At 36.4% G+C, this 288358-nt stretch overlaps 5 protein-coding genes and 1 non-coding gene across 21 annotated transcripts in view; 4 read left to right on the top strand and 2 right to left on the bottom strand.

Moving 5' to 3' along the window:
• Positions 1 to 79949, top strand: part of PIK3CA (phosphatidylinositol-4,5-bisphosphate 3-kinase catalytic subunit alpha) — an 80604-nt gene extending 655 nt beyond the window's left edge. Inside the window, exons 1-21 of one of the 2 annotated variants that reach the window (XM_073232048.1) lie at positions 33185 to 33674; positions 49697 to 50124; positions 50704 to 50913; positions 52293 to 52543; positions 53974 to 54219; positions 54922 to 55007; positions 58550 to 58655; positions 59108 to 59260; positions 59367 to 59501; positions 64011 to 64135; positions 65021 to 65102; positions 65421 to 65585; positions 65772 to 65875; positions 66831 to 67002; positions 69036 to 69142; positions 69661 to 69782; positions 70585 to 70663; positions 74563 to 74733; positions 75311 to 75428; positions 75533 to 75684; positions 76469 to 79949. In XM_073232048.1, the coding sequence (XP_073088149.1) occupies positions 49773 to 50124; positions 50704 to 50913; positions 52293 to 52543; positions 53974 to 54219; positions 54922 to 55007; positions 58550 to 58655; positions 59108 to 59260; positions 59367 to 59501; positions 64011 to 64135; positions 65021 to 65102; positions 65421 to 65585; positions 65772 to 65875; positions 66831 to 67002; positions 69036 to 69142; positions 69661 to 69782; positions 70585 to 70663; positions 74563 to 74733; positions 75311 to 75428; positions 75533 to 75684; positions 76469 to 76739 (3207 nt within the window). In that variant the 5' untranslated portion in view covers positions 33185 to 33674; positions 49697 to 49772 and the 3' untranslated portion in view covers positions 76740 to 79949. Of the gene's footprint in view, positions 1 to 33184; positions 33675 to 49696; positions 50125 to 50703; positions 50914 to 52292; positions 52544 to 53973; positions 54220 to 54921; positions 55008 to 58549; positions 58656 to 59107; positions 59261 to 59366; positions 59502 to 64010; positions 64136 to 65020; positions 65103 to 65420; positions 65586 to 65771; positions 65876 to 66830; positions 67003 to 69035; positions 69143 to 69660; positions 69783 to 70584; positions 70664 to 74562; positions 74734 to 75310; positions 75429 to 75532; positions 75685 to 76468 lie in introns of those variants that run through there. The other variant, XM_073232047.1, reaches the window with a different exon arrangement.
• On the top strand, positions 38111 to 38212 carry LOC118969469 (U6 spliceosomal RNA). Its single transcript, XR_005057396.1, has one exon. It is a non-coding gene; the product is annotated as a U6 spliceosomal RNA (small nuclear RNA).
• KCNMB3 (potassium calcium-activated channel subfamily M regulatory beta subunit 3) lies at positions 70573 to 105603 on the bottom strand. 4 transcript variants are annotated; one of them, XR_012129365.1, is made up of 6 exons: positions 104256 to 105603; positions 96273 to 96464; positions 86810 to 87008; positions 85169 to 85651; positions 85016 to 85076; positions 70573 to 70703 (listed from the first exon to the last, which is right to left on the bottom strand). XR_012129365.1 is itself a non-coding variant. In XM_017675297.3 (4 exons), exons 1-4 carry the CDS (start codon positions 104396 to 104398, stop codon positions 85253 to 85255), a joined length of 933 nt encoding a protein of 310 aa, XP_017530786.3. In that variant the 5' UTR covers positions 104399 to 105602; the 3' UTR covers positions 84065 to 85252. The 4 variants fall into 4 exon arrangements, 1 of the variants encoding a protein (XP_017530786.3); XR_012129363.1 differs by having other exon boundaries at positions 85016 to 85651; positions 104256 to 105602; XR_012129364.1 differs by lacking the exon at positions 70573 to 70703 and having other exon boundaries at positions 84065 to 85076.
• A 48585-nt stretch (positions 105604 to 154188) lies between these two features.
• Positions 154189 to 168498, top strand: ZNF639 (zinc finger protein 639). 8 transcript variants are annotated; one of them, XM_073232040.1, is made up of 7 exons: positions 154189 to 154863; positions 155607 to 155708; positions 158098 to 158172; positions 158803 to 158871; positions 159800 to 159910; positions 161802 to 161936; positions 162073 to 168498. In XM_073232040.1, the coding sequence occupies exons 4-7, from the start codon at positions 158814 to 158816 to the stop codon at positions 163224 to 163226; spliced, it is 1458 nt and encodes a 485-aa protein (XP_073088141.1). In that variant the 5' UTR covers positions 154189 to 154863; positions 155607 to 155708; positions 158098 to 158172; positions 158803 to 158813; the 3' UTR covers positions 163227 to 168498. The 8 variants fall into 8 exon arrangements, with proteins under 8 accessions (XP_073088141.1, XP_073088140.1, XP_073088144.1 ...); XM_073232036.1 differs by lacking the exon at positions 154189 to 154863 and adding an exon at positions 154945 to 155083; XM_073232037.1 differs by lacking the exon at positions 154189 to 154863 and adding an exon at positions 155004 to 155142.
• A 1102-nt stretch (positions 168499 to 169600) lies between these two features.
• Positions 169601 to 227117, top strand: MFN1 (mitofusin 1). 2 transcript variants are annotated; one of them, XM_073232035.1, is made up of 18 exons: positions 169601 to 169758; positions 170755 to 170873; positions 172800 to 172935; positions 174320 to 174482; positions 179701 to 179825; positions 181201 to 181309; positions 182788 to 182895; positions 185100 to 185253; positions 185368 to 185435; positions 190499 to 190620; positions 192228 to 192354; positions 192525 to 192629; positions 192941 to 193043; positions 193191 to 193420; positions 195273 to 195425; positions 202556 to 202752; positions 204676 to 204810; positions 226974 to 227117. In XM_073232035.1, exons 2-18 carry the CDS (start codon positions 170762 to 170764, stop codon positions 227074 to 227076), a joined length of 2250 nt encoding a protein of 749 aa, XP_073088136.1. In that variant the 5' UTR covers positions 169601 to 169758; positions 170755 to 170761; the 3' UTR covers positions 227077 to 227117. The 2 variants fall into 2 exon arrangements, with proteins under 2 accessions (XP_073088136.1, XP_017532175.1); XM_017676686.3 differs by lacking the exon at positions 226974 to 227117 and adding an exon at positions 206561 to 208739.
• Positions 209127 to 284257, bottom strand: GNB4 (G protein subunit beta 4). 4 transcript variants are annotated; one of them, XM_037003390.2, is made up of 10 exons: positions 283948 to 284257; positions 257889 to 257987; positions 241103 to 241141; positions 240313 to 240419; positions 237998 to 238061; positions 236443 to 236605; positions 235360 to 235426; positions 235048 to 235249; positions 216644 to 216860; positions 209127 to 213406 (listed from the first exon to the last, which is right to left on the bottom strand). In XM_037003390.2, exons 2-10 carry the CDS (start codon positions 257943 to 257945, stop codon positions 213300 to 213302), a joined length of 1023 nt encoding a protein of 340 aa, XP_036859285.1. In that variant the 5' UTR covers positions 257946 to 257987; positions 283948 to 284257; the 3' UTR covers positions 209127 to 213299. The 4 variants fall into 4 exon arrangements, with proteins under 4 accessions (XP_036859285.1, XP_073088145.1, XP_073088146.1 ...); XM_073232044.1 differs by lacking the exon at positions 283948 to 284257 and adding an exon at positions 269399 to 269420; XM_073232045.1 differs by lacking the exon at positions 283948 to 284257 and adding an exon at positions 267112 to 267129.
• Positions 284258 to 288358: the final 4101 nt, after the last annotated feature.

Genomic DNA, 288358 nt, shown 5'->3' with positions numbered 1-288358 from the left:
AGGCGGTGCCCCGCGCCTTTGCCGCCCACCCGGCCCGCGGGGACCCGGCTGCAGTGCGCGCCGGGGCGTGAGGGGCCCGACGCGGAGCCGCGGGCTGTTCTTGAGGGGCTGTCACGCCTGAGGACTCCGGCCCCGGCAGCCCGGCGACCCTCGGTTTGCCTCACACTGGGTTTAAATCGCCCGGCTGGGGCTTGAAAGGAAAGCTGCTCCCCCCACCCAGCAGTTCTCTCCCACCCTTCCTCTAGAGGTTGTTTTCCTTTTAACCGAGACAGTCAAACGTATTGGATCGTCATTCCTAGACCTGAGACAGTCGCTTGTGATTTGTGTTCCATTATGTGGTGCTTGTTTCATAGGTCCTAAGTGATTCGGAAAGGTAGGGCAGTGCCCAGGATTGGGATGTGTAAACAGCCGACGTTCAGCCAGTGTGTTTTGACCGCAGCTCGAGGGGTTTATTTTAAGGATGCTAAAGAAATGGTGGTGATGGTGGCTAGTCACCAGACTTGAGTATCGAAGACAGTTTTCTTAGATGTCAATAATCAGGGAGCTGTTTGCATAGTTTTATGGAGGGTAAAGAGAGCGCAACAAGAGGGGCCTTTGTAGAAAACAGCCTGCATATTCTTTAATGAATTAGAGTTGTGATCTCGTTTTGGTGAAGCTTCCTCATTCCAGCGCCTTTGAGCTCATGCAGGACAGGGGTTTGCGAGATGATGTTTTGAAGAGGCCTGGAGGACCTCTAGAAAACTTGCTTAGTTAAACTCTTATCTCTAGTCAGGTTATTTCCACGGCCGCATTTGAACCACTGCTTGCAATATTGGTCGCATGTTTTCGTGCTTAAAAACTGGCATTTGCTTGCATTGCACCAGACAAAATTTGTTTTTGTGCTGCATTGCCTGTTGTTAAGAAAAGGCCCGGAAAATACTTAAGATAACACGTTGCTAAATTAATTTGTATAAATCAGAACACTTCGTCTTTATTAACGGGCTCTCGAAGTAGCTAGTGTTAAGAATTTGTTAGTATGTCTGTGTATTCAAGTTTTAAGAATTTTTAACTGAAGCATTGAATTCCGGTTGGCAGCATAGCTGTCTAAACACAACATGTTCTGGAAAAATTTTAATTATGAAATTAACTGTTCTGCAATGTCATCAGCCAAAACTATCAGAAGAGGGCCTAGTGGTGTGTGTGTGTGTTTGTGTGTGTGTGTGTGTGTGTTTGCATGCGTGTTGATGTTTCAAGTTTTCTTGTTTCGTGTTTTTGGATAAAATTAAGTGAAATTTCATCCATAACTTTTTCCCAAAGTTACGCGTTTCTTGTGTGCTTTCATCATCGTAAAATAGTGCTTTCCGATTAAAATCACAAATAAGGTGATTGAAAGAAATGATGGCACATCATAATAGTAATAGCATCAGGGGAAGTAGCAAGAAAGCAAATGATTATTAACAATATTTTATCACAACTTTACAAAGTCTGAAAGGCATTCCTATGAGTTTTAGTTGGAGAGTTAAGAATGAACCACATATAAATGCAGAACAGTGCTTTTTATATATCTCGTTTGGAAAAAAAATTAGACATAGCATTAAAATATGTCACTAAATACTGTACTTAAACTGAAAAACACTGCAATCAAGTATATATTTTCATGAGACTGGATACATGTAAAAGGGACACTGTAAAAGAGCAGTCAGTGGCTTTGCCTGGGTCCCTGAATGGAACAGTCCGCAGGCAGAGCTTCCTTCCTGTCAGGGTAAGATCCTCCCCATCCTAAGTAAGTATTCTCTTTTCAAAGACTAAATTTATAAATAAAATACTTTCAGTAAGGTAGATCATAGTAACCTTTTTCCAAAAACAGTTTACTTTGAGTGTAGATTTCCTTATTAGAGTCCTTAACTGAATAGTTTTAAACATTTGCTATCACTACTCAAAGAGCATTTGCTCTGTTGATCTGTTTATTTGAAAAGAGCTAACTTAATCCCATTTGATCTCTAGAGTAGCGTTAAACGGATCAGTTCTCTCTTTTATTATTTCATTATCTTGAATTTCAAGGTAGGGTGGTTCTTTAAATGAAATGTGTTTCTAACGCATCATAAAAAATCTCATCTCTGGTAAAAATATTTCTGATTTTTTAAATTGTTCAACTTTAGCTGGTTTGTATTTTATTAGTACAGTTGTCAAGCCATTTTCTTAAGTATTATTTGTCTTGAGTTACACAGCAATCCTGTAGACAAAGCAGTATTACTATCTCTGAGAAATGACATTTTAATCTAAGGTTAGATGGCTGTCAGGTGACAGACTCATTGATAAACCAATGTTTTCCAGGTGACAAACTCATTGGTAAAAACCAACGTTTTCCACCTCCTTTCACTATATTATGCTACCTCTAACCTGCTCCAGCCTGCTTGTAATGAAGAAACTAGGGCCCAGAGAAGTTTAGTTGCTTGAGATCACTTTTTGCCTTATTAATATATATTTTTTAAATTATAGTAATAATTTCACTATAGTATCAATACTAATTTTACTGTAATAATAATAGTAGTAATAAATATATATTTTAAACTCCCTAATACCTTAAACAGTGGTTTTCAATCCTGGCTGTACATCAGAATCATCGAGTTAGCTTTTTAAAAATACCAGTGGCCATGATCTCATTCCCAGAGATTCTGATTTAATTGGTCTGAGATGGAGCCCAGACATCTGTGTTTTGTTTGTTTTAAAGTTCCCTAGGTAATAATTAGATTGTAAAGCCCTTGCTTTCAAGGACCTGTATAGTTTGGTCCTTGCTTTTCTTTCTGTCGCGCGCCCCGTCCTCGCCGGCAAGAACAGCACGCAACAACAGCAGGATTCTTCTGCAGAAAGCTTTATTCTTCAGCTCTTTGTGAAACAAATGAGTTGGGCAGGACCCAGAGGGGAAGGAGAGGCTTGCTTATATAGTTCTCATGCTCTGACCTGGTTGGTGCGGCTCCATATGCCTTATTAGCATAACCATTTGGTGGGTCTCATTGGTCCTTATGCCAAGGCGCAATTAGCATGTAGTTTAGTGGTGTGGGATGATTTGTCATTAGGAAGTTCGGGGCCTTCCGGCTGCCCTGCATGGGGCGCTATTTTCTGAGCATGGCTGCCAACATCTCCCCCTTTTTTGTCTAACAGAAGCTCAAGGCGGAACTTGCCAGCAGAGGCGGAGACAGAGGCCTGACCTCCATCATACTTCCTGATGCCCCCTTTTTGGAGAGGGGTTCTGGGCATCTACCCCTATGCAGTCAGGCATGCCTCTCAGAGGGGTCCAAGACCTCTTGCAGTGCTTTGCCTCGCATCCTCTGGCTGGCGTTGGGACCGCTTGGTACAAAGGGTTTGGACCCTTTTTCTCAACCCTCTTGCACCATGAGCTTCTTAAAGAAAGCTGTGATTAAGCATTGAGGTACTCGGGCCTGGTGCAGTGCCACATGGGCTCAGGGTGCAAGAGCTACCTCAAGCTAAAGCTGAGCTTCCTTCTTAAGCATATTGAGCCACACTTGGGGAGAGGCGCCAATGTCTATCGCCATTAGGGCTTGAGCAAGGATCACCTTGTCCTTCTTATGTTGGTTGCGGAGTCTGCATAACAACCAGAGTAAGAGCATGAGACCTCCAAGCAGGAACACGCCCATCCCAGCCATGCCCGCCCACTCCTTGACGTGGGAGAGAGCTCTGAGGAACCAGGAAGAGAGTCCTTCCGCTACGGAGATATCTAGACGGGTGGAGTTGATGTGGATAATTTCTCGCCGCAGTTCTAGTGCTCCATCAAAGTCCTGGGACCAGTTTCCTGAAAGATACTGGGACAGGCCTCGTGACAGATTAGTGAAAGCATTTAATACTTCTGTTAGTGATCCTGGCTTGTTTGTGGCTCTGTAATATGGCTGCGGCTAGGCCCGCGTTGGTGAGTGGCCCTCCTATTTCTCTACAGGCTTTCAACCAAGCGTGTATCCCTTTCTGTTTCCAGGGTGTTATCGCCTGTCTGCATTCCTTGGTACATTGTTCAAATACTAATTGCTCCACTAGGGGCATTGCTTGTTCCTGATCTCCAAATATTCTGCCTGCGGCCTCTATCATACGAGCGACAAAGTCAGAAAATGGCTCGCTCGGCCCCTGAATAATTTTTGTCAAATTGCCTGATACTTCTCCTTTGTTGGTGAGGGCTTTCCATGCCTTGGCGGCGCACGTGTTTATTTGTGCGTATACCTGTAAGGGGAAGGCGGTCTGGTTGGCTACCCACTGTCCTTGGCCCGTCAGCATATCATATGACCATGCAGGCTGTCCTTCGGCCGCGTTTGCGCGTGCCTGGGTCATGCTGATATCATGCCACAATGCCTTCCATTCTATGTATTGCCCCATACTAGAAAGGCATGCCTTAGTTACATATTGCCAGTCTGCGGGTGTCATGGCTGTCTCTGTTAATCTCTCAACTTGTGCTATGGTGTAGTTGGCACTGACTTCATAAGCCCGAACGGATTCTGCTAACTCCTTAACTTGTTTATGGCTCAGGGGCTGGTGAGAGCGTACGCCATTATCCTCAAATACAGGAAACATTTGTCTAATTGCCTGAAGAGTATCTGGGTGGCAAAAGGAGAGTGCGCCACTCACGTAAGGTGGCGGGGCAAAGGGCGTCGGGGGACACCCTGCTTTCATTTTTTCCTTGGTCCGCTTTTCAACTTTGCTGGTTCCCTTACTTCTACACTCTGCGGTTTTATTTTCTTCCCCTTCCTCTGCGGACGTTAATTCCTCCTCAGATTCCCTATTGGAGAGTTGGAGGTCCCTCAACTCTTTCCAGGGGTATTTACTATTTTCTCCGAGGCGATCGTCACTCGCTTCTCGGGGCTCTTTCGCTTTTGCCCTAGGCGGGCTTTCTCCCTCACTCTGAGGTTTCTTTACCTTCGTTTTTGTGGCCTTTTTTCGGCCGCGCGCGCTCTCTGTTTCCCGTTCCGTTTCTGACATGCTCTCTTGGATATCTGTCAATGCTCTCTGACCTTCTTTTATTACCTTTTCACATCTCTCATCTTGCAGACAAGCTCTAATCAGTTTCCAGAGGGGCCTGGTGCCTCCCCTCAGGCTACCCTCCTCCTCCTCTCTATCAAGATCTTTCCCCAGTTTGTCCCAGCTCGGGATTGAGAGGGACCCTGAACAAATGAACCAGGGGGCCACACGGTCTATCTCCTTCACAAAAGATCCTAAGACTTTGCTGGAGACCTTCAAGTTTCACTCTTTGAGAGCTGTCTGCAGCGCCGTGACTAATGACGGTGCATTCCCCATGGTGCCTCCTTATTTACAGAGAACCATCAACCATTATCCTAAAAAGCAGGGGCCTCTCGGAACTTACCCCTCCGGGCTTTCTTCTGACCTGCAGTTCTGAATCCTCTCCAGATGTCTGAAGGGTCCTCCCTGTGCCGGTGATGTTCTGGTTCCCGGGTTTCGGCACCACTTGTCGCGCGCCCCGTCCTCGCCGGCAAGAACAGCACGCAACAACAGCAGGATTCTTCTGCAGAAAGCTTTATTCTTCAGCTCTTTGTGAAACAAATGAGTTGGGCAGGACCCAGAGGGGAAGGAGAGGCTTGCTTATATAGTTCTCATGCTCTGACCTGGTTGGTGCGGCTCCATATGCCTTATTAGCATAACCATTTGGTGGGTCTCATTGGTCCTTATGCCAAGGCGCAATTAGCATGTAGTTTAGTGGTGTGGGATGATTTGTCATTAGGAAGTTCGGGGCCTTCCGGCTGCCCTGCATGGGGCGCTATTTTCTGAGCATGGCTGCCAACATCTTTCTAGGTTCATTTCTCCTCCATCCTCCTACAGCTCCCTTGGCCTTTCCCTGCTCTCAGTGCAAGGGCCATTTGCTTTTCCTGCATTTGTGCACTCCATACACCTTCCTTAACTAGCTGACTCCTACTCATCTTTCATGTCACTCCTTTGACAAGTCTAGTCTGGGTTAGGTGTCCTGTTCCCATAGCATCTTGTACTCCCACTGTCATAGCATTGACTCACTGCATTATAATTGCCTATTTATTTGTCTGTGTCCTCCACTCCTACATCTTACAGATGTAAATTCCATGAGAAGGATAGGGATTCCTTCTATCTTATATACAGTTTTTTTTCTTATTGCCCAGCACAGTAGACAGTACATGATAAGCACTTATTAACCAAATAAATAAATATATTAGTAACAACACATAATTTATAGACATCAATTAAGTTTTTATTCTTAACAAAAACATTTAATATTTTTGGTCACTAAAACTGTGTATCTCTGAACTTGCCGCACATATAAATTTCATTTGGAGACAGTTGAGAGGTTATAAATTATACATAAATTAAATTGAGAATGATGTTTAACCCCAAACACACACATCCCCCATACCCACACACAAGCGAAAATAAGGATCATTATTATACACAGAAGTGCACTGGAAATCTGAGACATGATCAAATCCCAGTTTCACCACAAGCATTGAGTCCTTGGGCAAGTATCAATCTCTTTGGGCCTCAGTTTCCTCATCTGTAACATGTAGGAATTGTGCTGGATGCTCTGTATGGTACTCAGTGATCCAGCTTTTAAAATCCTGTGAGTACTGAAAATATTAGCTTTGCAATCTGAAGCTCCTTGGTTCAAAACATAGCTCTTTACACTTAACTGGCAGGATTACTTTGGACAAATTCCTAATCAGTATAAGGGAAGTAATTACTACTCAGTAGGGTTGTTGTTGAATTAAATGAGATAATATAGATCCAAGAGAATTTTTGTCCTGGATCAAATGCTTAATAAATGTTAATTTCCTTTCCTCTTAGAAGGTGGTAGATGTCATGAGTGGACTTCTCTGAGATAACAAAGACACAGTTTATGTAATAAAAACTCATTTCCACTTTGTTATGGGTGTGAGTAAGGACCAAAAACCACAGTGGCTTTTAGTTTCATTTCCTTAGAACACCATTCCACTTTCAAACACCCAGGTGTTATTCAGCCTGTTTGGGAAATAATTATGCCTATAAGTTTGAACCATGACAGGATAGCGAGTGCCAGGCTCCACACATCCATGATACTATGGAAGAGGGAGAACTCTATACTGATGACCTTAAACCATCTCCAATGATAAGAAAAATCAGACTTGACTATTTCATAGGTAGGGAACAAATTAAAACTAAGGATGATCTACCAAGAAGACCCAGAGATTTTGGTGAAATCTCTGTTCACAAAGGCTTAAAATTTAGGGACCATTATTTAGTAATTTCCAGAAGATATAAGAAATAGACACCTGGTTAGGACCAGTTCCAGAAGATAAGATTGTTCTGGAGATCAGATTAGCAGTTTCAGATATCGGCAGACTGAAAGTTGTTGTTTTTCTCTATTTGGGAGCCATGTTTTTTAAATTTTTATAGTTACCTTAACCTTTATTTGGTAATAGAGAATAACTTTACACACAATGTAGTAATAACTCTGGTGAAATTTCTTTATATCAATCTTATTTTTGTATGAATCAAATTGACTTGCTTGAGTTTTCCCTTAAGTTTATGTTAAAAGTGAATTTAATTAATCATTTTGGAAAAAATACTCTAATAAAAATTTTAAACTATGGATAGGAGAAGCTGAGTGTTAGGCTGCAAAAAAGATAAGAGGCAACACACAGTGAAGTCTGAGGATTCAACTTGAAGACTTGAGATTTCCATCATTTGAAAGGAGTATTCAACATTAGATATACTGGTAATGTGTTGTAGCTGTTACTCTCACTCATATTTAGTCCTTATATTATGTGAATCAATTGATCCTGGTTAAGGAATTTTTAGGTGTTCTTCCTCTCCCCAGGAATACAGTTTGGTGAGTTTAAACTCAAAATGTACCAGTAGTTTTTAAGTTTGAAATAAAAGCAGTGGCTAAGAGCTTTTTCTTCAAGTTTAGTATTTCTTAAAAGTGAAATTTTGTGGTCTGGATTACAGAGCTCTGGTCTAAATGTCTGAGGGACTAAGTTACAATTCCAAACCTCTGCTTTGTATTTGTAAAGGGGGAGAGGAGGCAAATGATAATCACATCTTTGCCTCTTTTTCTGCATTGATACAATAGGAATTGTAATATGTTGCTTGCTAAGTAACTCATATAATTAGATCATTTAAATGATCCCAAGTTGCGTGAAATTATTTAAGGAAACTATATACATACTAATCATTATTTTAAACTTATACCTAATATAAGAATAACATGTTTCATATTTGGCTTAACAATTAAATACTCATTTCTTCTGTATAATTTTAGTAGTTAACTTGATAATTTATGTAAGTGGCACTCATTTATAAGAGATTAAGTTTAGTAACCTCTAGCACATAATTAATTGTAGTTGTTACAAAGAAGTCTTTGTGTCAAGGCCAGGATTGCCACTTGAAATAAATGCGGAATTAAAAAAATAATAAGAATTCTTATAGACCATGCTTATCTGGTACACTTCAGATTTCAAATATTTGTGTAGTGGAAGCCAAAGAAGTCAGTGTATTGATGTGAAAAAAGTTGCATTAGGACAGAACCATTCTACTATGATTATAACTTCTTGATAGACTCAGTGGGAGTTAAGAAAAATTGGTGGAGAGATGCATCTTTAAAAGTACTCTAGAAATTTAAAAGAGTATTATAAAGATAATTTTGAGCATTTTTTTTTAACGGGAGGAGACCATGTTTGTGTTAATTCTCGTATCCTCAGAATCTAGCATAGTGCCCAAATGTAGGTGGCCAGTAACCATTAATATTTTTGTGGTTGAATCATAACTGGGAATCAGATTACTTTTCTTACTTGTCAGTGAGTAGCTGTATACTTTAAACTATCTGAAAAGCAGGTAAATTGCTGTGACAGTCTTAGCTGATCATTTGCTGAGTATAGATTTGAAGTATATAAGAAACACTTTCCTGTAAGTTATTGTCTAGTTGCACATTTCTGTTGATACTTGGAGAAATTTTAAACAAAGATTGATACGTTAAGGAGAGGCTGTGTGCTATGATGAAAGGAGCATTAGATCAGAATCTGAAAACCCTGGTTCTATAATGAACTATTAACTAACTGGTTGTTTGGTGGTAGATCTTGACCTTTCAGGATTTGTGTCTTTACATGCAAAATTTCTAAGGTTCTTAACAATTCCAAAACTCTGTGAGATTCCTAGTATTTTAAAGTCTATTTCTGATTTGAGGAAAGAAATAAGCAAACCCTTCCCCTCCCTAGAGGAGGACAATTTATCTCAGTTTGTTATTTCCAGAAACTAAAATCTTTTTGTCTGCCTGGTTATAAATTTGCACATATTTGAAGGTGCTTGTGTAAATTCTGTGGCAGAGACCAACTGCCATCAGGAAAGGATGGACTGGAAAGATTTTTCTTTCTTTCTGAAACCATAGTGACTTTGGAAAATCTAACTTACTGCAGGTGTGGCCAATTTGGTTTCTGGCACTCAGAGCAGTTAAGTGACTGACAGGCACTGAGAGTAGATCATCCATTGTCCACCAGCTGCCAGGGTTGTGAAGGCCAGCAAACCTGTCACAGCACTCTTAATAGCCACTGGCCACCATCCTTACTTGTTGAAGACTTCTAGGAAAATATGTGCCACAATTTCCCTTGGTAACCTGTCCCAGTAGATGGTTTTCAGAAAATGTGTTCTAATCTTAGAAACATTAATTCCAGAGGCATAGTAAGCCTCTTTTTTCTAGATGTATCTATCCTCTGTTGTACAAATATTGGAAAGACTACCAAAATCATTGTCCTTGATCAGAAAGTAATTGTGTGTATGCTGTTGATTTGTTGTTTCTGTAAATGTTCAAATCACTCACCTTCAACTTTTGAGTATTTCTAAACTGCAAACTGGTAATGAGATATTTAGTTATTCCTGAGTACTCATTTTTCAACAAACTAAGCAGATTTCTGTGGCTTACTTTTCTTTGAGAGAGAATGCTTTTCCAAGTACTTTTCTGTTGGACTTATTGCAGGTCTAGACCTGAAAGTACTATTGCATTTTGAAACAATTTACTGCCTTTCAGTTTAAAAAGTGAATTGTGTGTTGTTTCCGAACCCCTTCCAGCCCCCTCTCCTGCCCCATTAGGAGGTTAACTCCTCGGCAAGTGCAAAAATGTAAATCAGCATTAATGGAAAACTGTGGGAAAAAGATTGAAATAGGCACTATTATACTCCCATCTGAAATTGAAACATATATGACAGCAGAGAAAGGAAAAATTATATTTTCAAACCTCTTTTTTTTTGTTATTAATCTACAATTACATGAAGAACATTATGTTTACTAGGGTCCCCCCTTCACCAAGTCCCCCCCACTAACTCCATTCAAACCTCATTTTTATACTTAAAAATGTTAGCAATGACATTTTAAAGTTATTTTCCACATAAAGTTTCTTTAAAATCTAATGACTATTATTATTTGCAGTTGAGACCTTGATAAGCAGCATCTTTAAGTATTTTTGAAAGATATTTATATTCTTTTTCTCTAACTATGTACCACTTGTAAAAGTTGAATGTGACTTTTTTCAAACAACCTCTTTATTTGTCTTAATAATTATTCATAGTAAAACTTGAAGCAGTTTAGAATATTAATAATTTCATTGTATGGAACTCAGTTGTCTCTTCATTTTCTTTTCTCTAGAAGTGGCCAACTTTCAACTTCTGAGTGAATTATGGGACTCCAGATTTCCTCAAAATCACATCGAATCATTTTGACTATTTCTGTACAATAAAATCCAGCTCTTTTTATAGCCATGTGATAGTCACAGACATTATTAATGTACAGCTAAATGTACCTACTGATCTACAACTTCTAAAGAACAGCTAAATGTATCATGCTATGGTCTTTTTGTTGAATATAAATTATCAGACTTATAAATTAGTACATACTTCCTACAAATAATTTTTTCCCCAACCACAATGAGGGCAGGTAATTTAACAACAGGACAGAATATTTGCTTCTCCTAAATATGTCATGCTGATTAAGAGCATGTGCTCTGAAGCCAGACTATCAAAATACTAATTTTGTCACACAGGGCAAGTTATTTAACCTGTCTGGGTTAATATTCTTTGGGTTAATACATAATTTCTCATTTATAAAAGAGGAGTAATAATAGTGCCTACATTTACATATAATAAACCTATTACATATAATAATAATGTAGTGGTTGTACATGAAAGCATAGAACAGTTCCTTAGCACATAGTAAGCACCTTGAGAGCATGAACCATGTCATATTCATCAATTGATTTTGGGGTTTCAATATTATTTGGTGAATTGAATTCTGTTCATTCTGAGGATTTGCTAATGGATCCAGTCTCTAGAGAATGAACAATAAGGTTGCTTTCTAATAAGCTTCTTGACATTACTGCTTGCTTTTTGTTCTGTTAAAACTTTTTAAGTTTCATTCTAGCTCAAGGAATCTGAATTCTATTTCATACCTACTAAGAGAAGTTAATGTATGGAGATTTAGCTTGATAGGAAGGAGGGATTAATGGACAGAAGATGTAAAGTAAATGGATGTGCTTTTTCACATCTAGTCTGATCTTCCTATGGAAGTATTTTCCCTTTTCCCTGTCCTTTCCTAGAATCTCAGAATCTCTGGTAGATATCTTAACAGCACTCTGCCGTTGAAGTAGTATTTGTTTCATGCTACTACATATTCCCTTCTGCTGTCTTTCTTTATGCTGTAAACACAGTAGTTGTATCATAGTGTCACATAGTCCCTATGTTGCATGGCTTTTATAGAATTCTCATGTCATATTTTAAAGTTGTTTTATTTCACTTGCTACGAAGTCTTCATTGAATACAGTATTTATTCTTTTGTATATCATTCTGTTACCTAGTTAACACTGACTAGGCATTGTATAAACCTCACACATAATTTATGTAAAAATAAGGTCTTGTGATTATTTCCATCATTTCAGTATCTAATTCTTTGCCTGTAATCACTAAGGTAGCTACCTGGCATCACTGATAGAAATCTGTGGCATTATCTACCTAGTTTCAGTACTGATGTTGGCACCTTATATAAATGAGACTGTTAGTTCATATGTAAGTTTTTGGTAAACATATGTGAGTATGTTTTTTTAACCTCTTTTTGACAGTTTTGACTAGATTGCTCTTGATGATCACACAAAGTAACAACTATTCTCAAGTTGATGATTCCATAGTCTGTATCTTTCATATACCAAGTTAATAATAATAATAAAATCCACATACTTTTAAGAACTACCCATTATTATTATTATCACTAATTTATATAGATTGCTTTAGAAAGGATCTGTAATTTTTAGCATAATTGTTCAAAATTTTTCATTGTTACTTGGTTTTAAAGAATTATTAAGCATACTTCCAAACATTTTTTCATGGAAGTAAAACTGTATAGAATTTAGTCTTTTGTGGGGTGGTATGCATTATAAAAAAAAATGATAATGGACTGCTCTGATACTGACCAAGTACATTTACTGCCATACTATGTGGTATTGATTAACCTATACATTGAAATTAAGAATTAACTACTTATTCTTAAATGGTATCACAAATAAGTATAGCTAACAACTTGAGGGAGAAAATTTCCTAGATTTTCTAAATGTACATCTCAGTATATTTATTTTGAGTTACTCAGACCAAACTTTAGTATCATGAATTTGGGAAAGGGGAATATCATGAACTTTGTATCACGGACTTTGTATCATCTCCTTTAATGCTCATAGTAGCACTTCAATACACATGTAGTCTCTCCATTTAGGAAACTAAAATTCCACATCTAATCAGTACAGTGGAGTCCCATCACATATAATTTACATAAGTTCAATTATATGTATTCAGCCAAAAGTAAAACCATGACAAAAGTAATCATTTATTACAGTCACATCCCACTACTGAACTTTTGCTTCGAAGTAGACATGAGATCAAAGATATGAATTTGCTGTTGCCTTAGCTGGTCTCAGTGTGTAGGTATGAACACCTCACAGTGTTGAGTATAATCCTATTATTCATACATATCAAATATGAATAACATACATATTATACAGATCTTGGCTAATACTAAGCCTTCAGTGCTCAACCAGAGAAACAGCTGGAATAGAAACTGCTGTTTTGAACTTGCTGAACAATTCTGTTGATTTCCAAGATGGCCTGCAGATATGACCACAGTGAACTATCATGTATGTATGTTCATTCTCTCTGATACATGTGTGCATGTATAAATCTTCTGAATACTACCTATATTGTATATATTACATATGTAATTTTATTGTGTATTCTATATTGCTGTGTGTGTATATATATATGTATATATATATTTATCATATCTTTTATATTTCTGTATAAGGTAGTATACAAAAAATGTGATTGCAACTTATGAGTGATTTAACAGATGTTTCAAGGAAAATGTTTACTCTGTTCATCCACATAGTATGTTTGTGTTGTTTGCCACTGTATACCCAGGGTCTAGCACATTCCCAAGCATAAGGTTTATCAAGTAAATGGGGGGAAATATCCCAGATGGATTATTCTTAAGTCATATTAGAACAATATGGAAATAAAATATAAAACAGAACTATCTCACAACATCTGGTCCTAATATGACCACACTGGACTTAATGTTATATATGTTTCTTTCCTTTCTCCCATCTGTTCTCTTATATATATATATGGATTTGCTAAAGGAAACTCACCCATACTAGGCAGAATTTATTTTCTGCAAACTCTGAGTGGGTTTCTGCTAACTCTTAAGCTTAGCGAAATGGAAAGACTACGAGATAGAAAATGTAAATAAGGTGACAAAATCTACATGTTACTCTCATCTCCTTATGTGGCATTCTTTCCCTTTGTAGAAACACTCACTTTTTGAATGTCCTATCTGATAGGTATGGAGAAGTAGAACATCCCCTAGAACCTTGGAAAGAGAAAAGTGTACCCGAGCTACAATGTGCCATTCTTTCCAGCTGGCCAAAAGACAAGGCTACCAGGCCAAGATGTGATCTCTCTTACATTGGGAGAGAAGAAAAGGTTCGAGGCAGCAAAATAGGACATTTGCTTATAATTCTAGATCAGAACCAGAATATCTAACTTGCCTGCTCACTATGTGATACTGAATAAACCACTTATGTTACATGAGCCTGAAAAGTTGTTACTGGCTGACTAATTACTACTGGAAGAGATGTTTCCAGGGTGCCATGTTCCAGAAATGAGCTTGTGTAAACAAATTTTAAGAATGTAGATAAGTAAATAGCAATTCTAAATAAAATAGGAGCAAAAATAATTAAATAGTTTATTAAGTGTATTTTATGATTACCAAGTAGAATTATTCTAAGAATGAAAAGATGACTAAATATGAAATTTTATAATGCATAGGTCAATAAGTGTGATAAGGTCAATAAAGATATCGGTAAACATGGATAAGAAATTAATACTTTCCTTTTGTCTCTTTAAAAACTAGGGATGAAGAGAAATTTACTTAACAAAGTAATATCAAACTAAAAGCTAAAATGAATAATTAATGGTGAAACACTAGAGAAAATAACCATTAAAAATTTGGAAAGCCACTGTCACTATGCTATTGTATAACATTTTCATGGAAATTCTGACCAATACAATAAGACACGAATTAAAAAGAATGGAGACAAATGACAACAATATTCAACAAAGCAAAATCTGTGGGATGCAGTGAAGGCAGTTCTAAGAGGAAAGTATATTGCAGTACAGGCCTACCTCAGGAAAAAAGAACAATCCCATATGAGCAGTCTAAACTCACAGTTAATGAAACTAGAAAAAGACAAAATAAGGAAACTAGAAAAAGAAGAACAAAGGAGGCCCAAAGTCAGTAGAAGGAGGGACATAATAAAGATTAGAGCATAAATAAATAAAATTGAGAAGAATAAAACAATAAAAAGAATCAAAGAAAGCAGGAGCTGGTTCTTCGAGAAAATAAAATAGATAAACCTCTAGCCAGACTTACCAAGAAAAAAAGAGTCTACACACATAAACAGAATCAGAGATGAGAAAGGAAAAATCACTACGGACACCACAGAAATACAAAGAATTATTAGAGAATGCTATGAAAAAGTATATGCTAGCAAACTGGATAAACTAGAAGAAATGGACAACTTTCTAGAAAAATATAACCTTCCAAGGCTAATCAAGGAAGAAATAGAAAATGTGAACAGACCAATTACCAGCAACGAAAATGAACTGGTGATCAAAAACCTACCTAAGAACAACCCCGCTGGACCAGATGGCTTCACCACTGAATTTTATCAAACATTTAGTGAGGACCTAATATCCATCCTCCTTAAAGTTTTCCAAAAAGTAGAAGAAGAGGGAATACTACCAAGCTCATTCTATGAGGCCAGTATCACTCTAATACCAAAACCAGGCAAAGACACCACAAAAAAAGAAAATTACAGACCAATATCCCTGATGAACATAACATGCAAATTACTCAACAAAATATTAGCAAACCGAATTCAAAAATACATCAAAAAGATCATCCTTCATGATCAAGTAGGATTCATCCCAGGGATGCAAGGATGGTACAACATTCGAAAATCCATCAACATCATCCACCACATCAACAAAAAGAAGGACCAAAACCACATGATCATCTCCATAGATGCTGAAAAAGCATTTGACAAAATTCAACATCCATTCATGATAAAAACTCTCAAAATGGGTATAGAGGGCAAGTACCTCAACATAATAAAGGCCATATATGACAAACCCACAGCCAACATTATACTTAACAGTGAGAAGCTGAAAGCTTTTCCTTTAAGATAGGGAACAAGACAAGGATGCCCAGTCTCTCCACTTCTATTCAACATAGTACTGGAGGTCCTAGCTATGGCAATCAGACAACACAGAGAAATAAAAGGCATCCATATTGGCAAGGAAGAAGTTAAATTGTCCCTGTTTGCAGATGATATGATATTGTACATAAAAAACTCTAAAGAATCCACTCCAAAACTACTAGATCTGCTATCTGAATTCAGCAAAGTTGCAGGATTCAAAATTAATACACAGAAATCTGTGGCATTCCTATACACTAACAATGAACTAGCAGAGAGAGAAATCAGGAAAACAATTCCATTCACAATTGCATTAAAAGAATAAAATACCTAGGAATAAGCCTAACCAAGGAAGTGAAGGACCTATACTCTGAAAACTACAAGACACTCATGAGAGAAATTAAGGAAGATACCAATAAATGGAAACACATCCCATGCTCATGGATAGGAAGAATTAATATTGTCAAAATGGCCATCCTGCCTAGAGCAATCTATAGATTCAATGCAATTCCTATCAAAATACCAATAGCATTCTTCAACGAACTAGAGAAAATCATTCTAAAACTCATATGGAACCACAAAAGACCTCAAATAGCCAAAGCAATTCTGAGAAGGAAGAATAAAGCTGGGGGGTTTATGCTCCCCAACTTCAAGCTCTACTACAAAGCCACAGTAATCAAGACAATTTGGTACTGGCACAAGAACAGACCCATAGACCAATGGAACAGACTAGAGAGCCCAGATATAAACCCAACCATATATGGTCAATTAATATATGATAAAAGAGCCATGGACATACAATGGAGAAATGGCAGCCTCTGGAACAGTTGGTGTTGGCAGAACTGGACAGCTACATGCAAGAGAATGAAGCTGGATTATTGTTTAACTCCATACACAAAAGTAAAGTTGAAATGGATCAAAGACTTGAATTTAAGTCATGAAACCATAAAACTCTTAGAAGACAACATAGATAAATATCTGACTATAAGCATTAGCAACTTCTTCCTGAATGCATCTCCTTGAGCAAGGGAAATAAAAGCAAGAATGAACTCATGGGACTACATCAAACTAAAAAGTTTCTGTATGGCAAAGGACACCATCAACAGAACAAAAAGGCATCCTACAGTATGGGAGAATATATTTGTAAATGACATATCTGACAAGGGGTTAACATTCAAAATATATAAAGAACTCACACGCCTCAACACCCAAAGAGCAAATAACCCAATTAAAAAATGGACAGAGGATATGAAGAGACAATTCTCCAAAGAAATTCAGATGGCCAACAGACACATGAAAAGATGCTCCACATCACTAATCATCAGGGAAATGCAAATTAAAACCACAATAAGATATCACCTCACACCAGTAAGGATGGCCATCATTAAAAAGACTAACAACAACAAATGCTGGTGAGGATGCAGATAAAGGGGAACCCTCCTATACTGCTGGTGGGAATATAAGCTAGTTCAACCATTGTGGAAAGCAATATGGAGGTTCCTCAAAAACCTAACAATAGAAATACCATTTGACCCAGGAATCCCACTCCTTGGAATTTACCCAAACAATACAACTTCTCAGATTCAAAAAGACATATGCACCACTATGTTTATCGTAGCATTATTTACAATAGCCAAGATATAGAAGCAACCTAAGTGTCCATCAGTAGATGAATGGATAAAGAAGATGTGGTACATATACACAATGGAATACTATGCAGCCATAAGAAAGAAACAAATGCTGCCATTTGCAACAACATGGATGGAGCTGGAGGATATTATGCTCAGTGAAATAAGCCAGGCAGAGAAAGTCAAGTACCAAATGACTTCACTCATTTGTGGAGTATAAAAGCGAAGCAAAACTGAAGGAACAAAGTAACAGCAGACTCACAGACTCCAAGAAGCCACTAGTGGTTACCAAAGGGGAGGGGTGTAGAAGGGCATGTGGGGAGGGAAGGTGAAGGGGATTGAGGGGTATTATGTTTAGTACACATGGTATGGGGGATCACGGGGAAAACAGTTTAGCACAGAGAAGGCAAATAGTCAATCGTGGCATCTTACTACACTGATGGACAGTGCCTGCATTGCGGTATGGGTGGGGACTTTATAATGTGTGTAAATGTAGTTATCGCATTGTTTTTTCATGTGAAACTTTCATAAGAGTGTATATCAATAACCTTAATAAGAAATTTAAAAATATAGAAGTAATTAAAATAAAATACCTGGTTCAGTCCTAAAAAAAAGAATAGGAGTGAATACTGAAAAAGAAGCTGCACAATCCCATTTTTTGTGTGGTATGATTGCATTCCTAGGAAAACCAATAGTCAAATGAGAAATTAGAGTTAATGTGAATATAGAGTAAGTAGATTTAAGGCAAATACTTTAAAATCTATAGTTCTCATTTATGATAGCAATAATTGCTTGGAAATACAGAAAAAATCGTAACAATGACAAAATGTAAAATGATGTTAAATGTTTATTATGCTTCAGAAAGAAAGTTAAAAGACTGGGGTGGAGACGGGGTGCATATCATGTTTTCTAAATGGGAAGTTCAACTACAAATATCAGTTTTTCCTCAGGTTAATTTGCAGATTTATCATAATTATATACTTTTAATGTGTTTGAAAAATTAATGTAATAATTTTGTCCAAAAGAAACTAAACAGGTAAAAAGTAAGATAACTTGCAAGTTGCAAACCAAAAGCAATGACAGAGAGCTAAGCCCACAGCTCTATTAGATACCAAAATATGCTATAGAATTAGTAAACGAAAGAGTTGAATATTGGCATAAGCATTGATAGTGAAGTCAGTAAAAGGGAATCAAAATCCCAGAAACAGTCTAAATATAATAAAGGAGTCATCAGAAATCAGTAGGAAAAGGATGACATTCAATAAATGTTTTTTGAAAGTATTAAATAGGAAAACAAAGTCAATTTGAATCTTCCCAACTTCAGTCACAGAAAGCCAGATGTTAATCTTTAAATTTTAAGGTGTCCATACAAATACTTTTGGAAGTACCAAGATTCATGTGGATGAATGAGCAAAGAACTTGGGAAAACAGTTTCATTTACTAAAGAAGAAATGAGAGCAAATGGGAAAATTTTTCCCTGGGCAGACGAAGAAGTGAAACTTTAAGATGCAGTGATATATTTTTACTTTTTGAGTTAGCCAGAAGTTTTTTTCTAATGGTGCTGGTGCTGGTGCTGGTGAAGGTGGCATGAAATATGCTTGCTGATCTTTTTCTATTGGCAGTCTAAGTTGATTCACCTCTTTTGGAAAGCAAGTCAGCAGTTTTTGTGCCTTTAAAATTAACATGCCTGTTAGCTCCATAATTCCATTTTCCACATTATATATAATGAAAATTTAAAACAACTTAAGTATTCAACAAGTAAATTGTGCTGTATCTCCCATAGAAATAGGTAGTCATAGAAGACTGTTATTTATGAAGAATTTACAATAATGTGAGGAAATGTTTCTGAAGTAAAAAAGCAAGATAGAAAATTATTATACTATAAGAGCACTATATACACCAAAGAAATACACTAAAAAATACACGTAGAAAGAAAACTAAAATTAGATCAAAAAATGGTAATAATGGTTGTCTCAGACATATTTTTCGGTTGTACTGTTTTCCTCATTCAGCTCCACACCACTGTATTTTGAGTAGGTACATAGCATAGTCCCAGATCTTAAGATACACCAGTTAGTATTTAAGTGAATGAACTTCTATAATAAGCGTAAGTTATTTATTTATTTTTTTGGTATCATTACTCTACAATTACATGAGGAACATTATGTTTACTAGACTACCCCCATCACCAAGTTCCCCCAACATGCTCAATTGCAGTCATTGTCTATCAGCGTAGTAAGATGTTGTAGAATCACTACTTGTCTTCTCTGTGTTGTACAGCCCTCCCTGTGCCCTCACCCCCTACATTATACATGCTAATCATAATGCCCCCTTTCTTTTCCCCCTCCCTTTATCCCTCCCTTCCCACCCGTCCTCCTCAGTCCTCTCCCTTTCGTAACTGTTAGTCCCTTCTTGGGTTCTATGAGTTTCTGGTGTTTTGCTCCTTCAGTTTTTCCTTTGTTCTTATATTCCACAGATGAGTGAAATCATTTAATACTTGTCTTTCTCCGACTGGCTTATTTCACTGAGCATAATACCCTCTAGCTCCATCCATGTTGTTGCAAATGGTAGGATTTGTTTTCTTCTTATGAAATAAGGTGAATAATATTCTGCTGTGTATATGTACCACATCTTCTTTATCCATTCATCTACTGATGGACACTTAGGTTGCTTCCATTTCTTGGCTATTGTGAATAGTGCTGCGATAAACAGAGGTGCATTTGTCTTTTTCAAACTGGGCTGCTGCCTTCTTAGGGTAAATTCCTAGGAGTGGAATTCCTGAGTCAAATGTTATTTCTATTTTGAGTTTTTTGAGGAACCTCAAGCATAAGTTACTTTTACACTGAAAAAAATGAGAATACAATACACAGCTAAGTTAAAAAAAGGAAAAATGGGGGAAGCACTCCAGGAAACAACCTGAATAATAATTTCTTAGATTTCCAGTTTTCAAAATTTCATTTTATGTGATCCTTTTCTGTTAGTAATATCATCACTTGCCTTAGTTAGGAATTTCTGTGAATCTTGACTCTGTCCTCTCAGACCTACCAAATCCAGCTGATCACCAATTATTCGATATTTTGTCTTGGAAATGACTTGATTTCATCTTCATCTTTTCTCATAGCCACTTCCTTAGTTTAGTCCTTTCTTGTATCACTGAAATATACCAAACAGCGTCTAACACTTTTCTCTCTTCTTCTCACAGTGCTGCCAAGATTATCAGACATGTAAATAACCAGCAGAATTTTGTGAACGTGCTATAATAAATAGGTTCTAGGTGAGCAGGGGAAAGATTGACACTGCTTTCACGCTGCTGCCAAAATATCACTCACCTGATAATACAAAATTGATCTACTTAAAGCTTAGTAATTCTTTGTGGCCCACATTGCTGCTTCTCAAGCTTTGGGTATATAGGAATCTCCCCCAGGAACTTCTTAAAATGTGGATTACTCAAACTCTAGAAATTTTTATTCAGTTTATCAATGGGCCTAGGAGTGTGCATTTTAACAAGGCTTTCCATTTCTGATCCTCGTGCATGTGATTCTAGGGCAAGATTTTGAGGAATACTGACCTAGGAATGAAGTGCAGCCTCATGGATTTACAATCATTCACCTCACGATTTGGCACCAGCCCACTTTTCTACATACATTTTCTATTCCCTTACTGAACACCCGGCAGTCTAATCATTCTGAACTGCCTCTAACTCCCCGAGACTTTTGTGGACTTGTGTGCTTATGCTCCTGCTGTTCTTTCTGTGCAGAGCCCCTTTTGCTATTGCTGCTCTTACTCAATGACTTGTTGCCCTGGCACACTATCTCCAGTGTCTGTGAAAGGTGTTCCTGGACTCACTCTCCTAGACAGAGTTGATCTCTCCCGCCTCTGTGTCTCCATAGCTTCTATTTATTACAACACACGCAGTAAGTTTTGCTTATTTACATATCTGTCTTCCTCAGTAGCATGAGCCTTTTGAAGTCAGGGATGTCATTTTATTTATCCTGTACCTGTAGCATAAAGTAGGCACATAATAATTGCTTAGTAAATGTTTGTTGTATGATTAACAATCCAATAAAAAAGGTAGGGAAAGAGTGATTATTCCCATATTTTCAGTGAGGAAAATGAGGTTGTAAGAAGTTAAGTGTTTACCTACAATTACCCAGCTTATAAGCATAGAGTTGAGATTCCCATCCAAGATATCTGGCTGCTTTTCTGGTTTTGGCTTTACAGGAAAGATAGACCATAACAGTAAAATTACACACACACACATACACCCCTACAGGAAAGATAGACCATAACAGCAAAATTACACACACACACCCCTACAGGAAAGATAGACCATAACAGCAAAATTACACACACACACACACACCTACAGGAAAGATAGACCATAACAGCAAAATTACACACACACACACCTACAGGAAAGATAGACCATAACAGCAAAATTACACACACACACGCACACGCACACACACACCTACAGGAAAGACAGACCATAACAGCAAAATTACACATACACACACACACACACCCACCATCTAAGCATTTTCCCCCTGCTCACATACTTGTTGATCTTTTATCATGTTCGGTGGATAAAAAAAAACTTTATCATTAAGGTGTCTTAATAAACTTTCGTCGTATTCACACTGGATATTAAGCTATTTTTCTGTTTCACATCCAACCTCCTATGTATACTCTGCTCTGTGATGCTTATTTGTATCTCTTGCAGAAGCCATATTATAGTACCTAATGGGCTGTCCACAAATATTTGTTTAATTAAATTCAGTTGATGTTTATGAAAGTAATATTTTATTCTGTGACAGTTGAGACAAAAAGCTATGTATGTGTAAGTATTCATATAGATTTCAATCATTTTTTAAAGCTCGATTTCCGAAGTTTAGATGTGTTTAGCCTAGCTATAGACTTCACTTTTAAGGTGTTGATGGAAATCAACCACCAGCTGCAAAGTTCAGCTCCAGTATGCTATAGAATACATGAAGCTGTGGCTTAAACCAAATGTTAGCAATGAAATAGTTAGTAGCAACTGTTCCTTTAAAAGAAACATTTTAGGTAATTAGAGTCATCTTGTAATAAATATCCTTATACCCAGCTGTCAGCTTTTTACTTTTTCTGCCACTATTTCTGGAGCTGAAATCAAAAAAATGGAAATAAGGATGCCATACTTTGAAATACACTAAACACTTGAAAAACCATTGTATTTTTCACATGGAGTTCCTTAGTAGGTGTCTCAAAAGATTTTTATAAAAAGGAAATACCTATAATAAACTCCCCAATACTAGGCTGAAATATATACATTAATAAATAATAGCATTTGAGAAATTGAAGAATTGCCTCTATGAATAGCCATGGGATTTGAAGGTTTTAAAGTGTATTTGAGCATTTTAATTTCAGTTTTGAAATTCTCTGCTGCTGTTTCTTAATTTTGTTACCAAATTTAGTATCTCACTATCCTTTCATTTTCCTTTTCTTTACCTTTTTATTATCTTCCTGCTTTTAATATACTCAAATCTCCATTTTCTATAACAGCAACTTTCAGTAATGCTCCTGATTGCCCAGTACGTTAGATAACAATGGTAGTACCATTTTTCCTTTCAGTTTTTCTCCCGCCCTTCCACAATACATTATATATATGACTACTTTTTACATTGTCAAGTAGTGATAACATTTACGTTCTGTTCTATAACCGTACTAAAATTCTCTTATGTTTTGACTATAGGTAGGCTTTAATAGTTGAAAAACTAAGTATATTTAATATGATTATGTAAAAATATTCTACTTCACAACCAAGTAGAATACTAGGATTAGATTTCTTTCCATGTTCAACATCGTGAGCCACAACAAATATTCTTAGCATTCAGGTCACATGGTTCTTCTTTTCGTACACTCTACAAATTGCCCAAAATTTTGCTGTTTTCATTCATATTTTGAGCTTGATTTTATTATACATTTTTGTTTTTTCCCTTAAGTTCAAATTGCCTCTTTTTTCCAATGTGGAAACAAACATATTCTTCAACATGTCATTAATACTTCATGAATCCTCATTTCCTGTGTCTGTTGCTTAGAACCTCTTGTAATCTTTTTCCTGAACACTTCTACTTGGACCACACAGATTTCATCTTCTGGTTTGGGCTTATTACTTTCTACAATTTGTAAAAGTATCCTAGCATTGCTTTTTAAAATGTATTTTTGTTATTTAGCCAGTGAGTCAGTTCCACCATTTCTAGCATATTTAATATCTTCCTTTTCCTTGACTTCCATCTTTGGTTGGCTGGAGTAATAATTCAAGTGCTTTAGAATTGGTTCATGGGAAATAAAACCCATGGAAATACTTTATTTTTTCTTTGTACATGATAACTTGCTGCATGTAGCATTTCCTGGTCAAATTATTTTCCAATAGATTATAATTACTGAATAGTTTTTCATTCCTGCTGTTATTGATGAGAAGAGTATTACCAGTTTTTGCCTATTACCTATTTTTTTCCCCATGAAAGCTCTTAAGCTTTTTTACCTTTTGTTGTGTAAAATATATACACATACACACACATCCTGCTCAGTGGTCCCTTTTAATTTGAACATGTATGTCTCCAACTTGAAAATTTTTAATTTTATTTCTTTATTTTCCTTTCTTCCATTTTTCTCTTTTTTCTTCTGGAATAAAAGCTTTTCTTATATCTGTTTACCCCTTGTTTTCAATGTATGTTTTTTTGCTCTATGTTCCAGCAATTTTTTTTGAAAATCCAATAGATGAAATTTATTATTTAACTTGCATTTTTATTATTAATAAATACAAGTAATTTTTGTATGTTAATGGCCATTTGCATTTATTTTTCTATGAATTCTCAGTTATACCTTTTGTTCATTTTTTAATTGAATTGTTCCTGTTTGTACACTGGGATTTCTCCCTTTCTCAGTTATATGAGTAGCAAATAGATTTGACTAGTTTCTCTTGTCCTTGCCTATAGCATTTTCCCCCTACATACAGGAATTTTTCTTACATAGTTGCATTGATCAGTCTTGTCTGTATGGCATCTCTATTTCACTTAGAAAAGACTTTCTCACACATAAGAGGGTTATCTCATGTTTTCTTATAGTACTATCGTGGTTTTATTTTTAAATTGTGCTTGTAATATTCTAAGTAACATTTATTTTAATGTAAGGTATAAATTGGGAACCCACTCCTATTTTTTCAAGTGTCCAGTCAGTTGTTCCAAATGTTTTTTTCCCTATTAATTTGAGATCACAGCTTTATCGTATAATATATTCTGTGTCTCTCTTTGAATTTTCTGTTCTATTATGTTGATCTGACTCTTCATGATCTATATTTTATCATTATAATTATTGTAGTTTTGTGATGTGCTTTAATATCTGGTAAGGCTAAATCGTTCACTCCCCCTGCTTTTTCATCTACTCTCCTTTTTTCTGGGTTTCCTGCAATTTTTTTTTTTAACATTAGAGTCAGCATGGTAAAATCTGTACATATGAATACTATTGGTGTCTTATTGGGCTCCTGTTACATGTATAGATTATTTAATGGAGAGATGACATCTTTATGAATTTGACTCTTCTTATCAAAGAATATGATACATTTTTCCATTCCTTCAAGTCATTTATGTTACACAGTAGCATTTTCAAATTTTGTTTATATATCTTAAAACAGTAAAAATTCATTCTTTCTTCCTCCAAATGGTTAGTCACTTCTACCAGGTCCATCTATTAAATAAGTCTCACTTAAAGACTGGGATTTTTCCTACACAAAATTGCAACTAGTTCTAGGGTCATTTCTGAACTCTGTTCTGTTCCCTGGATCTTCAGGGGTATATATATAGTTTTAACTATAGATGCTATTTTTATAACTGAGGTGTTAATGTCTGTTAAGGCTAGTCTCTCCTCTTTACTTCTATTTCAAACATTTAGTGTACTAAACACTACTATAAAACTTCTTATGTTGTTTTACAGGCTCTGTCTCACACATACAAAGAAAATTACAGGCCAGTCTCACGTGAAGTACTAGCTATCCTAAATAAAATATTAGCTAATGGGTTTAATAGTTTGTCAAAACACATACCCCACAATAATTGCATTTAGTATAGAAATGCAAGGGTCATTTTAATGTTAGGAAATCTGTAACACATATACACACGTTCTCTCTCTGTCTCGGTCTTTCTCTCTCTCTCTCTTTCTGTCTCTCTCTCTCTCTCTCACACACGCCTTAGTAAAATAGAAATAGAAAGCTATTCCTTGACTTACTAAAGAATAGATATCCGAAACCAGGAACTTCAGTCAGACTTGATAATGAAAGATTCACATTCCATTCATGTCATGAGTAACATAAAGAGCAATCAGTAGCTGTTTTCTCACTTTTTTGTGTGTTGATGTAAATGCTAATAGACAAGGGAATGAAAAATGGGTATAATAAGAAAGGAGGAGACAAAGTATTGTTTGCAAATTTTCCTTCCCATATCCATTTCTGTCTTTCCTGACTGCTCACTCATATTCTTTTCCCTATGATATAGCCAATGTCCATAACATTGGATTAATTCTAGGGGGAGAAAATGAGGGGGGATATAGGAATATATATTTATACATACTTTTGAATCCAGATTTTTTATTTTATTAGTTAGAATTATAATAAACATTTTCTTAAATTTATTGTCATATTGCTCTTTAAAGTTTTTACTTAATTTTCATCAAAATAAATGCATCTTCTAGTAATGACAGCATGAGGAAACTGGGTGATTTCCCCTCCATAGAAAACAAGCATAAGAATGTTAGAGTAACTATATTAATATCAGCCCAAATATATTTTAAAACAAAGAGCAATAAAGAGGGACATTTCAAAATTATAAAGGAGTGAATATAGCAGGAAAATATTTAAAATTCTGAATATACATACACTCAATAGAGGCACAATATACTTGAAGCAAAAACTGACAGAAGTGAAAAGAGAAATGGGCAACTGAGTATTTAGAGTTGGAGATTTCAGTACTCTTTTCTCAATAGCTGATCAAATAGACAGAAAAACAAGATATAGAAGATTTGAATAAGAATCAACCAACATGACCTAATGGACATCTACAGAATACCACACCCCAACAAGACATTGAAAGTAGATTTGAAACATTCATTAGGATGAGTATATACTGGCCCACAAACATAAAATATGTTAATAAATATGAGAAGATTGTTTGAAATTATGCAGCATTGTTCTGCAACCAGAAAGGAATAAAATTAAAAGTAAATACCTGCCCAAAAAAAGAAAGAAGAAATATCCCCACATATGTGGATATTAAATGATAAATTTCTAAGTAACCCATGGGCCATGGGTGAAAGAATTTACAGGAGAAATTAGAAAATATTTCTAACTCAATGAAAATAAAAATGCAACATAGCAAAATATTAATATGTAGCTTAAGTAATGCTAAAATTTCCTTCTGTAAAAGAAATGTATAGCTTTAAATGCTTGTACTAGAAAAGTCTAAAATCAGTTGTCTAAGCTTTTTCCTTTAAGAAGGTAGAAAGGAATGAGTAAATAAATCCAAAGGAAACAGAAGAAAGGAAATAATGAAAGACCAGAACAGAAATTGAGGAAATAGAAAATGGAGAAAAATAAATGAAATAAAAAGCTAATTTTTTAAAGAGTTCAATAAAATTGATAATCCTTTAACTAGAATGATCAGGAAAAAAGAGAGATGTAAATTAACAATGTTTGAAATAAAAGAATGTATATTATTACAGATACTTAAAAAGATAAGTAATACTATGAATAACTTTATACCAACCAATTTGACATCTTAGATGAAGTGGAAAATTTTCTTGAAAAATACAAATCACCAAAACTGACTCAAGAAAAAACAGAAAAATCAAAGTAGACCTATGTAAAGAAATTCAACTTGTAACTAAAAACCTTCCTTGAACAACAACAACAAAAAGCCCCATTGGAATAACTGGTAATTCTGGCAAACACAAAATTAAGAAAAAATACCAATCTACCCAAGTTTTCAGAAAATACAGGAGTAAAGAGAATGTCACAATTTTATGATGGCAGTACATGAATACCAAAGCCAAATAAAAATACAATAAAAGAAATAAAATTAAAGAAAATACATACAATTAAACAAGATTAGCAGCCAATATTCCTCATGGACATAGACACAAGTCCTTAACAAAATATTAGCATATTAAATCTACCAATATATAAAAAGTATAATACATCATGGTCATGTGGGATTTATCTCAGCAATGCAAGGCTTCTAAAAATCAGTTAAATGTAATGCACTATGCTGATTAAGATAAAGTTGAAAAACCATAATCATCTCTATAGATGCACAACATGTATTTGACAAAATTCAAAACAAACTTACAATAAAAACTCAGTAAACTAGGAATTGAAGGTAACTTACTCAACCTCATAAAGTATGTCTGTGAAAAAACAACTGACATCATACTTAATGGAGAATAATTTTATGCTTTCCACTTAAAATAAAAAAGTAAGGATGTTTACTCTTATTATTTACACTTTTATTCAACATACTGGAATTCCTAGCTTGTACAGTAAGACAAGAAAAAGAATATACAGAATAAAAAGGAAAAAGTAAAACTTTTATTCATAGGTGATCTGTATGTAGAAAATTCTAAGGAATCTATAAAAAAAAGAAAAAGCTAATAGAACTAATACACAAATGTAGCAAGACTATAAGGTAGAAAATAATAATTGTATTTCTGTACTACCAATGAACAACCCAAAAATGAAATTTAAAAAACAAAAACTACAATGGCATTGTATAATTACTTAGAAATAAATTTAATAAAAGATATGCAAAACCTGTACACCGAAAACTGCAAAATATTGCTGACAGAAATTAAAGAGGACCTATAATTGAAAGATATATACCATGTTCTTGAATTGGGAAACTGAATATGGTTAGGATCATGAATAGATCAATAGAGTCAGTGTGATCCCAATCAAAATTTTTTGTCTTTCTCATAGAAATTGACAAGCTGTTTCTACAATTAATATGGAAATGAAAAGATATAAAGCAGCAAAAAAAAAATTTTTTAAGTACAAAATCTGAGGACTCCTTGGTTTTTAGACTTGCTATTAAGTTACAGTAGTCAAAATAGTATAGTATTAGCATAAGGATAGACATATAGGTGAATGGAAGAAATTTGAGAGTCTAGAAATAGAACCATACTTAATATAATTGATTTTTACAAAAATGCCAAGGTAATACACAGGGGAAAGAATAATCTTTTCAAAAAATGGCGCTAGAATAACTGGATATCCATTTGGAGGAATTTTTAACAGATCCTTAACTGCACACCAAACCCCAAAATTCAGTCAAAATGAATTTTAGACCTAAATGTAAATACTAAAAATATCATGCTATGTGAAAGAAGCAAAATATTACGTACTGTTGATTTCTAGAATAAAACTGTAGTGGCAGAAACCAGATTAGTAGTTACCTAGGCCCAGTAGTAAGAATAGAGATTGACTACAAAGGGAAGAACTTTTAGGAGTGGATAATTGGGCAGTTTTAAAGTTGATTTGGTGGTAATTTTCACAACTGTATACATTCACCAAGACTCGTCAAACTGATTTTTAAATGACCTCAAAAAAAGATATAAAAATAATAGGATCATGTGGCTTTAAATTATTAATGAAAGGTTAACAAAAACAGCAGTTTAGTACCCTTTCTTCCTCCCATCCTCTCCCCCTAACTTGTCCCATGTCATTCTTAAGGAAAAACACTTCCCACTATTTTAGCTCCTCCTGGTTTTTACTACCTTATAATAATAGGGTATACAGTTATCTCTTGGTCCACCAATATTTGGCATTCATTAATTTCCTCTTACATAATTTTAACTCTCTAAATTTTTTCCTTTGCCTTATCTTGTCATCCTGATATATTAATTGTAACTGGTTAAATCCACACTTTCATTATTATGACCATGTAAGTAGTGTTCAGAAATGAAGCAAGTAGTACATTTGGTTATATCTTCTCTGATACAACTTTGTTGTTGTTTTAATTAAGTAATTGCCTCATTTAAAGAATTTGCTTCCTTCCCTTTGTATCTTTGGGTTTGTCTTTCCATAGGTTTCAATCCATCTTTGTAATAACATAGTAACTTTCACCTGTGAGATAATTAGTTTGGTTACTTTCATAAGATACTCTTAGTAGAGCTTCATTTTTTCCGATTTAATCTTGACTGCTCCCTAAGGCTCTTTCACAGCTGTTCTCAAAAGACTTGTGTTTGCTCTAATTCTGGAAATTCCCTACACCTGCTTCCTGTGTTGAAACCTTGATTTCCTGCACCCCATACCTTCATGGTTTACTCCCTCATTTACAGGAGCATATCCTCTAGTGGCTTCCTTAATAGGGGTACTGAGAGGTAAATTTTTCGAGATTTTTACATACCTGTGTATGTCATATTCTGCTCCTACATTATGTGATATTTTAGGCTAGTGTAGAACTCTAGGTTCAAAATCATTGTTACTTAGAATTTTTAAAGTATTACTCTAATCCTGTAGCTTCCAGTTTTGCTATTTAGTGGTCCAGTGCCATTCTGGTTCCTGATCTGTTATTTGGGTATTTATTTTTTTTCTCTTTGGAAGTGCTTGTTATCTCCTCTTATGCCTGGTGTTCCGAAATTTTATGGTACTGTACCTTGGTGTAGGTCTTTCTTTTTTTCATTTATTGTGCTGTGTGCTGAGTGGGTCACTGTTTTCTGCAGACTTAAAATTCTTAAATTCTTGGAAATTTTCTTGCCCTATTTTTTAAAGAGTTTTTTCGCCACTATTTTCATCATTTTTCCTGGAATTCCTACAAGTCAGATATTAGACTTCCTCAATTGCTTTTTCTAGTTTTTTACCTTTCCCGCCTCTTAACTCATCTCTTTCTTTTTATTCTGCCTTCTGGAAAATTGCCTTGACTTTAACTTCAAACTTGTGTTAAATTTATTTTTCAGCTCTTATACTCTGTTATTAATGGTCCCTCTTGTGGTTAATGGTGCAATATTTCCTCTTTAGAATATTTTAATTAGTTTTGTTAACGTATCTTCTGTCCCATCATTCTGTTTCTCAGTACTACTGTTTTGGTCTCTGTCTTTAATATTGGAGATTTTGCTCAGATACATAAAGATCCTTGGCTGTCACTCATGTTTAAAAGGCATTAAAAGCTGGTTGAAAGCCCTGAGTTTGAGTGCAGAGCTCTTTCTTGTCTCTTCTTGGTGGACTATGGTGTAGGAAATCCCTAAATATCATGATCTTTATCTAGGTTAGTCAGTTTGGGATCCGTTTAAAACTGAAGAAAGTCTGCAATCTCCTGTGTGGGGATGCTTAAGTTCGAGAGCTGTACTGAAGAAAGGGGCTTTGGGTCTCATTAGACTTTCACATAATCCTCTGGTTTTAGTCACTACCCATATCTACCTCTGTGTCTATTTAATCCCAAAGTCTCCTGGGTTTAGTTTTTCCAGAAATTGTGCCTTCTGATTTTTGAAGAATTGGGAAGTTACTGACTATACTAAGTACAGATGGAGAACTGGAGTTCTGATAGTTCCAGGTATCTCAGACATGACTTTATCTGAGGTTCTGTGAGAATTGGCTTGCTTTGTACTTATAGGTACTTACATTTAATATTCCTCACCTCACTTATCATTCTTTTTTTTTTAACCTGTCTCTATAATATGTAGGGTTACAGTTTTCTGGCTTCATCAAAGAAGATGTTTGTTTTCTCTTACTCTTTTTATTTAAGAGTGATTGGGGGCACAAAGGTCTTTACTGTGATCTTTACCCTGTTTTGAAAATACAGTGTTCTGCAGCACTTCCCCCCGCCTCCTTACTGTATCTTCGTGATCTTTTCATATCAGTACATACAGATATACACATTCATTTTAATAGCTGTATAATGTTCCTTAAAATTCTTTACTTTAATTGTTTTTTTCCTATTAATGAATATTTGGGTTAGCTCCAGTCTTTGCTTTCATGAACATGACCTCAATGAGTATTCTTTAACCTACTTTTTGGTGAATTTTTACAAGTATATCCATAAAATAAATTACTAGTGGTGGGATCTCTAGTCTAAGAATTGTGCATTTAAAATTTTGAACCATATTGTCAGATTGTCTTCTAGAAAATTTACATATCCACCAACAATCTGAGAGTGCTGTCTTTGCAGTAATAGGTTTCATCAAGCTTGTTTTCATAAGTAAAAAATGGGAATGTAACATTGTTTTTAATTGCATTTTTAAAATTATTAATTTCTTAAGCCTATCCATCTAAATTTCCTTTTCTGCAAACTGTGTAATGTTTTCTATTCATCTTTTTCTTATTGACTTGTCTGGAGTATTAGTAAATTACAAAAAAAATTTTCTCTTTGTCACATGTGTTGCAAATATATCTTCCCACTTTGCCAGTGGTCTTTCAGTTTGGTTTGTAGTAATTTTTCCAGACCAAAGTCTTTTATTTTTTTTTGGTCATATTCATCCATCTTTTTCTGTATGGCTTCTCAGTATTATTGCATTAATATATAAATAAACCATAGGGTTCCTTTAACCTGTTATATAATTGGAAGAGAGTAACCCTTTCAGAAAATTAACCGAAAATTTCACTTATCTAGAAATAAACTTAATAAGCTATAGCAGAACTTAAATGAAGAAATCTTTTAATACTCTACTGAAAAGACAAAGATTTCTTAGGACACAAAAAGCACTAGTCATAAAAGAAAATTAGGTAGCTAGGATTGATCAAAATTAAGTTTTGTCATCAAAAGCCAACATTAGGAAAGTGAATAGACATGCCACAAAATAGGAAAAAAATATTCTCAGTACAAAATAAGGACAAAAAAAAACGTGTGTCCAGAATATCTAGAAAACTCTGAAGTCAAAACTTTTTTAAAAAAATCACCTACCTAATATAAGAATTGGTAAAAGACTCAGATATTTCACAGAAAATGTAGCCATAAGCACATGGAAAGATTTTCAACATCATTAGTCATCAGTAAAAGCTAGAGATAACTACTACATACCCACTAGAATAGCTAAAAAAAACGATACCATTAAGTAGTTATGAGGATGTAGAACAACTGGAACTCTCATTCACTGCTGGTGGGAATGCAAAATGCACTTTGGAAAATTGGTAGGCAAATTCATAAAGTTAAACATAACGTTTACCTTACCTGTTGGGAGGTAAGCTCACTACCAAGTTGATGGTTAGAAGTACTCAGAGAACTTAATTAGCATGTAATCATACTTATGGCTGTGATTTCTTAGAGCAAAAGAATACAAAGCACAGTCAACAAAGGAAGAGGTGCATGGGAAGAATTCCATGGGAGCCAAGGTGCATGCTTTCAGGTTCTTCTAGTGTAATCATGCAAGATACACGTACTTCCTCCAACAAGGGGTTGAGAAGTGTGAAATGTAGCCAATCTAGGAAAACTTGTTAGATTAAGTGTACAAGTATTTTATTAGAAGCTGATCCTTCTGCCCAGCACATACCCTCATTCCAGAGGGAAAACAAGTATTCAACATAAATCATATTGTTTTTATAAACAATTTAGGCAGTGAACAGCCCTTATCAGTTAAGGGATGGGAATCCTCTTAAAATCCAAAATCCTGTTCCCAGTTACCATTCAAGGGCCAATTTTGCAAGCAGACCTCTTGAAGAATAAGCAATTAGTCTGCACACCATATAACAGCATTTCGCTACTAAGTATTTATCAAAATAAATAAAAGTATATGTCCATGTCTTCCCAATTGATTTCAGCCCCAGGCAAGTTCACTATGGAATCAATAAGACCGAAAAATGAAGATGGAACATTCTTGGGGTGAAAGGGTTTATACCCAACTATTCCCATGGTGGCAGGTCAATCACTAGAAACCCGTCAACTCAAGTGGAGCAAGTCTGCATGCAGCAAGCCGATCTCTGCCTCTGGGCCTCTCTACCCCCATAGCCATCTCAGTATCTGTCCTCAGAGCTGCCACCACTCCAGTCTCTGCTCTCCTGCAGCCATGTGGCCATGCCACCCTGTCGTCCCAGAGCACTGGGCAGAGCTGTTTATATAGAGTCAGTAAAAACATATTGCCCGCACATGCATAGTGAGCAGGCTGACCAGGGCCAGGTAAGAATCCTGGCCATAGGAACCTTCACTTTATCCACAGTCCGCTAAATCAAACAAACAAAAAACGGATGGAAGAATGTTCATGGGCAAAACTGGAAACAGTCCATATATTCAACAACTGAAGAGTAAGATTAAGTAAGTTGCAAGTATATTTTTACTTACTGCTTAGTGATTAAAAAGAACTAATGACTGATACTTTAATAACATGTATAAATCTCAAATACAATATGTTAAGCCAAACATTAAAGAATATACACTGTATGATTGAATTTATATGAAGTCAAGACAAAAGTAATCTATAATTACAGAAATCAAAATGTTATAATCTGGGAGTAGAGAGAGAATTAATTGAAGAAGAGCATGAAGGAATGTCCTGGGGCAATAGGAATGTTCAATACTGGGGTAATCAGATGTAAAAAGTGTCAAAAGTCAGCAAACTCACTGCAATATGTGCAGATGATTGTATGTTACTTACAGTTCAGTTGAATACTGAGGCACATTGAAAAACAGACTTAGTTAAGTGAAAATACACACTTGGATAGGAAGAAAATCTTGTTAAAAATATGAGTTCTCCCTAAAATAGTATAAATCGTGTTCTCAATCAAAATACAAAGTTTTGCTCTGATGTTTGTTTTTGAATTTAACAAAATAATTCTAAAATTCATCTGAAATTAGAAGCCATGTTTAATGAGACTGAAGGGATTGTGGGGAAGGCCTTTTGGGCTGAATTTAAAGGGTAAGTATGATTGAAATGGCAATACATGGGAATAGATGTAGAAAAAAGATCATGGACCCTATTTTCAAAGGCAAAGAAAACTAAAAAGAAGAGACTGATCCAGTAAAATTAGAGCTCAGAGTGTGGGGGAAAGAGAGTGAGGGCAGAGCATAATCATAATGATTGGTGAGGCTTTGAGTCTAAGCTATATACTGTACATACTAGAGATTCATTGTATTATTTTGAATAATAGTGTAATTAGATAGGTGTTTTAGGTAGTCAGTTCAATGAACTGAGGGTGCGAGAAATTGAATATTGTATACTTTCAAGGCTTTTTGTCTTAGTTCATAATGCCCACTTAAAATCTGCTCTGCCCCTCTCATTCTGTACCTGTTATAAATTTTTTTCATTCATAAAGTGCCTCTCCTTTAAATAAACACATACACACACAAAGTCACTAAATTTTGCCTTATAGATTATAAGGTAATAAAGGTCAGAAGTCTGTCCTTTTCACCATCATTTATACACTTATGAATAATTTTTTCTCCTCTCTTTTCCATCACCCATCCCACTTTAATTGCCAGTGTCTTATAGATAACATTGACTGTAATGAATGGTTGTTGAGTTAAGGATAGGTTAGTGTTCCATATGAGAACTCTTTAAGGTCTAATAGTGATAGAGAGGATGGCTGGGGGGAAAAAATGAATTTGATAGCAAATTCAGTGAGTAGAAGTGACATCATGCAAGAGGTTCTAACCTTGGAGATTAAGAGAGTGGTGATGTCATGAAAAATGCCCACATTTCAGTAACAAGCAGACTAAGAGGTAGCAACAAAGAAGCAATCAGAGGAAGCCCAAAAAATATTCCACTTTTTATTGGGGAAGTTGGGGGGGTGGGGGAGGCCTTAATTAGATCATTACATTAGTAGTTCCTCACCTTTGTACCTTTTACCTTTCAATTATGAAGCTGTTTTAAGATGTGTATGAATGAAATATAAGTTCATATAAAATATGAACCTGAGAACTTTTTAACATTTAACATTATGGAAATAAATGCCCATGTTTAGAATGTTCTCTCTTTATATCATAGTGATTTTGTAATAGATGCTCAAATAGGTTCAGGGGTCGGGGGTGTGTGTCTGTGTGTGTTTGTATTTTGTCCTGGGAAAATGACATCCTAAAAGGATAAAAGAGCAGTATTGAAAATAGCTAGACTAAGGCTGTTTTTCTGTCACCACACAGCAGATATGGAGAGTAGTAAAAGCAGACAGATGGACAGTTCTGCTAGTTTTGGAGTATTTAAATAGAGAAAAGAAACATTCTGTTCTTTTTATTCAGAAATGGAATTTCTATGCTAAATTACTGGTTGCAGTAATAAGTTCCATATTCTGACCAAAGAAACATTATTTTTTTTGACCCTGGGGATAATGACTCATGCTCTTCTCAGAATTTTGCTTTTGTGGAAACTAAAGTGCAGTCATAAATACAGCACTGTTATTTGTATCTTAGCACTAATGATACTATTGTGAGTGGACTAGGGATGGGAAGAACATTACTAGTATTGTAAAGCCAATTGTAATAAAGAAAGCAAGCACATTTTAATTAACCGATTCTTAAGAGATGTGAAAGTAAATATTTTTAAAACTAAATATGCTGAAATATATTTACTAAATACAACAAAATAATGATTTTGTTATTTATGCTATAAAAATACAGTTCATACTTTTCTCTTTAAAAAAATCTTCATTTTGAGGGCTTTGTGACAGAAGGTAAATTTCAGACTCTTAGCATTGACAGTGGGGATACTTAAGTTTTTTGTCTGCCTTTTTTTCTCATGTCCCTCAAAATTGGCATGAGACTATCAAAATTACAATCACAGAGGTCATAAAGCAACTATCAGATAATAAAGATAATTAGTACTGACTAGATGAAGTTAAAAGTTTATGTTCCAGTTTTAGGTTAACCTTAATCTTGCTATTTAAGATAATGAGGTTTGAATGTGCTCTTTATGTACTGTAATAGATGCTCTCATTCTGAATTTTCACATGAGGATTCTTTATTGTATATCAAACCCTGTGATAACCATTATTGGGCATATACACAAAAGTCTCTGTTAATGTCCCCCACCATATCTCTCTTTACTTTAGGAACTTTCCCGTGCTCATTGTAATCTTTCCCCTTCTTGAGGTACTACTCCCTAGTGAAGGTTTAGAATTTTAGCTAAGTTCTCTTTTTCAAACTTTCTTATATCTCCCTCTGTGCCTTTGTTTTAATTTCAGCAAAATAGCTAATAGGTCTAATCTGTGAAACAGTTGAGAGATAATAGACAGTTTAATGATTTATGTTAAATAACTAGTCTGAAAGTTTTGACAGTTGATAAATTTTATAAGGAAGCACTTTAGTTTATTGAATTATTATAAGGTAATTTATTAGCTATGTGCCTTAAAGGTGGTCAGTTGATGACATACTGAGCATCAATTAATAGAAATGGAAATATTCTACTTATTGATTACTTATGTTGCTTGTTTTTATAGTTATACCCATTTCAGTTTATCTTTCTCATTGCTCTCATTTTAAGGTATAGTTACTATAACTTACCATATACTTGGTACATTGTACCCATGAAGAATAAGTGAACAGTGTTTAAGAGGTCAAAGTAATGATCATCTACTAATATTTCTCTCTGCCATCATTAAATGGTTCTGAAGTGCCTTGTCTATTTTGTATTGTCTAAAAAATACTGATTTTTTAAAGTATCTGTGCTTAAATGACTTCACATTCTTGCCGTCATTTCAAGGACTGCTGCTTTCCACATCTTGGCAAGGTGATGCCTCTGCTCCAGTTAAACTACCCCCACTCTCGATTGCACTTCTGGTAGATCTTTGTTCCTTTGCTTGCCAGCTATTCTGTATCTCTTCAAATTTTTCTTTAGTGAAATAGCCTTTTACCAGAAATTGAATACTGAAGGATGATAAATCACTATTAAAGTTGGCCAGTAGAGGTTTCACCATTACTAGTATAATACTGAAGTATTCTGTTATTGCCAGGAAGTAGAGCAGATGGCCAGTGATTACATGTTATTGTTTGATCTTTATCATTGAAAAAGCAAATTTTAAAAATCAGCTTTCTACTTTGTTTCATGTCTTTTATCCAATTTTGTATTATCCCTCTTGAAATGTGTTGTAATGTGGCTAGACAGGTAGAATTCACTGAACAAATAATACAGTATCTTACATTCATTAGAGTACAGTTTGAAAAACATGGGACATATTTGCAAGTAGCTTTTATGACTTTATCTATTAAGTTAAATAAAACTGGGGAGTACTTGCTTTGGCCAATATATTTGGCATGTGAAGTATTCAGATTAAGAATAAACATTAAGTGATTAACAAGTGAAATTTAGTGAAATAAAATTTCAATACACTATACTTCCTATGCTATGTACCTGTTTGTGAGAATGCCAATAATATATCAATAGATATGGTACAAGAGGAAATAATACTTAGAGCTTATCAGAGTGGCCTTTAAGAAAGGAAATTATTTCAAGAACAAAGAATGAGATTGTGATATCGGGGCAAAATAGCAAGGGTAGATAAATAACTAGACAAAAATGTCAGGGACCTAAGTATTGACATGATAGCTAAGGATACTAAATACATCTCAAGCCAGATTTTTCCAGTCTAATCTAATCCTGGTTGTATGTTAAATGCTTTGTAAACTGAAATATGTTTTCATGACACTGTATTATATTGATGCTTTCTTATGTAATGGAGCTGTTAGGGACTGTGGCTTGGGATGAATGAAACTAAAAGCAAGGTCCTCCTAGTATTTTTGGTAAAAGTTTATTGGATAGAACTTGTTTCCATAGAGCATACTACTAAAATTCGAGTGACAACAGAACACTAGCATGGCCCCTGTGTAAGGTTGATAAACACATTCAAGAAGTACTCTATATTTTTAATCTAATGTTTTTATTTGATTCACTTACCAATAGGCTGTTTTCCTGCTGCAAAGCAAATTGGTGGAGTCCATTTACACTTCCTCGTTAGCCTGTCAGTATTGGAGGTCACCACCGTGATCACTGCAGCACAATCCAGACCTCATCATTCAATTTTGAAAATATCTTTGCAACAGCCAGTTGCAATGATACATGAGCATCTGCTTTTTTTCATTTTTTGTGCACGAAAGTATGTACATTAGCATAGAAACCATAGCTGTAGTTGTGTGACATTTGGCCTCAGGAAATTGGGAACTTTTTTACAGACCAGAGACCTTGATGGAGCTTTATAATTGGCCCCTGATTCTCTCTCCCTGAGATCAATCTGGCCTCTGGCAGATAGTACAAATCTGTTAGGTTTAGAATGTTGGGTTGGTCAGAAATATTAAAAAAATATTCCAAGTAAAGAGACCTTCTATGAAATATAATTGGATGCAATTAGGTGAATATATTGTATCTGCTAGTATCCCCAGTCAAAGCTAACTCCATCTTTATTGGACCAGACTAGACTTCAAACTTAGTATTTTGGCTTTAAAAAAAAATTTATCTATGGACATAAACCACCTTTTCAGTGCAAGAAAGATAGAGCAACTGGGTCTACTGAGAAACCTGTGGCTGACCCAATTTTCAATTTATGCAAGACTTGTATTTTTGTCATTGTCAAGAAAGACCATAATGTTAATTAGTGGGGTGCAGACAAGTTTTAATGTATCTTGATAGTAGGCGGGTACCACCAAAAGGAATAGTACTTGACTAGAAGACCCAGTAGTGATTATTGTATCTTCATCCCATGGCATAAGGAAATAAGATAGCTAGTTGTTCATACAGATAAAAAGATCAAAGGGAACAGTGTGAAGGAAGCGTTTCCCAAAAGTTCATTCACCCTCACCCACAGTAGCAGGAAGACTTGAAAGAAGACTGTTGACGTATTCATACACTATACCAGAAAGAAAGAAAATATAAGAGGAAAACCCATTTGAAAAACTTCAGGGAGAGAAATTCTCATTCCTGATGGTTCATGAAAACATCTTTCTTTCATCTTGTTTATTACAGGTCTTTAAAAGAAACAAGTCAAGTGAGCTGAAAGACTGTTGCTGTTAGTTATCTTTTTCTAGATGTTTAATCTAGATATTTTTAAGCTCTTAAATGAATTTATCTAACTGGGTCTGGATGATACATTATTTTCTCTTCTTTCTCCTTAAATCACTATCAACCAGAAAATAACTATTTTGCCAATTGGCCAAGTCCAGGATGGTGTTAGCTTCATTAAGACATGATAGAGTAAAATTATTTTTGCTGAAGTCCCCAGGGTTTTAACAAAAAAGAGGGAGAGTTAGTTTTAACACTTACTTAAGCAGAAAAGTAGAGCCCTTTAAGGAGCAATATGTAGTGGGCATTATCTGTGTAATTCCAAGTAGTAAATTCTAAGTTATAAACTTCCTGAATTATATGGGACATGAGTCGCACTTGTAAAGGGGAATTACAAATGACTGTGAGCCCTGTTTTCTGGTTACTATGAATAATAAGTTTTGTTATAAACTTTTACATAGTAAGCTTTCAGGACCATTTTATGTTCCAGGGGAGCTTAGCAGGAAATTGGAGTAACATTTCAAGAACCCCTCCATACTTTTTGTATTCCTTTACAAATAGGCTGTGCCCTTTCTGGGCTGGTCTCCTCATTTTATCTCATATTGGTTAAATTTTCATGGAGGCAATCAGTTGCATAATTAGGCTTCTGTTTTCACTTTGTTCAAGTATATACTCTTGGTCCTTAAATGTAGCTACAGCTGCCAAAGGTAAATACCTTAGGTTTCTATCTTTATATAAAACATACTATGTAACCATTGGACAAGGAAAATTTTTTTCCATTAAAAAATTACTCTTCACCTTAGACTAAATTTCTTATAAGTATTGCTTCAGTGAACTAAATAGTATCTTACTACATGTAGAAGATGAGCTGTGTCCTTGTCAAAAGAGCATCCCTGCTTATTTCTAAACAATCCAAGTCTGATTAAAAGACATTTTTTTTAAATATGATGAGAAAATCAGTAGTATGGTCTATTTTATTACACTTCACTTTTCACTTGTTCTCACTGGTCATTATTTATTTCAGCACAAGAGCCAAATGTATTTGTTACCTCTCATTGCACTTTTTCCCTTTTTTTTAAAATAAGAAAACCAATATAATCTCATGTATAAATATAAAGAAATAGATTTTACAAATTACATACAGCATAATTCTAAATAAGAATATTTGTTAATTTTATTTGTTATAAACTTCCTGAATTATATGGGACATATAATTTTTTATTATTTAATTTTTTATTTAATAATCTTAAGGTCAAGTATGTACATTTACAACTTACATTTGGTTGTTTTTTCTTAAGTTTTATCAGTACTGAAATATGTCAGATGTCCATTTGATGCTCTCTGCTAAAACTGAGTTTAACTGATAACAAGCCTAGTTCTAATTTTGCAGTTCAATAAAAGTAAAAAGATAAAGATGAAAAGCCAGTGACATCTGTAGAGATGTCAAATACATAAAATATTCTGCATTAAAAATATATAAATATTTTCAAAGTGATTTTTAAAATAATATCTACCATCTCCTTACATTAAGCCTAAGCCAGTAAAGTTCTGGCCCCTTTATGGACACACAGGTCTAAGATAGCATTGATCTATTACAGTGAGAAGGAAAGTTTATTGAGTTTTCATGCTCCACGCACTAGACTAAGGATTTTACATGTATCATATCATGTAATTTTTATAACATCACTATGAGTTAGTAACTGTATATTCACTGTATGCAGATAAGGAAACTGCCTGAAGCTTTCCCTCCTGAGGAAGTCTTAAGAATTCAGAGTTCTACTCTAGGGTTAGTAGAACTGACGATGATGGTGCAGTCATCAGAACCAAAGCTAAAACTCTAGTTAGGTCATTTTTGCATTAACCCTGACAACTAGACTAGGTTCATATATGTTGTTCTCTTTGCTACTAAATAGTGAATAATACCTAGTTGAAAAATGTAAAGGTTTGCAAAACATTTTCAGGTCTGTTGGTTATTCATTTGCTGCAGGTGTTCAGATGTTAAAGCTCAAGTCACTGCTTAGATTCTCTTTATGAAATGGTTAGCTTTGTTCTTCTCTTTGAACAGTGGGAGGCACCCATAATCCTGCCCACTTGACTTAATGATGCATACCATTAGTCACAAGGTGGGCTAGTTAATATTGGAATCAAAGAATTAGAAGGAAAGTATTCTAGAAAAAACAAAGCCAAATATTAATTTTTTTAATTTGAAGTATTAGTTATTCTTTTAGTTCTATATTTTGAAATTATATAGTTTATCATATATTGCCATCTTGATCTGAAAGAGTAAGTGGGGTTTCTACAGTAGCCTGATTTATAATTTACTTCTGACTTCTGCTGCCTGTTTTATGTGAAGCTATGATAATCTACCCTGACTCCCTCACAAAGATGAGAAAGGAAATATTTCCTGGAAAACCCTATGTCACTGTGAAATCATTTGTCCTATTAAATTATGTGGTATTATTAAATATCTCTTGTATTTTGCACATTGCTTAACTACATTTACCTTTCCTCATAAGCCTATCCTATCCCTTTAACCTTCACCTCTTTGAATGTTTAGTCTCCTTTTGAGCTTAAATTTTAAGAAATTTAGTTTATATTATCACACACCAAAATTTGAGTTTTTGAAGTTCAAATTGGGAAAATTAGTGACTACACGTTTTGAGATTTGGTATGGTTTATCTTTGTAAATATGGGATTTAACTTTATTATTTAATAATCTTAAGGTCAAGTATTTATTACTCCACTTCACTTTCATTAATAGCACTTATGTTTGTTTTCCACATTTGATTTTGCTGCTCAACACTGGATTCTTTTAACCCACCTTAATAAAGTCCTTGTTCACGTTTATTGATAATCAGATGTCTACCTTGGTATGGACATTACTGACTTAGATCTTGTTTGTTATTATTTTTAAAAATCCATTAGTGCAGGCCCATTTATGGACCTCATATTAGGGAACTCTTGCTTAAGAAATGCATTAAATCTCTGAAAGGTATTTTCATAACACTATGAATTTAATAGTGAAAATGAATCACAGCCCCTAACCAAAGGAATTTGAATTTTCTACATTCTGGTCATGAGAACTTGATCTTCCACCCTGAAGTTGTTAAGGTCTCCCTGAATCACTAAAAGAATTACTTAAATCTGTTTTCTCATGGTCAGCTTGTAAAGGTCAGTAAAGGACAGCCATTTGAAAGAAATAGATAATATGCATCCTTCCAGATCTAGTGCATTTTACAGCTGTCCCTTTGGACTTACTCCAACAACAGCTCAGTGACTCTTAGAGGAAGAGAATTTGAGGCCCTAACTGGAGCTCAGAAAAACTGTACTCAAAAACACTTGATGCCCATGCATATCCACTGTAGTGAAATTTGTTTAAAATTATGCTGCTTAGCCCTGAAATCCAACTGGTCTCTCAGTGTTTTTTTATTTTCCTTTCCAAACTGTCTTCATCCATCTCTTTCTTGCTGTTACTATTGCTACTTCTCTTTGTTGGGGCTCTTGTTATATTTTTCCCTGGGTAATTTAAATGATTTAGTTTCCCTACTTACTCTTCCATGCTCTAAGACTGCAGTGACCCAAAAGAAAGACCATATCATGGAAAAGTTCACAGTCCAGCAGGAAGTCAAACATGGGCATAGATACTGTTAATAAGAATGCTTTGAGGTAAAGTCATAGAAATACATATAAGAGGCTGGGTAACATCAAAAAAGGTAGTAGTTAACTCTGGAAATATTTAAAGTAACTTTTAAGGAGAGTAATCAAACCATAGAATTATTAATCCAGATTTTAATCATGTTGTTTCTGATAAGCCTAGAGGCAAGTTTTTGTTCTCTTGTTCTAAATCAGACCAAAGATACATTTGGTAATTTAATAACACAGGTAAGCTTATATTCTAGATAATGAGCAAATAAAGAGATACAACTGAGTTACCCACAAAACTTGATGTTAATGTTTCCCTGTTGACCTGTCTGAGAATAAGGTGGAAAATATCTTATATGTAAATGTGCGACTCAAACCAGAGAACATTTGTAAAATGTGTTAGTTAAAAAAGATGTAAGTATTTGTAAAACTTCGGTCATTCAGCAAACATGTATGGAGCTTCTATTTTTGAAGAACATAGATATCTAGAAAATACAATCTGCTGATTTCAGCAAACTGGCTGTTTAAGGTGATTAAGCTGCTAATTAAGACAATGTAGATATCCCCTAAATTTGCAAGTGTACAGTTCAAAATAGCTTTCCTTTTAAAAACTTTCTGATGTAGATGTAATATTGATACTTTATAAGCAAATAACAGTTTTAAACATTTCTGTTTTTGAAATTGAAACCTGTATTTTAAAAGTCTAAAATATACTTAGTATATACTTACAGTTATCAAGTTAGAAAAAGTTTCTACCGTCTTAGGCTGTGTTTATAGAGGTTCATAATCCACAGTCAAGTAATAGTTTTCTGTACTCTGCCTTGGTGATAATGACTCTAGAGTATTGTACTAAATTTTGGTTGCCTCATTTTGAGATCATTATTAGCAAAAGAAAACATCCAGTGATGGCAAAGAAGATAATGATAAACTATTTCACTTGAATTACGATTAAAGGAATTGGGGATAAAAAGACCTAGGGAAAATTTTAATAGCTATCTAGTACATAAAGTGATAAAGAATGCAGAACTGATAGAATGAAATTTAGGGATAATTTTAGAAGTGCTCCACAAAAACATCTGTATCATGTAGTAAGCTCCCAACACTGAGAATATCCATGTAAGTGACTTCTGCGATACTTTCCTATATCAAGATTTTAACTTCACTGGCATAAAATTAATGCGTTTTTTCCCCCTAAGAACATACGTTGAAAGTGTAGGATTGTGGTTGTAAAGGCAGGGTTGGGGATGACGTACTAGCCAATGTGCATTTAGAAAATTCTCCATATGATACCTTATCAGAGGTCAACAAACTTCTGTAAAGGGCCAACGGTAAATATTTTAGGCTTTGCAGGCCACATGGTCTCAATAGTATCTGCTCAACTCTGCCATTGTTTTGTGGAAGCATTGTTAAGAATATGTAAACACAATTTATTGGCTATATTCAAATTAAACTTTAGTTACAAAAGCAGGTGGTGAGCTGGATTTGACCTGTGGGCCATAGTTTGACAACTCTTGCCTTAAATGATGAAGTCTGGAAATGCTGTTCTAATGTAAGTGAAGGAGTTAAAAAACACATTGTCAAAATGCCATTGTATTTTTGGACTGAAAGAGTACACATCAGATATTCAAAATATTGAATTGCCCAATGAATTTGGAAACCTTCCACTATAAAAGTCAACTGACAATATTTTCTCATGTTCATTTCTGCTGCTTACTTTGTCCTTTATGGTGCTCTTTATTTCTGCTGGGCAATGTCATACACTCCACTCGGACTGCTAATACAGACCTGACTCTTACTCAAGAAATAAATGCAGTTTCAGGCCTTGTAAGAATCAAAAAACTTTCAGTGCCTTCTGCCCAAACAGTGATTTTTAACAGTAATTTTAACACCAGAACAAGAAGTAAACAAAAATCTCTGATCCACAAGGTATCTGTTAATGTATTTTGTGCTCCTAAGCTCATATAGCAGAGGTTCTTTTATCATCATTTGGTCTGTTGACGTTTAGTTTACAAACCATATTAAATGGCAGTCAAGTGTTGGTGCTGACTAAAAAGGAGTAACCGAAGAGGAGGTGATGAACATCAAGCAGACTGGCCACAACTGAGAAGTGACCACTGACTGCTAGAAAATAAGGGAAGTGGAGCATTTTAAAAAGCACCATCTCCAACCTGGGATCATTGGTTTTAGAGCCAAAAACACCCTTAGACTCAACAGTACTGAAGAGCTTTGCTATATTGTGTTTTAGCACAATAATTGGTTTTATAATGAGGACTGTAATTCATCAAGAAATGGGTAGATAGTGAATTATATATACTCAGGAAAACAGGACCACCAAAATGAAGAAAACATCATTAAATATATACAAAATTAGGATAAACAATACTAATTTATTTCCTAAAAGTTCTGAAGAGTTGATTGCCAGTAGGTAAATATTTAATCCTGGCATTATGAACTCAAAAGTCTAATAAGAGTAGTTCCTTGCTCTTAAAGTGTTTTAATTTTAGCAAATACATTTTTATGACCTCAAACCACCAAACTGCAGGTTCATGTTAATTTTTGTAGTAATTTATCCCCCTCTGGTGTTTTTCAAATAAGTTCTTTTTCTTTATAAATAGATTATGCACTTAAGTTTGGCTAATTCCACCTTCTTTATCAACATTTAATTTTTTCTATAGTGTAAAGGCCCTTTTAGTTAAAACATTATATACCCTGATTTCTTTAGGGATTTTCCTCTAAACTAGGGGAATTGAGAGAATATCATTTTTACACCTTGGTTTAATGTTTATTTGATTACATCCTGTATTTGAAAAGCAAATTTTTAAAGAAATCTGAATTTTAAAAATCATGAAAAAATGATATTCTTTTGCTTCCAATACTTAAGAGATTCCCTTTTCCTTATAGTTTACTACGTAAAATTCAAACTCCTTAATATGGAGTCTCCCCACCTTTCTGGCCTCTACCCACCTCTCACCCCTCCTTCCTTGTCACCACTGTACTTATTCCCCTGTACTTCAGACTCAAAATAATAAAGAACAATTTGTATTGCCGGTAACAGGCTGCATTCTTTCGTGGTCTGACTTGGCACAGGTACACTTTTGGCAGTCTAAAACGCCCTCCTCATCTAGCTCGCCCATGTTCAAGCCACCCCTTCTCTTTAAAATCCCTACTTATCTATAATACTCTACTTCAGTTTTATCTCTCTGATGCCTTGCCTAACATCGCCAGGCTGGTGGAGATTTCCTATGACTTTGGATTCCAAAGTTCATTTTATCTTACAACAGTTCTTTGTAGTTAAAGTTATTATGTCTTTCTTTCCCCAATAAATCACGAGTCCCTTAATAACTGAAGGGAAAGTGTCTGACTTTTTTGTTTTCATAGCATATTTTACCTAAAGCCTAGCACAAGCAGGTATTTCTCCCCAAAAAACAGGGTGGTTAAGGCTAGGAAGGGATTCCTCACACCTAAGCTATTGATAGTGGTGCCATTTAATAGGAATATTAAGAGACGGGGGAACTAGAGGCAGCTGTGAAAGTACCAGCATCTGAGGCACTCCATACCCTACCAGTCTTGTCTGTGATCTTGCATTATCCATGCTCCCTTAACAGCTCAACTCTCGAAACTGACACTGCTTTATGAAGCTTCGTATTTACTTGCCTCTCTCTCTGTGAAAGAACCAAACCTTTCCCCATCCCTATCTGGCCAGTCCTGGATAATTCATAATAACTTGGAAAGATAATGTGGGTAGATTTTATAGGTTTATTAATAATATTTAACATTTGTTGAGTGTTTACTGTGTGCTAATCTCTTTACTTGTGTTTTTCAAATATTACCTCACCTACTACAATAATCGGATAAAGTATATGCTGTTATCCAGTTCAACAAGTGAAAGAGAAAATGAGGTTCACTGAGATGAATTAAACTGCTTAAGGCCACCAAACTACTTACTAAGGCAGTCAGAATTGAATCCAGTGTAACTGCAGAGCTCATTCTCTTATTTTACCACCAAAATTACCTGGCTGTAACTGAAGCTCAAAGAGCAGTATGCTCTTTGAAGTCATCTTGATCTGGATTCAAAATCCATATCTAACATTTACTTGTGCAAGTAACTTCATTTCTCAGACTTTCAGTTTCTTCAAATATAAAATGGTAATACCTGCCAGAGAAGGGTCACAGCCTGCCCAAGTGCATGGCATATACTAAATAGTAAATGTCAGCTCCATTCACCTCTTCTACACTTTTGTTCATAAGAGCTCTGAAGTATTGGTTTGTACAGAAAAAGACCTGCATAAGACAAATAAGAAAGTTAGCATCCTCTCTCTTCTGCTTAGTGCCTGTCTCCAAGTGTTTTATGGCTATGATCACATTTATTCTCTTAATGAAAAGGGTGTGTCTTAAGTATTTAATAGTTGTTAATTGCCCATAAATATACTATAGTAGAATAAGGATTAGAATTAGTGATGTACCTACTGTACTAGACTTCTTGTTTGCCAATTCTTAGAGAACATATGATATACCCTGTGGGTTATTTATTACGTAAAATAGATGCCACCATGATTCCATAACATAGACCTGTTAGCGTCATTCAACAAAGAAAACTGTAAACAACAGCTGCTGTTTTGGTGTGGTTTTTGGTTTGTGGTTTCATTTTGTTTTTATTTGAACTCTTTTATGCAGGCAGATAATCATTTAAAAGTAGTCGTTTGGTATTTTCCTTTGCATTCTTCAAATTGTTTTATATGTTTTAAAAAGCTTAACTTATGTTTTTCTATAATTATGCACCCAAATTGGTGCATCTGGTCTTTTTACTACTAGCCAGTGAATTTTCTTTTGAAAGTATAGGAAGTAGAACAGTTATATTTTAAAACCTGTAACTTCAGTGAGTCTCTCATAAATTTGAAGAAAAATATTTTCAACTATTAAAAAATAATTTTATATTCTTTACTGTCCTCCATTGGATTTCTATATTTCAGAGGTGGGGGGAGGGCTTGAAATTTCTGCCATTTCTACCCTTTACCTCCTTTGTATGTTACATACAACTCTGAAACGTACCATAAACAGCAACTGAGACAGCAAAAATTTTTTGTCACTGTCTGCTCTAAAAAGGCCCTGTTGCTCTCTCTAGGTCACATTGGCTGTGAGGTAAAAAGGTTGATTGTGTGGGCAAACCTGGATGCAGGAAGATCATTGGTGCTTTTGCAGTAGGCTAGACTAAAAATGGTTGGTTTGAACCAAGGGAGTTAAGAGTGATAGTAAAGGAGTATAGACAGTTTCAGGAGGTAGAATTAATAAAGTTTGTTGATGGATTAGATGTTAATGGATATGACTTAGAGGCAGGCAGGCACAGCAGGTTGCTGGATTAGATGCATCATGCTCCACACCTCTTTCTTACTGTGTTTGCTCAACTCCTGTTTGTCATTAAATAATTCGGTTTATATGTTACCTCCTGTGGGAACCTTCCCACTCCAACGTCCATTTAGTTAGGTTGCCGTTCTTTTTGCTTTTATAGTACCCGACTTTTCTCCATGAGAGCATTTTTTTACTGTTTTGGGTCTCTGAATTTAATTACCCTACACAGCATACACATAATCTTCACACTCTTGACTTTGTCTTGTGAGAGGGTAAGGGCCATGCATGTCATCATCATCATCATTTTCCCAACATCTAACATGGTCCTAGGGACAACACCAGTACATTTTTGGTGAATCAACAAAGTGTCATGTACAGTTATTTTCCATAGTGCCTGATAGAATAACCAAATACACTGTTATCTTTTTTTTTCTTTTCTCTAGCTTAATTTTCATTTATTTCCTTACTATCTCTCACTTTACCTTTTGTTGTATCTTCACAGTTTAGCTTACTGAATAAAAAAATACAGACATAAACTTGTGCCTTGTGGGTTTTGGCAGTATCATTCAAAAGAACCTCCAAGATTGTTGACATCTAAAAAATGTGGGCTTTAAATCATAATAATACTTAATATTTTAAAAAATATTACCAGTGTTTAACATGGTTGGAACATTGTGCCAATAAAGAGAGTCAGTGGATCTCATTTAGGTATAGATCAATTCATGTCAATTAGAGTATTGGGACTGGGTTATTTGATAAAGTAGATGGATCATTCAAATTCATCATCCTATCTCAAGGAAAATGCATTGATGACACTTTATACCATAGTAAATATATATACTCTAAAAGCACAGTGATTTAAAATAACAGGCAATAATCAATATAAAAAAATTACAAAGATCGATTTAAGAAAGAATAAAAGACTAAGCCATGTAATTTTTCATTACCACAGGGGGGAGGGGGAGGTAAGGGTTGAATTCTGTTGCTCCATAAGATAGAAGGGAATCTATGATCTATGATGGCAGCTTTGGTATCAGTTCAGTTTTACTGCTCATTCTTCCCATATCCTCAGCTTTGTCTTGATGAGACCTGACTTTAAAAAAGAAACCCATTCAAATATTTTTTAATTAGATGACTCTATTAAATATCAATAAATACAAGTGTTTCTTCTAATTTCTTTTTGGAATTGGTTCTTTCAGCTTAATTTGGAATGACATTTGTCTCCATCAAAATATTTAAGATGAATTAATATTACTTAACCATAATCAATTTAAGCTACAGAAAATGAATTTTTACATTTAATAATACTATAAATGTATTTTTCTACAGTTGTTGCTCTCTTAACATGTATTTTCCTTCTTTGGTTTAGATTTCTGTTTTGGGACAGCCACGTGTCTAATTCCTTAAAGCAGTTTTATATGTAAAACTTGTAAAGGATCAAAACAATGCCTCCAAGACCATCATCAGGTGAACTGTGGGGCATCCACTTGATGCCCCCAAGAATCCTAGTAGAATGTTTACTACCAAATGGAATGATAGTGACTTTAGAATGCCTCCGTGAGGCTACATTAATAACTATAAAGCATGAACTATTTAAAGAAGCAAGAAAATATCCTCTCCATCAACTTCTTCAAGATGAATCTTCTTACATTTTCGTAAGTGTTACCCAAGAAGCAGAAAGGGAAGAATTTTTTGATGAAACAAGACGACTTTGTGACCTTCGGCTTTTTCAACCCTTTTTAAAAGTAATTGAGCCAGTAGGCAACCGTGAAGAAAAGATCCTCAATCGAGAAATTGGTATGATTTGATTTTGGCATTGTCATCCTGTTCTAAATGCAAATCTATGAAACAGCCATTTTGTCATTACCAAAATATTTCTGTCTGAACCAACTAACTACCTTTGTAATTGTAAATAAATAGGTTTTTAAATTAAAATCATTACAAATTGAAAGTATTTTTTGATTATTGGGTTAAGGAACTGTTTTTAACACCTTGGTATTCTATATAAAGTTTTCTTTAAGAAGTGTTATTTGTAGGGTTGACTTAGATTTGTTATATCCAGTTTTGCTTTATTACTTAAAAATGTGTATGGATAATGTCTGCTGCCTTTGCTCCAAGTTGCTAAATAAAATACCATAAATTGTTATTTAAATATAACTTGCTAATATGTAATCCAAATATTATATTTTATATATTAAAAATACTTGAGTCCTTGTCAGCTCTTACTATCTGTATTCATCAGAAATTTTTTAAGGCCTAGAGAAACTTCTTGACCATATAGTGATCTTCCAAGTCAACCAAGTTCCCTATTTGTAAGAAACATGTTCATCCTGTCCATTTAATAGAATGTTATATTCTTTATATAATTTTTTTAAGGTTTTGCCATTGGCATGCCAGTGTGTGAATTTGATATGGTTAAAGATCCAGAAGTACAGGACTTCCGAAGAAATATTCTAAACGTTTGTAAAGAAGCTGTGGATCTCAGAGATCTTAATTCACCTCATAGTAGAGCAATGTATGTCTATCCTCCAAATGTAGAATCTTCACCAGAACTGCCAAAGCACATATATAATAAATTAGATAAAGGTAAGAAAATTGTCAATTTACCACAATTGGTTGCTATAGTAAAAATATCTATCTGTGCCTATATTTTTTTACAGGCTTTTTATCCCAGCTAGATGATAAGTGTCTTGAAGACAGGGACTGCTTATACTGACAAGATATAGTTGAGTGCCAACTACACAACTTGTAGACAGTAAATATTAATTGAATGAATTGTGTGCATATGATGCTGATAGTTTGGTGAATTGTTTATCTCAGAATAAAAGTAAAGAACTTGAGTTTGAAATTCACTATTGCAGAATTACATCTGATTATCTTTTTACAAATAAAAACAATGTAAAAAGAAACAGGTGACTTAATTTTGGGAAAAGTTTGTACATTCTTATATATAATATAAAGAAAAAATAAGTCTCAATGTTAAATGTAGTAATTAAATCTAATCATAGTGATAATATACAGGTTGACTTAATGTATCAATTTCTAGAACTGAGTGAATGTGAAAATTTATAACTATATTGTTTTGGAAATGAGATATCTCAAAATATCTGTACTTTTTTTCAAGATAATAAAGTGAAAGTTTTGATTCAAAATTAAAGAATAGGTTGACTTTCACACACTATTAAGTGTAAAAATCTGTTAGAATAAGTTGACATTACTGTTTCATCCCACATTATTCAAAGTAGTTTAATGCAATATAACATAAGCTGTTCATTTGAAATTCTTTTCTACTCTAGCGTATTTTTAAAAATGAAATGTTCTTTTGATTTTTCCCCAACATTCTTCGGGAAAATTTTCCAACATGTAGGAAAGTTGAAAAAATTGTACTGTGAACACCCAGACCACTCTAACATGGTTTTATTCTTTCCATTTTCATCCTTTTTGTTTGTTTGTTTCCTGGCTTAATTGATCTTAAAAGGAAAACTTAGAAAAGTCATCTTCTACCCTTTCTTCCCCCATCTTTTCTCTCATTCTGATGCAGCATCTTTCTTTAAGTCTCCATAATACTTTCCCAAAGTTGCCAAGAAATCTTCTACTTTAGATGCTGTCGAACTTTTGATACCATGTGAGTCACTCTTCACAAGGATCATATTCATGAAGTATGTCATGTAGTCTAGAATGGAAATTAGCTTGGTCTCAGGTACTTGGGACCCATTAGTCACAGTTTTACATACTTGCCATACAGCATGAGATTTGGGCATGGTCTGGTAGCCCTATCAAATTTGAAGATTTGCTGTTTCTACCTGATATTTCCCTGTCTTTAATAAGTTTGACTATGAGTAATTTCTGGTTATGGTTAGAGTAATGGTTAAGTAATGGTAGATAATGGTACTTTTTTAAATTTGTCTCTTGAAAAATGAAATACATGTATGGTGATTGCGTCTAATAATGTTTTCCTATTATAGGGCAAATAATAGTGGTGATTTGGGTAATAGTTTCTCCAAATAATGACAAGCAGAAGTATACTCTGAAAATCAATCATGACTGTGTGCCAGAACAAGTAATTGCTGAAGCAATCAGGAAAAAAACCCGAAGTATGTTGTTATCATCTGAACAACTAAAACTCTGTGTTTTAGAATATCAGGGCAAGTATATTTTAAAAGTTTGTGGATGTGATGAATACTTCCTAGAAAAATACCCTCTGAGTCAGTATAAGGTGAGTAACAAGTTTCAAAAATACTTAAAATTTTAAAAGTAATCACTTTGGGGATGAGTATCTCTATTTTGGGACTACTTTTTGAAAATTAAATGATATCAGTAAGTAGCATTCATAGTTTAATTTTTTATGATGGATTTGAGAGAATAGATGCTGTTTTTCCTTTAGATTTTATATAATTAATATTTGGGGATCTGACTGCACATGTATGGATAACCTGATTAACGTTTTTGTAATGGTAAGAATAGTTGTATCATTATTCAGATACCAACATTTGATTTGGTGACTTTCTTTGTGCCCTGAGGATCGTAGTGTTTCAGGTATTCTGCATGCATAAAATGCATCATGTGCTATTCTGGATAGCTCCAATTTTATAGTGAAAGTATTTTTTTAGCCAATAGGAATTTTAAATAATATGGAACTACATAGAAAACTTTTCATATGCCTTTCTTTTTTCCAATGAGGTTTATATATTCATTTAAATAGGCAGCATAAGCAAAAACTTGCGCCTTAAAAAAAAAATGTTTACAATTATACTAACCCCAAAATATGGGGTATTTCATCATTTTTATCTCCTCCCAAGCAGTGGCACTGGAAGGAATTAAAACAGACATTTCAAAAATTCATGACCTACCATTATTAAGATGTACTGTTAATAATTCTCTACTCTTTATTTCTATTCATTAAATAAATACCTATAAGAAGCAACTATATTTGTGCCAGGCATATGCTAAATACTGATTTACAATACCAAGCAAGGCATGGTCCTGGCTTCATGTTGCTTACAGTCTAGTGGGGCTTATAGATTGGAAAAAAAAAAGCTGTTTTTTATAAATACTATACTATTTATAGTATGGACATAGTAGCACTTACATTAAAAATCTTTATCCCTAAATTACTATTTCAAATTCATTTTGAATAAAATAAAATGCATTTTAATTTAAATATATATATATTTATCCCAAAGTTTTATCATTCTCCTCTCTTTGTTGTTTTGTCTTGTTTTTTTAACAAAACAAATGTTTCTCAGGAAATGTTGGGACAGAAGAGCAAGTGGGCCACAACCCTTGGATTGGACATCTTATGACTTAATAGATTGAGTGACAGAGGTTTACTAGATGATGTTGCTTGTTCTTTAGCAAGTGCAGTGTTTTCACAATGAGTATCCTCTGACCCTTTTTTTTAATTCCTTTTTTTTACTTCCAGTTAAGGGTGGAACTGTAGTGTCAAAAGCTGACCTTATTTTTTTCCTCTTTAGTACTTTTGATGTTATAAATATGGCAACTACTAAGAAATGGCCAAAATGTTTGATTTTTTTTCACCTTTGCAGATTAGTATGTAACTTCTATCACAGTACTCTTACATGTTGCTTTTAAAATAAGAAACCTTGTAAGAAATGGCTTCTCCCCCCTACCCTAAATCTCTTACAGTACATAAGAAGCTGTATAATGCTCGGAAGGATGCCTAATTTAATGCTAATGGCTAAAGAAAGTCTTTACTCTCAACTGCCAATGGACTGTTTTACAATGCCATCTTATTCCAGACGCATCTCCACAGCTACACCATACATGAATGGAGAAACATCTACAAAATCCCTTTGGGTTATAAATAGTGCACTCAGAATAAAAATTCTCTGTGCAACCTATGTAAATGTAAATATTCGAGACATAGACAAGGTAAAGTCAAGTATTGATGCTTATTATTTTATATAAATTATTTTATATTAACCTTTTTTATTGAACTAAAATAATCTTTTGACCTACATTCTGTTTTCATTTGGCCAGAAAACTACCCACCTACCTCAGCTACTACACAGTTTATAGTCTTCTGTCTGTAATTATAATATCCCTAATCCTAATAGTCTAATAATTCTAATATCTGGAATTCTAAGCTCTTAAAACCAAAAGTTTTACAGAATTCATTTGACTGCAAACCTGACCTGATCTTAAGCAAGGATTTTTACAGTCTTTATTTATTCCACTTAGTGTAAACATTCATGTGTTTTGTTGTAGAAGTATTAATATCTTTTTGGAATGGTGTTCCCAGTTACTAAAACTAAATAATATTTAATATATATACAAATTTATCTTTCTAAAATATGAAAAACTCTGAATTGTATATCTGGTCAAGAGGATTGAGACCCTATATGATTTTCAGTTTCTTTGATGCCCCCCCAAGGGCAGCAATAAATTTTGGTGAAGAATCTAAGTCAGTATTAACTTACTATCTATGTGAAGAAAGGAAAAGCAACATCTGAACAGAAACTTTTAGTGGATTCTCTCATTCAGTATCAGTTACATTATTCTGATATTGTTCAGTATTGGATCTATATGTGTGTATATATTTGTATGCACATATTTTTGTTTCTTTTTTTTAAGATCTATGTTCGAACGGGTATCTACCATGGAGGAGAACCCTTATGTGATAATGTGAACACTCAAAGAGTACCTTGTTCCAATCCCAGGTAAGGAAGTAATACAGATTTGTAGTCCCAAAAGTCATACTAGTGTTTAGTAATATGATCAATAAAAGTAGTATTTTTACATAATTAGTTAAATACAAGTCATATATTACCAGACATTTATATATAGAACATGAGGACTTTCTGTCAAATAAGTATCAATCACAGGATCACTTTTTTGATTCTATGTAAAATTTTATCTGAAGGGTTTTCTGATTCTCTCTTCCCATTGTATCAAGAGCAGAATATGGTTACAATTTTGTGCTGATGATTTCCCACATTAGATCCATAAACCTAGCATTTTATTCTTTTCTTAACTCCATTTACATTAAGAGGAAGTGACATTTGGTAAACAACTCCAGAGCTGGACTACTTGAGGCAGTTTCCTTCATATCACTTCTAAGAATAGATACTTATGACATTCAAATAAAGAGTCTTTGGGAACAAATCAATTTCTTAGGGAGGGGGAGTTTTAGGGAACATTTTAAATTATTACTGCCTAGATAGAATGAAGAAATAGAAGATAGTGTAACCCAACAGCTTAGCATCCTGCCATTTCTTTCCCTCCCTCTATAGAATCCTTTGGGAATAAGAGTCTACCCTTGAATATAATAGTAATATTTAGGAGACCTCAAATTGGTATGAAAGATTTAAGGGAGGATCTTGTGAATTAGCAATAGAGCTAACTAGTGAGTCCTCCAGAATTAAACTTCATAATGCATTTATACTGAGTTGTAGGAGAGTCAAGAAAAAGTTCCGGTCTTGTAATTAAGTTGCTGGAGGCACCTACCATTCTGGGGCCTTGGTGAAGTTCGGGGGTGGCAGCCTTCCATGCCAGGAGGAAGGGAATAGTTCCTTACCCTACCTGAACCAGTAGGGCAGGAAGTACATCATTCAGGTTAGACGTTGCTCTATGGCAACAATCAGCCCCACTATCTTTTAAAATTTTTGATAGAGCAGCAAAAGTTTATTTCCCACTCATGCTGCATGTCTGTCACAGGATGGGTGGGGTGGTTGTGTGAAGAACAAAAAGACAATATATGAAGACCTAAGGGCCAAAAATTTTCCAAATTTGAAAACTGTAAAACCAACAGTCTAAGATTAAGTCCCAAGCAAAGACCCCAAAGTAATATTGGGTATATATATATATCCTGGTTGTTTCAAGTACTGAAAGTAAACTAGCTTTATAAAAGTAAAAGGTAAAGTTACTTAATAATAAAAAATTAAAATGTCAAAATTTTAGTAAAGTAACTATTTAGAAAGGACTTATATTCAATTATCTTTTCTTTAAAAATTCTCTAGACTAATCAGGAAAATCCCTATGATAGTAGTATGAGGATTTAAGAAAATTTTTTTACTTTTCTGTATTTACCCAAAAAAACTCAGAGGAAAAAAGATGGAGTTATCAGAAAGGTAGAAACATAAATTTTTTAATTCTTACTAAGATTAAGTGATTGTTCCAAATCTGTGCTTCCCATATGCTAGAAAAACAAAATACTTTACGTTTTTCATAAATGTTACCATTATCTCCTAAAATCAGAATCAATTTGGGCTGTGTATATAAAATCATTGCCTAAAAATAAAGAACTTAATTGGTATGTGTGAACTTCAGAAGAAGAGGGAAACATGTTTTATTCAGTTAGCATACTACTGACCAACTATATTCACAAGGCATAGCTCTCTTAGAAAGTGCATAGAATATTTCCCATTAATTATGAGCAATTCTAAAGATTTAGAAGTAGTAAAAAGTGTTAGTGTAAGTACATCTGTACTTAATTTTTTCTTAAGTTACTGTGGACTTACCAAACCCCACAATATTTCTTCTCCCTTTATTGTTCCTTTTCCCTTTAGAATGTCTGCTTGCTAAGTCCTCCCATTTTAAATTTGTCTTCTCTGTAAAATTGGATATCTTTGTCCATACTCAAAGATACTAGAATAAATTAATTTTACTGATAAAGTTTTATACTGTAGCTGATTAAAAATAGAAATGTTATATCATTTTGTTGTTAAGTCATGTTTTATTTATAATAAAAAAAATAGAAGAAGCATTTGGAAGTTTTCTAATACCTAGCACTTGAGCTTTTACCGTGGACTAATTACTGTTCTTATATTATCTCATTTAATCTTCACAAGACCTTTATGAGAGTAGCTACTGTTAGTCATCCCATCGTCAGAGGAGAAAGCAGACAAAGAATGTGAGGGTCTAGTAAAATCTAGTAAAATTTTAATCTAGTAAAAAAAACACATCTAGTAAAATAGTAGAAATGAGATTATACTCCAGGTTGTCTGACTTCCGAATCTAAACTCTTAACCATTTGGTTTAATGTTTAAATAAAAAAACTGCTGTGGATTGTACTTGGCTCTTCATGAACATGTCCACCAAACATAGACATAATTTCAGATGTAACGTCCAGTAAATTAAAAGGAATTTATCATAAAAATTGAATAATTTTCTTATCATCACATTTTGTAGTAACTTTTTAGTATTTCCTTATTATGAGTGTCAGGTTGTATTACCTCTTGTGAAATAGTTATTTAAAAAATCAGATGCTTCATGCCTGCATATCCTTCATTTTATTCACATACTAACTTATTTAAATTAATGGGTTCTTCTGAATAAAACTACATATATGAAAGGTAATATAATAATAATGGGAAATCTCATTTTATCATGTTTAGTTTCCCTTTTCTATAAGATCATTTGTTTTTAATTCTTTTTTTAAATTTTTTACTGAAGTATAGCACAAATGCATGAGTATACAAATCATAATTGCACAGTTCATTGAATTATCACAAAGGAAATTCCCGTATAACCATTCCACTGGTCAAGAAACAGAACATCTACTAGCATTCCAAAGGCCCCTCCTCATACCCCCTTCCAATCCATTAACTTTCTCTCCTTCCAAAGGTAACTGTTATTGAACTTGTAACACTATTGCTTAGTATTAGCTGTTTTTGAATTTTATATAAATGGACTCAAGGAGTAGATATTCTTTTGTGTCTAGCTTCTTTTGCTCAGCATTATGTTTGTAGGATTTCACCCATATTGTCAGTAACTAGTGTTCATTTGGATTGTTTGCACCTTGGGGCATATTGTAAATAATTCTGTTAACATTCTGTGCACAAATGCACACATTTCTGTGATTTCTTACCTGGAGGTGGAACTGAGTTGTGATTAGTTTTAGTAGCTTAAGCTTTCCAAATTGTATTTACAAATTTCACCTCCACTAACTGTGTAGGAGATTTCCCATTACTACACATCCTTATCATCCCTTGGTATTGTCAGTCTGTGTAGTTTTAGCCAACCTCTTGTATAATGAAGTCTTCATGAGATTTTATTTTGCATTTTCCGGATGAGAAATGATATTGACTACTTTTTCATGTTTACTGGCCATTTGTATATGATCTCTTGAATTGTCTATTCACCAATCCCTGGCCTGTCTTTCATTTGATTTAGCTTTTTCTTGATTTATAGGAGTTGTTTATATACTCCTGATAAAGCCTTTTTTTTGGTAAATTGTTTTTTTCTTTAAAATGTTACATAGGTGGAATGAATGGCTGAATTATGATATATACATTCCCGATCTTCCTCGTGCTGCTCGACTTTGCCTTTCCATTTGTTCTGTTAAAGGCCGAAAGGGTGCTAAAGAGGTAAAGTATTTCAAAAGGAACAATTAAGCTTCTCTGAAAACTCTTAACTATACTGCTAATTGAATTTTTATCAAGAAATGGATAAATTTAACAAATTCATCAATGAGTACCTTGGGAGAGCTTCAGGAATTGATGATGAGTATGTCCTGAGTTCATATTGATACAGATTTTTAAGCATGCAAAATAACTACACAGAAACATGATAAATAATGACATGCAAATATGTCTTGTTTGCTTTGATTCATATCCCCTATTTATAATTAAAGAAAAATTTATGTAATTTCAGTTGGAAAATGGAAAATACTTACACTTCAAAAAAAATGTGGCTTATTATAGATATCATTTATAAAGGTAGTTGTTGAATTTTCCTTTATGGGGAAGAAAGATCTTTTAAAATGCATTTTATAATTTAATGGACTGAATAGTGACTATTTTTCTGTTTATTTTTTAAGGAACACTGTCCATTAGCCTGGGGAAATATAAACTTGTTTGATTACACAGATACTCTAGTATCTGGAAAAATGGCTTTGAATCTTTGGCCAGTACCTCATGGATTAGAAGATTTGCTGAACCCTATTGGTGTCACTGGGTCAAATCCAAATAAAGTAAGCCTTTTATTACCATGAATAAGAATATTTTTCTTTTTTCTTTTTTTATGATAGTCAAGAACTATATATATATACATAAAATAACTTTTATTCCATCTCTTAGGAAACTCCATGCTTAGAGTTGGAGTTTGACTGGTTCAGCAGTGTGGTAAAATTTCCAGATATGTCAGTGATTGAAGAGCATGCCAATTGGTCTGTATCCCGAGAAGCAGGATTTAGTTACTCCCATGCAGGACTGGTAAGGCGAATCACTGAGTTTTCTAAAGTTATCAATCACAATCGATGGATATAGTTTTCAGTGTGTTTTAATTATATTGACATAGCTACATAGGCTCTCTGTGTGCTAATATGTTTACTTCAGCTCTGTCTTTTAGTTTATTCAGAGCCCTAGCTTGTGTTCATTTAACAAATATTTAGTGAATGCTAACTGTATATATGTTTGATATGTACTAGGTAATAAAGTTGTGACCTAAAGAGAACTTCATTTCAGTAGGAAGATGGTGAAAATAAACAAATTGGTAAAAGCAGAAATGTAAGATTATAAATCATGCTAAGTACCATGAAGGAAAAAACAATAGTGTGCCAAGAATGACTAACAAGGGTTGAGGAGGAAAGACTAATATATACTGGGTTGAGGGAAGACCTCTCTCAGATAGTAACCTTGAAGCTGAAACCAGAGTATAAATATGTTGTTAGTTGAGCTTGGAAGCAGAGGAAATAGCTTTACCACCATAGTCCAGATACTGTAAAAAAGTATATGTAAAATGGAGTTTAAATATTGATCTAGTTGTCTGATCTTGGCCATTACTTTGGAATCACAGTATAACTGGGTTCAAGAGCTATTAACAGTCCCTTATTTCTCAAGGGCAAAGGTACCAGTGCTAAGAGAAGAGGATATTTTTGTTCTTTGTTGTCTGTTTCTCCGGTTTTCAAATTAATTGTTTTTTCCGTGGCCTAGTGGCAGGTTATAGATAGAGCAACCAATGAATGTAGGGCCAAGAGGTCCTGAAATATGCCTACCCCAGTAACAGTAACATGGCACTCAGGGGCAGCCTAAAAGCCTGCACTTAGGAACTTTATTAGTTTACAGCTGTAGTCTCAGTAAGGAGTCACCAATCCCGTCTATAAACTGCATAAATAGTATTAATAACAACCACCACCTGCCTGTGTGCTTTCAAAGATAGGTAGAGGCTATTTTGAGGAAGTACAAATTAATTTAAAATCAGTACTGAATTATTTCAGATACTAAAACTACGATTAACTTTTCTCAAGTTAATGTAGCCACTGTTCTGTAAGTTTAATTCCTTGATGGTAATTGCTAACATTTTCAAGTGCTTACTGTGTACCAAATTCCACACCAATCACTTTTCACTTATTACCTCATTTAATCTTATAAACACTCTGTGTGAGGATAGGTACTGTTATAATCCCCATTTTACCAATAAAGAAATGGGCTTTAGGAGTTTAAATAATTTACCCAAAGTCACTGTTTAATGAGTATTGAGCCACTTAACTCTTAACCATTCTGTTATAACTGAACAGGATTTCCTCAATTTTGAAATGCTGATGAGCATTCTCGTGACATGTCTGTAGTGCTGTCCAATTAGTTATTCTTATAAGCTAATTGAATTACCAGAGTCAAGTCACTTGAAAACTCATTTATTATCTACTATTTTATTCATACACTTGGTCATTGAATTCAGCTTACCATCAGGATCTGTTGGAGCCAATTTTAGCTTTTGAATTTTTTTTTGAGCAGTTCTAATTCAGTCATAAAATTGATATTTGTGATTGCTTTTACCTTTAAAAAAATTTATTCCAAAGAAAAAAGAATTATTTATAATAGAATAAACCTTATTCTGTCTTTCAGTTACCATTGGGTCTGTTGAAAACTTTATAAATCTAAGTAAGATACATTATGGGATCTTAGTGTTCCTTTATCTTAAAATATTTCACTGTTTCATCAGTATCATTAATTACTTCCAACTCTTCTAAAAATTATGGAAGTGATATGAAAATATAGAAGGATAGAATAGCCTAGAAGGATGATCTGACAGTAAAATAACTCATCACTATTACATCTTTGTTAAGTCTTCCTATTATGTTGCCCGATATCTTGCATTATCTTATCAGGGGTATAAGAAGTATGCAGACAACATCTTGGTAGTTTTTGTTATTGTTGTTTAGGCTTTCACTGAACACTGTTGTAAATTCAGAATTTTTCCCTTTCCACTCATAAGGACAAAGAGAAGAAAATTGACAGAGGAAAATATTTCACAGTTATTAGACAAATCAGAATATGAATGCAAAGAAACAGGTAATAGTATAGAGTATCTCAACCTCAACATTATTGACATCTTGGGCCAAATAATTCTTTATTGTAGGGACAGTTCTCTGCACTACAGGATGGCAGGCAGCATCCCTGGCCTCTACCCACCAGTAGCACCACCACCCCCAAGTCGAAACAATCAAAAAATGTCTGCAGACAATGTCAGAGGGTCCTGGGAGGTAGAGGAAACAAAATCACCCCAGTCGAGAACCACTACTCCAGACTGTAATGATGATGGGGAAATTGATCATATAAGTGAAATACCAGATGACAGTATCCTAGATGAATTTTTTCTAAACTCAAGAAATGATCTGTGAACAATTCATTTCCGTGGACAAAAGGAAATAGAGTATTCACATTCAGTTAGTCATTCAACAGGAATGATTTCATCACATACCTTTTGATAAGAACCTAGACCACACCTCATCTTTTGGAGGTAATTCTTTACATCTTTTATGGTGGTGTGTACCAAAATGTACTTAATATGCTTTCTGGTATATAAATTCTGCAGGCAGGGTGTATACAAAAGTGACTAGAAGGAAAAGGTGGTATAGAAAGTTAAGAACTCCTTGGATTGGTTATTTTGATTGACATCTATAAGTATAAAAAGAGAAATGTTTTATAATTATGAAACAAAGAAGATGGCTGTTCTCTCTTCTTCAAGAAAATTAGCCATCCAAGTTTTCAAAAGTATTGCATTTTGACAATACAAGTATGATAAGAAAAACCAGAAGTAATGATAGGCTAGAACTTTTTTGATATGTTTTTGAAGTCTGGAATCAGTATTTACAAGATGGATATGTTTTAGGCTCATGCATGCAAGTTGATGAGCAAGCAGTTAGTTACATTCAAAGGATATTGCTCATTTTGGATTATAAATTTGATTTTACTGTGTTTAAATTCTTATTAAAATGTCTAATTGTTTTCACAAATGTTTTTCACAATTGTTCTTTAAACTGTTTTATATGAAAAATTTAAACAAATAAACATAAGTGAATAATGTAGAAGAATATGAGTCCATTGGACCCAGATGATAATTGGTAATGACACTTTTCCTGTTGAGTTAATGAATAAGTTTTATTATCTCTTACCTGAACTATTACAAATAGCCTCCTATGTGGTCTCCCAGAGCAGCCAGAATACTCTCTGTGAAATATAGATCAAGTCATAGTATTCATCCTTTAAATAGCTTTCACTAAAAATAAAATCAAAACCTTGTACTCTGTCCTGCAGATTTTACTTGCGCTTAACATTACCTCCAATCACTGTTCTCCCTCATCTGCTGGGTTTCAGGCTTGCTGGCTGCCTTCCTGTTCCTTCTTCACGCCAAACTCATTCTCTCCTTGGATCACTTCCACCATTGCCTCCCTGATCTTAGTTTAGATGGTTCTTTGTCATTTGAATCACAAATTAAATACTGCTTTCAGAGGCCATTTCTGAACACCCAGTCTAAAGTGGCTACTCAGTCATTCTCTGTTAGCATCACCCAGAGTATTTATATCAACTCTTCAGCAATTTTCTTCTTCATTTAATTTCCCATTAGAGTGGAAGCCCTGTTAATGTAGGTTCTTTTACTATCTTATCCCAACAATAAGGACAAGACAAGGCACACAGTACATGTTTTAATAAATATTTTTTGAATGACTCTGTGAGGCAGTATTTCTTTATCCTGTTGGATAAATTAACAATGTATAAAAACTAAGTAGCATGCATGTCTTTCATTTTTAGCCATTAGGAATATGTATAACTCATTCGAAAGGATATGTCTTTGTTTTACATAATACAGTAGTGTACATTCATAATTATTTGTTATGCAATTAACATATTTATATTTAAAAGAAATAAATACATTACTTGAAATCTTGGAATCACAACAAAATTTATGGTGTTTTTAGTTTCCAACCTCAATGTAGTATTTTTAATGGAGGCATTTCTTCTCCGTTTTTCCCTTATTTTTACTTTTTAAATTTGAAAGCCTTGCAGTGATTATAAGGATGTATTCAGGCAGAGATTAGGAAAGAATTTACATTTTATTTCATTATTTTATTATTTCTTATTCTCTTATTCCAGAAACATTAGCAGATTAGTTAATGGAATACTAGGAAGGGGCATCATCAGAAAGAGAAGTAAATTATTCACTACTACCCCCCAATGCCCCAGGCTGATCTTATCCCTAACTTGGCAGTTACTGTTCAGTGGTTGGTAGTAATATTAACCAAGTAAATTACTGTATCTGTTCTACAAATATCATCTTAGGTTGATTCTTCCCTGTCCCTAAAAATAAAGTCTTGCAAAGAGAATAAACTGTTATACAACAATTTAATAAGCAATGTAAAGTTTTTGGCAGTGTTCTTTTTTTTGTAATTCACTCATGAATATGGCAAAGAAAATCACATGAGATACTACTTTATCTTACAGAGTAACAGACTAGCTAGAGACAATGAATTAAGAGAAAATGATAAAGAACAGCTCCGAGCAATTTGTACCCGAGATCCACTGTCTGAAATCACTGAGCAAGAGAAAGATTTTCTGTGGAGCCATAGGTAAGTGTTAAAAATAGAGATTCTCTGTTTTTTCTCCTCTAACAGGAGAAAGAACTGACTTTGGCCATGTTTCTGCCATGCCTATTTGAGTAAATAAAGCATAATTTACTTGAATTTTTTTATTGTAAATATTATCTTTTTTAAAGCTATGGCTAAAGTTCAGTATTTCTAGATAATCATGCTGCATTGATACTAACCTTGTACATTGAGGGCTTTTTTTAAATTATAAATCCCTGATATGGCTTTTTTTAGGATTTAGTTTTTGTTTAGTAAAATTCAAGATCCAACAAAAATACCCTACAGTTTTAGATCAGTTTAGTTATGATTTAGTTGGTCTAGATACTTCAGTTTTTAAGAGTTCCTTCCATTTTTTTTCCCCCCCTAACACTTCCTCAAAATAATAGTGCAATGCCTTATTTTCACTTCTGAAGAAATTATCCTACTTCTTGGTAAGTATACAATGGTTTATTTAAATAAAGCAGTTGCAGTGCATTTCTACACAAAATCCATTACAACATAGATTTTTGTCCAGTAACAGTAGAAGTGGTGACCCTTCTCATGGTTCATGTTGCATAAATAGGTGAATAAAAGGAGATATATGAAGAGTGCTATAAAATAAATTGATAATTTTTCCTACAAACCTGGCTTCCATTTGGATTTTCCTTTTGTTTTCCTTGCCATTATAACTGTATATATATGTGTGTCTGTGCATATATATGCAACTGTAATGTTAAATGCTGCTTTCTTTTGATTTTAAAGAAGGTTAGTAATGGTAAGTTTTAAAACTGGAACTTCTTAAGGGATAACATAGTTGAAAGTTTAGACATCTAGTCATTTTAAGTAACTTATAAGAATGTTTTGTTTTGTTTTGTCTTTTCCACACAGACATTACTGTGTAACTATCCCTGAAATTCTACCCAAATTACTTCTGTCTGTTAAATGGAATTCTAGAGACGAAGTAGCTCAGGTAAAGGCATGTTTGAGATACTATATAACTTGCACAAATTGGTATGTGGTTCAAATTGTTTTTTCTTTAAAAGTTTGCATAAACAGATTAAATAGGCTATGTTTTAAATTAATTAGTAATGGTAATACAGTGGCTAAAAATACTGTTCACACCACTTCCACTGACACAGTTAATTAGAACTGAACATTTTTAAGCACTGAATTCATAAGGGTGGGATGTCATCTAAACTAACTTTAAAATAAATTAAGACAATGTCTTAGAGGGTTCATTCACAGTTATCTTTGCTTTTTAAATATAATTTGTCTTTTTCATATACAGATGTACTGCTTGGTAAAAGATTGGCCTCCAATCAAACCTGAACAAGCTATGGAGCTTCTGGACTGCAATTACCCAGATCCTATGGTTCGAGGTTTTGCTGTTCGATGCTTGGAAAAATACTTAACAGATGACAAACTTTCTCAGTACCTAATTCAGCTAGTACAGGTAAAATAATGTGAAATAGAAAAATAATGTTTTATTATTTAATGTTTTATTCCAAATCCATGCAACTTCCAAAAACATAAATTGGCTTTATGCTTTTTTAAAAATTAGTTTTATTACCAGTAGTATCTACTTTCTTTTTTAAAAATTTTCTTTAAATCTAGCCTTCATTTGTTTTTAATCACATAGGTCCTAAAATATGAACAGTATTTGGATAACCTGCTTGTGAGATTTTTACTCAAGAAAGCATTGACTAATCAAAGGATTGGGCACTTTTTCTTTTGGCATTTAAAGTAAGTCAAATTATTATCCCATTAAATTATTTAGATATATATATTATTTGCTTTCTTAATAGATGTATAAATATGTGCTTCTCATATATTATTGTTTTTATTTGCATAGAAGAGTTCTCCATACTGAAAGTATGTCGTACCAGTGATGAGCTTCCCTCAGCTATTTAACACTAAAAAGCAGTAAAATTCAAAACTGAATTTTATACAGGAGTGTGACCTGAAATATATTAAAGATTTTAATTTTACTTTAAACAGAGTAAAATTTGCTAGATTAATTTTACAGTTGGTTTCACTGTACATGTGGATTAAAATAACCCAAAGTAAAGAAAAAAATCTTACCATGGAATTTAGAACAATAATAACAAAATTCCAAGTTTCTTATTAGAAAACAAACTAATTGCTAATTAAGATATAAAAATATTTTGTAGAATATACCTAATACTCAAAGGTCATAAACCATATATGTTTTTCTAAATTTAGAAACAGATTTATGACTAACATGATTTTATAAACGTTAAAATAAGTCAAAACTAGAATCTTAGAAGCTAGGTTTAAAATGCCTTATATTTAGAAATAGTATAGAACAGGGACATGCATGCCAGAAGAGTCAAATAGTATTCATGGAGCTCTTCACTCCCCCCCTATTCATTTTAATGTTTTTGTGTCTGATTTCCATTTTTTTCATGTTTATGTATTCTGTGCTGAAATTAGTAAATGAAAAGTAGTTGAAATAAACCTAAAAGCTAGTGTATTAAATTTCTATTTCCAGGAACTATCTGAAACTCTTGATTGTTTTGTTTTTAAATAAATTTTAAATCATTTCATTGTTAGGATTATAACATTTACTGGATTTAGAAAATGTTTTATTTTCTTAAAATGGATTCTATATGTATAGTCACTTAAGACCATATATATGGTCTTTTTTTCCTCTCCTAATCTTGCACATTTCTTTTAGATCTGAGATGCATAATAAAACAGTTAGCCAGAGGTTTGGCCTGCTTTTGGAGTCCTACTGTCGTGCATGTGGGATGTATTTGAAACATCTAAATAGGCAAGTTGAGGCTATGGAAAAGCTCATTAACTTAACTGACATTCTCAAACAAGAGAAGAAGGATGAAACACAAAAGGTATGTGCATCTAGTTTGTTTTTGAGTCTTAAATAGAGCAAAGTTACTTGAGAGCCCCATATATATATTGCAGATCATGGGCCTTAGAATCAAGCATGTTAGGATTTGGATCCAAGTTTCACTGCTTCTCAGCTGTATAATATTAGACACATTATTTAGCTTTTAAGGTTTGTTTTCCTTACCTGTAAAATAGGGATAATGCTTTCTAGGATTGTTGTTGGAATTAAATTACACAAAACATGCGAAACACCTATTATAGTACCTAGAACATGGGAGGTGCCCAATAAATGTTGGTTACCTCTTCTTTCCCTTCCTTTCTCTTCAATGTAGCCCTAACTTTTGAAATTATTTTTTCCTTAGTTTCATTTGTTATCTTTTAGTAATGACTCTGAAAATTAGTGGAAAGAAATTAGTTTTTACATCTCTGAGTTTAAAGTGGACTCTTAATCACACAGTGAATGTATCATAGCCTCTAGTCATCTGGAGTTGACCTTAGTGTAACTGAGGAATATAAAATGGATTTTTCATGACCTCCTGCTCTTTATCCTTTATTCAATCTACCACATCCTACACAAAAAGATGAGATCATTCCTCACCTCCAGTGAAATTAAAGAAAAAAAACCCACCAGTTTATTAGTGAGTCCTGAAAAGACAGAGAATGTAAGATAGCAGTACTGAATAAATTTTTCCAGCATCTTCATTAATACTGCTTGAAGAAAAAAAACTTTAAAAGGTACTGTATTAATCTAAATGTCATATAGTGTGTGACTGAATTGATCTTATTCAAGTTCTGATATGTAAGTTCAGATACAGTTTACTAGAAAATAATTGCACTGTTTCTGATGCTCAGTGAACTTCAAATTTATACTTATATTGTTAACAGGTAAGAAAAGAAGAAAGTAGATACTAGTTAAATTTGTAAACGTAAGTATTTCTTGAAGCTGGAATTTTTATAACAGGTTGGCTGTGACACCATAGATTAATTAGGAACACAAAAGCTATGCATCAAATCACTACTGCCTTAAATGGGATTGTTGATAAGGGACTGAAAATGTGGTCACAGGAACAAAAACAGTTACTTTGAGTAGTTTTTTTTTATCATAACAATGGTAAAGTGTGGGAAGCAGTATGCTCACATTAGGGTTGACAGTGAAAGAAACATGCTTTATAGAGCTAGGGCTGCCCTAATCAACAATGACTGGATTTTCCAGCTACTCACTTATACATACTAAGAAACACTTTGTTACTAAAATTCCAACATGAAAATTAATTCCTACCTCCTAATTTCTTTTTTCCCTATTCATACTTTATTTTTGATAGATGGAGGTTTCCTAAGATAAAATGGCAGTTATTTCATTATAGCTCAGCAGCCTGGTTTGAATTTATTAAAAAGGCATGTTTCTTTCCAGCTATGTACTGGAACCTTAGTTAAGTATGAAACGCAGTATCACAAATGTTTTTACAAGCCCTTTTCCCAACAATTTATTTTAGCCTTACTAGACCATTTTTACCCAACAGAGAGTGTATATAATGCTTTCTGAAAACGTAGAAAGAAGTAAGATTATTAAGCTAACGTGGTATCTCCTTAGTTTTTTCTCTAAAAAAAAGGCCAATAAACTTTTTCTTAAAAGGGCAGATAGTAAATATTTCAGAAGTTACAGACCATGAGGTCTCTGTTTTAACTACTCAGCTGCACTATACCAGTGCAAAAGCAGCCAATACCTAAATGAATGGGAGTGGATACAGTCAGTCAAACTTGATTTCCAAAATTGGCAGCTGACCCACCATAGCTGACCAAGCCCTTCTTTAGAGCCAAACGCACCCTCTGTCAGCACGCAGAGTTCTTCTCACAGTTTGTTCTCACTTGCCTCTTCCTGAGTTGTGCTATTCTGTGTTACAGAAACCCTTCTAATTAGACTACAGTCAATTCAGGGTCTGTATTCAAAGACTGCACAGTACTGAGAAGTTTAGCAGTTAGTTTTACTTTTTATGAAATCAATCAATTTCTAACCACAATTATGCTTATTTATCAGGTACAGATGAAGTTTTTAGTTGAGCAAATGCGGCGACCAGATTTCATGGATGCTCTACAGGGCTTTCTGTCTCCTCTAAATCCTGCTCATCAGCTAGGAAATCTCAGGTAAGCTACTTTATTGGAAATGTATTGATATATTTAAACAAGTGCCCTTTTGAAGAAACTCTTGAGAAAAGTGAAAATGTCCATTATAATTAGCATGTTCAATTATATGTGCTTCCATCTCCCATTCTCCTACCCTGCAAAGAGTTGTAAAATTTCTTCAGTTCAGAACTGCATTTGTTCAAGACGATTTTGACTACTTTAATAATAGAGCCTAAAACTTTCAATGGCCAGAATTTCTGGTATCATAGGGGAAGAAATGGAGTATAATATCTGTAAAACTAATGATATGTCCTTATATTTGTTGAAAACTCATGTTATTATATAAGAAATGTTTAAGCTTAATATTTATTTTTCCTTGTACTCCCTTAGAAACGAATTCATAAATGAAGTTAAGGAGAAAGTTTTAAATTTGTATAGCACTTCAAAAAGCTGTGCTGTATATGTATTTTAAAATAAATTTGAGAGTAAAAAAATTAACAAAGCTAAAGTACCTAGTAAAGTTTTTAACTATTTTAAAGGCTTGAAGAGTGTCGAATTATGTCCTCTGCCAAAAGGCCACTGTGGTTGAATTGGGAGAACCCAGACATCATGTCAGAGTTACTCTTTCAGAACAATGAGATCATCTTTAAAAATGGGGATGGTAAGGAAGAATATTAATATGATACATAAATTGAAGTATCTTTTTATATACAGGATATTTATGAACCATGAAGACTATTGAAAGCCATTCAAGGAATATGCATGTGGTAAAATACGTAATTTTAAGTACATGCCTTACCCTATAAAATATGTATAGAAAAGAAATATGAAAAGAAAAGAAGCCCTAGGTTTAGAATCAGAAGGCCTGAAATAAGTTTCTATCATTTGTTTAACTGTGTGAGTTTGCTGCATTCTATTAATATTTGATGTGATAGGCTGGGAAGTTGTAAGTATAAACAAAACAGAATCCCTGCCCTCTTAATGCTCACAGTCTAGTAAGGAAAAGAGAGACATTGTAAACATAATTACAACCATAGTATAAAAGAAAAGAGTAGCTGCTAAGAAATTATATAAAAAATCTTATGGAGAATGGGCTCTGAGGGGAGCAGTGGGAGAATATGATAGATATCCACTGGGATATGACATTTCAGTACTGAATTCTGTTAATCCTAATGTTTTAATATAAACATGTCCAAATTTGATTTGGAAAAATAAGTGCTTTAAATGTTTTTATTTAAAAGTTTTGTGAAATACATGCTAGTTTATCTTAACACTGTTAATCCAGATGGGTTTCTGCAGATACTTCAGAAATGGGTTTAAGAGTCAGAATATTGCGTTCCTTCTACGTTATTTTGAAGAGTAAATATAGCTCTGTTTATTTTCCATTTGAAAGCAATGTGATAACATAGTACCCAGATTTACATTATGGCATTAAGTGGTGGTACATATTATTTGAATTTCAGATTTACGGCAAGATATGCTAACGCTTCAAATTATTCGCATTATGGAAAATATCTGGCAAAATCAAGGTCTTGATCTTCGGTAGGTAACCAAAACGGCAACATGTATGTTGAAATTCATCCTGAAAAAGTAAACTTTAGTAAATATTAATTATAGAGCATATAGAGACATTATCTATAAAGAAATGCATGGAGTAGTAATTCACACTAGTTGATCACACTATGGTACTTTCATTTTTCCTCCTCTTCCTTGTCTTAGAATAGCTTATGAGGTTCAGCTAGGTAAGAAGAGCTATTTATAATAAGCTGGTAGAAACTCTTCAGCTACCACTGGAATGTCACTACTTGGGAACAGAATATAGGGAACACAAAGATCCTTGTTTTTGTTCAGAAGAAAGTCTCTTTCATAATACAAATTTTCTAATTTTAAAACTCCTTTATAAATCCTCTACTCTTGAATCAATTTTGCAGCAAATTTCATGAAAGCAACTAATTCTGAAGTTCTTGCCACTCTGTTGGTTTCTGCCCAACCTTCCATAGTTATCAGTATTAGCTCCAAGTTTTCTGTCATGCTTCATCTTCTAGTCATTTTTGCTTCAAATAGCTTTTCTGTCTTACCTGTCTCTGAAAATCTAGTCATTCTGGCAAAGGCCATGCTCTCCAAAAGTATTTTTGTCTATAAGTGGGCATAGGTGTCAACTCTCACTATAGCAACAGGGTAAATTAGGGTTTATTTGTATGCCTCATATGGATTAGGAATAGCTGGTATATAAAAATGAATCAGTGACAAACAGTTTTATTTTTAAATAAAACCCTTTTATTACAAAGAAGAAAAATAGACATCTCAAGTAAGCTATTAGGACACAAAATTAAGTTATCAACTTCAGATTTCTCAACTCCTAATTCTTTGTATTATTAATTCTTGCTGCTTTCCAGTAACAATTAATCTTATACAGTAACAGTTAATCTTACACAATCCAGTTTCCTTTTTTGGTATATTTCCCCATATGGTGAGGGATCCACATGGTACTACTACCACCTCCTGTAGGGGAGTAAAGTACAGAAGAGAACACCGAACTAAACAGAGTAAAGGATTTAACTATATAACTCTGGTAATTACAATGTTTAATTATAAATTAGTGACTATACAAAAAAGTATCTAAAGTTAAGCTGGAGCATTGAAAAGTAGTTGGATCTTTAGAAAGTTTTTAAGTCTTACAGTATTTTCTAAATTTTTTAAAACTAAAATTTAAGTGAAAAATATAATTTGAAGTTTAATTTTAAGTAAAAAATAAGTTTAACTAAAATCATAGCATTTAAATTTATTCTTGGCAGAACTTAGATTCAGATTTATTATACTGTACCTCATTTTTTTTATAACAAGACTTATAGGACTATGTGACTCTTTAAAATATGGTCATATTCAACAGTTAATGAAATTAAAATGAAAAATAAGAGAATGAACAAGAGTACAACCTTAAGAAATTCCTATATTCACCAGGGCAGGTAGAAAGAAAGATTTCATAAGAGAAATGTTCAAAGGGATGAGAGAACCAGAGTAAGTAATTCACAGAACCCAAAAAAGGGCAGAGATGCAACTTAAGTGTCAGGTGTTTCAGGGGATTTAAGAGCATAAGGACTATGAAAAAGCCCTTGGATTTGATGATTCATGGTTAACTTTAAGAAAATTTGAGTCAATAAGAGTAGTAGGCCTAGAAGTTATGCTACAAGTAATTAAGTGAGAAAATGAAGTTAGGTGTAGACTATATCTCCTTCAGAAATTTAAGAATAAGGAAAATGTGGAAAGACAACAGAGCGAGAAAAACTGTATTTTAGTACTACTTATGGCCAGTTGGGATGTTAGGTACTTTTTTCATTGTCTCTAAATCCTCCCATCCTACTCTTGACTACATGTCCATTTTAATACTCTGTGTGATGAATGGGAAATCCCCTAATACACTTCTGCTAAATACCAAACTGTGATTGTATCAAGGAAAAGCATCTGTGAGTTACTTGAATTGTGAGCTGAACTAGCTGCTTTTTTCATGGAACACCATATTTACTTAAAGAATAACTAATAAGCAGCCCAGTTTGAAAAAGACATATGCACCCCTATGTTTATCGCAGCATTATTTATAATAGCCAAGAAATGGAAGCAACCTAAGTGTCTATCAGTAGATGAATGGATAAAGAGGATGTGGTACATATACACAATGGAATATTATTCAGACATAAGAAGAAAACAAATCCTACCATTTGCAACAACATGAATGGAGCTAGAGGGTATTATGCTCAGTGAAATAAACCAGGCAGAAAAAGACAAGTACCAAATGATGTCACTCATCTGTGGAGTATAAGAACAAAGAAAAAAACTGAAGGAACAAAACAGCAGCAGACTCACAGAACCCAAGAAATGGACTAACAGTTACCAAAGGGAAAGGGACTGGGGAGGATGGGTGGGAAGGGAGGGACATAGTCCTATAAGTCTTGTTATAAAAAAAAATGAGGTAGAGTATAATAAATCTGAATATAATAAAAAGCACGCAATGTAGGGAGTGGGGGGCACGGGGGAGGGCTGTACAACACAGAGAAGACAAGTAGTGATTCTTCAGCATCTTACTATGCTGATGGACAGTGACTGTAATGGGGTATGTGGTGGGGACTTGATGATGGGGGGAGTCTAGTAACCATAATGTCACTCATGTAATTGTAGATTAATGATAGCAAATTTAAAAAATTAAAAAAGAATAAAAGAATAACTAATAGCCAAGCTTTAGTTATCCAGACAAGGGATTTGGCAGACAGATTCTTGAAAATGAACAACACAAGCCTGCCTCCTGAGAATGGCTGACAGTGTTTGTTGTCAGTGATCAAATTTGAGTTTTTAAGCAAAAATTAGAATTTTAAAAACTTATATGCACTGCTATGAGCATAACAGCTTCCCCAAAGTTAAAGACTTTCTGATGAGATCAAGGGTAAACTAAAAATTCTAATTTTTTAGTTGGTATAATGGAAACTATCACCATTTGGAAGATTTCCATGACTCAGTGAACTAGTATCTTCCAAACGACCAGTGCAGGATTACTATAAAGTCATATATTAGTAAAAGCCCATTCAGAGGCAAGATAGACAAATAGATTTTAATGTGAGAGTATGAAGAGTTTATTAATACGGTTTCAGATTCCATATTGTAGCTTTTGAAACTCAAGTTTTGGAGTAGTATCAAAGAAAAATATCTGCAATATCTGAAAAGGCTATTATCTTTTTCCAACTATATACCTGTGTGAGGCCAGATTTTCTTCATTTGCTTCAATTAAAATATTGCATTAGGTTGAATACAGAAACTTCTATGAGAATCCAGCTCAGTACTATTAAGCCAGACATTACAGAAATTTGGAAATATGGAAAAGTATCGTTCTTCTAAGTTTTCTTTATATAGGGTTTTTTGTTTCATAAAAGATGTTGCTTATATTACCATATAATAGTTTATTGTCATTTTTGAATGAATGAATAAGTATTTTAATTTGTTTTCTCCATTTAAATTTCTAATGTCAGTAGATGTAACAGACATAACTAAAAGCTCTTTGGGATCTCAGTAATTTTTGAGAATGTAAAGGAGTCTTGAGACCAAAAATTTGAGAATTGCTACCCTACAGTATTTTTTAGATGTCAATTAAACATCTTTAAATTCACCTATATCTTTAAAGTCATAAATATTTTTAAATTTTTAATTGCCACAAATACTTTTCTTAAAGCTATTCTGATGTACAACAAATACTTTTCAGTTGAAAGTTGTAATAAATGATGGCAGATAATTTTGAAGATTTTTCTAGGAATGTTTGTCATGCTATAAGAAAAAAATTAAGTTAATGGATAACAGTCATGCATGACAAATTTGCAAATGTTCCCATACTAACCTATTAAAATATTTACTATTTTGATATTCCATCATTTAATTGAAATGTCTTGATCCTTTTTCAGAATGTTACCTTATGGCTGTCTGTCAATTGGTGACTGTGTGGGACTTATTGAGGTGGTGAGAAATTCTCACACTATTATGCAAATTCAGTGCAAAGGTGGCCTGAAAGGCGCACTGCAGTTTAACAGTCACACGCTACATCAGTGGCTCAAAGACAAGAATAAAGGAGAAATGTGAGTTTATTATTCTTTTCTTCTATGTTAATCTGAGTTTTTATTAGATAGATCTCTTAACGGTTTTGTGTATTTCACTGAGTTAACAATTGTGTGTATTTCACTGAATTGGTCCAGAAAAAACAATTGTACTTAATTTGGAATAACGTATGTCTGACCTTTGAAATGCCTGAGATCATTGTATTTAAATGATCAGAATTGCTTACAATTTGGTGAAACCCTATACATTCAGTTTAGGTATCTAAAATGTGTTTTCTTGTTGCTTATTCCTTTTTTTTAGAAAGTTAACATTGCACATTCAAAATTTTACTTTTAATTCATTGTTAAAATGATTACAAAAAGTTCATTTTAATGGCATGAGTATTTTTTCACCATAATAAGAATTGTGCTTTTGTCAGAGATTAGAAATTTTCTTTCTATCTCAAAATTCCTCAAATCTTTGGACATAATTACTTCCTCCCTTTAATATCAGTGATTGTTTTTATTGTTGTAATAGATTTTGACCATTTTTCCCAATTTGGATTGGATTGCTATATATTTCTACAGTACTTCCAAGGTGTTTATTTCTTCTTTGTAGATATGATGCAGCCATTGATCTGTTTACACGTTCATGTGCTGGATATTGTGTTGCTACCTTCATTTTGGGAATTGGAGATCGTCACAATAGTAACATCATGGTTAAAGATGATGGACAGGTAGCAGCTTTCTCTTTAAAATGTTTTGGCCTTAAATTTATTAATTCAAGATATTGCATTTCTGCATTTGTCAAACTATAACATAATTTCTTATTTTTGAAAAGCTGTTTCATATAGATTTTGGACACTTTTTGGATCATAAGAAGAAAAAATTTGGTTATAAACGAGAACGTGTGCCATTTGTTTTGACACAAGATTTCTTAATAGTGATTAGTAAAGGAGCCCAAGAATGCACAAAGACAAGAGAATTTGAGAGGTAAGCTCAAAAAAATCAAAAGCACAAAGTAAAGAATTCTTGCTACGCTATCAAAAACAATTGATATTTTTCAAGCAATTTAAAATAACATGTTTACTAACATAACAAACAATATTTTAATGTGATTTTTATTTACTTATTCTGCAATGCTGGGAAGGAAAACAAAAAGAAAGCCAAATTAACTTATTGTATTTACTGCCTTAAAAAAGGGATCCTTAAACTTAATGATATATTAAAAGTTTTTGTTTACTGCTGCTTAAATAATTGGACCCCACCATCTCTGTATTGACAAATAATGTGTAGTGCTTAAAACAATATTATTTAGTCATGCAGTTTGAGGAGTTCAGATAACTATAATTACCATGTTTATTCATAATTTTTCTTACCACCATATGGCATATCATTAGTCTCTTAAATCTTAAAATACTTTTTAAAACTTTTTATAAAAAACTGTTTTATGTATAGCTGAATCCTGGCGCTAGTCTAAACTCTGAAGGCTTTAGTATGGACCAGTTCATACATTTAATAAATCCTTATTAAATTCCTAATGTGCCAGGCATTATTCTAGGTGCTGGTGATAAAGCCATAAACAAAGCCTTAGGGACTCGTGGAGTTTCATTCTAGCATGGGGTATAGGGTGTAGAAAGTGTTGGTGAGGGGAATAGAGAGAGGACCGCCATGTTTTATAGGTTTGTCCAAGAAGGCCTCTCTCTGATGTGACATTTGAGCAGAGACCTCAACCCCATTTGCTCCACACTGACCAAACTGTTCTTATTACTTATAGGTTTCAGGAGATGTGTTACAAGGCTTATCTAGCTATTCGGCAGCATGCCAATCTCTTCATAAATCTTTTCTCAATGATGCTTGGCTCTGGAATGCCAGAACTGCAGTCTTTTGATGATATTGCATATATTCGAAAGACCCTAGCTTTAGATAAAACTGAGCAAGAGGCTTTGGAATATTTCATGAAACAAATGAATGATGCACATCATGGTGGCTGGACAACAAAAATGGATTGGATCTTCCATACAATTAAGCAGCATGCCTTGAACTGAAATGATAACTGACAAACTGAAAGCTCAATATCTGGATTCTATACTGCACTGTTAATAACTGTCAACAGGCAAAGACTGATTGCATAGGAATTGCACAATCCATGAACAGCATTAGAATTTACATCAAGAACAGAAATAAAATACTATATAATTTAAATAATGTAAATGCAAACAGGGTTTGAGAGCACTAAACTAGTTCATTTCAAAAATTAAGCTTTAGAATAATGCGCAATTTCATGTTATGCCTTAAGTCCAAAAGGTAAACTTTGAAGATTATTTGTATCTTTTTTAAAAAACAAAACAAAACAAAAAAATCCAAAATATATAGAAATGATGGAGAAGGAAAAAGGATGATGTTCTTTCTTTGTCTTGCAAATGCTATATGTTTTGGAATGTGGACACAACAAAGCCTATTATTATTAGGTTCAAGTGAAATGGAGTTTGATGTTAAATTACATTAAGATTAGAAAATAATGAAAATTTCTTATTTTTCCATTGCTGTTCAATTTACAGTTTGAAGTAGGTTTTTTGACTCCTTGTTTAATGAAGAAAAATGCTTGGGGTGGAAGGGACTCTTGAGATTTCAACAGAGACTTTTCCTTTTTAATAAATCAAACCTTTTGACAATTTGGGGTCTTATCTGGAAAGTTTTGGAAGCAGACACAAATGAGACCTATTACAAGGCGGTGTTTTAGGGTTTTTTTTCTGGACAGTATTTACAAGAATCTGATTCTTACTTTCCAGGGAAATTCTGGGCTCCCACAAAGTAAAATAATCATCATAGGGAAAGGATGAGCAGGAATAGTTCTGGCTCCAGAATTGTACAGTATTCACCTTAGGTTGATTTTTTTTTTCTTCTTTTGCAATTGAATTGAATACATTTTCATGCATGTTTTCCAGAAAATAGAAGTGAGTATTAATGTTATTAAAAAGATTATTTTTTTTATTAAAGGCTATTTATATTATAGAAACTATCATTAATATATATTCTTTATTTACATAATCTGTCCCATAGTCATGCATTGTTTTGCACCCCAAATTTTTTATTGTCCATAGCAGCATAGTCAGCTTTTCTCTTGGTCTGTGGGTGAGGCTCAGGCACTATGCGATTTATACCAATAACTAATGTGTAGCTACTTAAGGAAAACATTAAAAGTTTATCATCTTTCTTTTTCTTTCTTTCTGTTTTCACATGAATACTCCATCTTCCATCCTCTTTTATACTTGATAAAGCCTCAATCATGAAATTAGATACCAAATTAACACAAGTTAGAGTATATTACTGATTGCTTAAGTCCCTCTACCGAGGTATGCTCATGAATAATCCTTTATAATAAGGCGGAATAGAAACCACGAACTTTTTACCTTTTTTGGCTAATCATCCAATATTTCTATAATAAAAGTAGTATCTTAAACCATTTTAAGATCATGTCCCATATCCAAGTGGTCAGGACTTAACTCTCCCACTTCATTAAATTGTATTGAACACAAGATACACTCTTAAACACTTTGAACCCAAGAGGTAGGGGTTGATGCTAGTCATCACTCTAGAATCTGCTATTTTACTTAGTATTTTAAACAGATGACTAATGCCCTAGGAAATAGCTTTAGCGAATGTCCAGGTGCCACACCAGAAAAAGTGCAATAAATTACTGACAGTTTCCTAGATTAGGCATATTGGAATACAACTATAAAGAGTGCACGTTGTGCACGTTGTATGTTCTAGTAAAACATTGTAAAAAGTAATTCATTTATGAAATTAGTTACCTATAGAAGTCTTGAATAGTGAACAAGGGACTCTAATTCAAAAACTTTTAATATTTGGCTATTTTAGAACCTTTAAAAGGGCATAATTATTGGAGATTTAGGGGCCTCACTAAAGCATGTATATAATACTACCAACAAGAAAAATAAATTTGAAGATTAGGGGAACTTATTTCTGTAAACTGTCTTGGAATAAGTAAGAAGAATTTAAACTCTATTTTAAGCAGGAAGCCAGATTCTTTTGCAGATGTAGAAGATTTCATCTTATCAAAACATCATGATTAACATTTTGTGTCTTTTAGGCATATTCAGTTAATACATACTAACATCTCCGAGTCTTTTCTGTGTCAGGGATTGATTACAGGAAAACTCAAGGAAATGATGCACATCTGAAACTTTGATGTTGGAAACTAATGATTAACAGAGAACCGCATTTTACCCAAGTGCCAAAAAAGCTTTTGAGCTTCCTTGCACAAAATTCATACATTTTTTTGAGTTTCTCGCATTAGTCCAGGTAGTCCCCTTCCCCTGGGACTGTTCCACTATTAAAACACAAACCATATAGCTTATTTCATCGTTTACATTTATGTTCAAGAGTCTGCAACCAAATTAACTGTGTTTGAAGAAATGTAGACAAGTTTTATAAAGAATATAGATTGAGTGATCTAGCTAAAAGCAAAGTAAATTTTAAACAAATCCAAGCAGCATTTAAGCAAACAACATTAAAAATAAGAAAAAGGTAGTATTCAGCAGGCAAAGAACCAAAATTTGAATTGAATGCTACATGGGGTGACTAGGATGTGTTTCAAGTTGGTGATAATATAGCTGCTTCCAGGTACTTCAGTATCAGGTATCAATTCTCATGGATTGATCAGTTCCAAAGACCAACCATCCTTGTCATTGAATGTGGTATAACTATTGACTACAGTTTCATTTGGTCACTTGAAAAATATTTCCTTTAATGTCTTTTAGAGAAAAGAAGAAAAGCAGGTTTAAAGAAAGTGAAGCCTAATTTAAACATTCTAGCAAAAAATAATCAACTGATAATCTTATGCTTTAACTTTTTATCATATTTTTAGCTATACAAAATGATTTATTTTGAAGATTTTTAGACTGCTGTTAATTTGAAATCTGTTAATCATATTGTAGAATTTGGTTTTTTAAAAAGATGTTTCTAATTGGATTTTTTAAAGAATAATGGAATTTGGTCACTATTTTACAGTAGACCCTAAGCTTTTTGTGGTTCTTAGTGTCCTCTGTAAAACTTACTGTCAAAGTAATCAACGTTTGAGGTTTTCCCTTCTAATCTGCTTTATATTACAAGCCCTTTAGGAAATGGGATGCTGGTGAATATAAAATGAATTGTAAAATATTTTAATGTGTAACTTTTTCAACTGTGAAACTATGACTATTGGTTTTCTGATGAAAACAGCTGCTGATAAAGTATTTTGTGTAAAGTGTAGTTCTTATTAATCAGGAAAATAATGACTTGATTAGAATGTATATTCCCTCTTGGAATTTATTTTTAATAGATTGGTGATTTTCACAGGTTAAACACAGTCCATCTGTATTCTCTTTTCCATCAAAAATTGAGTGATTTTACATTATAAAAAAATGATGAGCAGCCTATCTACTTTGAAGAATCCCTGGAAATTTCACAGCACATAAAGTTGGATTTGTTTCCTAATGATTTTAGAAATCCATTTAATTCATATTCTGACCAGTAGCTAGCCCATGCCTGCCAACTCTTTGAAGAAATTAAAATTTTTCCAGCATTATTTTAAAGGCAGCAGGTTAATCTTTCTGAATGTTCTAAGTTCCTTTTATCTCTGCACAAACTGCAGACCAAGGCTGGACCCACATACTCAGAATCCACCTTAAAAATTGATTTTGATGTCTAAGACATCACTAAAATATTTCAGTTTAAAGACCATATGTGGTGATAAGAGATTGTGATGCTCCTATTATTTAAGAACAACTTTCATACTTCAGATGTTTTTGAGAAGAGGGGAATGTTGAAGGAGGGGCAAAGCAGGGAGTTGTTGTTTGAATGAATTAAATTCCTCATATCCATCCGGCTCAGATGGGGCACTAAGCAAAGGCAGAAAATTTTGAGTATATTGTGCATATATGAGGGAATTAACTCTTCAATAAGGATGAGATTGTGAAGTCTGAACTATAAAATTTAGAATTGACAGCATCCTACTCTTGGTGACAGACTAATACAGCTGGGCTGTTTTTTAAAATATATACACAAAACATTTTTTTAATTATTAAAAATTGTAAATGTATTTTATGTGCCATGGCCTGGGGGAGCCTTTTTGCTTTTAAGAGTTGTTCTCACTTTCCGAAAAGATGATGGGGTTTAGCTCAAGATAACTATGGTCCTGATAAAATTGGATTGGTAACTCTACCTCAGAAGGCTAATAAGAAAAAAAAAATAGGTAAGTCGTAATTCAATACTTAAAGATCTGATACTGCAGAAATTTGCAGAACACTGTATTTTAGATTAATAAAGTCAGAGTTGGCATGCCTTGTTTTTAATGGCATTGGAGATGCTAAGGAACATTTTTGGTTAAAATTTAATCATTTCCTCAGCCTTTTGGAAAAAGCTATATAGTGCCTGGAGGTTCACTAATAATAAAGAAAAGAAAACACAATTTCAAGAACTTTTGTGAAATTGGTGTGTATATATTTGCACACATTTCTGTTTGTATACACACTGCTAGCCCTAGTCAAGAGGCCATATTTTATAAAAGGTGTAAACATCAGTTTCTAAAGTTAAGAAGAGTTTAGAATTTATCAGGAGTTTCCCAAGTTGGGATGTCATGTTAGTTTTTAAGCTTGTATCATGATTAAGGTTTTGCACTTTTCAGTGTAGCACCATTCCTTAGGCTTAGTTTTAGATGTGTTACTATTACAGCCATGGTAGTTGGCATAAAATAAGTTACAAGCCATAAGGAAATTTTGTGACTTAATTTTTACACAACTGCACATAACAGTTGGGGTGAGGGGGTGGGTAAAATCAGTCTGTTGTACATTTAGTGTAGTTTAACTAATTTCGCTACCAACGATAGACTTCATTCCTCATGTTGGTAAGTATGGAAAGAGTTTTTTCATGCATTATGTAAGCCAGTTAAGTATATGAATCTGTCTGAGACCTTATTTAATATGTCACAACCGTAATTTTTGTCATTATGCTAAAAGCCATGTATATTTATAGGTGATTCTTATTTTTGTTAATCATCCTAGGTAAACAAGGAGGCAGAAAACCTTCATTGTTTTACATTTTCTCAAAATATCTTTAATAAGACTTAACTCCTTAATTCTAGTATGAATTTCCAAATGTGGTTATCTGTTGACTTCTTAAGAAAAAGCCCCTTATCAGATTTATGTTCCTAAGGGGGTGGTTAGAGAGCTTGGCCTTCATCTAGTTTCCAGAAATGTTTTGACTTTGGAATCTAAGTTTCAAATGCAGCTAGTGGTTTCCCTGTGATTCAGTCCTCAGACTTAACTGGGTTAAATAAAATCTAAAAGAACATATTCTTTTGGAATGCAACATAACACTTCAAAATCTTGTGGAATGTGGCACTACCAAAAAAAAAACTACTGACCCATCAGCTTGACTTTGGAAACCTCAAAAAGGAGCTCTCACCACCCTTTTCAATCCCATTTATTGTAGCAAATATATTTTTCTGTATTTTGTCATTCAATGAAATCTCATGGTATACTGCATAAGTTAGGGGGAAAGTGTTTTTAAATGTTCTCAGTGATGGCCCAGAAAATATTTGACACAGAAAGATGCTTGTGTTTCGTACTGAGAATATAGAATAATACAGTGTCATTACATTTAATGCCTCTTCCCAAGTCTTGCTGTTCCTAGCAAGGAGTTGGGCCTGTGACCGCACTTTCTGTTTGTGCTCACCAGAAACTTGTCAGTGTCTGCTTTGCTTTAACTTTGCAGTCTGTAAGATCACGCTGTTTATTTAAAAGAAAAAAATTGTGTCTAAACAATCCTTAATGTATTATAATCTTTAAACAAAAAGTGTGATAATTATATTTTGCCATTTAAGTCAATTGAAGACCAGAACCTAAAAGCAAAGTCAGACTAGAAGCAGACTGGTTTTGCTTTCAATTATCATAAACCTTGCAGAAGTCTGAGCTTTTCTTGGACCAGTAATGCACATGGGCATTGATACTGAGTCCTTCTAAGCAATTAACAGCAAATAATTGCTTAAGTTTTATTTTCAAAATGGTTTGAGTGACTTTGAATTAACACTGTTCTAAATTGACTGTTCTCCAAGCATAATGTCTCCCTTTCCTGAGATGAACTAAGTAGCCACTATATGAATAAGAAACTGTAGTAATTGAAACACTGTTTTCTCACTTTCACACACTTTAAGTTTAAAATTAGTGGTTTTGAATTTGTTAAGAGGAATATCTCAAGAATTGCATGTTGTTAGATGGATGTCAAACTAAGAAATGGAATAGAGATGTGCCCTAAGTAATCTACAGAATCTCAATTTGCAGAATGATTTAAAATATGTGCATGCATCTATTTTATTGCAGGGCGGTTTTTGGTATACAAAATAATTTATCACAGTCTTTTGAACAGCATGTTCTTGACCTTAACTGCTTATATGTACCAAGAAAGAAGGTGGGGAGGGATCCTTTCCTGCAGCTCCCCACCCTAGTCCCTATACCAGCTGTCCAATGAAAGTTACCCAGGCTGAGTTTTTGTTTTAAATTTTTAATAGGAATTGTATATACTTAAAGTGTACAATATGATGATTTGATATACATAGTGAAATTACTACAGTCACGCTAAGTAATGTATCATCTCACATAGTTACCTTTTGTGTGTATGATGGGAGCACCTGAAATCTACTCTTAAATTTCCAGCATTCAATGCAGTTTTATTACTATAGTCATCATGCTGTTTTAGATCTCTAGACTTCTTTATCTTATACCAATATTTGTACCCTTTAACAAACATCTCTCCATTTTCCCCACATCCCTATCCCTGGTAATCAGCATCTACTCTCTGCCTCTGTGTTCAGCTTTTTAGATCCATATATAAGTGAAATGCAATTTTTTTCCTTTCTGTGTCTGCCTTACTATACTTAACATAATGTTCTCCAGTTTCGTCCATGCTGTTGCAAATGGCAGGATCTTTTTAAAGGCTGAATAATAGTCCATTTTATGGATGTCTACACATGCACACATATGTATACATGTGTATATACATAAATATATCACAGTTTCTATGTTCATCTGTTGATAGACATAGGCTGTTGCCACATCTGTACCATTGTGAATAATGCTGTAGTGAACAAGGGCGTGCAGGTGTCTCCTGGGGATACTGATTTCATTGCCTTTGGGTAGTCACCCAGAAGAGGGATAAAGCTAACTGCATATTGAAACATACCAGAAGATTTTATGTAACATTTTTGAGCCCCTATACTAGGTGCCAGAAACTAAGCTAGGTGTTTCACATACTCTACCTTCTTTATTCCTTAAAATATCCCCATTTTATAGATAAGAAAGAAGTTGAGCAGTTCAGCTGAATTGCCCAAGGATACATATGTGAAAAGTTGGAATCATGGCTTACAAATTCAAGTAAATCCTACTCTGAGATACAGGTTCTTCTCACTATTCCACTAGAAAGAGGAGAAAACAAAATTGTCTATTAGTTATTAATGTTGCTCTAATTATTCAGTTTATTTAATAATTTGTGACTTGAAATTAATTGCTAAAAGGCATTAAGTTGACTTACAAAGTTTCTGTTTTGATTACATCTATATATAAAAGTTGCTTTGAAAGTCTTGTTCTTTCTATTGTCCATGATGTATGAGTTTTTAGAAAAATTTTAAACACTGTTTGAGACACAATTGATTTTTAGAACAAACTTTTCAACTTATATTCAGCTTAATCTGGAAAGCACTTGTTGGGAGAGTCTTGTGACATTCATTATTGGATAACTATGGTTGATTCACTAGTTAAAGTATGGATACTTGTTGACTGTCCATGTGGGACTTTCTACAATGCAGATTCTCTGAGATGAAAGTTAAATTCCATCCCGTACAGCTTCTTCCTACTCCACAACACATTTTAACAACCTCGTACTCCCACCAGAATGTGTACAAGGAATGAAATGAACTTACAGAAAGCAAAATTAACTAGAAAAATGTTGCTGAAAGAAAAAGGACATGGTATATGGCAAGGTTAAGTACAAATAGCTCTAAACAGTGAATTTTCTAGGCCACAGCTTTCCTTTATCATGAATGGTGAAGGAAAATGGTAAGTCCACATATTCTGAAATTACCAGATTATTATCTTCCTATAGCAAATGAACTGTTCTTCACTAAGAAATTTGAGAAATGTCTTGATATAAATTACAATGCGTAGAATTAGGCTGGTTGTTCAGTGCCTAGTAAGCTAAATACCTTCATCATTTATTTCTACATTGACAAGTTTTTAGCTAGAGCTGAAATTAGATAAAGTACCACTACCTTGAGTTCATCTTGCCATGTGGGAACAAAAAGTGCTTCCTTGGTTCATTTGGGAAGAGATCTGGAGTAGAAAAGATGGTGAATTTGTACGTTTTAATAGAATACATAATGAGGCTTTTAAACATTTTGTTCCCCACATGAAATATACTTAACCTTAATTGCCTCTACATGGTTAGTTTGCAAGCAGACAGACAGATCCTCAAGTGTAGAAGTGGCCAGGATCTGAAGACCAGGACTTTAATTTGGCCACCATCTTAAGACCTCCCTGCTCCTTCCTCTGCTCTTCCCCACAGTCCACAGTTTGGACCGATGCTGTTCCATAGAAGGGACTTTGGCACCTATCTCATCTCTGAGCGCAGTGCTGTACTTTTCACACAGTAGGGACAAGTACTGTGTTAATCTCACCATGCCAACAATCAGGACACCACCTAGCAAAGTCAGTGAAGGCCAACATAAACAGTGGAAGATAGCCATTTGGTCACGCTTTTTTATGAAAATGACATCTTCAGATTGGCTGTCTGGACTGTAGAAGCATGAAAAGGGGGTACCGTTCTTGCGATCAAAGAACTCCTTTATGTCCAGAGCACTGTTGAGTAAATCATTCCAATCTCGGTGGCACTTGGGTGTGTAGAAGCACTAGGAATATGGAGGAGGAAGAGCAATGAGGACACTTTCTAAAACCAATCACTTCAACAATAGTTTTAATTTTGAAATAGCTTCAAACTAAAGCTAATTTATTAGTGGGAAATTTCAATCTCAGAACGTGATGAAACCTATTATTATAGCTCATGGGAAAGGGCTGGCTGGAGGGCAGACTGAGGCACTAAGCGGGGATGTAGAAAGGAATTCTTAGAATAAATGCAGAAGAGGCAGGAACCAACTTCGTAAGGACCACACTCTTCCCACATGCGGGTCCTCAGACTTCCTGGACAGTAACTCAATGAATCCAGTTATCCATTCAACCAATATTTATTGAGCTCTCTATGTGCTTTAAACACCTATTAATGCTTCTATGGTCCTTGTCTGATTTCCTGTAGTAAAACCTCCCCTAAAGGATAGCATATAGAGGCTTTTGCCATGGAGAAGGGACCCCACTTGGGCTTTGGTTCCTGGGAGGTAGAACCAGTGCAAAGAAGGGAGCTCTATCGGCAGGCGACTTTTTCAAAAAAGCTTGAGGTTTATCACCATATCCCCAAGGCATTTAAGGCACTGGGCCAAGGACCTACAAAATGTTTGAGACCTTAAAAAGTATTACATCCAAAATAGAAAAATCATCAGCTAGATTAGTGCTCAACTAAACACAATAAAGTGTAACATGTCAACTAATCCAATACAACTCAACTCTTACAGTTGGGAACACATGTACACTTTAAATCATATGAGCCAGTTGAGTAATTTATTAAAATCAAGATGATAGTCCTTTAAATTTCTTTGATAAGAAAAATTACTTATTTGATTTAAGGTGATTTGTGAGTACTCTCCAACATTTTGTATATGATGGGGAGTGGGATATCCAAAAGTAAGACTGCCCACAAGTGACTTTGTTTATTGACTCTATTGTCTGTAAATTACACCAATTTGTGAAATTGGAATTCCTCTCCATTCTGTATACCCTGTTTTCCTCCAAGAATGATTTCAGCTTCATTTATCCTGATTTGACCACTGTCAAAACAGTCACTGGAAGGAAACTGATTTATCCCTAAAGATGGCCCTGGGTACCACACCCTGCCAGAGACAGTCTGGCATAGAATGGTTGCTGTAATTAGAACTCTGATCACATGAACTCTACCTTACCTTGGAGTTTGTCTGGACAGCCTCTTCATTGTAATGTAGGAGAGATTTCTGACCTGAATGGGTGAGGTTCACAAAGACCTGAAGACATGGGTACCTTCCCTGACCTCGGCAGTCCACACCACAGGTGAAAGCACAGTTCATCCAGTCATCCAGGACATGCATGTGGGTGATGGTGCAGTTCGATTTTTCTCTCTGGGTGCTTCAATTAGAAACAATAAATCATCTTCATCTTCTAGAAAATTTAGTTCTATATTTCTAAGATGGTAAGCAGAAGCATTCATCTGTTTCAAGGTAATATAGGACCATTACAGAAGGACATAATGATTAGGGAGCATGGAAGACATTAAGACAGAAGATAAATAACAGCAAATTGCTAAGTTCCATCTCAATTATGACGTTGGCATCTCTCTCAATATACCAGCTCTTACCAACTTACCATGTTCTTGCTGTCAGAAAGTTCCTTGCAGTCAGGAGCTACATCCTATCCATCTTTATTTTCCTCAAAGCCTAAATCACAATGTCTCTCACATAGTAGAGCCTCAATAAGTGTTGTGCTGAATTAAATTTAAATTGGAAAGCGTTCCTTGAGAATCTGTACATGCACTACATATGCAAGTGTCCCAGGGTACTATGAGAAGTGGTAGACAAAATTCCTGCCCATGAAGATTTGGTGGTGGTGTCGAAGAGAAAGGACTTACATGTATGAAATAATTAAAGAACAAGTCCAAGATAAAGTAAATGAGGGTGAGAGGAAATGCTGTGAGGTATGTACCCTCCTGCTCACATCTATGTAGGGCCTGGTGTTTATTTGCTGATGGCTTAAACACAGGCAGATAGATTAGAAATTCTTAAGTCAGAATATTTGAAAAGCATTGTTTAGCTAAGTTCATACTGCACTCTAAGATCGCTGGTCATAAGTAATAATTTTCTCTATTAATATAACAAACTTGAGACACAGTGCCCCTTACTATAACTTCAAGACCCAGGGCATAAAAATAAAAATCACTGGATGGGACCTAAGAACAAAATGTTTGGCAAGTGAAAATACGAAAGTAGAAAATAACTTTCTTTCATAGATTTAACTTCACAAAATTACTTTCTACAGTTACTTAAATGAGGCATTTAAAATGAAAATTTTAAGTTGTCTGTTTTAGAACTTAAGCTCTCCTGGAAGAATTCAAGAAGCTCCGATATGGAGAGCAGGGCATTCTTCCCTATGCACGGCAGCCAATTAGAGCCTTTTAGGTGGAACCAGGAATGTATTAGGGCAGAAAAGCTGTGCACGTTCTTTGAATAGCATTATGTGTCTATTTGTTTACGAAGAGACAAAAATCTATCATTTGCTTGTGAGATGAGGATTTAAGGGAGTAGGGATAGGTATGAGCTAACCTGACCATCTCTCATGGAGCAAAACCACTCTCCAAGAAGGCACAAGATCACAAAGCAAGGGCAAGATGAGAACTCACCACTGTTAAGCATTCACTTAATTACTTTACGCAAACAATTTCCAGAAATGCTTCGAAAAGTAAATTTTAAATATGAACAATAGTTTGGTGTCAGTTTGCAGAAGGCATCCTCAAACTATCTCTAAAATATATCACATTTTTAAAAAATAATCTGACCTGGATATTCTTGATTCAAGATGGCGTGAGAGGTGAGACAGAGAACTCCTCCCAAAACCACCTATATTATGAAAATAGAGTTAATACAACTAATCCTAAAAGAGCAGCAGAAAAGAAGGCTAAACCAGACTGCATAGACCTAGAGAACAGAGGAGACCTCATGAAACAGGGTAACATACCAAAGCCTTGATCTGGGGGGACCTAAGCCTTTCCCTCATCCCAGGTCACTGGTGGAAGGAAGACAAACAGAGTGTGGGGAGGGTTGTGTGCATAAACCTAGGACTGCTGAACACCCAGCCCTGGAGATCTGCTATGGGAGCACAAACCTACATTGCATGGTGCTCTGGAGATAAGTGGGGTTGGAAAGCTCAGACAGGATGAATAATCTGGCAGACTGAGATTCCAGCCATTTGTGAAGGACAGCTGCTCTGGGACAAAGGAAAGGCAGGTGGTCTGAGAGGCCTCCTAGCAGTGAGAGGGCTGCTGAAGGGGCAGGTTTTTCATGGAACTTGCTGAGCTGGAGAAGGGATACCTATACAAGGCTGTCTGAGTGTGCTCTGCCCAGCAGGTTGGGAACTTTCTGGAGCTTCAGGTGCTCCATCCCCCTGGCTGGCTACTCAACTCTGAGGCCCCCCACTGTGATATGCAGCCTACTGTGCTTTCTGCCTGGCCATCCCACACTGGCTCACAAACTAGCAGTCCCTGCCCTGGCATCAGGCCAGCCAGAGGGAGGCCCCATCTATGGCAGCTACAGATGCAAAGCACAGAGGCTTACACCTGTGTGCTCATCCCACTGGTTCTAACAGTGGACACAGGCACTCCAGGTGGGAAGCAGAAAACAGCTGTTTCCTCCCCCCAGTCACCAGGACCCCTCCCCTGCAACCCCCAACATCACTCCAGAGGCTGAGCAGCTCCAGAGACTAGAGCTTCTGGGCACTAGAGGGCACCACATACAAATATGAAACATCAAAGGAACCTAGTTCAAACAAAAATCTCACACACACCAGAAAAAGGACCAAATGAAGTGGAACTCACCAGTCTTCCTGAAAGAGAGTTCAAAATAAAAATCATAAGCTCATGGAGGTACAGAAAAATATTCAAGAACTCAGGGACAAATTTAGGATGGAGATTCAATCATTAAGAAATTCTATATCTGAAATGAAACATACAATGGAGGGATTTAAAAGCAGATTAGATATAGCAGAAAAGATAGTAAATGGAATAGAAATTAGAGAAAAGGAATACAAAGAAGCTGAGGCACAGAGAAATAGAAGGATCTCTAAGAATGAAAGAATATTGAGAGAACTGTGTGACCAATCCAAACAGAACAATATTTGCATTATAGGGGTACCAGAAGAAGAAGAAGAGAGAGAGAAAGGGATAGAAAGTATCTTTGAGGAGGTAGTTGCTGAAAACTTCCCCAATCTGGGGAAGGAGATATTCTCTCAGGCCATGAAGGTGCACAGATCTCCCAACACAAGGGACCCAAGGAAGACAATACCAAGACATACAATAATTAAAATGGCAAAGATCAAGGACAAGGACAGACTTTAAAAGCAGCTAGAGAGAGAAAAAAGATCATATACAAAGGGAAACCCATCAGGTTATCATCAGACTTCTCAACAGAAACCTTACAGGCCAGAAGGGAGTGGCATGATATATTTAATGCAATGAAACAGATGGGCCTCAAACCAAGAATACTCTACCTAGCAAGATTATGATTTAAATTTGAAGGAGGAATTAAGCAATTTTCAGATAAGCAAAAGCTGAGAGAATTTACCTCCCACAAACCACCTCCAGTGCATTTTGGAGGGACTGCTATAGATGGAAGTATTCCTAAGGCTACATAACTGTCACCAGGGAAAATAAAGCCACAGCAGAGTAAAATAATTAATTACTAAGCAGATGCAAAATCAAACCAGCTACCCCCAAAGTCAATCAAGGGATAGACAAAGAGTACGGAACATGACGCCTAATATATAAAGAATGGAGGAGGAAGAAAAAGGAAAAAAAAAAACCTTTAGGTTGTCTTTGTAATAGCATACTAAGTGAGTTAAATTAGACTGTTAGATAGTAAGGGAATTACCTTTGAACCTTTGGCAACCACAAATCTAAAGCCTGCAATGGCAATAAGTACATACCTATCAATAATTACCCTAAACGTAAATGGCCTGAATGCACCAATTGAAAGACACAGAGACACTGAAAGGATTAAAAAACAATACCCATCTCTATGCTGCCTACAAGAGACTCACTTTAAACCCAAAGACATACACAGACTTAAAGTAAAGGGATGGAAAAATATATTTCATGCAACTAATAGAGAGAAAAAAGCAGGAGTTGCAGGACTTGTATCAGACAAAATAGACTTCAAAACAAAGAAAGTCACAAGAGAGAAAGAAGAACATTACATAATGATAAAGGGATCAGTCCAATAAGAGGATATAACCATTATAAATAACTATGCACCAAACACAGGATCACCTACATATGTGAAACAAATACTAACAGGATTAAAGGGGGAAAAAGAATATAATGCATTCATTTTAGGAGACTTCAACACACCACTCAGTCCAACAGACATATCAACCAGACAGAAAATAAGTAAGGAGACAGAGACACTGAACAATGTATTAGAACAATGTAGTAAATGGATTTAATGGACATCTACAGAACACTACATCCAAAAGTAACAGGATACACATTCTTCTCAAGTGCACATGGAACATTTTCAAGAATAGATCATATACTAGGCCACAAAAAGAGCCTCAGTAAATTCAAAAAATTGAAATTGTACCAACCACCTTCTCATATCACAAGGGTATAAAACTAGAAATAAATTATACAAAGAAAATGAAAAAAACCACAAACACATGGAGGCTTAACAACATGCTCCTAAATAATCAATGGATCAATGACCAAATAAAAACAGAGATCAAGCAATATATGGAGACAAATGACAACGATAATTCAACACTGCAAAATCTGTGAGACACAGCGAAGGCTGTGCCTTAAGGGAAGGGTATTGCAGTACAGGCCTACCTCAGGAAAAAATAATAATCCCATATGAGCTGTCTAAACTCACAATGAAACTAGAAAAACACAAAATAAGGAAACTAGAAAAAGAAGAACAAAGGAGGCCCAAAGTCAGTAGAAGGAGGGACATAATAAAGATTAGAGCGTAAATAAATAAAATTGAGAAGAATAAAACAATAGAAAGAATCAATGAAAGCAGGAGCTGGTTCTTTGAGAAAATAAATGAAATAGATAAACCCCTAGCCAGACTTATCAAAAAAAAAAAAAAAAGAGTCTACACACATAAGCAGAATCAGAAATGAGAAAGGAAAAATCACTACAGACACCACAGAAATACAAATAATTATTAGAGAATACTATGAAAAGTATATGCTAACAAACTGGATAACCTAGAAGAAATGGACAACTTTCTAGAAAAATACAACCTTCCAAGGCTGACCAAAGAAAAAAAAGAAAATGTGAACAGACCAATTACCAGCAATGAAAATGAACTGGTGATCAAAAACCTGCCTATGAACAACCCCGCTGGACCAGATGGCTAAACTCACAATTAATGAAACTAAAAAAAGAAGAACAAATGAGGCTGAAAGTCAGTAGAAGCAGGGACATAATAAAGATTACAGCAGAAATAAATAAAATTGAGAAGAATAGAACAACAGAAAGAATCAGTGAAAGCAGGAGCAGGTTCTTTGGGAAAATAAAACAGATAAACCCCTAGCCAGACTTATCAAGAAAAAAAGAGAGTCTCCAAACATAAACAGAATCAGAAATGAGAAAGGAAAAATCACTATGGACAACACAGAAATACAAAGAATTATAAGAGAATACTATGAAAAATTATATGCTAACAAACTGGATAACCTAGAAGAAATGGACAACTTTCTAGAAAAATACAACCTTCCAAGGCTGACCCAGAAAGAAACAAAAAATCTGAACAGACCAATTACCAGCAATGAAACTGAACTGGTAATCAAAAAACTACCTAAGAACATACCCGTGGACCAGATGGTTTCACTGTTGAATTTTATCAAACATTTCGGTAAGACCTAATACCCATCGTCCTTAAAGTTTTCCAAAAAATAGAAGAGGGAATAGTACTCCAAAACTCATTCTATGATGCTGGCATCACTCTAATACCAAAACCAGACAAAGACACCATAAAAAAAGAAAATTACAGACCAATATCCCTGATAAACATGGATGCACAAATACTCAACAAAATATTAGCAAACCGAATTCAAAAATACATCAAAAAGATCATCCATCATGATCAAGTGGGATTCATCCCAGGGATGGAAGGATGGTACAACATTCGAAAATCCATGAACATCATCCACTACATCAACAAAAAGAAGGACAAAAACCACATGATCATCTCCATAGATGCTGAAAAAGCATTCAACAGAATTCAACATCCATTCATGACAAAAACTCTCAACAAAATGGGTATAGAGGGCATGTACCCCAACATATTAAAGGCCATATATGACAAACCCACAGACAACATCATACTTAAAAGCCAGAAGCTGAAAGCCTTTCCTTTAATATTGGGAACAAGAAAAGGATGTTCACTCTCTTCACTTGTATTCAACATAGTTCTGGAGGTCCTTGCCATGGCAATCAGAAAACACAAAGAAATAAAGGCATCCAGATTGATAAAAAGGAAGTTAAACTGTCCCTGTTTGAAGATGACATGATATTGTACATAAAAAACCCTAAAGAATCCACTCCAAAACTACTAGATCTACTATCTGAATTCAGCAATGTTGCAGGATACAAAATTAATACACAGAAATCTGTTGCATTCCTATACACTAAAGACAAACTAGCAGAAAGAGAAATCAAGAAAACAATTGCATCAAAAAGAATAAAATACCTAGGAATAAACAACGAAGGAAGTGAAAGACCTATACTCTGAAAACCATGAGAAATATTAAAGAAGATACCAAAAAATGGAAACACATCCCATACTCATAGATAGGAAGGATTAATATTGTCAAAGTGGCCATCCTGCCTAAAGCTATCTTCAAATTCAATGCAATCCCTATCAAAATACCAACAGCATTCTTCAACAAACTAGAGCAAATAGTTCTAAAATTCATATGGAACCACAAAAGACCCCAAATAGCCAAAGCAACCCTGAGAAGGAAGAATAAAGCAGGGGGGATTATGTTCCCCAACTTCAAGCTCTACTACAAAGCCACAGTAATCAAGACAATCTGGTGCTGGCAAAAGAACAGACCCATAGAGCAATGGAACAGAATAGAGAGCCCAGGTATAAGCCCAAGCATACATGGTTAATTAATATACGATAAAGGTGCCATGGATATACAATGGGAAAATGACAGCCTCTTCAACAACTGGTGTTGGCAAAACTGGACAGCTACATCCAAGAGAATGAAACTGGATTATTGTCTAACCCCACAAAAAAGTAAACTCAAAATGGATCAAAGATCTGAATGTCAGTCATGAAACCATAAAACTCTTAAAAGAAAACATAAGCAAAAATCTCTTGAATGTAAACATGAGCAACTTTTTCCTGAATGTATCTCCTCAGGCAAGGGAAACAAAATCAGAAATGAACAAATGGGATGATGTCATGCTAAAAAGCTTCTGTACAGCAAAGGACACCATCAGTAGAACAAAAGGGCATCCTACAGTGTGGGAGAATATATTTGTAAATGATATATCTGACAAGGGGTTGACATCCAAAATATGTAAAGAACTCACATGCCTCAGCACACAAAAAGCAAATAACCATATTAAAAAATGGGTGGAGGATATGAAGAGACAATTCTCCGAAGAAGAAGAAAGTCAGATAGCAAACAGGCACATGAAAAAATGCTCCACACTGCTAATTATCAGGGACATGCAAATTAATACCACAATGAGATATCACCTCACACCAGTTAGGATGGCCAGCATCAAAAAGAACAACAAATGCTAGTGAGGATGCAGAGACAGGAGAACCCTCCTACACTGCTGGTGGGAATGTAAAATAGTTCAACCATTGTGGAAAGCAGTATGGAGGTTCTTCAAAAAACTCAAAATAGAAATACCATTTGACCCAGGAATTCCACTCCTAGGAATTTACCCTAAGAATGGAGGATCCCAGTTTCAAAAAGACATATGCACCCCTCTGTTTATCACAGCACTATTTTCAGTAGCCCAGAAATGAAAGCAACCTAAGTGTCCATCAGTAGATGAATGGATAAAGATGTGGTAATTATACACAATGGAATATTATTCAGCCATAAGAAGAAAACAAATCCTACCATTTGCAACAACATGGATGGGGCTAGAGGGTATTATGCTCAGTGAAGTAAGCCAGGCAGAGAAAGACAAGTATCAAATGATTTCACTCATATGTGGAGTATAAGAACAAAACAAAAACTGAAGGTACAAAACAGCAGCAGACTCACAGAACCCAAGAATGGACTAACAGTTACCAAAGGGAAAGGGAATGGGGAGGGTGGGTGTGAAGGGAGGGAGAAGGGGAATAAGGGGCATTACAATTAGCACACATAACGTAGGTGGGGTCTAGGGGGAAGGCAGTATAGTCACAGGAAAAGGGAGGTAGGATGCTGGAATGAAGGTAAGAGTGAGGTACAAACATGTAACCTACAGTCTATAAGGATCCCTTAGTGTTATGAGGGCTAGGTCATAAGTCTGGCTCAGTTTCTTAGTAGCCAAAACAATGAAGGAAACACAAGCATATATGATTCCTGATACCTATTGGAAAAATGTAAGCTGCTTGATCAGGAACAGAACAGATTCCCCTAGATGCTATTATCAGAGAAAATTCCACAGGCATCCTTCTAATAGGGCTGGTGACCTCCACGTTATTGCCCCACAAACCTAGGAATGGCAGAAGATGAGTCTGATAAATAGCAAAAGCAGGCTACCCGTTTCCTTTTCTAGGATGCTTTTTCATCACTGAACTCCTGGGCCTCGTCCCAATTCCCCCAGGCCTTCTGTTGCTCTTTGACTAACCAAAGAAAACGTGTTCCTTGCCCTCTCCCTACCCAGAACTGCCCTCCCCCAAAGTTGTGTGAGCCAGCCTCCAAAATGAAACAGCCCCTCCCCTCCCCTAATCCCCCTCATAGCAGCAAACTTCACTGAAGTATTAGGAGGCAATGAGGTTAATGTCAGAATGACAGGCAGGTTTTTACTGATTAGGTAACCTTGGGCAAGTTATTTGACTTTCCTGAGTCTCAGCAATCTCATTTATAAAATGAAAATGAAAATAATAAAATCGTTATGCTTCTAGCATGGGTTTTGTATAGATTTAAATAGAATAGACTATATATATATATATATATATATATATATATATATCCAGCATATACTATAACTTGAGTAAGTAGTAACTACTATTACATGTACTTAATAAGGAAACTAAAAGAAAAGCAAGGAAACTAATATTTATTGAGCAACTACCCTGTGCCAGATAAACTCAAAAAACTCAAAAAACTTTTATTGTGCTCACGTAGAGGTTTAAATTAACCCTTCCCTGGGATAGCTCCTTGTTAAAAGAAGGATTTATTACCTGCATGAATATCTAACGTGTGGATTAGTTATTGGGAGCATCTTAGAGACTGAGGGAGACAAGGAGCAGTAAAGGAGCACCTTCCACCTTCTTCCTCCCTCCCCCTCCACACCCAGTGCCTCCCAGCTTTGAGAGGAGCAGCTGCTTCTATCTTATCTGTCCTTGTCCACAAGGCTGGAGAAACCAAAGCCGCCCCTTCTCTACCATTGTGCCTGGGGCTGAATTGGAAATTCTGAGCTTCCTTTCTGTTTCTTACCTGAGCATGAAAGGCTTTAGTATGGTCATGCCAAGCAGGAAGAACATCAGGACCGAGAAGCCCATCATCGTGAACCCTAGCAGCACAGCACGGTCCTCTCCCGCACTGGATGGCAGCTTCCTGGGCCCATTGGGTGAGTCTCCGACATGGCGGTCTGGATTTTTCTTCCTCTCTGGGGCAGCAAAGGCTGTCCTTGGGGGGAAGGAAATACGTCAATAAGCTCATAAAGAAATGGGAACATTACCCACGGTGGGTGGAGAGATGATCCACCTGAGAGAGATGAGCAGATTCAATGCAACACAATAAAGCCCCACCTTCAGGCTTCATGAAAAGTCCTTCTAAACAACCTAAAATGTGTTATAAAAAATTTTTTTTAATGTAACAAGCAATACTAAGGAATATTGCCTGGTAGAAATCTTTAGAGATCTGTTTAATTAATGTCTAAAAAAGAATTACCTATAAATACTTTTCATTTGTTTTATGTAAATAAGGGTTATGAACACACTTATCTGTCAGGGGTCCTGCACATTTGTCCTGAAAATATCTTTTCCATTCTTTTATGAATTCCATATGGAAAGAATGACTCAAAGAGTTCAGATTTGGAATTAACAACATCCTGAAATTGTAGGATTCAACTTGTTCTTTCATACCCAGCTGTTGGAACAGCAGCATGTCTACCGTAGGGCTATCTGCCCACAGCCAAGCCTCTTGAATGCAGAGTGACAATGGCTTCGCGGCTGCCTTCGCTCTCCCCTCACTGCACATCTCCTCTCTGTCCACCCTCAGCTCTGCATGAATGGCCCTACATGCTTCTCTCCCTCCTGCTGCTCTGCTCCAGAAAAGGATGTGATAAATTCTTCCATGAAGGGGCATCCAGTGAACAGTGAAGTCCAACACAAAGGCCACTAACTGGTGACCCACAGACAGCATACAGCCCACAGAAGTGTTTTGTTTGGACTTCTCTGTTTTTTTTTAAATGTGGAATTAGCTGTTAACACCTTAAAAATAATGAAATTTATCATAAAAAATGATGATTTCTGACTTTCAAAAAAAATCTCAAGTGCACATTCCTTCTTATGAACAGATGGCCAAGCTGAGTAGAGACCACTGCTGCACATTGATGTGTGCTCTCCAGTTTGCCTCAGTCCCACCACTTCCCATGGTCAGTGTCACCGACTTGCTATTCCCTCTTCAGTAGTCATTTGAATCCAGAGGGGTTTCCATTTTAAGAGGCTTAACAAACTCTTAAGCCAAACAAATGCAGCTATAATGGTGGAAACTCAAGCTTCATCAAGCTGCATAAAAAGCTTACTAAATTTTGAAGCCAAACAAAAATCCTATCAATGGAATTTCTTGTTTTCTTCCAAAACCATATTTTATACTTTATCCCATATCCTTCACCCTTACTCTCCCTATGTCCTTTCCTCCCTAGCAACATGAAGAGAGTGAAGGGAATGTTCCAGGTAGTCCAGGATGTTCCAGAAGCCTTCATGGGGAAGCACTGACCTCAGAAGATAGCAGTGCTCCCTGGTTAATACTCTTTGGGAATCAAGGACCTGGTTTAGGAATTTGTAGTCCCCTTTATATTTTTAGTCTCCTTGATATTTTACTCACCCTCTATCATCCCACCCTCAAAGAATGGGCAGGAAAAAAGCATTTTAATGAAAATGGAACCAGTACATTTTACTGTTTCTCAACAAATATGATAGCTTAAGAAAAGAATTTTAGCTCTAAAGTAGGTTTGAATATTTTTTAGGTTCCAATACTCAACACCCTGTATTTTCTCTTGTGTTCTGAAACCGAACTTTAGTTGCTTTGTATCATAAGGTATCCTGGTGGTTAACTGTAAAATATCCATGGAATTCATGTGTAAAGAGGCTTATTAGGTCTTTCCAGCATTTTCCATATATTAATTAAATATCCTTTTCTGGAGCAGAGCAGCAAGAGGGAGAGAAGCATGTAGGGCCATTCATGCAGAGCTGAGGGTGGACAGAGAGGAGATGTGCAGTGAGGGGAGAGCGAAGGCAGCTGCAAAGCCATTGTCACTCTGCATCTGAGGAGCCTGGCTGTGGGCAGAAAGCCCTATGGTAAATATGCTGCCTTTTCAACAGCTGGGTATGAAAGAACAAGTTGAATCCTACTATTTGTATGATACATAAAATGTATGGTATGCATAACCTCAGTGGGCACTTGCAATCCACACAGGGATACCCCTTGTTCACCCAGCCCTGGTGGCTAAGGGAATTGGTATTCCTGAGTTCCATGGAAATGTAACAATTGGAAATATAGTTCTTGGCACCCCTCTCCCCACCCCGCGTCCCTCATCTCAGAGCCCTACTCAGACAGCATACTGAAACACAAATCTAGTCTTTCTGTGGAAAGGCCTATTACTTAGCCTGAAGCTTCAGCCTCAGAGACAGGCTTCAGGTTTCCCACAGATCTAGAGTCTAAAGAAGTGCTCCTGGGGAATATAACCAGGGAGACACCATCCTTGTGCACCCCCTTGGCCTCACTACAGCTCTATAAGACCTCCCAGAAAGGAGCTTATACCTTTGTGTGGAGCCCAATATTTGCAACTGTCACCTTAGGGAAACCTCCAGACCAAAAAGTCTGGAGGCCAGTGGGGATTTACACCCATTGTGGCCCCACGGGACTATATTTCCGTGCATATTTTAACAGCTGCTGCCTGACGGTCTGGCTTCCAAACAGCCTGAAACTAGATGTCCAATGAGATTTCTCCCCTTGGATCACTGACAGGTCTTGGCACACCACTAACAGATGAGTCATATCAAGAATGAATCAGGTAATTTAGGTAATTACAAAGGTTCAAGAGACAACCAAGAGCTAGGGCAAGGTTGAACAAGAGAGATTATCACCTACACAGGCCACTCCTTCAAGACTGAGACAGGGAGTTGTTTGGCCTAATACACAGAAACAAATACAGACAGTCAAGCAAAATGAGGAGACAGAGAAATATGTTCCAAATGAAAGAACAAGACAAAAACTTATAAAAAGACCTGTGATAAGGAGATAAGTACTTGATAAAAAATTCAGTAATAATGGTCAAAAAGATGCTCACCAAATGTGTAAAGAGGCTTATTAGGTCTTTCCAGCATTTTCCATATATTAATTAAATATCCTTTTCTGGAGCAGAGCAGCAGAAAAATTAATGAGCATAGTGAGAACTTCAACAAAGAGACAGGAAATATAAGAAAGTACCAACAGAAGTCACAGAATTGAAAAGTATACATGAGCTGAAAAACACATTAGAGGTGTACAACAGCAGACTGGGTAAATCAGAAAGATCGGTGAACTGGAAGATAAAGCAATGGAACTCATCCAAATAGCAGCAAAATAAGAAGTTAAAAAAAGGAAAATAAGGGACTTACAGAACAAGATCAAGTGAAATAACATTTGCATTATAGGGGTCCCAGAAGGAGAAGAAAGAAAGGGGCAGAAAACTTACTGGAAGAAATAATGGATGAAAACTTTCCTAATCTGTGGAAGGAAACAGACATCCAGTTCCAGAAAATAGAGAGTTCCAGACAAGATGAACCCAAAGAGGTTCACACCAAGACACCTTATAATTAAAATGTCAGAAGTTAAAGAGAGAATCTTAAAGTAGCAGGAGAAAAACAGGTTGTTACATCCAAGGGAGACCCCATAAAATGCTCAGCTGATTTCTCAGCAGAAGCTTCCCAGGCCAGAAGGGAGGAGCAGGATATACTCAAAGTGCTGAAAGGAAAAAACATCCAATCAAGAATATTCTACCTAGCAAGGTTATCATGCAGAATCAAGGGAGAAGTAATGAGTTTCCAGACAAGCAAAAGCTCAAGGAATTCATCACCCCCAAACTGGCTTACAAGAAATATTAAAGAAACTTTTTTAAGCTGAGGAGAAATGGCACTAATTAATAAGAAAACATATGAAAGTAAAAATCTCACAGGAAAAGATAAATATATAGAAAGGTAGTGGATTAATCACTAATAAAGCTAGTAGGAAAGTTAGACTTTCTAAAAGCAGTAATAACTAAAACTACAATAACTAGTTAAATGATAGAGAAAATAAAAAGATGTAAAAGTGACATCAAAAAACATAAAACATGGGGGAAGGGAGTAAAAATGTAGAGTTTTGAAATGTGTTGAAATGAGTTGCTGCCAACTTAAAGCAGACTGTTCCATCCATAGGATGTTATACTGGTGAACCTCATGGTAATCGCAAAGCAAAAACTCAGCATAAATACAGAAAAGGTAGTGGGAAAGGAACCTAAACATAACCCTAAAGAAAGTCATAAAGCCAAAAGGAAAGAAAGAGAGAGGAACTAATATCTTTTAAAAGATTATAAAATTCCACAACTGATGAAGACCTAGTCCACAAATTCTAGAAACCCAGTGAGATAAAAAGAAACCCACACCTAGCCACAGCACAAAGATATTACACAGACACCAAGACAAGAGAAAATCTTAAAAACACTCAGGAAAAGACAGATTAACTTTAAAGGAATTACAAGGGGAGCACTTACTTTTCCGTAACAAGGATGGAGGCTGGGAGACAGGAATATTGTCAATATATAGAGAGAAAGTAACTACAGAACTCAATACCCAGCAAAAATCTCTCAAGACTAAGTATGAAATAAAGACATTTGAGACACACACAAAACTGAGTTTGCCATCAACGGACCCTCACTAAAGGAAAGGTCAAGTATGTACTTCAGGCAGAGGGAAAATAGTCCAGAGGGAAGAGCTGAGATTTAACCAAAAGGGAAGAGCAATTACAGGGGTAAATAGGTAAGTAAAGATACTGACCTCATGAAATACAATAATAATTAAATTTAAATGATTTTTAAATTTTAAAAATGATTATTATGTCTTGTGGGATTAAAAGTAAAGATAAATATATGACAAGAGCATATAACTTAAAGGAGATGACAGTGTTAGTATGTTCTAAATGACTGATGTTTTATGAGGGGAAGAAAAAGACATTGATTTCTCTTTGATAAAGTTCAGGGCTCTTGCTAAAATTTCTGGAGTATCCACCAAAAGAGTACAAATAGGTGTTATCACTTCCAAACTAGTAGAGGGAGAAAGAATGGAAGGAGGAAAAAATCAATACAAAAGAAAGCAAGGAAGAACAAAAATTCATGGAAAAGACGGACAAATAGAAGGCACAAAAACATGATAGAAAAGTCCAAGTACATCAGTAATTAAAATAAATCTAAATGGATTAAGTGATTAGTTTAAAACATAAAGATTGCCAGACTGGATTTAAACATATATATTCTTACAAAAAATGCATCTAAAATACATACAGAAAGGTTGAAATTTGTCAGGCAAAGTTCAGTGAAAAGCAACTCAAATGAACCTTACAGTTGAAAAGCTTTATCAGAAGTAAAGAAGATAACAAGATTGATTAAAGATTTGAATCACCTGGAAGAACTAACAATACAAATTAATATGTATCTAGTAAGCATTGCCCCACCGACAGAATTAGACAGAGAAATAAATAAAATCAGTATGAAATTATGAGATATTTTTACATATTCCCTTAGTATTTGATAGCTCACCCAGACAAATTAGTAAGGAAATAGATCTGAGCAAAGCAATTATCAATCTTAATCTAGATGATAATGTAGAATACCATCTCCTACAGAATGTATATTCTTCTCAAACATATATGGAACATTTATGAGCCCTAACCACAAACTGAGCCATAAAGAAAGCCTCAACAAATGTCAAAGGATTCATAAAACTAATATACTTTTTATATGCTCATTTTATGAAACGTGGAAAATACAGAAAAGTCTTGAGAAGAGGAAATAAATCACCCACAATTCTACCAATTAGAGATACTTTTCAGTTTGGGGGCGATTTCTCTCCTCTGTATTGTTTTAAATAGAATGAGATCACATTGGATATAGTTTCGTTTTTGTTTCTGTTTCTTCACTTAACATAATAAACACTTTCCCATGTAATTAACAACTCTTTGTAACACTTCTTTCTATTGGCTACATAATATTCCACAATAGATATTCATCATTTCCTTAAACATTTCTTTATTGTTGAATATTAAGTTGTTTCTAGTTTTCTGAGACTATAAATATCCCTGTAATTAACTGTGTGGTATGTATAAGCACCTTTCATGCAAGGATCTTAAAGCACTTAAGAATGGTCTAAATTTTTCTCTCCAGCCAGTAAAGTGAGTGAACAGTATTTTTATTCCTTTTTGCCAGCAGTACATCTCCACTTCTAACTACTGTGTCTCCTGGAGATGTTTTATTCATAGTCAAGGCAGTACCTACCCCCTTCTGTCGCTCACCCTGCAGACAGATCTGAGTTTCCCACCAGCTACAGACACCTTCTGGCTTAGCCTGAGGCAAACTCAGTTTCAGAGAGGTCGAACATGTTCATCTGGGTGTGATCCACTCAGAAGCCAGCAGCCTCTCCCTCCAACTTGTGCAAGTGTTCCTGAAAAAGATGCTGTTGTGCATCAAAGCTTGAAAATTTATCTGACGTTTGTTTCACATGAGTACATGATTTCTAAGCATAGGGATGTTAAATTAATACTTCCTTGTAATTTGTTTGTGTTGCAGAGATTTTGGTAATTATTTTCACCCTTCTATTCTTTAATTGCAAAATTATTTAACAACTTCTTTTGAAATAGCAAATGAAGCTAAGTAACATCAACATGGTTCATCAAGTTGAGCGAGAGGAAAGAGCAATAATCCAATTGTGCATTTCAGAAATGAAAACAGGATACTGTATTGCTTTGGGGAGGACACAACTGCTCTTAAATCTAGTTATTTATGTTATGAGCAAGGCATTAAAACTTGTTCCTTTGCATGTTTGTCATTTGATCTTCTGCCATGCAGTGACGCACTTTGTTTTTTCACAAAAGCGTTACTGCGTTTCTAGGAGAGCAGTGTTTTTGCCTCTGTGTCTTTCCTCTTTAGTCTGTCTGTTCCTTCCTCCTCCAGCCCCCACCTCCACCCAAACTCCTCTCTCTCACTCTTCTTTAATCTCTCTCTCAATACCCAGGAGCACCGTTAAAGGATGACGGAAGTGGGTGATGTGGTGACCACTGTGACCTTACTGTTTCCCCTTTCTCAGCTTCCAACTCCACGTGAACCATTAACAAATCATCCGGGTGTCCAGACAGAGTGTGTGAACTTGGCTGCGAAATGTCCCCCTTCGTGGACTAAACTGGCAAGGTGATCTAATTTTGCTCTCTAGTCAATGACCTTCAGGCATTGCTCTTCTCTCAATTTGGTGCGCACTTCTGACTGCCCCACTTCCCCAAACCCGCGGGCATGCAGAAGGAGTGCAACTTCACTTAAGGCTCTCTGCCCCTCTGCTTTGCATTCCCCTGGGGAGAAAAGAGGTCCTCAAGATAGCCTATGTCACTTTCCCCCTTAAGGAGTAGAGGTAGATGGTTAGTAACAATGGCTAAAATGTAGAGAGAGTATAATGAAATAGTAGTGATGAAAATAGTACCTGGAGTGTAGGCACGGTTTACCCCCATCCCCCTGATAAGGGGGTCAGGCAGAGAGAGGTTAAGTGACCTGCCCAGAGTAGGTTAAGTGGTGGAGCGGGGATCTGAGCACCCCCTGTGACTCAGGCCCAACCATGCTTCACCAGTGTGGGACTTAGTGCTGGTGGTAACTTCCTCATCACTTCATTCAACAGGGGGAGAGTTATTGATCAAATATATGCTGGGCCATGTTCTAGTGCTGGGGGCGAGAGGTGACTTTCTAACGGTGCCTGGTCTCCAAGAACTTGCAAGCTAGAGGAGGAAGCCAACAAGAAAGGATGCAGGCCCCGGTGCTGGCGCTGCTCAGGGAGCCTCTAGGGTCCCCCCAGAAGGCATAGCAAGTGGGCATCCTCAGAGCATGAAGTCCAAACTCAACCCCCAAACTCACTTTTTTCTAGACACTTGTTCAGAGAGATGCCCATTCACCTAGGCTAAAAGAAGCGGACGGTGACTTACCTCCCCTGGCGCCGCCGGCCGCCCTGAAGTGTAATTTGGACTGGGATGCTGAACGGCTGCATGAGACCAGGGGGCTGGGCAAAATGGACTCCTTTACCTGAGTCATACCCTCTGAGGGCACAAGAAGGGTGAGACTTAAGCATCAACGGAAGTGGGGTCCCAGAGGGAGCCACCAGTCCCGGGTGCGGGCAGCATGAGGAGCCCGCGCGCCTCCAGATCCGCCATCTGGTGAGGCGCAGCGCCACTTTCCCGGAGAGGCGGCAAGTGCGGCGGGTCAGCTCAGGTGGCTCTGCAGATTCCTGCAAGGCGGAGCAGTCAGTCCTAGACCCTCAAGAAAATGCTGCGGGGCTCTGCAGCCAGACCTTCAACCCCGGGCCGCCCAGCGCCCGCGCAGCCCGATCACCTGCGTTCCCCTTCAGCGGCTGGTGCATCGCCATGGAGACCTAAACGCTTGTGGAAAGTTCTGAGGCCCAAGGGACCGTATATAATTGGTGAGGGCCGTCCTCAGTTCAAGGTTTATAAAAAGAGGAAATGTTTTGCTCTGGCCACGTTTCCTTTTTGATAAATTGTCTGTTAGAGCCCAAGCTTAGAAAATGGATTTACCTTGTTAATTGCATGTTCTGATTAAGAGAATTCGTTTTTAACCATGTGTGATTTCCTAAATCTTCAAAGGACATAAAATAGTATACATTAAAACTACAAAACTGGTTTATATATTTTTAAAAAGTTGTCAGATACTATTTCATCTTTCCTTGATAACCTAAAAGGCATTTGGGGAATCTTTCAATATGCCAAAATCAGAAACATCAGTTACCATGATACAGTAGCTTATTGAAATGTGGATGATAGAATGTCAGACAGACCACCTAACATTTTCCAAAATATTGGTATGAACAAGAACATAAGCATAATCTCATCTGTAAACATTTGTGTATATATAGCAGATTAACTGTTACTTGTAGCCATTTTAATATTGTTTAATGAAAAATATACATTTATACACTTCTGTTTAGTGTTATTTTTCTATTAGAGTTGTAGGCCAGGTCTTTTGTATACAATTTGTTTTTCATGAACTGATGCAATTTGGAATAAAAATTGACAGCAGAGTTATTTTCCTCTGCCTTCTACTTATAACTTAGCCTTGTAAATATATAGTAACTTTTCTTTTCAGATTTAGATGTGCTAAAATTCCCCTGCAGTTTAGTATGTACCTCTTTCTGAAGATGTGACTAACTTCCTGCTATTTTTGTGTGTTTGATTCTCTCAGACATGTGATAATTTTTGAGCCTGTGAGCCCCCTACTTGATGCCCAGAATTTGCACTTGCCTTTTCTGGGACTTCCCCATCATTACTCTTCTGATTCTAGTTCCATTAATGTGAAAATACTCAAGCACAATCTTAAAAATTCATCTTAAGAGGATATGAAGACAGTTACGTCAAATTACTTTCCATCTCAATTTAAGAGTTCTGAGAGGCCCAGACAGATTTATTTTGTGTCCTAGACAAGTCTGGGCCTGGATGTGTCTTAGGCAAAGCTGTCACAGTTGGCCATTGGAGATTCATCTCACACCCAGCCTGTGCTTTGTTTTTCTTCCTTCTGAAATAGAGCCAAGGTGACCTGTAAGGAGTAACATAACCTGTTGCCCTTTGATTTTCCTCCTGATGCTCCTTCACTTGGTAACTGGCTTGCCTTTCTGTCCACTGATCCCAGACCACACCCCTTGAGTCCTACAGCAAGTCGCTTACGCACACATACTCTACTCAAGCCTCACAGCCTGCCTCTCAAGAACCTACAGTTGTCAGTAAGAATTTCAGTCTCAGTGTGTCTATTCAGGAACATGATAAGCTGTGTTAAAAGGAGTACGGTGGTAAGAAGCCCAGGTACATGTTCCTTCACTGAACACCAGGATCTCTGATCTCCACTCTGGGCTCCCTAGACCCTCCCTGAGCTCCTAACTCATGCCTCTCCTTCAGGGTTACTGGAGATCACTTTCTGCTGCACAAGACATCAGCCATCAGTCAACTGTGAGGCCCACCATGAGGGTGAGTCCCCTCTCTCTGGGCCAGAGGCTTTGGGTACTGGCTTTATACTCCAGCTTTATAACCCTCTTCCCTGGTTTTTTTCAGTGAAGGGGGAGCAAATAAAACTCAGTGTGAGTTGTTTAAGTATAGTGAAACTTAATTAGTGCCCATAAACTGTTGGGAGATCTGGAGATGAAAGGGAATGTTATTGCAAAATACTGGCATGATGGGGTCCTGGCTCCAGAGTCCATAGTCATTTTCTTTTGCATTTAACAGATGCTTTACTCAAGGGGAAAAAGAACCACCTCTCCTTTCACTGTGCTAGAGAGACCAACTTCCTCTTTCTTTTTCACATTCTCTCAGTTGCACACTGCCTATTACAACTAAGAATTCTTTTGTACTGAAATTCCCCATGTTCATGAGAACTATACCTCTTTACAAATTTAGAGACACACAAACCCTTTACAACAACCTAAAAACCCTTTACCAACAGTCTATGTGCTTGTATGTCTCTGTGTATTTGTGTGTAGGAAAAAAATAAACCTTTCTCTGAACCATCATCTTGGTATGAATAGTTTTGCTGATTATAAGTAACAATTTAAACTGTCAAAAGTAAAGTCATATCTGATCTTACATTCTCTTCTCAGGAAAAAAGCAAACAACAGCAAGGGCGTATGATCTATGCCATAATTTATGGAGTCTTAGATGGGATCTTCATTTTCCTTTATCTTAACAATTATCTCCAGCCATCTTTGCTGGTCAAATGGACACTGACCCTATGATTTAGGTTGACATCAGAGAAGCCAGCACCACCTCTCTGCAAGATGTTCTTCCTGCTTTAATGAGAAATACTACTACTAATGACTATTATTTTTTAGCACTTATTATGAGCCAGGCATAGTTCTAAGACTTTACAAGTGTTAATTCATTTCTTGGGTTTCTCAAGAGCAAAGAGCTACACTGAGTCCCACAACTTCCCAAGTAATGATGACTTAGGCACCCTCAGCAGCCCTGTGCCAGGCATGTGCTCAGTGCTTGAGAACACTACTTTCCTGTCATGGAATCCAAGGAGGCAGGCACTTCAGTCGTTCTGCAGATCAGCCCATGGAGGCCTGGGGAGGCGGAGTAAGGTGCCGCAAATCACCACCACAGTGACGAGGGGCGGGCCCTGGACTGCAAAACAGATCAGACCCGAAGCCCACCAACAGTGATGTTCTGCCTTTTTTTTCAAGATTTGCCCAGGCATGTTGGCAGCCGGATCTTCATAGAGACAGGACGTTCTTAAGTTATTTAAAAGGTCTGGGTGTTCTAATTACTTTTAGATAAATTCTTGTTTTTGATGTGACCAAGACCCCATTTCTTAGCAAGTGATATCTGGTCATTAATTTTAATCATCCTTACAAATTAAAAAATAATTATGTTAACAAGAACTCAATTAGAATTCTTGATTAACTAGAAGTTGCTTGGTTTGGTTTGGTTTTTGCTATTTCTTTCTGAGAAGAAAATGACAAATGGTAGGAAAATGAACCTGTCTCAGAAACTTCATTTTGTAAAATAAAATTCCAAGACAGTTCCTGGATTAATAGTGAGTTAGGTAAGTATAAGTGGTTTCAGATAAGACAAATTTGTGGCCCGTGGGTTCCTGATTGCATGGCAGATGCCTTTTATGTCAGCTCCTCCTCAGGTCAAAATTTTAGCTCCATGAGGGCGTGAACCTATGTCTGTTTTGTTCATTGCTGTGTTGCCAGATCCTGGGACAATTGCTCAGTGGATGGCTCCTGAATGACTGAATAAGCTGGATGCAACCTGGAAACTTAGTCTGTATATGGCCTTAAGGGCAACCATTGGCAACTTACTGGAGCAGGCTTGAAAATTAAAACATTTGGCTCTCCCTGTCTAGATCTTCCACTTACACTTACAGCTTCTCCACAGTGTGAATTAAAGTTCAAAATGATGGTTGGGATGATCTGTAAGATTCTTATCCATTCTATGCAACAAACACTTAGTGGGCTTCTCTTGGTGTCAAGTTCAAGGATATCCACATATTCGATTTCAGTGGTTCTCAAATGGGATGGTGCTGCCCTCTGGTGGGCATTTTGGAAACTGTGGGCATTTCTTCATTGTCACCGCAGACAGCCAGATGCGGCAGATGTCCTGTAATTTGCAGGAAAGTCCCCCACAGTCAAGAACTGCCCTGAGAGCAGTTCTCCATGTCCAACCTGGATGCAGTTCTCCATCTCCAACCGGACATCCATGTAGATGAAAAGAATATTTCAAATGATCTGAACTGAAATTTAACTCCATTTTACATATAAACAAAAATTTGTGGTATATCAATAATACCTTAATAAAACATTTTTTTAAACTATTGTGTTCGAGTATCTTTTGCATTTTTCAATGCCCACTGAATTTTCCAAAAACACATCTATTATATAAATTGAAAGAAACGTGTCCTTATATTGTTCAGAACTTTCTCAAAAGTTCTCCACATTTTAGAATATTCCATGCCATCAAGCGGAGCTGTTGATGGTGTTTGAGTTGTCAGTACAATGAAACACGCAAATCAGCCTACGTTTTCAGCTGTCACATCCATAGTGACTGTCCATATAGGTGTCAGCACCATGTACGTCGTTATACGTCTAGTGTAGCCATGCTCAAGTATTTACATGGAGAATTGCATATTTAATGGAAACTTACTTAACTTTAATTTCTCCTATATAATATAGCTAGGTATTACATTATGTTTAAATGTATGTAGGTCAGTCATATAATCTATGAATCCTATTTGTTCATGACTGTGTTGCCAGGTCCTAGAATAGAGCTTAGCCCAAGTGCTCAGTAAATAGTTCCTGGGTGACTGAATAAGCTGGACACAACCTTGAAAATTCTTCTGTATACAGCACTAAAGGAAACCACTACCAAGCAGCTGGGGCAGGCATACACCTTACCCCTGCTGCTGGCTGCCTCTGGGGAGAGGCAGTGCTCACCTTCTGCTGCCCACCAGAAGGAATATCAGAATAATAAAATATTTGCTATGAAGGGGGCATGGGGTCTGAAGGGATTGAACAGTACTCTTCTCCTTGCTAAGAAAGTGGACAATTATGTTTCAAGAATTTTTTTTAAACTTGACTCAACATATTCTTTTCCAGGCTTTTTAATTCAGTATGCCAGCATCCTTCTTGGGCCAAATAGGACATGTCTACTCAAGTGGATTCATAGTCCCAACCCATATGGCATTTTGGGGGAGAAAATCAGTTTCAAATGCTGTGCAAAGAGAAACCCACCCATACAATCCCCGTACTGCAAGCACATAGCATTCTCTAAGTGGCTAAGGCCCCACACCACACACAAGAGGAGGTAAGCTGTGCTTTGCTCTCCCTCCCACCCCCTACCCCAGCACCGTGTGCCATCCTCAGTGTATTGACCTCCTCGGTCTTCCAATACTTGCCACGCAGTAGCTCAAAAAAGGCTTGAATGAAGAACTGGCCCATGAAGGTCTTTGTGCCAGAGGTAACACATTAACAGAGAAGCAGAGAGGTGACACAGTAGGGAGGCTGCTTATATTTTTATCCAGATAGTAGGTCTGCCACAAATTTATTTAACCAAAATATATGACTTTTGTGCATCCAATACTGTGGGTATTTGAAACATTTTATGCAATTTCCACCTTGCCTCTTTCTTTACCAAGAAGCAGAGTAAAATTTCTTACCTGCTCTCCTTCAGCTTCTCTCCGCCCTCCTGAAATGTCTGTTGCCAACTCATTTGTTTACCTGCCATCCTTTCCTTTCCTTCCCTCTCAGAGGAAGGAGGTTCTCCTCCTTTCCAAGCAACACTTTCCACCTGTACTTTTGCTCCTTTCTCTCTGTCCTCCAAAGGACCTAGATCTGTCTCCACATATAACTTCAGTCTTCTGCTCTCCCTACAAAAATGTCCAGGTTCACTGTGCTAACTGCTCTGTGCGTGTGTGTGTGTGTGTGTGTGTGTGCATGCACGTGCAAACCTTTATTTACTGTTTCATCTGATTTTCCCAACCACTCTCTAGGGCAGCTAATATCATTCCTGTGTTGCAGTGAGGAGCCCAATGAACTGAGAAAGTTCCCAAGTCCCACCAGTCAGCTGGTGAGCGGAGGCTGACGGTTCCGCAGCTGCCACACTGCGGCCAACTAGAGGACAGCTTAGTCTGGCCTCTGCTTGCCCTTTCCTGTCTCCCAAGCCCCTCATGGTCTGACTTCTCACTTTATCACTGGTAAGTTGTTTTTTTTAACCATTTAAGGTTAATGATTATTACAAAATTTTAATTATTTGTTTCACATTATTTTCTTTTTAATTCACTAATTAATTCTGCCAGTGCAAATTCTCAACCCTAGCTACATTTGAGTCACCCAGGGAGATTTTTTAATTTACACATTATTTTGTAATAGGTGAAACATAACCATAGTTCACTACTTACACTGCAGATGTGTGTCCTGTCCCTGCTGCCCAGCCCCCCAGGACCTCTCCCCAGAGGCAACCAGGGCTACCAGTTTCCTATGTATCCAGAAGCTTTAAAAAAAATACAGGTTGTTCTCCAGGAAACTCAGATTTAATAGGTCAGTATTTTGAAACATAAAAGTAATTCTTATTCACTAGCATAAGATGCCTAAACTTTTTCTAAAGTTTCTTGCCATTTTTGAGTCACCAGGATCACAAAATAAATGTTTTCTCCTATTTGCAAAATTAAACTGGACCCTATCTCTCCTGACTGAGAACTCTTCAGTGGCTGCCCGTCATACAACTGCCATGGGATTGAATGGTTGGTCTGAAAAAATGGTCCTGTGGTCAAATTCACTTGGGAAACTCCTTGCTATGTACAATACTAGTTAATGCACAAATCACACCAACATAGTGCCCCACTTAGCTTTGTTCAAAGGTAACAAGGATTATGAAGCCCTTAGTCCAATGTCATGGCATGGGCTAAAAGAGTGTTAATTCTTGTTCTTATTAACCATTCTATCCTGTATCTTGTAACTGTCTCCTGTCGGTGACTTATCTCACTTGTCATACCTAACAAAACATTTGTAGCTGTTTGTTTAATTCCCACTTTTCTCATTGATTCAGGAGACAGAAAAAGGGGGAGCAGAGGCCAAGCCCCATGAGCACGGGACAGCAGTGTATTCTCCTCTGTCCCCTGGCCTGTCACAGAATAATGCTTAGTGCTCAATAAAAACAAGTACCAACTGAACAGTACTAATACTGTCTTTTTGAATCAGCATCCCCCAAATTTGGTTAACCGTGAAAACCTTTTACCATGCAAGAGCAATTATCATCACAAGTATTCCTTAAAATCCATTTTGGAAAATGCTAGTCTATAGGTTAGATCTCGTCTGCCCTCTTGTCTTGCATTGCCCTTTGGACTATCAGCTCCTCAAAGACAGACTTGATCTTATTCATCCTGTCCTCAGCTCTTAGCACCAGCCTGCCATGCAATCCGCTACTTACAAATGGTTGCTGGAGAAAGAGCTGATTTTCTTTCACAATTAAAATTTCATCTCAGGGATGGCATTACATAAAATTACCAAATGAATTATGTTTTTGGATTTTAAGTTTGTGACAATGCAGTGGGCCGAGAGACACACAGAATGAACCCACCGATGCATTAAAGGTGAATAGGCTCATCCTCGTGTCGTGTGGCGTGAATCCGCATGTGGGCAGGATGACGTATGTGCCTTCCCCAACACAGACGTTTTATGATTGATGAGGCTGGGCTCACAAGAGCTAGTGACTGTAACTCGGGATAGATGAAAATAGAGTTGCTTAAGAGCTGAGGATGTCAGAGCCATGCCCCTGGAGTTATCCCAAGTGGGTCAGGACACAAACTTCTCCCCCAAACTTGTGAAAGGAGAATGTAAAGAGGACAGGAAGCCAATTCTGTTGAGGTCACTTGACACAATAACAATAATGTGAGCTCTTTTGCACATGACTGGCCTAAGTTTCACAGGCTTCTTCCTTCAGTGACATGGTTTTTGGATAAGTAGCTGTTAAATCAGTTATTTTTATTATTGCATCACTCACCCAAACTTATCTTGTGCATACCAGATTCATACATCCAGGTGTCTTATGCACCCACCAACTTGTGTATTCCCACACAAATTGTGGAATTGATTTGTAACTGTGTTAGACACCAGGGATCCAAAGATAAACGCTGCGGAACTCCTGCTGCCAAAAAGCTCACAGTCTAACTGGGGAGGAAGATGGGTGGAGGGCCTAGGACAAAGGGGGATGGTTATTGCTGGGTCTCATCAGGAGTGGCTCAAGAACTGAAATGGGATGGGAGATGTACCTGAGAAGCCTGGAATCATATCTGGCTGTGGGCACTATCTTAATTAATGGCATCAGGGCCCACGCCATCAGTCCCCCAAGCTCAAGGCTGAGTCATCTCCTCTCCTTCCACCACCTCCACCTCCACACACTGTTAGTGAGTCAGTAGTCTATTGCTAACCCCTCTAACCTATCTCTTGAATCTGTGCCCTGGTCCATCCACACCAGAACTGCTTTCGTTGAGCCTTCTTGCCTTCACAGGGCAGAGTGGGCAGTGCTAGGACGGGAGAGCCAGAAGCCTGGGTCTGGGTGCTGGCTCCTCTGGCTACGTGCTGTGCAGTGTGTGGGCAGTCATTTAACCTCTCTGTGCCTTAGTTTTCTCACTGTAGGATGAGAATACTTACCAACTCCATACCTGGTTATAAGGATTGATGGAACAACTTTACCAAATCAAAAACATTCTATACACACAGGTATTTGTAACCAAAGCAAACAAGTTTCCTTAGGTCTCAATAAAGTGTCACATAAAAAAAAAATCTAACCTCAAAAGGTTTAAGCAATAAAGGCAAGATTTTATTGAAATCTCTTAATATGTTTTGTTTAGCTAGCCAATTTCTACTCTCCCTTCTGCCGGGGCCCGTTTTCTTGTGGCACAAGCCCTCCTACACTCTCAGTTCCTGTCCTATGTCTCTGTCTTCAGAGTGACAGGTGACTCAGGCCTGGCCAATCAGAGCATCACCGGTGTGTGATTCAGGGGTGGTCATTTGACTGAATTAGAGCCAAGTAAGGAACTCTTTCTAGGGTTAGTACCTGCCATTTTCTCCACAGGGACGAGCACTTCCCCAGAGTGACTGGGTCACATGTACCATCCCCCCAGGAAGAGGGACTAGTTCGAAGGTGAAGACATGCTCAGGCAGAGCTCATGAGAGTTTCCTCTGAAGGCAATTTCAGGCCAGCAGAAGAGAAATCTTCTACTTCCAGGTTGCTGTGCTGGAGAATATGGGGCTAGGCTACTGTCACCCATCTTGCCTACAGCATCAAGGTGATCTGCCCATAGAAGAGACAAGGAGAGGCAGAAGGCAGGGAGAGGAAAGTTACCTGGGTGATAATGTTTGCACCCCTGCTCCAGAAGCTGATCCACTCCTGGCAGCCCTCCCCTGTTATATGAGGCGATAAATTCATTTCTTGGCTGAAGCTAGATGGAGTTGAGTTTCTGTCATTTGCCTCTGAAAAAGAGGCAATTTCTAAACCACTTAGGTAAAAGGAAGACATTTCACAAGAATATTAAAATAAATATTCCTATTTACCACTTTCCCATGCAGAAAACTTGACCCTGTCAAATGTGTAAAGATAGTGAAGAGAGAAATAACTCATCAACTTACCCACTTTAAAGCTTAATGACCTATGAGGGAGCAAATAGGCTAGAAAATCAAATTTGCTCTTTGTACCAATTATTAACCATAAATTAAATGAAATAACTATGTACCAGTATTGGCAAAGTTCAATTATCAGACATCAGGCCTCCCTTTAAGAATATGCTACACAATGATTATTTCCAGAGCATGCAATTCGGTTCCTGGCTCTGTGGCTACATGGACAAAAACGATCAGCAACTTCATGGATTATCCCATCTGGTTCATCCAAACTGAAATATCTAGGCCATATTACACTGCCGTTTTTTTTTTTTATAAAGAGGAAGCTGCAAAGAAAACCCCACAAGTTCTAATCCTGGGCTGGATCCCACACACAAAATGCAAAGTCTATTTACCATTTCCGGAATTGTATTTTATAGCATATGGCCTATCAATTCTTACTTAACCCTTGATTCGTAAAAAGACCTACCCCTTTCTTGATGGCCCAATTTATTTCTATTTGCTCCCCAGGAAGAGAATTACAGAAGCTTGATTTCACAAACCTGGTATGTGCCCCGCTATACTTCCACTTGGGGTGAAGTGACTGAGATGGGTGGGATGAGGGGTCAAATATAAGACCACAGCACAGACTGCCTGGGAAATTTGTGGGAAAGCCATATTCTCATATCTTAATACTTGGTACCAGATCTCTTTTCATTTTCTCCTTGCAACATGAAGCTGAGGATTCGTTGAGCCTCCTGCCTCCACATGAATTGTTATTACCGGAATCATTTTCAAAACACATTAGTGGGTTTTCCTCTTTTGTGTCTCCGCATGTGTGATCTTCTCTCTCGTCAGGTAGAGACAGCTCTCTGGGGCAGAGAGAAGGGGGAATATGATTTTCACAACAGGAATGTGAAAAAAAAAGACTCAATATTCAGTCTCTGACATCCAAAGATGTGATTTGGGGGGCCTGCAGCCCCACAACAGACGTGGAAAGTAAGGCTTTGTCAGGAGAAAGGATTTCTTAACTGCCTTCATTCCTTTTTTTTTTCGCCTTCATTCCTTTTTAATGATCAATAAGATCAGGTGAATCAGGTCTGGGCAGCTCAATTTCTTCAAAACTATTAGGAGAACGTGGCTTCTTTTCCCCTAGAACACGAGGCCCGCAATGTGAGGCGAAAGGATCTGGAGGACGTGAAATCCCCGCGGCCTCCTCAGCCTTGGCACACGACGAGTGCTTGACAGCTGTGTGTCCACCTGAACAGGGAAGTCTGGGAGGTGCAGCCACAGTCGGGGGGCTCTCCCATCCTGGTCCCACCAGCATTCTGGGCTCAATGTCTCCTCACGGAAGTATGAATTCAAGGAGTCAGAAGAATCCAAGACAGATAATCAATCCATCCACAGTATCACTGCTCAGCTCCATACTCCAAATTGGGAAAAAGGATGGACCCCATTCTCACTTTGTTTACATACTGTGTATCTGTTTCTGGTTGATTTTGTTGCAGCTGTCACCCATACTCAGTGCTATTATATTCTGAGGATATAAACTTGGTTTCTTTTCCAGAGCCACATCTGTGACTTTGAAAATGAGGCTGGAAGGTCACTGAGTTGTTTGTCAGCATCAAAAGTGGGTAATGCAGCAGTGAAAGCAGCCCTCTAGGCCCTGTTCTCCCAGTGGGCGGGAGCCCAGCAGCGTCAGGCAGCCTGAATACCCCCAGCTTCGGCCACACCTGAGCTCAAGAAACATCAATAACAGAAATCCTTTAAAACTGAAGCACTTTTCTGGATGGAAGGGTGGAGGGAAACCTCATAGTAACAGGATAACTGACTAGATAAAAAGATTCACAGATTAGGAAAACAAACTAAATCAATTTAAAATAAATGGTAAGGCCAGTGTCATTCATTCAAAAAATATTTGTTGAGCATCTACCATGTACCAGACACCAGGATAAAAGATGTACGGGCCAACTGACTAACTACCCCATCCCCAGGCAGAGCATGCTACTGTGTGATTGGTGCCCATGGGAGTTGGCAGCACTACCAGGGGCATTCGTATTCCTCCTGGTGACAAAGCTATAAAGAAATAATTGTGTGAGAGGTACAGGAATAAAGGTATGTGCAAAGGGTCATGGGAACCTGGTCAAGTAATGAAATGGCTCTATCCATCGTGCTTAATGTCCACAGCTTCCCCAAGTTAAGGGAGGAGCAGGCCCAGGGTCAGATGTTACAGGCCATTCCTGCATGCTGGATTCTTGTGCATCAAGAGCACTTTTGGAAAGCAATACCAGATTAAAGGAAGATTTCTTACCTTCCAGATCTAATCCCAAAGATCCTGGACAGTAGTGGGTGTGACGCTGACCTTAAATGACCCACAGCCTATGACCAGGTGACTCAGAAATCCACAAGGGCTAATTATTTCTGTTGCCTTTTCTTCCCAGAAATCTACAGCTGATTGGCTGGTATTAAAGAGTAAAATCAACAGGTAATTAAAGAGTTTTTTTTTTTAAACCCCTCTGGTCATTTCTCCCCATTTCCTAGAGAGGACACCTCAGGGCCAAGGTCATCAGAGCCCTTTGAGAATCTCTATTCTTGCCGAGGGGCTGAGGACATCAAGTGACTTCAGTTGCCCTCTTCGACTCTCACAGGACCCAGAGAGGAAACTGCCTTCAGCCAGCCATGGGATCAGCATGACTTAGAGAGTATCCTCTGTGATAAGGTTATATTTAGAGTTCTAAATCACAGGTGAGGACATTTTTCTTCCTGGTTTATAATTTTTTTGCTTTAAGCATGAAACTAAGTAGAGTACACAGATAAAAAAGAAATAAAACACCCCTAACAGAAATTGGGCAAGAAATGAAAAGCTGACCCCAAAAAGACTGTTTGTATATGTTTGTTAAATAATAATAATTGAATAATAACTTTAAATAAATAATATTACAATAACAAAATAATAGTAACTACCATTTCTTGAGCCCGCACCATGTCCCAGGCATGATGTATTGCCTTGCTGAATCCTTATGACAGTCCTGAGGGGTAGGCAGTATCAGATGCAGCTGTCAGATGAGTAAAGTGAGACTCAGAGAGGTTAAATAAACTTCCAAGTATTTGGAGCAGTACAGATCATGACTAACATTCAAATCTGAGTTGTTCTGACCTCAGAGCTTATTCTTCTTATCACAATGAATTATTACTATTGATTAAATAAAACTAAAACTTGTGATGAATAAATATTGATTAAATAAAATCTTACTGTGCCGTAAATCTGTTATCCTTAACACTTCAGGAAGCCTCACTTGCTAAACCAGGTGTTCTGTAGACCTCTTGCCCTTTTTACTTTTCATCATTCTGTCTGGGGACCTCTGTTGGCCAGGGGGGTAGGAGGACAGGAGAAGATAAACTGAGACAACACGGGCCCCTGCTACAAGGTTTTTCTCACCTGCCTCCTAGCAAGATCCATGGACCACAGTGATGCCCAGGAAAAGAGGGGATCATGTCTTCTTTCCCAGATAGTTATGTCTTTCAACATCCCTATGGTCTGAGCATAGGAAGCTTCAAAAGCCTGGAATATAACTAACTGGAAAGACTGTCAGGACAAAAGGGAAAGAGTAAAATAAAGGGAGAAAGAGACATGAGCATGCATGACTGGGAAGTGGGCATATGTCACGTCAAAGATCGATGCTGAACACGGAAGATCCATGTTAACAGAGCCACACAATCCCCGTAACGGGCCAAACCTCTTCTCACCTTGGCTCTTTATGAGAATGGGCTTGTGCTCCAACTCTCCTGTCCTAGTTTCCTTTTTTGATCATCCTGGGTATTAAAAATTATAACCTGAAAGATGAGAAAATGAAGATATTTTATTTCCATATGATCACAAGCACTTTGCTTGGCACCTTACATATACTATTTCATTGAACCCTTACAACAACTCTATGAAGTAGATGTGTTTATCTCTAATCTTAAAATGAGGAAACTGAAGCCCAGGGAGGTTAAGTAACTTGTCCAAAACCTCACCGCTAGCAATCTGGGCTTGAAACTCAGGCTTTCTGCTTTGAAGTTCATGCTCAAAGCCACTCATAGATGAATTTTCACCATCGATTCCTGCAACAGTAGGCTTTATTGTTGAAAGATGTCTTTGAGATCACCCAACCCATCACTAACCAACAGAATAGTATGTGAGCCATATATGTAATCCAAATGTTTCTAGTAGCCACATTTTAAAAAGTTTAAAAGATAGGCAAAATTAATTTTAATAATAGATTTTACTTAACCCAGTATATCCAATATATCATCATTTCAACATGTAACCAGTACAAAAACTATTAATGAGATAATTTAGTCTTTCTCAAGCTGTCTTTGGAATACAGTGTGTATTTTACATTTCCAATCTATTTCCATAAGGACAGATGCTAAATTTTTAGCAGCTAAAGTGAAATGCTGTCCTACCAAAGTTATAAAATTGTGTTTAAAGGAAAAAATTTACACTGCTTCAGTTTGTTAATTAAAATTCAAATTCATTAAAATTACATTAAAGATTCAGTTCCTCCTCAATCACATTAACCACATTTCAAGCACTCAATAGCCACGTGTGGCTGGTGGCTACTGCACTGGATAGTGTAGGTTTAGGCTGAAGCCCCTAGACAGGAGACAAAGAAACTGATGCTCAGGAGGGTTAAGTGACTTACTCAGGGTTGTTGTCAGTTGGTAGGTGATCCAGACTAAGCAAGCTTCCTAACACTGACCTTTCTACCACACCATGGCAAGTGAGATCCTATTGAACTGACCCACTGTGGTTGATTTACTGGCATTTTTGGGGTCTCCTCCAAACTAGCCACATGCCAACCCCATCCCTTTCCCTCCTTGAATGAGTTCATGTGGTGATCTCTGCTCTGTAAACCTTTGAGCCACTGAGTGCCCTGAAGCCAGGTCCCACATAGCTTTTTGTAAGGAAAGCCAGAAGTGTGGATAAAGATTTAAAATGAGAAAACAATATGACTTAATGACTTCAAAGTTCGTCATTTTTACACTATTTAGTTTTGGAGACAATTTAATATTACATGCCAAGAATTTTTAAGCATACCTCTGCTCTTCAACAAGAAGAATAGGGTAAATTTCTCTTGTTGACATTATTTGAATAGAAAAATAAGATGCTAAGAGTTAGGCAATATAACCAAGATTTATATTATGTAAGGATTCAGAAGCAGACTCCACATTAGAACATTCTATTCCTGCTCTGGAACTACCTCTCTAAATCATAGTACGTCTCTTAAATTATTTGCATTTTCCAAATAGGTATGAGGTCTGAGTTTAAAGTAGAAAAAAACGATTGATGTATAATAAATAGCCCAATAATTGAGATTTTATTCATCCAAGCAAAAATCAAGGCAAAACTAGTATTTTTTAATCCAAGATACCATACATATTAATAACAAGGTAATGCACAAATAATACCAAGGGCAGAAAATACACAGAGCTATCTATAGAGACTAATTTTCACATTGATTTGTGAGGCATCTTAAGCAATATGACACTCATCAGGAGCAATGCTGAGGAGGTTAGGTAGTCCTGAAGTTGATTTATGTCTCACCACGTGTCTTAGATCTTATTTTTATAGACAAAGGTAGAACTATATGTTACTCTTAACTGATTGTAGCCATGAAATTCTAAACCTTGATGTATGGGATGACCTGGAAAGAATCATCATTCCGCAGGAACAGATATGCTGATAGGGAGCTGGTTGTCCTGCTGAATCAGGGAACTCATACAGTGGACTGTGGAGAAAACAAGGGAACAGATAATAAGGAGAAATGAGGTGCCCCATAAAAATGCCTTTGACAAAATAAAATCAGGAAAGGAACGTATTTTTTTCAATTCTGGGTTTGGTTTTAAGATCAAGTCATTCCTGTGCTGATAATGTGACAAATAAAAATCTGCCTGTTGGAACTATCCACATGGTGTCCTCGTTTGGCTCCCCTTATGCCGCAGGTTAAGCCTTTAAAACACAAAGATAGCAATCTTGTCTCCTCTCCAAAGACTTCTTCTCCAGGTTAATCACCCTCAGTTCCTTCAACTCTTCTTTATAGGACTGATTCATGCATTCAGCCAACATGACTAAGCCCTATTATATACCAGGGGATGTGCACTGAGGACACAGAGATGAATGTGATCCTGCCCCACCCATGTGCTTCCTGCCTCCAGGCTTACTTCCAATAAGCAAAAAAAATGCTGTAAAGAATATGTTGATTTGCAATGAATTAAATTACAATTTTAGGTAAACTGTGTTGAAACAATGATTACCCTTGGCATACTTTTTTGAGAACCTTCTCTGTGCAAGCCTATACTAAGCATTTCTAAGTCAGAGGATCCTTAAGAAACAGGTTTTGCCCTCAAGAACTTAAGACCTTACCTTCAAGTTTATTGCTTGTGCTTTATGACTATAAAACTATAGTCTCATGCTTGCTAGTTATTAATATGCACTGTCTTCTAGAGAGCAGAATTCTGCATCTTTTTCCTTGGAAGCAGTGAGTGTGTGCATGTACCTGGGTTCACATAAGTATCATCTTTGTTTCCTTCTGTTACTAAGCTATTTAGCTTTCAACATCTGTCAGTGCCAAAAAAATCATTTGTTTAATGAATATTTGAGTGTCTGCCATGTACCAGGCACTGCTCTAGGCTCTGGAAAAATGGTGGTGAATACAAAAGACCCAAATCTCTGCCCTTCTGGAGCTCCTCAAGAGCTGTTATTCCATTTTTGTTTGAAAAACACTTAGCAAAATTTTTTATCAGTTCAAGCATTGGAAAAAGACCTAATAAAATTAATCCCCTGGGTTGAAAAAGGTTCCGATGTAGAAATTACCAGTCATATTGCAGTCAGCCATCCACTCTTCAAAAATGTTTAAAAACGTGTAGAAATGCTCCTGCATCTTATTTAATAGAATTTGCCATTATCTTTCTCCTCATTTTCCTCTCTACCCTCCACTTTATCTTTATTTAAGCGAATGGAAGACACATTCCTCCAGGGGATTGTTTCAGAGAATCTCCTTCTCATTTGGCTCATTTCCAAGTAAATATTAGTTTCCAGATGAGCTAAGGGTCTAATGGGAATTTAAATGTCTTCAAAACACTGATTAAAGGAGACTTACCAGTTTAAGGGATTGATCAGACCATGCTCTGCTCTCTGCTTCTAGGTGGTAATTAACTGGAGGCCTTCTCCAAGCAATCCACATCCTTTGATGTCTTCAATTAAATGACCTACTGATATTGGTGGGGGTAGGGGGTGTTCCTTCCTGTTCCCTCCCTGTCCACTCACCAAGTCACCTTCCCCAAGCTCAAAGGAATAAAATGCTTGGAAATAACATCTTAAAAGGAGAACTAACCAAATGCAACCTGACCCAATAATTTAAACTGCATTTGACAATTTTCTAGAAGGTTGGAAACTTTACTTTATTAACATCCACCCACAGTATTCATGGAAGGAAAGATAGAGTCTATTGAGAAAGAGGTATGCAATCCAATAAAAAGATGAGTAAGACTTGAACAAATGCTTCACAAAACAAGAAATCCAAATTGCCAGTGAAAAGGCGCTAAATCTCACTAATCATCATGCAAATGAAAATTCTAACTATAATGATATATGCTATAATGATGACAGAGAAATGCTACTGAAAAAAAAAAGAAAAGGAAAATACCAAGTGTTGATAATGACGCAGAGCAACTGGAACTCTCACATTGTCAGTAAGTATAAATCAGTACAACCACTTTGGAAAACAACTTGGTAGTGACTGGTAAAGTTGAAAACAAACATACCCAGTGATGTAGCAGTTATGTTCCTGTACATATACCCTAAAGAAATGTCCATACATATGAACCAGAATACATATATGAAAATGTAGGAAGCAATCCATTTTCAGTAGAATGGATAAAAATACATAGTATATAGAGGCAAGAATACACTCAGCAACAAAATGAATGAATTTCAATTATATGCAAATCTATGGGTGATTTACAACATAATGTACAAAAAAGATACAAAAGAATGTAGACAGTATGATTTGTATAAAGTTCTATAACAACACAACATTGTTTAAGGATGTTGCACACATATGTGGTATAACTATAAAGAAAGGCAGAAGGCAAGAAAATGATTCAAATAAAAGAATGATAACATTTCCCCCAGGGGAGAGGATAGGGGTTAAAATCAGAAATTGATATATGTATCAGGATGAAGTGCTCAAAATGTTTAATTTCTTAATCTGAGAATCAGTTCCATGGGTATTTGTTTTATAAATATTTGTTAAACTGTGAAAATAAGTTGGTGTGCATTTCTGAACAAATGTGCAATATTTTACAATAAAAATCTTTTAAAAGGTAAGGGACAGCAAGCTAAATAACACCATCGATCATCTCCCTCAGCCTCTGACCTGAATCGTTTATTTATTTTCGTGTTTCCTATTTGGAATACCGTTTCTCACCTGGGAGGTGTTATCTTTGAAAAGAAATAAGAACAGAAGTGATTTTTATCTAACAGATTCCCTATGCCTGAATAGAAAAGCAGAAGAAAAGAGGCCTTAGCAGAATTTTAAAAAAGAATTATTTCTAGTACAGTGAAGCCTGAACATTCTAAGTGCTAATTTCACTGCAAATTCTGTGACACCTAATCCTTGTGTCTGCTGGGTCTCCATCACTCTGCAGTAAGGCAAAATAGTAATGACCTGACTTCACTGAGGTGGGGAGGGAACTCTTCCAAGTGAAGCATTCAGAGTACATAAAGCTTCATTCAAGTCCACATGAAAAAACAAACAACCAAAGTGACTTCAGAAAAAAAGAAACAAAGTAGGAGGAAAAAAGTGCAAAACAAAATCTCACTGCTGAAAAATTTATTGCCTGTTTATATCACAAACGCCAATAAACCATCACTCATTGATTCACTCAACAAACATTTACTGAGGCTTTACTACTGTTAGGGATTGTTCCTCTCTCCTCTCTGGGAGCTGCCCACAGCCTCCTCTGCCAGGCACGCAGGCCATGCCCTGAGACCAGCAGCAGACGGTGTGGGAGGACTCCTGGCTCAGGAATGGTGTCTGTGTAGCTGCAGTCCCGCTCACTCCCAAGAAAGGGGTTTGTCCAAGCTGACATCTGGAATCTGTCTCATTCATCCGCAAGTAAGTTTCTCTCATCCCAGGTAAGTTCTGGCTGGAGGACCTGACCGTGATGGTCAGATTCTGGATGCACACTAACCAACTTATAGACATTCTTACCAACAGCTTAAGGAAAACGAAGAATCACAGCGTACTTTGGACTTCCCCCTCCCCCCAGTAAAATAATTTTCACTATATTTCTCACATATTTTGCAATAATTAAAAAGAGAGGGGGAAAGCCATTAAATGGAGGCCACCTGAGGACAAGAAGGTAGCAAGGTTCTCCCCGTATCTATCATAACTGAGCGCCCAGCAGACTGAGCAAAATATAGAAATTGAGGTGAGCAGAGATGGAGAAGGAAGCATTTTACTCTGGACTTTTGAAGACTAGATGTGGAAGGTGGAAAAATAGGCACAAAGGGGCAGATGGGGCATTACAGGAAGAAAAGGAGGGTGCAAGCCCTGTTTGAGAAACCTCCAAGTCCAGTTGGCTTTCAGCTTGCCCAGGGAGGAGGAGAAGAGACAAAGCTAAAGCTTGAGCAGAGATGTCCTAATGGTAGAGAAACACAGACCAAGGCACTCAAAAAACTCAGGTCAAATTCCTTTTTTTTTTTTTCAGGTCATATTCTAAATGGCCAATCCAATAGCTTTTAGTGTAGGGCATCTACCACTACAATCAATTTTAGAATATTTTCATTACCCTAATTAACCTCCTCACTCCCTAACCATTACTCCCTGGAAATCCCTTCCCCCTCCAGCCCTAGATAACCAGTCATCTACTTTCTGTCTCTATAGAGTTGCCTATTTTGGACATTTCATGTAAATGGAATCATATAATATACACTCATTTGGAAGTGGCTTCTTTCACTTAGCATGTTTTCCAAGTCCATCCATGTTGTAGCATGTATCAGTGTCTTGCCAATGGGTTTCAGCCCCAGGCAAGTTACTATGGATTCAGTGTGACCAAAGAAATTTACAGGTAAACGTTCTTGGGGTGAAAGAGTTATACCCAACTTTATTTCCAGGTGGCAGGTCAGTCACTAGAATCCCATTCACACAGAGGGAGTCTGCATGCAGCAAGCTGGTCTCTGCCTCTGGGTCCCTCTGTCCTCACAGCCGTCCTCTGGGCCTCTGTCCTCAGCACTGCCACCACTCCAGCCTCTGCTCTGCTCTCCTGCATCCTTGCAGCCCTGCCACCGTGTCGTGCCCAGAACACTGGGTGGAGCTCTTTTTATAGAGTCAACAGCCATGTAGTGCCCACAGCTGTGCAGTGAGCTAGTCAAACAGGGCCAGGTGAGAATCCTGGCCACAGGAACTCTCATTTTATCCACAGAGTGTCACTTATCTTTATTGATGAATAGCAGTCCATTACATGAACATACAACATTCTATTTATCCATTCATCAGTTAAGGGATATTTGGATTTTTTCCACATTTTGGCTATTATGAATAATGCTGCTCTGAATATTTGGGTACAAATTTTTTGTAGACACATGTCATCACTTCTCTTGGGTATACATACCTAAGAATGGAATTTCTGAGTCATATGGCTATCTTTAACTTTTTAAGGAACTGCCAGATCTTTTTTTCAAAGGAATCGCATTATTTTACATCCCCACCAGCAATGTATGAGGGTTCTAATTTCTCCAAATCCTCACCAACACTTATAATTATCAGTCTTTTTAATTACAGCTATCCTAGCAGGTGTGAAGAGATATTTTATTGTAATTTATGACTAATGATGTTAAGCATCTTTTCATATGCTTGTCGGTCATGGTCTATCATCTCTGAAGAAATCCCTCTTTGCCTATCTTATATTGGGTAATTTGTGTTTTTATTATTAAGTTATAATAGCTCTTTAGATATTCTAGTTACAAGTCTCTCATCAGATGTGTATCTACAAAAATTTTCCTCCAGTCTGTGGGAAACAGGGAGTGCTTTGAAGCAAAAAACTTTTTAATTTTAATGATGCCCAATTTTCTCTTATACTTTGTACTTTTGTTGTCATATCTAAGAAACCATTATCTAATTCAATTTTGCAATGGATTGGAATAATGCAATGGATTAAAACAATGTTTCCTTCTAAGAAGTTTACAGTTTTAGCTCTCACACTGAAGTCTTTGACCCATTTTGAGTTAATTTTGTACATGGTATGAAGAGACAGAAGGTTATTTTTTATCTTTAATCTTTTAAACTCATCAAGATGGGTTTTAGAAAGATTAACCTGTCTGGAATATGTAGGATGGATTCATTTAGTAAGAGACTAATGGTGGGGAGGGTACTGTAGAAGTCCCAACACATGGTAATATCAACTTTTAAGGAAATTAAACTCCTGGAGGTAGAGGTGTAGGCATCATTTTTTTTAAAGGTCACAGGTGATTCAAATGTGGAGGCAACTCTTAGAGAAAGAGGTGGGAAAAGACATTGCAGAACCAGTAATGATGGGCAAATGCAAGAGCATCCTTCTAAGGAGCCATGTCTAAGCATCTAGTTTGAGAGCATCTAGTTTGAGATTGCTCTGATTTGGTCTGACAATACTCCCAGGAAAATGAAGAGGTGCAGCAGGACATCTTTGAGAAGGGTGGGAAATACCTATCAGTGAGTGAATATTGGTTGCTAAGATTTTAGAAAACTAACCTCAGAAGCTAGTAAGTTTGAGTCCCTGGCTTATATTACCTATAAAACACAATGTTTTCTTTTGTAATGGGTAAAAGTATCCATGTTTTGAATACTAACATTATTTCATAAATTTACAGGAGACTATCCCCACACATCCCCTTCAGTTTAATTTCTCACTATGGGATAAGTGATTTTCAACTTGGGGGACTTAGTCATGGAAATTCACCTGATGAAAGAATTAAGTTTAATTTGGAAGGTCAGTTGCAAAGGAAAGAACTGCCTTTTGGGAAATGCTTTCTCCATTCAGAACCAAAAGACTAATTACAAGAAAACACCTTAGCAGATTGAAGTGAGACATTAACATATTGGGTTAATTAGCATTTCCACCCTGAGAAAGTTCAAAGAAATTTGAGCTGAACTTTGTGATACTAGGTTAACCAAACCGTGCCTAGACTTTAATCCTGGCAGGTGGAATGTGAAGGTTTCTCAGAACACACTAGATTATTTATGTGACGCTCAACCCTGGCCTCATAAGAACTACCTGAGTTGTATTTATTTGCATTTTAATACTCATTCCCTGGCCTCCATGCCACAGTTCCTTTATGAGACATATATATATGTATATATATATATATATATATATATATACACATATATAGATGTCTGTATTTTTAGAAAGCTTCACAGCTGATTCCTGTGCCAAACAGAATTTAGAATCAGACTATTGGGCTGGTATAAAGAAGTCTGGTTCTAACCCACATCTGCCACAACTAGCTACCTTAACCTTGAGCAATTCCCTGAAACTATCTGCACCTGGGTTCCTCACTAAGAGGGATAATAATGACCATGCTTACCTCCCAACACCTTGTGAGAGAGAAAAATCTGACATTCCAGATTTTATAAAAGTGCTCCAAAATGTCTCATATAAACACTGAGTCATTGTTGTGATTAAATCCAATGGCCACATTATTTCACTCCACAGTTTCCCAGCATTAGAGTCTTTCGGCCTCCCTCTCTTGGAACAGTCTCTCCAAGGCCTCTGTAACACGACATTCCCTGGCTCTCTCTTACCTCAGGGTCTGCATCTCCTTGTGTTCTTTTCAGGTTTCCCCTGCTCTGTCAGCACTCTCAGTGATGTGCCATCCTGGTACCCCCTCTTTATATGCACTGTTTCCCTTTGTGGTCCCATCCAATTTCGTGAGAACTGTGGTTTAAAACAAGCATCTCTGTAACCGTGCCTCCTAAAATGTACGTCTCCAGTTCTCACATTTATTAGCCATCTAAGTGCCTACTTGACCTCTTCATTTGAGGTCTAAACCATCCCAAACTGAAAACTGAACATGTCCAAAAGAGAGAATTTCTGATTGCTACTGCCAAAATTCTTCCTCCTGATGCCAGGGTTCTTGTTCACAAAGCCGAAGAATGAGCTTCACAAACACTCAAGGTAGGAAAGCAAGGTACAGGCTTTTATTTAGAGATAGAGTGAAAGGACAGAGCTCCCGGCTTATGCCAGGAGGGGACAAGAGAGTCCGTGGTGGTACGTTGTCTAGGGGGTTTATAGGCAGTTGAGAGACCAAGAGTTAGGTATGTGGATCCACCTGATGGTCTCTAAGTCTTTATTTTTAAAAAGACACTAAGTTTCTTATCAGTTTTCCAGACTATTTCGCGGAGTTAACATAAGAAATTTATTGTTTTGATCCTTTCTTAGAATAGCAGTTTCTTGGTTTGGGAGCATATCAGTCAAGGCTGCTTGTTTTGCTTTCAAGGTGAGCTGAGTTATTGACTTGATTAGGGCTGCAGGAGGAAAAGCAGCATCTGGGTAAACTTTAAGATAAACTGGGCCTCTTGGCAGGCTAAAGTAAATTTTACAATAGCCTCATTTAATTGACACAAGACATGGGCTGTGCTGAGGTATTTTCTTATCTGGGGGATGTTCAAACATTCCTGGCCAGGTTATTCCTGACTTTTTAGTTTTAACTAATCTTCACTGAAGAATGCTTATATTCTTAGTTTGATGTTTTATTTTAGAGAATTAATGTGACTCTGTCTTTGTTTAATTGTTTAATATGGAGTTTTGGTAGGGGTCTTTTTCCAGAGGCCCTCACCCTACTCTGACTACACGCACAGTCCCTGTCTCCTACTAATCCTTTCCATTTCAGTGTGTGTGTGTGTGTGTGTGTGTGTGTGTGTGTGTGTGTGTGTGTGTGTGTGTGTGTTTGTCTGTGTATATGACTTATTACAAGGAATTAGCTTATTCACTTATGAGGGCTGTCTAAGCAAGTCCAAAATCCACAGGACAGGCAGTTGGGAGAAGAAAATTGGGCAGGCTCAAGCTAAGAACTTCACAGGCATGTGCCGAAGCCATTATATTCTCTCTCTCTCTCTCTCCCTCTTATTCTCAAAGGCCATCTGACAATGGACCAATAATTAGGTTATTCAATGGACATTCCATGCTCCCTACAATCCCTGGCATTTGGTATTGTCAAGCTCTGGGACAGACTCCTCAAAAAACCTACTCAAAGAGATTTCTGAGTCTATCTCCCTCACTTCCTTCTGATCCAGGACAATTTAGTAAGGCAGCTCTGGCAATGGATGTCACCAGAGATCATTTCCTCTTTTTTAAAATATATATATCATTTGATTGGAGGCATGGATATACAGGACCACACCATACCAAAATTTGTCCAGTTGCAGTTAATTTTCTTCTCTTAATTATTCACATGGTAATTAAGTAAGTTCACTTGGCTCCTGATTGCATAAGATACTGTTTTTAAGACAATATCTCTATATCTCTATAATCCATGAGTTGTGAGTTTTTTTCCGCTTCTAAGACTCTTTGAAGTCTTATCCTAAAATATTTCTTGAGTTAAAAAAAGAAAAGAAAACATCTAATAAAATCTTCTCTCTTGAACCATAATTAATTTAAGATACAGGATGCTTAACAAATATCTCTTAAGGAAAAGATGGATTTTTTAAAATTGAGATATAACTGACATATAACATTATATTCATTTCAGATGTACAACATAATGATTTGATATATGTATGTATTGCAAAATGATCACCACAATAAGTCATCTGCCACCACACATAGTTACAATTTCTTTCTTGTGATAAGAACTTTTAAGATCTTACTCTCTTAGCAACTTTCAAATATACAATACAGTATTATTAACTATGTCACCATGCTGTATATACATCCCCACAACTTATTTATTTTGTAACTGGAAATTTGTCTTTTTACCACCTTCATTTATTTCCCCCACCCCTCAGTCTTCTCATATGTAAAGGGAGAATAATAATATGTATCCCACAGGGTTGTTAAGAGGTTTAAATGAGTACAACACCCAGCATCTGGTAGGTGCATAATAATGATAACTGTTACTATAAATGATTTTTGCATAATTTGGAGATCTAAAACCAGGTTTTAGAAATCCTTGATATACCTGAGAATTATCTGGGAAACTTTTTAAAAATGTTGTTACCTGGACTTCACCCCTGAGATTCTGGTTTACTTAGTCTGGAACCTGGGCTTTTTTTTTCTTTTTACTCAATTTTTAGACATGATTTACAAAAGTTGTACATAGTAGCTTCATTTGTAATAGCTCCAAACTGGAAACAATCAAAACATCCTGCAATGCATGAATGGTTAAACAAATTGTAGTACTCCCACCCCAGGGAATACCCCTCAGCAATAAGATGGAATAATCTATTGATACCTCCAACAACTTGCTTGGATCTCAAGGGCATTATGCTGAGTGAGAAAAAGCCAGTCTCAAAAGGTTACATATTCATGATTCCGTTTATATGACATTCTTAAAATGAGAAAATTATAGAGATGGAGAACAGATTAATGGTTGCTAGGGTTAGAGATGAGAGAGAAGAGGGATGGGTGTGATTGCAAAGGATAACACAGGGATCTTTGTGATGATGGAACAGTTCTGAATCTTCATTGTGGTGGTCACATGAATCTACACATGTTAAAATTGCATAGACCTACACACAGATGCAAACATACATGATAGGTACACATAAAACTGATGAAATCTGAGTAATTTCTGTGGATTGTACCAGTGTCAGTTTCCTGGCTCTGATATTATACTACAGTTATCTGAAATGCTATTATTGGGGAAAACTGGATGAAAAGTACACAGGGCTTCTCTGTGCTGTTTTTGTAAAATCCTGTGAATCTATAATTATTTCAAAATAAAAAGTAAAAAAAAAAAAAAACAATTGCTGTAAGCAACTTCGATAGGAGATCTCAAGGGCATAAAGAGTGAGAAAAGCCAATCTCGAAAAGCCACATACTGTATGATTCCATTTACATAACATTCTCAAAAATGACAAAAATATAGAAATAGAACACAGATTAGTGGTTGTCAGAGGTCAAATGATAAGTGAGAGGAAAAGGGTATGTGTGATTATTACCAGGGCAGCATTCAGGGGATCTCTGTAGTTATGTAATAATTCTATAGTTTGATTGCCATTATGGTTACAGTAGTCTCTAGAGGTGGTAAAATGCATAGGATAATACAAACAGGTCCAATATCAATTTCCTGGTTTTGATACTGCACTAAAATTACATAAAATGTAACCATTGGGGGAAACTGGATAAAGGGTACACAAGACCTCTCTGTAGTATCTTTGCAGCTTCCTGTAAATCTGTAACTACTTCAAAATTGAAAGTTTAAAAAAATAAGACCCCCAGGTGATTTCTATTCCCACAAATTTTTAAGAAAAACTGACTTTGTTGACTCAGTCACAAATATTAAATATTTGAATAGAAATAGAATTATGATTTGCTCAGATTGTTAGTTAACAACCTAGTCACCTGAGGAGTTAAAGAAAAAAAAAGCCCAGGCTCCAGACTAACTTAATCAGATTCTGACAGAATGATTCTCAAATTCTAGGGCCTGAGATTCTGCATTTCTAACAAGAGCTCAGGTAAGCAGCAAAGACTAACTCCTTCCAAGAAGGGAGCGCCACTATACCAAAAAGATGTGGTACCACATAAGCAGGTGCTTTTTGTTAATATAATAAATTGTCATTTAATTTCTTATTATTAATTATTATATAGTATAAATTATTGTTTAATAAATATTTGTTCATATAAGAAAACTATTCACTATCTACTTGTTTTCTTTATTATCTCATCACCAAAATAGTACCTAACAACTGCTACCACTGGAAATGAGGCTCCAAGTTGTTCTGAAAAAAGTGAAATATATCTGCAAAATCTTTATTTACAGCTATTTCCATAATCAACAAGTTCATCTACATTGGGAGGAAGGGTCCTGAAGTCACTGAAATAACATGCACAGATACAAAAGAACCCTAGAGAGAAAAGTGTAGTCATTCTTACACTAAGTGGAGTTGGGAGGAAGAATCGTTTGTTCTCAATCAGCAAAGCTATGAGAATAGTCTGTCCATAACTGCTGGGAGCCATTCCTAGCCAGAATGCGTCTGCCGTCAGCCATGCCTCTCTCTAGTTCCTCCATCTGCACTGAGCACCAGTAACTCTAATCCACAGTGAAGGAATATGAATCAGATGCACAGAGAGAAACAGAAGAGAAAGGAAATTGTTCCATGGTTCCTAGCCAACTTCCTTTCTCAGTTATTATGATTTTTAAAGTAATGTTTTACTTATATCAAAGTAATATATGTACATGTTTTTAAAAGTTAAATAGTTTTATTAGGCTTCTAATACATAACTGCAGTCCTTTCCTGCACCTCTCCCCATACCCAGTTTCTACCCTCTAAAGGCAATTCTTTTGGCTTTGAATCCTCCCTATTTCTAAACAAAATGATTACAGGGGAGCTTCATTTTGCAAGTTCAGGTATCTTCTATTGGCATCCAACTCTTGACCAAAAGTGTTTAGATCTCTTGTAACTCCCCTGTTAAATCTGGGGAACCTCCCTCCAACACACACACACACTCTCTCTCTCTCTCTCTCTCTCTCTCTCTCTCTCTCTCTCTCTCTCACTCTGCCTCCCTCCCGATGCAGTTTTTTGGTTAAATATTTAGTATTTATATTATAACAACTTTACAAATACATAATACTCTCATCTGAGCCATTTTATTCCTTGTGTACTTTAAATTGTCCCTGGAGTCTATAAGTGTTTCCTTTGACTTAATTTTCTAATTCATTTTCAGCTTTATCCCAAAAGTGTAAATCTCCTCTTGATGCTTTAAAAAAATATCAGATACTCCTCTGGTTTATCTATTTACTTACTTTTTTTTAATGATCAAATGTACATCACAGTGGTTCAAGAGTCCCCCTCCCCTTCACCCTGCCCCCACTCACTCCCCTCCCCCTTGGTAAACTCTAGTCACTTCTCAGTGTCTGTGAGTCTAATGCTGGTTTGTTCCTTCTGTTTTTCTTTGTTTTTATATTCCACAAATAAATGGAATCATATGGTATTTGTCTTACTCTGCCTGGCTTATTTCACTGAGCATAATACACTCTAGCTCCATCCATGCTGTTGCAAATGGCAGGATTTCTTTTCTTTTTATGGCTGAGTAATACTCTGTTGTATGTATGATCACCTCTTCTTTATCCATTCATCTATTGATGGACACTTAGGTTGCTTCCTTATCTTGACTATTGCAAACAGTGCGGTGATAAACATGGGATGCAAATATCTTTTCCGATCAGGGATTTTGTTTTCTTCAGGTAAATTCCTAGGAGTGGAATTATTGGTCAAATGGTATTTCTATTTTTAGCTTTTTTGAGGAACCTCCATACTGCTTTCTACAGTATGGAGCCTTCACCAGTTTGCAGTCCCACCAACAGTGTAGGAGGGTTCCCCTTTCTCTGCATCCTCACCAGCATTGGTTGTTTCTTTTCTTGTATAGTGGCCATCCTAACTGTTGTGAGTGATATCTCATTGTGGTTTTAATTTGCATTTCTCTGATTATTAGTGATACGGAGCATCTGTTTATGTGCCTGTTGGCCATTTGTATTTCTTTGGAGAAGTTCAGGTTCTCTGCCCATTTTTTAATTGGGTTATTTGTTTTTTGGGTGTTGAGGCATATGAGTTATTTATATATTTTGGATGTTAAGCCCTTATCAGATGAGTCATTTACGAGTATATTCTCCCATATGGAGGGTGCCTTTTTGTTCTGCTAATGGTGTCCTTTGCTATATATAAGCTTTTTAGTTTGATGTAGTTTCATTTGTTCATTTTTTATTTTGTTTCCCTTGCCCGAAGAGATGTGTTCAGGAAAAAGTTGCTCATGTTTATATTCAAGGGATTTTTGCATATGTTTTTTCTAAGAGTTTTATGCTTTCATGACTTACATTCAGGTCTTTGATCCATTTCAAGTTTACTTTTGTGCATGGAGCTAGACAATAATCCAGTTTCATTCTCTTACATGTAGCTGTCCAGTTTTGCCAACACCAGTTGAAAAGCCTGTCATTTCTCCATTGTATATTCATGGCTCCTTTATCATATATTAATTGACCACATATGCTTGGGTTTAAATTTGGGCTCTATGTTGTGTTCCATTGATCCATGGATCTGTTCTTCTGCCAGTACCAAATTGTTTTGATTACTGTTACTTACCTTTGAATGTAGACTTGCCTGGATCCCTCCACCTTCCTGCTCTAATCTGGGTTGTCTGTACTCTCAGCCAGCTGCACTATGGCATTTGGGGAATTATCCTTCCCATCACCTTAGGAATTCCTACCTTTCTCTTATATTACATTCCCTATTTACTGGAGCCCCCATTTCCTTCCTTGATTCACCCCCTTGTTTCAACTGAGTACATTCTCCAGAGCTTCCTAGAAAAGAGCATATTGAAGTAAGGGTTTTGAAATCTTAGTTGTCTTTATTCTATGTTCACACTGGATTGATAGTATAGTAGCTATGGAATTCTAGATTGGATTTCATTTTTCCTGGTGTTTTGAATGCATTCCTTCTTGTGGTCCAGTTTTCCTCTCCCTCATATGTGATATCTTCTCCTAACCATCACTAGAGTTTTAGAATGTTCTCTTTAACCTACATATTTTTAATTAAATCTCAGTGTTTTGTCTATGTGTGGATTTTAAAAATTTTCTTTTTCATTCATTTTGCTGAGCACTCTGTGGACCTTTTCAGTCTGGAGACTCAGGAACTTCTCTTGTGAGAAATTTTCTTGTATTTTTTTCCCCTGATTATTTCCTCTTCTTTTTCCTATGTTCTGTCTTTTTTGGAACTCTTTTATTTGAATTTTAGATCTGCTCAAAATAGTCCTACTTCCCTATATTTTGTCTCCCTATCCAGCTCTCTTTTTTCAACTTTGAAGGAAATATTTTGTTTTATTTTCTCTTTCATGTCACATGCTTTCCCCAATCTCTCATGGTCCTTAGGTGCTGTGCATATTTAAGTATAAGGCCCAGAAAAGCTAGCTGGAAGCTAAGAGTGGGTTTCACTGTAGGGTGGTCAGCTGGAACCCAGCATTTGCCTTTGGAGCCCATCTTCCCTACTGCCAATACTGTAGGGTTTTTTCCCTTGGATTAATCAGTTTCCCAAGAGAAGAGTCATCTCATTTGTAAGCCTGGAAATCATTCTTCTGATAGCTAAGTCCAGGAAAAAAGCTGGAATCTCACCGTTGACTATGCAAACGTTCCCACATTTCCCACCCTTAGTGGAACATCCCTTCCCTCTGCTATTTCTAACATTCCCAAATCCAGCCTCTCTGATTCAACCTCTCCAGAGAGTAAACTTTCAATCTTTTATTGGGGTAAGTGACTTGGAGTCTGGCTATGTGGCATAGAGAAAAAGTTCTAGAGGCTTATTTTAGTCCATTCAAGATGCTATAAACAACATTTATTTCTCACAGTTCTGGAGACTGGAAAATCTAAGATCAGAAGGCCAGCATATTTGGCATCTAGTGAGAGCCTACTTCCTGGTCATAGACAGCTGTCTTCTCCCTGTGTCCTCATATGGTAGAAGGGACAAGGGAGCTCTCGGGAGTCTCTTTCATAAGGGCACTAAACTCAAACACAAGGTTCCACCTTCATGACCTAATCACCTCACTTAATCCCACCTACTAATAGATCACATTGGGGTTAGGATTTCAGTATGGGAATTTGTTGCTGGGGGTTGTGGGGGTGGGATGGGGTACAAACATTCAGTTCATAACAAGGCTAATTACTTTCGTATTCAGACTTACATTTTCATGTAGATGTTCCCAAGTGTTCAGTCCCACTCATACCTATGACCGCTGTGTCTAATTCAAGCCCTTCCAGGATACTGCTGTGAAAATTGGCTTGCTTTTGGAGTTACCCTCTTGCAGGCAGTTTAGATTTGAGAAAATGAAAATCAGCCCTGCTGGTAATGAGACTGTGATATTCCTAACAGAACATAAGCAATGTTTCCAAGGGACATGGACAAGGTCAAGTAAACAGTATTTCTATACAAAGCCATACCACAACTGCAAAAATGACTAACACTTTTCTTCTAAGTGATTGCTGCTTTGTTACCAATGACATCCGCAGTCTGGTTTTATTCCTTCATTCTCCTAAAAAAAAAATTTCTGAGTTATCCAATTGCTGAAATTCCTCCATTTCTCAACCATATCCCATCTACAGATGGCACTCTGCTTCCCTAATCCCTCCTTGGAATTATGTAGCACAAACCCAATCCTAGAAGAATTCTTTCCCAATTCTCCCTTACTGAGATGCTTCCAAGTTTTCTCTGGGGTGTATTCTCCCTTGCTGCAGAAAACTAAATAAGCATAACTTTGTTTAACTCCAAGTGTGTTCCAGGTGATCTTTGACTGGTGAATTCAGTTTTCTGTGGTTGGCTAAGTTAGTTAACCCTCGTGCACCTACTGTCCAGATTCTAAAATATTGTTGACCTCTCTCTCTCAGGTTGCTACAAGTTGTATTCTCTCTTTCCACTTGTTGTGAACAAATACTCTATTACCTAAGATTGTTCAAATTGGATTTCTATGCTTGCAACAAATTCCTGGTAGTGTTAATGGTAGAAAATACACTGAAATGGAATCAGTGTATGAATAAATCTGACATAGCTCCTCTCATACTAGATACATAAGCCATGACATTGAATCCTGAACATACATGTATAACCCCAGACCCAGTCCTGCTACAAAGTGTTAGATTTGTCTGCCAAACTCCAGTTATATGTCAAGTTCAAAGCACCAAAACTTTTGCCATCCTCTTTTGCCATCAGACTTGCTCCTCCCCCTGCATTCCCTATGCCAATTAATCTACCATTTAATCAGTCACACAAACCAGACACTGAAAGTCATTCTATACTGTTCCTCTTCCTCATTTCAAACATCCTACTGTCACCGAGTTCTGATAAAATTACCTCCTAAATACTTCTTGACTTAATTTTGTTCCTGTCCCTAATACTCCTGCCTGATTCAAAATCTTGCTCATCTGTCAACTAGAACAAAGCAATAATTTCTAATTCCTCTCTCTCTCCAGGGAAGCAACCTCTACTCCATGCTGTTGTTGTTACAAGTCACCATTGAAATACAAATTTGATGTCTATGACACCATTTAGCAATGGTTTCCTGTTGGCTACAGGATAAGTCTAAGTTCCTTAATAAAACAAATAGCCCTCACAGACCTGGTCCCTGTCCATTTCTCCAGTCTAAAACCACATCCACCTTCAAATCCAACCTTTTCTTCCAGAAATACCAAAACATGTTGTTTATTTCTCATTTCCTTTGAGTATGCACTCCCTCTCGCTAACAACCTTCCCCTTCTTTGTCACATAGCTGATTCCTAATCATCAGAAAAGCCCTTCCTATCCTGCATATCTCAGCACAGGTAATATTTTATTTAGCCCAGAAAACTATCAGTTTCTCATAGATTCTTTTGTTCAACTTTGTATTCCCCAGTGAGTAGCAAAAACACAGGCATATAATATGCATCCTATAAATAATTGTTTCAGCTCAAAATAGAATGTTATAACGGTCTGATATTTTATGTAAACTTCATGGTAACCACAAAGGAAAACCTGTAGTAGGTAGATATACAAAAAGATTATGATAAAGGAGTCAAAGTATACTGTACAAAAACTTATCAAATCACAAAGATAGGCAACAAGAGGGGGAGTAATGAACAATGAATTTACAAAGCAGTCAGAAACAATTAACTTATGGAAATAGTAAGTCCTTACCTAGTGTGGAGAAAATGGAAATTTCTTACCAGGATTCCAGCCTGGCCTTAGTGGCGCCAATTTTACATATATACACACGCTGGTTTGCACATCTATGGAATGTTTACAGGGGACAGAATGGCTGGTCAGTCATAGGAGCACTGGCCCAGGGGAGGGATAGTGAGGAAACAACCATTGTCTCCTCTCCTCAGTTCCTGGTACGTAATTAGTTGGGTGTCCACTAATCACCAGATACCTGCCCACAGAATTCCTCCCAGTGCTAGAAGTGAAGAAGCAGAGAGTGGGGAGAGAGTGGTGGAAGCACAGGCACAGAGAGTTTGGAAAATGGAAGCTCGTAGAAGGAAGCCATGGAGTACTAGTGCTAGGAGAGGATCAAACCTGTGCTGGGGAGCAGGAGGGAGCACAAGAGCCAGGAGAGGCTGAGACCTACCACCATGAGCATAAATACAGCACCTCTTTTGACACCCCCCACACACTTCTTGCCCCTGACTTTATTCAGTCTCACTGATTGCATAGGGAACTTGGCCAGGCAGGGAACCCCATCCTCATGGAGCAACACCTATCAAAAATTTCTTTAACATAAAAGGATTAAATTCTATACTCAACAGACACAGAGGCTGAATGGATTAAAAATAAAAAAATTAGGTCCAATGATATGCTGCCTTTAAGAGATTCGCTTTTGCTTTAAAAAGGCACACATAGGCTGAGAGCAAAGGGAAAGAAAATGTTATTCCAAGCAAATGAAAACCAAAAAAAAGCAAAGACAAACTTTAGCTAAAATAGACTTTAAGCTAAAAATGGTCAAAAGAGATGAAGATGGCCTTTATATAATGATAAAGGGTCAACTCATCAAGAAGACATAGCAATTGTAAATACTTTCACATCTAAATATAAAAGCAAATACTAATGACCTAAAACAAGAAATAAACAACAATACAGTAATAGTTGGAGACTTTAGTATCCCATTTCAACAATGGATAGATAATCCAGACAGAGAATGAATAAGGAAATAGCAGATTGAACACTATAGACCAAATGGACCATAAATGTTTAGAACATTCCACCCTATAGCAACAGAATACGCATTCTTTCCAAGGGCACATAGAACATATTCTACAATACATAATATATTAGGCCACAAAATGTATCAACAAATTCAAGATAATAAAATTATATCAAGTATCTTTTCTGCACAGTGGTATGAAACTAGAAATCAATAACAGGAAGAAACCTGGAAAATTCACAAATATGTGGAAATTAAGCAACACATTCCTGAACAATCAATGGATCAAAGACATCAAATGAGAAATCAAAAAATATCGAGACAAATAAAAATAAAAACACAACATACTAAAACTTATGGGATGTTGCAAAAGCAGTTCTAAGAGGAAAATTTATAGCTGTAAATGCCTACCTTAAAAAAGAAAGATTTCAAATAACCTAGCATTATACCTCAAGCAACTATGAAAAGAAGATCATACTAAACCCAAAATAAGCAGAAGGAAGGAAATAATAAATAATAAATCAGAAATAAATGAAATGGAGGATAGGAAAACAAGAGAAAAGATTAACAAAACTAAGAGTTGGTTTTTTAAAAAGATAAATTGACAAACTTTTAGCTACACTATATACTAACAATATACTACCTGAAAAACAAAGAAAACAATCCCACTTACAAAAGCATCAAAAATAATAAATACTTAGGAATAAATTTAACCAAGGAGGTAAAAGATCTGTACATTGAAAACTATAAGATATCAATGAAATTGAATAACATATAAATAAATAGACAGATATTACAGGTTCATGGACCAGAAAATTATTGTTAAAATGTCCATACTGTCCAAAGCCATCTTTGGGTTAAATGCAAACCCTATCAAAATTTCAGCAGCATTTTGTGTGTATGTGTGAGTGTGTGTGTTTTCTTTACAGAAATAGAAAAAACAATCCTAAAATTTGTATGGGATAACAAAAGACCTGAATAGCCAAAGCAATCTTCAGAGAAAAGAACACAGCTGGAGGCATTACACTTTCTGATTTCAAACTGTATTACAAAGCTATGGTAACCAAAACAGTATGGTACTGGCATTAAAAAAAAAAACAGACACAATACCAAAGGAACACAATTGAAAGCCCAGAAATAAACCAATATATTTATGGTCAATCAGTATTTGACAAGGTAGCAAAGAATACTCATTAAGGAAAAGATAGTCTCTTCAACAAATGTGCTGGGAAAACTGGATATTCACATGCAAAAAAATGAAACTGGACCCCTACCTTACATCACTCACTCAACATCACTCAAAAATTAACTAGAAATGGATTAAAATATAAATGTAAGAGCAGAAACCATAAAACTAGAAGAAAACAGGGGGAGAGTTTCTTGATATTGGTCTTGGTGATAATTTTTTAGATATGACACGAAAAGCTAAGCAGCCAAAAGCATAAATGAACAACTGGGACTACACCAAACTAAAAAGCTTCTGCATAACAAAAGAAATGATAAAGAAACTGAAAAGGCAACCTATGGAATGAGAGAAAATATTTGCATACCATCTATCTAATAAGGGGTAAATATTCAAAATATATAAGGAACTCATATATCTCAATAAGAAAAAATAATAATAATCTGATTGAAAAATGGGCAAAGGACCTAAACAGGCATTTCTCCAAAGAAGATATACAGATGGCCAACAGGTATAAATAAAGTACCCAGTATCACCAGAGAAATGCAAATCCAAAACCCAATGAGCTATCACCTCATACCTGTTAGAATGACTATTATCAAAAATGATAGACAACAAATGCTGGCAAGTATGTGGAGAAATGGGAGCCCTTGTATACTGTTGGTGGAAATGTAAATTTGTACAGCCACTATGAAAACTGTATGGAGGTTCCACAAAATATTAAAATATAATTATCATATGACCCAGCAATTCCACTTCTGGGTACACATATCCAAAGGAGGTGAAATCACTATCTTGAAGAGGTAAGTGTACTACTATGTTTACTGCAGCATTATTTACAATGACCGAGAAATTCAAACAGCTTGTGTCCATCCATGGGTATTTGTGGCATCTAAGTATGGTAGGATATTATTCAGCCATAAAAAGAAGGGAATACTGCTATTTGCGACAAAATGAACTTTGAGTGTGTTCTGCTAAGTCAGACAGAGAAAGACAAATATTGCATGATCTCACTTATATGGGGAATCTAAAAAATCCAAACTCATAGAAGCATAGAATAGATTAGTGATTTCCAGGGACCAATGGAGAGGTAGTGAGGAAATGGGCAAAGACAGTCAAAGGATAAAATCTTCCACTTATAAAATGATAGATTCTGTGGATCTAATGTACAGCATGGTAATTTTAGTTAGTAATACTGTATCAAATACTTGAAATTTGCTGAGAGGAAATTTTTAAAGTTCTCACTATTCACACACACAGACATACAAAATGGTACCTATGTGAGGTGATAGATATGTTAGCTACTTTGATTGTAGTCATCATTTTGTGGTATATACATATATTAAATCATTATAGGGCATACCCTAAACTTACACAATGTTGAATGTCAATTATAACTCATAAAGCTGGAGAAAAATAAATAAATATAAGATTTTGTTAAATGGATCAAAGGCTTTGGCAGAAAATAAAAATAATTTTGAATTTGCACTTTCCATAGAAATTTGGTAAGTAATGTCATTTATTATAAATAATGTTAGACAAGCTTACCAAAAATTCAAGTAGGTATCAATTTGGCTGTTTTACCTTTTCTTTCATTTTCACCATACCTATGCCATTACATTTGAAGTGAGCTTCTTGTAAGCAGCATATTGTTGAATCAAATTTTTTATACCACAATTCTAATCTCTGTCTTTTAATGATGTATTTAAACCACTTACATTTAAAATAATTATTGATATATTAGGGCCAGACTATGTAATTTTATTATTTGTTTTGTTTGTTTCTCTCCTTCCCATTCCTGTGTTTCTCTTTTCTTACCTTCCTGCAGAATTTTTGGACACTTAGGATTCCATCTTAATTTATTTGAAGTGCTTTTTAGTATATTGCATTTACAGTTTTCTTAGTGACTGCTCGATATACTAGAATGTAGACTTCAATTTACCATAGCCTGATGGTATGAATGTTTCAGCACTTAAAGGGAAGTGTAGAGACTTTACTTCATCTAGATCGCTTTACCCTCTCCACTTATTAAATACAATTATCTTATGTATTTCTTCTATATACAATGAGCATCACATTAGGTAATGTTATGCTTTTGCTTCATCAAATATGATTTAAGAAATTTGGGAAAGGCTAAAACATACACATACACACAAACTCTGTGCATATGTAACTTCATATTTGTGCCATTGTGTGTTTTAAGCACAGATTTTTGGAAGTGAAATTCATCACCTGAATGGTAAATTGTGCTAGTATTGCCCAAATCTTCCCTCAAGAATTGCATCAGTTTGCATTCATGAAATTTCCTGCTTCTCTGCAACCTCTCCAAAAGAATTTATTGTCAAATTTTCAGATTTATGCCTATCTGATAGTGAGAAATGATAGCTCAGAATACTTGTTTTAATTTGTATTTGTATTATTATTAATTAGCTTGAGCATCTTTTTCATATGTTTAATGGCCACCTCTATTTCTTTCTCTGTGAACTGTTGTCTCCATTTTTAAAAGGAGCTTTCCTTGTATCCCCTCACAGCCATCTCTGCCTCTATCTCATTGGCCAGACCTGTGTCTGAATACTACCTCCACCTTCAACGAAGGCTGGAAAACATACTTTTGAAGTTGGACACATTTCAGTCTTCAAGTCATGTCAGGGCTTAGTTCATAAAGAAGGAAGCAAGAAGGAGATCTTGAACTCTCAGTCCCAATTTGTCCTTATTTTCAGAGGTCTTTACAGAAATAAAAATGAAGCAACCAAGAAGCAAGAAGTGTTAATAGTGATAAGCTAGTAATATGTGACTGAATTACTTATGTTGTAGTCAATAATGTATAGTTTCTCCTTGGAAAATGAGACCTCTGAATCTGCTTGATATTATGAAGCCAAATAAATTAATAAAAACGGAGTAATTTCCACCCACACCAAGAAGGCTTGTTATTTTGTTTTGAAAGCCTGCCTGCTTTTCATAAACTGGCCAAGACTAAAACATGCAAAGGTTGCTTAAAGTACAAATCTTTGTAATTTTCTTTGCAATAAAACTTAAAACATTTGAAAGTAAAAACATTAATTCACCTGCTACAAATTAATGATATGAAAAAAGTGGGAAGAGGGTTTCTCCATCTTAAGACTACAGAGATATGACAACTGGGTTTGATTACGGACCTTGTTAGGATCTTGTTTGTTAATTAAATTTTTTTTATTTTGGTATCATTAATATACAATTACATGAGCAACATTGTGGTTACTAGATTCCCCCCATTATCAAGTCACCACCACATACCCCATTACAGTCACTGTCCACCAGTATAGTAAGATGCTATAAAGTCTCTACTTGTCTTCTCTGTGCTGTACTGCCTTCCCTGTGCCCACCCCACTACATTATGTGTGCTAATTGTAATGCCCCTTATTCCCTTTCTCCCTCCATTCCCACCCATCCTCCCCTGTCCATTTCCCTTTGGTAACTATTAGTCCATTCTTGGGTTCTGTGGGTCTGCTGCTGTTTTGTTCCTTCAGTTTTTTCTTTGTTCTTATATTCCACATATGAGTGAAATCATTTGGTACTTGTCTTTCTCTGCCTGGCTTATTTCACTGAGCATAATACCCTCTAGCTCCACCCATGTTGTTGCAAATGGTAGGATTTGTTTTCTTCTTATGGCTGAATAATATTCCATTGTGTATATGCACCACATCTTCTTCTTTCATTTATCTACTGATGGACACTTCTTAGATTGCTTCCATTTCTTGGCTATTGTAAATAGTGCTGCCATAAACATAGGGGTGCATATGTCTTTTTGAAACTGGGATCCTCCATTCTTAGGGTAAATTCCTAGGAGTGGAATACCTGGGTCAACTGGTATTTCTATTTTTAGTTTTTTGAGGAACCTCCATATTGCTTTCCACAATGGTTGAAGTGATTTATATTCCCACCAGCAGTGCAGGAGGGTTCCCCTTTCTCCATATTCTCACCAACATTTGTTGTTGTTTGTCTTTCAGATGGTAGCCATCCTAACTGGCATGAGGTGATATCTGATTGTGGTTTTAATTTGCATTTCCCTGGTGATTAGTGATGTGGAGCAACTTTTCATGTGCCTGTTGGCCATCTGAATTTCTTCTTTGGAGAAGTGTCTGTTCAAATCCTCTGCCCATTTTTTTATTGGATTATTTGCTTTTTGTTTCTTGAGGTACATGAGCTCTTTGTATATTTTGGATGTCAACCCCTTATCAGATAACTCATTTATTAATATATTCTCCCATACTGTAGGATGCCTTTTTGTTCTACTGATGGTGTTCTTTGTTTTTTAGTTTGATATAGTTCCACTTGTTCATTTTTGCTTTTGTTTCCCTTGCCCATGGAGATATGTTCATAAAGAAGTTTTTCATTTTTATACTCAAGAGAGTTCTGCCCATGTTTTCTTCTAAGAGTTTTATGGTTTCATAACTTACATTCAGGTCTTTAATCCATTTCGAGTTTACTTTTGTGTATGGGGTTAGACAGTAATCCAGTTTCATTTTCTTGCATGTAGCTGTCCAGTTTTGCCAACACCAGCTGTTGAAGAGGCTATCATTTCCCCACTGTATGTCCATGGCTCCTTTATCATATGTTAATTGACCATATATGCTTGGGTTAATATCTGGACTCTCTATTCTATTCGACTGGACTATGGATCTGTTCTTGTGCCAGTACCAAATTGTCTTGATTACCATGGCTTTGTAGTAGTGCTTGAAGTTGGGAAGCAAGATCCTCCTGCTTTATTCTTCCTTCTCAGAATTGCTTTGGCTATTCAGGGTCTTTTGTATTTCCATATGAATTTAAGAACTATTTTTTCAAGTTCATTGAAGAATGCTGCCAGTATTTTGATAAGGATTGCATTGAATCTGTAGATTGCTTTAGGCAGGATGACCATTTTGACAATATTAATTCTTCCTACCAAAGAGCATGGGATGAGTTTCCATTTATTAGTGTCCTTTTTAATTTGTCTTAAGAGTGTCTTGTAGTTTTCAGGGTTTAGGTCTTTCACTTCCTTGGTTTATTCCTAGGTATCTTATTCTTGTTGATGCTATTGTGAATGGAATTGTTTTCCTGATTTCTCTTTCTGCTAGTTCATCATTAATATATAGGGATGCAACAGATTTCTGTGTATAAATTTTGTGTCCTGCAACTTTGCTGAATTTAGATATTAGTTTTAGTAGTTTTGGAGTGGAGTGTTTAGGGTTTTTTATGTACAATATGATGTCATCTGCAAACAATGAGTTTGACTTCTTCCTTACCAATCTGGAGGCCTTTTATTTCTCTGTGTTGTCTGATTGCATGGCTAGGACCTCCAGTACTGTGCTGAAGAGAAGTGGAGAGAGTGGGCATCCTTGCCTTGTTCCTGATCTTAGAGGAAAAGCTTTCAGCCTCTCACTGTTAGGTATGATGTTGGCTGTGGGTTTGTGATATATGGCCTTTATTATGTTGAGGTACTTGCCCTCTATACCCATTTTGTTGAGAGTTTTTATCATGAATGGAATAATTTCATCAAATGCTTTTTCAGCATCTATGGAGATGATCATGTGGTTTTTGTCCTTCCTTTTGTTGATGTGGTTGATGATGTTGATGGATTTTCAAATATTGTGCCATCCTTGCATCCCTAGGATGAATCTCATTTGATCATGATGGATGATCTTTTTGATGTATTTTTGAATTCGGTTTGTTAATATTTTGTTGAGTATTTGTGTATCTATGTGTATCAGAGATATTGGTCTATAGTTTTCCTTTTCTGTGGTGTCTTTGCCTGGTTTTGGTATTAGAGTGATGCTGGCTTCATAGAATGAGTTTGGAAGTATTCCCTCCTCTTCTATTTTTTGGAAAATTTTAAGGAGAATGAGTATTATGTCTTCTCTAATAAAATTCAGCAACGAATCCATCTGGCCCGGGGGTTTTGTTCTTGGGTAATTTTTTGATTACCAATTCAATTTCATGGCTGGTAATTGGTGTGTTTAGATTTTCTGTTTCTTCCTTAGTCTTGGTAGGCTGTATTTCTCTAGGAAGTTGTCCATTTCTTCTAGGTTTTCCAGCTTAGTAGCATACAGATTTTCATAGTATTCTCCAATAATTTTTTGTATTTCTGTGGGGTCCGTCATGATTTTTCCTTTCTCATTTCTGATTCTGTTGATGTGTGTTGATTCTCTTTTTCTCTTAATAAGTCTGGTTAGGGGCCTGTCTATTTTGTTTATTTTCTCAAAGAACCAGCTCTTGGTTTCATTGATTTTTTTCTATTGTTTTATTCTTCTCAATTTTATTTATTTCTTCTCTGGTCTTTATTATGTCCCTCCTTCTGGTGACATTGGGCCTCATTTGTTCTTCTTTCTCCAGTTTCAATAATTGTGACTTTAGACTATTCATTTGGGATTGTTCTTCCTTCTTTAAATAGGCCTGGACTGCTATATACTTTCCTCTTAGAACTGCCTTCACTGCATCCCACAGAAGTTGGGACATTGTGCTGTAGTTTTAATTTGTCTCCATATATTGCTTGGTCTCTCTTTTTATTTGGTCATTGATCCATTGATTATTTAGGAGCATGTTGTTTAGCCTCCATGTGTTTGTGAACCTTTTTGTTTTCTTTATACAATTTACTTCTAGTTTTATACCTTTGTGATCTGAGAAGTTGGTTGGTAGAATTTCAATCTTTTTGAATTTACTGAGGCTCTTTTTGTGGCCTAGTATGTCACCTATTCTGGAAAATGTTCCATGTGCACTTGAGAAGAATGTATATCCTGATCCTTTTGGTTGGAATGTTCTATAAATGTCTGTTAGGTCCATCTGTTCTAATACATTGTTCAGTGCTTCTGTGTCCTTACTTATTTTCTGTCCAGTGGATCTATCCTTTGGAGTGAGTGGTGTGTTGAAGTCTCCTAAAATGAATGCATTGCATTCTATTTCCTCCTTTAATTCTGTCAGTATTTTTTTCGCATATGTTGGTGCTCCTGTGTTGGGTGCATAGATAGTTATAATGGTTATATCCTCTTGTTGGATTGACCCCTTTATCATTACAAAATGTCCTTTGCCTCTTGTGACTTTCTTTGTTTTGAAGTCTATTTTGTCTGATACAAGTACTGCAACACCTGCTTTTTTCTCCCTATTGTTTTCATGAAATATCTTTATCCATCCCTTCACTTTGTCTGTGTATGTCTTTGGGTTTGAAGTGAGTATCTTGTAGGCAGTGTATAGATGGGTCTTGCTTTTTTATCCATTCTATTATTCTCCTTCTTTTGATTGGTACATTCAGACCATTTACATTTAGGGTGATTATCGATAGATATGTACTTATTGCCATTGCAGGTTTTGGATTCCTGGTTACCACAGGTTCAAGGGCAGCTTCTTTACTATATAACCATCTAACTTAACTCACTTATTATGCTATTATAAACACAGTTTGATAATTCTTTATTTCTCTCCCTTCTTTTTCTTCCTCCTCCTGTCTTTATATCTTAGGTGTTTTATCCTGGACTCTTTTTGTTTCCCTTGACTGATTTTGTGGATAGCTGATTTTATTTCACATTTAGTATTTCCTTGGTCTACTTTTTTGCTGTGGTTTTATTTTCTCTGGTGACAGCTATTTAGCCTTAGGTATACTTCCCTCTGGGGCAGTCCCTTTAAAATACATTGTAGAAATGGTTTGTGGGAGGTAAATTCCCTCAATTTTTGCTTATCTGGGAATTGTTTAGTCCCTCCTTCAAATTTAAATGATAATATTTCTGGATACAGTATTCTTGGTTCAAGGCCCTTCTGTTGCATTGCATTAAATACATCATGCCATTCCCTCTGGCCTGTAAGGTTTCTGTTGAGAAGTCTGATGATAGCCTGATGGGTTTTCCTTTGTAGGTGATCTTTTTTCTCTCTCTGGCTGCTTTTAATACTCTGTCCTTGTCTTTGATCTTTGCCATTTTAATTTTAAGTTATTATATGTCTTCGTGTTGTCCTCCTTTGATTCATTGTGTTGGGAGTTCTGTGGACTTCCATGGTCTGAGAGACTATTTCCTTCCACATATTGGGGAAGTTTTCAGCAATTATTTCTTCAAAGGCACTTCTATACCTTTTTCTCTCTTTTCTTCTTCTGGTACCTCTATAATATGAATATTGTTCCATTTGGATTGGTCACACAGTTCTCTTAATATCCTTTCATTCCTAGAGATCCTTTTATCTCTTTCTGCCTCAGCTTCTCTATATTCCTGTTCTCTGATTTCTATTCCATTAACAGTCTCTTCAACCTCATTCAGTCTGCTCTTAAATCCTTCCATTGTTTGTTTCATTTCTTTTATCTCCCTCCTGAATTCATCCCTTAGCCCTTGAATATTTCTCTGTAGCTCCATTACCATGCTTATGACTTTTATTTTTAATTCTTTTTCAGGCAGATTGGTGATTTCATTCTCACCAAGCCCTCTTTCTGGTGTTTGAGAGATTTAGACTGAACAGGTTTCTTCTGCCTTTTCATGGCAGTGGGAGTGGTCACTGTCAAGTGGTGAGTGTGAAAGCTGGGAGAACAAAGTCCCTTCCTGCTCACCAGTCACCTTGCCTGTCTTCTCTGTCTGTGCAGTTAATTGCATACAGGGAGCAGCCTCTCGGTTAATCCCTAAGCTGCCATCAGGATGGCTTATGGTGCTGGCAGGGGTCACAGGCGAGCGGTGTGTATTCTGCTGTGAGAACATAGCCCCTTTGTACCTCCTGGACTCTGATCTCATCTCCTCTGTCTGTGCTGGTCAACTGCGTGCAGGGAGCAGCCTCTGCATTAATACCCTGAACTGCCATTGACGGGGCAGCCCTTGGCATGGCCTAGGGCACTGGCAAGGGTTGCATGCCAGCGGCATGTGTTCTGCAGAGACAACAGAGCCCCTTCGTGCCTTCCAGAGTCTACTCCTGTCTCCACTGTCTGTGCCAGTCAGCTGCACACAGGGAGCAGTTTCTGGGTCTGGGTTAGTTAAGCCATGTGCGGGGAGAAGCCTCTGTGTTAAGCTGTGTTGTTGCTGTAGGCTGGGCTGCTCCATGGCTGTTCTGCAGCAATGGTGGGTCAGCCTGTTTGCTTGCAGTGCCAGCAGGGGGAAGGAACGGCAGGCTGCTTATCACCATGAGGGGCCTCAGAGCTGCATTGCCAACCAAGGGGTTAGGGCACCTGATGTTCTTTAAAGTTCCCAGCTGGGCTAAGTGTGCCAGGATAATTTTGTCTACCTGTTAATCCCTAGTCTCTTTAAGACCTTTAAAGCACCTTATTTTCTTTTGTCCCAGGACAACCAGCTTTTCCGCTCCTCTAATATCCAGAGCACCGTAAAGTGTGTGTCTGTGCTCCCAGGGCATATTACTAGGGCTAGTTATTTAGAAGTCCTGTGCTTCCACTCCCTCCCCACTCTGATACTTTTCCTCGTGCAGTGAGCTGGGGTGGGAGGAGTGCTTGGATTCCACTAGGTCATGGCTTTGTATCTTACCCTTTTCCATGAGATCTTGGGTTCTCTCAGATGTAGCCTGGCTGGTGTACTGTATCTTCTGGTCACTCTTTTAGGAATAGTTGTATTTGCTGTATTTTCAAAATGTATGTGGTTTTGGGAGGAGATTTCTGCCACCCTATTCACACTGCCATCTTTCCTCCTCCCTCAAGATCTTGTTTTTGAACAAACCAACTTTTGAAAAGACATTTGTGAGACAGAGGAATTTTGTGTCTTGATAATATTAAGGAATCAATGTTGTTTTTGTTAGGTGTGAACATGACATTGTGTTCATGTAAGTCAATGTCCATATTTTATAGAGAATTATGTAGGTGTGAAATGACCTGGGATTTTCTTAAAATGTTTGAGAAAAGAGAGAAAAAGGAGAAAGGAATGATTTATTTCTCTCTATTTCTGTGATGTTTGAAAAAATTCAGAAAAGCCACAACAGATACCCAAAAAGCATACGGATTAAAAATGGGAGCAATAAATTTAGTGAGATTATTGTCCAAATAAATTACCTTTCAATTTACCAAGCTTCATCATTTTTATGAGCAAATCATGATTTAATTTTTTTATTTAAAAACTCAAAATTTTAAAAATTCATTTAAAAATTATTAAACAAAGGTATTTTACACCTGTGAAGAGCAGAAAAGTCAAGACCTGCATTCATTAAGATGTTTCTCCTTAAATCTTCCTTTCTTAATAGCCTCAAACTACCTAAAAATCGAGTAGCTTTAACAGTAACTAAGGTAAACTTGCTTTGATGTTATCCTTCTCCTTAAAACTCCACATCAATTTTCATATTTCAAAATAGATTTCACACTTTAAAACATACTTTGGAAGAAAATTTAAGGAATGCCTAGTAAGTAAATCTTTGCTATTAAGCATACTTTGAAACACAAAATGGACAAAACACTGTGCAAATATTTATGTTGTGGACAAAAGGATGAATTTCATGCATGCTTTCCTTTTATCCTTCATTCATATAATAAATAGTAGGAGATTACTCTGTGTCTGCATTGTGCTAACTTTTGGGGTTTAGCAGCCAACAAGGCAGGCTCATTTTTTACCTTTTCAAAGCAGAGTCTACTGAGGGATACACTACAGAGTCCCTATCCACTCCCTCAGGATATGGTTTTACTGTGATTGGCAATCATCACAAAAAATTATGCCTTTCAGGTTTTTTACTCCCATTGCTAACAGGAAAAGCAATGCTCCGTAAGGGCTGGTCAAATCTGGATTAGGATATTCCTGATCATCAAAATATCTCTCTTGGTTAGCAGTTAGTATGTGGCACCACTTGGTGTATGATGTGTGAACTGTTACATGAAAACACTCCAAGAAAAGCAGTTCTAACAGATTTAGGTAGATCTTTAGTGTAGCCTGAGAGACTGACATAAAAGTAACTAAACACATATTTTTGTATTGTCCCCTCCCTAGTGGCTGTTATAGTTATCTTGCCAATAGTTGGCTTTAAGAAATGCTTGATGAATGAATAAATAATTGAATTTAAAATCCAAAGGCACACTAACCAAAGGAATATAGGTTTTAATAGGCTCTATCCTCTAGCTTCAGACCCTGGATGAAGGAACCTATAAATTTAACACTTATATCAGTCAGTCATTATTAAAGCATTTGTGATTCTTCGGTAACAAACAATCCCCAAAGGTTATCAACTTGACACAACAGAAATGTGTTTCTTGCTCATGTTACATCTGCTATGAACCCTGACAGCTCTCCAGACAGAGAAATGGAAAGCTAGGGAAGCAAGTGCTGGAAATGAGATGTCTCTACCTAGAAGTAACACAGAACACCTCCACTGACATTTTGATAGCCAAAGCAAATTTATATGGCACCCCAAACTTCAAACAGGAAACGGAGTATGACTGAAATTGGCATCAGAAATTGGATATTGTTGGCCAATAGTAATGTCTTACCATAAACCTAAACAATGAGTTTTTTCCTAGGATAACAAATACACCTATTCACTGCAGAATGCTTCCTTCTCATCATCTATTAATCTCAATTTATTGTGACAGGGTTCAGCCTAAAAATCTTCACAGGTATGTGTGAGTTCGAATCTGTCAAATGGATACAGCACTTGGTCTTCATTTTCAGATGCTGTAAATAAAGTCAGTACTCTAGAAAATGAAAAGTGCCATACAAACACAGTAGGAGGTATCATTATTAATATTTTAATAAGGAAGTCTAGTCAGCTTGTATTCATTCATTTGTTCACTCAGTTAAAGAAAAAAATAAAGACTAATAGCAACTGAAAATTGAGCACTGAGTCAAAAAGTTTTATAGCCAAGAACTTGATTCAGTACAGAGTCTAGGTAGGCTCTCAGATATAAGGTTCAGGAAAGAGAAATGGGATAAGTTTTTTAAAGCCAAAAGACTGCTTCTGTCCCATTTTAAGAAAGCAAAGTGTCTGAGTGGGCTGATGGCTGGTTAGATCTGGACTTGCATGTTTTGAAAGCACTGGGCTGGCTGCTTGCTATGGAGGTGGCTCAGAATTACGGAGTTCAAATGTCTCTCCAGGGGATGCAAGGTGCCTGACTCAAGACTGTTGCATGCAGCTGCCTGATGTCTGAGTCAGGAGTATGTTGTCCAGTCAGGTCTGCTATAGTGTCAACAGGCTAGGTGGCCAGGACAAAGATTTTTAATTGATTCAAGAAGTTGAGTTCCTAGACTCGTTACCAACCCCATCCTTCTTAGCTCAAGCTTGGTCGCCTGCCACGTGCTCCCATAATACTCCTTACTTACCTTACATGTTTAGTATCACATTCTAGTGCTTTTTAATTGCCTATCTTCTCTACTCTACTATAAAATTCAGCAGTGCAAAGACCATGTCTATCTTGTTCAAACCAGTACCTAGCACAGTGCTGGACATAAGGTAGATCTACAATACATATTTTATTTAAAAAAATGAATGAGACTATGCAAGACACTGTGCTAACTAAGCAGGAAGATGGAAGAGACTGAAACATAATAAAATGAGAATTCAAAGTCTGTGGAAAGACAACAAGCAAATGGTGTGGGGCTAGATTTTGTGAAGACAGAAGCTTATATAAATTGGAGAGGCTGATTTAAGAAAATGAATACAAAATTATAAATACAAAGTTAAGTGCCTCATCTTGGAAGAGGTTCATGTGATTGAGCAGAATTGATGTTTAAGTGTCATCTTCACAACAAATGCACCTCTGGTGATAAGTGGACTAATAATGTACCAAGTACTGTGGAATCTCTGAAAAGCAATCAGAGATCTCTGCTAGGGAAAACAAAGATTTCACAGAAGAGATAAATTGTGAGCTTGATCTTACAGAAAGAAGGGAAGGGATTGCAGGTGAAAGAAATATGCTGAAACACACAGGTGAGCAAGAGGTAGAGCTATTGTGGGACAGTGAGAAGTACTATTTGGTTAATGTGGAATTGGGTAGGGAAAGTTTTAGGATACTGGTTCTCAAAGTGTGATCTGGGCCCAGCAGCTTCAGTGTCATCTAAGAGCTTCTTAGAAATGCAGCTCTTTAGGCTTTAGCCCAGACTTACCCAATTAGAAACTCTGGGGATAGAGAAAAAAAATCTATATTATAACAAGACCTCTGGTGATTCTGACGCAGTTAAAGTTTAGAAACCAATGTCTTAGGAAGTTAGCCAAGTATCAGATGAAGTTATTTTATTCTTATAAGTTTAATTTAAAGCTGTTATACAAGATGGAGAGTAACAAGAAAAAAAGTATCATGATATAAAGAATTCGACTCATTGAATTACAAATAAATTACAGATAAACTAAAAGTTAAGTAAAAAAAAGCAACAGGTCTTGGGTTTAAGAAAAATTTATTTCAGCAAAAAGCCAGTAATGGTATCTGTAAAGGAAAAGATTACTAGACTTGATTTCACAACAATTTTAAACTTCTGTACCATAAACAAAATTAAAAAGAAAGCAACCAAGTGGGAAGAAATTATACAACATATGTTTCATGTAAAAAGCTTGATTATCCAATATTTAACTGGTTACTTACAGCACAATCCCCAGGTAACATTAATAGCATAGAGAATATTAATGCCACATTGAGTGGGGGGGGGGAGGCTGTTATAATAACATAGTAACATCCTATTTTTTTGAATAAAATTCTGTTAGGACATAGATATAAAAATAACGGGAAGATATTGAGCAAAATGTTACATTGGTTAGCTCTGGGTTGTACGGATACAATAAATTCTTTTGCTTTTGATACTTTTCTATTGTTTCCATTATATGATAAACATGTATCCCTTTTCTAATCAGGAAAAAATTAAGCTATGCTACCAGTGTGGCAAAAAGTTGGATGAATGATGACTCTTAAAGTAGTAACAGAATATAACAAACTTTACAACTTGCTACCCTTTTGAGATTTGAGGGCTTTATCCCAGCTGCCAACACCTTCCTTTAAAAGAAAGGAGAGGAAAAGAGCCATGCAAAAGTGAAACTGGTGAATGTACCCCAGCTAATCAAACAATATCAAGTTGTCTCTGATTTGTGATTGTTAAGTGACATGCAAACATTGCAATGTTCTTTACTGTTTGGGTAAGTGCAAATAGTGTGGGTTTATTTAAGTACGTCTGGGGAGAGGAAATCCTGGGACAAAATGCCTCTATAAACTGAAATCAGTCAAAGGGAGAACTAAAGTTTAAAACCCATTTACTGCTTATAAACTGCAGTCCAGGGCTGTCTCTCTCCCCTCTGCTCCGGCAGAAGCCAGCATGCAAACCAGTCCCCTCCCCTTAACCTCTCAGGTTTCAGACAAGCCCTCGGTTGCCCAGGTTTACCCACTGACAAGATGAACTTCTCTCCACCTCTGAGGATATGCAAACACACTAAAGCCAGGTGAGATATTCTGGAAATGTCACAATTTTACCCACTAATGCACTGAGGGTTTAAGAAGGAATGTGTGTCTGCTCTCACTTCAAAATGTTTTGGAATAAAACTTTAGTCTAGAATGTAAAGATCTTGTTTCGCGCAGGGCAACGCGTGAGCAAAACAGTAATTTTAAAGGGGTCCCATAACACCCCCTTGAGGCTTCCACTCTATCATGTCGAGAAACAGCCCAACCAACAGGGAGGAGGGAAAGATACTGGTCTTTATTATAAATTCAACAAACCTGTGTCGATTCATGATTCTGTGGCAGGTACTATTGTAGGATTAAAAGATGCCACTACATCACTTCTGCACTTTATTCAGGCCATGCCAGCATTCGTAAACATTATTTCGGCTGAGCACACATAAAAGTTAGGAGCTCAGAAAAGCTGAGCCTCACAAACTAGTGTCTATTTCAAACATGGCTTCCCCCCACCCAACACCCACCCCCCACCCCAAGAAATAGTTAAAGGGATCGAATTAAGGTCTGTGATTATTACTCTCCCCCGGATGGTTGGTTGGTTAGCACTTGGTAATCAGAAAAAGCACACTGGATATAGATAAAAAGACAGACACGAATTGCACCCTGACTCTCCCAGTGACCTTGAGCATGTGACAATCGAACATGGATGTCATTCATCCACTTAACAATTACTTGATCCGAAATGTTGAGACTACAAACATGAATAAGACAGTCTCTAGACCCTCACAAACTCACCTTTCTAATTTGTAAACTGGGACTAACCACCCCAACTCACTATCAAAAAGATTAAACATATGACCACACTTGTACAGAAATCTTCATTTTTGAAACCTTGTTCACGAGTTTATTTATGCATATTTAATTCTCTCTACATCTGCTCATAGAAGCTAAAGGTAGGAAAAGGGATTAAATCATTTAATCCAATTCCCTGTAACATGACATTCATTCTACCAAAATGTCCTTAGTCCAGGGAAACAGCTAAAGCCTAATAATGAATGACACAACGGTCCTCGAGTTTCACCCTCCTGCCCTGGGGACAGCATCCCAGCCTTCGTAAAGGCAGACACGGCGGGGCCTTCTCCGTCCCAGCGGGCTGCTGCCCCTCTGGGGCTTGACGTGCCATAAGCCTTGCCTACCACATGTCAAGACCATTTCAGCTGGAGACGGACGGCAAGAAGGCTGCGGCGCGCCGCGCTTCTCCCACTTCCTTGGGGGAGTAGGGGGCGGGAGGACGGGCTGGGAGCGGGAGCGGCAGTTCCTGCGGCGGCCTCGCCGGGAGCAGTCCGGGGTGGAGGCCCCCGCGCCGCCCCTGGGACCCAGCCCGGAAGGGCCTGCGGCGGCGCAGCAAGGCCGGCAGGAGGCACGGGCCGCCGGGCCACCCCCGGGGCTGGGAGCGGGTGGTCCCTCCCAAGCCCGGCGTGCTGCGAATCCGCACCGCGCGATTCTCTGGCCCCACCACCACCTCGTCTTCCCGCCTGTCGGCGGGCGCCAGGGTGTGCGGCGCAGGCGCGGACGGCGGCGGTGAGTGCGGCCGCCTAGCCTAGGCCTGGGGCCTGGCGGGCAGGGCGTGTGGCGCACGGGAGGGACGGGGGCTGGCCCAGCCGAGAGCCCGGGAGCGCTAGGGCTCGAGCGGGACGGCCCGCCGGCCGGGCTGCGCGGCCCGCTGTCGCGTGCTCGGGTGCCGTGGCCGCCTCCACCTCGGAGGAGCGCCTGGGCTGGCCGGGAGGGCCCCGGGAGACCGGTGAGTGCGGGGGCAGCGGGCCGGCCGGGCACCGGACTGCAGCACGGAGAGAGCAGCAGGTCCGGAAGGTGTCTTTTAAACTGAAACCCTGCTTTGGTTGTGTGGCGGGTGGCGCCCCTCCCCCATCTCGAAGGCAGTTCCACGCCTCTGCCCGGGCTCGCCTCGGTCCCTGGCTTTTTCCCTTGTGGCGCCTGGCGGAGGGTCTTGGGAGGCCCCGCGGGCCCTAGTGCGGACCGTGCGTGGCGCGGGAGTGAAGGTGGCTGGTGACGCGCGGTCGCTGCAGAGTCGGGGCCCCGGATGCCCGTCGGTGCCATGCTGGCCCTCCTGCCCCGCGGAGGCATCGCTGCGACCCTCCGTCGCGCCGCCAACTGGCAACCGCGGAAAGCAGGCGTCGGTACTGCCTCCCAAGTCTTCAGTCAGTAGTCTAGCCACGCGTTAGGGTGCTTTCAAACGGCTTCTGGTTTTGTTATTTAGTATAACCTAGGGACACAAGTAATTTAAAGCAGTTTATCTTTTTGCAAAGCTAAAAATGTGTACTTCAGCAAAGAGCGACACTACGTTGGACGCGTAGTGGGTTCCAGTTCATTCTCTCCAACAGTTTTGGGTTTCACTTAACATCTGGAAGGTATGATTAAAATGAGGGTGAAAAAGAACATACTTTTCAAGCTCTTTAGTATATAATGTACTTTTTATTGTAAATGCTTATTTTTATGCCAGTTAAGAAGAGAATATTTACATTCATGTAAGGCGGTTAAAAAGGTTGATTTGACGTTAAGTTCTGAATGCCTATTATGTGTAGTGTGTTTTGTACATAGACATTATTAGAAAAAAATTGCAGGTGGAAAGATGCTGATACATATTTTGTAAGTTGATTTTTTAAATGTTCTGTGTGGCTTCTTATTTTTGTAAGTGTAAAATACATATGTCCACCTTAGCATAGGAAAATGTCTAGAATTCTGTACACCAAAATGTTAACAGTGGTTTTTCTGGGTAAATAGATTGTATGTAATTTAATTTTCCTAATTTTCCTTCAGTGACATGTATTACATCTACAGTTTGTAAAGTAGGGAAGGGAGAATGAATAAGTTACATGTGATTGAGAATCTTCCCAGTGGGAGGAGGACTACTGAGCAAATGTTTATAAGACATCCCTGAGTTAAAAAATGAACTTCCTGATCAGGGCAGTTAAGTATACAAAAGGCACATAAAAACATTTGCTGAAATGAAGGAGTTAGCATTTTTGCCCTTGAGTGGGCATCTTACAATCATGTTGGAAGGAGATCAAATAAATATTTGAATATTAGTCACCCCTAGGTAGGAGTCAGCCTTTCCTAATCAAGGTGACCCTGTTCCTCTCATCTGATAGTCTGAATCCCAGCCAGCTTGCAACATTAATTTAAATACCATGCTTGGTCTCCTTTTCTTGCTTTTTTTATTACTCAAGTTGGAAAGAATTTGAAGTGTATTCTGAAATAACACAGAGGATACTTGTGACTGATAGTTTTGAATGTTCTCCCTGATACTTTCATTAGATCAGAAGTGTAAGGCTTTTTTTTGGCTGTATAAATTCTAGTATACAGAAGAGGTATTTAGAATAAGTCTTGAAATTTTAGTTTATTACATGAATGTGACAACAGCTCTTTTTTAAAATTTTTACTTAATGCACTTGATTGGAATGGGCTCAAGGAATGCTATTTGTGTTAGTGTTATTAGATGAGGCATTTTATATATATTAATATCATTTCTATAAATCTCATGGTTGTCAGTTTCTTTGAGTGATTCCCTTCCCCTCCTCCAAGTTGGTGGCTGAATAAGAACTGGAAGCGAGGTGGAACTTGCTAGTAGCAGTGATTAGCAATGAAGAATTACTCACATACAGTTCGTTTTTCCAAACCCAGGCGTCGGAAGGCATGCTTTCTCATCTCTGGTTCTGCCACTTAATTAACTTAACTTTCACTGAGTCTATTTCCCTATCAGTAAAATTGGATGGGTTTGATAGTAGCCCCTCTGTACCTCACAGGATTATTGTGAAGATCAAATAAAATAAGGGTTAAGAAAATGCTGAATAAACTAAAAAGTACAATTGTATTACCGTATGATCACATCACATTGTAGTGCTGATATATCCAGAACTTAGTGAAGCAATAAAAACAGTTTGTGAACCTCACATTTCTTACCGCCAGAAATGAGATGGTCTTAGTAATAGTGCTACTATGTATATCACCTTGGTGATAAGAAAGCAGCATATAAAGCTGGCAGAGAAAAACTTTACAGTGTATTTCTTTTTCTGCCTTACTTAACATTCCTTACTTGCCTGCTGCTACAATAAAACAAACACTAATCTTACATGGAAGAGGTAGTTCTGATACTGATGCTAGTCTATTTCTTGAGTTGGGGGAATCACTTTATCTCCCTATTTGTTTACAAAGCACAGGCTTTAAAATTGATTAGATCTTTCTTCAAATCCCAACCCTACCACTTACTGAGTATCCCCTTAACTTTATTATGCTTCTTTCTTCATAAATAACAAGGGGTAAACAATAAGGCTTTTGAGAGAGTAATCTAGATTTTGCGTATCATAGGATTACACAAGATATAGTATATGCACAGCCTGGTACATAGTTGCCTGGTACATAGTTGGCGCTCAATGAATGATCGTGATTCTTCTATTGTTTAATAGCCTATGAGGACTACAGGACTTAAACATCTTAAAGTCTGGGATTTGGTGTTTGCTTTCATTATGGCTGGATAAATCAGTGCAGATTTAAATTATTATTTTGGTGTTAAGATATAGCTATTGAGTTAGACTCTCACTTCAAAGAAATAACATGTATACTCATAATTATCAATATATATACAAATTTTTGTACTTAATATACTGTACTCAAAAGAATATTATATTTGAATTCTGTATAAGTTTCCAGTTGATCAGAGATCTAATACCACTGTATTCTTGAGTCTTAGAAATGAACTACGTGTTTGCTTATATGACTTCTGTCATGTTTTTCCTACAGGCATTTTTTACCATCTGTGAAAACTTCTCTATAATTCTCTATAATTCCTCACTCCAGTATTAAGAATTATACCAAGTAAGTGGAATATGGTAAAGGTAATTGTCAATTTTGTAACATCCCTTGCAAATGTAATTGTACAATGGTTGCCATATCTGTTTTGTTCTCAGTAGAAAGTTAAATGTTACCTCATAAGTAAGAAATAACTTCTGAAGATTATATTATGAGATTCTAAGTGATGAGTATATTTTCTGGAAGCCAAGGGGACTGATACAGATTTGTGACAATTTTTTTTTTAATGGTAGGTATCACTTTTACCTTGAAAACTATATGAAAATATTCCCAATTATAAAAAAATGTACTTTTTATTCTTAGTGTGGTACCATAGGCACAATTTTTTTATATAAAAAATAATTTATACAGCTTCTTTTAATTATCTAGTTCTCACAATTATAGCAACATTTGAAAAAGATTTCCAATCAAATCAGAAAACAGATCAGGGTCCTGCCTCTAAACTTGATTAGTAAAATAAATCCAAAATACAAACAGAGCCATTGTTTAACATTTCTTTCTTTTTTTTTTTTTTTAACATTTCTCTTATGAAGTAGATTTCCATGTGGCACATACATTTTTTATTACCAATAAATTCTTTAGTTAGAAGGAATTTTTTTAAGTTACAATCAGTAACTTAAATTTTTCCATTTTTAGATTGAAAAGATATGAATGAATATCCTAAAAAAAGAAAAAGGAAGACTTTACACCCTTCTCGTTATTCAGGTCAGTGAATAGTTTTAAAGTTGGGCCATGGATTAATTCCCATGCAATTGTATTCCCATCCATTTTCTTATAAATGTTTGAATAAGAGTTAAAATATCTCAGTCAATTTTTAGATGAGAGAAGACTTTAAATAAATTCTCTGAATATATACTTCTCAATGTCTTCCATGTGCTAGGCACACGTGAGAACCTTACAGACATTATTTAGTCCTCACAACTTCATGGTTGATAGATACTTAAAAATTAGATACCCAGGGTTGCAGACTATACAACATAATTGAGATTTGCCTGTGTGATTCCCAAGCTTGTGCTTAAGGCACAGCAGTAAATAACCTTGTGTAATCTTTGATCCTTTGATTGTGATTGGCTGTGCTGTTTTGGCAGTATTGAGAAGAGAGGTCTTTTGTTGCCATCTTTAATATACCTCATATACATATACTTGGGACAGTCTTGGGCATAACTTTTTACACACCCCACTTAACACACTTCACATCTGAGGAAATTAATCCTGGTTTCCTGACTATTGGCCCTTCTCAGGCAAGACTTGAAATGAAATGATTATATCCAGAAGCCTTAACTGGTCCACATACCATCTCCACTACGTATTATGCTTTCTCTGCACTACATGCAGATCTTGGTACTTAATTCAATGGTTTTCGCAGTTAACATATATTTTGCATATTTACATTTTGTGGGATTCTGATACGAAGGTAAATGTATCTCCAAAGCATTTTAAATTGTTTAACTTGTGGTTCTTTCAAAGCTCAATATCAGAGCTGAAATGAAAAAGCTTTCAGAATTGAGTGAAATATTAATACTTTGTTATAAATCATATAAAAATTTATGTATGTTGGATGAAGGGATAGCTGTCATTAAATGTGTATATGTTTACTGTGCTTAAATTTTTTAAAATTTTGTTTCATGTATAGATTCTTCTGGAATAAGCAGAATTGCAGATGGATTCAGTGGAATTTTTTCTGACCATTGTTACAGTGTTTGTTCTATGAGACAACCAGATTTAAAGTATTTTGACAACAAAGGTATATCTAACATTTTCCAGAATGTTTTCTGTTAAATTGCTTTTATATATTTTTATTTCTTATATGAAAGTGTGGGTCAAAGTGATGATTTCAAAATGGGCAAGTGCTTAAATTTGTTTAAATGTAAGAAAACAAAAGTATTTTGTAAGAAAGCAAGTGAATTTTTTAACATTATTTCAGACATATAAATAAAAAGCACATTTTTCTAAATCCAGTTTAGTTGGCTAAGAATTGGGGGCAGAGCAGGAGTAACCCAGAGTTGGTAGTGTTTACAGTTTAAAGTTAAGAATAATGTTACACATGGTGTTTCCATTCAGCTATACCTTTCAGTCTGGAGGGCTAATGGAAAGAACAGAGGGTGAAGGATTTGGTCTTCCTCAGTCTGCATCTTCTTTTGACTCCTCTTTTGTAAAGCAGTGGGTGAACAATAACTTATATTTGTTCACTTCTTCTCTGCAACCATCAAAACTCCCAATTGTGTTAAGCTCCTGTTAGAGGAACAAAACATAAATAATTAAAAAACAGGGAGTAGGAGACATCAGGGTGAACTCATGTTCGGCTTTCTGTAAACACAGATGGGTAACACAGAAACATAGATAGCAATGTCTATATAGTCTTGGCAGTGTACACACGTTTTTTGCTTTGGCAACTGAAACAGCCTAAAAGAAATGACACCGCAGTAACTGTGAGCGCATCTGATTCCCACATCTTGGTTTCTAATACTGGAACGAACGAACGAACGAACACACACACACACACACACACACACACACTCACACTCACACACACACACACACACACACACACACACACCCCTTTGCTAGAGGAGTGCAGGAGCCAATTAAAAGAGTTCCCAGTAGCCAAATAATTTGAGGGGAAAAAAAGATGAATTATAAGTCAAAGTATAAAATAAATAGGCATGAGCCCATACTAATACAAATAAATAAACAAACACATTTGTACAGAAGAATTGTCAATTATTTCTGTGAATACTCCTTCAAGGACGTGGAATATCACTCTCCAGTCCTTAGCTGTGGACTGTATATAGTGACTTTGTTCTAAAGCGTAGAGTATTTAAAGTTAAGGAGTCACTTTACAGTGGAGAAACCTGATAAATACTTTTGCAACAAGGTGATCAAGGTCAACATCAACAGTAATAAATCATGTTAGTTGTATATACATACCCTTGATGTGATGTGATAAAAATGGCAGTTTGCCTCTGTGGTCTACCTCCCAGTAACCCCATAATCCTAGTCTAATTATTAAAAAAAAAAATCCACTAGTGGGGCATTCTAAAAAATACCTGACTCATACTCCTCAAAACTGTCATGGTCATCAAAAACAAGGAAAGTCTGAGCAACTGCCACAACTAACAGACCCCTACATTACAATTACATGTAATGTGAGATCTGGATGGAATCATGGAACAGAAAAAGGACATTAGGTTGAAAACAAATCTGGATGACATACAGACTTTAGTTAATAACAATTTATCATCAGTACTGGTCATTAATTATAATAAATGTACCATATTAACATAAGATGCTACTGGTGGAAAAACTGAATGCAGAATATATGGGATTTCACTGTACTATCTTCTCAAATTTTTTCTGTAAATCTTAAACTTCCAAAAAATAAGTGTATTAAAAATGACATGATGTTGAAATACAGTTTTCTCCGCTATTTCAGTTTCCTTCTGCTAACTTTCAAACAATGGGGCTGGGCTGAGGGAATAAAGGCTTATTCAAACTCTGCAATTGAAACTTTTAAAAGTGTATTCTCATCTAAATGAGGGCATGAAAGCAATGTTTTATTTAAAACATTTGGTGCTTTGTTTATAACTGTTTAATATTTGCATATAAATAGTGTTTTTTCAAATCCCATTTTACAGATGATGATTCTGATACAGAAACATCAAATGACTTGCCAAAATTTACAGATGGAATCAAGGCCCGAAACAGAAATCAGAACTACCTGGTTCCCAGTCCTGTGCTTAGAATCCTAGAGCACTCTGCATTTTCTACAGGTCAGGCAAAGTCATTAATAGCATTTGTATATTTTGTATCAGATCGATGAAAAAAATGCATAAAATTCTTTTTCCAGTTATTTACCTAATAGGACTTATTTAATAATAGTAATAATAGGCTTGTTTTATTTTTCAGAAAAATCTGCTGATATTGAAATTTGTGATGAGGAGTGTGACTCACTTGAATCAGTCAACCAGCAAACTCAGGAGGAGAGTCCTATAGAAGTTCACACTGCTGAAGATGTTCCAATTGCTGCAGAAGTGCATGCCATTTCTGAAGATTATGACATAGAGACAGAAAACAATTCTTCTGAGAGTCTCCAAGACCAAATTGATGAGAATCCACCAGCTAAACTTTGCAAAATTCTTGACAAGAACCAAGCTTTGAATGTAACTGCCCAGCAGAAATGGCCTTTACTGAGAGCTAATAGCAGTGGCCTCTATAAATGTGAACTCTGTGAGTTCAACAGCAAGTATTTTTCTGATTTAAAGCAGCATATGATCCTGAAGCATAAGCGAACTGATTCAAATGTGTGTCGAGTATGCAAGGAAAGTTTCTCTACCAACATGCTTCTAATCGAACATGCCAAATTGCATGAAGAGGATACCTACATTTGTAAATACTGCGATTATAAGACAGTAATTTTTGAGAACCTCAGCCAGCACATTGCAGACACTCATTTTAGTGATCACCTTTATTGGTGTGAACAGTGTGATGTACAGTTCTCCTCAAGCAGTGAACTCTACCTACATTTCCAGGAACACAGCTGTGATGAACAGTACTTGTGTCAGTTCTGTGAACATGAAACAAATGATCCAGAAGACTTGCATAGCCATGTGGTAAATGAACATGCATGTAAATTAATAGAATTAAGTGATAAGTATAACAATGGAGAACATGGACAGTACAGCCTCTTAAGCAAAATTACCTTTGACAAATGTAAAAATTTCTTTGTATGTCAAGTATGTGGTTTTCGGAGTAGACTTCATACAAATGTTAACAGGCATGTTGCTATTGAACATACTAAGATTTTTCCTCATGTTTGTGATGACTGTGGCAAAGGTTTTTCAAGTATGCTAGAATATTGTAAACATTTAAATTCACATTTATCTGAAGGGATTTACTTATGCCAGTACTGTGAATATTCAACAGGACAGATTGAAGATCTTAAAATTCATCTAGATTTCAAACATTCAGCTGACTTACCTCATAAATGCAATGACTGCTTGATGAGGTTTGGAAATGAAAGGGAATTAATAAGTCATCTTCCAGTCCATGAGACAACTTGATTATTCTCTTTAAATGACATAATGTAAAGTAATAAATTCAACTTTTTTTGGAGATGTTAAAATTGATGATTTTAAGCACAACTTATGGGAATTGCCTTTAATAAGATTTTTCAAATTGTCCAATTTTCTTGACATTGCTACATTTTTCAGTATGTAATTGTATCTTAAATGTGGTATTTTCAGTGTATAGTAGTTCATAGTTTAACCACTCTTGGTGACTAGGATCCTGTTTCTTGCGTGTGCTCTGATTTCATGAATTGGTAAGAAACAGATGTATTAAAGAAGCTAGACTAGTTTTCCTTCTGGAACCATAGGGGCTATTAACTTTAGTTTTTAAACTCAAACTCAGTTTTTCAGGTGGCATTAAAGTACTGCACTATCAGAACTAAAATGCAACATAATATACAATTAAGTCCACTGATACTCCCATTAATAAGAACCCATACCCTCTTTTTTACATTCTCCATCAGTAATTCTCCCCAAGGCAATGATTTCTTTTAATAACACTAGGAGGCCAGTGTTATAGTAGGAAAGAAAGATCTGGTTTTCTTGGTAGTTTTTTTTCTTTTAACTTTATTTTAGCCCCTATGTGTTAAGTAATTTAAGATGGGAGGATAAGAAGAACTGGTAAGCATTTAGAACAATTACAAAAGTAACATTTCAAAACTCATAACTTGTTCACATTTCATTTGCAATTATGCAACTGCAAAGTCATGCCCAAACTTCTGATGTCAAATCATATTGACTGAGAAAACCCACCTAAGTATTAATATAGAATTAGGTAGTTCTGGGAGATAAGGAGTTGTTGACTGATTATGTATAAATTACTTTTGATAATGGTAAAATAATCTTAGCTCTTATATTAGATTCTTATGACTGCTGTAAGAAATTGCCACAAACTGAAAACAATAAATTTGTTTCTCAGTTCTAGACCCTAAAAGTTTGAATTAGAATGTTGGCATAGGTTGTACTTCCTGAGGGCTGTAGATTTGTATCCAGCATTTCTTGTCGGCTTATCGTTGGCCACCTCCATGTTCACATGGTATTTCTCTCCATATGCGAGTATGTCTCCAGATTTCCCCTTTTGCAAGGATACCAGTCACTGGGGTAGGGCTTACCCTAAAGACCCTATCCTCAAATAAGGTCATACTTTGAAGTACTGGGGTCCAGGACTTAACATACAGGGATAGGCGAGGAGACATACAACAACTGCAATTTAATAGCAGATTCTTAAATAGTATCAAGAAGATAGAATTTTGTATATCATTGATGGCCTCAAATTTAAAACTGCTGCTAACAATGTTGTTGTTCAAGAATACTGATATAGTTAAACAGACCAATTTATGACATAGTTTTCCCACTGCAACAACCATGGGAATTTAAGTATTTTGAGAAAAGTTGCAACAACATTTTCAAAGCCATTTTTATCTCTACTGTTTCTCATATATGCATATCTATTCCTGGAAACTACCTTTCCATCTGATTGTAACATTCCAAATGGGGCTGTCTGATACAAATATGTCTTAGAAGACTTAGAATTGTAGTTTAAATTGGAAGAGAACTTCAGAAACTATCTGGTCTAAACTCTAGTTCTGTAAGTTGTGGAAGTAGAAACTCACATCACGAGGCCAGGGTCACAAAACCAGTTGCTGCTGACAGGAATGGAATCCAAATTCCCTGGCTTCCAGTCTAGTGATGATACCACTGCATGTTACATAAAAATCACCTCTGTTACACCATGTCACATAAAAGTCCAAGCTTTGTCCTTGGGTGTTTTTCGTGACTACTTAACCTAGCCATTCAACTGCCTTCTTTAAATTCTGCTTTTATACTTTCTTGATACACATCCAGCTCCAGGAATTTCATCTTCAGGAAACAAACCTTAAATAAGTATTGCCTTGGTGTTTTTTAAAATTCTGTATTTTATTGCTTTACATTTGATCAGGTGTTAGTAATCAAAGAGATTATAATGAATACTCAGATGCAAAATTGAAGTTCTAGAACCATATAATTTTATATTTTTTGAGGCCACATCCCATTGACAGTTAACTTTCTGCTTTGACTCAGCTTTTGAGTTGGTCTATGACTGACCATAAATTGCTGAGGTAGCTGATTGATATTTTTAGCTTAATAACTTCTTTGGAAAAACAAACCCACCTAAAGAAAATTTCTAACTGCATCTGTTTTTTTCCTCCTCAGACACAGGTATTTTCACTGTGACTTGAAACACAATTCAAGTCCGAGAATACCGATAAGGGTGTTTATTATTAGCACTACAATAGAATTCTTGGTAGCAGTGAACAGTAGTGTGTTTTTTTTTCCTTGTCTTCACCTTTCAAGGAGTTATTACTTTTGAAATTCCAAAGCATTTCCCCTGTACTCCAAAGTCTGAAAGTGATTATACACTACTCAAAAGTCTCTCCTCTTCGCTGCTTATATATTTGCCAGTTGCAGCATAAAATCGCCTTTCTTCGATTTCTCTGAATGTATGTAGAATTAGGAAGTTCTGGGAGATAAGTGATGACTTTTACAGTCAGTAGCCTTTTGTTAGGTGATTGCTGAGTTATTGGCAGGTGTATTGTATAGACAGGGTTTTTTTTTTCCAAGTAAACTAACACTATTCCTAATTTTTAAATCTTGAAATTCCTGACACTTGACCATTAACCTTACTTTTGCTTGTTTCATCAGTTTTACTACTTTTCCCAAACTACTATGATTCATTTTTAATGGAGTTCTAATGCCTAAAAAGCACTATATGTTATGTAAATTTGAAAGGGCTAATAAAAATCAAATGGGCACTTGAGAAGAGTCCTCTTGAGAAGCATATTGGCTTACCAAAAAATCAATACTCATTAAGAATTTAACTGAAAATAGACAGTTAAAACTAAATGTTAATCCCAATGGGGAAGCAAATTTGGTTAGTTAGGTTTACCCTACAATTAACAGTCTTATCCTTAAAAATTAAAAATGAAACTTTGGGATATCTTCCTTTTCCTATAACTTTCAGTTCTGATGACTAAAAGATAAAAAGTACATGAGAGAACTTTTACTCATGGTATTGAATTAATGGATTTACATAGACTTTATATTGGTTTAGCAGATCATAAATTAATCTTTTAAGACATTCAGATCTTAGAGAAATGTGTACAATGTATAAATATAAATTCACAAAGCTAAACGTGTAATTTACATGTTTATATGAAGTTATATATTCAATTTGTATGTTTAAAAACAAAATCTTAAGAACCTAATGGTTGTTTGGAACCTTATACTTGTGATTTGAAATATAATTCTCTGGATAAAGACCCCATATTAAAGCAACATTGACCATAATTTCTGTACCAAGTTCATTTTCCTTAATAACCTCAGTGTGAAACTGATAACTACCTGAGCTCCAGGTAAATTACATTTGTGAAAAGTAATTTCTTCATACTAAAGAGAAACAATTTTCTCACATTGCTAGGAATATTGTATTATCTATTAGTCATTCCCATACTTTAAAAGGGATGATTAGACACTTCTTAAAAGGAATTTTTTATCACAGCCTTTAAAAGTTTTTTTTTTAATAGGCAAATGACCATAACCTAGATAATCTTTTTTCTTGCTAAAAATATTGAGCAGAATGAATTATATCCAGAAAAAACTAATGAAAAGTATGTTTTGAATGAAAACTCAAAGTTTTCCATTTTTTGGTATCATCTAGATAGTGCCCACTAAGGAAAATCATTACAGTTAAAATAATTGGTACTTTTGCCCTTACTCTCGAGTAAGCCAAGATCAGGAATTGGAATCAGCCACCAAATGTAATTTCTGGTGGGTAATTTTACCTTTTTTAATCCTCTGCCTACGTGCCATTCACCAAAATTATTGGTTGGCTAAATTTGAGAATATTGAATTCTATTTTCCTGCCTGTTCTCTTCACTTTATGTAGGGTTACTTCTCTTTATGGCATTATTCATGTTTCTAAAACATTCCTCAAACCATTTTCCATGGCTGGTTACCCTAATATTTGCATCTTTTCCTCACTTCATTTGGCTTTTCAGAAAGTCTCAAAAGATTAAAGTTTTCCCATTTAATAAGGTAAGAGTGAATTTGTTTTCTTCTCTCTACTCTATGAACTGTGTTAAAATAAGTTACTCCCTTCACACTATTTACCACATTACTTGTCTCTATACCCTGAAATATTTTATATATTCCTATCTAACAGCAGTGGCTGGGCTGAATTTATAAATTTAAATATGTCTATTTTGGATTTTAAGCAGAATACCATGGCACAGATCTTAAAACTTTATGGTTATAAGATTTTGGTTAAGTTCCTTATGGCACTGATATAATTAATGTTCTTTAGTGAACTGAAGTATTGAATTATTGGAAATAACTGAATGACACAATGTTACTCTGGGAGGAACCTCAGAGATCATCTAATCCAGACTCAAAGTACACAGCATATAAAAATGTATATGGTACATAGTTTTATTTTCATGGTTATAAATTATATGTTGTAAAATTTAAGAAGTACATCAAATCTGATTTGTGAATACTTTTACTTAGGGACAATTTTTTAAGAAAAAACAGAAAAACATGAATAATGATATATGGACATGGAAAAAATTGGGTAGATGATATATGAATTTTGAGAATACAAGATTCTGACCCAAATTTCTTTTTTATAGCTTAGGAAATGGTTCTCTAACATCATTAATCAAATGCTTTTTAAGCTAGAAAAAACAGGATTTCTAACTCCCTGCAACTCTTCAAAATTTTTCTTTAGAAGTTTAAATGTGCCCTATTTTTTCATGGAATGTCATACTAGAAGACAGAAAACTACATATTAGTACTGGACCTAATCATATGACTTTGATTTCTAATCCCTGCTCTCTAACTATAAATGACTAATTTTGGACAATGCTTGTAAGGTTACTGGTCCATGGACTCTGCAACTCTGTAAAAACTATTTCACTACTCTTCAGTTTAACAGCTGTGGAATATTTACTTTCAAGCCATGTGTTCAGGGCTACAAGGTTACCCCTCAAAGACATTTACCATTTAGGCAGAATAATGGTGAAAACAGAAAAAAACTTGTCACCTTTCCAAACTTTGATTCAGAGAATATCAAATTGAACATCTTTTGTGTTTCTAAGTATTTTCTTTGTGTACCATAAACATTCTTGTATGTGTTGAGGTGTTTTGGGTTTTGTTTTGTTTTATTCCAGGGCAGGTATGAGTTCATAAATATTTTTTTGTCCGCTTGTGATTAAATACTTTCAAAATATGGAGAATGGCTAAAGTTTATACTCCCAGCAATTGATCATGCTTCCTCACATCCTTATCAACAATTACAATCAGTCTCCCTTTTCCCTCCCCACATTCCAGAGGTACTGGCCTTCTTTGCATCATCCATCCCACTGTCCTTACGATAGGCCTTTGGACTTCTGTTCCCACAATTTTGGGCACTCTTTCTCCGGACGTTCCAAGGATTGGCTTGGAAAAGCAATGAAATACAACCTCCTCAGAAAGCACCACCCCGTGTGGCTCATTCTCATTTTTCTTCAGATAGTCTATCCCGCTGCCATTTTTTATTCTTCAGAGTAGTAAGTATTGTTTGAAACGATCTAACCTATTCCATTTATTTATTGATTCTCACCTGCTCCAACAAAAGAACAATATTTAACTCTCACTACATGCCCAGCACTTTACATGATATCGAACAACTTAATTTTCACAACAAACCATAAGGTACGTATCATTAGCACTCCAGATTTACAGATGAAGTACCAGGGGCTCAGACAGATGAAGTGGCTTCACTTGCGAAACTGCATCTCACCGCAGCTTTTGAAGGAAATCCCCAGCATATTCCATTGGGCCAGGGACCGACCAGGAGTAGCAGTTCCCGCAGGGTGTTAGAACTGCACACTCCCGAGCCTCACCTCTGACCCAATGAGCAAGAATCCACAGTTTAACAAGATCCGCAGGTGATTCCTAAATACAAAGCGTGAGATGCACTGGTTTCGGATACATCAATTTCCTGTCGTAGCCCCTCTGCACAAACAATTGCAGCCGTACCCAAAGCCCCGGAAGCCAATCACGAGGGAACAGAGCCGCGAGAGGTCAAAGGTTATTACTGATGGCCCCGCAAAGAGAATCCCTCGTCTGGCAGCTCCAACAACGCTACTCCTTTTAGTTTTCCCTCACTAGCCAGCTCCTGGCAGCTAGCTGTCCTACGCAGGGCAGAGCTCCGGTAACTTTCAAGGAGGGGAAGCAGAGGTTAGGGAATGAACTGAAACCCCTTCTTCTTCTTTAATTCGATGCCCACAACGACCCTTGCCTTCTGCCCTTAATAAAAATGGCGCCTTGCGTAGGTGTAGTTCCAGCTACGGAGCCAAACATAATTGGGAAGGCAAGAGACCGGAAGTGACCGCTGTTTGGCCAATTCTCCCACCTCCTTCCGGTCTTGGTGCCTGTCTTAGGATGAGGCGGCCTGAGGGCTGTGGCTGAACTGCGGTTGCCAGTGACAAGTCGGAGCCGGGACAGTGTGAGTACCCGCTGCCTCGGCCATCGGCCGGGTCACTTCTCCCGAGGTGACCTTTGTGCGGTCAGGGACGGGGCAGGGAGTCGTGTGCAAGGCGCTCTGTGATGCGGCACCGCCGCGGTTCTGCGCGAAAGCGAGCAGGCGGGCGGCCGAGGGGAACCCCGGAGCCCGGCGGGTGGAGAGCCCGGTCCCCGGCCGCCGCACGCGGATCGGTGGTGGGGTCTGGCTCCTAGCACTGCGGGCGGGCTCCCGCGCCCGGTGTGTAAGGAGTGGAAGGCCTTTTCCCAAAGTAACCTTACACCCGGCTAGACCGGATCGTTGCCCTCACCCTGCTGTTCCCACGCAGCTCCGTCGCTCAGTCATTTCCTGCCCCTCTGGAAGGCTCAGCCTTCTTTATTCCACACACATTCAGAATTAGACAGGTATGTGATCGTTTTTTCTTTGGTGTCTTGCATGAGAAGCTGCCAGGAAAAAAAATCTTTTTTATCCTCCTCGAATTTCCTGGTACTTTGGCTGGAAACATTAGCGTTTCCTTTGTTTTGCCTCCTGATTCGTTGTGATAAGAACATTTTCTAAGCGTCAGTATTACTTTATGATCCTGGAATTTTATCTTTTCATTCTGCAAATCTACCTCTACCTTGCTAGAACTTAATATTGAGAAACTTAATTGTGACTTTGGTTTCTTTATACTAACCTTGTTCCCTGATGTACTTAAAAGAGTCACATGCAGTTACAATTAGTTTCATCTTCACCAAAGGGAAATTAAGAGAAATTGCAACCAAGATTTTGGCCAATAGAGTTACCTCATTTTAGGGGAGTATCATTCAAAAGTAGTTTTTAATTGAGTAAAACCCTTTCCCCTAAAACAATTGTCTAAAAGTACTTTGGCAGTTTAACGTATTTCAGTGGGGGAGTTAATCATTGCAGAAGGTGTCATTAATTTGCATGTCTTTATCATACAGTTTAATTTGTGCTTTTCTGACTTTTTTCTCCCCCTAGTAACATAATGGCAGAAACAGCTTCTCCGCTGAAGCACTTTGTGCTAGCTAAGAAGGCGATTACTACAATCTTTGACCAGTTATTGGAGTTTGTTACTGAAGGATCACATTTTGTTGAAGGTTAGTTGCTCTAAGTTTTTAAAATAATTACTGTTGGAAATATACTTTAAGGTGCTTTATTTTTCAGCCTTAGTTACTGAACACATATATGGGGCATTGTTCTGTATGCTATAAGAGATATCATAGCAAATGAAACCCATTTCTCTTTGCAAAGGAAGAAGAAGTGCTTGTATGTGAGATACTATTCTAGCACTTTATTATATTAATAACACATTTAGTCCTCATATCAAAACTTGAGATTTTAATTGCACTTGCTTTTAAAGTTGAAGAAACCAAGGCACAGAAAAGTGAAGCAATTTTCCCAAGGTCACACAGCTAGTAAACACCCAGCCTAAAAACCAGGCAGCCTACATTTAGCCATTATACTTACCTCCCTCACAACTCAGCAGTTCATCCAACATCTCAGACCTGTCTTACCCTTTCAAATGAGCCTGGGATGCAGTGAGGAAAAGGTAAAAGAAGTTTTCTTAAAATAACAATTTGAACAAAGGTTATGAGGAATGTCTTGCTGGGGACTACTACTTTGGAGATATTTGTTGATACCTTTTCTGATAAAGATTACATGCCTGTCAAGGGTACAGTGAAAGGGGAGGGTTTCTGTGAACTTTTCCATTAACAGTTGGCAAACATTTGGTAGGTTAGTAGAATTGAAGTTTTTTCCTTGTCTCTCAACCCTCTCTCACCAGATTTTGAGCTCCTTCAGGGTAGGGATCATACCTTATTATTATATCCCTATCACCAAACCAATTCAAGCTTTGTTGTTGAATGAGGAAAATAAAGTACTGTATAGAATTTTTATGTTTCCAGTTTGGAAAGAATTTGATCTGGCACAGTGAGTTTTGAATGATGTTTTGCTCTAAAGTTGATAGGAAGTGAAAATGAAGTTAAATGTAGTAGTACTTCTGTGTGTTGAGCTTGTTACAGGATTGAACATTTTACTAGCCCTAGTGAATGGCAGTTTTAGAATCTGAATTTGATTTTACTGGTTCTAGAACCTCGAAAAAAGTTGCAAAAAAAAGACAAAGCAGATAAATCAGGTAGAACATGGAAAAGTAAGAATAAAATGAAAAACAAAGGTGAATGTAGTGATACTTACGCCAGTCTTACTTTACACCAAATAGCACATATTTTATCAGTGCACTTGAAAAGTATGATGATGTAAATCTTACATTTAGTTAGATGAGCACTGGGTAAACTGTGTTGGTGTTTGTCTCTAATTAGGACCATCCACAAACCAAAATGAATCTCCATGTTTATCTTCAAAATTAGATGATAAAAATATAAAGGTAAAAATGTATATTCCTGAAATATAAACAAAACTGAAAATCTTTTCTACTTCTTAAACCCAGTCTTTTCAGCCACCTCATCCTTGGAGGAGGGGTGGTAGGGCCAGGATAGGCAGTTACTCCTAATCTGACTGAAGCGGGATTCTGCAGTTCTCTTTTCATGTTAAATGAGCTGTTTTGCTCCTATGGGAAGCAGATGAGGTAGTGAAGGTAGCAAAGTCTTACCTCCTTTGAGACCTTGAACCGTATCTTTATTTCTTAGGGGTACCCATTCAAACCTCACTGTGGATTCTTCTCAGCTAAAGGTCTGAAGATCTAGTCCAGATAAAACAATAATAGGACAGTAAGCATTTTTGCCTTAGATGGTATTTTGTATTTTGAGACCTAGATGAAAAATGAATACCTTTTTGGGTGGACCTCTGTAATTTTTAATAATTTTGAAATTCTTTTAGGCTGGGTTCTTAGGACTCATTGCAATAAGGCATTCACCTTTTGCCAAATATTCAGATACTCAAGCATTTTTACTTTTCAAATGCCATGTTTATATAGAACAAAGCCAAAATATATGCCTTAGGTATTCCTAATTGTATAATTAATATTCATTTCTATCACTTTTTCTAATGCCACTTTAATGTTGCAGCAACGTACAAGAATCCAGAACTTGATCGAATAGCAACCGAGGATGATCTGATAGAAATACAGGGGTATGGAAACAAGCTTTCCATCATTGGTGAGGTGCTGTCTAGGAGACACATGAAAGTGGCATTTTTTGGCAGGTAATCCTTTACTGTTTCTCCTTGAGGGTAGTTTCCAAAAATCAACTTTTCTTGGTCATATCCGTAGCTTTGTTTCTGCTGTTTCAGCAAGTAATATTCCTCCCTCCTCTCCCCACAACAGTTTGTACCTGTGTTAAATATTAAAGCTGTTAGCACGTAAAAGAACTCACTTATTTTAGCTTCTGGTGTAAAATGAAACTTTATGAAGATCAGTCCTAGTTTTACTTTTTAAGGATGCTCATTTCTAAGAATTGTCATCTTAGCCAGTTGTAAGAATAAAAATACAGATAAATGGTAAGCATAATTTGTGACTTTTTAAAGTTCTTTTGATTATCATGTGTGCCTTCCAAAAGAATTCTCAGCCCCATGATTCCCAGTGAGAGAATAAGAAGTGCCATTTATTACCAAAACTGTCTGGAGTGATAGAGTGATCTCTGCCACAGCTTATGCACTCATTTGAGGATCCTTTGTTAACTACCTATGTACCACGCACTTTATCAGGCACTAAGAATGCAAAGACAAATGACTAGGCCTGTACTTGGTTGCTCAAATATCATATGCTGTGTACCAGTAGAGGCATTTATTCACTCACTAAACTAACCTCAGAGGCCTTCTGAATTAATTCCCATCTTAGGGCTTTAGTACCTACAATTTCCTATGCCTACAATTACCTTTGCCTTGTTCTATGTGTCACTCCTTCTCAGTCTTCAGACTTCATCCTAAATATTACTACTTTAGAAACCTTCCTTGATCATTCTATCTAAATGGTTTTTCTCACTTATTCTTCAGAACTTTTCCACAAAGCTCTGTTGTTTTATGTTTTTATTGTCTGTCTCTCCTACTTGACCATATTCTCAGGGCCTTACACAGAGTCTAGTATGAGGTAGATCCAGAAAAGAGGCCCTACCTCAGATTAGGGTGGAGTAGAAGTGGGAGGAAAGAGGCCTCCTAGAGAGGTGATGACTCAGTTGTCCTACTTGATAAGGAGAAATAGGTATTCGCTTTGGGATGTGAAAAAGGTCCAGCCCAGATTTAAGGAGATGGGACATAAACACCACATCTTATGATGGGATGTTAGACCATATCTTGTGATGGGAAGAGTGTCACAGAATTTGGGGCTGTATTTTCAAAATGCCACAAGAAGCAAGAAAGATAGACAACGCAAGGATAGCTTTATGGGAAAAGTAGGTTTGTTTTCCTCTACTTTTCTGAAATGTACATTGGTAATACTTATGTAAATCAGGTTGTCAGCTTTTCCGAAACAAATGCAATTTTATGAAATCTTAACAAAATTTGAATTCTTTAAGGACTTGATTTTAGACCCAGGGAAGAACAAAGATTTTATTGTATTTATTTTTCATGATTTTGTATACTCATGCTTCAGGACAAGCAGTGGAAAGAGCTCTGTTATCAATGCAATGTTGTGGGATAAAGTCCTCCCTAGTGGGATTGGTCATACAACCAATTGCTTCCTGAGTGTTGAAGGAACTGATGGGGATAAAGCCTATCTTATGACAGAAGGATCAGATGAAAAAAGAAGTGTGAAGGTACAATATTTGACCTTTAGTAACATAATGTACGTGAAATAATGTCCTTGTTCTTTTTAAGAATTTTTTGTAAGATGTCTGTGCTGGAAATGGAAGTACCATTAATATTTCTGTTCATAGTTTTTAAAGCCATCACTTTGTTCCCAATGAAAAGAATGTTATTGAAGTGTGTTGTTACTATTTAATCTCAAATCTTGTCTTTTAAAAAGAAAAGTTTGTTTAAAATTTGGGGCCCTGGAATCTGTTTTTGACCCATTTGTGCCTAGAAACTATTTTACTGTCAAGAGTATTTAATAGGCATATAATGAATAAATGTTATAGCTTTATCAGATTAGGGCCAATAGTAATTCCTTACCTTTTATAACTTTCTTAATAAATTCAGTACTAGATTCTTTCAGCCAAAAAGAAATTAGGATGCAAGATGTTGACTGTGGAATGAAAGCAATTGGTAAAGGCCCTGTTTCTCACGATGGCCACCTAATTGCTCTTTTAAGTCATAAGATCTGTCCCACAAATGCGAAGTGTTTAAAGATCCATGCTGTTTTAGTTTTTACAAAACTGAATTCATTGGTATAGTTCTTGTTTTTTGAGTTTGCTGTTTGATCACATCAGGTAACTCATTCTGACTAATTCCCTTCAAATTAGTTATGAGGAATAAGTGAAATGATGTTTATGAAAATACTTTTCAAATTTTTAAGTTACACAAAGGAATCACTTACTTTGTAATCAAAATTTTTACCAAATCAGAATTCAAACTGCCTGTGACTTTAGATGCTCAAAGTCAAGTGTGCTGTGATATTTTAAGGTATCCATCTTATGTTCCCTGATCTGTGCTCTCTACTTCCAGTCCTCTTACAGCATGTTCTTTGATTCCTCTTCCCTATTCCAGAATTAAAACTTGATTACCTCAAGTAGTGGTCTGCTTTAAGGTATAAATAGACTTTGAATTTTGTGTTATAATAGTTTTCTTAGTAAAAGAAATGCAATAATAATAGCTAATACTTTATTACACACTTGGTATGTACCAGGCACTATTCTAAATACTTAGAATAAAACCTCACCATAACTCTGTCAGATAGAGGCTTTTATTGTCTTAATTTTATAGGCAAGGCATTAAGATTTTAGTACTTGTATAATTCTTTCAAAAAGTTTATGAAAGCAAGCAGAAAACCTACCTTACATTGTTATTCTGGAGATTCACTGCAAGGCTGTGCACTGAAAATAGATGTTTCCCTATAAATTTGATACAAACCATATAGGTATATGTCCTGATGTCCTTTCCTTTTTTTTTCTTTTTAAAGAATGTAAACTCAGTGTTACTTAATTTTTATTTTTTTCTCTAAACTTTTTTCTTTTTTTTAAAATTGAGGTTTATGCAATAAAACAGACATTCTCCCCTTCACCTATTTCCATCTCCATACCTCTTTCCCTATGGCAGCAGTTAATCTGTTCACCTTTATGAGTCTATTCTATTTGTTTTGTTTTTAGATTCCACATATACGTATAATCATGTGGTATTTGTCTTTCTCTGTTTGGCTCATTTCACTTAGCATAATACCCTCTAGGTCCTTCCAAGTTTTCCATCGCAAATGACAGAATTTCCTTCTTTAAGGTCGAATAATATTTCGTTATATATATATGTGTACTGAATCTTTATCCATTCTTTGTCAGTGGACACTTAGGTTGCTTCCATATTTCGACTATACAAATAATGCTGTGATAAAATAAGAGTGCATATGTGTCTTCAAATTAGTGATTTTGCTTTCTTAAGGTAAATTCCTAGGTCATACTGGATCATACAGTATTTTCATTTTTTATTTTTTTTAGAAAATTCTATACTGCCTGCACCCGTTTACATTGCCACTAACAGTGTATATGTGAGGGTTCCTTTTTCTCCACATCCTCCCCAACATTTGTTGTTTCTTGTCTTGTTGATATTAGCCATTCTGACTATTGTGAGGTGACATCTCATTGTGGTTTTGCTCTGCATTTCCCTGATGGCTAGTGATAATTGAGCATCTTTTGTGTGTCTGTTGGTCATCTGTATGTCTTTGGAAAAATGTCTGTTCAGGTCCTCTGCCCATTTCTTAATCAGATTACTTGGGTTTTTTTTGGATTTGAGTTATATGAGTTCTTTATATATTTTAGATATTAACCCCTGTTGGATATATCGGATATATCATTTGCAAATATATTCCCCAGTTCAGGTGGTTGGCTTTTTGTATTGTTGATGTTTTCCTTGCTGTGCAGAAGCTTTTTTGTTTGATGTAGTCCCACTTGTTTATTTTTGCTTTTATTTCTCTTCTCTGGGGAGACAGAAGAAAGTTACTGATGCAGATGTGCAAGAGTTTATTGCCTGTGGTTTACTCTAGGAGTTTTATAGTTTCATGTCTTAAATTAGATCTTTAATCCATTTGGAATTTTTTTGTGTGCCTAGTATTAGACATCAATCCATTTCCTTCTTTTGCCGTCCAGTTTTCCCAACACCATTTTTGAAGAGACTGTCTTTTCCACATTGTGTATTCTTACCCCCTTTGTCATACATTAGTTGACCATATAAACATGAGTATTTCTGGGCTCTCTGTTCTGCTCTATTGATCTATGTATCTCTTTTTTATGCCAGTACCATACTGTTTTAATTACTGTAGCTCTGTGGTATAGTTTGAAACCAGGGAACTTGATACCCCAAGCCTTGTAATTTTCTGTATATATCAAGTCCTTTGGTCTAAAGTGTAGTTCAAACCTGTTTACTTTTTGATTTTCTGTCTGGATGATCTATCCATTGATGTTAAAAGACCCTTATTACTTTTGTATTACTATGAATTCCTCCTTTTATGTCTGTTAATACTTGCTTTATTTAGGTGCTCTTTTGTTGGTTCCACAGATACTCACATATATTGTATCTTCTTGCTGGATTGAGCCCTTAATCATTATATTGTCCTTTTTTGTCTCTTTTTGCAATCTTTATTTTAAAGTCTGTATTGTCTCATAAAAATACTGTTATAGCTCTTTTTTTCATTTCTATTTGCATTAAATATCTTTTTCCATGCCTTCAGCTTTGGTCTGTATGTGTCTTTATGTCTGAAGTGAGTCTCTTTTAGGCAGCAAATAAACAGGTCTTGTTTTTTCATCCAGTCAAACAGTGTCTTTTGATTGGAACATTTAGTCCATTTACTTTTAAAGTAATATTGATTGGTATGTATTTATTGCCATTTTGTTAAATGTTTTCTGGTTATTTTTGTCATTCCTCGCTGAACCTTTTTGTGTTTTCCTCTCTTTTGCATGATTACTTTCCTTAGTGTTATGGTTGGATTCCTTTCTCTTTATTTTTTCTGTATTATAGGTTTCTGTTTTGTGGTTACCATATGGTTTATATACAGTGTCTTAAATTTATAGCAGTCTGTGTTAAGTTAATGGTCACTTACATTCTGCAGTCTAACAGCACTATATTTTTTACTCCCCCTCCTCCATGTTTTATGCATATGGTCCATTTTTAAAGCTTTTAATTTAGTGATTCCCTTAACTTCTAGAAGTAATTGATCTTACTACTTTTGTCTTTTAACCTTCAGGCTAGTTTTTAAGTGATTGACCTACTACCTTTGTATATGTTTGCTTTTACCAGTGAAATTTTTTCTTTTCATAATTTTCTTCTAGTTATGGCCTTTTTTTCCTCTTGAAGAAGTCCATTTAACACTTCTTATAAAGCTGAGTCAGTGGTGGTGAACTCCTTTAACTTGTGTTTGAGAAGCTCTTTATCTCTTTCAATTCTGAATGAGAGCATTGCCAAGTAGAGTATTCTTGATTGTAAGTCTTTTCTTTTTAGCACTTTGAACGAATACCACTCCCTTCTGGCTGGAAAATCAGCTGATAGCTTTTTGGGATTTCCTTTGTTTTTCTTTTGCCACTTTTTGTCTTTGCTCTTTGACATTTTAATTATGTGTTTTGGTGTGGACCACCTTGGGTTCATCTTGTTTGGGACTCTCTTTGCTTCCTGGACCTAGATGTCTGTTTCCTTCCCTAGGTTAGAGAAGTATTTAGCTGTAGTTTCTTCAAATAAGTTTTCCATTCCTTTATATATCTCTCACTTCCTTCTGGGACTCCTATAATGGAAATATTAGGACATTTGATGTTCTTCAGAGGTTCCTTAATCTAGCCTCATTTCTTTTTACTCTTTTGTCTTTCTGTTGTTCAACTTGGGTGCTTAACTGTCTTCTAAATTGCTGATCCCTTTTTTTTTCCCTCTAATCTGCTGTTGATTCCTTGTAGTGTATTTTTTTATTTCACTTGCTGTTTTCTTCATCTCTGATTAGTTCTTCTTAATATTTCTTTTTTGTTGAAGTCCTCCCTGAGCTTATCCATTCTTCTCTCAAGTCCAGTGAGCATCTTTATAACCATTACTTTGAATTCTTTATCAGGTAGATAGCTTAACTACCTGATAATCTGATTCATTTAGTTCTTTTTCTGAAGTTTTGTCTTGTTCTTTGGTTTCAGGCATATTTCTCTGTCTCCTCATTTTGTTTGACTTTCTGTGTTAGTTTCTGTGGATTAGGCAAAAGGGCTGCCTCTCCCATCTTGAAGGTGTGGCCTTGTGTACAAACATCCCTTGGTAGACTGCATGTGCTTGGCAGTTTTAGCTGGCTGGCTGGAGGTTATTATGGCATGGGCCAAGGTATCTTGGTGTTGGGGTTCCCAAGGCATGATCCAGGGGTCTCCCAGGTGAGCACCGATGGGACCATGCAAATGGCGGGTGGGAATGGAAAGGGTATGGATCGGGTGAATCCATGTGAGTGCCTCAGTAGTTCTGCCTTGGTGGAACTGCTGGATCTCTGACAGGCATTTTTTTGTTGGTCTTGGAGACTGCCTTCATTACTTCTGTAGCTGATGTGTGTGCCCTGACCCTGCTCTCACAGGGGGAATATAAATAATGGCTCTCACCAGCATCTCCAGTCCTAGAGGGAGTTCTAGCAATTTCCCCATCATTTGGTGTACAGAAAGATATGAATAAACTTTTGTAAGGGTACCTATTTTCTTTTAACTTGTCAGTTTTAAAATTCAGGTTTCTCAATATTTCTCAGATCACTCAGATGATTTCAAATTACTTTAAGTTCTGTTTTTGTATGTGATTTGCAAAAATAAATGTACCAAATCATAATACCTTTAACTTTTATTAATTTTATTATAAATAGAGTTTCTGTTGTTTATTTCCCTCCCACTTTAGACAGTTAATCAGCTGGCCCATGCCCTTCATATGAACAAAGACTTGAAAGCTGGCTGCCTTGTACATGTGTTTTGGCCAAAGGCAAAATGTGCCCTCTTGAGAGATGACCTGGTTTTAGTGGACAGGTAAAATTACATGTGAATTGTGTTTTTCTTCTTATAAAAGTTTATTTAATAGAATAATGCTGCATGCTTTAGAATGTAGTGTAAAAATATTTTATATGTTCAATTGCTGCTTTGTTCTCTTTTGGTAGGTTGTTAAGGAACAAATAAGTTACTGGTTTTTGTTTTTAAATAGTTCCATAGTAGTGCTAATTTATCAGTCTAATTCTATTATAGAATATTCCAAGAATGACCACTTTTTTTTTCCTTTAGACTGACTCTATGTAGTTTGGGTAAGTGGCTAGGCTTTAGAGGTTGTCTAATTCTAGATGCCTGGGTAGATAACTTCAAATAGGGTTTTTGTTTTGTTTAATCAGTAATGAATTCATTCTTAAGACCAAGTTTCCCAAAATAACTTTACTGGACAGTTCATAAAGCTTTTCATTGTTCAAGAATTAATTGTATACACTTGGAATTTTATCCAGCTCTTCAGATTAATCTGCATTTATTAATGTGTTTTAAAGATCATCCTGCTATGCTGGTGCTTAAAAAAAAATTATGCTTATCTATTGAACAATGTCATTAAAAAAGGTAGCCAAATGATTTTTTTTAAATTTGGTGTTGTTTTGTTTTCTTAATTTCAGGGTTCTCTAAAAACCATTTTGTTTTTGATGATAGGTTTTCATTTAGTTGTAAGAGTGTTTCAAGTAGTTCAACAGAAATAGCTCAGATGAGGAAGAAGATGCTTGTAAAATAAGAACACTTAGTTTGAATATAATAGTAGCTAGTTTTGCTTTATTTCATGGCCAGTCCGTCATCTTGCCATTTTGTCACAGTGTGCATTATGCCAATACATTAATAGTAGCACTCTAGTTTTTACAGATTGTATATTAAACTTAACTCTAGCAGAGGGTGTTTTATTTTTATTTATGCTCGAAAGCACTTAAATCTTCCCTGAGCAGTACTGGCCATAGCTACTTACACCTTCATTTTTGATTATGTGTCAGCCTTCTTGGGTTTTTTTTTTTCATCCTTTCAAAAGCATAAAGATTTAAAAGATTAAAATACTGACCATGTTACCCGCTTTGTCAAAAATCACAGGGTTGTCTTTAGTAAATAAACTTTTTTTTTTTTTTACCGTTTAAGTTGTCAGTTCAATAGGCTCTGGAAATTCTTGTCACCTGGGTAAGTATAGGAAGGTATATAAAACACAAACTGTTGACTTGCTCTGTTAGAGGTGAGAGAGAAATTTAAATCTCTTAGGCTTCATACTGATGACTGGTAGAGATCCTATCCTTTAGGCTGTCAATACTTACAAAAGTTTTTAAAACTTTCTTTTTATAATAAATGTTTTCTTTTTAGAAGATATGTAATTATATTTTTATTTTATTCCAATTAGTCCAGGTACAGATGTCACTACAGAGCTGGATAGCTGGATTGATAAGTTTTGCTTAGATGCTGATGTCTTCGTTTTGGTTGCAAACTCAGAATCAACACTAATGAACACGGTAAGATGTAATCATTACATTTGAATGGAAGGAAGTGAAATGTTGTCCATTTTAATTCTTAAGAGTGAGGGAAGTACAAATCGTGGACTAGAAAGAACCTCTAAGTCCGAGGAGTTTTTTGTTTGCATGTTAACACAACTGAGGGAGTGTGCTATTGGCATCTGGTGAGTAGAGTCTAAGGATTCAGTTTTTTGTTTCCATGGGACTAGAAGAGCTGATTTTAGTCTTGATTATTCCCAGGGTTTCAGTAGGAATCTAGGGTGTGATGGCTCAGCTTCTAGTGACTCTTCAAGTTCAAGGTGTGATGTGTGTGTGTTGTTGACACTCAGTATAGTAATTTGCCAGTTTCAGATGGAATGGGCACCAAAATTGTTAGGATGTTGACTTAACGCCCTTGAATAAAATACAATACCCTCACCTCACCCCCTTGTCTGGCAGGCAGGGCTTTTAATATTTTTCAGTTTTGTCAGCCTTTTCCATCTTTACCTGTATATACTTCAGGTTCCAGTTTTCCTATATACACTCAGCTACTGTCAAACATAGAAGATTATCCAGAATGTATAGAGTCAGGCTTATTATAAGTAAACTTCCCAGAGTTTAGATACCTAATATCCAAAACTGTAGCATGATTTTTTAGAATTGTTATTCATCAAAAGCAGATAAATGGCCAAACACCATTATTACCTACATCTTAGCAGCAAGACCTGTTTTGTCACTCTGTTACTAGTGTTTGTATGGCCCAAGCTATATCACATAGCCCAGGCTATTGCTGTGACACCAACAGTTGTTATAACCTGGGATATAAAAATAGTTAAATGTTTAAAATCTGTGTTGGAATAACTCCATTATTTGTGTGTTGGATAAACAAACTTTGATATACATTCTAACTTGGTGCCTTTTATTTATGCTATCCTTTGCTCACAATTCCTCCCCACTCCCAGCTTTTTGTCTTTCAAAAGCCCTGTTATCAGTACTTTCAAGCCCATCTTTATCACCACTTCCTTTTTTGTGGACCTTTTCCTAATACCATTTAGACATAGGTGTCTCCTTCCTTTGAATAGTCATAGCATTTATTTATAGCATTTATGGCACATACCTTTTTGTCTTGCTTATTAAGCTGTGTTGTACAATGATTTATGTTCTTAATTTACCTAGTCTAGATCTTAAAGATTTGAGGTAACTTTTTGAAAATATGGACTGTCATATCCAGCAGTACCTTTTGTGTCCTGCATATAGTAGAGACAGATAAATACTTGTTAAATCGAATTCCCAAAAAGACTCATGGCAGGAGCAGGAAAATCTCCATTTTGCCTTCTTCTGTTTTAATTTCTCATCTTTAAAAAGTTTAATGCTCAGAGTGCTTTGGGATCCTTTGTCAATAGATGTTAGTCACTGTTGTCTGGATTAAAATAAAGTTTCAATTATAAATGTAAAATAGCTGTTAAAAGTGAACATACTGTTGGGTATTTGTTTTTTAGGAAAAACATTTTTTTCACAAGGTAAATGAGCGACTTTCCAAGCCTAATATTTTCATTCTGAATAATCGTTGGGATGCCTCTGCATCAGAGCCAGAATACATGGATGATGTAAGTCATTTTTTCCTCTTGAGTTTTGAAAAACAGTCATGTACATTGTTATCTGAGAAAACAATATACATTAAAGAATAGAAAGAACATCATAAGTAGCCATTCTCTCAAGAAAAGAATACAATTTTAGAAACCTGAAGTGGTATATGATAGAGACCAGAGTATTAAGCTACTTTAAAGGGAAAATTGTGTTATAGAAGTACTATCTAACCATTTTAGATCTTGAAACCTCTTTATTGTTTCTTTTGTTTACATTTTTTATTGAAGCATAATATAACAAAACAAGTGTAACATAAATGTTCAGCTCAGTGAATTTTACAAATTTAACACACTTGTGTCACGATCCAGATCAAGAAGCGAACATTCCCAGCACCTCAGAATCCCCCACTTCCAGCCCTCCAAGGATAAGCACTTACCATGACTTCTAACACCTTACATTACTTTTTCCAGTTACTCAGCTTTATAAAATGGAGCCATATGTAGTGTCCACTTTCATGTCAGGTTTCTTTTTTTGCTCAGTATTACATTTGTCATATGTATTCAGAGTCTTGTGTAGAAAGTGTATTGTCATTGCTATATTGTGAATAACTGCAGCTGGTTATTCCTGCTTGTGATTGGTATTTGGGTAAATTTCCTGTATTTAGCTGTTACAAATAATGCTGCTGTGAATATTCTTATATGTGTCTTCTTAGAGCGCATAGGTGTATTTTTCTGTTGGGTATGTACCAGTGGTTCTTGGTGTGAGGAGTTTGGCTATTTTGATCCCCAGAGAATATTTGGCCACATCTAAAGGTATTTCTGGTTATCACAAATGAGGGAGGGTGCTATAGGCATCTAGTGGGTAGAGGGTAAGGATTCTGTTAAACATTCTATAACACAGAACAGCTCCCCCAACTAGAGATTTATGTGTCTCAAAATAGCAGTAATTCAAAAACAGAGTTCAGATTCATCTAGGAGTAGAATTGCTAGTTTATAGGTCAAGAAAATGCTGTTTTAGTAAACACAATCCAAGAATTTTCTGAAGTGCTTGTACCAATTTATATTCCCACCAGCAGATTGAGAGTTCCAGGTGATTTATATCCTCACCAACACTTGGTATTTTTTGTTTTTGCTTTTCATTTTTAGTCATTTTGGTGGTTTAGAAATCTCCTTTTAAAGAAAATAGAGTATCTGGCATTTGGTCTATAAACAGTATTTAATTTGTTTGGTACTACTTTTTCTGATTTTATTAATAGCATGTGCTTATTGTAAAAATGGAGAAAACATTAAAAAATTAAAAGTCACACTATCCCACCACTGTTCACATTAGACTGTTTGCTTTCCTTCTTTCTACTACCTCCAAAATGGGAATTTTGCCTGATATGAAGCTTTATATCCTGCTATTATTAACTCTTGTTTTATAATCATACTCTCAAAGGGGTATCTCATTTAATCATCAAGAATTATGAAATATCACTCACAGATTGTTCTTCCCCATTCCTATTTAAGTCTTAACAGAGATCTTTTATCAGTCATAATGCTAAAGAACTAAACCCTAACACTAACCCTTTATCTTAATTTTAATACCCAAGTGCTATTCTTAAACCCTACATTGCAACTGTAATCCTTAGCTAATGCATTCTCCTCAACTTTAATTCTGTGTTTTTAAGAATATACTGTTTATGTTGTGATTTCAAAATAAAAACAGCTTCATTGTAGCAAATTTATTATAGCATTTATTTGTTATTTCAAAGTTATTAATAGCTTCACTGTAGAAAATTTGGAAAATAAGCATAAGGAAGAAATAAAAATGCCACCCATTTTTAGGGTTGTTGTCTGCATGCTACATACTAATTTACACAAATATATATACACACATCATTTTGTTTTGTAGTATAAGCATATACATCCTTAATACAGAATTAGGAAGCTTTTCCCATGCCATTAAGTACTAATGTTTGTCTACAGTATGTTTTATAACAGTTGCCAGTATTTGATGGCCCATCAGAATTTTAAATTGTTCAAAGGAAGAATCATTATTTTAAGAGAAGGAGATTTCCTATCAGCCAAGTATCAGATTTCATTTATTGGAATTTTTGGATTTGTTAAGTATATGAGAACTATTAGTAAAATATCACTATAACTGGAGTTTAGTATAGGCTTGTAGCTGTCAGTTATAATGTTCTTTAATTACTAGAATCTTTTAAGTAACTTTTTTTCTCTAGGTACGCAGACAGCACATGGAAAGATGCCTACATTTCTTGGTGGAGGAGCTTAAAGTTGTGGATCCTTTGGAAGCACAGAATCGTATTTTCTTTGTTTCTGCAAAGGAAGTTCTTAGTGCTAGAAAGCACAAAGCACAGGGGATGCCAGAAGGTGGTATGTATTTGTTAAGGATTGCCTTTCAAAGACAATATAGGTTATTAAAACAGCATGCTAGAAATTTTATTTTGCTATATACTACATATTAAAATATTCACCTAAATATTACAGGTGGGGCACTTGCTGAAGGATTTCAGGCAAGATTACAGGAGTTTCAGAATTTTGAACAAATCTTTGAGGTAGGAATTTTGTGAGTGTATTTGCTAATATAAGACCCTAGCATTGGTTGGAGAGTGATCATAATCTTCTATTTTCACTGTTTATCTTTGTCAGTAACCTTTGCTGTTATTTAATATACTTACTGACACAGCAAGTAAAACAAGGGAAGTTTGAAGAAAGGAAGTGTGCAAGATGGATGACTCATAAGAACTGAGAATTAAAGATTATAATTTCCTTATTTTTTGTCCTTGTGTATATGCATTTAAATGAGAAGCTGTTTTTCATATTGCTTGTGTATGCAGTATGCAGTGAGTGAAATTCTCTATGTTCAGTAAAGTGAGAAAAGATTAAACAAATGTAATTGCTGTTGGAATGAATAATAGAGCAAAGTGAAGATCATCATTTTTTTTTGTACCATGCAATTTATAGAGATACATACAACATAGACAGAAGTTTATTACTTTTCTAAATTGTGTTGTCACCTGTTAATTCTCCACATTTTATGCCAAAGGTCCTGAACAAATGGTTGAATACAAAAATAATTAAGGTACAGGTCCTGTGCTTTAGGAATCCGGTAGGAACTGCCACAATACCTGAAATAGCTAATGTGTTTGCAGCATTGGAGAGGGAGGGTATTTCCTTATGTTTTGGAGTAGGTGTTCCACTCAGAGACATTAAAAACATCCAACATTTGAATGAAAAATTCTTTAGATGTTTATTTTGTAAACACTGTTTTATCCTTATTTAACCTAGGCGGCACTTCATATCCTTATAGAGGAGCCTAGCTCTGCTTAGATTGCATATCCCGTTTTTACCCATGAAAGAACACAGACTTCAGAACTGAAAGTACTTCCATCTTTTCTCTTCAAGCAGTAACTGCTTTATTAGTAATAAAGACATGAGTGTTGAATGTACTTGGCAGAATTTTTTTAAGTTAAATGTGCTCACTATCCCCTATCTTTAATTCGGTGAGAGGGAGAAAAAGGCCATTAGGTAGATGAAAACAAAGTGTTTATCAGCTATCTTGGTAAGATCTTCCTAATTGTTCAGAGGCTCCCAGGGTATCAGCCCATGTCCTCTAAAGTCATAGGATACTGGAAGTCACATTTACTCAAAGACCATTGTTGTCTGTTTTCTTTCCCTTTTTGCTTTCACGAGAGTTTCGGTGTTCTGTCTCTTAGCAGTTATTTCATACATGGGGGAAATATTGGGGAGAAGATCAACTCCATTTTCCCATGTCTTTCCTTATTCATTGGCATTTTCTTTCTTTTTGTGTGTGGGTGGATGTTTGTTCGTTGATTTCTCGTACCAAATCATATACTGTTGTGTTACTCACTTATGCCATTTTCATATTTGCCTGGTAGTGTTTGGCTCTCCCGGAATATGTCCTTGAAGAGGTGGGAATGAGAAGAACAAAAGCTATGCTGGAGAGCACTGGTTCCCAAACCTGGCTGATTATGCGAATCACATGAGGTGCTTTAGAGAACTACAGACTCCTGACCTATCTTAGAGATTGCCCCAGTGGGGCTAGGATGGGCCTAGGAATCTATACACTTGACCCTTAAACAACATGAGTTTGAACTGCACAGGTCCACTTATATGTGGACTTTTTTCAGCAAATTAATAGAAAATTTTTTGATTTGCAATAATTTGAGAGAACATTCTTTTCTCTAGCTATTTTAAGTATATAGTATCTAATACATAAAACATACAAAATATGTGTTAACAGTTTATGTTATCAGTAAAGCTTAATTAACCCTAAGTAACAAATTTCAGCTTTGGAAAAAACTTGGAAAGAGTTATCTGTATAATAACCAAAAGTTTTGCCATTCAGACAGAATTTTTTTGCCCATCTGATTATTTAAGTAAATTCAAATAATTTCTAGCTGATTCTCATTTTAGTTGTATCATTGTTTTAATTAAATAAAAATTTCAAACTTGAAAGCCTGACATTTTCTGTGATTTGTAAAAGCTCTTGCTCGTAAAGGTTTTTTTACATATATAATTTTTACATTTCCAAATGAACTCTTAACAATAAAAAAGTTGACCTGCCAGTTTTTTCCTAAAAACATTTAAAAGAATAGTTACTAAGTCTGTCTGAATATTGTAGTCACTGGGGGAACTCTGAATATAGAGTTAACCCTGAGCAACACAGGGGTTAGGTGCTGACCTGCGCACAGTTGAAAAGTCCACATATAACTTCTGACTTTCCAAAAACTTAACTATTAATGGCCTATTGTTGATTGGAACTTACCAATAAATAGTTAACATTTTATATGTTGTATGTATTATGTCCTCTATTTTTAGAATAAAGCAAGCCAGAGAAAATAAAATGTCTTTTCAAATCGTCACAAATCTCCAAAAAATATCACAGTAAATTTATTGAAAAAAAAGTCTGCATTTAAGTGGACCTGCACAGATCAGCCACATGTTGTTCAAGAGTCAACTGTTTGTATATATGTGTATATCTCTATGTAGCCACATCTGTATGGAGAGCAGGTAAACAAATGAGGCTGATTATTAATATTTGGTATATTTATTTGAAAGGTATATTGTACTTTGATGTTCTTTCTTGCACATCCCTGTCAGTTTGAAAAGTTTCAAAATAAGTTAGGAATGATGAGTAGTCTGTTACTGGGTGTTTGGGGTTGGGTGTCAGGGGACTTGATAAGATCATTTCATGATTTACTTACATATTAACTGAGATGTGATTATTGTTTTGGTTCTAAGTCTTTAATAAGTTTTAAAACAGCCTGTAAGGATACTCTGACAAAATGGTACTTAATTTGATTTGGTGTAGTATTTAGACTTCTCCTTGAAAAATTAGAGTTCCTGATCAAAATAAGTCTTGAGAATGTTTCAAACTGTGTATGTCCCTCATGGAGATTTATAAGCATATTAGTGTATTAAGGGCTCTGAGAAACAATTCATTAGTGTATTAAGGGCTCTGAGAAACAATTCAAACTCTGAGAATTGTTAAAGAAGTTTTATTTAAGTTAGCATTTCTTGTATTATTTCAGAGCGGGGCATTTCTTTTACAGGTTGATTCTTGGTATTTTCTGATCAGTGGAACATCTGTGTGGGCTGCTTTTAATTAGAAAGTTGCCTATTTTCTTATTTATTCTGACTCACCATTGTGTATTTTTAATCAAGGAGTAACTTTTATATTGCCTAATAACTTTTGCAGATCTTTTCTTCGTAGTCTAGCTCTAATACTGTGCTGTTATCTACAAATTTTGGGTCTTCATTGCTGATATCTAGATCTACTTCATCGAGGAATATAGAATTTCTTCTAACATTTTTTTCTTTAAAAATTTTTTTTCTGCTTTTATTATTGTTTTTGTAGAGGTTAATTTGGCAATTTATAAGACAGTTATTTAAGGTAAAATCAAAGCTTTGTTTTGGTTGTTAAAAAATAGTTTACACTTTAAATGTTTAGTTACTATTGTGTAGTTATTGGTGGTTTTGCTTAGGCTTGTACAAAATGGGAATAGTGTAACTTTCTGCTACTAATCTCTTCAGGATTGATGATATTTAAGTGTATAAATGGGCTTAAACAAGAGGAAAATGAGCTATACAATGACAGAGCAATGGGCTCTGAGTTAAGATTTTATAAACTGTTAACTAAATGAGTATATTATAGCTAAAGAAATGAATCTTTTGTTTCCTATACCTCAAAATACTGAAAAGAGGGCAGCTAAAATGGCAAATGAGATTTTTAAAAGTCTTCTTAGTGACGTCAACAAATAATCATTTCAGAGACTTGAAGGCTAAGTATAGGTTAAAGCAGTACATTGTATGTGTAATATGCTAATAATTTTAATATAACAAATCTTGATAACAAATACTAGAGTATTATATGAATACCTTTAAAGCTTGAAAGCTGTTCATTTTGACCAAGGATAGTAATTACTTAAGAAGGTAATTACCACAGTTTGTATATAGAGATTCAAGAATATGAAATCATGGAACTATTGGAAAGTTGGGGCATATCCCTGATTTTTAAAAATTTATCATAGAAAATTAACATGGCCTCTTATAGAGCATCTATTATAACTATTGATGACCCAGATGAGCATTTCTTGATTGTTCAAAGACCAAATAGCATTTCTCTGTAAATACTTGTAGTCATTTTCAAATGTTATGTTAGTACAGAATTTTACTTACTGTGAAGTAAAAATGAAGGCCAATTTTAATTTGGTAATTTTGCACACTTTCAGTGATGAATCATAGTAAATATTTCAAATAACAACTAGTATGCATATATATTGAAACTGAAACAAAATTTCACAAGATAAAGGTATCATCACTGTATGTGATGCATTCTGATGTATTCCTTGCTATTTGAACACCACTCGTCATGAAAAGTAATTGATTTGTACCACTATTAATGTGTTATGAGCTGCAATTAGCTTGAAGGTAAAATGAATGAAAACAGTCCATCCTTTGGCCCTGTATGCACACATTATAGACAGTAGGATTATCTTTAAGTAGCTGTAGATACTTTTCTGTAAACAATTCAAATATTACTTAGGTTGTTAAAGAGTATTTTTCAAATTGTTCAAATTTTCATCTGTAGAAGTCCTTTTTAATAGCTTTATGTGAATCATATCATTCAACTAATTTTTTCTAGTAAGGTAGAATTCTAATTGATGACTCAGTTAAGAACTTCATTAGTTCTTCTGATGAAGAACTATTCCAAGTATGAGAAAAATGAAGGCAGATGGACTAGGAATAGATTAAAGGCAATCCAAGTAAAACTGGTAACACTAATAGGGACAACTTTTTTAATATTGAAATTTGTACCCTGCTTATTTACTTTTGAAAATAGTCATAACACCATTACACATTACTGTGTAAAATTACACAAAGATCTGAACTTGCTGTAAAAGTAAAACTTGCTTTTTACTTTTGAATCGTTGTAATTTTTTTTGACCTTCGTAATTTTAAGTTCTGTCATCATGCATTTATTTTCTATCCTTATTTCTGTTTTGGTTAAAGTTACAGCAAGTTTTTGTGCTTAAATTCCTGAAAATGTTGGGATGGAATTACAGTAATGTGTTATGGCTTGGGCCCCTCGCAGGAGTGTATCTCGCAGTCAGCAGTGAAAACAAAGTTTGAACAGCACACTATCAGAGCTAAACAGATACTAGATACTGTGAAAAACATAATGGATTCAGTAAACGTGGCAGCAGCAGAGAAAAGGTATGAATTCATTTTATTGTGAAATTAAAATGTTAGTTTTTTTAATGTCGGTATGAAATCCTTAGACTAAGGTTTTAAATTGTTACACCTTTCACAGTTAAAATCAAACTTGTGGGTTTAACTGATGCCCACTTGCATGTTTTTAAATGAGTATTTGAAACTATTCTTCAGCCTTGAACATACCATTTACATTCCTTGGATCTCAGTATTCTTGTCTATGAGTTCCGATTTTAAAATATTTAGTGGCTCTGAAATATCTTTAAAGTGGTAGAAGAACCATTTCTTCATGGAGAATTTTTTGAAGAAGTCCAAAACAGGTGACTCTTTCTCAACCAATGACTCGTCTTTTATATATTCATTTATTGGTACCTTGAAATCACTCTTTTATGCCAGTACCTGCCAGCCAAAAAGTCAGGTTGGTAAGCACTACCCTGTATGTCATAGTGTACAGCGCTATGTTATTTCATTTATTACCTTACAGAGGTGAAAATGAATACATGAAAGTGCCAACACTATTGAAGAAAAGGGTCCTTCTTACAAACTTGGTGCACTTGATGTGACAAATGAATTGTTAAGCCTCAACTGAACATTTAGTGGGCTTGAGGCAGTCAAAGGAAAGATATAAAACATCAGAGAGTAAGTCCAAGATGACAAAAATTGGGGACTCTTAAATGTATTTGATCTTGCTGGGAACAAAATTCTCATATTTCATCTAAATCTATTGCCTAATTTTGACACTTTGACAGGAATGCATTATGTACAAAATTAGACAGCTTCCCGCATATTCAACACAGGATAAGAACTCAGAGTCTGATCTCAGGCCTTATGCACTGTTTCTGTTTAATGGGATTGTGTTGCCATTCATGTCTCTTCCAACTCAGTTGCTTTAGTACAGTAGCTAAAGTGACTATTTGGTAACTGGATTGACTTTAATATTATTGATTTTTAAAAATACAGGACATTGAACTAGACATGGCACAAAGAAGATGTGATTAAAGGATGGTTTGTATTATCGTAATGTCTTGGAAATCTTTTAGCAAGAGTTTGAGGTCTTTATTAGGGTATTTTTGTTATCCTGTATCATCCAGGAGTTGATAGATTTTCTATAAAGGTGAGATGGTAAAAATCCTAGGCTTTGTGAGTCATACCGTCTCTTTTGTAACCAGTCAGTTCTGCAGTTTTAAAGCAAAAGCAGCCATATAGACAATAGGTACATGAATGGGCGAGCATGGCTATATTCCAAGAAAACTAACAAAAACTAGCAGCTGGCTGGATTTGGATTTGGCTTGCAGGCTGCCCTTCGCAGACTCCTGTTGATTAAATAAAGTCAATATTAAGTTCTGTTTTGACTGTTTCTATCTATGAAGTATTTGGAGAATTCTTATTAATCCTTTGTGGGCAGAGAGACAAAGTAGTTTATAATATAACCAATTATCTGTAAAATACCTTATAAGTGAAATACTTTGACTCCTTCTTGAAGTTAAAATTTGAGGTTTTTTTCCTCATATCATGCTAACAGATGGCTCAGTACATAAGTGAGTGCCCTGGCTTGATTGCTTTGGGACTTTAGTATATCCTGAATATTAATTATGCTTCATACTATTTAGGGTTTATTCAATGGAAGAGAGGGAAGACCAAATTGATAGACTGGACTTTATCCAAAACCAGATGAACCTTTTAACACTGGATGTTAAGAAAAAAATCAGAGAGGTTACAGAGGAGGTGGCAAACAAGGTGGGTGGCAATAACTATGATAAAAAATAATCTGGGAATGGAAATATTCTTGATACTGCTAAAAATATTATTCCTGTTACCTTAAAGGAATATTTTGTTATGTTTTTATTTTTCAGTTTGATATTTTGAATAGTTGGTAATCTTGTTTAATTTTTTTTTCATATTTTCAGGTTTCATGTGCAATGACAGATGAAATTTGTCGACTCTCTGTTTTGGTTGATGAATTTTGTTCTGAGTTTCATCCTACTCCAAGTGTATTGAAAGTATATAAAAATGTAAGTTAAATTGTAGTTAAGAGTTATTCAGGTACAGTTTCCTCACCTTATTCTATACTCTTACTTAGTGGTTTGGCCATTTTAGTGTCTTCATGGCAGTACACGATTTAACTGTTACATATCCTGTGCACTCTTGCAATAAACTATCTTGCAGTTCAGTAAACTATATTGTATATAAAGCACACAGAAAAATTACCCTCTTAGAATAAGATCATTTTAGCATTTATTATAGTTTTAAAGGTTTTAAAAAGTTTTTGAAGTCTCTATATGCTCTAGAAAAAAATAATACGGGCATTTACCACTGTTAACAGGAGTTGAATAAGCACATAGAAGATGGTATGGGAAGAAATTTGGCTGATCGGTGTACCAACGAAGTCAATGCTTCAATGCTTCAATCCCAGCAGGAAATTATTGGTAATATTTATGTCTACAGGTTCACATGTAGTTTTTTCTTTATCTCATTAGTAAAGAAAGGATTATTGTTTTCCTTCAAGGATTTTGTAAAATGTGAAACAATTTTTTACTGTTTTTTCTTAAATGTCGTAATTTTGTTCTTTCTAGAAAATTTGAAGCCGTTACTTCCAGCTGGTATACAGAATAAACTACATACACTGATTCCTTGCAGGAAATTTGATCTTAGTTATGACCTAAATTGCCACAAGTTATGTTCAGATTTTCAAGAGGATATTGTATTTCGTTTTTCCCTGGGCTGGTCTTCCCTTGTCCATCGTTTCTTGGGCCCCACAAACGCTCAGAGGGTGCTTCTAGGATTATCAGAGCCTATCTTTCAGGTAATTTTTTTTTTTGAATTGGCTTTTCATTAATGGTAATTGCTGTACTCCACAGGTATGTGTCTTTGTTTCCACCAGTTGAGACTGTCCTTCTTTATTTTGCTTATGTGATTTTTCTCTAATAGAACTATTACATTTGCACACTTACATATCTTACCAAGCCATTTCTGAATAAGGTATACTATTATTCATAAGGGAAAACCAATCCCAGAGTTTCATTCAGTGCTGTTATTGGTTGTTCTACATTCATTTTTGAAACTGGTTTTTATGTTTTTAACCTTAAAAGTTTTTGTGCTTGAATGAAATTGAAGTTTTGACTTGAAATAAATAGGAATAAATGCAAGCATTTAAAAAATATTTTGAATTTATCAATACAGTAGTTGTTCAGAAAATGTATGGCATGGTAAAACCATCACAACAATCCAGTCTTAGAACATCTCTTGTCACCTCAAAAAGTATCCTGGTGACCATTTGCAGTCATCATTCTGACCTCCAGCTTTACTGTTAGTCAGCTCTTTGTAGCTATTATTTTGCTCTTTCTGAACATTTTCTTTAAAAGGAATCATACAAAATGAGGCCTTTTGTGACTGCTCCTTCACTTAGCATAATATTTTCAATGGTACCTAGTATTTCATGGTACATGAATGTTGTAATGTATATCAGTACTCCATTCCCTTTTATGACTGAACCATAATCCATTATTACAAATTTTATTTATCCATTCATCAGTTGATTGATATTTAAGTTGTTTGTTGGCTATTATGAATAATTTTTTGTCTATACACATATGTACTGTTTCTATGTGGACATGTTTTTATTTCTCTTAAGTATATACTTAAAAATGAAATAGCTGGGCCATACAGTAGCTCCATACTTAACTTTCTGAGGAACGGCCAAACTGTTTTCCAAAGCGCTGCATCATTTTACATTCCCACCAGCAATGTATTAAGGTCCTGTTTCTCAGCATTCTCATCAAGACCTGTTATTATCTGTCGTTTTCATTCTAGTAGATGTGAAGTGAGATATCATAGTTGTGATTTACATTTCCCTAATGATTAATGATTTTGAACATCTTTTCATGCACTTATATAAGCCATTCATGTATCTTCTTTTGTGAAATGCCTTTTCAGATCATTTGCCCATTTTTTAATTGGGTTATTTGGCTTCTTGTTGACTTATGAGTTCTTTATATATTCTAGATAGAAGTCCTTTATCATATGTATGATTTCTAAATATGCTTTTCTAGTCCTTTTAGTTTTTTGTCCTTCAATTTTCTTACAGTGTATTTTGAAGTATAAAAGGTTTTAATTTTAAATTCCATTTTTTTTAAGGATTGTATTTCTGATGTGAGAATTTTTTAAATTCTCAAATATTTAAGAAACAAAAGATTCACAAATATTTAAGATACATAAAAGAAAAACTCAGGGCACCCAAGCATTTATTATAAAAATAAAATACTCTTGAGTTCTCAAAAATTAAGCATTTAAACTTGTAAATCTGGGTTGAAAATAAAATAAATTACATTCACCTGTGCATTTTGAGCCCTCTCTTGCCTGTTAACATTCTGTTTTTTTTCACTCTTGAAAGTTGAGGACCTACTGTTACAGGTAGACTCATTGGATATTGTGAAAATTCATTGTTATTCTATTGTTGGCTCATTTTATAGAAAATAATTTTCAGACCAGACCACTTTTATTTTCTTCATACATTTATGATATTTCATTAATTGTAGTCATTCTTTTCATAGGTTTACTACTATAATTTTAAAAGAAATACAATAGATTCTTTTAAGTGTGACTATTCCATCTATAGTTTTTAATTGTAATAATGTTTTTCCCCCCTATATTATTAGGTCCCCAGATCTTTAGCTTCTACTCCCACTGTTCCTACCAATCCAGCAACACCAGATAATGCATCACAGGAAGAACTTACAGTTACCTTAATAACAGGATTAGCTTCTCTCACATCTAGAACATCTATGGGTGTCATCATTGTTGGAGGAGTGGTAAGAAACAGTACTTTTTAGTATAATTAAAGTTGAAATTTTTGCAAAGCTGTCTTCTAGATCACAAAAAGAAAGGTTTATTTACTTCTACTTCCAGGATCTATAAAATGACATGAAAGGTGGTAGGGTAAAATTAGAATTAAGAAGTTTCACAAGGATAACCTTAAATTTTTTAAAATATTTATTTTACATTGAAATATAATTGACATACACCACTGTATTTGTTTTAGGTGTTCAACAGGTGTTTGATATATTGATATATTGTAAAGTGATGACCACAATATACCACCACTAGCTGATCCTTAAAATAATACTTGCTATTTTCACATCACAGCACACAAAGGATGTTTGTACATTAGAGCAACAAGAACGACCCAGTTACCTATATAGCCTTCTTTGAGTACTAAAGGGATCCACCTTAAAGTTTAAAATTTTTCTTTTTTTTTTTTTTTAATAAACAAAGAAATTTATTTCCCACAGCTCTAAAGGCTGGGAAATCCAGTATCAAGGTGGTAGCAGAGTTGATATCTGGTGAGAGTCCACTTCCTACTTTAAGATCTTTTCCTGCTATTTATATGAAGTGTCTTCACTTGCTGGAAGGGCATCAGGAGCTCTCTGGGGTGCTTTTATTTTTATTTTATTTTAATTTTTATTTTTTATTAAGGTATCATCGATATTCAATCTTATGAAGGTTTCACATGAGCAAAATTGTGGTCACTACATTCACCCATATAATCAAGTTTCCCCCCCATACACACCCCATTGGAGTCACTGTCAGTGCAATAAGATACTATAGAGTCACTATTTGCCTTCTCTGTGCTATCTTGCCTTCCCGGTGACCCCCCTACATTATGTGTGCTAATCATAATACCCCTTAATCCCCTTCTCCCTCAGTCCCTTCTTGGAGTTTGTGAGTCTTCTGCTGTTCTGTTCCTTCAGTTTTGCTTTGTTGTTGTACTCCACAAATGAGTGAACTCATTTGGTACTTGTCTTTCTCCACCTGGCTTATTTCACTGAGCATAACAACTTCCAGCTCCATCCATGTTGCTGCAAATGGTAGGATTTGTTTTCTTCTTATGGCTAATATTTCACTGTGTATATGTACCACCTCTTTATCCATTCATCTACCGATGGACACTTACGTTGCTTCCATATCTTAGCTATTGTAAATAGTGCTGCAATAAACATAGGGGTGCATATTATCTTCTTGAATCAGGGATCTTGTTTTCTTTGGGTAAATTCCTAGGAGTGGAATTCCTGAGTCAAATGGTATTTCTATTTTTAGTTTTTTGAGGAACCTCAATACTGCTTTCCACAATGGTTGAACTAGTTTACATTCCCACCAGCAATGTAGGAGGGTTCCCCTTTCTCTGCATCCTCACCAGCATTTGTTGTTCTTAGTCTTTTCTGTGTTGGCCATCCTAACTGGTGTGAGGTGATATCTCATTGTGATTTTAATTTGCATTTCCCTGATAATTAGAAATGTGGAGGATCTTTTCATGTGCCTGTTGGCCATCTGAATTTCTTCTCTGGACAAGAGTCTGTTCATATCCTCTGCCCATTTTTTAATCAGGTTATTTGCTTTTTGGTTGTTGAGGCGTGTGAGTTCTTTATATATTTTGGGCGTTAACCCCTTATCAGATATGTCATTTAAGACTATATTCTCCCATACTGTAGGATGCCTTTTTGCTGTACTGATGGTGTCCTTTGCTGTACAAAAGTTTGATATAGCCTCACTTGTTCATTTTTGCTTTTGTTTCCCTTGCCCAAAGAGATGTGTTCAGGAAAAAGTTGCTCATGTTTATATTCAAGAGAGTTTTGCCTGTGTTTTCTTTTAAGAGTTTTATGGTTTCATGACTTACATTCAAGTCTTTGATCCATTTTGAGTTTACTTTTGTGTATGGAGTTAAGAGAGTAATCCAGTTTCATTCTCTTGCATGTAGCTGTCCAGTTTTGCCAATACCAGTTGTTGAAGAGGCTGTCGTTTCCCCATTGTACAACCATGTGTTGGTTTATATCTGGGCTCTCTGTTCTGTTCAATTGATCAGTGGGTCTGTTCTGATGCCAGTACCAACTTACCTTGATTACTGTGGCTTTGAAGTAGAGCTTGAAGTTAGGGTGTGTAATCCCCCCAGCTTTTATTTTTATTCTTCCTTCTCAGGATTGGTTTGGCTATTCGGGGTCTTTTGTGGTTCCATATGAATTTTAGAATGATTTCTTCAGTTTGTTGAAGAATGCTGTTGATAGATTGATAGGGATTGCATTGAAACTGGAGATTGCTTTAGGCAGGATGGCCATTTTGACAATACAAATGTTAATTCTTCCTATGCATGAGCATGGGATGTATTTCCATTTATTGGTGTATTCTTTAATTTCTCTCTTGAGTGTCTTGTAGTTTTCAGGGTACACGTCTTTCACCTTCTTGGTTAGGCTTATTCCTAGGTATTTATTCTTTTTGATGCAATCATAAATGCAATGGTTCTCCTGATTTCTCTTTTTGCTAGTTCATCCTTAGTATTTAGGAATGCAACAGATTTCTGTGTATTAATTTTGTATCCTGCAACTTTGCTGAATTCAGTTATTCTGGTAGTTTTGGGGTGGATTCTTTAGGTTTTTTTTATGTACAGTACCATGTCATCTACAAACAGTGAAAGTTTTAACTTGTCCTTGCCAATCTGGATGCCTTTTATTTCTTTGTGTTGTCTGATTGCCTTAGCTAGGACCTCCAGTACTATGTTGAATAAAAGTGGGAGAGTGGGCATCCTGTCTTGTTCCCCACCCTTAGAGGAAAAGCTTTCAGCTTTTCACTGCTAAGTATGATGTTGGCTGTTGGTTTGTCATATATGGCCTTTATTATGTTGAGTGCTTGCCCTCTATATACATGTTGTTGAGAGTTTTTATCATGAATGGGTGTTGAATTTTCTCAAAATGCTTTGTCAGTACTTATTGAGATGATCATGTGATTTTTGTCCTTTTTGTTGATGTGTATGGTGTTGATGGATTTTCGGATATTGTACCATCCTTGCATCCCTGGAATAAATCCTACTTAATCATGATGGATGATCTTTTTTGATGTATTTTTGAATTTAGTTTGCTAGTGTTTTGTTGAGTATTTTTGCAATTATGTTCATCAGGGATACTGGTCTATAGTTTTCTTTTTCTTGTTGTGTCTTTGCCTGGTTTTGGTATTAGAGTGATGCTAGCTTCACTTGCCTTCTCTTCTACTTTCTGGAAAACTTTAAAGAGATAAGAGTTATTAGGTCTTCTTTAAATGTTTGACAAAAATTCCACAGTGAAGCCAGCTGGTTCAGGGGTTTTATTCTTAGGTAGTCTTTTGATTACTGGTTCAATTTTGTTGCTGGGAATTGGTTGTTCAGATGTTCTGTTTCTTCCTGGATCAGTCTTAGAAGGTTGTATTTTTCTAGAAAGTTGTCCATTTCTTCTAGGTTATCCAGTTTGTTAGCATATAATTTTTCATAGTATTCTCTCATAATTCTTTGTATTTCTGTGGTGTCCATAGTGAGTTTTCCTTTCTCATTTCTGATTCTGTTTATGTGTGCAGACTCTTTTTTTTCTTGATAAGTCTGGCTAGGGGTTTATCTATTTTGTTTATTTTCTCAAAGAACCAGCTCCTGGTTTCATTGATTCTTTGTCTTGTTTTATTCTTCTCAATTTTATTTATTTATGCTCTGATCTTAATCGTGTCCTTCTACTGACTTTGGGCCTCATTTGTTCTTTTTCTAGTTTCATTAATTGTGAATTTAGACTGTTCATTTGGGATTGTTCTTCTTTCTTGAGTAAGCCAGTATTGCTGTATACTTTCTTGTTGTGGTGTTGAGTTGTTCTTTTGTCTCCATATATTACTTGATCTCTGTTTTTATTTGGTCATTGATCCATTGATTATTTAGGAGCATGTTGTTAAGCCTCCATGTGTTTGTGGGCTTTTTGTTTTTTTTGCATAATTTATTTCTAGTTTCATACCTTTGTTGTCTAAGAAGCTGGTTGGTACAATTTCAATCCTTCTGAATTTACTGAGGCTCTTTTTGTGACCTAGTGTTATCTATATTCGGGAAAATATTCCATGTGCCTTTGAGAAGAATGTGTGTCCTATTGCTTTTGGGTGGACTGTTCTGTAGATGTCTGCTAGGTCCATCAGTTCTAATGTGTTGCTCAGTGCCTCTCTCTCCTTACTTATTTTCTGACTTGTTGATCTGCCCTTTGGAGTGATTGGTTTGCTGAAGTCTCCTAAAATGAATGCATTGCATTCTGTTTCCCGCTTTAATTCTGTTAGTATTTGTTTCACATATGTAGGTGCTCCTGTGTTGGGTGCATAGAGATATATAATGGTTATAGCCTCTGGTTTCAGTGACCCCTTTATCATTATGTAATATCCTTCCTTGTCTCTTGTTACTTTCTTTGTTTTGAAGTCTATTTTGTCTTATAGGAGTACTGCAACTCCTGCTTTTTTCTCCCTATTTGTATGAAACATCTTTCTCTGTCCCCTGACTTTTAGTCTGTGTATGTCTTGGTGTTTGAAGTGAGTCTCCTGTAGGCAGCATATAGACAGGTCTTGTTTTTTTCTCTGTTCTGTAACTCTGTCTTTTGATTGGTGCACTCAGTGGTGCATTTACATTTAGGGTGATTATTGATAGATACTTATTGCCATTGCAGGCTTTACAAGGCTTTAGATTCATGGTTACCAAAGGTTCAAGGGCAGCTCCCTTACTATCTTAACAGTCTAACTTGTGTTTTAGACTATTAGAAACACAATCTAAAGGTTCTTTTTTTCCCTTCTTTTTCTTCCTCCTCCACTCTATATGTTAGATGACATATTCTGTACTCTTTGTGTATCTCTTGAGTTATTTTTGGGGTAGGTGATTTAATTTTGCATTTGCTTAATAATTAATTGGTCATCTTCCTTTACTATGGTTTTATTTTCTCTGGTAACAGCTACCTAGCCTTAGGAGCACTTCCATCTAGAGTAGTCCCTCCAAGATACACTGTGGAGACAGTTTTGGGTGGTAAATTCCCTCAACTTTTGCTTATCTAGATATTGTTTAATGCCTCCTTCAAATTTAATTGATAATATCTTGGCAGGTAGAGTATTCTTGGTTTGAGGCCTTTCTTTTTCATTGCATTAAATATCTCATGCCACTCCCTTCTAGCCTATAAGGTTTCTGCTGAGAAGTCTGATGATAGCCTGATGCTTTTCCTTTGTATGTGATCTTTTTTCTCTCTTTGGCTGCATTTAATACTCTGTCCTTGTCCTTGATCTTTGCCATTTTAATTATTATATGTCTTGGTGTTGTCTTCCTTGGGTCCCGTGTATTGGGAGATCTGTGCACTTCCATGGCCTGAGACTATTTCCTTCTCCTGATTGGGGAAGTTTTCAGCATTTATTTCCTCAGACACTTTCTGTCCCTTTTTCTCCTTTCTTTTACTGGGATGCTTATAATGCAAATATTGTTCCATTTGGATTGGTCACACAGTTCTGTTAATCTTTCATTCCTAGAGATCCTTTTTTTCTGTGCTTTACCTTCTCTGTTTTCCTGTTCTCTGATTTCTATTTCATTTACTGTCTCCTCTGCCTCATTTAATCTGCTTTTAAATCCCACCATTCATTGTGGATACTGTAGTTTTCAAAGTTTCTATCTCTTTCTTGAAGTCCTCCTTGTGGTCTTGAATATTTTTCTTTAGCTCCATGAGCATGTTAATGATTTTTATGTTGAAATCTTTATCAGGAAGATAGGTGATTTCTGTTTTACTTGGCCCTACTTCTGGTGTTTGTGGAATTTTGGTTTGTACCAGGTTTTTTTGACATTTCATATTTGTAATGTATAATATGGAATAATAACTTTGTGTAGGTGGCACCTTCTAGTGCCCAGAGGCTCTACTCTCTCAAGCTGCTCAGCCCCTGGAGCAATGGCAAGGGTCGCAGTTAAGTGGCACTGGTGCCTGCTGGGAGGAAAGAGCTGTTTCTTTTTTCCCAGGTGCACTGTCTGCCTCCACTGCCAGGGTCAATTGGCTGAATGCACAGGGAGGAGCTTCTGCATTAGGCCCCTGTAGCTGCCATAGGCGGGCAAACCTCTGGCTGGCCTGGCACAGTGCTGGGAGCAGCAGGCTGTGTATAGCAGTGGGGCACCTCGGCGTGTGTCACCAGCCAGGGGTATGGAGCATCTGAAACTCCTGAAAGTACCCAACCTACTGGGCTGTGTGTACAGGAATGGTTTTGTCTACCTGTCCTTTCTCCTGAGCAGCAAGCTCTGTGCAATCCCTGCCCCTTTAGCAGCCCTCTTGCTGTTGGGAAGTTCTTCAAAGCGCTTGCCTTTCTTTCATCCCGGAGCAGCCGGTCATGTGTACCTGTTCTTCCACAACTGGTTGGAATCTGTCTCTCCGAGTATTCCACCCATCTGTGCTTTCCAACCCGTCCAGTCTCCAACACCATGCAATGTGGGTTCATGCTGCTGGAGCAGATACCCAAGTTTGGGTATTTTGTGGTCCTGGGCTTCTACTCCCTCCCTGCTCCATTTCTCCTCCTCCTGCTGGTGAACTGGGGTAGGGGGAAGGCTTGGGTTCTGCCTTTACACTTTTCTGTGAGGTCTTCTCTTCTCCAGATGGAAGCCATCTGTTGCAGTCTTCATTTTGGTTGCTCTTTCAAGAATAGTTGTATTTGCTTTATTTTTGTGTTATATGTGGTTTAGGGAGGAGGTTTCTGCCTCACTTCTCACACTGCCATCTTTTTCCCAGAATCTGGCTAAAGATAATTTTTTACTTGTATTTTCTATAGTAGGAAATTTGTCTTATAATTAAGAACATAGTTTTGGTTTTTGAAACTTTAGGCCAAAAAAAAATTAACATTCATTTTTGACATACAGTTAGTTTACCAAATGTCTGGCAGGTTATAAAAGTTCTTGCCTGATATTCACACCCCCACTCTTTTTTCAGCTTGATTGATTTCCAGTACCTTCATATTTCTTGTGGACAAGGGATGTACGTTTTTAAAAAATGAATGTGACATGAAGATCTGTAGGGGGCTGATTAATTTCCTAAAATGCCTTTTAGTACATTCTCCCTAGTGGTGTTTTTTTTTTTTTTCCTTTCTCAAAGTAACCTGTGAATTTATGTTACAGATTTGGAAAACTGTAGGATGGAAACTCATATCTGTTTCATTAAGTATGTATGGAGCACTGTATCTTTATGAAAGGCTGACCTGGACCACTCGTGCCAAGGAAAGAGCCTTTAAACAGCAGTTTGTCAACTATGCAACTGAAAAACTGCAGATGATCGTTAGCTTCACAAGTGCAAACTGCAGCCATCAAGTACAGCAGTAAGTTGAAAGATTTCTCTGTATAAAAAAAAGCTTTACTGGGGCATAACATACATGCAGAAAATACGCAAATAAGAGTACATTCAAAGAATTATCACAATGAAAACAGATTTTGTAATCACTAAGGTGAAAAAATAGAATGATACCGAACACATGGGCTTAGAATGACAGTGAATGTAATTTATTTTTACTGTCAAGTTTAAAGGAATAATTTTTTAGAACTCAGGAGAATTTTATTATTATAATAAATACCTGGGTCCACTGAGTTTTTCTTTTATGTATCGTAAGTATTTGTTTCATTGGTTTAGTAAAAATATATAGAACTTCAGTTTAGTCAATGCATAATACTCTATTTGAATTCTCCTGACAGCTGAATTAAAAAGTTCTCTGAGCTAAAGATAATTGCAGTTTTTAATAGAAGTAACATATGTAATATACGTAATTATAATAAAAGGCAAATATTGATATCAATATGAAAGCCTCAAAATACAAGGCTCTAGAATCTTAAGTCATGAGAGAGAGTGGATCAATAAAGGTTTCTGAGAGGAGGGGGTAACCTCATGAGACGTGAATGTGCAATATAGGACAATCTAGGCAGAGAAGATGGCCCAAAACAAAGGCAAGATGGTAGGAGCAAAAGAAATGTGTTCAGAAACATAAGGAGAAAATTTCAGTTTGATGGATACATGTATACGGGGGGTACATTCAAGTATAAACCTACCAATAGGATGGGTTTGGATAATTAGGAATCCTAGGAGTGACATCATTAACATTTAGATCTAGAACTTTGCAATGGTGTGGTGTAGAATAGAATGGTTTAGACTAAGGAGACAAGACTTGCAAGATGAAACCTTCAGACACAAGATCAAAGCCAAAGCCTGTACTAACAGTGAGGACTGTAGAGAATGGAAACAATAGGGCACAGATTTGGACCACTGAATTACTTCATTCACTCATTCATTTGCCAGATATTTATTGTGCTTCTGTTTTATATAATTGTCTTTATTTATATTAAGGAAGATCTTTCCTTTAATGAAGATACCTGGACCTCCAAAAGAAATCACCTGAGGTTCACATACCTAAAAGCAAAGTTAATGAAGTTCTCCATTCACTGGATAATCAAACTTTTATTGCCTACCATGTGATAATAACTGCTAGAGGTTAAGAGAAATTAAAAAGTAAAGATAACTTGATCCTCTTTCTTAAGAGCACTTTGCTCTCTAATGGAGGCAACCTTAAATAACTGGTTAAAATAATACTAGCTAAATATTAATTTAATAAAATACTAAAATGAAAGATTTTTCATTTGTCTAATACTGGTATTTGGTGGCATGGAGAGAAAAAAGTCCATGGGAAGGATGAATATGCAAAGGAGGATTGTTGTAGAGAAAAACTAGTAAGTCTGTTAATCATTCCAGAGGTACACTCCTGTTAGGTATATAGCCATATAATGTTTGCCAGATCTAATGTATTAACTAGCACACGATAAATATAATTCTGGTTCTAGAAGCATGGTTAAATGTTGCTATGATTTAAAGTATTTTGCCTAAGTCACAGAAGTTCATGAAATTCTCTTTCCTGTTTTCAGTAATTTTCTATTTATATAGGCAGGGGACAAGAGTAAGGCTTATTGTGTTTCTGAAGACATACATATCTTTTGCCTTTTTATAGCTTATTCGTATTCACAGTCATATAGCAGAGGTAACATTGCCTTTTGGGCATTCATCTTGAAGCTAGATGAAATTAAGCTCAGTCCCATTAAGTTTACAAGTTACAAGAACGATTCTTAGCTGTGTTCTTTAATACTTGTATTTTAGGTACTTGTTAAACTTGTGATCTCCTTTGTATTTAAGCTTTCAATTTTAGAGCTTATTCATTTTAAAAGACATTTGTGACTGCTGATAATTATATTTTTATTTTAAGGGAAATGGCAACCACTTTTGCTCGCCTGTGCCAACAAGTTGATATTACGCAAAGACATCTGGAAGAAGAAATTGCTAGATTATCCAAAGAAATAGATCAATTGGAGAAAATACAAAACAATTCAAAGCTCTTAAGGTATTTGAACCTTTTTTTCTCAATATGAACTTTTATTGGTCTCATTACCAAAATATAATTATGTAACATCACTAATGAATTTTTATTAAAACATTCTGCATTGGCTTAAATTATAATTTTCCATATTCCCTATAGTTTTGAAATTTCATTGAAAGCTAATTTCAACAAGAAAAATGTGAATTGAATTTTTTAGATCTAAATTTACAACTTTGTTAAGCTATATTAGTCCCTCTTCAGAGCAGTTCTTTATTTTCAAGTATGAGTTTTTAGTGCTATATATAGAAGATCCATAATTTCCATTCTCATTGGGGACTGTTGAGCATACTTTAATTTGGAGAAATAGAAGTAACATGATATCCTTGTATAATGTGGAATTCTGGCTTAATATGATTTATCAAGGATTCTTTGGGGTCTAAATAAATTTTGCATTTGGAGACAAGACCAGAAATGTCACCATGAGGTATACTTCTTCACAGTTCTCAACTTTCAGGCATTTAATCCCTGCTGCTATTTGCCAGGGCACAAGCTACATACACTTGCTCACATAAGAGCAGTTGAAATACCTGCAAATTGGAAAGGCTGTCCTTGTGACCTGAATTTTGGGACACATATTTAAAACACCTGTGGTAGTATTTGCAGTGTTTTCATCTGATCAGCAGTCACATTCTCATTGCACCTCAGTTTTAGAATCTGTGGAAAAAATAACTGCCCATCAGTTGGACCCCAGCCTCCTTTCACACATAAGACACACCCAAGTAAATTTCCTGTATTCCATTACTTCTATTTTAAGTTATATCATCCCAAATATAGCCTTTCAGATTTGGTGTAACTATATCCAGTATTTTTTTTTTAACCTTCAAACTCTTTAAAATAATGTTTCATCTTATTACAGTAAAACATAAAAGGTAGATTACTGGTACTCATGTAGCTTTCTGATGGTGGCAGGACTAACTTGAATAAGTATGAATATTTTTGATCTGTTAATCCATTCTCTAACAGGAAAATGTTAAATACCGTAGTATTTGAATCTCCAGTGTTAACTGGATTCGGCTCATCCATTCAGATAGAATTTATATTACTCAGAATTCTATCTGTTCAGATAGAATTCATCAGGATTGCGTAAAGAAATAATAGCGGAGTTCACAAGTACATTTAACCCCAATTGTATGCACTCAGCAACAACAAAACGAGACGAAGAAAAGAGAAGCTCATTCCAACCCTACAGAGTATTAAAATGGGAAACACAAATCTGTGGTCCTGTCAGTTTTGGTTCCATTTTCCTCTCCTTACAGGCATTTAGCTACATTGAGTGCAATTCTAGTATATTAAAAATGTATTTTGGTATGCCATGGTCCTGACATCTGCCAGCTACTTTATATATAATACTTATTCTGTACTTTATATGCTTAACTCAAGGGGAACCCAAAGACAGTTATGACTGAACATGGCTTAGGATGTAACTCCCACATAAGGTGCTAGGACTTCACTGTCTTGTTCTTAGGCATTTCATTATTAAAGTTTTTATCTTTTATCTCAGTATATCCCTTTTTTAAGTTCTGGTCATTGAAGTCTCTTTAATGCAAAGCTGTAGTATAGCACATACAATAAATACTCTAAGAAAGTGTTGCTAATAGTTTAAGCTCAGAGAGTAGCAGCTGACATGATTTTTTTTTAAGATTGGGTACAGTGGATTTTTTTGTCATTGAGTTATGATAATTAGATTGGTGTTCTATTCATTTTTTTAAATTAGAAATAAAGCTGTTCAACTTGAAAATGAGCTGGAGAATTTTACTAAGCAGTTTCTACGCTCAAGCGATGAAGAATCTTAATAGAGATTGCTTTGGTGATCATCATAGGAGAAAATGGAACTTGGAAAATTGGGACACTTGTTATTTTTATGAAATGACATTAAGTATGAATTATATTAACTATACCTAAATAGCAAATCCTTGTGTAGATTATGGTAATGATCTACCTCAGGGTGTTTGCATTTCTTAAGAGTGTTACAATGTCTCTTTAGTTTTAATTTGGGGTAAAGAAAAGACTAAATTGTTTGATATGTTAAAATGATGAATTAGTCAAAAGCAACCGAACCAACTATATGACCCCTGAGGGGTGGGGCCTTGCTCTTAATTAGGGCTCTCTTTGTTTATGATTCTGAAAAACTCTGCTCCTGGCATCCAGGAATTCGAGAATGCTCCTTTCATCTTCTTTCTCAAAACAATTTTTGATGCCTACTTTAATGGGAATAGTCACTTTCATTTTATAAACTGCATTGCTCTAACCACTAAGGAGGGATGGTAGAGTGTTTGAATGTTATTTATGCAAGTTACAATCACTTTTGCCATCCTGGCAGGTATGTAAACCACTAATAAATATGCCCTTTTTACTCTTTTCTTTTATTCCCATTAAACTGATGTAAAACAATATAAAGGTTTGTTACTATAAATAGTTTTCTTACTATAGAAGTGTCTGGGTTTAAATAATTTCAATACATTTCTAAAGAAACATTTTCAGCTTCAACTATGATTACAGTAAGGAACTTGCTTTCTGATGGTTAGGAGTAAAGTGCGAAGTGATAAAAATAGCCAAAGATATAGGCAGTTGAATTTTGGGTGGTTGCAGTCATGTCCAGACACTGTTCTTCAAAAGGTTTTTGCTAAGCATACTGTCATGTTGGGGTGGCTTTCACATTCATTGTATGAATTTGCCAGGGCATGGTTAAAACTTACTACTGTATTTTTTACCTTCATGAAATGCTGTGAGTTGAAGTATTGTATCTGTTTCTGTATTTAAAAAAGAATAGAAACTTACATGGAAATATTTTAAAATGGCATTCTAGGGCTCTGCTATGCAAAATGTAGTCTTGAGGACCACCAAATCATGTCACCCAGTGCTTGTTAGAGATGCACAGTCCCATGGGACTAGTGCATTTGGCCAAGTATAAGCTGCTTTTCCGTAGGAGGGGTAACATTTCAGGCTCTTTTCTTCCAGTACTCAGTACTTCCTTTTCTGTGCCTTTAAGGCTCCTGGATGCTATTCAGTCTTTTCACAGCAGGTGCATCACTATTCTTCAGGATATTTTAAGGCCAAAATAACATTGTTCAGGTCTTAGAAGTCTTAAAAAAAATACATTTTTATGCAAATTGGATATTAAGATACAGTATTCAAATCCAAATGGGTATTAGTTTATAGCCTTTGTTGCTTTTAGCCAAAAAATGGTAACAAGCCACCAACCAGTGTTACTAGGTAACAAGTACAGTATGAAAAACTGATGCCTAAGACTGGGTACTGCTAATTTAGTTTATTTAGTTTACAAGTTCAAGGCTTTAATCTTAATATGAGAGTACTTGAACTTTTGAAATAGCATAGTAGTTTGGTATCACCTCATTAAGCATAGTACAGTGGTTCTCAAAGTTTGGTTCCAGGATCAAGTGTCATTAGTGAACTTGTAAGAAATGCATTCTTGGGTCTCACCCCAGACCTGATGAATCGGAGACCAGGTTTCGGACCCAGTGCTCCATGTTTTCACAAGCCCTGGTCCTGATGCGTACTCAAGTTTGGAGACTGCTGGAGTGGTGGCTACTGGGATAGTAAGTCTTCCAACACTAGTGTGAATGCAGTTCCACTTAATTAGGTTTGAAAATGTACAAATGTTGGAAATGGAACACTAAAATAATGAAACCCAACCTTGTGCCTAGAATAAATGTACCTACAACCAAGCCCACAAATTATAAATTATGTAATTTACAGCTGATTTAGTTCAGTTATTGCACATATACTTGTTTACTATGTGTGTTTGCAGGATTGTTTATATACTTTATATAACCATAAAACTTTTTACAAAACTACATTTTTATAAGTATGCAAGCTTGCAAGGTGAAAATAAATGTTTGCCTGATAGTTGATAAATGTAGCATTTATACTGGCTTTTGAGTTTTGATTTTCAGTAGCTTCTATGGTAGGCATATGAGTTAGCTTGCGTAGAAGGCTCACCTTTGGATAACATTAACTTGTTCAGTGCACCTGCCCAAGTACTGAAAGTCTGCTCATTCATCCTCTGTCAAGGTTGTGGTGATTTAAGTAGTAAAAACTTTTTATCAATGCTGTAAGCAATAGAACTGTTAAAAACTGGTCAGTGAAGTTCCCCAATCTCTTCCTTGCTTCTGGTAGCCCATTCATTTTTCATGAAGAAACTAATTACCAATGTTTAGATAAAGGATTTAAGCCTAAGGATGAAATACTGGGCTTGGAGTTGAATGCTGGGACTTAATTTTATCCTACTTAAAAACTGACTTAAAACATGCTACATGAAATTTGGTTAAAAGCATTTTATTGATTACAATATCAATTCACAGACACTTTATTTCACAGAGCTACAGTACAAATAAAGGAATGAATCACTGTGCAAGAAAAATCCAAGAATACTGTTAAATCATTGTAAAAGTCCAGTTTGGTTTAAAGCTTTTTTAACAGCTTTAATCCAGTATGTTTGTTTTTCCCATAGTCATACTACTGACAGTCATCTGGCCACAAGTGGATAGAAACCATTCTATATCAAAAAACATTTTAATCAACTGAACCCACTTACATGTGGATTCCTTTGGATAAGAATATGCAAATAGAAGTGTTCAGATGCTTCTTTGAAAAGAGAAAACAATAGGATAGAGCACCATTGTGTAAAAGACAAGTCTTGAAATATTTACCCAGTATATCACTGAAGTACTAGTAATTAAAAAATAAATACTGTTTATGATACAAGATTTTGTCAGGCACATTTAACACCTGTTGAAAAACACAAGCAGTTGTTCCATAATGCTGCATTATAACTTTTATAGGATCAGTAATTGGATTTAAGAAAAAAGACCTCTAGGAAATTTCATCAACATGCAAACATTTTCTAAATACAAGGTGTACCATCTGATTAATAAAGTACTTCTTAAAACAATGCTAACTCAGACATTCAGTTATAAACATTTTAATGAGTACCTATTTTAACCAGTATTTTTAAGCATAGCACTGAATTTAAAGCAACTCAAAATGAACAATGGGAGAAAAACTAGTAAATATCAAGTGGACTTCACATTCTGCTGAACCTAATTCAAAATAAGTTTTAGCCATTGTGCTATCCTTTCTCTCAAGAAGTTTTAGCCATTGTGCTATCCTTTCTCTCAAGATGGTCTGACTTGTATTTTAAAAATTCTAACAGAAGTAAGAAATAGCTTAAAATTTTGCTTTCTGCAATGGCAAAAGGGAAATTAGAAGGTGAACATAGTACTTAATTTTTTTTAAAATTTTAATCCTGACCTGACCCCACCCTCCAAAGAGTCTAGAAAGAACATATTCATTATTAAAATTATAGGCCCATTTGGGAGATTGTTTAATTGGTTTCCATAAGTTTAAAAACTTCAACAAATAAGCCATAAGCATTCAGTTCTAATTTAAAATGTGAGACATTTAACAGTAATAAAAACAAATTTCACTGTTTTCACTTTTAAAAGTCTTGTTTTAAAATCTAATATACCAACGGTGTTAGAGAAGGTGAGTTATAATATTGGCACAGTATTTTTTAGCAAAGATTATTTAATTTGTGACTTGGAGAAGTCAGGATGCACTTCTTTTTTAATAGATTAATTGTAAAATTGCTTAACATATTTCAGAAGCACCTTTAGGAGACCAGTTCACTATCATCCTGCAGTATTAGTTCAGTTGACTAAGCTGAAATGATGGAAAACTGCCTCGTAGGCTCCATATTGCAGTTGAAATACTAAGCCCAAATCTTTGCTTTTATAAAAATGAAACACAGTATGGCATGTATAACCATGGAATCATAACTAAAAATCTGAGCTAGGGAGGGACTTTGGATATTTATTCTAAGCCTCTAATAATTATAGCTGCCAAAAATAAGGCCTGGCCATTAAAGTAGAGGAGATGTCCTTGCTGGTAATAAGGTTTGGGGATGACTCACCAGGCCACATGGAAATCACTATTACTTGGTTTTAGAAAAGAGTATGTGCCTTTAAAATACGCCTGCCATATGTCAACTACTATTCTAGTTTTAATACTTACAAAGTAAAAAAAATTTAGGCACCAGATAACTACAATATTCTTGATCATGCAAATTTCTTAAAACTACACTCGGCCAGATTTTTAAGCCTTAAAAAACTAAGACTCAAGTTATATGGTGCTTCTACAAATCGTATACTTAATGATTTCAGGAAGTCTTATGTACAACAGATTTAAATAGACAATCAGCTGAAAACTACATCAGCTGAACTGCAAATGTATTTAGCAATTGGAACCCCTATCACTAGAAAGCAAAAGTTTATGTAAATTAATATTGTAAGGAGGTCACCATTTGTATATTTATATGTATAATTACCCACAACGGTGGTTTAGTTTTCAGTTGCTTAGTACATATTTTATTATGGGAATTGCTTTTAAACTATATTAAAACTTTAATACATTAAATCATTTATTCTAACATGTTTAAGACCATGGAATTGTGTAGTCTTTGTAGCAGACTAAAGTATCCTGTTACTAGAATAACTTTTAAAGTTGAAGAGATGAGATACTCCCCTATTTAAGGCTATTTTTGCACATGGCAGAAGTACTTTCTTGAATAGGATTTTGCAGTGAATTAACTGAACTACACAGCAAACCACTCCCTCCCCTTTTTAGAAATGAATACGTTCCTTAAAATATTCTTGCCTTAGCTCAAAGAGCTGCTCTTTATGAAGTGACTACTTATATTTACAAACATTAATAGCAAAAAATTCATAAAAGTCATATATATTCGTAACTGCCATCTACAATAGTCTGGGTTTTTTTGGTCCTATATCTTAATCCTCCTTTATCCATTTTATTCTCTTTTTAGTATCAACTGATCTTAAAACTGGTACTATGTTATAGTTGATAACACTTACCAGCACATTCATAATATAAGAATGAAAATTTACAAGTGAACTTTAGGAATATTAGGTTAGCATTACAGGTGGCCAAAAGTTAACAGAGACCTAGCTCGACAGTAACTGACACAGTTCACTAAATTACAAAACACAATGCACTTTTGTATGTCAGAATAACCCATGACTTCTCTTTAAAGCAAGACTAACCTTCTATTGTCAACCATTTAGATTTGTGGGAGAAAATCCATGGGGGAAATTATCTTTGTTTAAATTCAGAGGGGCCCATTCTAATAATAGGCACATTATTATATCATTAGCAAGCAGAGGAATTGCTTAGTATTTTATCTGACTCCTTCAAGAATTACTCTTGGAACTTTTCTTTGGCTTTAAAGTAGGGTCACTTGGATTAGACATTCTTTGAAGCAAAACCACTTAGAAACCAATATTTTGAGCTAAAAGAAGAAATAGAGCAAAAAGCTTGAATGTTTAAAAAATTTTAAAGGCACAGTTTACATCAATTCAGATTTTATGTGAACATAAATTCATAAAGCTACCTGTTATAGTTATAATTAATCAGGTCTAGTGATTGGTTAGATTTTACACTTTTTTCAGAAACATATCATCACCTATTTCCTATATAGATGCATGTTGATGGAGAACATTAGGATCCTTCAGATACAAGGACAATTCAAATGTTCGTCAACCTTCTGAAATAATGAGTGTACCCTACTGATTCAGTTCTAGACTATGAAATCAGTAGGAAGTCCAACTATTTAGAAGGCTTCCCAAAGTGTGACTGGACCATAGCCAGCTCTTTTTTTAAATGCAAAAAATCATTTATATGTGATTACTGCTGTCTACTTATTGTTAACATACAGGTTTCTTATGGATGTCTAAAATTTCAGAGTGAAATCTGAAGAGCAGAAATATAGTCTTAAGATTATCTCCTCCTCAAATGACTGAAAATGAGCACTTATTTGATAGCATAGCAAAGGATACAGAGAAACTAATGATACTCAAAAAGGCTCTTCTCAGAGATACCCAGGCCTGCCAGCATTCTTAGACATTAAGCAACAAGGATCTCTTTTAGATTAAAAAGGACAGTCAGGATTCAAGATTTTCTTCAAACATAAGTGCATACACATACAGTATCACTTCCATCTATTACTGTACCTAACTCCTCCATTACAAAATAAAAAATGTGACATTGCTTATTATGTATATGAAGTTAAAAATGTAGTTCTTAAAAAGTGCAAACACAAACATGATAGGTTGTTATAATGCATCCAGTCTGTTCTATACAAAATAATTAGACTGAGTAGAAGCAAAAATTCAGCAAGGTTAAATTAGCTCAGCTCCTCAGTTGAATCCACTGGTCCTTTAATCCCAGCAAGCACCTTTGCCTTGTATTGTTCACCTTTTTTTCGTTTTGTAGTTTACTGAAAGCATCTTTTTTGTATATAATAATCTCAATAGAAAAATCCTCACCTGCAAATATAAGGTAGAATTTTTTTCACAGCTTTAGGCTGTAACACTGATTTCTCCAGATATCAATGGAGAACAGAAAATGTGTATGCACTGTTAATTCCAGATTCTAAGAAAACTGTCCCAAGAGCCTGTTGCCACAGCCATTCCATCATCAGTTACACCTAAACAGCTGACACGGTTGTCATGACCAGCAAGAACACCTAAAAAACAAAGTTCAGTAAAAAGTTAGAAATGGGCAAATTTTAAATAACTATATGCATGAAAAATCTAGAAGGGTACTTAAAAGCTAACAGATTCCCCTAAGTGGGGAAACTCAGTGCCAGAACTAAGCTGGACGTGTACATAAAATACAGTTCTTTGTATTATGTGAATTTCTGATGTGCATCAAATGATGATTTTCACTTTTATTCTACATCTCTAATAAGTTCATGACACTCCAGATTTTGCCACCGAGCTATGCTATTTTTCAACAACAAAAATGTTCAGTAAAGTCACCTTTTACCATAAGAATAACAGGAATGTAAGACTGAAGTTGCCTTACATCACTACATCCAAAATGCCAATGCAATTTACTTTCTTCTGTTGCCACCAAACACTGGAATGTTTTGGTTATAATCTTCTGAAATCATCACACTCACACAAAAACTAAAGGTAGACCATTAAACTCCTTTGACATTCTGATCACCACACAGGATAAAATGAAATATTTCCAAATGGAAGGAAAATGAAAAATGATATATTTACAAGAGAAACTGTAATATATCAAATTCTCAACAAGAATTTTTTCTTTAATATACTGTCTTCAAGTATGCATTTTCTTCTTATAAGCTTATAATTTCCATCCAATCTCAGGAATAGAAGTTCATCTTGTCTACTTAATATTCTCTGTAGTACCTCATATGGCAATATTTGGCAATGGGCAAAGTTACCATTAGGGGTTGAAATAACAAAAAATGAACATTTGGCTAAATAAATCACATTGGAAAGGAGAATGAATTAGCAACTCATTAGTCACAAGTCAATACTAAGGTGAAATTATCCAGCTAAGTCAACTTGAAATCAAGCATATGTTTAAAATGTGAAAATCAAACACATTTTTTATTTTGTGTGGATACTGGCACCCAATGCTTTTAAAAAATAATTGGCTTTGTACAACAGTTTCTCTAAAAATCCACTTGTAAAATGTTAAACTGAACTTCTCTGTGGTCTCTTAAGAGAGGTTGTATGTAGAACAGGGTTCCTGGGAATGTTGGTACCGCCTCTGCTCCCTCAGAAACCTCAACGACTGTATAGGAGTTTGAAAGGGTGAGGGCATTAGATCCACAAGAACAGTGAGGATGTGGGAACAGGTTTGTAAGCTGGATGGCAGTCACTGTGTTAGTGGACTCCAAAATACTGAGTTCAAAGCAAATGGTCTGGTGAGCCCAGAAAATGTTATACTGCAAAACCTCTAAAAGGGTCAGATACTAGTGGAACCAGGTATCTCTGGAATCAGGTAGGGGCACAGATGGGGTAAACATAAGACTGCACTAGAAAGTGTCCAGGAATCAGTTCCCAGGCTGCTGCCTCCACTCTGCAATCAGGTGATTAATCGTCCTGCACCAGGCAGAGGACTGGAGACTTGTGTGCTAGAGACAGTAAAAGAGGGTCTCTTAACCAGAATAAAACAGGCCCATCTGAGATTGGTCAGACTGCCAAAAATGGAGAATAAGGAAGTTTACTTGCTAATTGTTTTGCACTGCCAGTTTTCCTCCTGAAATTGGCCCCCAAACTGGCAGCCAGCTTATACACTTCAGGAAGAAAAGGGGAAAAATCCAGTTCAGAGAACATGGCTAGCTCAGGGGGAAAAGGGCCTTAAGAAATATGAGACTCCCCAGTGAAAGCCTGGCCAGACCACCCACCAAGGAGGCCAACAGTTAATCGCCTAAACCACACACAGAGGGCTTCCAGTTTTAGTGCCTCCCTCTCAAGTATGGGTAAGAAGCTAAAAATCACCAGAGTTTTAAGGAAATATTCTGAAAAATAAGGACAAGGAACTAAAAAATAAGAGGGAAACAAGTAACTTGTAAATCACAAAAGATTATGCTTGAAGAAGAAAACAAGAAAGGCTTTTATTAATAACCTCAGAGAAACAAGACTACTCATGAAAAAAAGAAAGGGTGCCTTAAAAAAAACTCAAGCTGAAAAGATGGTAGCAAAAATGAAACACCAAAGCTTAACAGAAAGGTCACTGAAGAAAAAAACTGAGGATTTATTTCTCCCAGACATAGAGCAAAATAAAGATGGAGAATAGGAGAGAATATAATAATTAAGTCAAAGGAAAGTCCAAGAAGTCTAACATCAGAATCGTGGGAGTTCTAGAAAGAGAATGACAGTGGAGAAGAAATGCAATCAAATCAGCTCCTGAACTTCCAGTACTACAGGATGTACACTTCCAGACTGAAAAGGTCCACCGAATAACTGGCGTAACAGATGAATATGAATCCAGACCAAGACATAAAACCAGCAGAAAGTTTGAAAGATAAACTAGTGAGAAGTACATAAAAACTAAGAATGGAAGCAAGAAACAACTCTAGGGAATATAAAAAAGGTATGCAGCAAGTCATAGTATACACCTCTTTGCTCAGCAGTCATACCTGGTTAAAGTCATAATTATGTAAAAACTGATGTAAACAAATTCACTGCATGGGAAAAGTTGGAAGATGGGAAGGATGTGGCTGTGGTGGGAGCAGGGATGTTAAAGCCAGCCCCCAACAGATAATGCCTAAAAGTTAAGAAAAAAAAAATTGAGTAACAGCAGTATGGGCAATGTTATCTAAAGATACAGAAGTAAATACTGGAGAGTAGCACCTTTGGAAGCAGAAAATATGGGTTGGGGTCAGAGGACCCCTATGTTCTGGTAACAATCCATGTGGAACTATTCAATTCCTTAAGTATAATTTTGGTTCTAAAAATACAAATTTAAAACACTTTGTGTAATTTGTTAATGACAGTCCCCAGCATGACTTGATGTATCTGCTAATATTTTAGAAGCTACCAGGGAGAACACAGAGTATGGGGCAAAGGGAAGGTAGTGAATCTGTGTCCTGTCCCAGACAAGATGTGCTCCAGAAGAATGATCCACAGCAGTTCCAATGTTTCCTATCAGGTTATTAAAAAATTCTAATTTGAACAAGAACATACTGTATTACATTCACTATTCAGCTTTATAACATAACAAACAAGAAAATATTAAAGATGATACTCTTCAAAAAACAAATGTAAATGTGTTTTAGAATGTAACTGCCATCAAAGGGGAACGACCATGAGTAAGAACTGCCGCACTACCTTTTCCCACAGTCCCAGGGAGTCCAGGAGACCTTTAAAAGGACTGATGGGAACCTCTTCATGTTTCCTGACAAAATCAAAACCTAACATGGACTTACTTATTTACTAACCTGCACGATCTCCTTTTAGCGTGTCCCACACATTACAATTAAAGTCGTCATAACCGGCTAACAGGAGGCGCCCACTTTTTGAGAAGGCTACGGAAGTGATTCCACAGATGATATTGTCATGAGAATACAGTAACAATTCTTGGTCTGCACGAAGGTCAAAGAGCCGGCAAGTGGCATCATCAGAGCCAGTGGCAAAGGCATATCCATTAGGGAAAAACTAGAAAGAAAAGCAACAAACATTTACTCCACAAAGTAAACAAAAAACCATGTGAGGCAGCATAATAGACTCTGGGGTAAGGCAGACGTGAATTCAAGTTCCCCTTGGCTTCTTACCAGGCGAGTGATAGACAATACTAAAGGTTCTTTTTTTTATTAAAGTATTGATATATAATCTTATAAAGGTTTCACATGAACATGTGGTTTCTGCATTCACCCATATTATCAAGTCCTCACCCCCTCCATTGCAGTCACTGTCCATCAGTGTAATAAGATGCTACAGAGCTACTACCTCTCAGTGCTGTACTGCCTTCCCCGTGCACTACCTATATTCTGATTGCTAATCATAGTGCCCCTTAATCCCCTTCTCCCTCCTGATCCATTCCCCTTTGGTAATCACTAATCAGTTCTCAGAGTCTATGAGTCTGTTGCTGTTTCATTCCTTGTTTTTTATACTCCACAAATGAGTGAAGTCATTTGGTACTTGTCTTTCTCCGCCTGGCTTATTTCACTGGGCATAATTAACCTCTAGATCCATCCATGTTGTTGCAAATGGTAGGATTTGTTTTCTTCTTATGACTGAATAATATTCTATTGTGTATATGTAACACATCTTCTTTATCCATTCATCTACTGATGGACACTTAGGTTGCTTCCGTATCTTGGCTATTGTAAATACTGCAGTGATAGGTCCTTTCAAATCAGGGATCTTGTTTTCTTCAGGAAAATTCCCAGGAGTGGGATTCCTGGATCAAATGATATTTCTATTTTCAGTTTTTTTAGGAACCTCCATATTGCTTTTCACAACAGTTATACCAATTTACATTCCCACCAACAGTGTAGGAGGGCTCCCCTTTCTCTGCATCCTCATCAGCATTTGTGTTTCTTGTCTTCTGGATGTTGGCCATCCTAACTGGTGTGAGGTGATACCTCATTGTGGTTTTAATTTGCATTTCTCTGATAATTAGCGATGTGGAGCATCTTTTCATGTGCTCATTGGCCATCCGTATTTCTTATTCAGAGGAGTGTCTGTTCAGGCCCTCTGCCCATTTTTTAATTGGGTTGTTTTTTGGGTGGTGAGACATGTGAGTTCTTTATATTTTTTATGTTAACTCCTTATTGGATAAATTGTTTATGAATATATTCTCCCATGCTGTAGGATGCCTCTTTGTGCTGCTGATGGTGTCCTTTGCTGTATAGAAGCTTTTTAGTTTGATATAGTCCCATCTGTTCACTTTTTATTTTGTTTCCCTAGGGCACTAAAGATTCTTAAACACTTTGAGCCTTAGTTTAAATTTTAAAGTGTCAATCATTATTGACTCAAATAACACGTAAAGTACACAGACCATTGTTCAGCACATAGCAAGCATTCAAAAAATATTGGCTTTGTCCTCCATATGGCTTATTAAAACTTTTAAATCAAGTATTACTGTTTATAGAACTTACATATGTATAATTTTAAAGAAGTATTCCAAAATCCAATTATGAGAAACAAATAGGAAAGATTTTATAAAAAGAGACCATAAATCATTTCACTTAGGATAGGTCATAAAGTTAAGCTAGTAGGAAAGAAAATTATGCATTATTAATCTGTGAATCTTCTCAGACACTGGCACTACTCAACATGATTTTTTAGAGAGAAAAATCACTTGTTTTCCTCTATCTATTGGCTGCCTGTATTTCTTCTGTGACCTGGTTGTTCATGACCTCTGATTACTTTTTATTATGCTGTTAGGACTTGCTGATTTGTAGGAATAAAACGAGTATAAATTTGTCTATTTGATGCAGATATTATTTAATAGTTTATCATTTGTCTTCTAAAATTTATTTTTAAAAATATAAAGCAAATTTTTATGTAGTCAAGTTTCTTTCCGTTTGAGATTTCTTTCATTTTTATGAATAAAGCCCTTCCCCAGATTAACTGATGTTCAATTATATTTTCTAGTTTTTAAAAAATAATTTTATTTTTCACATATTAACTTTTATCCATCTGAAATTTGATATACAGCATTCAGTGTCAAGGGTCTATCTTAACTTACTTTTTTTAATAGTAATGCAACTGTCCCAGCTGTTAATTAAATAATCATCTTTCTACTGATTTTGTCGCTACATCTGTAATTCACACAAAAATATTAGTTTTGCATTTTCTGTCTGTCCTTTCTTGCATCTGTACCATACTTCTAAAAAACTTATCATTATAACCTATAGTAAGTTTTATTATGTGGCATGGGAGAACACTCTTATTCTACCTCAAATTCCTCTGTCCTTTTTTCCCACCTGAATTATGCATTTAATCAAGTCTCTTTTCTCCACATTCCTCTGGTTCACCTCAAAAAAAATTACACTTGATTTAACATTTGTATTAAACCTAAAAGTGAGTTTGAAGGATAAATGATTTTTTTACAATATGCAGTCTTCCCATTTAGGAACTTGGAAAAAAATTTTTTATGTTTACCAGAATGTTTTATGATTGTCTAAATGAAAACTTTGCACATTTCTTGCTAAATGTATTGTTTATTTTATTATTTTTGTTGCTCTTCTCAATTGGATTTTGCTCCTTTCCACTTTCTACCTGGTTTCTATTGGTATAGGAAAGTTACTGGTTTTAAAATAGTTTTTGTGATTGGAATAAAGATGGCAGCATGAGAGGTAATAAGACAGAGACTTCCTCCTAAAACCACATATAATATGAAAATATAATTAATACAACTAATCCTGAAAGAGCAACAGGAAAGAAGACTGCAGCAGACTGCATACACCTGGAGAAAAGAGCAGACCTCACGGAAGACAGTAACACACCAAAGCTGTGACCGGCGGGACCCAACCTGTTCCCCGACCCCAGCTCGATGGCGGGAGGAAGAAAAACTGAGCAGGGAGGGAGTGGAGGCCTGGGACTGCTAAACACCTAGCCCTGGAGATCTGCTCTGGGAGTACAAACCTACATTGCATGGTGCTCTGGTGACTGGAGAAATGGAGATTCCAGCTGCTTGTGGAAAGCAGGAATTCATATACGGCTGATCTGGGCAGGCGTGCGGCCTAAGAGACTTAATACAGCAAGAGGGCCACTAAAGGGGCAAGGATTGCACAGAGCTTACTGCTCAGGAGAAAGGACAGGTAGACAAAATTGTCTGGGTGCACTCTGCCCAGCAGGTTGGGAACTTTAAAATGTCTTCAGGCACTCCATTCTCCTAGCTGGCTACGCAGCTCCAAGGCCCCCTACCATGATATGCAGCCTGCTGTGTCTTCCTTCCGGCTAGCCTGCACCTGGCTCGCAGACTGACAACACCTGCCCTGGCATCAGGCCAGCCAGAGGGAAGCCCCACCTACAGGAGCTACAAGACAAAGCACAGAGACTTACACCTGTGTGTCCAGCCCACTGGTTTTGGCAGTGGAGACAGGCATAGCAGTCAGAAAGCAGGAAACAGCCCTTTCCTCCCCCCAAGAACCAACACCACTTCCCTGCCACCCCGGATACCACTCCAGGGGCTGAGCAGCTCCAGAGAGTAGAGCTTCTGGGCACTAGAGGGCACCACAGGAAAATATGAAATGTCAAAGGAACCTGGTTCAAAGCACAATTATGAATACACCTGAGAGATATTCAAATGAAATCAACCTCATGAATCTTCCTGAAAGAGATTTCAAAATAAAAATCATAAACATGTTCATGGAGGTAGAGAAAAATATTCAAGAACTCAGGAACGAATTTAGGACAGAGATCCAATCATCGAAGAGCACAATGGAGGGTATTAAAAGCAGATTAGATACACTGGAGGAGACGATAAATGAAATAGAAACCAGGGAAGAGGAATACAAAGAAGCTGAGGCACAGAGAGAAAAACGCATCTCTAGCAATGAAAGAATACTGAGAGAACTGTGTGACCAATCCAAACGGAACAATATTCATGATATAGGGGTACTAGAAGAAGAAGAGAGAGAAAAAGGGATAGAAAGTGTCTTTGTGGAAGTAATTGCTGAAAACTTCCGCAGTCTGGGGAAGGAGATAGTCTCTTAGGCCATGGAGGTGCAGAGATCTCCCAACACCAAGACATAGTAATTAAAATGGCAAAGATCAAGGATAAGGACAGACTATTAAAAGCAGCCAGAGAGAGAAATAAGATCACATACAAAGGAAAATCCATCAGGCTAGCATCAGACTTCTCAGCAGAACCTTACAGGCCAGAAGGGAGTGGCATGATATATGTAATGAAATGATGCAGAAGGGCCTTGAACCAAGAATACTTTATCCAGCAAGATTATCATTTAAATTTGAAGGAGGGATTAAACAATTTACAGATAAGCAAAAGCAGAGAGAATTTACCTCCCATAAACCAGCTCTACAGTGTATTTTGGAGGGACTGCCATAGATGGAAGTGTTCCTAAGGTTACATAGCTGTCACCAGAGGTAATAAGAAGGGATAGACAAAGAGTACAGAATATGATACCTAATATATAAAGGAGGAGGTACAAAAAAAAAACCTTTAGATTGTGTTTGTAATAGCATACTAAGTGAATTAAGTTAGACTCCTAGAAAGTAAGGAAGTCTACCCTTGAACCTTTGGTAACCGCAAATCTAAAGCCTGCAATGGCAATAAGTACATACCTATAAATAATAACCCTAAATGTAAATGGTCCTAATCCACCAATCAAAAGAAATAGAGTCATTGAATGGATACTAAGACGCAACTATATGCTGCCTACAAGACACTTCAAACCCAAAGACATACACAGACTAAAAGTGAAGGGATAGAAAAAGATGTTTCATGCAACTAATAGAGAGAAAAAAGCAGGTGTTGCAGTACTTGTATCAGACAAAATAGACTTCAAAACAAAGTCACAAGAAACAAAGATGGACATTACATAATGATAAAGAGGTCAATTCAACAAGAGGATATAACCATTACAAATATCTGTGCACCCAACACAGGAGCACCTCCATATGTGAAACAAATACTAACAGAATTAAAAAGGGAAATAGAATGCAGTGCATTCATTCTAAGAGACTTCAACACTCCACTCACTCCAAGGAACAGATCAACCAGACAGAAAATAAATAAGGAGACAGAAGCATTGAACAACACATTAAAACAGATGGACCTAACAGACATATATGGAACTCTCCACCCAAAAGCAACAGGATACACATTCTTCTCAAGTGCACATGGAACATTTTCAGGAATAGATCATATACTAGGCCACAAAAAAAGCCTCAGTAAATTCAAAAAGATTGAAATTGTACCAATCAGCTTCTCGGACCATAAGGGCATGAAACTAGAAATAAATTATGCAAAGAAAGCAAGCCTACAAACACATGGCTTAACAACATGCTCCTAAATAACCAATGGATCAATGACCAAATAGCAACAGAAATCAAGCAATATATGGAGACAAATGACAACAATAATTCAACACCACAAAATCTGTGGGACACAGTGAATGTCATGCTAAGAGGGAAGTATATTGCAATACAGGCCTACCACAGGAAAGAACAATCCCATATGAACAGTCTAAACTTACAATTAACGAAACTAGAAAAAGAAGAACAAATGCGACCCAAAGTCAGTAGGAGGCAGGACGTAATAAAGATTAGAGCATAAATAAATAAAATCGAGATGAATAAAACAATAGAAAGAATCAATGAAAGCAGGAGCTGGTCCTTTGAGAAAATAAACAGAATAGATAAACCCCTAGCCAGACTTATCAAGAAAAAAAGAGAGTCTACATACATAAACAGAATCAGAAATGAGAAAGGAAAATGCACTATAGACACCACAGAAATAACAAAGAATTATTAGAGAATACTATGAAAAATTATAAGCTAACAAACTGGATAACCTAGAAGAAATGGACAACTTTATAGAAAAATACAACCTTCCAAGGATGACCCAGGAAGAAACAGAAAATCTGAACAGACCAATTACTAACAATGAAATTGAACTGGTAATCAAAAAACTAATAAGAACAAAACTCCTGGACCAGGTGGCTTCACTGCTGAATTTTATCAAACATTTAGTGAAAATATAATACCCATCCTCCTTAAAGTTTTCAAAAAGTAGAAGAGGAAGGAATACTTCCAAACTGATTCTATGAGGCCAGCATCACTCTAATACCAAAACCAGGCAAAGAAACCACACAAAAATATTACTGACTAATATCCCTGATGAATACAGATGCAAAAAGCCTAAACAAAATATTAGCAAACTGAACTCAAAAGTACATCAAAAAGATCATCCATCATGATCAAATAGGATTTATTCCAGGAATGCAAGGATGGTACAGTATTAGAAATTCCATCGACATCATCCACCACATCAACAAAAAGAAGGACAAAAACCACATGATCATCTCCATAGACACCAAAAAAGCATTAGACAAAATTCAACATCCATTCATGATAAAAACTCTCAACAAACTGAGTATTGATGGCAAGTACCTCAACATAATAAAGGCCATATATGACAAATCCTTAACCAACATCACACTTACACAGTTCAGCTGAAAGCCTTTCCTTTAAGATCAGGAACAAGAAAAGGATGCCCACTCTCTCCACTTTTATTCATCATAGTTCTAGAGGTCCTCGCCACAGCAAAGAGATAACACAAAGAAATAAAAGGCATCCAGATTGGTCAAGAAGAAGTTAAACTGTCACTGTTTGCAGATGACATGATATTGTACATAAAAAACCCTGAAGAATCCACTCCAAAACTATTAGATCTACTATCTGAAATCAGCAACATTGTGGGTTACAAAATTAATACACAGAAATCTGTTCCATTCCTATACACTAATGATGAACTAGCAGAAAGCAAAATCAGGAAAACAATTCCATTCACAATTGCATCAAAAAGAATAAAATACCTAGGAATAAACCTAACGAAAGAAATGAAAGACCTATACACTGAAAACTACAAGACACTCATGAGAGACATTAAAGATACCAATAAATGGAAACACACCCCATGTTCATGAATAGGAAGATTTTATATTGTCAAAATGGCTATACTGCCTAAAGCAATCTACAAATTCAATGCAATCCCTATAAAAATACCAAGAGCATTCTTCAATGAACTAAAGAAAATAATTCTAAAATTCATATGGAACCACAAAAGACTCCGAATAGCGAAAGCAGTCCTGAGAAGGAAGAATAAAGCTGGGGGGATTATGCTCCCCAACTTCAAGTTCTATTACAAAGCCACAGTAATCAAGACGATTTTGTACTGGCACAAGAACAGACTCATAGTCCAATGGAACAGACCAGAGAGCCCAGATATAAACTCAAGTATATATGGTCAATTAATATATGATAAAGGAGCCATGGTCATACAATGGGGAAATGACAGCCTCTTCAACAACTGGTGTTGGCAAAACTGGACAGCTGCATGCAAGAGAATGAAACGGGATTATTGTCTAACCCATACACAAAAGTAAACTCAAAATGGATCAGAGACCTGAATTTAATGTAAGTCATGAAACCACAAAACTCTTAAGAAGATAACAAAGGCAAAAATCTCCTGAATATAATCATGAGCAACTTTTTACTGAACGCACCTCCTCGAGCAAGGGAAACAAAAGCAAAAATGAACACATGGGACTACCTCAAACTTAAAAGCTTCTGTACAGCAAAGGATACCATCAACAGAACAAAAAGGCACAGTACGGGAGAGTATATTTGTAAATGACATATCCAACAAGGGGTTAACATCCAAAATATATAAAGAACTCACATGCCTCAACACCCAAAAAGCAAATAACCCAATTAAAAAATGCACAGAGGATACAAACAGACAGTTCTCCAAAGAAGAATTTTAGATGGCCAACAGGCACATGAAAAGATGCTCCACATCACTAATTATCAGGGAAATGTAAATAAAAACCACAATGAGATATCACCTCACACCAGTAAGGATGGCCAGTATTGAAAAGACTAAGAACAACAAATGCTGGTGAGGATGTGGGGAAAGGGGAACCCTCCTACACTGCTGGTGGGAATGTAAGCTAATTCAACAATTGTGGAAAGCAATATGGAGGTTCCTCAAAAAACTAAAAATAGAAATACCATTCACCTGTGAATCCCACTCTAGGAAATTACCGAAACAATACAACTTTTCAGATTCAAAAAGACATATGCACCCCTATGTTTATCACAGCACTATTTACAATAGCCAAGATATGGAAGCAACCTAAGTGTCCATCAGTAGATGAATGGATAAAGAAGATGTGGTACGCATATACAATGGAATACTATTCAGCCATAAGAAAGAAAAAATTCTGCAATTTGCAATCACATGGATGGAGCTGGAGGATATTATGCTCAGTGAAATAAGCCAGGCGGAGAAAGACAAGTACCAAATGACTTCACTCATTTGTGGAGTATAACAATGAAGAAAAACTGAAGGAACAAAGTAGCAGCAGACTCACAGACTCCAAGAAGGGACTAGTGGTTACCAAAGGGGAGGGGTGGGGGAGGGTGGGTGGGGAGGAAGGGAGAAGGGGATGAAGGGGTATTATGATTGGTGCACATGGTGTGGGGGGACCAGTGGGAAGACGGTGTAGCATAGAGAAGGCAAATAGCGATTCTATGGCATCTAACTACACTGATGAGCAGTGACTGCAATGGGGCATGGAGGGGAGACACGACAATAGGGGTAAATGTAGTAACCACATTGTTTTTTCATGTGGTACATAAGAGTGTATATTAATAATACCTTAATAATAAATAAAATAGTTTTTGTAATCCAGAAAATACAATTACTTAAGTCTTTCTTTGGGTATCTAAACATACTACCTAGAAATAACATTTTTCTACTTTTTAATTCACCTATTACTTCAGTTTTGGTTCCAAGTATACCAGCTGGAAGTTTCAGAACATTTGATAGTGGTGATAGTATTACTGCCTTGTTATTTAATATAATGAGAATGCCTCAAGGGTGTTTCACTGTTAAGAAATCCCATACTTAGGGTAGCAGTTGAGGAAGGCAGTAATAATCAGTTAACAGGTTCTCAGAAGTGCAGTACTTTTACTTTAATGCTTTCAGGACGGTTAAAGCCTGATCCAGTGGAGGTGGTTTTTCCACATCACATAGGAGGAACTGCTTTTCCTTCTTTCCAAATAGACAAAAGGAGCCTCTATCTATAATTTCTTCTATTAAGCATCCAACCATTAGTCATCCCAGGCTACAATGTAGTTTAGAGGCAAAAGTCTTCAGCAAACCCTTACTGCCTACTTACAGGCTCATGATTTTAACCACTTCCTTCCATTCTAACAGCCAACATGACACTGCCCATTACTCCTCTGCAGGAAGTCTGGCACCATCATGGCTGGTATTTTGCCAGCGCTTATGGACTAAACCTGTTCTCTACCACAGACCAGAATAAAGAAGCGTACACACGACAGGATGGGACATTTAGTGCAAAACATCCAGTTCAGAAGATCAGCCCTTCTGGCTCAGAGTGTGGGGCATGGCATGCAAATATTCTATGTTCAAGAGACAGAAGGACCGGACATTGTGTTTTGCCTAGGACGGTGTCTGCCTCTCCCCCTGGCAAATGACTGACCATGCCCTTTCACATTCAAGTTTCCCGGTTTGGATGGTATCACATTACATGCTCACTTTAACAAATACAATGAACTAGTTCTAACTGCCTGGAGTTTAAAATGGCCCTCAGAACTGGGGGAAATATATAATATATATTTTAAATGGTGTGTGTGTGTGTGTGTGTGTGTGTGTGTGTGTGTGTGTGTGTGTGTGTGTGTGTGTGTGTGTGTGATGCGGGCTGTTTATTTTTAATGACAGCTTTCTAAGTATCAATTTATCATATTGTCTTTTTTTTTTAACTGGGTGTTTGCTTTTTATCACATATTTTTTCAGTACCTGAAATATTGACAAACCAACTGGTAAGTTTTATTAGTAGATTTCCTAATATTATTCTTGTTCTCCTGAACTAATTTTTACTTGATAATGATGTGTTTTTACTTTGACACATTCTTAGATTTGATTTGCTAATTTTTCCTAAGCTACTTTTATCAGGTTTTAAAAGTACCCCAGTGTTGTGGTACAAGGGTTATGCTAGTTTGATACAAAAAACTGGGAAACTTTTAGACCTTTTCTGTTTTCAGGAACAGTTTCACTGCACTGAAATTTTCTCTTCCTTCAAAGTCTGAAACACTTACCAATGAAACTACATGGACCTGGAAGCTTTTTGGAAAACTTTTTGGTTAAATTGAAAAAAAATTCTTATCAAGCTATTAAGGTTTTCATTTATTGAGTCAACTTTGGAAAATTGTGACTCAGAATTACTGTAAGTAGACAGTGTATTTTCTTATGATTTTTAAAACTTTTATCTGTAATATAACCTTTACTATTTTTAATTTTATATATCTGTAATCTTTATCCTTTATTTTCTTAAGTTTACCAGAGATTTAGGGAACCAGATATTAGCATATTTAAATTTTTCTACTTTCTCATGGTTTTCTATTATAAAATTTTCTAAATATTTGCTCAATAAATATTTACTGAGTACCTTACTCATGCACTGTTCTAGCTGCTAGCGATACACAGTAGTAAACAAAACACAAAAATCTCTGTCTCCATGGAGCTTATATTCTTGTGAAGCTGACACAGAAAGTGGATTTAAGAATGTTAGATAATTAATACAAAGGAGAAAAGATTAACCTGGAAAAGGAAGGGGTGGGAGTGAAATCTCAGGTGTCCAAGGAAGGTTTTACTGAGAAGCAAATATTTTCTAAAGACCTGAAGGAGGTGAAGCAATGAGCTGCTGCTGGGAAGAAGCGCAGGTGAGAGAGGAAGCAAAGTGCTAGCACAGCAGGGAAGCTGGTGTGGCCACAGCTGTGTGAGCAGAGGGGCGATCACAGGTCCACAGTCCTTCCAGGCGTATATGAACCCCTAGAACGTTGTTTTCAGCATTTAGAATTGCTCAGATTTTAGAAAGGCTGTATATTAAGCAAAACTCCCCTGGGGCCTAGGGTGGCACCCTGTGATCACATACAGTAGTATTTCTTCGTGAAACAGCCATACTAAATGGGATAAATAAAGACTATAAATAGCCTCTTGTCACTTACAGGTTCTGTCACCGAGTAAATGTGTGGTAAACTTAAGGGAGAAAACATTTTTCTGACTTTTTGGATGTGAGAATTGCAACTAAAGGATCATGGAAGAACTCCCAGTAAAGGGCAGAGGGCCAGATCACGGAGGGCCTTGCTGGTTCTAATTAAGACTTTCTTTAGCTTTACTCTCTGTTTCTGCTTTTCTATTTACCATGTCCTTCCTCTCATTCTCCTCAAGTGTGTATTGTTCTTTTTCTGACATCCCTAGCTATTTATCTCAGTGTTACTTATTTCTTTAGTGGCCTATTATGTGATCAGTTTTTATAAATGTTTAAGGACATTGGAGGGTGCAGTATTTCTATTCAGCCAACATTATAGAATTAAGTTATATGAATCCTCAATAGCTTATTTCTTGCCTACTTAAGATATCAGTATCTCCAACTTGCACATTAAAGTCTCCTATGCAGTGCTGTTTTGGTCTCATTTCTCCTTGCATTTCTAATGATTTTGGCTTTATGCATTTCAATGTTCTTGTTTCACTATAGGTTGTACCTCTTCTTAATGTAAAACTTTTCTCATAGTTCTCGTTTCAATTTTACTTTGTCTAATAGAAATATATTATCACACATTTCCTTTTGTTTATGGCTTGACCACTCTTTCATTTTTACTTTAGCCTTATTGTGCCATTTTTTTATAGGGGTTTCTTGTAAACAACATAAAGTTCGATTTATTCTGTATCTTCCAATATCTTCTGTCTCAAAACCTGTACAATAACCATGTACAGGTATTGCCTTAAGTGATCATACCTAGTTTTAATCTCTTATCATATACTATATTTATTGTAACAGGTATTGCCTTAAGTGATCATACCTAGTTTTAATCTCTTATCATATACTATATTTATTGTAATTTGTCTCCCACAGTATAAAATATGACCTCTGATATGTAAAATCCTTGGGTCATAATATTTCTTCCCTAACACTCAGCAGATACTGTTTAGAAGACTCCTGCATTGTCTATTATGGAAAAGTGTGAGAAGAAGTGAAGCTTAGCTGTTGTATCTAGAACCTACTTTTTCATCTGAATACATCTCAAGTTTTTTGTCCTTTTGATACTCTAAATTCAACAGGCTATATCTCTGTTGCTGTTTTTAAATTGCTTTTTAAGTATTTGATAAGCCCCTTGAACCTTCAAATCAGTTTCTTCAGCTAAGATAATTTTATTTTTAAAAATTATTTATTGACTACACTTGTTTTCAGCCAAAATGTAGTAACAATCACCACATTTACCCCCAATTGCTGAAAAGACTAAAAATAAAATGAATAAAATATGTAACATGATTCTAAAGACTCTGGATATCATTCAACAAATGAGTGGCTCCTGAGACATAAGAAACAAATGAGGAAAGCCCTACAATTGTCCCATCTTGCTGCCTGGAGACAGTTTGCAGGTCATAGTGCAGGGAAGGAGAGCCTATTGATGTCCCCGAGTTGAGGAGTCAGAGCTGGGAATCCAAGCAGTCTAATGCAGCTGGAGTCCACAGGCCAGAGCACCAGAGAGGACTTAGGAGACATAAGGAGGAGCCCCTTAAGGATTCAGCTGAGAACTTATCAGCACATGTATATGTGGAGACAATTCAAGCAAGGCAAGAATGCACAAAAAGACCACAGGAAACAAACTTTGATGCAGACACAGGGATAAGAATAGTGCCTATTCCCACCATCAAGGAGGAAAACCTCCTAATTCATTGGGAAGAGAGATCGTGTTTTGCCTCACCAATGGGGCAAACTTAGGCATACACAAAGTGCCGCTCTGGTCCCGCCTAACAAAACTTAAATCCAAGACCTGAAAGGATCAAACTGTTTCCAAATAAGTAATCCAGAACAAAGCTGAATAATATTTACATGAATACAAAATATCTAGCACCCAAGAAAGTAAAATTCATAATGTTTGGCATCAAATGAAAATCAGACATGCAAAAAAGAATATATGACCCATAATTAAGAGAAAAATCAATCAGTTGAAACAAACCCAGAAAATGTCACAGATAATAGAATTAATAGACAAGGACAATACCTGAGATTAAAAAGTACACTGTATGGGCTTAATGGCAGATTAGACACTGCAGAAGAATCAAATAGTGGGCTTCAAGATATAGCAGAAACTATCCAATACAGTGAGAAAGAAAGACTGAAAGAATGAACAGAGCATTAGTGAACTGTGGGAGCACTTCAAGTACCTTAGTACATGTGCATCTGTAGTCCCCAGAGGACAAAAGAGGGGACAAAAAAAATGTGAATGATGATGACTGAAAATTTTCCAAATTTGATGAAAACTATAAACCCACAAATTCAAACAAAAAATATGAAGAAAACTATTCAGAGACATATACTAATCAAGTTGCTTAAAAACAGTGATAAAGACAAAAATATTAAAAGCAGCCAGAGAAAAACAAGACCCACTGTGTAGAGAAACCAAGTACAAGGATGATAGCACATTTCACATCAGGACCAACACGAACTGAAAGACAGTAGAGTAATGTCTTTAAAGTATAAAAAAAAAAAGTGAAAAATCTTTAAAAAATGAAGGCAAAACAAAAAAAATTTTAGACAGACAAAAGCTTAAGGACTTTAGCAGAACAGTACTATTTATAAGCAAATGTTAAAGGAAGCCCTTCAAACAAGGAAAATAGATGGGAATGTGAATCTATACACAAAAGAATAAGGAGCACAGAAAATGGCAACTATGAAAGTTAATACAAAGACTTTTTTATATGTGTCTCCAAAAGATAATGAACTGTTGAAAGCAAAAGTAGTATCAATGTGTTCTGAGGTTTAAAACATTTAAAAATAAAATTATGAAAACAATAACACAAAGGCTAGGAGGGGAGAAATAAGAATATACAGTTGAAAAGTTCTCATCTATATGTAAAGTGGTGCATTATCACTTTAAAGTAGACTGCAAAAAACTAAAGGTGTATACTACAAACCCTATAGTAATCACTAAAAAAAAGTTACCATTAGTAATCCCAGCAAGAAAATAAAAGGGATTCATAATCTTTTTTTAAACAGTTAAACAGCATGGAGAATATAATCAATGATTCTGTAACATCCTTCTACACTGATAGATAATAACTGCACTAAAAGTGTTGAACCACTGTGTTGTACATTTGAAACCAACATAAGATTGTACATCAATGATACTTCAGTAAAAAAAAGTTAAAGCAGAAAAAGAGTCAAAGAGAACAAAGAATCGATGGGAAAAATAAAAGACAGAGCAAGATGATAGATTTAAACCTAATCACATTAATACAATAATCACATAAAATGTAAATGGTCTAAGCAATATATAGCAGAAATCACCAAAGTAATAAAAAGCAAGACCCAACTGCTGCCTATAAGAAAATCACTTTGAAAATAAAGACACAAATAGCTTACAAGTAAAAGAAAGGAAAAAGATATGTCCATGTTAATACTAAATCAAAGCTAGGGTATTCCTATTAATATGAGACAATAGTTTCAGAGCAAATAAGAGGGATGAGATATGATAATAAATGATAAATAAATCAATTCATCAAGAGGACAAAGTAATCCTAAAAGTTTATGTTCTGAAATACATGAAGCAAAAGCTAATAAACTGCAAGGAAAAGTAGACAAATACACAATTAGATTTCAGCATCTCTCTCTCAGTAACAAGTAGAAAGAACATCAAAAATAAGCAAGGATAATGAAGACTTGAATAACACTACTGACAAACTTCACCTAACTGACATCTATAGAGCTCTCCACCCAATAACAGCAGAGTTCAGATTCACTACAAGTACATATGGAACACAGACCAAGATAAATAATATTCTGGGCCATAAAACAAGTATTGAGAAACTTAAAAGGATTCAAATCATAGGAATCATACAAAGTATATTCTCTGACCATTAAGGAATTAAAAAGTAACAAAAGTAAAGGTATCTAGTCAATCTCCAAATATTTGGAAACTATATAACATAATTCTAAATAACTTATGGGTCAAAGAGATCAAAGGAAAATTTAAAGAATTTTGAACTAAATGCAAATGAAAACATCATCAAAATACGTGAAATATAGCTAAAAGCAATGCTTAGGAAGAAATGTGTAACTTTAAGCTCCAATATTAGAAAAGTTTCTAATCAGTGGTGTCAACTTCTACCTTAAGAAACTAGAAAAAAGGAAAGCAAATGAAACCCAAGTAAGCAGCAGAAAAGAAATAATGAAGGTCAAAGTGAAAAGTCACTGAAACAGAAAACAAAAACAACAGAGAAAAACATTGAAACCAAAAGAAGGTTCTTTGAGAAGATAAATAAAATCGATAAACCTCTAGCCTAATGTATTAGTTTGGCAGGGCTGCCATAACAAAGTATGACAAATTGAGCGGCTCAAACAACAAAAAAATAATGTCTTAGTTCTGGAAGCTGGAAGTCTGAAATCAAGGTGCCTGAGGGCTGGGAGGGAAGGATCTGTTAGGCCTGTCTCCTTGGCTTGCAGATGGCAGTCTTTTGCCTGTGTCTCTTCACATCATTTACCCTCTGTGCTTCTTTGTCTCTATGTTTCCCCTTTTCTAAGGATACCAGTAATACTGGATTAGGGGTCCCTACTACAAAGCCACAGTAATAAGACAATTTGGTACTGGCACAAGAACAGACCCATAGACCAATGGAACAGACTAGAGAGCCCTGATATAAACCCAACAATATATGGTCAATCACTATATGATAAAGGAGCCATGGATATACAATGGGGAAATGACAGCCTCTTCAACAGCTGGTATTGGCAAAACTGGACAGCTACATGCAAGAGAATGAAAGCGGATTACTGTTTAACCCCATACACAAAAGTAAACTTGAAATGGATCAAAGACTTGAATGTAAGTCATGAAACCATAAAACTCTTAGAAGACAACATAGGCAAACATCTTCTGAATATAAGCATGAGCAACTTCTTCCTGAATGCATCTTCTCGAGCAAGGGTAACAAAAGCAAAAATGAACTCATGGGACTATATTAAACTAAAAAGTTTCTGTACAGCAAAGGACACCATCAAAAGAATAAAAAGGCATCCTACAGTATGGGAGAATATATTTGTAAATGACATATCCGACAAGGGGTTAACATCCAAAATGTATAAAAGAACTCACATGCCTCAACACCCAAAAAGCAAATAACCCGGATTGAGTCCCTGATTCTCCTTGATCCAACTAATCATATCTGCAACGATACTATTTTCAAATAAAGTCACATTCTGAGGTATTGGGCATTAGGACTTCAAGATACAACCTTTTAGAGGCATACAATTCAACCCACAACCCCAGACTTGATCAGGAAAAATAGCTGAGAGACAAATTACCAATATCATGAATGAGATATCCTATAGATTCTACAGATATCAAAAGAAGGGAATATTATGAATAATCTTAAACATTTAAAGACATAGATACAGAAAAATTACTTGAAAGACATACCGTACCAAAGTTCACTCAAGAAGAAGTAGATAACCTAAATAGACCATTATCTAACAACACATTACATTTATGGTTAAATCTCTTCTCACAAAGAAAAATCCTTGGCCAGAGAACTTTTCCAACCAAATATTTAAGGAAGAAATACTAGTATTTCTACACAAACTGTTCCAGAAAACAGAAGAGGAGGGAACATTTCCCAAATCTGTAAGGCAAGCATTAATGTGATAAAAAACCAGAAAAAAACATTTCAAAAAACAAAGAATAGAATAAATTTTATGAACATGGATGCAAAACTTAACAAAATTTTCACAAGTCAAACCCACTAATATAAAAAAAGGGCTATGCAATATGACCATCTGAGTTTTATCCCAGAAATGAAGAGTTGGATTAATATTTGAAAAACCAATCAATGTAAATGTCATCATTAAGACTGAAAAAGAAAAACCACATGATCATCTCAATAGATGAAGAGAAAGCATTTGATAAACATCAATACTCATTTCAGATAAAATCTTAGGAAATTAGGACTAGAAGAGAATATCACCAACCTGATGAGGGCAGTGTTACGAGAGAGAGGGGGTGGGGGTGGGGGTGGGGCTAGGTTTGCCTGCTCTAAAATTGTAGTCTTATAACGACACTGGCTTACTGGGGTAGGAGAAACAAAGCCTATACTTTTTCTGATACTATTCACAAAATCATATAAAAATGATTTTCAATATGTGGATGATAATTAAAAACCTATTTTTCCCCCAAAATAGAATGTGTCTTAAACACACAATTATTAGCAATTACTGTACTTTTGGAAATTCCAGTCATTTCTACACACTTGGATCTAATCTACATAGGATAATATACTAAAGTCGAGGAGTATCCCACCTCCTCTGAATACCCCTCCTCTCAATTCTGACCATTTGTCATTCAAAATGCCATTTTAGCTTTACCCTAATTAATAAACAATATGACTAGTCATCCTTGTATATACTTATTATTTGGCTTAATCTACTTGTGGTTACCTGTTTGGGTATCTTTAAAAATATGAAGTAGCTTATAAACAATTTATACATAACATTAACTGATCATCCAACATATGGCTGATTTTTATCTCCACACCATTCTTTGATCTAGGCATTATCATCCCTATTTGAAAAACCAAGGCATCTATCTGAGGCTCAAAGAGTAGCCTGTCTGGTCTCACACAACTGATTCCCAGCAGAACGAAGATTTGATCCCAGGTTTGGCTAACTTCAAATGCTGTACCATCTACACTGAAAAGCTGCCTTAGTCTTCCTGATTGTTCTCTCTTTGGCTTGTTCCCTTTGATCCCAGAGATAGGAGATTTTGTTCGTCTCTGAACACATTGTTGTGGGTATCCATGATTTGCTTGTTTGCTCAAGATGACTTCTCCCTCTAAATTTGAAAATAAAACTTACTGTTGACCTGCAAATAAACACCTAGGCCTATGGATTAAAAGCTCTCCAGTTTTAAAAATCAAATCCTTATTATTTGGTGTTCAATGTTATAAGGGCATATTATTTATAAGAATCCTTAAAGGTAATTTGTTGTTAAAATCATGCTACAGAGTTCAACACTTGAAATGCACAATGCAAAGTTTTCCTCAGAAATGTTGATCACTTACACTGACAGCATTAATATCTGACACATGTCCAGTGAAAGACTGTCTACACATTCCATCTCGAATATCCCATAATTTGGAAGAGGCATCACAAGCGCCAGAAACAAAAGTCCTCATGTCAGGACTCAGAGAAAGACTCATCACATCTCCAGAATGCCCGGTGAATGTGGTGGTCTGCTGAGCAGTCTCAATGTCCCATAATGCACTATAATTAAAAATAAATAAGAATAATTAACAACTATTATCTCTTCTTACATTAGTTCCTGCTACCACCCTCAACCCAGTTTATTCAGTGTTCTTCTGGAATAAACTTACCAAGTTGTATCTCCCGAACTTGTAACAATTTGGCTGTCATCTAAGAAACGACAGCAGGACAAGTAGCCTACAGCACAGAAAGTAACAAATTTCAGGTTATCATTGATAGACTAACTCAATTACCATATGAAATGGTAATATATATTTTTAAAAATATGATATCTGGGCATGTGTTTGTTAGTATAAACTATAGTTCTCCTTTTAATTATTTCCAACTCTATGCTGTCTGCAACTAAATTTTAATCAACAACTCTTAGGTATTTACTATGTCAATGACATCATGTTGGGCTCTCTGAAAGTTATAAATCTGAGTAAGATACAATCCCTTCCATCTACTATAGTTACCTGAGAGGGAGAGATACTCCTTCACACAAATATCTACAGTGTGTGGTAGACTGGGTTAAGTACTTTGGAGAAATACTTAAAAAGCATTGTCAGAAATCCGAAAAACAATCTCAATAAAAGCATCACAAAAAAGGTACATTTGAATGCTCAGAATTCAATGTTCCAAAATATGGAAATGGCTGAAAAATGCCATTATAGAGATTTTGTAAAAAGGCATGGTCAAATGGTACTGCCAAGAGTTCAGAGGCAGAGACCTGAAGTGTGTCAATAGATTATATTCCTAATTAACACTGATAACCAAATACTATACTACTGAACTATGATGTGCTCATTAGCAAGAAAAGCAATGCACTGTCACATAGTACAAAATACTTCGTAAGGTATCTTAGTACATATACTCAATTTCACAAGTATAGATGCCAAAATCCCACAGATGTTATGTTTGCAAAGGATACAGAAAGTTATATTTGCTCTCTTTCTGTATTTTTCATTATTTGAATTTCTCTCACAGTAAGATTATCACTTTTACAAAAGCAATATTGCTATTTTTGAAAAACAGAATTATGGTCATTGTTTGTATAGTTAGTGTTTTGCTGATTCATAGTAATTTCTACTCTTGCTTAATTCATATACATCCTTTAGCCAGTTGAACACAATTTGTCATCTGTTCTCCTTGATCCACTTATTGTTCAGGAGGAGTCAGGCTTGGAGAAAAAGACGATATTTAGTGAGGCTCACCCGTGTGACCCGGTAACTCTCTGCTCACTCTCACGTTTCCCTCTCTGGTTTTTAAGTTATATATAGAGCAGATGTTGTCCAGTCCTCCACAAGCAACGTAATTACCAGACGGAGCATAAGCACAGGTCATCACCCAGGAGGACCTCAAAGGAATAGCATGCATCTGGAGAACAAATACAATACACAAAAACTCTTTCAAAGTAAAGACTACAAAAAACAGTCATTAATTTTTCAAACCTATTTACAATGAAACAAATATTAACAAAAATAAAATGCATCTAAAAATAACCCAAATAAAATAATGTAATGGTTTGAGAAAGTGAACAATGAAAAACAGAATACTATTGCACACTAAAATGCCTATTCTTTTTTCTGTATTATGATCAAATCGTTAGGATTTCAGTGCGTTCGGAAATTATTATTTTCAGAGAAGAAAGGACATAGGCTGTTTCATTGCTAAAGTAGCCATTTGAAATATTAAGTGGCAAATGTTAAAGAATTTGGAAAATTGTTCTTGCAGTAGTGCTCAAAAGGAATTTCCTTTAACATAACAGAACAATACAAGTATGAGAGTCTATTAAAGTGGCTCTTCCACAAAGAGATGGCACTATGCCCTTTAATAACAGGGTACACACTCTGGGCTTGAATTTAAACAATGGTAATAGTTTGCACTGATCTCACACCATTGGCTGGTGCCTTGTTATGTAATACCAATTATTTGCAGGTCAGGTGGCAAAATTTAAGGTGTATGAGAATAGCAAGGCTCAGTGATCCATACTGAGTCTCAACACATCATGTGATTACAACTGTGCTCTCACTTAACCTAAAATAGCATTTTTAAAATGTAATTTCTTTTTGTTTTAGGAAAATATAGTTGAAAGACACATGCTCAGTGCCAATTAATATAGAAAAAAAAGTTGTATTACAAATCTGTCTCACCTAGCTTTAAAATCTCAACCAGGCTGAAGTTATGGTTTACTTCACAAAATAGTCCTTTTAGCTCTTTAATAAAAATAGTGATATAAGTAATACATAGAATATAAAGATGTTTGATTTGTCAAGGATTCCTTCCAGGGGCATGACTGGAGGACCCACTGGTTTTTACCACCTAGAGGCCCAAACAAGTTGGAATTTGCCTCCAACCTCCTGTACCTTAGGAGCAGTCCGGAAATACAAACCAATGCCTAGCGTCCAAAGAAGAACTTCACACTAGCATTCCAACATAGCCACAACTAGGAATAAAAATCTCAAGGTTGTTGCTTCATTAGGAAATGGAAATCTTTCAAAAATCATTTATATGTAAAACTGCTGCATGCTCTTCTCCAACATTCAAATATGAGATATGACACTCAAGAAAAACAAAATGAATATTCCAGTAGTTGTCCTTGAGAATTAAAAAGGGCTAAATATTAAAACCAAACGAGGATCTAGATTAAAACAAATGCAATAAATTTATCTTAGAAGATTAAAGTTTGAAGTAATAAAGGAAATGATCCATAGACATTAAACCAAATAAAAGGTTTAATCATTTAAGAGAATGATTAAGAAATTCTACCTTATTTGTTGTATAGCTATCCCAAATAATTAATTTTCCATCTTGGGAAGCACTGACAAGTAGCCTAGAGAAACAAACACAAAAACAATTTCACAGAGGAAAAACAGTAGTTAAAATTAGTTATACACTGCATTAATGTAAAACAGTTCAGAAAAGAAAAAATAATTTTTCTAACTAAAAACTTGATACCTGAAAATATCCTCCCAACTTGAAAAAACTTATTCTATGTGCCAAAAGTTTTCAACATAACAAAGAATGTAGCAAAATTTAGGTGTTTTACTAAAAATGTAGCTGATTATGATTCAACTTTCTCATGCTGACAGCATTCTAGTTCTTATTCACAATCTGGTAGATATTAGCTGACTGGTTTAGTATTTATATTATACTCTCACTGAAATTTAATGACAATAGGGTACATGTGAGGCTAACCATATTTCATTCCATCTAAAAATATCAATCAAGAACCTATAAATGCAGGGCAGTGTTTTGGGTACAAAGCAGGATATACACCTCTTGCCCTGAGGCCTCTACCATCTGGTGAAGATAGGATACTTATGCATATTTATAATAAATCAAATAGGTACAAATTATCAGAGGAGTGGTATAAAATAAATGCCATAGGAAAGTAAAAGATAAATAACTACTAGTGGAATCAATCAAGTAGTCTTGCAAAAAAAGCTAATGCATCTTGGAAAATAGAATTTTAAGAACTAACTATAGAGAAAAGTCTGTATTCCATGAGGAGGGCGAGTACATTCAATGAAAAGAGCTGGAAAAATACAATGGGTGTTTCAGGAATTGTGAATTTTCCAGTAGTATAAAGTTTGTGAGAAATGGGAAAAACAGTTTAGAAAAGTAGAGCAGGCTTAGACTGCTGAAAGCTTTGTTTGCTGGGCCAAATACAAACTCTGGACTAAACAATTATTAGTCACTGCAACTTTTTTTTTTTTTTTTTGGTTTTGGAAATTGTTTATTCTGGTTTAAAATTCGGAAGATACAAAAGGATATAGAGTGAAAAAAGTCACCTCCCTGTCGCTATCCCCCAGCCACAGTTCCCTTCCCTACAGGTAAATGACATCATCAGGTTCTTACACACAATTACCGAAAGTTTTTAAGAAAAGGAAAATCTAACAGTAGGGCAGGAATGGAACCTGAAGTAAATTCTTGAAAAATCAACTGACACCATCAGCAGTGGAGCTGAGAGGAATGCTAAGTACTGAGTTGACAGAGTGGGTAAGAAGACAAGGTAACAGGTTGTTTGGTGATTATTCTGTTTTTTTATGAAGATTAATAGTCTTCAGAAAATTTTAAGGAAATAAGAACCATTAACATTGTTTCAAGTGACTGTATTTTGACTTAAAAGTTTGCTGTATCCATGGGCAGATTATCTTTATCTTATACTTCTTTAAAAATAAAACATTTGGCCTAGCTTTATGTCAGTTATCAATTATACAACTGTATCTATCCCCTTAAGAGGCACATGTTCTATACTACTGGACTCAAGTTTTCTGTTTACACTGAGATGTGCCAAGCATTAGCAACAGGCAGCAATATTTTTAGTTTCTCCTGGCTGAAGAGAATAAATGTATAACTTCTACTAAAAAAGAATTTCTTAGTTGGGACTTTTCCCAATAAGACTACCCAAATCAAAGGAACACATCAACCAGCATGGCAGCAGGCCAACCTGCTATGGCCAGATACTTTGGAAAAAACACAGACAGCACTGAAACCCTATGAACAGAAGTAAATCATGAATATCAACCATTTAACCGAAAGCCATATGGCAGCCGTGTGTGTGTATGCATGCACACATATACATACACATGCACCCTTGTATGCTGGCATTAGGGGAATAGAAGATGTATTCAATGAAAATGTCTTTATTTACTGTAATTCCACCCTTTGTGAATTTAGGTAATCATTATAGCAATATCCAGTAACTTATAAATAGCAGGATTTAATAAATATTTGGTTATTAACTGAAATTTCAAGATTGATAAACAATAAAACATATTAAAACCATGTTTTGATTTGGCATAGTAAGATCAAAGTATAATACCCCACTGCTAAGAAAAGGAATCCTACATTTTCCCTGGATTATTTGAAAAAGGATATTTTCAAAAAGTAAATTTATTTTCCATATTAAGGATTTCTAAGCTTTTAAAGTGTTAGTGAATATTTTTAGTGAAAGTGTTCATATTGATGCATTTTCTGCAAACACTTCATAAATAGTTTGTTTTTAAACAAGGAAGGTGCAAATGATGATTCTCAACACAAATAATTCTGCTGATACTTTGAAAATGGCAGGTACAAACCTTGAATCATATCCCCAGTGCATAGCATAGATTTTAGCTAGGTGACCTCTCAGTGTACGTCTTGTTCGCATTTGTATTCGACCCACGGAATCCATATTTGATGTGATCTTTAGGAAGCAACAAGAATGTTATTCTTTGCCTGAGACATAGCTCATAAAATATAGGAGAAATAATAGGAAAAAAGCAAGACATTGTGATTAGAGGTAATTTAATCAAATAGTTCCATAGTTGTTAAAGGATCAATATATTGTTCAAAAGTATGATTACTTAAAATGATCATATTTGACACCTTTCCATGTATCTTCTCTAGACTATTAACTAAAAAGAGCAGACATACCTCCCAACCTTAGTAAACAACCAGCCACAAATAAAAATCTAACAAAAGATGACCAAAAGGTAAAACATTTACAGTTTTAACTGTCTATAAAAAAGCCAGTTTTATATTTGTACAGCATATATTTCCTTAATAAAAATTATTAACATTAATTAAAGTAATGAAACTCCCTAAGAGTTTATATAAGAAAAAAAAGCTTAATAAGGGCATATCAAAAAGAATCAGAACTACCTAAAGAGAAACATACTGTATGAGTCTACATGTTTTTATACTTTTTCCAGACTTCTATTTAAACTATGCTTGAAACAGCATTTGTACAGCATCTAACAAAGTACAGTGTTTTAAACAGAGATTTTTTAATTAGTTACTAGTAAAAACAATATGAATATCATATGCATCAGCATCCAGCTGATTCAAGTGAATTACTAAAATGAACTGAGGAAACAAGAACTTTACCTGAATAAGTGTCGCATCATTACACGCTTTCCTAGCATCCTGAAGTAAAGAAAGATGATTATAATTTATTTAGACATGGAAATCTCTAGAGATGATTTAAGGAGATAGTTTTCATTGAAAATGCAGATTTGAAAACACTTTTAGCTCTACCACAATCTTTATTTTTTTAGTTTTATTGAGATAGAATTCATGTAACATAAAATTAACGATTTTAATCATTTTTAAGGTGTATAGTTCAGTGGTTACTATATTAACAATGTGCAGCCATCATCACTAATTACAGAACATTTTCATTACTCTAAAAAAATACCTGTATGTCCCAATTGCCTCTTTCCCCTCTTTCCCCTGGTAATCGTTGATTTACTTTCTATCCCTATGGACTTCCCTATTCTGGACATCTCATATACGTGGAATCATGCAACATGTGACCTTTTGCATCTGGTTTCTCTCACTTTGTGGAACATTTTCAAGGTTCATACATGTTGAAGATGCATCAGTACATCATTTATTTTTATGGCTGAGTAATATTCAATTGTATGTACACATTACTTTGTTTACCCATTAATTACTGAACATTTACATTGCTTCCATTTTTTGGCTTTTATGAATAGTGATGCTGTGAACATTTATGTACAAGTTTTTGTGCAGACATATGTTTTTACTTCTCCTGGGTATATACGTAGGAGTGGAACTCATGGGTAATACAGTAATTGTATGTTTAACTTTTAAACTGTCAAATTGTTTTTCATAGCAGTTTCACCATTTTACATTCCCACCAGAAATACATGGATTTCAATTCCTTTACATCCTCACCAACACTATTCTGGTCTTCTTATTTTTATTTATTTATATTTATTTTTAAAATTAAGGCATCAGGCGAAATGACAGTCTCTTCAACAGATGGTACTGGCAAAACTGGACAGCTACATGTAGGAGAATGAAACTGGACCATTGTCTAACCCCATACACAAAAGTAAATTCAAAATGGATCAAAGACCTGAATGTAAGTCATGAAACCATAAAACTCTTAGAAAAAAACATAGGCAAAAACCTCTTAGACATAAACATGAGTGACCTCTTCTTGAACATATCTCCCCGGGCAAGGAAAACAACGGCAAAAATGAACAAGTGGGACTATATTAAGGTGAAAAGCTTCTGTACAGCAAAAGACACCATCAATAGAACAAAAAGGAACCCTACAATATGGGAGAATATATTTGTAAATGACAGATCCGATAAAGGCTTGACGTCCAAAATATATAAAGAGCTCACACACCTCAACAAACAAAAAACAAATAATCCAATTAAAAAATGGGCAGGGGAACTGAACAGACAGTTCTCCAAAAAAGAAATACAGATGGCCAACAGACACATGAAAAGATGCTCCACATTGCTAATTATCAGAGAAATGCAAATTAAAACTACAATGAGATATCACCTCACACCAGTAAGGATGGCTGCCATCCAAAAGACAAACAACAACAAATGTTGGTGAGGCTGTGGAGAAAGGGGAACCCTCCTACACTGCTGGTGGGAATGTAAATTAGTTCAACCATGTGGAAAGCAATATGGAGGTTCATGAAAATGCTCAAAACAGACATACCATTTGACCCAGGAATTCCACTCCTAGGAATTTACCCTAAGAACGCAGCAATCAAGTTTGAGAAAGACAGATGCACCCCTATGTTTATCGCAGCACTATTTACAATAGCCAAGAATTGGAAGCAACCTAAATGTCCATCGGTAGATGAATGGGTAAAGAAGATGTGGTACATATACACAATGGAATACTACTCAGCCATAAGAGGAGGGCAAATCCTACCATTTGCAGCAACATGGATGGAGCCAGAGGGTATTATGCTCAAGCCAAGCGGAGAAAGAGAAATACCAAATGATTTCACTCATCTGTGGAGTATAAGAACAAAGGAAAAACTGAAGGAACAAAACAGCAGCGGAATTACAGAACCCAAAAATGGACTAACAGGTACCAAAGGGAAAGGGACTGGGGAGGATGGGTGGGTAGGAAGGGATAAGGGGTGGGGGAAGAAAGAGGGTATTAAGATTAGCATGCATGGGGGGAAGGAGAAAGGGGAGGGCTGTACAACACAGAGAAGACAAGTAGTGATTCTACAACATTTTGCTATGCTGATGGACAGTGACTGTAAAGTGGTTTATAGGGGGGACCTGGTATAGGGGAGAGACTAGTAAACATAATATTATTCATGTAAGTATAGATTAAAGATAAAAAGAAAGAAAGAAAAGGGGGATTACTCCTTGATAGGATAAAACTAACTGTAAATCAACGATTAATGCATGCTTTAAATATCCTTAATTTTGATCACTTAAAGGGTGTCAGATGATCGGCTATGGAGGTACACTTTTATGATAATATTCCTTTCTCTTAAAAAAAAAAAAAGCAGTTCCTGTGTGGTGACCTCCAGTGAGTTCTACACAATGGTATAAAGGGCATATCAAAGTGTGGGCAAAAGGTCTGTTTGTGTTTATACAGAGGATCAAAGCCTAATTTGGCTACCCAGAAAATGAACTAAGATATGATATGAAGAAGAACTTCCAACATCAGCACTCTCTGGAAGAGACATACCAGAAGATGATCATCAAAAAACCTCAACAAAAATGCAGGCAATGCTGCAGTTGTAGCTGCATTCATCCCACCGGTTCCTGGACTTGCCATTGGAATGAAGAAGGAGATATCTAAGCTGGCCTGTGCTTTCAGTAAAACAACAAATTTGACTGGATCTATACTGTTGGAACTCAACCAAGAATTAGGAGAAGTGCAAGTTGTAGCGCTCCAAAATCTTATGACTACAGACTATCTACTGTTAAAAGAACATATGGGATGTGAACAGTTCCCAGGAATGGGTTGTTTTAATTTGTCTGATTTCTCTCAGACTGTTCAAGTACAGTTGGACAATATCCATCATATCATAGACAAATTTTCACAAATGCCTAGGATGCCTAACTGGTTTTCTTGGCTTCACTGGAGATGGCTGGTAATTATAGATCTGCTTTGGTTATGTAACTGTATTCCTATTATGTTAATGTATGTGCACAATTTAATTAGTAGTTTAAAACCTATACATGCTTAAGTTACTCTACAAGAAGATATGTCAAAGAAATAATCAATCTTCCCATGTTTTCTTCCATATGCTACCTCTATAGCTTTTCTTCTTCCTTCCTAATTACAACCCTTAAATAGAATTCGTGCCTCATATCGAATTTACCAAGTATCATAATTCCTCCAGGTGGTAAAGATACCTCGAGACAAGTGCTGGGCATAGAAGCCACAGGGCATAAATCTGCAAAGAAGTAAAAAGCTAACCTTTTCAAACAATATGGCTTCTCTCTCACTTACCAACTTTACATCTCCCTGTATGGCCCCGGAAGATGACTGGTTAGCCAGAGACGAGTAAGATTCCTCAAGGGAGGAACAACCTAAGACAGGCACAGTCGCAGGGGGGCCATCAGGTGAGAAATTGGGGATCAACAGAGGTGAGGCTCAGAACCTCAACCCCTCTGTTTTGAGAGAAATCTTCTGCATCTGTGGATGTTTTAATGCCCTTGTCTAGCTTGGATTAGCACATAGTCTACAGGCACACACCTGATCATCTACAATTGCTCTCTTACAACACTAAACTATGTTTTCTACCTTTATCTTGCATCTACCTACCACTTCAGCATTTTATTAAAAATAATAATAATAATAAAGGGAGAAATGTGGGATCCACATATAAAAAAAAATTAAGGTATCATTAATATTCAATCTTATGAAGGTTGCACATGAGCAACACTGTGGTCATGAAATTCACCCATATTAACAAATTCCCCCTAACATCCCAGTCATTGTCCATCACCATAGCAAGATGCCACAGTCACTACTTGTCTTCTCTGTGTTACACTGTCTTCCTCGTGATTCCCCACCCCACACCATGAGTGCCAATCATAAAGCCCCTCAATCCCCTTTTCCTTCCCTCTCCACCTGCCCTCCTTAACCCCTCCTCTTTGGTAACCGCTAATCCCTTCTTGGAGTCTGTTGAGTCTGATGCTGTTTTGTTCCTTCAGTTTTGCTTCGTTGATATACTCCACAAATGAGAGAAATCATTTGGTACTTATCTTTCTCCGCCTAGCTTATTTCACTGGGCATAACACCCTCTACATCCATACATGTTGTTGCAAATGGTAGGATTTGTTTTCTTCTTATGAATAATATTCCATTGTGTATATGTATCACATCTTCTTGATCGATTCATCTACTGACAGACACGTAGGTTGCTTCTGTATCTTAGCTATTGTAAGTAGTGCTGTGATAAACGTAGGAGTACATTTCTTTTTGAATCTTGGATTTTGTTTTCTTCTGGTAAACTCCTAGGAGTGGAATTACTGAGTCAAATAACATTTCTAATTTTAGTATTTTGAGGAACCTCCATATTGGTTTCCACAGTGGTTGCACTAATTTACATTCCCACCAGCAGTGTAGGAGGGCTCCCCTTTCTCCGCATCCTCACCAGCATTTGTTGTTCTTATTGATGCTGGCCATCCTAACTGGTGTGAGGTGGTATTTCATTGTGGTTTTAATTTGCATTTCCCTGATAATTAGCAATGTGGAGCATTCATGTGCCTGTTGGTCATCTGAATTTCTTCTCTGGACAGAGTCTGTTCAGATATTCTGCCATTTTGAATCAGGTTATTTGTCTTTTGGGTGTTGAGGCATGTTAGTTCTTTATATATTTTGGATGTTAACCTCTTATCAGACATGTTGTTTATGAATATATTCTCCCATACTGTAGGATGCCTTTTTGTTTTACTGATGGTGTCCTTTCCTGTACAGGAAGTTTTTAGTTTGATGTAGAACTATTTGTTCATTTTTGCTTTTTTTCCCCTTGTCCAAGGATATGCATTCAGTAAAGTTTTGCCTATGTTTTCTTGTAAGAGTTTTATGGTTTCATGACTTACATTTAAGTCTTTGACCCATTTTAAATTTACTTTTGTATACTGAGTTAGACAATTATTTAATTTCATTCTCTTATGTGTAGCTGTCTGGTTCTGACAGCACCAGTTGTTGAAGAGGCTGTCTGTTCCCCATTGTATATCCAGAGCTACCTTATCATATATTAATTGACCATATAGGTGTGGGTTTATATCTGGGCTCTCTATTCTGTTCCACTGATATATGGGTCTGTTTTTTTTTAATTTTTTATTAAGGTATGATTGATATACACTCTTATGAAGGTTTCACATGAAAAAACAATGTGGTTAGTACATTTACCCATATTATCAAGTCCCCACCCATACCCCAATACAGTCACTGTCCATCAGTGCAGCAAGTTGCCAGAAATCCACTATATCCCCTCTCTGATACACTGGTTCTCCCCGTGATCCCCCACACCATGTGTACTAAACATAATATGTGGGTCTGTTCCTGTGCCAGTACCAACTTACCTTGATTACTGTGGCTTTGTAGTACAGCTTGAAGTCGGGAAGCATAATCCCCCCAGCTTTATTCTTCCTTATCAGGAATGATTTGGCCATCCGGGGTCTTTTGTGGTTCCATATGAATTTTAGAACTATTTGTTCTACTTCTCTGAAGAATGCTTTGGTATATTGATAGGGATAGCACTGAATGAATCTGTAGATTGCTTTAGGCAGGACAGCCATTATGACAATGTAATATTAATTCTTCTTATCCATGAACATGGGATGTATTTCCATTTACTGATGTCTCTCATGAGTGTCTTGTTGTTTTCAGGGTATAGGTCTTTCACCTCCTTGGCTAGGTTTATTACTAGCTATTTTATTCTTTTTGATGCAATTGTAAACGGAATTGTTCTCCTGATTTCTCTTTCTGCTAGTTCATCATTAGAATATAGGAATACAACAGATTTTGTGCACTAATTTTGTATCCTGCAACTTTGCTGAATACAGACAATAGTTCTAGTAGTTTTTGTGTGGATTCTTTAGGGTTTTATATGCACCATATGTCATCTGAAAACAGTGACAGCTCCACTTCTTTTTTACCAATCTGGATGCCTTTTATTTCTTTGTGTTGTCTGATTGCCATGGCTAGAACCTTCAGAACTATGTTGAATAAAAGCAGTGAGAGTGGGCATCCTTGTCTTGTTCCCAATCTTAGAGGAAAAGCTGTCAGCCTTTCACTGTTTTGTATGATGTTGGCTGTGGGTTTGTCATATATGACCTTTATTATGTTGAGGTACTTGCTCTCTCTACCCATTTTGTTGAGAGTTTTTATCATGAATGGATGTTGAATTTTGTCGAATGCTTTTTCAGCATCTATGGAGATGATCATGTGATTTGTGTCCTTTTTGTTGATATGGTGTATAATGTCGATGGATTTTCAAATACTGTACCATCCTTGCATCCCTGGAATATATCCTACTTGATCATGATGATCTTTTTGATGTATTCTTGAATTCGGTTTGCTAGTATTTTGTTGAGTATTTTTGCATCTATGATCATCAGGATATTGGTCTGTAATTTTTTTTTGTGTGTGTGTGTGTCTTTGCCTGGTTTTGGTATTAGCAATGGTGGCCTCATAGAATGAGTTTGGAAGTATTCCCTTCTCTTGTACTTTTTGGAAAACTTGAAGGAGGATGGGTATTAGGTCTTTCCGAAATATTTGACACAGTTCAGTGGTGACGCCATCTGGTCCAGGAGTTTTGTTCTTAGGTAGTTTTTTGATTACCAATGCAATTTTGTTGCTGGATATTGGTCTGTTCAGATTTTCTGTTTCTTCCTGGGTCAGTTTTGGAAGGTTATATTTTTCTAGGAAGTTGTCCATTTCTTCTAGGTTATCCAATTTGTTAGCATATAATTTTTCATAGTATTCTCTAATAATTCTTTGTGTATCTGTGGTGTCTGTAGTGATTTTTCCTTTCTCATTTCTGATTGTTTATATGTGTATGCTCTTTTTCCCTGTAAATCTGGCTAGGGGTTTATCTATTCTGTTTATTTTCTCAAAGAACTGCTCTTGGTTTCATTGATTCTTTCTATTGTTTTATTCTTCTCAATTTATTTATTTATGCTCTCATCTTTTTCATGTCCCTCCTTCTTCTGACTTTAGGCCTCATTTGTTCTTATTTTTCTAGTTTTGTTAATTATGAATTTAGATTGTTCATTTGGGACTGTTCTTTTCTTTCTTGAAGTAAGCCTGTATTGCAATATATTTCCCTCTTAGCATGGCCTTTATTGCATATCACAGATTTTGAAGTGTTAAGTTATTGCTTTCATTCATCTCCATATATTGTTTGATCTCTGTTTTTATTTCATTATTAATCCACTGATTATTTAGGAGCATGTTATTAAGCCTCCATGTGTTTGTGGGCTTTTTGTTTTCGTTGCATAATTTATTTTTAGTTTCACACTTTTGTGGTCTGAGAAGCTGATCGGTACAATTTAAATCCTTCTGAATTTACTGCGGCTCTTTTTGTGCCTAGTGTGTGATCTGTTCTTGAAAATTTTCCATGTGCACTTGAGAAGAATTTATATCCTGCTGCTTTTGAGTGGAGTGTTCTGTAGAAGTCTGTTACATCCATCAGTTCTAATGTGTTATTCAGTGCTTCTGTCTCCTTACTTATGTCCTTTAGAGTGGTAGTGTGTTGAAGTCTCCTAAAATGAATGCATTGCATTCTATTTCCCCCTTTGTTAGTATTTGTTTCACGTATGTAGGTGCTCCTATGTTGGGTGCATAGATATTTATAATGGTTATATCTTCTGGTTGGACTGGCCACTTTATCATCATGTAATGTCGTTCTTTGTCTCATTACTTTCTTTGTTGTGAAGTCTATTTTGTCTGATACAAGTACTGCAATTCCTGCTTTTTTATCCCTATTATTTGCATGAAATATCTTTTTCCATCCCTTCACATTTAGTCTGTGTATGTCTTTGGATTTGAAGTGAATCTCCTGTTTTTAGCATACAGATGGGTCTTGTTTTTTTCTCCATTTAGTAACTCTGTGCCTCAGCTTCTTTGTATTCCTGTTCTCTAATTTCTATTTCATTTACCATCTCCTCTACCTCATTCAATCTGCTTTTAAATCCCTGCATGTTTCATTTTGGATACTGTATTTTTCAAAGTTTCTATTTCTTTATTGAAATCCTCCCTGAGGTCTTAACTATTTTTCTGTAGCTCTGTGAGCATGTTAATGATTTTATTTTGCCATATTTATCAGGAAGATTGATGATTCCAGTTTCATTTGACCCTATTTCTAGTGTTTCTGGGATTTTGGTTTGTACCACGTTCTTTTGAAGTTTCATATTTGTAATGAATAATATGGAATAATAACTTTGTGTAGGTGGCACCCTCTAGTGCCCAGAAACTACTCCCTGGAGCGGCTCAGCCCCTGGACCAATGGCAGGGGATGCAGCTGAGTGGCACTGGTGCCTGTCAGGAGGAAAGATCTCTTTTTTGCTTTCCGGCTGCAGTGCCTGTCTCCACTGCAGGGCCAATGGGCCTAGAGTGCAAGGAGAAGCCTACATGCTTTGCCCTATGCAGGGCCGTGCTCTGACTGTCCTGGTGCAATGGCAGGGGCTGCCGGTTTGCCAGCTGGTGCCAGTCAGGAAGGCACAGCAGGCTGCGTATCACCATGTGGGAGCCTTACAGCTGTGCTGCCAGCCAGGCAGATGGATGGAGCACCTGAAGCTCCTGTAAGTTCCCATCCTGCTATGCAGAGTATACCTGGACAGTTTTGTCCACCTGTCCTTTCTCCTGAGCAGCAATCTCTGTGTAATCCTTGTCCCTTTAGCAGCCCTCTCACTGTTAGGATGTCTCTCAGACTGCCCACCTTTCTATTGTCCCAGAGCCACAGGGTATGGATCCCTGTTTTCCACAAGCAACTGGAATCTCAGTCTCTCCAAGTATTCCACCTGTCTTAGCTTTCCAACCCCACTAATCTCCAGAGCACCGTGTAATGTATGTAGGTTTGTGCCCCCAGAAATCTCCTGGGCTGATGTACAGCAGTCCTAGGCCTCCACTCTCTCCCTGCTCAGTTTCTCATCCTCCCATCATTGAGCTGGGGTGGTGGGAGGGCTTGGATCCCACCGGATCATGGCTTTGGCACTTTACCCTTTTCTGTGAAGTCTTCAGTTTTCCCCAGTTGTAGGCAGTCTATTGCAGTGTTTTTTCCTATTGCTTTCAGGATTTGCTGTATTTGCTGTATTTTTGTATTATATTTGGTTTTGGCAAGAAGTTTCTGTCTCACTTCTCATGCTGCCATCTTCAAGCCTCTCTTGAAAGTAATGCTCTAGTCTTTTTAAAATTATTACAGCCAACTTCATGGATGTTAAATGGCATCTTACAGGTCTGATTTGCATTTCTCTAATGATGAGTGTTGCTGAATATCTTTTCATGTGCAGCATCTTACATGTGTTTATTGGCCACTTGTATATCTTCTTTGGAGAAATGTCTATTCAAATCCCTTGCCCATTTTGAAATTGGGTGATTTGTTTTGTTTTTATATATTCTGGATACTGGGAGCATATCAGACGTATGACTTGCAAATAGTTTCTCCATTCTGCAGGTTGTCTTTTCCTTTTCTTGACAGTGTCCTCTAACATACTAGTTTTAATTTTTGATGAAATCCCATTTATCCATTTTTACCTTCTGTTTCTTTCACTTAAGTGTCACATTAAACTGTTGCCTAATCCAAGGGCACAAAGATTAATAATTTTATACTTTTAGCTGTTAGAATTAAGTACCATTTTGAGTTAGTTTTTACATATGGTATGAGGTAGGAAAAAATCCACATTCTTTTACAGGTGGGTATCCAGTTGCCCCAGCACTGCTGAACAACTATTCTTTCCCTATTGAATGATCTTATTATTCTTCTTGAAATTCAATCAGCCATAGATACATGTTTAATTACGGACTCTCTGTTCTATTCCATTGTGCAAATATATTTTTGGTTTATGATTAAAAGATTTTTAATTGCATCTCCTGCATAAAAATGAACCAGGTTGATTTAATAAGCCCACATACTTGTAAGCTTCAGCAAAAATTAATGTTTTTGAATTCCCTTCAGTTTGTTCAGGCACCTAGAAGTTGAGGTGATAAGAAGGATATTTATAGTACAACACAGGTCATTTCAGAAATTTAAAATGCTTTGCAAGTACACTGTATACAAATGATATTAGAAATAAAATATTTTAGATCCAATATGAGAAAAAGACAGTATCTCAGAAAAACAATTTTTTATGTAAGGCAACAGTTTATATGGAGTCACATCTATATTTTTACATTAATAGCAAATTCCCTACATGTAAGCAGTTGATTATGCCTATGCATTACAGGGTAGCCTTTCAAAGAGACCTTAAATTTTTACACAAACTAAAGGATATAATCAAAGACTGTGAAATAAAAATCAATATAACAAAACAAGAAAAGGAAAGCAAAGAACATATTTAATAAGCAACAAAATGTTTTAAGCAAGCCTATCTGTTCATAATAAATTTATAGAATTCATATACATGGGAAAAATCAGAATCACAATTAACTCTTCAAACTTGAGTTGAAACAATTTTTTTTTCTCCTCAAAGGTCATAGTAGTATCCTCTTCAACTTTGTTTTTCCCCACTGTGCTAAGCATACTCTTGTGCAAAGAGGGGCATGCAATATTTGTTGAGTAAACATCCAAATGGACAGTCTGTTCTAGGTAGCCAAGGGAAAAATGCCTGCACCTCTGCTGCAAAAACTACATGGAATACACCATCTTTTGGCTGCCCTTTCAACCTATTGATGTACCCTTAGAAGAATTCTACGTAAGTAATTACATAAACATATGAATTGATTCTCATTATTAGTCAAATTGTGGGTTTAGAAACCTCATTTGACAGGGAATACATCAGCTCACTTTCCTACAATGAAAAGAATTTCCAGAAATGACAGTGATGGCCTGAGCCATGTTCCAGAACTGGTAGCGTTGAAGACTAAGTTCTAAAAAAAGGGTTAACCTAAACTTTATAAAAATGCACTATCATTTTTTAGGTCATATTTCTTAATTCAGTTATTCAATAAAAAATCTGTTGAACATTATGTATCAGCTATTACTCCAGGCACCATGGACACAGCAGTGGACAAATCGAACAAAATGCCAACTCCCAAAGGGCTCACTTTAATATTAACAATATAATTAAAAAACTGCAAGTGAAAATTATTGAATACTTCAAATGATAAAAATCAGAACATCATATTAGAATGTAAGAATTCTGCAAATATCTTAGCAGCAGTTACTTGCAAATTTACATTATGCAAACATGTTATTCACACTGAAAACAACTTACTCTTATAAACACTACTATCCATTATAAAACTGAATATAAAAGCATTCCCAATTAAAGGTTAAATTGCATATTGTCCACCATAAGAAACAGAAGATATGATATTAACATCTCCATGCAAAATAAGAGAAAAGAGACATATTTCTCACTCCAAATAAAACAACAATTACAAAGTAAAATGTGTTTTTTCTACTTCTGAATTATTTTAATGCAAAATAAACATATTGTGCCAAATAGCATACATTTTTATTTTTCCAAGTGTTTATACTATAATTAGGTAAATATACAGTTAGATTACATTTCTGGAAATGAAGGGGAAAGAAAGGAAAGACGGAAGGGAAGATCTTTAAATATAGCATGACACATGAAAAGATGCTCCACATCACTAATCATCAGGAAATGCAATTAAAACCACAATGAGATATCACCTCACACCAGTTAGGATGGCTAGCATTGAAAAGACTAAGAACAACAAATGCTGGCGAAGATGCAGGGTAACCAACCATTGTGGAAAGCAATATGGAGGTTCCTCAAAAAACTAAAAATAGAAATACCATTTGACCCAGGAATCCCACTCCTTGGTTTACCCAAAGAATACAAGTTCTCAGATTCAAAAAGACATATGCTCCCCTATGTTTATCAGCACTATTATGGAAGCAACCTAAGTGTCCATCAGTAGATGAATGGATAAAGAAGGTGTGATACATATACACAATGAAATACTATTCAGCCATAAGAAAGAAACAAATCCTACCTCAACAACATTGATGGAGCTGGAGGATATCATGCTCAGTGAAATAAGCCAGGCAGAGAAACACAAATGCCAAATGATTTCTCTCATTTGTGGAGTATAACAACGAAGCAAAACTGAAGGAACAAAACAGCAGCAAGATCACAGACTCCAAGAAGGGACTAGTGGTTACCAAAGGGGAGGGGTGTGGTAGGGCAGGTGGGGAGGGAGGGAGAAGGGGACTGAGGGGTATTATGTTTTTAGTACACATGGTGTGGGGATCACGGGGAAGACAGTGTAGCACAGAGAAGGCAAATAGGGACTCTGTGGCATCTTACTACACTGATGGACAGTGACTGCAGTGGGGTATGGGGGGTACTTGATAATATGGTTGAATGTAGTAACCACATTGTTTTTCATATGAAAACTTCATAAGAATGTATATCAATAATACCTTAAAAAATAAAGTAAAACACTTTTAACAGTAACTAGACAAAGTAAACATGTAATAACTTTTGCTATTATTATTATATTTTCATAATGTGATGAAAACTACCAGAAACCAAAGGCAAACATTGTACTTGTAGTGGTTTCCCCATAAGAGGAAGATGACACTATGACCCCCCATAAAAGCAATCATCCAGAGCTAAAAAAGTATGCAAATGTTACATACAGATGTATTATATTAAATACTTTATATTATATATATATATAGCATGACACAACTGAAGTGAGTAGTACAAGGTATTTAACATACATGTGGTTACTTGAAATCATGGGAGAAGAATCAGTGAGCCCCTGTGTCTGTAACATTGTGCTAGGGATGCTGGTGAGATATGATTAAGACTCAGAATTTCCCATCCAAGTAAAAGTAGTGGAGGCAACTGTATATACCAGGCAGACTATGGTTAGCCTGTAACACAAGTCTAAAGTGCTGAATGGGTAAGAAATGCCGCTTTTTGGTGTTGGGTAAGTCATTTTGTTCCATCCCATCCACAAACCTGTAGCATGGGTATTGGTATTATCACTTCACAGCAAATATATTAAGCATCAAAAAGGTTAAAAAAGTTACCCATGGCCACAAAATACTTAAAAGGTGGAATCCATGCTGCGCTGCCATCCAATAAATGAAAGACAGTAAATCCAAATGGAAGACTGGTAAGGCTTTTTAGAGAACTAGGACTCAATGAATAGGAGTCCCAGGAACAAAACTGGAGCAGAGGTGGTATAATTTCAGACAAAGAAAACAATCTGAAACAAAGCAACAAAGTGGGAAAGAGCAAGCATGTTCAGGGAATGGCAACCAGGCTTATAGATACAACACTGGCTGTAGAACAGGATGTCAGCAAACAGCTGGAAGCAGTGCCACAGTGGTGGTAGGGCAAAGGCTCTGGAATCAAAATACACCTGGTCTGAATCCTGGATCTACTTAGTAGTTGTGTTACCTTGGCAAGTTACTCAACCCCACTGAGGCTCAGTTTCCTCAACTAAAAAATGAAGTAATACCATCTACCTCACAGGGTTGCTCTAAGTATTAAATGAGATCACCATAATAAGTTTAAAGAGGTAAAAGGCCTATAAACTGAATACTGTTAAGATACTGATGAAGGAAATTGAGGATGACACAAATAAATGGAAAGATATTCTATGAAGATGGATACGAAGAATTAATATTGTTGAAATGGCCATACTACCCAAAGCAATCTACATTTATTACAATCCCTATCAAAATCCCAATGGCATTCTTCACAGAACTAGTGCAGATAAACCTCAAATTTGTATGGAACCATATAAGACCCTGAATAGACAAAGCAAACTTGAGAAAGAACAGAGCTGAGAGTATCATGCTCCCTGATTTCAAACTATACTACAAAGTACAGTAAAAATCAAACCAGTATGGTACTGGCACAAAAACAGACACAGAGATCAGTGGAACAGAACTGAGAGTCCAGAAATGAACCTATGCTTATATGGTCAATTAATAAATAACAAAAGAGGCAAGAATATGGAACAGAAAAGAAAGCCCAGAAATAAACCCATGCTTATGTAGTCAGTTAATATATGACAAAGAAGGCAAGAATATACAATGGGGAAAAGACAGTGTCTTCAATAAACAGTATTGAGAAAACTGGACAGCTACATGCAAAACAAAGCAATGGGATATGGTCTTAAACCATACACAAAAATAAACTCAAATTGGATTAAAGACTTAAATATAATCCCTGAAATCATAAAACTCCTAAACATAGGCAGTAAATTCTACAACAATGATATTAGTAATTTTTTTCTGGATATTTCTCCCCAGACAAGGGAAACAAAGCACAAACAGGTGGGACTACATAAAATTAAATAACTTCAGCACATTAAAAGACACCATCAATAAAATGAAAAGGTAACCTACTGAATGGGAAAATATATTTGCAAATGATCTAGCCAACAAAGGGTTAATATCTAAAATGCATAAAGAACTCATATAGCTCAACATTCATATGATCCAGTAGTTCCACCTCTGGGTATTTATCTGAAGAAAATGAAAACACTAACTCAAAAAGATATATGCACCCCCATCATCACTGCAGTATTATGTACAACAGCCAAGATACAGAAACAACCTAAGTGTCCACTAAAAGATGGATAAAGATGGATATGTGTGTGTGTGTGTATATATTATATCTGCACACATTAAACAGAATGAAATCTTGCCACTTGTGACATGGATGGACCTTGAGGGCATTATGCTAAGTGAAGTCTAACAGAGAAAGACAAATACCATATGATCTCACTTATATATGGAATCTAAAACAACAATAACAACAAAAACCAAGCTTACAGGTACAGAGAACAGATTTTCTTTTAATTAATGAGGTGACAATGTGGCCATGTGACAATGTGCTTGGCCAATCAATTGGTCTTGCTCAGCACGTGGAGCAAGTAGCACAAAGTAGAGATGCTGGAGAATCTGTTCTGGTGGTAGCAGGAACATCTAATTCAAAGATTAACCCTTGAAGCCTTCTCTGATCATCCCAGGAAAAATAAATCCCTTCTTTCTGTTGATAGCTTTTTTCAGATACCTAAAGTATCCACTCCGTTTTTATTCACATCTAAATCATGAACTTTGAAGTCCTGGCAGTAAGACTGGTTTTGATTTCAATCTGCTCAGAATCAACATTCTTCTAGTGAGTGTTCTTCACCCATCCTTTGTTTTTCCTGCTCCTTTCCTTTCTTTTCTTATAATGTTTTTGCAAAGGTCCTATGCTTATTCCTTTTTTCATATTCTTCACCTTTAAATTAGAGGAGTTCCTATAGCATCTTACTATGCTGATGGACAATGACGGCAACGGAGTGTCTGGGAGAGGAGACTTGATAATATGGGTGAATGCTGTAGCCACAATGTTGCTCATGTGAAACCTTCACAAGATTGTATATCAATGATACCTTAATAAAAAAAATTAGAGGATTTCTTCTGAAATAGTGTGGGTAAAATTGCAGTATTTCCAGGCTCTCTTTCTTGGCCCTAGTGCATCTCCATATCAGTAGGTGTTTCCAAGGGGTGGAGAGAAGTAGTCCATCTCCGTATCAATAGGTGATTACAAGGGTTGGGGGAGTGAGGGTACATCTGGCCCAGAGAGGTTTGGTGGCACCCATTTTTGCAACCGGGTCACAAGAGACAGGGACAAGCAAAAGTGGACGACCTGCTTGTAACCAATAAATGGGTTTCTCCCATTTTATTTCTCCCTTTGACTGATTTCAGGCTTCAAAGGTAATTTGCCCCTGGCTGGGTACTTATTTTCCCCCAGAGTTAGAAATAGCTGTTAAGATTCATACTGGGGAGGGCCACAGCAGTGGTCCAAGTCATTTGTAATTCTCTCCACTTTGCACTTTAGTTCTTCTTTTATATTTTAAGTTGTTTTAGTCCTTACAATTCCCTGCCAAAAAAAGTAGGCAGCACTAGGCTATATACACAGCTTGGTCTCTTTCCTCCACCCAGCTCACCACGAGGCTTCCTAAAAGATAGCTTGCCTATATCCTTCCATTCATTCTTTCTTATCTTCACCTTGCTGGATATTCCTCAGTCTAGGGAAACAGGTTTCCATTTTTCCAAAGAAAGAAAGGATTACTGGATTACTGTTCCTGAGGGAGTGACACCTACTTCGCTTGGTATTTACAGCTGCACAAACCTCTCAGAGCCTTCCCACACCCTGGTCATCACTACATTTGACAACTCTCCCCCATCCTGTTAAAGTTTGAAGTTCTAAATGTCTCTTAATTTGAAGGAGTCTGCATTTTGCTTCTTATGCACTTTACTGTCTTAAAGTTTATTTCCAACAATAAAAGATGATAGACATATCTTAATTATGCCACTAATAATTTTTAATGTTTTTCTGTAATGTAATATTACACAGATTAATATTTTCTAGTATATGGTAATGTGGTATCTGCCTTATCACACCAAAAATCAAACTAAAGTCCCAGGTGTGTGAATAAGAAGAGAATTATGTTTCTCTTTCAGCAGAGATTGCATATATAATATTAACTTCTCAGAGACATACAGGCCATTAATTGGCATAGGTTATTTATGATGAATGACTTCTGGTGAGGTCTTTAGAGGCATGATAAAACCAAACTGGCCATTTCTAGTCTTATAAATTATTTGACATATGTAGACTTATAAACTAATGAACAAATTTTGCTCATTGCTGGTATTAAATAAAAGTGTTAAAATTTCAAAAATGAAATATTTTGTCTTACCTGAATCTGATTCCGCAGTTGTTCAGCTTCCTGCCTCAACTGTTCCAGTTCACTCATCCTTCAATTTTGTTTACCAAAGAAATTAACTAGGGAAAGCAACTGTTAAAAAAAGAGGGAGAAATTCAGTTCTCTAGTTACATATTAATCTACTTTAAAAATACTGATATAACTCAAATGAGATAGTCGACTATTACTGGAACTTAAAGTTGTTTTGTAATACAGATCTATATCATTTACAAACGGGTTTTATGGAGGATGTGATTGGAGGATAGAAGATAAATCTTGAGTTGCAGTATTTAAGACTAAATTGGTACAAGAGTAGGGTGAAGTGAGAAATACTTGACAATAGTCCAGAGACACCCCCACTTAGATGTCTAACAGGCCCCCAAACTTAATACAGTTGACCTTTGAACAACACAGGTTTGAACTGCATGGATCCACTTACACAGATATTTTTTCACATACACTAGAAAAGTTTTTGGAGATCTGTGACAATTTGAAAAAACATTTTCTTTTCTTAAGCTTACTTTATTGTAAGAATACACTATATGATACATACAGCATACAAAATGTTAGTCAACTGTTTATGTTATCAGTAAGGCTTTGGGTCAACAGTAGGCTATCAGTAGTTAGGTTTTGGGGAAGTCAAAAGCTACATGTGGATTTGACAGCCTGGGGTTGTCAGTGCCCATAACCCCTGCCTTGTTCAAGGGTCAACAGTACTTCAAAACAGAACCACCACTTCCAGGTCTCCTCCACCTTGTTAATGGAAATTCCATCCTTCCAATTGTTAAAGCCAAAAACCTGGGAGCCATCTTCTGTTTCATACACTCCATCTAATCCATCAGAAAAGCATGTCAGATATTCCATCAAAAAAATTTTTTTTCAGGATTTGACCAACACTGATTACCTCCACTTTGACTACTTTGGTCCAAACCACCTGGTCTTTCTACTGCCATTGACCACTCTCCAAGCTATTTTAAATATAGGACTTTTTAAAATGTAAGTCCCTCTTCTGCTTTAAATCCTACCATGGTTTTCCACTCCATTCAGGGGAAAGCCTAACTCTTTTTTTTAAATTAAAGTATCACCGCTATACAATCTTATGAACATTTCACATAAACATTGTGTTTTCAGCATTCACCCATATTATCAAGTCCTCACTCCCTCTATTGCAGTCACTGTCTGTCACTATAGTCAGACGCTATAGAGTCATTACTTGTGGAAAGCCTAACTCTTTATCTTGACCTACAGAGCCCTACACCATCTCTTACGCACACCCCTCTGACCTCCTCATCTATCACTCTCTTTCCAACTCTGCTCCAGCTACTCAGAAGCTTCCGCCATGTCCACCAAACACATTAAGTAGGCTCCAGCCTCAGAGTTTTTACCCTTGCTTCTTCTCTCTGCCTGAAATGGCCTTACCCCAAGTGTGCTCCCTTACTTCTGCTCAAATGTTACTTCCTCAGAGAGACCTTCCCTGACAGCACAGGACACCCACCTAAGCCCCTTTCCCTGTCTCTTATAAGGTTGATGAAAGACTCAATACCATCCAGCATGTATTTGCCTATTTGTTGTGTTTCCTCCTGGTAGAATGTAAGATCCTTAAAGCAGGGAATTTGTTTTCTTTGCTATATCCTAGGCATATCCTTGGTCCCTAGGACCAAGGACACTTTCTTCGCCAGTAAATAAAACTAACCTTAAGCTTAAAAAAGTAAGGACAATTTGTTCTAAGGATTTAGGATGAATCACAGAATAAAAGGGCAGAAATATTACCACCTCAGGAAGAGAACAGAGGCTGAAAACTGGTGGTATTCTTTCTCTCCCTGTCCTGTTTTCCTCTTAATATTTTTGCTTTTCCTATTTCTACAGAATAACTTTCTCTACTTCTCCAAGCACATGATTCAGTTTATATCTCCTTGGTCAAGATCAGAGCCCAAAATGACTAATTCCCACAAGTCCAAATTCCAAATTCCCATACTCCAACTCCAAATTCCCTTAAGAAAATACGATTCCCGTAAGAGTTTCTGGAGTTCATCCTTCACTGACTTAAACTATAGTACAAATATTTGTTTATTCTTTCAGGGTTAACTCTATTTTGTCAAATTAAAAAATACACTTATTGGGATTGACTGGAATGACAGCAAATGGCATAATGTAGTTTAAAAAAACTGACATTGCAGTATTCCATTTCCAACTTACTGTTGCAATATATTTCTCTATTTATCTAAATTTTCAGCAAAAATGTTGATAATTTTTCTCCTTAAGTCTTAACCATTTCTTCATAAAGTTCTACTGTTTAACAATTTATTGTGTTCCTCAGAAAGTACCAGACTGGTGAGATTATAGCCAAACTGGAATATCATTCTGCCTCCCTGAAGATAAGCAGCATACAGGTTCTTTAGTTGCCTCTGCTGGCCCTTACCTGAGATGTCCCTGGCCCAAAAACCCTAAAAACTGATTGGTTTTGATGCCTCTTTGTTTTCTGGGTCCCAGAAAATCCTGGGTAAGCAGGACAGGTATAAGTCTCTCTTGTTGAGTTGTTAATATACTAAAAGGAGTACTGGGGGCTCTAATGGGTCTGAGAACTTTTAGGACATTCAAAACCAGCTCTCACCCACCCCCTACTCCCTTTCCACCCCCAAAGTCACCCACCTGTGAATGACCCTCTAAGGCCGGGCTTACCTGCAGCTAGCAGCAAGGGTTACTCAGGATAGACTATCATCAGTACCAAGGGATCTTCAGGCCTGGATGCCCAAAAGGATGAAGGTGCATTGAAAAGAAATGGCAAACAAAGAAAAAGCAGTTCCCCTTCCAGTACTCTGTGGGAGAGGCCATGGGCCCCGAGGGTCCCTGCTCACCTACGTTGGTTATGCCAAGAATACAAGGCCTGGTCACTTTTACCTGGGTCTTTTGTCAGGCTGTATATGGAGCAATCAGTCTTGAGGGATGAGACAACGTCTCCCCACAGGACAAAGGGCAGGCTTGCTTCCACTCACTATGAAGGTGGTTAAGGCCCCACGCTCAGTGCCTCAGCTGTGACACAGACCTAATAATGGTGTGTGTGACTTTCATCCAGGCCCACCTGTGTCACCCCCACGGGGACTGAGGAGCCTGGGGAACCCAGGCCGTGCTACTCGCTGTGCTGGGATAATAAAGTCCTCTGATCTGACCAAGGAGTCTCATGCTTTCTGTCGGCATTCGTGAAACAGTAAAGGTAAAAATCCCAGACCCTTTGCATTCTCAATGAGAAGGTTCATAAGAGAGCTAAAGAGTCCAATGTGGGATATAGTAAATTTGTGGCAATTCCTGCCTTTTTAAAATTGAGATACAACTGACATATAATACTTTGTACACTATTATGAAAGTTTAAGTTATAAATGTGTTGATTTGAGACGTTTATATATTACAGTATGATTAACACTGAAAAATTAGGGAACACCTCTATCACATGACACAATTACCATCTTTTTTCTGAGGAGGACATTTAGATCTAGTCTCTTAGTAACTTTGATGTTTATAACAGCGTGGTTGACGACAATCACTGTGCTTTACATCAGATCTTCTGGCTGCACGCTGCACTTCCCTTCTTCTACAGATTAGATTCCAGGTCCAGCACTTCATCAACAATTGTGCCAGTTCCCTTGTTTCCCCAACCGCCCTATTTCGTCACCCTTACACAGACAAAATCACCATCTACCTACTTTCTTTCAGACAGCACTCAAGCAACAAACAAAGAAGTCAAACTGCAAATTCCTACCACCAATCTCAACAGGGCCCTCAAAACTACCTGGCCAACACTATTCAGCTTTTTACTCATCATTTCCACTCCTACGATCAATTATTTCAATTCGTCTGAAATCTCTTCAAGCTTTCAACCTTTCCACAACCCCTCCTGAAGCAGATGATGTTGTCCTGTATGTCACAGAGAAAGGAGAAGCCAACACACAGGAACTCTTTCGATTTCCCACTAATAGATTTACAAACATAACTGACTCATCATATTCTCCTCCTTCCCTTCTATTGTAATAATCAAGTTGACTTTTCCATCATTTGGGCCAATTTCTCCACCTGTGATTTAAATCCTATCTATCCCCACCTTTTCAATAACCTTACATGTCTGAGTATCCCTTTTCTTTTAGTATACTCAACCTCGCACTTTTTCCTCTCCATTGTTTTAGTCTTTTATTAAGAAATACTTCAAAGAGAAAAACAAAAACAGAAATTAGTAATAACGGATACCCATTAAACCTACCATAGGTTTATAAATTGTTAATATTGTTGCTGTATTTGCTTCATTTTTTTGCTTTTAAGTATTTCAAAACCAATTAGACATCAAGACATTTTACTCCTAAATACTGCATATACATCTTCAAAAATATCAAGACATTTTCCTATAAAACCATAATACCATTAACAAACCTACCAAAATTAACAGTATTCAGTAGCAAATACCCAGTACGTTTTCAAATTTCCCCAATTATTCCACCAAAGTCTTTTTACATCTGACTGTTCAAATCAGGATCCAATTAACAACTACATAATATACATTTGGTTGTATCTATTAAGTCTCTTTGTCTAAAAGTATCCACCTCCTGCTCTCCTTTTTCCCTATGATAGTGACTTATTGGAGAGACTAAGCCACCTGTCCTTTAGACGGTCCCACATTCTGTTTACTTCTGTACAGTATGGTTTAACTTGTTTCTCTATCCTCTACACGGCCAATAAACTGGAAGGACGTTAGATCTATAGCCTAGATGATATTCATGTTCAACACACTCAGCAAGAATTTCCAGGTGACACTGTGGACTTCATATTTAAAGTACGTCTGGGGGACCTTGAGGCTTTTTTTATTCCTCCATAAGTTGAGCAAAGATTGATCAATGTATTCCAGTGTTATCAGCTTAACTGTCTATCATAAAGTTGTAATTCCTCTCTTTCATCCAACAAACAACAACCTGGGGGGAACCTTTAACTTTCAATTGGATTCTTTCTGTCAGGGGGTTAAACATGCTCAAGTCTCTTCCTTAAATAAAATTTTAAAAAAACATGAAATGTGAAATCAAGGAATTTGTCTATCACTTACAGCCCTTTTTCTACTCTTCATTACACACTTTCAAAGAGAGGTGCCCCTACACGACCCCATTTCCTCACCCAGAATTCTGTATTCTCAAGCCTTGTTCATGTCCAGCTGACCTCAGCTAAGTTTTACAAGCAGGCCTGATGGAAAGGCGGGGGCAGTTACAAGACAAGGGGCTGGCTGAGAAAGGCTTAGTTGCAAATTCAGAATTCTTGCAATGTTTGTGCCAAATGAAAGGTAGCAGAATATGGCACTCCAAATATGACTCTTTGGCATAAGGATTATTTTGGGAAACAACAGACACAGGAGAAAATCTGAAAACGAGAGTACAAATTACCCCTTTGAAATGGAAATTTAAAGTTATAAAATAAATCTCCATTTGTAAAATGTCTTCCTCTCTGTACCAGGAAAGGAAGGATAAATCTAAATCCCAAGAAAATCTTTACCAATGGAGAATGCACCTAAAATCTATAACAAACCTTACCCTTGTTCACCCTTGCTTTTCCCAGCAACCTCCTGTGATGGTGTTCCTCCTCCTGCCCTCTACCACCTTATCTTTCTTTCTTCTTTAGCATAAGATGGTATTTCAACTGGTGGCTTGGGCTAGCTCAGGGAGTTACTCATTTTTCCCTGGGTATCTCTCATGTATACATGTGAATAAACCTGGTTTTTTTCTTACTTATCTTTTATTACAGGAGGTCCCAAGTACTCAGAAGAGCAGGGGGAAAGTTATTTTTCCTCCCCTAAACAGACAACCATAAACTTTCTTTGGATGTCTGGAAAGAAATGTCAAAGCTGCCTTCTCCTCTTTTCATATATGCTGCTTAAAACAGGAACTACCTTTTTACTCTTTTAAGAAAATTTACTAGTTTTAAAGGTTAAAACTTAAGGAGAGAGAATACTGTGATTACACAGACTTTCTGTTAATCATCTGACAATGTTGGATTCCTGAGAATATAAATACATAAAAGTGAGTTATACATGGATCCAAAATGAATGTATTCATAACAAATCATCAACTAAACAAGAAGTCATTAGGCTGAGGTGGTGCTTATACCTGAGCAGCCTATGCAAGCAGACCAAAACCTCACCTGTAAATGCCTCAAGGTTAAGGACAACCAATCATAGCTAGGCTTTCCAAATAAGGCAACCAGGTAAGCTCTAGCTGAGAAATTGCTTTGCTTTGCTTTGCTTCCTCTTCCCTCTAAAAATCGTGCCCCACCTCTGGTGGTAAAGGCCTCCTAACCTCTTCTGGTTGGTCCCTAACCTTTAACCAAACCAAATCAATTTTTGTTCAAAACAAACAAAAGGAAAAAAAGAATCTTAAAATTTTAAACACGCTTCAGCTTAACACACCTGAACTCCACTGGGAACCATAAAATAAATGGAATGAAATGAAATAGAGTAAAAACAAAACAAAACTGAGGCTTAGACAACTTGCCTCACATTAGAGGCAGAGTTACAAATTAGTTGAAGCATGTGTGACTGGAACCCCAGCTCTCAACCACTCTGCTACACTGACTCTTCCAAGGGCAGCTCTTCGGACCTCTCTTCTCACTCTAACTGATGGCGAATTCTCTCCCCTTACTCCAACTTCACTCTTGTGGCTTTTATGACCCCACACTTCCTAGATGATCTTCCTTGTACTTCACTGACTATTCCTTCTATTTTTGTGAGCTCTTCCTCCAACCCATTCCTTCCTTAAATACCAAGTTTCCCAGGATCTTTATTCGGCCAGCTAGTTAAGAAACTTTCTTCCAAAGAGACAGAAAGATAAAAGACATATATAAGATACATATGAGCCATCTTCTTTACAAAGAAAAGAAAAGGTCATCAGAAGGATACAGTAATGTCAGGGAATTTCACCAATGGTGATTTTTACTCAAGATCAAACCAGAGCTGTTTACCTACTGATACTCTGAAGTAATATTGAAACTGCTGTCAAATGTAATTTTAAACTAAGAATGTAACAGACATTAGTTGGTATAAACACAGTGCTCTTTCAATTACTCTAACTTCTTGACTAAGTTCTTTTTGAACATGAATATTTGATTGATTTAACACATTTTTAAATAACTCTATTATATAGTACAAGGATTGTAAGTTAAGCAGAAAGTACTATATCAGTTATCTTATAAAAATTCAGCTGTACCAGTTACAAATATCAGGATACCAAGGAGCCATTGTATCCAAGCCAACTTACTAAATAAAATGGAAAAAAGTACAGCTGCATAATTCAAACAGTCTTCTCCCTCCACTTCTTAAAATGTCCACAGAATTTGTATTGAAGCAAGGCACTATGTGGCCTGTACAATTATACTGCTGTGTTAGTGAATAGCTATTTTAATCTATATGAAAAAAGGAACTACAAGTATTTCTTAGCTCCTAGTAATTTTCATACTGATCATGAAAACTCATAAGGCATGAAAGAATATTTTAAATTTTACTTTAAAAATTTTAAATACCATTTTTACTAAATACCATTCACCAGGAAATTTCAGTTGTTATCATTATATTCTCTACTGTTCTACTTTTTTCTTTACAATCATGAGTTACAATTCCTATACTTTGTAAAATTATAAACAAACATATAAAACAACACTAAATCCATAAAGAATAGGTTTGGCACATAAAGCTTTTATGATCATTCTTATCAAAGAATTTAAAAACATACTAACCTACCCATCTAAAGCATCCCATATACAGATATTTCTATGTGGCTTACTTTCTCAAGAAATTAGCAAAAAACCTAGAGCAGCATGAGGGGAATGGATAAGAGAAAAACAAGTTAAAGATGCTGCTGTAGCATAGACACTAAATTTTATTTTTTTATTTTGCTATCAAATTTCTCAACATACTGACTGTTTTTAAATGCCCTAAAGTAAAACAACAATTCAGCCTCTGGTGAACTGTGTTCCAGGCAATTAATAAGGTGCTGCTCACAAATCTGTTTCTACTCACCTAACTGATGTGTTCTCACATAGTTCATTCTTTGACCAAACATTTACTGAATACCTATTATGTGCCAAGTACTGGGGCTTGAGGTTATTATGTGCCTTGTAGGCACATAATGCATTTCAGAATTTAGATGTTTTCAGATTTTTAACAAGGTGTGTTTATCTGTCTTGCCAATGGGTTTCAGTTCCAGGCAAGTTCACTATAGATTGAATGAGAGCGAAAAATGACAATGGAATGTTCTTAGGGTGAAAGGGCTTATGCCCAACTTTACTCCCACAGCACATGAATAAGACATAACCCCAACTCTCCAGGATTTTACAGTCTAAGCACCTTGCTTATCCCCACTCCAAAGCCTGGACTCCTAGATTAAGGCACTGTTTATTGTTGTACCCCTTGGGTGTATATATAAACACATATCATGAGCCTATTATGTGCTCAAGAGCACATGAATAAGACATAAGCCCAGCTCTCCAGGAGTTTACAGTCTAAGGAGGAGAACAGGCATTTAAGTGTATACTCACACAGGTCCATAACCCATTACCCTAAGCCCCAAGGCCGGATGCATTTCAGAATTTAGACGTTTTCAGATTTTTAACAAGGTGTGTTTATCTGTCTTGCCAATGGGTTTCAGTTCCAGGCAAATTCACCATAGACTGAATGAGAGCAAAAAATGACAATGGAATGTTCTTAGGGTGAAAGGGTTTGTGCCCAACTTTACTCCCACAGTGGCAAGTCAATCCCTAGAATCCCATCCACTCAGAGCGAGTCTGCATGCAGCAAGCCAGTCTCTGCCGCTGGGCCTCTCTATCCCAACAGCCATCTCAGTCTCTGTCCTCAGCTCTGTTGGCTACTCCAGTCTCTGATCTCCTGCAGCCTTGTAGCCATGCCACCGTGTCGCCCAGCACACTGGGCAGAGATAGAGTCAATAGCAATACTGCCCACACGTGTGTAGTGAGCTAGCCAACAAGGGCCAGGTGAGAATCCTGGCCATAGGAACCTTCACTTTATCTATATTATCATACATTGCTTAATACCCCAACTGGACCCTGGGGCAGCACCCCACATAATCAAGGAGTATTTCTGTGGCAAAATGTAAGCATATTCACAAGCAGGCAGAGAAAAATAAACTAGCAACGGTTTCATGTTAGTTCAGGCCAGTTTATATACTGAATGAGTTCAACTCACACAAATTTGCCACTAAATGATTTATGAAAAAAACTAGTTTTCAAAGTATTCTGGATCTCCAAATTGTAGATAAGAAGATTGTTGATCTGTAATATATAAGAGGAAGATTACATCATACAAAGGTAAGACGACCCCTTAACTTAAAAGATACTATGGCATTAGCTAACCAACTGTGACATTTACTGAGCACTTATGTGCCATGCACTGTTCAAAACTCTTCACAGCAACTCATTTAACAACCTCAAATCAACCTCAGAAGGTAGGTGCTAATATCCATTAATATGAGGACATTATAGGTCATGGAGGTAATGGACCTACACAAGTCCACACAACCTAAAAGAGCTGGACTATGACTAATACTGTGTGCTCCCAGAAATTGTTAACTTCTCTGAGTCTCAATTCCCTCATATGAACACTGGAGACACTAATATCTACCCCCATGGGATTGTTTGGGTGATTAAATAATACACATTCACAAAATATCCTTGGAATTTTATAAGTGAGAGCTAATCTGGCCCAGCAAAGGAAATATATGAAGCTATAATTCTCAAGGCCAATATGATATAATACAATAATACTTTAAACAAACAAAAAAAAAGTTACCAGAAAGAACTCTTTTCACAGCCTCAACATACCAGTTATGCTACAGTGTAAACTTCTTTCCTTAACTCCTTGTAATGCACTGAAGATTCCTCCTTGATGAGAGGTTGTGTTCTTCCACTTACTGGGAAAGGACACAAACTCTCTCTATTCTGTGTGCACACCTCCATACAGTCAGGACTCTGAGGAGGTAGGCGGAAGGAGATTCAAAGTGGGTAAGAGGAAAGGACAAAAAAACATCAATCATTTGAAGGGCTTTCTCAAACTATCCCACCTCCTAAAGCTTTCAATACCTGACCCACCCCAACAGCACCTTGCTTATCCCCACTCCAAAGCCTGGACTCCTAGATTAGGGCACTGTTTATTGTTGTACCCTTTGGGTATATAAGAGAAGAAACATGGTTGATAACCATGAATTTAACCAAATAGCCTAATCAGTGGTTTTCAAAGGGTGAGGCCAAGCAGCATACAGCATTACTTAAGAACTTGTTAGAAAAGCAAATTTTTAGGCCCATTCCCAGGCCTAAAGAATAAAACTGAGGGAGAGCCCAGCAATCTGTTTAATAAGCACTCCAGCTGATTTTGATGCCTTGTAGAGTTTAAGAACCACAGGTTTAAACTCTATACAAGGAAACAAGTCTAAAACCATCTGACTGAGGAAAGTTCAAGAATGTGTATTCATGCATTAAGAAGTTTCTGAAAAACCTAAATGGCATTTATATTATCTTCCTGGTCACACAAAACATCTGAATATTTCAAAAATCTTTCCCATTCTTATTGCTTTTATAATAGAGGCAAACTATTCCCCATATCTGAATTGTGAAAAAAATTTTATTTTTATTTTTATTTCTGAAGGATGGCTTCAGAATGGGAATAGAGAAAGAAGTTCCCATATTAATTTTCTATTTTTCAACAACTTAAAAATGGTTTTATAAAGAAATCATGCACAATTACTTGATGTATCTCAAGTGTTATCTTCCCTGCCCTCAAGGGAAACAATACATCTGGCAAAATTCTAATTTTTCTTTTTGGCAGCCATACCACCTTTTAAAATAATCTACTTGTATTTGGTCTTACTTCACTCCTTAAGAAATATAAAAATGCAATAAACACCAGAGTTGGAAAGGACAGCTTAGGAACCAAGCTTTCTTCTATTCTGAAGTACCCATGTGTGATTTTGGGAAAAATGGAAGCTCCTATGGCCAGGATCCTCATCTGACCCTAAACTACTTGATGATGTAACTGGCCTGCTGCTAGGCTACTGCTCCCACACCCATTGGCAATGAGCTATTATTGACTGAGTCACTACATAAAGAGTTCCGTCCAGTGCTCTGAGCAGAGGCAGTGACAAAGAGGATTACAGACCTGCAGGCTGTTGGATGCAGATGTGATTCTAGTGCTTGATCTACTGCTGGCAGAATAAAACCAGGTATAAACCCTTTTAGCCGAAGAACATCCCATTGTCATTTCTCAGTCTCACTGAATCCATAGTGAATTCGCCAGGGGACTGAAGCTCTCAAGCAAGCGAGTGATATGATGAGTTATAAAACTATATATATATATTTAGTCAGATGACCAAATTTATTTCTCAGATCTATTTGGTCTTCACAGTTCCTGAAAAATGCTTCACAGCCATAAAGGTGAAATGGGTGTCTTGCTACATTAATGGAGAGACTTCTGGACTTACCCCCAAGAGCAGGGACAGGTTGCCAGGGGGACCAAGCATGTGATTAGCGGATGGGAACTCTCAGCCCCCAAGCCCCCAATACCTGGGAGAGGAGAGGGAAGAGTAGTGGAGGTTGAATCAGACTAATCAAGACTATGCAATGAAGCCCTCACAAAAACTAGTGAGAAGAGCATTTGCATCCTGCTTCCCTGTCCCAGAGAACAATTCCATGCTTGGGGAACCAGAACACTTTCAACGTGCCCCCGAGCCAGGCCCCCAGCTCCACAGGGACAGAAGCTCCTTTGTCTGGGACTTTGCCCTATGGTTCTCTTCATCTGGCTGTTAACTTGTATCCTTTATCAAACTGGTAAAAGGGAAATGTTTTCCTGAATTCTGTGAGCCACTCTAGCAAACTGATCAAACCTAAGAAGAGATGGCTGGGTCCTCCAATCTATAGCCAATTAGGCAGAAGCACAGGTAACAGCCTGGGGCTTGTGACTGGTGTCCAGTAGTGGGTGGAGGGCAGGCTCATAGGACAGAGGTCTTAACCTAGTGAGTCAGATGTTGTTTCTGGGCTGAAAGGATCAGATCTGAGTGTGTGGGAATTGGGTCTGGAAAGCCAAACAGACCATGACACCGCTTGAAAGAAGAAATATTTGGAAAAAATTTTTTTTAATTTAGGGCTTAAATGCATTAATCTTTGTTATAGTTGCAAAGTATATGAGAAAATACCTACTAAGAAAATAGTGTTTCATGTATCTTTGGAATTAACTAAAAAGGAACTTGGATTCTGAAATGTCAAATTGACTTTTAGACATTTTTTTTATTAGTTTTATTTTGGTATCATTAATCTACAATTACATGAAGGATATTATGTTTACTAGGCTCCCACCTTCACCAAGTCCCCCCCCACATACCCCTTCACAGTCACTGTCCATCAACATAGTAAGATGCTGTAAAATTGCTACTTGTCTTCTCTGTGTTGCACAGCCCTCCCCGTGCCCCAACACTATACATGTTAATCATAATGCCCCCTTTCTTTTTTCCTGCCCTTACCCCTCCCTTCCCACCCGTCCTCCCCAGTCCCTTCCCTTTGGTAACTGTTAGTCCATTCTTGGGTTCTGTGATTCTGCTGCTGTTTTGTTCCTTCAGTTTTCTTTTGTTCCTATACTCCACATATGAGTGAAATCATTTGGTATTTGTCTTTCTCTGCCTGGCTTATTTCACTGAGCATAATACCCTCTAGCTCCATCCATGTTGTTGCGAATGGCAGGATCTGTTTTTTTCTTATGGCTGTGTAATATTCCATTGTGTATATGTACCCCATCTTCTTTATCCAGTCATCTACTGATGGACATTAAGGTTGCTTCCATATCTTGGCTATTGTAAATAGTGCTGCGATAAACATAGGGGTGCATATGTCTTTTTCAAACTGGGCTGCTGCATTCTTGAGGTAAATTCCTAGAAGTGGAATTCCTGGGTCAAATAGTATTTCTATTTTGAGCATTTTGAGGAACCTCCATACTGCTTTCCACAATGGTTGAACTAATTTACATTTCCACCAGCAGTGTAGGAGGGTTCCTCTTTCTCCACAACCTCTCCAACATTTGTTGTTGTTTGCCTTTTGGATGGTAGCCATCCTTACTGGTGTGAGATGGTATCTCATTGTGGTTTTAATTTGCATTTCTCTGATGACAAGCGATGTGGAGCATCTTTTCATGTGTCTGTTGGCCATCTGAATTTCTTCTTTAGAGAACTGTCTATTCAGCTCCTCTGCCCATTTTTTAATTGGATTATCTGCTTTTTGTTTGTTAAGGTGTGTGAGCTCTTTATATATTTTGGATGTCAACCCTTTATTGGATCTGTCATTTATGAATATATTCTCCCATACTGTAGGATGCCTTTTTGTTCTATTGATGGTGTCCTTTGCTGTATAGAAGCTTTTCAGCTTGATATAGTCCCATTTGTTCATTTTTGCTTTTGTTTCCCTTGCCTGAGGAGATATGTTCAAGAGGAGGTCACTCATGTTTATGTCTAAGAGATTTTTGCCTATGTTTTTTTTCTAAGAGTTTTATGGTTTCATGACTTACATTCAAGTCTTTGATCCACTTCAAATTTACTTTTGTGTATGGGGTTAGACAGTGATCCAGTTTCATTCTCTTACATGTAGCTGTCCAGTTTTGCCAGCACCATCTGTTGAAGAGACTGTCATTTCCCCATTGTATGTCCATGGCCCCTTTATCAAATATTAGTTGACCATATATGTTTGGGTTAATGTTTGGAGACTCTATTCTGTTCCATTGGTCTCTGGGTCTGTTCTTGTGCCTGTACCAAATTGTCTTGATTACTATGGCTTTGTAGTAGAGCTTGAAGTTGGGGAGTGAGATCCCCCTCACTTTATTCTTCCTTCTCAGGATTGCTTTAGCTATTTGGGGTCTTTGGTGTTTCCATATGAATTTTTGAACTATTTGTTCCAGTTCATTAAAGAAAGCCGTTGGTAATGTGATAGGATTGCATCGAATCTGTATATTGCTTTAGGCAGGATGGCCATTTTGACGATACTAATTCTTCCTAGCCAGGAGCATGGGATGAGTTTCCATTTGTTAGTGACCTCTTTAATTTCTCTTAAGAGTGTCTTATAGTTTTCAGGGTATAGGTCTTTCACTTACTTGGTTAGGTTTATTCCTAGGTATTTTATTCTTTTTGATGCTATTGTGAATGGAATTGTCTTCCTGATTTCTCTTTCTATTAGTTTATTGTTAGTGTATAGGAAAGCCACAGATTTCTGTGTGTTAATTTTTGTATCCTGCAACTTTGCTGAATTCCAATATTAGCTCTAGTAGTTTCAGAGTGGAGTCTAGGGTTTTTTATGTACAATATCATGTCATCTGCAAATAGTGACAGTTTAACTTCTTCTTTACCAATCTGGATTTCTTTACATTTTTCTTTTAAAAAAAAAAAGAACTTGTGGTCATGTGCTTTAAGAAAACATAATCAGTCCACACATACTCATAAATCAGCCAACAAGAAAACAAACTCTTTATCCAGGTATCACAAACAGATCCATTTGGGGTGAACACTGGGTAAAAGGGGTTTTCTCAGTAAACAAAATATGTCATTGTTGAAGAAATGTAAACTGAGATGTAAATTCCATGACCAAGAAAATGTCATGAATAAAAATAAATGAATAGGATTCAAACTATGGATTTTGTTCATTTCTACACATTTTTACATTTGTATAAGTTTTATAAAATCTGAAATATTTTAGACTATTTGTCACTAACAAAAGCCGAATGTTTAATCATAAGTTCTTTTAAGTGTTTAATTCTTAAATTAAAAATTAAAAAATTATCCTTTAAATCAAGCATAGGGAAAAGAAGGGGAAGAAGTATTTGAGGCAAACAAAACCTAATTACAGTAATATCAGGTACTACATGGAATCTGATGCAGAGTGCATGTTTTAAACACAGTGGGTATGTTCCTATTCTTTGAGTACATCTTTCTTAAATTACTAAATACATATATAGAGAGAAATACAATGGAAGTTTTAAATGAATAGGTTTAGTTTTTTTCCAGTCAGCATTTTGGAAAAGCCTTCAAAAAGATTTTTCTTCTCGCATTACTCCTTATTTTTATCTGTAGTTCTAAAGTGTCTAAGAAACGACCACTATCCCTACCTACTGTCAATCCAAATCACCAAATCACCATGTGATTCATTCCTCCACTCAACAAATGTGTATTTTACACCTACCATGACCTAGGTACAGGAACCAAACCACCCCAATCAGGAAAGTTCACTTTTCACAAGAAAGATAAATAAACTAATTAGGATCTAAGTGCTACAAAAGAGCACATATTTAAAGTGTTCAGCTGCCAAAAACAAATGCTCCATGAGATTATAGCTGAACCAAACATAGTAAGGATTTCCCTTAAACTTTATGCAATATATTTTGAAACCAATTGTGCATGAAACCACTGAAACCATCTTTACTAAGGTTATATTTTTAACTGTACTGCCTCTTAAAGCAACAAGTTCTATAAATTCTCTGTAAGCTATGTAAAATAGCAGGGTATTTCCTTTTACTTAGTCCTTCAACTATCATCTCTAAGTTGAGATGTTTCTATTTTATTTAATATTTTTAAGACTTTGTGAACCAAACATTAAGAAAATAAGTTATGATCATAAAATTACAAATAATGACTTTGTCAGCCTGTCTTTTCTTGTATTACTCTACTCAAGTATTATCAACTCTTGGATCTTTTTATAGGTCCATGTGTGGTTCATCTCTATCACAAGGTGACAGTCTTATATCACTTTAAAGTCACATAATTTGCTTTTCTTTTACCAGAACACAACTCAATAAACTTACCAGACTTAATTGTGTATTACTCTTGATTATATGCAAAAAAATTTTTAATTAATCCCCATCATTAAAGAATGAAAATATGACAGCTGGAGATAACAGAATTTCATCCAACAAATGTTTATGAGTACCTAACAGGCATGATCCTGCTTATTTGCTGACTTGGCTTCATAGGACAAAATGTAACTTATGCAATTAACATACTAATGGAAGACAGTTACAATTCCATGTGTTCATAGCTTAAAAATAAATCTTGTTACCAATAATAAGTAGAAATAGAGAATAACACTCAGTATTCGAGTGCAGGTTTCATTCTAACATAAAATCACAATGCCTACACACAAGATAAAATTTTGGATGTTTTATTAATTGAAAAGCAGTGTAATACTGGTCTGAGATGAGCAGCATCATCTCAGTACCCACCAATGCTACTCAGATCACAATTCACTTACCAGAAAGTCATTAACTGCTGCTTGGGTTTAGATTAAAGCTAATAACCCCAACTAGCTTTCTGGGATTTCACTCCATCCCCATCTCCCTACCTCCATCACTAATTGTCTCAAAAATCCATCAGTCAAAGTGGGCTTACCTCTACAAGGAGGGCCTGAACAGTGCATTCATTTCTAGTTACATTTAGTCACATTCAGTTTTATTCTACTGCTCTGATTTTCCTACTGATATTTTCTTCTTGTAACATATACACAACATTACTCTTCAGCAGCCTTAAGGAAACACATTATTGCTGATGCTTCACTATGCCTTCTTAATAATCTCACTATCATCTCTAAAAATTTTACAAAGATATTCATCCCCTAAGACTAGTTAGCATATAACCATGGGTGAAATTTACATACCAACATTTCTCTGCTTGTATCTTAAGAAACAAGAGGAGTCTGTGTGTGTGTGTTCATTTGTTTTTAATAATTAATGATCATGAAATCCCTTGTTGATAAATTTTAATTACCATAAAAGTTAACTTACAGCCGAATTTGTGCACCATGTAAGAACTTCAGAAGATTGGAGACTGTTGAGAATTAGGCTTGGGGTTGATTAATGATTGTGCATTGAGTCCCCTATACAGACAGAATTTTATTGTTGTTAACAACCATTTGAGCAATAAATATGAGAGATGCCCTCTCAAAAAAAAAAAAAGTTAACTTACAGCCATGAAAACTAGTATCTAAATTTAAAAGATTTTAATACCAACTGCTTTTGCTTTTTACACCATATGGCATGGAGACAATATTTTATAAAAAGTTTATTCACCCCCAACAGCTTCCCTGGAGGCCCATTTAATAAGTAATGCACATAATGAAGATCCCTTGTTGATGAATTTCAATTTCTGTAAGGATTTAGTTATCTACCATTTTTCCTTTTAAATACGTAATTTAAAGAACTCTAGAGAGTAAAAAATGTTTAAAATTATTTCCTTATAAAAAAATCCATCACTATTAGCCTTGTTAACTATCCTAAATACAATGTATATTCTGTGTCACCTGCCAGTTAGGCAACAAAGCCTCATTCAACTCAAACTGCATTACTGGATTTTTAATTTCATATTACTGAATAGTTAAGGTCCAATTTTTTTATTTTAAACAATTCCTGAGTAAAGGTGTTTAGGTGGGTATGGGGAAGTTGGGGTTCCTATGGCCAGGATCCTCACTGAACTTAAACCACCTGATGATGTAACTGGCCTGTTGCTAGGCTACCGCTTCCAAACCTTTAGGCAATAAGCTATTGTTGCACTATACAGAGAGCTTGGCCCAGACGCTAGTGCTCGACCTATGGCCAGGAGAACAAGCCGGGTTATAAACCCTTTTACCCCAAAGAACGTTTTGCTGTCAATTTCTTTGGCCACATGGAATCCATAGCGAACTTGCCCAGGGCTGAAACCTACTGGCAAAACAGTGGGGAACTCAAAAACTGAGTGGGAAACAAACTGAGTTAAGCCATTACTAAAAGATACCAAACAAGGACCATTGTTCTCATCTTTGTCCCACCCAAAGTAGGTGTTCTCTTCTTGGTAGTACAGATTCTACCAATTTTTCTATAGCTAAAAAGTTACTACAAAATTAGATGATGTAAAAGAAACAGTAAAGCTTCTTTAAAAAATATGCTACTTTTGAATAAGTGAGAATGAATACTTAAGGACAGTCATTACTCTATTGTTTATATAACAAAGAATTATAAATATAAATCAAGAGGAGGGCAGATACAGCACATCTATACAGTGAAATATTATGTAGTTATTAAGAAGACACCATTAGAGTTCTAAGTACTTGTAAAGATACCTATACTAATGATACCCCCTGAACAAATGCTCCCTTTTGGGTTTCAACTGCTAGTACAATAAACATTTTAGTGGAAGTCTGCCCTTACCCAGAAGGGTATATACTATACAGCACAGGAACCATCCTTGCTAAAGCCAAATTTGAGAGAAAAAATTTTAAGCTGTATCCCACCTTAAATTTTAAATATAGATATTAAGAGAAAACTTAAATTTATATTGTTTTAGCAAGTCAGTAGTACATGAGTGTTGAAATAATTTAATGTTATTTCTACTTCAAAACAGATTTAATAAGATACAGTTCTCAGCAATTCTGGAAGAAAAGGTTTTCCATAGTGCAAACAGGGAAAATGATTGAGGAACACATGCTGAGCACTTAAGCACTCTTTGTTCATAATTACTGCACCAAAGGAAATTCTTTGGTACCTGTACCATCCACAGGACATTAGCAGGAAGGTTCTAGTGAAGCATAACAATTAAGAGGGCTGCCTCTAGTACCCAACATTAGCGTATGAATACTGGCCTCTCCACTGGCACATACTAACTCATGTATGCGTATTCAACAAAGGTTAACTGAAATTATTAGTAAAGTTGAGAAAAAGATGTCTTTGAACTAAAGATGGAAAAATATTGAAAACATTTGAAAACAAAGAAGTGTATTTAAGTGGGAATCATTCTAAGTAATCAAAACATTGTGGAGCTAAATAATTTTATTGTTTCATCCTAAACCAGGTATCCCTTTAAACCCAACAACAGCCCTTTGTCTTTTCATTCCTTCCAATATAATTATGGTCAATTTCGATGCTTAGCCTAAAGTTAAAATTCTCAAACTTATAATTTCAAAGTTAATGATCCATTTGAGGTCCAGGTGCTTCCATTTTTTCTTCCTTCTGACCCGTTCTACTCATCGGCTGCTTACCAGCCGCCACCAGAGGGCAGACAAAAAAAAGATGAAACTGAAACCCAAAGGTGGTGACTGGTTAGCTGCCACAGAAGCTTCAGGGGTGTCACCAAAAAAACTTTAAACAGCACTAATGTTATATAGGATTCTGGGACCATTTTCTCCATTTGAAATAGCACCAGATAAAATAGCAAAAGAGTTGGCAAATTCATGCATTTATTCATTCCTTCAACAAATACCTGAGTTGCAACCACATGCCAGGCTCTAGGGATTCAGGGGTAAACAAACACACAAAAGTTCCCCTTGTCATGGAGCTTTATTCTGTATCTGTCTAGAAGACAGTTAATGAAGCATATAAAAGAATTTCAAGTACAGATAAGTACTAGGCAGGAAAAAAAATTGCAAGAAGTTAGAGGGTGACAAGGAAAGACATTTTAAAATAAATTAGGTAAAGACCTGAATGAAGTGGGGGAAGAACATTCCAGGCAGAAGAAACAGTAAATGTAAAGATCCTGAGGCAGAAACTAACCTGGTATGCTAAATCAACAGGAAAGAGGATGGCTAGGCTAGAGGGGACTGAGAAAAGTAGAAGAGATTAGGGAGTGGGCAAGAACCCAGCCATGTGATCAAGTAGGCCTCTTGACCATAGACAAAACTTCAGATTTTATCTAACAGGAATAGATTCTGATAACTGACAGATATAGTCTGATTTGATTTACATCTTTTAAAAGTTCATGCTGGCTGCTGGGGACAGAGACTGGAAGCTGAAAGACCAGTTAGGAGCTTCTGAGCAGTCCCAGCCAGGAAAGATGGCAGGCGGTTTGACACAAGGATAGTTATAAGAAACAACCAAATTTGAAATCAGTTTTAAGTTAGAGCCCATAAAAGTTGTTAATGGAGGAACAGGTGGAGGATAAGTGACACAGAAATCATGGGTATCCCTAAGAATTGTTTAGTCTGAGCAACTGCGTGGCTGGTGGTACCATTTACTGAGATGGGGAAGAATAAGAGGCAGCCAGTGAGGGAGGATGAAAATCAGAAACAGTGTCCTGGAAGGCAAGGGGAAAAAAAGACTTGATAAAGGAGTTATTGTTTACCACCTGTGTCAAATGTGGCTGAGTGATCTAATATGGCAAGACTGCCGTCCCTGATGACCACCAGAAGAATGATTTCATGGCATAGGAAGGATGAAGTCTCTCTGGAATGGTTGAGAGGAAGGTGGGAAATGTGGAGTTTTTGAGGAGTAGACAGCCTACATGGAATCCTTCAAATTTTTTTTGGATACAAAGTAGCCTTATTATTTTTGAATTTTATTCGTAACTCTTCATTTAAAAAAATATAAAGTTTAAAAAAGTAGTAGAGTGAATACTCTTACACCCTTCACCTAGATTCACCAATTGTTGACATTTGCCCCATTTGCCTTATCAATCTCTCTACAGATCTATGTGATAATTATTGCTTATCCATTTGAGAGTGAATTAAAGGTATCTGACCTTTTACTCCTAAATAATTCATGGTGTATCTCTTAAGAACCAGGGCATTCTCTTATATAACCCTGTTGTAATCATCAACTTCAGGAAACTTAACATTGATACATTATTATTTAATATTCAGAACATATTCAAATTTTGCCAGTGTTACAATATTATTATTAGAACAACTGGATTTTCCAGTCCAAGAACAAATCCAGGATTATGCACTGCATGTATGTGTCAGTTCTCTTGAACTTCCCTTAATCTGGAACAGGTCCTTTACCTTTCTGTCTTTCATCACAGCAATATATTGGGAAAGTACCTGCCAGTTAATTTCTAGAACAATCCTCAATTAAGGTTCCTCAACTGTTTCTTCCTGTTCAGATTTTGGTTATGTATCTTACAAATACCATAGAAAAGGAATGATGTCCCTAGTTCAAGAACATCAAGGAGAACACGTTTATCCCAGTATTGGTGATGCTAACTTTGATCACTTGGTTGAGGTGGTGTTTGCCAGATTTCTACACTGTGAAGCTACTGTCTTCCCCTTGTTCATCAATCTCTAGACAGGTCATTGGAAACTGCATAAATATCCTTTTTCCCATCAAACTTTCTCCATTAGTTAACACTTGCCTGAATTAATATGACCTTGATGGTTGTAAACTGGTGACTTCTCTAACTTTATTGTTTCTTCCACATTTTTATTAGTCTATTTAGAAGAGCTTTTCTCCCTTTTCCTTATTTATTTATTATGGACTTGTGGGTTCCTGTTCTATTCAAAGGGTTGTAATCCATTACTATCATTATTCATTTTGATAATCAGATTTTCCCAGCATTGGCCATCCAAGCTAGTTACTATGTCATTTTTTTTTCTTTTTTCTTTATTTATTCGGGTCTTTTTTTTTGTTTTTATCTCTCATTTTTTCTTTTTTCTTTCCTATGTCCTTTTGATGTGCTCCCATCACTTTTTTAAAACACTTCTTTACTTTGTGTTCTAGGCTCACCTTGTACTTTCCCTACACCAGCTCTGAAACATGGTTTAGATCTGGGCACTAGTTGTACCAACAGCTACGAGGGAGTCATTGCTTCTAGACCCTTTCATAGACAGAGGAAGGACATATATGTATGTAGGTATGAATGTAAAAATGTTTTATTAACAAGTTCATATTGACAATTCTATTTACAATCCAACACCAGAGAGCTCTTCATTGCCTTCTTTCATTTTCTATTTTTATTTCTCTTTTCCCATCATGAAACCTTAGCTATCAATAAATTTGTAAATGACATATCCGACAAGGGGTTAACATCCAAAATATATAAAGAACTCACATGCCTCAACACCCAAAAAGCATATAACCCAATTAACAAATGGGCAAAGGATATGAAGAGACAATTCTCCAAAGAAGAAATTCAGATGGCCAACAGACACATGAAAAGATGCTCCACATCACTAATCATCAGGGAAATGCAAATTAAAACCACAATGAGATATCACCTCACACCAGTAAGGATGGCCAGCATCAAAAAGACTAAGAATAACAAATGCTGGCAAGGATGTGGAGAAAGGGGAACCCTCCTACACTGCTGCTGGGAATATAAGCTAGTTCAACCATTGTGGAAAGCAATATGGAGGTTCCTCAAAAAACTAGCAATAGAAATGTCATTTGACCTGGGAATCCCACTCTAGGAATTTACCCAAGCAATACAACTTTTCAGATTCAAAAAGACATATGCACCCCTGTGGTTTATCACAGCACTATTTACAATAGCCAAGATACGGAAGCAACCCAAGTGTCCATCAGTAGATGAACGGATAAAGAAGATGTGGTACATATACACAATGGAATACTATTCAACCATAAGAAAGAAACAAATGCTACCATTTCCAACAACATGGATGGAGCTGGAGGATATTATGCTCAGTGAAATAAGCCAGGCAGAGAAAGACAAGTGCCAAATGATTTCCCTCATTTGTGGAGTATAACAACGAAGCAAAACTGAAGGAACAAAATAGCAGGAATCTCAGACTCCAAGAAGGGACTAGTGGTTACTAAAGGGGAGGGGGAGGGAGAAGGGGACTGAGGAGTATTATGTTTAGTACACATGGTGTGGAGGGTCATGGGGAAGACAGTGTAGCATAGAGAAGGCACATAGTGAATCTGTGGCATCTTACTACACTGACGGACAGTGATTGCACTGGGGTACGGGTGGGGACTTGATAATGTGGGTAAATGTAGTAACCACATTGTCTTTTCATGTGAAACCTTCATAAGAGTGTATATCAAAAATACCTTAATTAAAAAAAAATGAAACCCTAGCTCCAAAATATCAGTGAACTTATTTGCTCAGTCCTACAATACACACAACATAGATCCAGAATTGCTATACCCCTACCACCATAAAAAATAGCCTACCACATAGAGTTCAAGATTTTTTTGGGTGGGGGAGTACAGTTCTTCTTATCTTCAGATTAAAGGTGGATAGTCATAGTCCTGTGTTAAAAACTTACTTGGATTCATTTTTTTTTCCTTCTGAGAGTTTATGTTGTTCACTGAAATACAGTTGGTTCATTTTTTGCTGTTTGTATTCAATTTTGAGTTTTTTTTTCTCCAACATTGTTTATCTTATTTTTGAACACATAAACTATTAACAAGTTTCTAAAACTCAAAACTATATAAAAAGTTAAAATCTGAGCAGTGCCATTCCCTCCACCATCCTTTTTATTCAGTTCCTACCCAACCCATGTAGGTAACTAGTTTGTAGTTATCTCTCCTGAATTTATTTTTGTTCTATCAAAAAAGTATGCTTTCTCAATGTGGAGCAGAGAAATGGGGCAGAATACTGGATTAAGAAATTATTTTAAGATGGGAGATATAACAAACATATAATAATATAAATGATTCTGGAGAAATCGAAATTGAAGGTGTACCAGAGACAGGAAAATTGCAGGGGAAGAACTATCAAAACATCCTCTGGTTTAATTTGAGGGATATCAAAGGGCTCCCATATTCCAAAATAGATTATCATCCTGTTTGTGAACTTCCAAATGAGTTATAACTAAGGCTCTGGAGTACCCACATTAAACTGGTGTTATTATTTTGAAAGGATAATTAAGTTATCACTACTTATTAATGTCAACAGAAGAAATTCTGCCTTAATAAGAGGGAGGTTTTGAACTTTTGAGATAAGACATTTTGCCAGGAATAGAGAGGTGAGAGGAACATGGCTGATGTGAGGATCTGTTTAACACCTACAGATTGTAACAATCAGGCTGGAAAAACAAGCCCACATCTCTGGCATGTCTTGGAAAATTTACAAATATGCTAATGATAATTAGGGTCATTCCTCATACCCTGGCACTAACCCAACCTGGCACGGGGAAAATCACACAGACTTCAGAGGCAGGGCAGTCTGGTCTTAAATTCCAGCTGAGTTACTTAACAGTTATGTGACCACTGACAATTACTTAATATCTTAGAGGCACCGTTTCCTTACCTGTAGAACTGGATAACGGCTCCTTTGCCAAGTTGATGTGAGATATAAGTAAAATAATGTATAGCATCACCCTGGCTCAGAACAGATGTTAAATAAATAGTTCCTATAATAAATGCAGTTTAAATTAGTCAGCAAAGTAAAGAAACTACTGACACGGTCAGTGTACTTCAATAACACGCCTGAAAGAAATCTGAGAAATCACACCAAGCAGTATTTGGTAACAGCAGAAAAATGTCCAACCCTTGGTTCCAATTCTCAATTTTCAAAATGTCCCAGTGTCTATTTTTAAAGTGTAAAAATATGTGACATACTAAAGCACCCTTGATTTAAAAGAAACAATTCCGGGGCGATTCTGGTCAGATGGTAAAACTTCTAGTTATAAAATGACTAAGTTCTGGGGATCTAGTGTATAGCATGGTGTTACGGTTAACAATATTGTATACTTGAAAGCTGCTGAGAGTACATATTAAATGTCTTTACCACACACTCACACCCACACAAATGTAATTAAGTGATTGATGGATGTATTTACCAACCTTACTATGATAATCATTTTGCAACATACAAGTATATCAAGTCATCACGTTGTACACCTTAAATTTATACAATGTTGTATGTCAATTATGGCTCAATAAAGCTAGAAAAAATAATAATGAAGCAACTTACAGGTTAACAAAGACCAATAACTCAAAATAACCTCCTACATAACACATAGGGCTCACAAAGATATGAATCTATACGTATCACTAGCCATAGTAATCAATTTAAAAATGTTATGTGTATACACATGTTAAGGGCATTCAAAAACCGATATTCTAAAAGTTTCTATTTGAGTTTCAAATTCACCTACAAACCAAAATGCAACATGGAAAATCTTAAATACACTATAAGCTTTCAGAACGTGGAACCAGCAATAACCCCAAAACCCCACACTTAAGAGTCTTAAAAACGTGCAATAGCACAGAACGACTCAAAGCATACGATTTTACATATACAGACCATTGTTTTTCGGGCCGAGTAGAAAAGACTTCCCTTTCATCTTAAATAAGCAGTGTGTGCTCTACCTCTATTCTAGAAGATGTTTTAAGGGTCACGTTTCAATTTGCAACGCTAAGGACGGATAATAAAGTGTTCTGATCAACAATTAAATTCCGAACGTCTTAAGAGAACTTCCCAATAGGGTGCTAATGCACACGAGCAATTTTGCCGGTGGCGCAGAGATAAAGATGCACCCACATCCTTCACTAAAAGAGAAAGGGAAGGAGTGGGGGAAAAAGGGAAGAGAAAGATGCAAAGTAACAAATCATTGCTTCTATAAACAAATCAAAGTCTGGTTTTAGACTTTTGGAAAGTCGATCTTCCCTTACCAAACAGCAATAAATATCAAAGTACTAGACAATCATTTGTGTTTGAAGCAGAAAAAGAATGTGCAGAGAATGGAAAACATTTTATCATGTACAGAATTTACAAGTATTCAAACTCCATCAATCTCCTCCCCACCCCCACCCGCATAATGCAGGACACATCATACCACCTCCACAAATTTAGCACGAAACCACCGGACTCATTTTAAGCACTCAGTGGAAAACTTTTATGAGCTTTCCCAGAGCTCTCCACCCAATAACCCTTCTGGGCAGTTTCGCATAACCACTATTTTCGGGGCCCACAGGAGCTCGCGCTCTGAGCCCCAGGCGAGGCCTCGGGACGAGGAGGGAAACTTGGGGGTCCGGAGCCCAGGACAGCGCACCGCCCCGTCGCTTCCCAGAGCGAGCGGCCCGCGCGACCCCGGAAGTTCCCGAGGGGGCTGCGGAGAAGCTGGTCCCCGCGCGGGAGCAAGCGCGACCAAAGCGCGCCCACCCCGTCCGTCCCCCGCAGGATCCGCCGACCGCAGCGCCCCCTCCCCAAGTCCGGGGAGCCCCAGCTGGCCCCGCGCCGCCACGCGGGCCGTGTTCCCCCGGGGCAGCTCCAGGGCGCCTCACGCCCCCTGCGGGAAGCCGGGGATCCTCCCGCCCGGCGCACCGACGAGCCGCAGCTCCGCGATCGCCGCCTACCTGGAGGGAGCTCCGGCCCGTACCGACCGGGCGCAGCCTGGGTCCGCGGGGCGCTCAGCGGCCGCTCGCGCGCAGCCCGTGTGCGAAGTGCAGCTCCCCGCCGAGACCAGCGCAGCCAGACCGCCGGCCACACCCAGGGCCGCGCCGGCCTGGGGCGGGGACGTGGCGCGAGGCTCGAGGAGCGAGGCACGAGGCGCGCGGGCCCGACGGGGACGCGCCGTGGGGCGCGCGCAGACCCTGGATCGCGCGCGGCCCGGGCGGGGGCTTGGGGCGAAGGCTGGCGGCGCCGCGCGGAGCTTCTGCTTCCTATTTTCTCTCTCGTTTCCTGCTAGAAGGAGAAGAAAAACATTAATTCCCGGGCAGTTTCGTTTTCTTGTCGGTGTGGCGCCTGAACGCTGGAGCACACGTCTGAGTAGCCTCCAAGTAGTGCAGCCAGTTTCCTTCCTGGCACTGCACAGGCCTCAGTTTGCTCGTGGGCATGACAGGGGGGTTGCTTAGAAGATCCCAAGGACCTGTCTAGGTGTAACATTCCGGAATTCTAATCGCAAAAAGTAAACGGAGGCCCAGAGTCAGTCAAAATTGTACTGCAGTCTCAGCTCTACCTCCGCCAGTTGTGTGACTGTGTACCGTCTGAGCACGTCAGGTTCCGCATCGGCTCAACAGGCACAGTGAGGGATACTGCCTCATAAAGGTGCTAAAGATATTAAATGAGATACCATTTGCACAGAGCCTGTCTCTCAATAAATAATCAATACTTGGAAGTTACTGTTACTATTGTCACTAATGAGACCAGGCCTTCCAGATAACCGTCAAGTCACTGCATGAGTTAAACATCACATGCATCTCGACCGATTTTTTTTTTCTTCACATCACATTTCTATGGATGTTTTATGTTTAAAATGTCACAAAATGAATGCATCTACCCAATTTGCTTCCTCTGAAGTCAGTACCGCCGCCCTGGAGCACTTTTCCTCTCCCCACCCCCATCTTTCTTCTAAGTTAATTCCAGTTTGACAGACGGTTGCTATAGCATTCCTTCTCTGACGTCAAGCAATTTAAAGAAACAGCTCTGGGTAAGGAAAGCTGCAGAGGAGTTCTTTGTGGAATTTCTGTGCTGGAGGAAGGTTTGACAATATCCTAAGAGAACTCTAACACCTCCGCAGCCTTCCCTTTCTTCTTCTTTAGCAGCTTCCTACTATCACCTGGAATAAATCTCTTCATATAATAACAGAGATAATGCACAACCCCACTGCAACTGTGGAGAGAATGTGGCCTTTTTGTATAAAAACCCAACCATGACAGAAAAGGAAACAATCCTGGTGCTAAAATGATTGAAACTGTAGGATTGTTCCATCCAAAATTTCTTTTTCCCTAATGTGGAGTGCTTCTTTCCCTTAAAAAGAAAAGGAGAAATGCCAAGTCTTCTACACAACAAAGTGTCAGAAAAGTTGACTGGGGCCTATAGGGTCTGTATCTCTAACTGTTTCTATGTTTTAATGATTAAAACCTGTGCTTAATCATGATCATTTTCAGGAAGAAGCAAAAGGAAATCGTTACTTAAAGAATGCCTATTACTAACCAGGCTCTCTGCTTTCTTATCTCATACTTAATTCTCATAATGACCTTACAATGTGTGTTGTATTCCCATTTTACAGATCAGGAAACTGAGGCCCAGTGAGATTATATAATTTACTTAGAGTCACACAGGAGTGGCAGAGCCTACATGGAACCCAGATTGGATTGACTCCAAAGCCCACTTTCTTTAGAATCTTTTCTGCCTTGTTCTTGTGCACTGGCTCATGGCCAATATTATAGGACTTCGAGTGGTAGCTAAGATTATTAGATGAAAAACAAGTTGCAGCTGTTTAGGAAGACCCAGTGGAAATTTCTGAGATATTCTATTCCAAAAGACAAGGGGAAATAAAAATTAACAGTTTCTAAAGTCAAAAACCTGAAAAGATATAATAAGAGTTTTACTGACTTTTGTTTGAAGATGTGAGAATAATTACACATAATGAATTACATTTCAACCTTCCTGAAAATTTGATGTAAACAGAGAAATAACTAGAATAAAGCCCAAGAACAAAAAGAGAAAGTTTAATTATTACCTAAACTAGTCCACTTCCAAGAACATGATATTTCTGTTTTGCCACATGTGCTGCATACTTTTCTGAAAAGAGCACTTACTTATCAAAGGAAAAGCCTATACTGCAAATCTGAAAGTGGAGCTGATGAAAGAATTTCATTATCAGGAATAATTTCCTAAAAGCATAGTAATGCATCTAAGTGATCCAGCAATTAGTAATTTTGCAAATGATTATGTAATCCATGCAGGAAAAAGAGAAAGAGAGACCCAGTGAGGGAGGGACGAATCTGTATAGACAATTTCAGTGATGTATCCTGCTCCTAATGACTAAACCCAATGTTCTTGTGTTTGGGTACCTCTGGCTGATACTTAGATTACTAACTCATTAAGCTCATGTTCTCAAATCTTACTCTGTTCCAAGAGATTGGAATATCTGCTAGACCCTCTAAGACAAAACCCTGTCTGTTTCATCCTTGTATTCCTTGTTGTATTGACAGAATACTTTGCATGCCCTAGGTACTCAGTGAACAAATGAATGCATGAGGGCACTCTGCTATTTGTTCTACTCAAATAGTGTTCATACCTAACCCCACCCTCTATGCCCTACACAGAATCAAAAAAAGGTGAAGAGTGATCCTTGTGTCTTTAGAAGTGGAGCTGCAGTTGCTTCTGGAGGGTGTTTTGCTCTCCTATGCTCAAGTTCAGAGCAGCTCTGCTCTCGGTCTTATATTGGACGATTCTGAACCCTGTTCTCAGTGAGCTACCCTAAAATCCAGAGTACCCTAGGTTTGTAATCTCTGCCTTTAAATAAACCCTAGAAATCATCTGTTTTTTTCTGAGGCTACTTTCTCTCAGACAATGCCAAGCACATTATGAAGAATAGAACCGTTAAAGTGTACAATATTCCAATATTGCCCTGTCATCCGTGTCATATGCATTTGGTTCTATTATATTCAGGATCACGCCAAATTATACGCATGCAATGTACTTTATAGAGCCAAAAGTAACAGGCACTCTTCCCTCAACAAGGTAAGTTTAAAAATACTAAATGGAAATTATCTAGTTGGATCCATGGCAGAGTTCCTCAAGGATGTGAAAAGAGATTCCTTAGTAGACTGCAAGAAGCAAGTTTACATGTCATTTCAGACATCCCTGATGACGAATAGTCATGTCTAAAGCCTTTCTTTTTGCTCACACACCGTGCATTTTGATATCTTTTTTCAGCTCCTGTATTGAGTCACCTTTGCTGTAATTCTTCAGCCACTCCTGATACAAATTAGTTCTAGCTTTTGCATCTTTCTACTCAGGTTCTCTGATGGCTACTTGTGTCTGTCATCTGCATGCACATCAGTGGCCTTAGGAGAGCAAAGTACTTAATTAATGATGTCTGTCACAGGCATGGGAGGGGGAAGTGAGAGCACCCCTGGGTATATATTTGCTGTTCTGGGTACATGGTTCAGGCCTCTGGAATCTGTTATTGGGAAGGAACAGGCAAAGTGAAAAGAATACTAAACTGCACATCAGCAGACCTGATTTAGAGCTTTGGCTCTGGTACTAAATATCTATGTGATCTTGAGCAGACCACAACCCATTTGCATTTTGCATTATTCAATTTATAAAATGAGAGTGCTGGATTCCAGCAGGATTTGCAAATAGCGCTGGTGTCATCACTTAATACTATGCCCAATTCATCACTTCACTAATCAGTCATGTCTCATTCCATCCCAAGAATTCTGAATGAGACACACCAGGAAGGCACTCTGACCTGTTGGTATTGGCGAGTAAAAACATTGTATTTTATTAGCTGTGTATTGCTATGTACAAGCCACCCCAAAAAGTAATGGGTTAGAACAACTGCAACCATTTATTTTGCTAATGAATAGCTAACGTAGGCAGGCCTCGCTGACACCTCTTCTCTGCTCTGGGCTGTGTCAGTCACTTTGACTCCACTTTCAAGACGGCTTCCTCGTATGGCTGTAGTGGGTGCTGGCTATTGGTTGGAAGAGAACCAGGGCTGTGACAGAGACCTCCGTTCCTCTTCACGTAAGCCTTTCCATGGACTACTCGGAATTCCTCACACTACAGTGTCAGGGTTCCAAGAGTAAGTGTTCTAAGGGAGCAAGGAGAAAATACATTGCATTTTTATGACTGAACCTCGGGAAGATATAACCGTGGTTTCCGCCATACTCTCTTGGCCTACGCAGTCACAAATTCAAGTGATGGGGACATAGATCTCTTAATGGAGGAGTAGCAAGGTTCCAGAAGAGCATGTAGGCTGACACATAATTGTTGCAACCATTTTTGGAAATATGATTTGCTATAAAC

This window comes from Manis javanica, chromosome 3, assembly GCF_040802235.1.
Source record: "Manis javanica isolate MJ-LG chromosome 3, MJ_LKY, whole genome shotgun sequence".
NCBI classification, from domain to species: domain Eukaryota; kingdom Metazoa; phylum Chordata; class Mammalia; order Pholidota; family Manidae; genus Manis; species Manis javanica.
This window is presented reverse-complemented; position numbering and strand designations above follow the sequence as displayed.

Bases quoted from the DNA above. Each gene is read 5' to 3' on its own strand.
- ZNF639 (XM_073232039.1), top strand. From the start codon at position 158,814: ATGAATGAATATCCTAAAAAAAGAAAAAGGAAGACTTTACACCCTTCT. The intron at 159,911-161,801 runs GTATATCTAACA...CCCATTTTACAG, and splicing joins AAAGTATTTTGACAACAAAG to ATGATGATTCTGATACAGAA. The intron at 161,937-162,072 runs GTCAGGCAAAGT...TTTATTTTTCAG, and splicing joins GCACTCTGCATTTTCTACAG to AAAAATCTGCTGATATTGAA.
- KCNMB3 (XM_017675297.3), bottom strand. From the start codon at position 104,398: ATGCTTAAGTCTCACCCTTCTTGTGCCCTCAGAGGGTATGACTCAGGT. The intron at 96,465-104,255 runs GTAAGTCACCGT...CTTCCCCCCAAG, and splicing joins GGCCGGCGGCGCCAGGGGAG to GACAGCCTTTGCTGCCCCAG. The intron at 87,009-96,272 runs GTAAGAAACAGA...TTCTAATTGAAG, and splicing joins CTAAAGCCTTTCATGCTCAG to CACCCAGAGAGAAAAATCGA.
- MFN1 (XM_073232035.1), top strand. From the start codon at position 170,762: ATGGCAGAAACAGCTTCTCCGCTGAAGCACTTTGTGCTAGCTAAGAAG. The intron at 182,896-185,099 runs GTAAGTCATTTT...TTTTTTCTCTAG, and splicing joins AGCCAGAATACATGGATGAT to GTACGCAGACAGCACATGGA. The intron at 185,436-190,498 runs GTAGGAATTTTG...GGCCCCTCGCAG, and splicing joins ATTTTGAACAAATCTTTGAG to GAGTGTATCTCGCAGTCAGC.
- GNB4 (XM_037003390.2), bottom strand. From the start codon at position 257,945: ATGAGTGAACTGGAACAGTTGAGGCAGGAAGCTGAACAACTGCGGAAT. The intron at 236,606-237,997 runs GTAGAATTTCTT...TTTGTTCTCCAG, and splicing joins ATAGCTATACAACAAATAAG to ATGCATGCTATTCCTTTGAG. The intron at 213,407-216,643 runs GTTAGTAAATAA...TTTGTTTTTTAG, and splicing joins GCTAAAAGGAGATCGTGCAG to GTGTTCTTGCTGGTCATGAC.